The 288,358-nt window shown below is 39.7% G+C and overlaps 1 protein-coding gene across 4 annotated transcripts; it reads right to left on the bottom strand.

Annotated features, from left to right (window-relative positions):
- Positions 1-72,606: 72,606 nt before the first annotated feature.
- Positions 72,607-235,382, bottom strand: EML4 (EMAP like 4). 4 transcript variants are annotated; one of them, XM_051615928.1, is made up of 24 exons: positions 235,172-235,382; positions 146,274-146,456; positions 133,439-133,568; positions 129,136-129,309; positions 126,996-127,124; positions 124,475-124,500; positions 123,991-124,023; positions 110,130-110,253; positions 105,160-105,309; positions 103,639-103,708; positions 102,189-102,299; positions 100,377-100,472; positions 98,267-98,401; positions 97,899-98,034; positions 96,020-96,171; positions 94,525-94,650; positions 94,284-94,415; positions 93,594-93,661; positions 87,614-87,702; positions 86,341-86,438; positions 81,623-81,710; positions 80,269-80,367; positions 75,988-76,118; positions 72,607-75,469 (listed from the first exon to the last, which is right to left on the bottom strand). In XM_051615928.1, exons 1-24 carry the CDS (start codon positions 235,194-235,196, stop codon positions 74,999-75,001), a joined length of 2,976 nt encoding a protein of 991 aa, XP_051471888.1. In that variant the 5' UTR covers positions 235,197-235,382; the 3' UTR covers positions 72,607-74,998. The 4 variants fall into 4 exon arrangements, with proteins under 4 accessions (XP_051471888.1, XP_051471889.1, XP_051471890.1 ...); XM_051615929.1 differs by lacking the exon at positions 123,991-124,023; XM_051615930.1 differs by lacking the exon at positions 129,136-129,309 and having other exon boundaries at positions 235,172-235,358.
- Positions 235,383-288,358: the final 52,976 nt, after the last annotated feature.

Below are 288,358 nucleotides of genomic sequence, written 5' to 3'. Positions count from 1 at the left end.
ATTACGACTTAATTTATAAAGTGCTGTTGACACGTTCACCTGAAGATTGAACAACCTGTGTATTCAAAACCCCACCAGATACCATAAGGAACTATATACAGTGTCAGTACAATTCTGAGGACTCAAAGCTTTAAGAGATTGTGTCTGCATAAACTGAGAGGGCACAAAAATTACTGACCAAGAAATGATATAAGAATACATTCAAAAGGGAAAATAGATAGATTGGTCTACGGTGCCTTTTTTACCGATTCAAGAAAGCTGATGGGGTCTTTAACTACTATAGTATGAATAATGTAAATATATTAGAAAAATACGTTTTCCTTATTTATTAAGATCCAGAGACAATGACTTCACATAATTTTTCATATAGCCAGTCACTAACTCCAAGTTGCCATAATGATCTTTAAATGCAATTCACTTAACTTGTGTGAATAAGGTGACACAGCAGGGTGGATTAAATTAAAGGATCTGGTTAACTGGACACAATTTCCCTGCTGTAATCACCTGGGCTGCATGATTTGTGCACAGTTAGTGTAGGAGGGAGGCAGCTGCCTCACACATGCTCGGGTACTTCCATCTGCCACTCTGAATCTCTGGAATAGTCCAGCTTTCACAGCATCATCTGCACCAAAACATTTCTAGGAACAGGTTTGCATTTTGAGACTACTTGGCATCCCTTTGTCCTCCCCCATTCAAAAGGTGGATGCTATTTTAGGAAAAAAAGCACAGTTATGGAAGGCTTTTCCAGCCTACTACACTAAAAGCATCTCTCTGTTCCTGCTTCTGAGCTGAAAATAAGTTAAAACAAGCACTTCTGAATGCTGGTCAATGACATGGCTTGAACCTATGGTGTGGGTGTTTTCAGAGACCACAACAGCCTTTTCAGGTTTTCCCAAAATGTGAAAGGTTGCTGAATTGAGGAGATAAGAAGGTCAGATGCAGAGAGTGCTATTTTGTTGTTTTTACAGGAGTATTCTATTTGTGTTAAAGAAATACGGAATATGTGCCCTAAGGACGCTGTTATCAATGGTACATCAGTACTTTTTCTTTGTTGCCATCAAAATATATCCAAAATGTGCAACACCAGTCTGAGAAATATCTTTTTCACAGTTGTTGGGTGCATCCTGATGAGGTAGAAATGACATTTACTCCACCACCTGAGTGCCAACATGTCCCCATGCCATTCCTCAGCTGGAAACCCACTGGACACTGTCAGTGAGGCTAGTTGGAAGTACTATGGTGAATTCCTAACCTTGGTTCTCAGTGCTGCTCATCACCAGTTGACCAGAACAGCATGTTATACTTTCTTACTTATATTTGGCCGGAGGTTTGCTGTGTTCATTATTGGTGTACCTGTTTATGTTTCATTTTTTAAAAATTTAAAATGTAAAATACCCATATGTAAGCTTTTCATATCTAGATACTGGTGTGCTGTTGGTTTATAAACAATTTAAAACTCTGTAAAAGAAAATAAAAAAAAAAATAAAAAAAAGTATTTCTGCCCAAGCGTGGATAGTTATTCCTTTAAATTATCCTTAAAAATCAGTAAAATTTATTCTGAAGAAGTATATATTAATTCCAGGAGAAAACTACACACCACTAAAAAGAGATGACGCAGCTTTGGGTTTTACAAGTTCAAATTAAAACTAGTAAACAGAAGCAAAAATCTAAAGGTAACAAAACTTATTAAGAACCTACCACCATCATCATCTAAAGTACAGTTACTATCATGATGTAGAAATGGCACACAGGGCTCTTGCACATGAACAAATTGCAACATAGCTCATGAACTTTTCAAATCCTGCTCTCTACTCCATTAAACCCATATTATGCCTTTGCAACACTATTATGTGAATAATGAATAGTAAACAGGCAAAGCCATTTGAAAACCACCTGATCATGAAAAGGAGTTCAAGTCAAGCAGTCAATAACCTCATTAGAAATAAAACTACTTTGAAGGAAGACCAGGAGTCTGCTAAAGAAAGAGGGGCTTGTCATTATTACCTCTATCAGGGTTTTATCCCAAGATTCCCACTGACTGCTGTAGGTATAAAATAAAAACTCCTGCCTCAGGAAGCATGCAGCCTAAGAGGAATGAAACCAAGATCCATGGTAGTGAGGTGACTTGGCTGAAAACTTGCCGACCACAGGGCTACAGGAAAAGAAAAGGCAAAGGTAGTGAGAGTGTGCAGCAAGCTCTCAGTAGGGGTATTTTAACTGTTGCTCTTCATTTGCAGCCTTTCCGTTTAATGATGATTATGATGGTGATGATGATGATGATGATGATGATAATAATAATAATAATAATAATAATAATAATAATAATAATAATAATAATAATAATAATAAAAATAAAAAAATAATGTGATTAGCTGTTCATTCACAGACAGGATGCCCACTAATGTAAATTTCTAGAGGCACTTTAAAAATTGAGATAATCTAACAGGGATGTAAAGGACATACAGTTTTCTTTGGCTTAATCAGCACATCTGGAATTTCCTCAGCAAACATACTGCTGACACTCCTATCTGCATTAATGTAAAAAATAATAGCTCGATCAACAGAGGAGAATGTGGAATATTCCAACACATAGAAATTAATAAGGTTTCTAGATAGGAGTATGAGGTCTATTGAGCAGGCCGCTAATGTATTTGGATTTCAGAGATATTCATTATCTCTGGGCAGTCAATGGTGAACTACATTTGAACTGATTTTTGTTTCATAAACAGTAAAATATTATGGAAAGATAATAAAATGTGATAATTTAGACTAATATTTCAAGTAAGTCCCATAAAGGCAATGAGCATTTATAAAACATTTTCTTTTGGCAAGATACTAAGTTAATTTAGTTGAACGCCTGAAAGATAGCTGAATGAGGTAATCAGGAGGAGATCCAATATATGCAAGTGTCTCGCAGTTGAGGAAAGAGCCTACAAATCACAACTCTTTAAGTACAGGTTTAGATGAAGTGACACCTACCACACAGGGACATTTTTGGAGTGCACAGAGATTCACCAGCTGCTCAAAGGACAGAAGAAAGTGAATGGTGGTGGTGGGTTTTTTTCAGATCTCCTCTATTTCTCTACTCTATTTCCTTTTGCCTCACAGTTCCATGTCTGCAGTAAAGAAGTTAAAAAATCCATTAATTTGCTATGCACGTCCTCCCAGGCTTATGGTTAGAATTGTTTTTTATTTTTGAAATTCTGCCCTCCCCTCACTGTTCTAAATATGTGGTTTGTTTCTGGCTTGTTATCTCCATAGCAAGTCTATTCTTTTCTTCAGCTGACCTCTCTACCACACACCACTAAAAAAAAAAAGTTCTGACATAAGTCTGAGAGTCAACAAGAACCTACAGTCTTAGAGAGTTCATGTGTTCGACCTGAAGCTAAATCAGTAGTATAACACTTGGGCTTACGTTGTTTCTGGCAGGAAAAAATAAAATCTGCCTTGCAAAGGCATAATAATACTTCTTTGGGATTCAGAAACCAGTGACTGAAACATATTCTAAGCAGCACTATATCTTCTTAAACTCTGGATTTGCTCTAATTGCATATCCCATCCATAAATGTGTTACTTTCAAAATACCATCTTAACAATTTAGAGATATAATTTTTCCCTTCTCCACAGAAGTAAAAAAACCCAACATTTTCTTATAATACATGAAGATGATGATCACTATGCAAGCAAGGTAGTTGGTGTGGATTCAGCCTGAAATCCAGGAATTTACTTGCATTTTCTCAGCAGGATGTTACTTTCTGTAATGAGCAAATCATTAAGGTTTTACAGTACCTTTCTGAAGAAATGCTTTTTGAAGACAACCTATTTAACATTAAGTTGTGTTCTAGGAGAAGAATCTATATTAACCTTTGTATTAGCTTCAAGATAGTCTGTTCAAAATGCTGGATCTGAGAAGACATGTATCTGGTTTTGTATTTTCCAGATTTCTTATGTTGTTACTTTTCTAACAGACAACAAAAGCACTCAAGACCGGTTTCTCTTGACAGTCTTAATAAAGAAAGGCTTTAACTAACTTAGAGTTACAGGTAAGGTAATGTAGCAAGACACAGATGTTCCAGGTCCTCAGATTTACTTATTTATTTATGTATTCTAAGTTAGAAGAAACAACCAGGTGGGCAGCAGTTTTTCATTCAAGCCTGACAAATTGGGAGGAAATGCCTCAGAGCCTGAAGGCAGAGTGCACTTCGTATGGAAAATGCCATGAGCAACAGCACTCAGTGGCAGGGAAGGAGATGATGGCAGGGTGAGGAGGTTGCACTCCTCCAGAGGTGGAGGGAAGTAGAGCAGAAGGTATGGGCTGCTGTGGGGAGAGCAAGACTGCTTTGGCAGTCTGACCTGCTGCTATGCATGTAACAGATGACAAGAAGAAGGCTGGGTTGCCCTTTTCCATTAGAAAATTTGTGACAGCTGCTTAACGCAATTAATATTAGCAGGTGGGTAGAAAGCAGGGCAGAACAGTTAAAGGGCATGATAGAGGAGGGATAAATGGACTTTATTAAAGTCAGTGGGGCATGCTGAAATGTACTCTAAAGGCAAAGAAGTCTCTTCTGACTCATTATCCTGGAGAAATCATGGAAAGCTGGTGAAAGGCAAACACTGTATTTCTCTTAACATAGAAAGGGGCCAGGGAATTATATATCAGCTGATTTCATATCTTGAAAGATGCCAGAGCAAATGTTAAATGATCCATTAGAAAGTACATAGACAGCAAGGTGATGCAGGGGACATAGCAGTTTTCATATATATAGAAAACGGTTAAAAAGAGTATAGTGGTTAATTATTCTCCAAGGTTATCAGGGGTGAAACAAATAATAATTGGTTTGTTTCACAGCAGGGAAAGGTTAGAGTCTAGATTGGAGTTTACAGAAACTTTCTGCTTAATAACAAGGATAGCAAAATCTACAAGAGTGCCTAAAAAGGTTATGAAAATTAAGCTGAAGGTTTTCAGTAACATGTCAAATACTGGTTAAAGAGCATTTCAGTGTGACCTCTCCTACCTCAGAGCAAGAAGAAACAGCAGAATATGAGATTTTTATCTCTCTGCTCTTTATTTCTTAATTTCTATGTTTCTTATATTTTAGGAGGGTATTTTCCTCACAGTTTCCAATACATCTGTATTTTTCTTAAGGATTTTCACTTTTTTATTTCAAAGGCAGTCGTAGGCATCTATCATAACTCTTGCCAGCTCAGAACTTCATGGGGGCCTTCAAGGCATTAAATAACTTCAAGACCTCAGCTCATCATTCGTATGATTTTACAAGAACACTAGTTTTCACTTCAAAAAACAGGTGGGGGGGGAGCAGAGTACAGCTCCCCTGAAGCTTTATACAGCTATACAGAAAAAATTGTCTATTTGGCCAAAGCATAATCTAAGACTTGGAAATCAAAGAGAATGAGATTCACCTTTTGTAACAATGATTTTTGAAAGCTGAATGAATAATTTTTAAATGTTCAGGACTGGTCATGAGACAAACCAATAGATATATTCTTCTAAGATAAAAAAATCATTTTAATTAAAAGAAAACCAAATAAAAATGTATTCCTCTTCATGGGATTTCAAAGTATCTTTTTCTTATCTTGCATTTTTTAAGGAATTTAGTGTGGTTCTTGCCAGAAAGAATACATGCAATAAAGTAACAGAAATGTATTAAGCATGCAACTCTAGTCTTAGGCTCCTAATGAGATATTTCTGTAATACTGAGACAAAAAAACCCAACACAAAACCTTCTAATTAGACCTCCTTTTCCAGGTCTTCCTGGACTACCCTGTGTAACTTAAACAGACTTATATGAGAGCATGTGGCATAACACAAATCTGTTCCTATCACAAGCCATCATTTTTAAAAAGAACATTGTCCATATATAAACCCAGAAGAGCTGTAAATTATGCCAGAATGTATTTTGTTGATTTACAACTGTTTGACTGGAAAAAGAGTGCAATCCATGCTGTGCTGGTCTTGACATAGTGTAAAGATTTCCATGTTCCTCCCACCCTGACTGGCATAATTTCATACCTCACACATGACAGGAGTATAATGCTGTCACTTTACTACATGCTTGCTGCTACTCAACATACAGCTTTTTTCCTTCAATCATTAAAGTGATACAAAATCTGTGAAAAACTGAAGTGATTCCACCTTTTCCCTATTTTTCTTGCACTGTTTTTAGATTATTACATCACCATGATGCATTTTCATGTTTTTTTTCTCCAATTATTTTTTTGCCATTTAAATTCCAAGTGTTTACGTTTCAATCTCTCAGTTTCCAAGCCCAAGTTTACAAAATATATGCCTCTCACTCCACTGATCTTCTTTTGTACATGTACACCTACATGTGCAATTTTATTTATCTGATCTAAGTCAAGATATTCTCTTAAATATCACTTGTTTTATCCCTTATGTAGGTGTGCATCCTGAATATGAACATAAAATATGCAGATTCTTACTTTATAAGCAATCCATGTAACAAAACACGTGGATGCAGCGTCTTCAGTACGAGAATATGACTGCATGCCTCATGTCCAGCATTTTGCAGGACTATGACCTAATGAATAGTATAAATTATGAGACTTGTACCTGCAATTAAGTGTTGCCACAAAAAAAAAAAAAAAGGCAGGTATGCTTTTCACAAGTCCAAAGATGATCTGTGAGCTGAAGGAAGACAGGCAGAAACAACTTGAAAGAATGAGGCTCAGTTCTTCTTGTATTTATAAAGCGTTCCCTGTCAAACCCCATATGATTTCTCAGATGTAAAATTGGTTTAGTCCTAAATCAACTCCTACTCTGGAGAACCTGAAGAACCATCAAGCATGAACCAACATGACATGTATCCAAGATGAAATATTAGGATCGTGCAAGCACAGTAACATAATTATTTATGTGTATAAATTCACTAACTTTTGCAGTGCTTTTTAGGCAATTTGATTATAATTCACTGTGGTAGTTCTAGAAAAATATTAGTCTGAAAAACAAACTTAATTATGCACATCAGACTGGGAAGTGACCATAGACTGCATTATTTTACTTTTTTATTTCACCAGCTATGTGATAGAATTGTTTTAAACATTGTTTTGTAGGAGAGAATATTTTCATACTACATGTGGGTGAGTTAATGAAATGTTCTCTGACAACTAGATAACATGGGAGAAGATTAATTAAGAGCATTTTTTCTTACCGTACCAGTCCCTGCAAAACATTATGTTAATTGTGTGAGTACAGTTAAGCTCTATCATCATCACTCTATTTCAGAGATGACATTTTCCCTTAAGATAAGGAATAAAGACAAGGTATTTTGTTTGCTTCTTCACTGAGCATCTTTCATGCTCTCCATTTCCTGATTCCCTTTTGGAGATTATTTTCTTCATCAATCAAAATGAAATAGAAAGAATATTTAGTGCTGGGAAAGGAAACAATGAAGAGAGATTATTTTCCCTGTTAATATGAAAAATAAATATTTTTAAGTGGTCTGGCCATTTTGAAAAATTAGGGCTTCTACAGTAAAGTATAGATACCTGAGAAGTGCCATGCAAACTGAGAGGAAGAGGCTGCATGCTGCTGAAATGTAGTTTGATTCACCAGCTTTCATAACACTGTGTTGATGTTGAGGGACTGCTGAACTAATCAATTACTGCATGTAACTGTCTCAGAGGAACAGCTGCACAAATAGATTGAACATTATAGAGATCACAGGTGTTGAGATTTTAAGTCAATCATCTGTGCAAGCATAAACGTTTAAGGCCAGAGTCTCACATAACACGCTCTCAGACAGTGTGGAAACAGGCTTATCACAGTCATTTTAGCCATTTCTTACACTAACAGCCTACACTTTCTAAAAGTCTTAGCTGCAGGGCCAGAATGTAATGCTAAGAAATCTCTCTAGAAGTCAAGTAGGTTAGATCCCAATACCGAAAGAATTATTTGTACAGAAAAACAACAACTATAAGAACAGGAAGTGCTTTCATATTGAATACTTTCTCCTTGCTTTCTACTTTTTTTTCTAACCTTAAAAATTCAGTATATAAGAAGGGCTGTATTTATAGTATAGAACTGTAAAAACAACATGGCAGATGAATACTCCATGGCAGTAGATTTCTGGTATGTGTCATAGATGTGCAAATGACCTTTTTTACATCTATAATCAATGACATAGTGAAGAAGCACAGACTAAGGTCCTAAACAGCTCACTCCAAAAAACTCACTGGTATATTTTATCCCTGTGCCTATAGAAGCAGTCAGCGAAATCTTGCCTGTGGCTGCTTCTGAACACAACTCGCTGTGTCCTCTGGGAACTTAACAAGTCAGTTGGGTATTACTGATGTACCAGAAGTTTATGAGCTCTTCACAAAGGGCTGAACTACATTTACATGTCATTTACAAAACATCATTAAGATACACAGGATATATCATATTATTTCACACCAGTGAAATAATACCAGTAATTGGGACTAATCCAGAGCAGAATTCTGACACTGCTGAAGTCAAGGGCTGAAATCCTATTCACTTCAGTACAGACATGATTTTATCCAGGAGGCTGCCAGAAAAGCTGCAGCACATCCCAAGAAGAGAGAATTAAAATGTGATCGCAGTTCTGCATGAAGGCCAGAGTGTAACCAACCTCTCCAGAGGCATGAGGGGTATCCGTGAACATTGAAGGAAACATGCTGAAAGGCAGTCATAAGGGTTTTCCTGATTGAATCTGAGTATCATATGAGAGACTGAGCTTAGATTTATGTTTCTTATGACTAATCAGCTGATAGAGACCGTAAATAAAGGAAACGGTGCGAAGGTCGTAGAAAACAAATATGGCATAGAAGTGCTGCACTGACAGAAAAGGCAGAATTTGAGGAAGAAAGCCAAATACTGCACACACCCTTATGCAGTTTCTTTTGGTTAAAGTTTTTGTAACATGTCAGTGTCATAATCCTGAATGTAAACTTCATTTTTAGTAGGAATGAGAATGATTATTTTTTTCCCTCCAGTGTTTTTAAATTGCTGGAGGGGAAATAAGACAATTGTGTCTCCCTAGTCCTGTGACTGTACTCAATTGTACAGCAGCTGTCCCCCTTCTCCCTCTTTTTTGCTGTGTTGGAGCAAGTGCCTGGGCAGCTACACTGTGAGACAGATTCATGTGGAAAAAATTATTCCCAGGTGTTTTTTGTTTGGTTTTGTGGGGGTTTTTTTGTTTGTTTTTGTTTGTTTGGTTTGGCTTGTTTTTAAAAATCAATCACATACTAGCACAAGGTAGATTACGCTACTGAACTGGAAAGCTTAATCGAAAAAGAGAATGAAATGGCAACTGCTAAATCAATGTTGCAGTAAAAGTTCTTTGTGACTCGTTAAAAGAGTGTGAGGTAAAGACTGAGCTAGATGAAGTAAGTGGAATGCAATTATTAAGGGCAGCTTTACCTGATTCATCTAATAGCATTCAGCTCACCTCATATAAGACAGAGAGACCTGGGGCCTGCCCTACATTTTATTGTGAATACTCTCAGATGGCTTTTCAAATACCCATGAAGAAGAACTCTAGAAACTGCTTTTTCCCCATGTTACTCCCCCTGCGCCCCCACTCCCACCCTAAAAAATAGAAGGGCTGCTGGATGAGAGGTTCTTCGTATCCTGTAGGAATCACACTTGGGCAAAGGTGATTAGGACAGTAAAACCAGATTTCCAGGTATGTCACAAGCTTACTGCAAGAACAGAACTACCAAACCAAATGGGAGGATCAGGGCTTGTACAGTCTCAGAAACACAGTTCAAAGTAAAACTACAGCAAATTATTCTGACAGAAAATTTTGTTGAAAATATTGACTCACCATACCAGATGAAGAGCTGTACTTTTCCCTCAGTGCTGCTGGGGTTCAGAGTCTCACTGGATTGCTGTGGCAGGTCCATTTGTACTACAAAATGGAAATTCATCCAGTGTCTGCAAGATTAGAAGATTATAGGAAACAAGATTAAAAAAAGTAGATGTCTGGGATGGATTGCTAGGTACGTAAAAGCAGTGGATGCTAGGATGTGGTTTGACTCATTTCTCTATATGACCTGCCTGCTTACTTAGAGAGCTTAAGAAACCAGAAGAATTTGATCTAAAGTCTGAAAATGTTTAGATTAAGATTTTTTTCTTACAGATCCTCAGTAAACTCTTAATTTCTCTTTGCTTTGATCAGTGAAAGACTATACCAAACCAACCATTGTATCCTCATGCTCAGATTAATGATCAAGTCATCAGCTGAAATAAGGCAGCTCTCCAAAGATTAATCTCACTTAACCTTAGACTGTTATGTCTGAGTTAAACATGTAGATGTCTTTTAGACTCACTGGACCAGGATTCACCTGCTCTGTTTGGAACAGCTATCCCAAGATGAAGTGCACTCCAGAGCACCTGTTGATTTCCATTGACTTTAGCATGAACTTAGACAACTATCTCAGACGTAGACCTCTCTAAAACAGAGAGCTAAATTTAGAGCAGTGAATGCCTCCCGATACGCATTCCCAACCCAAGGCACACTGGGAGTAATTTGATGCAATGGAAGAGAGTTAAATAACATTGCTTGGTATTTTATTTGTCAACCACACACATGAACAATTGCCACAGCTCAACTGACACAAGTTGACAACTTAACTTGCTGAGTTGTTGTAACTTGATTGTGAGCATGAGCTGCTCATCATACAATATTCTCTAGCTCCTTGGTTATGCAGGAGGACTCAGAGAGACAAAACCTTTTGGGGTTAATTTTTTTAGCATCCTGATGCTGTTATGGATTTGGCAGAAGGAAACTTGGTACAATGGTCATAAAACAATCAGCTTTTCACAGCACCATATTATCTCTTATTTTTTCCCCCCAATCACATCTGAGCAGCTCCAGCTACCCAAAATCTCAGCACTTCTGAATTTCTCTCTCACAGGTATGTAACGAATCAGGATCAGGTAACAGACTGATGTTGATGAAGGCTGAGCAGCCGAGTCTTGGATTCTCAACCCTGAACAGGGTATCATATGTCCAGTCTGTCTTCATCTCTCTGCTTCTCTGTGGATTTTTTTTCTTACGGGATTTTTCAGCTGTCTTATTGTATCGGCTTTTAAAATATTCTCTCCTTCACATTGCACTCTGGAACATACTGGCAAAGGGAATAGCATTCAAACTGAACTTTTTTCACATCAGAAGATGCACCAGCCACTGAGAGTTCAAAACTGCCAAAGTATTTTCTGCGATATACAATGAGAAATGCTTCCCAGATTCTTGCTTTACCTGCCACTTTAACAGCTGGACTTACTCAGTGCTGCCTACAGCCATCCTTCCTGGCACAGCAGAAAGTGTTGAACTTAAACCTAACATGCAAAAAGAATGCATTGCCCAGTCGTAAAATCCATTCCAAAAAAAATATTTTTTTTCTTATGAATCCTCAGGTCTCCTTTCAATTATTTTTTACCCTTTCATACTCATCTTTCTGCTGAATTCAATCCAAAACTTATGTAAACAAATAGATAAGGCTAGAATATCATGTTATATTAACACACATATCTATACATCTCTTTATGTACCAGTCCTCTACATACCCAAGCTGATTTTTAATCAAATAAAATCAGATTTTAAAAAAATATCAAAAAAATCAAATGAAAGTGCATAAATGGCTAGTCTGGCTCTGAACACTAGTTGATGTAAATGAACCAGGCTTTTCATGGCATTTTTGTTAGTAACTTTTGCTGGATCAGAACTTTAGATGGCACAGACTGAAACAGAGCTTGTATAAAATTATCAAATTGCACTTATGTCACAGGACCTATGTGAATTTAAACATAAAGAGTGCATGACATTTTTTCAAGTGCATATAAAGAGCCCTCAGGTGTTCTCCATGCCAGTGCAGGAGGTCAGAACTTACTGGGAATTATAAATCCAGCCAAAGTGGGCTTGCTCATTTGGGATATCCACAGCAAGGCATTATGCCTAGAGACACTTAATACTTCTGCAGCTTACCTGCTTTCAGGACATGCAGTTGGAGGTGATGCGTTGACAGTTTGGTTAAATGAGTAAAGCTACACTAGAGCTGTACCCGTAACGTGGATCTGGAATCACTGACGTGGGTTTACTCGTACCAACAGAAAAGCAGCATAGCCAGCTGGTGGAAATTCTTTACAGTGAACAAGTCCCTTAATACAAGGTCTTTGCAGCAGTTTATTTTGCCTGTTGAACCTCATAGGAAAGGCCTAGGCCAGTGAGAAGAAGAAAGAATGAGAATATCCTGTGTATTAAAGTGGAAGGCAATAATGAGCCAACACAGCTCAGCTGTGACACTTTGCTATCCAGCAGCTCCAAAGCAGGCTGGTGCTCCCCACCCCTGCATGGTAACTGCAGCTGCACAAAACAGTGATGTGAGGGAGACCATGGTTCACAAATTATCATAGCATCATAGAATGTCAGGTTGGAAGGGACCTCAAACATCACCTGGTCCAACCTTTTTAGGTGCTATTATAGTTTATATAAGATGGCTCAGCACAAATTCTGTGCCTCTGTAGTAAATCCACCTGAGAAGAGAAGAAAGAGAGACAGACATCTTCAGAAAAATTGAAAGGTTTAGTGAAAACTCAAATTCATTTCGTCTTGCCTCACATGGCAAGGGAAAAAAATCCCTCTCAGTTTGCTGTGCTCTGCATCTCTTTAAAGAGCTATAGGGTAAATTTCCCAGAGTAGCCATTAGGCAAAGTGGTTGCTTCTGAGCATCAAATGGAAAGTTCAGCAACTTTCATCCGAAGCCTGCTTCCCTTGGGCACATCCCACTCCCCTTCTGACACGCAAGCAAAATGAGTTTTTTCTACCAACTCTCCATGCGTGTTGATCACTTTGTGCAGTTCCGCTGTCCTCCCACCACCCCTCTCGCGCTCTCCTGGGGAAAGCCATCTGTCACAGGAAAAGCACAAAGGGAATGTGACAAACCTGACACTTCCCAGGTTTCTGAAGGTGGTCTGCTGCTGCAGGTCGTACCAAAAGGAGCAAAAGGACATAGCTGCCAAATTCTAGGGTGCTGTAAATGAACAAGGTTATGGATATATTTTCTTCATCATTTTCACATAGGTGCCACAAACTGAATCTTCAGCTGATTCAGTTTGAAACAGAGGATTTTAAGGACTGAAAGTCAAAGAACAAAAAACCCCCAAACATTCTGAGATATTGGATACCAACTCAAGCTTATTTCAAAGCACATTTCTATTTTCTAACATCATGGCTGTGAAACTCTGAAAGGAATGTATTTTAAACTGGATTCAAGAGCTCTACAAGCTCGTCCTTCTCTTGCTAAAACACCCAGAAATAGTTTTTCAAATGTCATGTGTCAGAAAAAGCATGGTTGGCAGGGCAAAAGACATAACTTCTTTTGAAAATATTGCCCCTGGATTCCAAAATCCTTTGACCAATGCTCAAAAATGTTCATGCCACATTAGCTTAATACTGAGAGGTCCAATCAAAAAGCTAGTTTTAGGAAAAAAGGAAATATCTGAGTGTTAGACCCAGGTAATCCCAAGTAGGGCTCGTATCTGTACCTGAGTAACAATCAGAGATAAGAAAACATATCACCTATGTACGTATGTAGTATCTTGACACATCCAGTACTGGTGCTCACATTTATGATGTTCTCTGTCCACATGTGAACAACATTGTGGTGAACCCTTAGGAGAAATTGCTTGTGTCTCAGCATTGATGCAGTTGCAGCAGAAGGGTGGCAACAAAAGTCATAGTCACTGGTGGCACTTAGTGGAAAACGGGAAATATTTGGAAGTATAGTGGAAGCATTTGAATCGAAGTATTAGGTAAATGCCCACTGAGAATAAAACAAAGCACCTGACATAGATACTGACCTATTTTGTGATTCCCAAGAGACCATCTTGGACAATGAAATTGCTTTCTAGATTGAAGACCCACTACCTTCATGTCTGGAGACAAAGAGCAGCATATGAAGATGAAGACCTCATTATTGAGCCGGGCATCATCTGAGATGAAACAGAACAATAAACAATGCAATTAAATTAAAAGTAAACTAAATTCACTATCCGCAGAAAATTATAAGTAGCAAAAATCTGAATATTCTGCTTGCAGAAAAAGTAATAAGTAAACCATTATAAATAAACTTAGCAGGTACATCTCTTCAACATCAAGCCACCTGGAGGATACCCCAGATTTAGAGGCTGCAATTAAAGGCAGTGGCAGATGCAGTCAGTGCAAAGTTTTTTTAATTCACTGATAAAATAGCTTTAACTCCATGGAGTTGTACTAAAACACTTTGGTACTTTCAAATTTTATGTTAAGACAGACTGCCTTTAAAAAACCCAGCAGTTTTATTGAGATTCCAGCTTAGAAAAAGGCTTATGTAGATTCTCAATCACTTTCTATAATTTAAAAAACACTTCACAATAAACAGTCTTTTTATCCAAATTGTGCTGCAACTGTGGAAGAGGAATTTATCATGCATATTTTCAGTTCAATAGTTCACGTCTGGTGACATTTCACCTTGCAATAATGATTTATAAGCTTACAAAAATTCAGCATGTGGTTAAAAGACTTTTTCTGTCATAAGTTTTAAATATATAAAAATTTACTTGTTCAGCCCGTTGACAAAAATTACTCAGATAAAGAAGCTTAACAATATACTTTTCTACGACATGAAATTTTACCATCTATTGACTGACATCTAGTGGAAATAAAGCAAATTTTGGAATAATTTATTGGCATTGGATATTATGAAGTCTCTGGGATTTTGTGTTGCTAAAATGTATTTAATTTGCATTATATCCTTGACTGGTAAAAAATACAAAACAAATCTGAGTACATGGACTTTTCTTCTCTAAGTATATCCATATACATTATTGGAGTGGCAGGATGAAACCTGACCCCTGAAAAACTGCAGTGATTAATCCCAATGATTATTATGCTGCACGTTCAGAAGCAGCTCTTAAGTTTTATTCAAACTAAGTAAATATAAAATGGCAGCATGTGAAATATGTCAGTAACGCAGGCCCAGACTAACTATGCTCTGTAGCAGGGCACAGGCGCAGCTACTTCATGTTGGTCAAAAAACCACTTAGTTGTTATAAAACCCCACAAATTCTATCTCAACAACCTTGTATATTTTCATCTTTATGCATAATTTTAATCCATCCACAGATGCAGCCTTCTCACTGGCTCCATTTCAAATCCATTCTTGAACAGATGTTGGTTCTGCACAAGGTCATTGTTGAGGCATCACCAAACTGCAGCCTCATATGTTTTCTCTGCATTTTATTTTCTTCGCTGTGTGTTCCCCAATTTCACTTCTCCTGTAACAATTACAGGCTGGCACTTCAAGAAATGAGGCATGTACGTATATGTGTATGTGAGACACAAATTTCATTCCCTTTTTCCTAGGAACTAGAATTAATTGTGAACTTGCTCAATAATGAGAATGCTGAGCATATTTCTTCACTACTCGTTCATCTGGCTGGTGTCTGTTTGCCTGATTACTGACAAAATTCCACTTTGTCTCCCCTGACTCTGTTGGATTCCAGATACATCCTTGCAATTAAGCCTTTGGTTCTGTAGCATATGGCTATTCATGGTTTTGAATGCAGAGAACACAGTAGCATCTGGAGGACTTTGATTAAAAAAGATATTGAACATGAACTAGGCCAGTGTCTTGTAAAGATGCCTCTTTCAGTCAAAACTCTCTGTTACTAGAGAAAATATTAATGCATAATTTCTAAGGCTGCTGCATCTGAAAATTTTGGGCCTGGTATCTATTCATTATTTGCCACCTTTTTGAAGCTTGGAGAAGCACTCTTGCACTGATGTATGATGCCTATTTAGGCAACCACACTTTTGGAGCTGTTAATATAACTCCACAAGTTTATCAAACCCAGGATTTAACAGCAGAATTCCAGTTCAGGACAAGGAGACATGTAGAGATTTTAAGTTTCCAAAAAGTAATAGAAGCCTTGAAAACCTTCCAGACAAAGTGATTTCTCTCAGTACTTGTAGAAATTGCATGGCAAACCTAGGCAAGAGCAATACAGAGAATGAAATATGTACACACCATGAATTTTTTTACTGTAAGTTTTCTCAGATATTTAATAATGAAATTAAAGCATTGCTGTAATTTAAGGCAATTCTCTCCTTCTCTGATTTGCTTCCAGACAATTCTTCATAGCTTTCCAAAAATACTTTGCAAGAATTTACACAACTCCAATTTCCCTAGTAAAATGTGTATCATATGATCAGAGAGACTATGCCAAAATCGTAGTTGTTTAAGAACTTGGCAGATAATAGTTACATTTTTTTCCTCTCTTCTTAGACTATCAAAGGTTGGCTGTCTTTAGGAAGATCTGACCTTGTTAACGCTTTCCAACCTCTTGTCCACTTTGTTTCTTGGGAAAAATCTTGTATTTTGTAAATCTACGGCATGAGCTTCTGTTTCACACAAAGAAACAACTTCAGCATGTGCTTTAATACTGGTGTCACCTTTGCCTTTCTCAAGCCTTTGCTCTAGTTCCCAATCTTCTCCAGCCTATGCCTGAAATAATTGTACAGTTACTCTTGGGAAGTTTATTTTCCTCTTGGAGCAGAATATTCTCATTATTTTCCACCGTCCAAATCTGGGCTCACCCAAGATTTAAAAATCAATTTTTCTCCTTTGTCACACTTCCATGGCATTGCTAAAGAATATATGGATGTTTTTACTTCACTGTAGTGTTTGGGATTGAACATGGAAATAAGGACACACAGCCCAATGCATCCTCCATGAGGCTCTGCTGGAATACTGGTTCGGCTGCAATGATACATGCAGTGAAAACAAAATATAACCAAAATTCTTCCGCTTGAATGAGAACTGGTTTTAATAAAAGAAGAGATTTGTGAGATTTTAACTTTCAATTAAAACCTTTTCCAGGGTTGTTTGTTTTCTTTTTTTTTTTTTTCTTTTTTTTTATCATTATCAATCTGATCTTTATATAGACATCTTAATAATTCTCACAGAAGACCTGGTCTCCAACCCTATCTGGCAGAAAACCCAAAATCTAGCTGCAAGATTAGCTCTCTAGAGACTGTCCTTTCTTCTACTTATATATCAGTCTTCAGTCTTGAAAGCTGTTTAGCAGATTGCAGGCAATTTTAAGCTTAAGATTAACAACTTTAAAAGAAAAAAAAAAAATGTGTAAAAATCTTTAAAAAAACATTTATTTTCTTATTTTCTACACCCAGAAGTTATCAGACTGTGTTGGAGCTAAATAAATAAGCTTTTGGGAGAAAACACAATTTTTTTTTACCTTTAAAATGCAGTTTGAAAAACAATCTTTGATACTGAAACACTTACCTCAGGAATGTTTTATCTGGTCATATAATATTGTGAGCAAATAGAGTGCGTTGCTCTGTTTGTTTACTCTGCTTTTGCTATTTGTGTTTATAACTATTAGACCCGAATTGAAGCTGGGAGAGCACTGGGCACAGCTTCAGAGCTTAAGAAGAAGTGAGATTCCATGAAAATAAGAATTTGCAAATATCAACACCAATAAAAGAGGTGCCTTCTCTCCCTCCCCACACACATATGCACCCTCTGTACATTATTAAGTTATAGACCTCATTGCCTCCGAATTTTTTAGCAAATTCAAAGAGAACTGGACATTAAACTGTTATTTAAAATATCATGGGTTAATGAGACTTCAGACACAGCCTGTCTGGTATGATGGAGTCCATCATGAGCACTAAGGATTGCTGGCTTGGTTGCCCTGCTACAGTTGTCTACTGTGCTCATCGCACCTTTCTCACATGCTGAAAGCTGGCTCCAGTGACATGCAAGATGTTACACCAGCCAAATCTCTGGCCTGAGCCAGTCTGACAGCCCTCTGACAGGATTCACCCCTGCAAACCTACACCTTGCCTCCAACAGTCCAACTATTTTTATACCTTAGCAACAGATTCTTCATTACCTTAGGTGTTCTCGGGAGACAAGAAGATGCAAAAGACGATCCCAGCTGTATCTCAGACACATACAGGTTGTTGGATGGGTTCAGCTGAACCAGCTCTTGAAATTGTTGTCACGTCCTGAACAACTTCTTTTGAATATCACCTGCTTTTTCATGCTACTGTCCTCTCTGTCCAGAGCTATCAACTCTAAATCTCTGCTTGGTTGGTGGTGTCTTCTCCTCCCTTTTGTCTCTTCCACAAGTTCGCAGTGAACATCAGAGCTGCCAAAGATGGTGCAGACAAGCTGCCAAGTCTTTTCTGCTGGTCATCATCTGCTAACCTGGATGCTACTAAAGGTCCAGTACAACTGTGGATTTACATACATGTTTATACATTCAGATGCATATAACTATATACTAGTTTTTCCAAAATAATACGTACTGTAGTATATTATTTTTTCTAAAGTCTCCTGAACAGGAGGATCCAAGCCCTTTTTTTTTAAAAAAAAAACAACCAAACAACTTTTTCTGAGGGTGCCTAAAAATTCTGAAGAGAAGGATAGTGGAGAAGAACTTACATATATAAAGGAAGTTTTATGTTAGAGAGTTCGTTGAGTTTTTACCTTTTAGAAAGAATATTTTTGCATTTTATGGCCAGACAAAGAGAAACTTTTGGCACCTGGCTTTCCTGTATCACTTATGTATGTCTGGAGTTGTTTCACTGTACGTTAGGGCCTCATTACATTTTAAGGGCTGCAAATATGCATTTAGGCCTATCACAGGCTGAGCTATGCTGGAATCCAATGGTTTCAGACAGTCTCTTCCTCAAGAAAAATCACACTCTTTCAGAGAGTGGAAAAATGTTATCATCTGGCTCCAGCTTGCTTTCTTCATCCTCTGCATGTGTCCCAGCTGTCAATATAATTACAGGTTGTGCAATGGCAAGGTCTACAAAAGAAAAGGAAGAACAGAACTGACTTACTTTTAAAATATGAAGATGACAAAGTGTGTCAGTCAACTACTGCACTACCTCAGGAAACACACCTACAAGACAGCAATTAACAAAGCAACTGAGGAGATAATGAGCAGCTCAAAACTGATTCATCAGCCACAAGGTCTAAATATCTTCAGATCCAAAGTGAATCAATACCAGACTTTTATTCTGTGTGGCAATTGAAATCTGTATTTTCAAACAGAAGAGATTTCTAGTTCCTGTTAAAAATAAGTAGCTAAAAATACTGACCTCTGGGGTCAGGAGTTTTCACTAGTGTACTCTTAATTTGTAGGTAAGGTCAGGAAAAAAATGGACATAGTTCTTTTGAATTAAATCTATATTAGCCTGTAACATGAAGGGAAATTCTTGGACTAAGCTATAAACTCTTAGTAATCTGCTATTACATTAAATATGATTAATTCAGTTATCTCTTCTTTATTAATTTATCCAACCACATTAATCAACTTTTTATTAATAGAAAAGGTAACAAGGATTAATTATTTTGGGGGAGGAAGGTCATCTAGACCAAAAACATAATTATGTTTACTAAGATACTCTTTTGTTCAGCAAAACATTTGGCCATTTTAATCAAAATGCAAATTGTACTGCGAGTGAGAAAAAAAGAGAGTACTTAATAGATCAATTTCCCAAGACTGCACAGACCTTGCCACTAGCAAGCTATTTTGGAAGATCTCACTCTTAAAGTTCAATCCCATAAATCATGGATTACACTGCTACATGCTTTTCACAAGGGCATCTCATATCTGGGAGGAAATCTACTCAAAACTTCAGTTCTTGGCTTGCTGAATGCATGGCCTCCATGCTCTTCATGTACTGCCTAAGCATTGACCAAACACTAATCTCTTGGAATTTGTCTCTCTAATGATGGACACAGCATAAAAATACTGTGGAAATGTTTTAATATGAGAAGTCTCCTCAACCAGAAGCTGCTGGCTTCTGTCCTGTAAGGGAGTGAGGTTGATGTCTACCAGTCACAGAATGTAGGTCATGATTTGTCACCCATACCATCCTTGGTAACATCGGCACCTAAACATCACCTTATAGCTCCACCTCATCTTCTCTCTACTTGTGTTATTCATTGGACAAGGCCTTGATTTTATCTTGCAGTTGGTGTTTGATCAGCCCTGTGTGACCAGACTGTGGCCTTGACAGCAGCTCAGTTGTGTGTGTGTCACAGTGTTTCATCACATCTCACAGGTTCCCATCTATCACCACATCACAGAGGCAGAATCTGGGCTTTACTTAGGTTCCTGCAGTTATCTCACAGCCCCTTCTGTAGAAATCGGTTCCATATTAATTTTAACATATTTGTACTCTTTCTGTATATTTATTATAAAATAAATAAACAGTTTAAGGAGGAAATACGTTTCCATGAAATTCGGACATCCTTCTTCATTTTGTCTCCAAGACCTTCAGGCTTTCAAATGCTTGCCAGGTGAGGTTACGCTTGACAGCACAAAAATGTATTTCTGGTTTCTGGGCTCTTTCGTTTTAAAACTGAAATTTGGCATCTTAAAGCAGTATAGAAAATAATCTTCAGAATCTATATGGACAGTTCAAAAGAGTGGGAACACATTAGAAAGACAACTTGCCTGCCAAATCTATGATAATAATTAGGTTAACTGCTAAGTCAGGCACCAAAGAGTAAAATTTATTTCCTCAAGCCCCATTTTCCTCTGCTTTGAGAGTCCTGTGGCACTTGAGGAGTGATGCTCTGGGGAGAGAGAGGGGGGATTTGGTTTCCTTCTGGGCACGCCCAGGAAACCTGCAACATGACAAGCCAGAGCCTGAGAAGCCTGATGTGATGGACATGCTCAAAGTACATCTGCTGGGTTGGGCCATACAGGGAAAAGGAGCAGAGTAGTCTGCCTTTACAGACTGCCTTCCTAGCCAACACCTCCTGAGTGTCATAGAATCATAGAACTATTCAGGTTGGAAAAGACCCTTGGGATCACTGAGTCCAACCATCATCCCTACTCTACAAAGTTCTCCCCTAAACTATATAGACCAACACCACATCGAAATGACCCTTAAACACATCCAAGGATGGTGACTCAACCACCTCCCTGGGCATCCTATTCCAGTGTCTGACCACTCTTTCTGTGAAAATTTTTTTCCTAATGTCCAGTCTAAACTTCCCCTGGTGCATCTTGAAGCCATTCCCTCTTGTTCTATCGCTAATTACCTGTGTAAAGAGACCAGCACCAAGCTCTCTACAATGTCCTTTCAGGTAGTTGCAGAGACTGATGAGGTCTCCCCTCAGCCTTCTCTTCCCCAAGCTAAACATTCCCAGCTTCTTCAAGCATTCTTCATAAGATTTATTCTCTAGGCCCTTCACCAGCTTCGTTGCCCTCCTCTGTACTCTCTCCAGCACCTCAATATCTCTCTTGAATTGAGGTGCCCAAAACTAGACATAGTACCCCAGGTCTGACCTCACCAGTGCTGGGTACAGGGCGACAACCACCTCTCTACTTCTGCTGGTCACACTATTTCTAACACAAGCCAGGATGCCATTGGCTTTCTTGGCCACCTGGGCACACTGCTGGCTCATACTCAGCCACTTGTCAATTGGAACCCCCTGGTCCTTTTCTGCCAGACACTTTCCAGCCACACTTCCCCAAGCCCGTAGAGTTGCCTGGGGTTGTTGTGGCCCAAGTGCAGGACCCAGCACTTGTTCTTGTTGAAGCCCATGCCATTAACATTAGCCCAATGATCTAATCTATCCAAGTGTCTCTGTAGAGCCTCCCCTCCTGCCTCATGCAGATGAACACTCCAGCCTAGCTTGATGTCATCTGCAAACTTAATGATAATTCAATCTATGTCCTTACCAAGATCAATAAAGATATTAAACAGAAACAGTCCCAACACTGGGCCCTGAGGAACACCACTTGTGACTGGCCTCAGCTGGACTTGACTCCATTGACTCTTTGGGCCCAACTGTCCAGCCAGTGCCTGATCCAACAGATTGTCTGCTCATGCAGGCCATGAGCAGCCAGGTTTTTTTATGAGAGTTCTATGGGGAACTGTGTCAAATGCTTTCTGGAGGTCCAGATAGACCATATCCACAGCCTTTCCCTCATCCAGTAGTTGGGTCATCAGGTTATAAAAGGAGATCAGGTTTGTCAGGCAGGACCTGCCTTTCATAAACCCCTGCTGACTGGGCCTGGTCCCCTGGTTATCCTCTATACATCTTCTAATAACACTAAAGATGATCTGCTCCATGACATTCCCTGGTACCGAGGTCAGACTGACAGGTCTATAGTTTCCTGGATACTTCTTTCTGTCTTTCTTATAGATGGGTGTTACATTTGCTACCCTCCAGTCCATTGGGACCTTCCCAGTTAGCCAGGACTTCAGGTAAATAATGGAAAGTGGCCTGGCGATCACGTCTGCCAACTCTTTCAGCACCCTAGGATGTAACCCATCTGGTCTCATAGAATTCTGTGTGTCTAAGTGGTGTAGTAGGTCTCTGACCACTTCTTTAATTGTGATGACCTCATTCTGTACCTCCTCCCTGCCTCCTAGCTCAAGTGGCTAGGTAGCCATGGAACAGCTAGTTCCACTGCTGAAGACTGAGGCAAAGTAGGTGTTGAGCACCTCAGCCTTTTCCTCATCCTTTGTTACTAAGATTCCCTCTGCATCCATTAAAAGATGGAGATTTTCCCTAATCCTCCTTTTGCTGTCAATGAACCTATAGAAACATTTTTATTATCCCTGACAGCTGTAGTTAGTTTGAGCTGCAGCTGTGCTTTGGCTCTCCTAATTTTCACCCTGCATAGGTTCACTTCATCTTTATAGACTTCATGAGTGACCTGTCCCTTCTTCTAAAGATCATAGACCCTCCTTTTGTTCCTAAGGTCCAGCCAAAGGTTCCTATTTAGCCAGGCTGGTCTCCTATCCCGCTTACTGGTTTTTCAGCACATGGGGACAGCCTGCTCCTGTGCCTTTAAGACTTCTTTCTTGGAGTATGTCCAGTCTTCCTAGACTCCTTTATCCTTCAAGGCAGCCTCCCAAGGGACTTTGTCAATCAATCTTCTGAGCAGGTCAAAGTTTGCCCTCCAGAAGTCTAAGGTGGCAGTTTTACTAACCCCTCTCCTTGTTTCTCCAAGGATAAAAACTCAATCATCTCATGATCACTGCAGTCTAGATGGCTTCCAACTTTTACTTCCCCCACAAGATCTTCCCTGTTCACCAGAAGCAGGTCCAGGAGGGCACATTCCCTGGTCGGCTCATTTATCAGCTGTGTGAGGAAGTTATCTTCCACACATTCCAGGAACCTCTTGGAATGTTCCCTCTCTGCTGTGCTGTATTCCCAGTAGATGTCTGGGAGGTTCAAGTCCCCCACAAGAACAACAGCAAGTGACTAGGAGATTTCTCCCAACTGCTTGCAGAAAGCTTCATCCACCTCACTGCTTTGGCTGGGAGGTCTATAGCAGGCTCCCACAGCAATATCAGCTTTACTGGCTCTTAGCCCAAGCACTTGAAACCCCATCATGACTATGCTTGATTTCCAAGTCTGCGCCTACTGATTTCTGTCCCTTAATTCGTGCCAGCTCCTTTTTCTCCCTCTTGATTTATCACATCAGCTATCAGCTCCAACATGCCTGTGCTGAGCCACACCTGTAATTAGTTTACAGTATTTATTAGTCTCTTTGTTGGAAGCAGTTCAACTTCAACAGACTATTTAAGTGTGCCTTTGAACAGAGAATGATCTCCAGCATGATTAAAAGTTGAAGAAATTTTCCTTCAGTGGAGAACCTGTCTCCCTGTCACTGCTCAAGCATCTATTTAGGTATTTTGTTAAGCACACATAGGTAAAGTAGCTGAGCTCCAGCCTTGCCCCTCCACAGGCCCTCCAGTTACAGTTTATATTTACTCCCCCTAAGATGCTAGGAAGCCAGTCCATGCAAGGGGAACCATGTAATCAAGTGCAGCTTAATAAGCATCATCTCAAAAATATGAATAGCCTAGTAGTTATTTTAGTCTGGTATGAACTAGGGACATTTATCCATTCAGGCAGAAGCTCAGTTAGGAAATCAGTGCTACCAACTTCCATAGAACGCAGTTGGGCAAAGATTTACAGTTAATTCAGCCTCCACTGAATTTCATTTTGACTCCTTGAAATCGATAAAACTGGCTTGAATTCTGAGAGAGAAGAAGACAGAGGCCTTGTTTTATGCAGAGAAATTTTAGCTCATATAAAGACTGTGAATGTTATAGGAATATTTACTTTATTATTTTTGTATATTATGTTTACTAGGGCAAGGAAAAATTCATTTCCTTGTGCTGGGCACTCTAAAAACAGCAGAGTCAACATTTTTGGTTCTGGTGAATTTATTCACATTACAGTAACGTAATTTTAAACCACCATGAATTTCAGATTTCTTCAGTAAAATGTCATATTTTGCTCTTGCAAGATTAATTGTAGCAATAGCTAGATTTTACTGTAAAAGAAGCAAAACTGATTACAGTGCTCTTTCACTTGCTTGCTGCAGCACTGGAAGACAGGTTAAACTTGGCTGCTTTCTTTTATCCCAGTGATGCTTTGTGGTAATTTCTAATTCATCATCTCTGATGGGATGTAGAAGTCTCTGTCACACTTTGTGTTCTGCCCCAGAGGGACTCTCAACATGTGTGGTTTTAAACCAATCACTTGAAAAAGAAATCAGAAGAACCAGGGGAGTTGGGACCAGATGATCTTTAAGGTCTCTTCCAACTCAAGCCATTCTATGATTCTATGAATCAGTCCCTTTCCCTTCTGTTGCTAGTTGTAGGACAGATTCATATTTATCTAGTCCTCTTAACTAGATTTTTATCCCTTATCCCTGACACTTTATATCACTGTGCCATCTTCATTGCTGCTCCATCTCACTGGCCTGAGAGGCGACTAAGCAGACAGCAGCAGTGATGAGAAGCAAAAGGAAGGAGTCTGTCCTGGTTTAAGTTAAGGCCAAAATTCTTGATACCTTCCCGTGAAAACCAAGATTTCACTGTCAATATTTTGCCAAGATGTCCTTGAGTTGTCAGGTGCAACTAACCAACCACAGGTTGGTCTAAACTCTCTGAAGAAAACAACAAAAAGCTATGATCTCAAGGCATAACACTTTACCAGAAAACATTGTCCTCTGATTTACACTTTACATTTGTTTCAGATATAACACCATGAAAATGCTGCTTGATCCAAGACATTAGCTGTGCTGGGAAACCCAGCAAATAGATTTGTGCATGAGCCAATAAAAATAATACTGCATTTTGCCACCTAGACAAACATAAAATCCAAAAGATCAAAGCAAATCCAAGCAAACCTTTCAAAACTGCACCAGAATTTCCAGAAAAGCAGATTCCTAATTCTTATTCCGACCTAAAAGGGTAACAATAGGTAGAGGTAAGCATGAATTTTTTTAATGGGTGCTTTTCCTGTTTTGTTTACAGTCTGGTAACAGTCAAGGAACTGTTGTATCTCAAAATTATGAACACAGATAAAACTGTTGGCATGAAACAGCCTTTTCTAGCCTTTGAAAAATTGCAGATGATATTAGTGGTCTTTCTTGATTTCAAGAATTGCTGCTTTTTATTTTAAATCAACACTTACTTAGAATATGCCACCAGTTCTCTCAAGTACTCCGTTCTTATTGAAGAAACAACTCAGATTATTTGTTGGCATAAACATTCATTGAGCTCTATCTCCTTATAATCCAGCATGCAAATGGCTTTCAACAGCTTTTATTTGTGCATATCTGATTGGGTTTTGTAACATTTGGCAAACCTAATTAAAGCCACGGATAACTTATAAACTCTGTATTATTCAGACGACATTGAGTAACCCAATGACACCTGAACGCAAGTCTATTTTGTTAATTGTGAAATAAATAGATAGACCTTATATAACAGAAAATACTAAGCCTTCATTCCTACTGTTCTTTCTGAGGATAAAGGCAGGCACTGTGCAGTATTAAAATTTATGTAGATTACTATCTAGCTAGTCTTTTTCCCTTCAACATGTGCAAAGCTGTAACCTATTGAAGGCAGTTTTCTATGGATAGTCAGTTCTGAATGACTGTTCCTCCCAAGACTTAACATTTTTTCATGTTGCTTTCACACTTTCTGTTTCATTAAAATACAAATTCAGCCCCCAAAATAGAAACTTGAGCTTTTTGAAGAAAATGTGTGAAGAGCCTTAAAATCTGAATGAAATAAATATCTTATTCATAAGGCCACTGGCAAGATTCAGCTTCAGTTCCTAAAGGCTTTTTTTAATGCATAACTTTTGATTTGAGAACGTATTGATAGTACAAAATAAGATCTAACCAAGCAATATATGTCATGACTAAAACTGTGAATTGGATTTGTGGAGACCACAGAACAGAACATGCACCTTTGTTTATTCAATGTTAGTTCTCCAAGGTTTAAAGGAAAATGAGAAACAGCAACAGATGTGGCCCATTCCAGTGCCCTGCTGGCAGGTTTCAGACCTGATGTGAGCAGTAGCATAATCACAGTGTCCATGTCTCAGGCTCACTCACAGCATCCTGAAAGCATTCCTGCAAACCAGCTGTGTTGCACAGACACAGACACTCCTCCTTGCTGTAGCAACTCCCAGCTGCACACTGTTCCACCAGAGGACAAGCAGTGGTCTGCTCTAGATGAAGCCTATGGCTTGTGCCTTTGCCCTTGCTTACTTTCCTAACAACAACAGAAAAAAAAAAAAAAAATAAAAAAAAAAATTCCACTCATCTTGAACATTCCAAAACTGTATCTGCTATGAAGACTGAAATTTCTTAAAAAAAGAAAAAAAAAAAGAGATACAGTAATTTATTTTAATCAGCCTTGCAGAACTCAGCATAAGAAAAGAAAATGCATGCAAAAAGCAGTTATTCTCTCAGGACCCACTGAAGGGCAAGCAAATTCCCTTTGTGTTTGTGTATGTGTTCAAAAACAGCAAGAGCCAGCTTCTCAGTAGGAACTACAGAACAACAGTTTTGCCTATGGTATTCTAAAGATGAACAAAAACTTCCAGCCATATTTGATAATCTGTCTTACTAACTTCAATAAAAAAATTAAGAGCAATCTGAACTACCTGAGCCTATTTGAACATGAGAGTCAGTTTTGCAATTCAGTGAGAAAGAAAAATAGACTGCTGCAACAATAGGTTCTTCTTATAATCCCTGCTATCTTTCTGTGGATCCATGTTTTCCTACAGATACTTTACTGTAATAGCTAGCAGTCCATTTTAGCATGTAACTCTTCACTTCCACCAGGCATTATGGGTCCTTTCCAAGCAGATGCATAGCTGTCTTCTAGGGCTGGTACTGCCTCAGAGCTGTTGCTGACTTAGTTTGCCCTCTGGAGATGCTGTGGAGGAAGGATATTAATGGCTACAGGCAGCTTAGAAGGGACAGGTGAGGAAAGAGGGATAGAGGGGTTGTCCCCTGCATCAAGAGGTGGATAGAGTGTGAAGAGCTATCTTAAAATAATAGCCACGAGGAGGCTGAAAGCTTGTGGGTAAGGATTAGAAACTGAGGCAACAAAGGGAACCTTTTGGTTGATGTCTACCACAGGCTGCCCAATTAAGGGGAGCCTACTGCCCAAGCCTTTGTACTCCAGCTACAGGAGTCATCATGTTTGAAGACATTCGTCCTGCTGTGGGACTTCAGTCACCCCAACATCTGCTGGAAAAATGTAGCAGAGTGAACTATAAGCAGTTCAGGACACTGCTACAGAGCATTGAGGATAACTTATTCAGCCAGATAATAGACAGCCCCACCAGAGTGGCTGTGATATTGGACCTGATGGTCACTAACACAAATGAGCTAATAGGTGATGTCAAGACTGCAGGCAGCCACGGCTGCAGTGATCACAAACTAATGGAGTTCACAGTCCCAAGGGATATGGGTCAGGCAAAGAGTGCAGTTTGCATCCTGAATTTTAGGAAAGTAACCTTCCAGCTCTTCAAGACTTTAGTCAATAGGATCCCCTAGGAAACTGTCCTCAAGGACATGGAAGCAGAACAGTGATGTCTGTAAGGACACTTTCCACAAGAGCAAAAGAGTTCTTGATCCCCAGGTGTAAGAAATCAGGCAAAGAAGGCAACAGATTAGCATGGATGAGTTGAGACCTGCTGGTCAAACTAAAGGGGAATAAGGAAATGCACAGGAGGTGGAAGCGGGGAGAGGTATCGTGGGAGAAGTGTAGGGATGCTGCCCAGTTCTGTAGGAATGAGGTCAGAAAGACCAAGACGCAGATGGAGTTGAACTTGGCAGGGGACACAAAGAATAATAACAAGTATTATTATTATTATTGTCTACAGGTATGTCAGCCAGAAAAGTAAGGTCAAAGAGAGAGTACCCCCCTCAGTGAAGAAGACTGCCAAACTGGTAACAACACAGAAGGCTGAGGTACTCAACAACTTTTTTGCCTCACAGGTAGTCTCTCTTCCGACACCACTCGAGTAGGGGGACAGCAAGGCAGGGATAGGGGAAGTGAAGCCTCTCCCACTGTAAGATAAGATCAGGTTTGTGACTGCCTGATGAACCTGAACATACATGAGTTTATGGAACCTGACAAGATGTATCCCAGAGTCCCTAGGGAACTGGCCAATGTAGTTGCCAAGCCCCTCTCCATGATATTTGAAAAGTTGTGGCAGTCAGGTGAAGGTGCTGGTGGCTGGAAAAAGGGAAATATTTAACCCATTTTTCAAAAGGGTAGAAAGAAGGACTCTGGGAACTACTGAAATGTCAGCTTCACCCCTTTGCCTGGGAAGATCATGGAGTAGATCCTCCTTCTAAAAGCTATGCTAAGGTATATGGAGGACAGGGAGGTGATTTGAGATAGCCAGTATAGTTTCACCATGGCCAAGTTCTGCCTGACCAACCTAGTGGCCTTCTATTATGGAGTGACTATATCAGTGGACAAGGGAATAGCTATGGATGTCATCTATCTGGAATTCTGTAAGGTCTTTGACACAGTCCCCCAAAACATCCTTCTCTCTTAATTGGAGATGGATTTAATGGATGAACTGTTCAGCTAATGAGGAACTGGTTAGATGGTCACATCCAGATGGTAGTGGCAGTTTTGTACTAATATTAGTGGGAGCAAGCAGTATTCAGGTCCTGACTGTTTTAATAATAATAATGTCTTTAAGTCCCTGAGAAGTTTCCTTTTAAAAAAAAAAAAAGAAGAAAAAAAAAAAAAAGTGCCTAATGTTATATTTCAGTATGAAGAGAGAGAAAATAATATGCTTTCCCAGACACCTTGCTGTTTCCCTCAGTCTACTAGAAATAAATAATCTACAGGCGCTGGTTATAATCTCACTCTGTTTTAAAATAACTCCAAGATCCAAGACTTCAATAGCATACTTCCTGATTTACATGTTCTCTAAGGCATGAAGACCTGAGCTTCTTACTCTCCCGCTTGCTCTGGGCAATACAGGCTGAGCTCTCAGCCCTGCCCCAGCCCCCTGGCTGAATTCACACCTAGCTTCCACCTTTGAACTGTCACCCCAGCAGTGGCAAAACAACTGCACATTACTAAAATCTCTTTGTGCCTCTATCTTTAAAATAATAGCCTCTGTGCTCTTCTGTGAAGCACTGATATTGCTTTTGTGCTGCTTCTTCCTTGGCCCTCATCTGTTAGATCAATGCATGCATTAAGGAAAGCTTCCTTATACTGCCCAGGTGATGAACAGACATCATAAAATTGTTGTATCTGACAATTCTTATTACAGGTTTTATATGGTGGCTACATTTCTGCCACAGAAATTACTCAGAAGACTTTTCCTGATGCACAACCTTTTCTAGAAGTCTCTGCTTTGTTCAAAGATGAAGCCAGACCTCATTCCTCACATTCCCTTACTTCTATAGTAGTTGTGAGTAAAGCAAAGTGGGTTGCAAATACCTTTACAATTGTTTTATATTACTTGGATGGATAACTGTCTGATTGTGCCAAAAAATACATGCTTAGCCTTCAACCAGTGAAAGAAATTATATGCACTTCTAGCCATAATTGTGTGCAGGTGAAAGAGCAAGAAGAAAAATTTGAGAACCAAACCCAGTTCCCATTGAAAATCAAGAGCTTAACTCTTCTCACCCTGAAAAACAAACAAACAAAAAGTTTCAGGATGTTTTAGGTGAAGTTTTAGGATTAAAAGTTTTAGGATGAAATAAATATATTTTCATTTTCTGTGTGATTCAGTGAATTTTTGTTTGTTGCTGAGAATTCTGCAGTTGATGGGGAGCAAAGAATTTACCCTTTAGAGTGAACAATGCTCAGGGCGGTTGCTGAGCCCCTTGAAACCAACATAGTTTGCCTTTACCACAGTATGAGCAGTATTCTCTCTCTCCTCCTCAGAAATGTCAGTCGAGTTCCTGGGAAGCATGTAAAGAGAAAGGGATCCTTGAATGGCTACTCTGCCTGAGATCTTTCTGCGGCACTGATCTTTTGAGGTCTTGCCTGGGCTGTCTGCAGGTGGATAATTTCTGCCTATCTCACAGTAATTGTTATGATCTACTGGAGTAGGGGTTCATCATACAGTTACGTCCAAATGTCCTTGTCCATATTTTCCAATACTCATGTTTCAGCACATCAGGGAAGGGAAAAAAATGGTACAAAAAGAAATAAATCACAGTATCTGATGTGTAAACATCAGCATGCAATTAGGGTACCTCCCCAGGTGCTCATAGTTTACAAACTTGGAAATAACCCATAAGGGCACCACAGTGGCACCAAAACAGAACAATTCCCGATGCTATTCATCACCTCCCCAATGTATCATAGAACTTTATATCCCTATGTTTCTCTTCTTTGTTTGTGAAAAACAGTTAACTGCTCCTCTAATTTAAGGGTCTTAGGTCCACAAATCTGTCATTTAAAAATAGGTGACATGGTTGCCTCTATCATTGCAACAAAATGCACCTTATGTCTTGAAATGACAGTGGGCAGTGACGCAGAAGTTCCTTTTCTGTTTGAATAATCATCATCATATCCACATGCTCACCTAAGTTTGTAATCATTAATAAAAGGCATCTATGCAGAGAGTTTCTTATGAAATGTCTTTAGCATCTTATTTCTAAAGAGAGAGAGCATCATCTACAGCAGTGTTTTGACACGTTCTGGTTCTGGTAAGAGAAGTGCAGCAACAGAAAAGAGAACTTAGCTTAAAAGATTTCAGAGACCAAACCAAATCTTAGGAGGGGAATGCTTCTATATAATGACATATGGATATTCTCTGAAGTGGATACAATTTTTATGTGCACTGGAAGCTATATGAATAAATAAAATGATATTAGAATCTGATTTCCTGACACATTGCCCTCAAAAAATAAATATATTTGTAATGCAAAAATTATGTTTTACTCAAAATACAGTCTCCTAGGTGGAGAAAAGGATGTAAAAATTTCCAGCTCATGATTTGTTTGTGACAGTCAAAGAGCAGTGCTGGATAATGAATTATTCTGTGTGAATCAGCAGAGAGAGAAAGAGCAGGAGCTCACCGCAAGGCATGGCTGCCTAATTAACACCTCTCACCTCTGACAGTCACCACCTGCAGACTTCACATCCCCAAACGCATTTGCCCACAATCCTCTTCCATGGCTCTTTTTGTCAGAAAGCATGCATTTCCCTGCCACCTTGGGTAAAATGCACACTTTCTGTGTCATGTAGCTACTCCTTCCTCCCCAAGGTCTTAATTTCATATGTTTTGGAAACAAGAGTTCTTGCTGCATAGAAGGCAGGTTTATGGCTAGAATTGCGCTGTTTTGCTCCCAAGCATGTCAAAAAAGCCCTCACCTTTCAAAGCCCAGAGCTGCAGAGCAGCAAAGACAGGTTCCAGGAAGGAGGAGAGACAGAAACCTCAAAGCACATTTTCCAGTTTATGAAAGTCTTAAAGGATCTGTTTACATCTTTACATTTAACATGGAAAATATCATATACCTGCTGTGATATTAAGGACCTGAAATAAAATGTGCTTGAAGTATTTTTTGATAATATCTAATTCAATTTTATAGTGGGGAGTGATTGGTTTTGTTTTGTGAACTCAGGGCAAGAAGTAGAGAGAGGAACATGAAGACATAGACCGTAGTTCAATAAAGATGAAAACCACATCATCACCTATATGTATATATATAACCTGGCACATGGTCAGGAGAGGGATAATTGGTGCCATCTGACTTCTGTGCTAGGCAGTCTGGAAAATTTAACTGTGATTATCAGATGCTACATACACAGTGTCATCTAAGTGGGTGTATATGCAAACATACTAGTAATCATGTTTTAAAGATCTTTAAATTGCAAAAATATAGGATACTGATACAAACTATTCATGCAGTTCATGCAAAGCAAAAATACCTTAAGTATATTGCTCAGGAGCATATTGTGTTTTGTTGTGTTGTGTTTTTTTTTATTAATATGGCTTAATTAAGGTGTAGTTATGAAAGCAAATAATAAGCATTATCACAGAATCATGTAATGCCAGGTTGGAAGGGACCTCAAGGATCATCTGGTCCAACCTGTTTAGGTAATACTGTCGTTTATATGCGGTGGCTCAACACCCTGTCAAGCTGAGACATAAAACTGTCCAATGTGGGAGAATATACCACTTCCCCTGGGAGACTATTCCAACGTTTGTTTGTCCTCATGGTCAAAAATGTACCTCTTGTGTCCAATTGGAATCTCCCCAGGAGCAACTTGTGCCCATAACCCCTTGTCATTTCCATGTGAATCCTTGTAAATAGGGAGTCTCCATCTTAGTAGTCTCCTGTTAACTACTGGAACATGGCAAAAAGGTCTCCCCCACGCCTTCTTTTCTCAAGGCTGAACAAACATTCTTGAAAGCATTCTTGAAATATATCTTTGTGTAAATCTGCTAGAGCACATAACTGACGTAAAATCCAAGCACTGTGGAGTAATTAACAAATGTTGGTGTTTCAGTGAACCTCCAAACAGCACAGCTATCCAAACAGCAGGTTTCTTGCCCATCCCTGTTTGCAGTCACTTTAAAAAGGGTGAGATTATGTTGGAAAACCACCAGAGACTGCGCAATCCAGGCTGCCCCACTTATTGTGAAGAGTTCCACAATGTGCTATGGCTTCAAGCTGACATATATATACAGCCCTCACAGTGCTCCACTCATACCAGTGAAATTATGACAAGGATGAATTTAGGTTAATATGTCTAATGAAAGAAAGTTCAAAGCATTGGAAAAAATGAAGAATGTCCATTTTAGGGACAGTATTGTTTTACTTATTAAATTATCTCTGTTAAAGCAATATCATTGACATAATAAAATGTTAGAATTCAGGAGTCTTGCTAGGACTTCTTCTAGTTCCTAATCATTGCTCTCAGCAACTGAGTATAATATATCAATTTTATTCCACATGGGGAATCATTACCCTTTGACTCTGATTTTGCAGAACAGAATTTAAGAGCTGCAGTCTGTTTCCCACATGATAGAAGACTAAATATTTCCATGAAGATTGCCTAGTCTGAGTGATACTCTTTGTCACTGCATTATAAAACTTTAAAAATATTGGGAACTTTTAATATTCCACTGTGCTGAAAGCATCCCTTCTGGATTTACTGAGGCGTCCCAGAACCTTTCATAGTCTTCCAGTCACACAATGCAGGATAGTCAATCTTCCTGTGCACGTCCAAAAATATTATTCACAGCTGTGTTTGGACACATGTTTTAGGATTGCTATAGACAGGGCTGGATGTAGCTGCCTGTGGTTGCGATGTGGGTGGGAGACTGTGCAGCAACACTGCAGCTTTCATTAGGAGACACTGGCAACTATTGTGGTAGACCCAACCCTCCCTCATCTCAGCACTTCTGTGCTTTTCCACAGAGACATTTGTCACAGAGAAAATTCTCCCTTTCTCCTTGTTCTTTCATTGGTTTTCCCTAGATGAATACAGGGCACATGAAAGGTGCTCTAGTTAAAGCATCTTTAGGTCTCAAAATCCCAGCATTACGGAGCATGTCCCCACCTGACAGACTCAGAAACACCCCCCAGCCCAGGCTGTCTTGTGCAGCACAGCCTGCAGCAGAAGGTTCCTTGTGTCCCCATGACCTTTGCCTTTTCGCCCCCAGAGATACTCAGAAAAATCTGTAAAAAATAAAAACAACTGAAAATAACTGTATGAGGCCTGATAGTAATCTAATTTACTACTAGACCTCTGTACATGCTGATTCTTAAAGATTGCATGCAATCAATACCAAAACATTGGAGAACGTTCTATATAGGGGGTCTCCCAGCTGGAGACAATAGAGATAGTTTTTTGTCCATATAACAAAAAAAATGGGTAGGATTTTATACCTCTTTATAAAGTAATGAATTAATAACAAGAACCCACCAAAACCATCAAATTCTGAGATCAGGTAGAGCAGCTAAGTATGACCATATACTAGGCTGGCAATTTATGCACTTCATTAACTTGGGCTGTATGTCTTTTTCCTGGGTTTTACTGCTAGAAAGACAAGAAATAAACTGCATAAAGAACCACAGCCACATGCACATGCAGGTACCAGAAGAAGCAGAGCTATAGAACCTATCATACCAAGCTATGGACAAATTTGTTCAGATTTTAGACAAGTAACTGAGAACAGGAATAAACCTCTAGAGGGTTATTCATACCAGAGCAGCTACATGGCAATCATTACATCCCAGAAACCCTGCTCTCATTCAGACTTTCATGGAAGTCTGAAGTCCCTTCCTGGCTGCAAGTCTATAAGAAATATTAGCTACTTGAACACAGACCTCAGCATTATCAGCAGAGAGTTGACCTTAGGTATCAGTAAAACAATCAGTAAAAGTAACCCAATAATGGCATGACAGGGATGTGCCTAGTTTAAATGCTTTCTTATTAAGATATAGAGAACAATTTCCAGATAAGAACGATGGCACCTTGTCAGTTCATCTCCAATCCTACCCAGATTCATATGGTAATGAATTACCACACTGCTTATTTAGCATCTGTTCATGGTAGGCATAGTTCCCTGGTAGTTGTAACCTATTTGTTGGCTCTGTCATTTGAGGGTTTTTTGATATCTTTTACCAGTGCAGAGAGATCTTAGGCCACAGGAACAAACTTGATGGCCAAATAGAAAAATCTAGCCATAACATCCAAAGATGCAGCTATTTTATCTCTTGTAATAGTGGCTAAAAAAACCTCACCCCAAGCCCCCCAAAGGTAGTTTTTTATCATATACACTTTACTTGAAAACAAGACATGAAGGCTATTTGATATGCTATTGCTGGCCAACCAGCTAGATTTCTACCCCACCCAACCAGCTAGATATGTACCTCATCAAACTTCTTGCCTGCTTTGCTTCCTTGGAAGGAACTGAGAAACGACATACAGGTCTCCAGGGAGATCGGCGTAATCTCCAGGCAGCTCTGTTGATACATTTAAATACTGATCTGCAGTGAAAGGAAAAGAAGAGCACCTGAAAACGCAAAGATTAATTAGCATGTCTTTTTTCTCTGCTTCTTTGTTAAATAACTCTGGAAAGCCAAGGCAAAGGCAAGGGAAGCAGTCCCTCTCCCTCTGCCTGCCCAGTGGCAGCCCTTAGGGGTGTGCACCAGAGGGATGGATGCTGCCGCCGCAGCAGCCATTCTCCTGCATCCTCTTGCTGCTCTAAGTCTCTCACAGTTTGTTTGCTCTTAAATAGGTAGTGAAAGTGATTCAGATGACTGGTAAAGCTTCCTTTTCCATTTTGAGGAGCTGTGAAACATAAAGTCACCTGGAACTTGCCTGATAAACAATCCATAAATAATTGTGCTTGCACTGGAAAGGAAGCAACTAATTAATTCGACCATGGATATTATTTACAATAGTGGATTATAAAAGCAAAGTTACCTGTTAGGATTTGCTTTCTGACTTTCTGTTGGGATCTGCCTTCAGACTTACCTCTGTGTATTTTAAAATCTTGCCAGCTGTGATAATGAAAATAGCAGGTAAACAATGATTGAAAATGGTGTCACAGGAACGTTCTTAATGAAGGAATATGTTGGTGATGTTATAGTCTATCTAGTGCTTGACATGCAAGCCTTTCATGCAGGACTTCCTCCTCTCCTATATCTTTTATCCTCACTCAAACTCAGCACGTCTTGACAAGCAGGATCTGAGACAATGTAGAGGCTTGGGGGCTGGAGAGCCTGGGGTCCGCAGCTGCCCCCTGATGGCGGCAGGCAGGAGGGAGAGGACCCCGGGGTGCATGAGACAGGCAGTGTGAAGGGGTTTGAAAGGCCAGGGGAGACGTGTTCTTCCACAGAAAGGGATAACTTTGTAGAGAAAGTATTTGCGGGTTTTGCATAAGTGCAGATTAGTGACAATATTCAAACCCAGTTTATGACATCCACAGAGTTTTTTTGTGAGCCACTTTCTTGAACCATTAATATCAAGCAAGCCAAAAATATTCAGCATCTGTCCAACTTACTTTCCATAGTGAGGGTGTTGTATGCCTTTTGTTGTTTTTATAAATATAATAATTTATTTTTGCTGCCTTTTGGATTTTAATTGCAAATTAAATTATTTCCAGACATTGTCTCATAACCCTAATTGTGCGGTAACATCACAATTAAGTTTATCTGTGACCTTCTTCCTTCTGACAGAAGCAAACCCTGTGGAGCTCAGACTTCCCAGAACTGAACCTCGACACAGAAGCTCCTTGCCAGATCCACATCTGAGACAATGAAAGATGATCTGTTCCAAAGCATCCAGATAAGGCTGGGGAAGAACAGCAAGATATAATACAATATGAAGGCACTTTTTATTTAAAGGCAAAGATGTGGACTAGGCACAGTTCTAACCACTCTTTACATTGATTTTATGCTCTTCTAACCTCTCTCCTTTTCAAAGGATAAATGTCTTCACAATACAGGACACGTGCTTGTAAAAGCAATGATTTTTAAAAGGGTAACATGACATGAGCCCAATGTTTCCTGTTTAATCAGCAGACAGAGCAAATAGGATATACCATGACTGTCTGCATCCTCTGTGGCTTGAGCTCAGAGAGAAAGCTGATACTGTGGGGGAGGAAAAAAGAAGGGAAACGACTTTTTATGCACAATGCACAGCTCAGTTATCAGGATTATTAAAGCCATTTACTGTAAAATAGCAGCCTTCCAGATTCTCTCAACATCCTGAACTAATTCTGCTGTTCTGTGGTAATTAGATGGGTTTCAAATGTTGTAAAATATAAGCCTGTTTATGGAAAAATGTTCTGCTAATCAAGATGTCTTGGAGTATTTGGTACAAGATTTCCTCTCCATTCCTTCTAACATCTGTCATATAGGGGAGGCAATAGAGCTTTGCAAAAACATAACTAATACTTTTGCAACTCTAATTTGCTAGAACTTTAACCAAAACACTGAAGAAAAGAAAATTCTGTAAGAAACAAGTAAAGCTGAAGTGACTGCCAGGAATGCAAGGAAAATAAGAGTTCTGTGTGAATTCAGGGAGTAGGAACTTGCGTGTCTGTGCATATCCGGGTTCAGATCCAACATAGGTCGAGGAGGGGTGGGCACAAATCTCCTGCACCCTGAAGAGAGTTCTAACCCAGCTCCTGGTTTAAAAAAGGAGATAGCAGAACTACCAGAAGTACCAGCTTTAGACCTTCCTTTTTTTCTTTTTTTTTCTTTTTTTTAATTTTTTTTTAATTTTTTGCCTTCTTTACAAGCCAGAGCTTGCAAAGGAAATTTCTGGAGGGCTAAATGGCCACATAGATTTTGTTCTAATTTCTCTTTTCAATTTTCTTTTCCAGGTTTTCCTGCTTCTTTGAGACACCAAGCTGTTGGTCAACGGCTATTGACTAGAGTTGCATTTTCTTTACTCTGCCATTCGTTTCACTGCCCCAAACTGCAACCTGCTGCTCCCTGCAACGTGGGAAGGGGGCAAGACCTGCCCTGCTCAGGCCCTGCTCCCCAGCTGGGGGGCTGTGCTCCCAGCACAGTGCACACCACACTGTGACTCCTCGGTGCAGGACCCTGCCATCACCCCTGTCATGTTTCAGAACCACTTTCACAGGTCACTGGCTCCTGCTCAAGAGTTTTAGTCAACAGCTCAGACTGACAGTAATTCTCGGGGCTCTGGAAGGTTAGTCTTCCTCCTCAGGTTTTGGCAATGATATTTTATAACTAACACTGAGAGACCATTTAAAAATACACACATGCCAAATGTTAAAACCCAAACTGATTATTTGGTCATTGATGTCAGGACCCTGAGGGCACTAACAGCCCCCACAGTCCTTGCCCAGCCTCACATGGCGCTCCTCCCCACCCTGCCCAATGCCCAGGAGCTCCATTTTGGCTCAGCCTGGGGCTGTCAGCTCCTGCCCTGGTGACACCACAGCAATGCTGCTTTCCAGCCCCACCTCTGGCCCTGCCTCCTGGATGGACCTCAATCCTATGCTGTGGTTAACCTGTCTCCAGGATGGGCTCCTTAGGTGTACCCCATACCTGTGTCTCCATCTCAGTCTCCTTTTGCTCCTGGCAGGGTTCCCTAGTGGAAAATCAGACGTAGTTCATCCCTTCACTGTGTCAGGGGCTGTCAACAGACCCTGCTAGAATAGCACCCCACTCGGCCTGCCATGCCTGGATACCATGCAGCTGCAACCCATGGGTGAGAGTCACCCTTGGCTCCTGCCCCTTGGGCTGTCCTGACAGCACACAAGCTGCAAGGGAGGAAGAGGAGAAAAAACCTGGAAGTCATTTGAAGCATATTGATGCATCATGAAAACAGCTCACCAATGAAGAAATTTTAGGAACTGGGATATGTCTTTTGAAGCGGGCAAGAGTTTCCTGACAGAAATTTTGCCAGAGGGATTTTAATGGCACGATGTAGATGTACAGACATATAGGGATTGTAATGGCACAATACAGATGTCTATGTATATATGGTGGTGGTGGTTCAGCTTTCTGTAGAGATGAACCAAGCTACTCTCCCACAGCATCCTTGTAGGTAAGTTGATCAAGTATGGGTTTGATGATCAGGCAGTGAGGTGGATCAAGAACTGATTGAAAGGAAGAAGTCAGAGAGTTGTAGTCAATGGGGCAGAATCTAGTTGGAGGCCTGTGACTAGTGGAGTCCCTCAGGGGTCGGTACTGGGACCGGTGTTGTTCAACATCTTCATCAACGACCTGGATGAGGGCACAGAATGTACCCTCAGCAAGTTTGCTGATGACACCAAGCTGGGAGGAGTGGCTGACACACCAGAAGGCTGTGCTGCCATTCAGAGAGACCTAGACAGGCTGGAGACTTGGGCGGGGAAAAACCTGATGAAGTTCAGCAAGGGCAAGTGTAGAGCTTTGCATTTGGGGAAGAAAAATGCCATGTACCAGTACAGGCTGGGGGCTGACCTGCTGGAGAGCAGTGTAGGTGAAAGGGACCTGGGGGTCCTGGTAGACAGGAGGATGACCATGAGCCAGCAGTGTGCCCTTGTGGCTAAGAAGGCCAATGGCATCCTGGGGTGCATTAGAAAGGGTGTGGTTAGTAGGTCAAGAGAGGTTCTCCTCCCCCTCTATTCTGCATTGGTGAGGTCACATCGGGAGTATTGTGTCCAGTTCTGGGTCCCTCAGTTCAGGAAGGACAGGGAACTGCTGGAAAGAGTCCAATGCAGAGCCACAAAGACGATTAAAGGAGTGGAGCATCTCCCTTATGAGGAAAGGCTGAGAGAGCTGGGTCTCTTTAGTTTGGAGAAAAGGAGACTGAGGGGTGACCTCATCAATGTTTACAAATACGTAAAGGGTGAGTGTCAAGAAGATGGAGTTAAGCTTTTTTCAGTGATGACCAGTGACAGGACAAGGAGTAATGGATACAAATTGGAGCATAGGAGGTTTAAGGTGAATATCAGAAAAATTTTTTTTACTGTGAGAGTGACAGAGCACTGGAACAGGCTGCCCAGAGAGGTTGTGGAGTCTCCTTCACTGGAGACATTCAAAACCTGCCTGGACGCCTTCCTGTGTGATGTACTCTAGGTGACCCTGCTCTGGCAGGGGGGTTGGACTAGATGATCTTTCGAGGTCCCTTCCAACCCCTAGGATTCTATGATTCTATGATACTAACCTCAAGGCAATGTAGAGTTCTCTAAAATCCTGATAATCGTGTAGTATTTTCTGCAACCCAGTAGGAGTGACGTTAACCTGCCAGGATGAAGTGGCAGCCATCTGCTCCATAGTCAAGCCTGGGTGTATTAGACTGCCAGGCAAATTGAATTACCTGAGTCACTATAGCCCAATAAAGCACAAAATCAGTGGCTGCAGAAAACTACACAGGGCAGACAGCTCAAGCCAGATCACCTCATCAAATCTCTGCACACACAGCTGCTGATTCATAAGGGTAGCATCCCATCCCGGACAGCTCAAGGAAGATAACTGCCATGTGTTTGAATCCCTCTGGAAGATTTGAGTGCACAAACACTAGATATTTTATGAGTGAAGAAATCTGTGGAACGGACATGCCAATAAAAGTATCCACACCACATCCTAGGGCTGAAAGAGAGTTGTTTGCTGTGACCATTTGTCTCAAAACTAAACAGATAATAGCAACATTACAGCGATCCCTGCTTCTCCAGAATACGTCTCACTGAGTTAACAAGTGGATGCACAAGCAGGGAGAAACCAGTCAAATAACATTTCAACACCCTAAAGCAGACATGCCTATAGAGGGTGTCTACATTTAATTAATTTGGATCCCAGTTTCATGTCTTCTGATTTACAAAGAGTTTGCAACTGAAGTAGATTTCATCCATACTACTACTAATAAACATTAACCCTGCAAAATGCCAGTTTGGTTAATCTACTGAACATTTACATGGACATTAAATCCTTGCTTGCCACAATTTCAGGAAGTTACCAGCCAAATTTTCAAGGCTGAAGGCTTGATATGCCTACCAGTCTGTGCCACCCTTCTTCTTGTACTTTTCCTGAAGTACTACTTACCATTTGTATCAAAGGTACACCACAGGGTTAGATCGACCTTGGCATGATACATATGTTCCAGTGTTGCATAATTGAAAGAAAATTAATTTCTGAAACATTCATTATTCATCCAGAAGCAAGTCATTTTAAACATGACTTCTGTTCAGGAGGAAAGCTGACTTTTTTTTTTTTTTATTCTTCCTTTTTATGCAGAAGTTTACTTACCTTGATGTTTTCACTAGAACAAATATTTTGAACATTCCAGCATGGATTCTTGCAAGACTTTGAATTGAGACTACTGAATAACTTAGTTTCAACTATTGATTTATATGTTCAAAACTGTAACCTTAATAACCAGATACCTGAGATGGATTGAAAGGAGCCAGAAAATAACGTTAATAGAGGGGTGTATCAACTACATTTTCCAAAAGAAAGAAAAGGAGAGGGCGAAATTGAGCTACAGCACCAATGTGGTGTCAAAAATACCAATATTAGCAACAATTTCCCATAGGTCCCATTGCGGGGGGAAATATCACTGGAGAAACTATTTGGGGAACGGTTCCTGTTGATCTAGATAGAGACTCTGCTAGCATGATGACAAAAGCAAGAATAATTTACAGTCCTATTTGCTCATAAACAGAAGTTCAGCTAATATAGTTTGGACTGAAGTTCCAGCACATACATGCAGATGGATGGTATATTCAGAGAGAGGAAATCCAAGCACTAGAAACAGTAGGAGGGCTAGTGACACAGTGAGACAGCTACATCAATTCTTTTATAATTTTTGCTGCCAAGATAAACTCTCTCCAATTTTACTGTTGCTCATTCTGATAACTTCCTCTTTACAAAACAAAATCAGTTCAAAGCAAAGAGTAGCAAGCAATTTGAGGTAACATACAATAGATCTATACCAAGAACATCAATAGGTCTGTGCTGTTTATAAGTCACTGCTGGGACACAAAGGAGCCTGTCACAAGAAGAGTCTATCAGTGAAACAAAATTATTCATCCTTAGATGAAATTATTTCTTCCACATCCGTGATGTTTGCAAGACAAGGACAGTGATCACATCCCCTTCTGTCTGCATAGGAATTGTGAAATTTCTCCACTATTTTGTAGACTCTCAGATGACATCAAATGGTTAATGGAAAAGATGTTATGTTGCTCTTTTTGTTAGACTGGTTTGGAACATTCATAAGTCTTTTTATTTGATAAAAATTTATCTATTTTGGTTTTGCTCTTTTATCTTGTACATTGTATTGCTGAAACAACCTTTTATTTATTCCATCACGTATCTCAGTTCTCTATTCTTACATTAATTTACCCATCAGTACAAAATATTTGATTAAAATAGATATAAGTGGGTGTATGGTATTAAATACATTTAAAACAACAATCTAAAATGGGGTTAAGAAAACTGATGTCCTTATGATTAACAGCAGTACTCCTTATTTGATGTGAAGACTGCTTTTAACATATTCCTGTTGTTTATCTGTCCACAAAGGCATTTGAGTAACTGCTGTGAGCGGGGCTTTATATAAATATGTTTTACAAAACCAGAGGAACAGGATTACAATAGGTTTCTTGAAGTGACAGATTTTGACAGCAGCAGTCCAGCACAAGCAACAGATTGAGTATGTCAGCCTTTAATTGTTCTGCACTTTCATATAACTGATATTGGCAAAAAAGCCCCATTCTGCAGACAGTGAGAGTTTAAATTATGGCAGGAGGGGGTTCTGTACTGTACATGAAAATGTTCAAGCAAGACGTTAACTAGATCTTCCAACACCCCCTTCTGTCCCCTGATGCTTTGAACTCTTCTCTGCTCTGAATGATGCACAAATTGGACTAAGGAAGAAAATTTTTCTATAAAAGGACAGCGAAGAGACTATAGGCTGCTTGCTGACACAAGTTTTGGTCACTGACATCAATGCGAGGGCTGTCTGCAGGTCTGGTCACTGCCACCAGGAGTACCTGGAGCAACTGTCACCAAAAGCAAGGAACATTTACCCTCCTTCACTCCCACATGCACATACAAGCCAAAGAATGATGAATAGTATCTGTATTGCACCCTTAAGAATAACAAAAGTTACATGAATAATATGTAGACAAATGAAGTCTACCCAAGTGATTATTTTTCAGCCTGTGGTACACAGTCTTTTGGGAGTCTCTGAAATACTTCTAAAGAGGCTACAAAAGTTAACTAAGGAAAGCAAGTTTCTAGTCCATAAACCTGCATCATTTGCATGGAGATCAGACATCCACTTGACAACTTAAGAAAAAGATTTGAAAAACACTGATTTAAATAATACCACCACTCAGTGTTTCTTTTGTGTGTGAAAAAAAAGATCGGACAAGCAAGATACAAGAAAGAAATGCTTATCAAAACAATAGCTTGTTGAGTTTTACATAATTGAGTCTTCCTGAGTATGAGAAACTTAAAGCCAGTTTCTTAAAGCTGTGAATTTCCAGTACTTCAGGCCATCCTTTATTCTGTAACCACTGCTAGATGGAAACCACACTCTTTGCAAGTCATCTTGTAAGCACCTTATGGAGAAGTAGCACAATGATTCACATCCACAGTTTAAAAATCAATATAAGCGCTTGACCATGACTAAACCTATGACGGTTTGTGCCTCCTCTTGTTCACTGATTTTTGTTTTGTTTTTTTTTGAGTCAGAAAGAAATTTACCACTCCTTGATTTGCAAGAAAATTGCTTCAGTAACAATTTACCAATACAAACCTCAGCTCCTGCGACCTCCATGTTGCAGTCATTTCCTAAATTCCTTCCTTTGCCACCATTTTAAGCCATAACACTCTGTGCTTTTTCATTAAGTCACTCTAAAAAATACCTATCATCAGCTAAAATTAATCTTTGAGAGGCAGAAGAAATAGCTGCAAGACTCCATATGTTATCAGTCTTAATTGTATTCCCTCCCAGCCTCATAATCCTCCTGCCATTTGTTCCAGTCATTCATTTATCAGCTCCCTGAGGGTACCACAGACTAGTCACTTCTTATCTCTTTACCACAAATGCGACATTACTTGAAGTACAAGCCTGAACAATTATGTCAGTTGCTGTGTTTTCCTCTCCCTTTCTTTGTTAATGCACAGGACTAACTCAGCCCACACTTTTGCACTTGATATTCACTGAAATAAACACTTAACAAATACAAGCTGTTCTTCTGTGGGTTTTGTTGTTTGTTTTGTTGTTAGTTTTTTGGTTGGTTGGTTTTTGTTTTGTTTTTAAATAACCATAAATATCTCTCTGTAGATCATGATTAATTTTAAACTATTTGATTATGTAAATTAAGCTAGTTTAAACATTTGGTTAGCATCTTTCATGGTGAAAATGGCATTTTACCAGTAAGCTTGAGAGCAAAGGCTGACAGCTGGGCTGATGACAGAGTAACCTCTTGTCCTGTGGGATTATTGGCAGGGCTGCTGATGAAAGTCAATTTAGAAAACACTCCCACACTGAATATCCACCCCAGGGCACCAAATCAGAACATTTACTCCTGAAAATAATGATTTCTGCCAGGATTAGACCAGATTATTTAATTTTTCAGGGTCCAGTTTGTAAGGAAACAGCAGTAAAGGAAAACAGCACCCCGACTTCAAGCACCAGATGGCAAACTGGGGAAAAATATGGAATACCAGGATTATTTACCATAAAAAAAAGATGATACAAGCATTTATATGATACATACTTTTTGATAAAATATTTATTCTGCTACTTGCAATGAGGAAGAAAAGGATTTTACTAAGAACAGCTGTGAATGCAGGGCAAGTAGAAAAGAGCTGACTAAAGCCATGTATCAAAGAAGACACGTGAAAAGATAAGGTCGTGCAAGACAAGAGTAGATCAAGGAGCACCAGGGTATGATGGCCAACAGAAAAGCTGGTGAAGAATAGGAAGGAAGTTAAGAAATCTAGGCCCCTTGTGGAGGCAGAAGAGGAACCAAGAAACACTGGCACAGTCAAGGTCCAGAGTTGGAAATTGGTGTTACCAGCAGAACACCAGCTAGACTCCAGTTATTAATCTAACACATCTAAATGGAACAGAGCAGTGGGTGGTTTGTCTGTTTTTTCTTTCCCTCTACAACTTCCTTTGGAAAAACCCAATTAAAAAAAAAAAATGTTCAAAATCTTTCTGATCCTTTGCAAGTGCCTTTTTTTGCAAGTCTCATGATCTGGTGACATATAGCTAACAAAATTAATTTCTAATTATTACCCATTACACACTCAGCTGTTTTACCTGCAGTTTCCAAGAAAATTTGATTAGTCCAGCCAAAGTACTTTGAATCATATGCTTAGAGGTCAAGTTTAAGTAGCTAATCCTTGATTAAATCCTTTCTACCTGTGACTTAAAAAACATTTGCAGAGCACATGCAGAAAAATAACTACATTCCTTCAGAGCTCCTGGTGAAACATGTTATATGTGTCTGGGACATAAGTCCTTGTTGAAGTGTTCTTTGCTCCTAGAGCAAAGAACAGAAAATATGTGGAAATAAAGACCTAGTAATTATGTTTGCTCAAGAGCACATCACGGCGTTTAATGAAAATAAGACATTTTATGTTGAGTCTTGATTTTTGGCTTTTTGTGGAAGGGACAACTTCTCCTCTCCGTGGTTGTAACAATCAGCACAAACAAGGAAGTTGCCATAAAAACTGGTCTTGAGAACACTAATGTAAGAAAGTATTTACTATAATTTAGAAGCCTGGAAAATGCAGCCACAAAATTGTAAAACGCAACTACTAGGAGAGCAAGGGAGAAATTTCCAGCCTACAATGACTTCCATTACACTTCAGAAATGGTCGAATACCATTCATGAATACCAGGTGAAAAGAGCAGTTGTCAGCTCAGAGGCTTCAGCTTGCCCTGGTAGCCCTCGTGCAAGGCTGGTGAGTCCAGATCCCTGTGGATGCTGTTGGAATCCTGCCCTTACCTTGCTGGCCCAAAGCACAGGTGAACCCAGTGGTGTGCCAAATGATGAAAATTAAGGGCAATGACAAAACTGGGAAAATACTAACATTTAGAACTCCATGAGCTGCCTAAATTAGTCTAGGAACTCATCCAGCTTTGAATCAGACCAGAAATTAGAATATAAAACATACGACCTAGGTTTCCCAGCATATACCTGCCAGAGCCTAAGACCCTAGATTTAATATCTGAAAGACCTTCTCCACATTTCCTGCATGCCCCAGAGATTTGTGTTCCCCTGTCAGTGCCACACCTCTCCTTGCAGCATGCACTTTTTCTAACAGCTTGTGTTTTATGATCTGGGATAATTTCACTCCTACTGTAGGGAGAGGAGGTCTTTTCTGGCTGAGTGTATCCTCCGTGTATCTCTCACAAACCACTATTGGCTATTTCAGCTCATATAAGGCACCTTCTGACAAACATGCAGCCTAGTTAACCTAGTCTGTCTTAGTGCATGCAGTGAAACCTCTCCTACCAAATGAATTCTGTATTTCATTCTAATATTTACAGCACATTATGTAGGCTCTTTTTTTGTTGTTTTTGTTTGGTTGTTTTTTTGTTGTAGTGTCTTGTTTTAAAAAAAAAAAAAAAAAAAAAAAAAAACCAGCTCTGTTTTGTGAATTTGTGGAATACTATTTTTTTTCTTTGAATACCAATAGTTATAACTGTTAAAAACAATTTTAAGGTAAATTTTAGTTTTAAATGTAAAATAAATATTAAATTCAAATATTTGAAATTATTATTTTTTAATGTTTGAAGAGTGTTTTGAACAATTAAAATAATTCAAAGAGCTTACCAATGCAGCTCAATCAATTCCTTAAGTTTGTATTTTAAATTTGGTCACTAGGATTATATCTGGCTGGACTAAGCCCTAGCTATAAGTCTCACATGATCAAGTAAACCATACATGTCACTGCAGTTTAGTGAGCTGCCCCACACTTAAACCAGATTTAAGCATAAGTAGGTCAGGAAGATGGTCACCCTGTGATATATTCTTAAGTGCCAAATCTGCAAAGGAGGAGGACAAGCCCTCAGATTTTTAAATTGCTTGACTAGTCAGTCCAAGTCAAACAAGGAATATGTTCTAATTAAATAATAAAAAAATGCTTTCAGATTTATTATCTGGTAATTTGGATAAAGTTACGTGCTTATGTTTCTTTAGGGAGGTTTAGTGCTTTTAATCCTTGATTATATAACAGTGCTTTAATCCAAGATAAATTGCAAGAGAGCAATGAACGCAAGGGACCTCAAGAGTTTCGATTTGCAGATCCACTTTGGCCCAAAGGCACCCTGTTTTCCTAGGCTAGGTCAGCAGAAGACTTCAGATCTCAGCTGGCACCATGCCTGATTTGGTACCATCTCAGGCTCTGTCCAGAAGAGATACAGGGTTTCAGCTTTTATGCTCTGCACAATTACGAAGCTCAGCCTTTGGTGTGCATTATTCAGAGTGGTCATTCAACATCATTTTGTTCCTCAGTGGGATGGTTTTTATTCCTCATCTGTATCTCTGGCATCTACTCACTATCTCTTCGGAGCAGAACAGTCCTTTTACTCTGTTTACCAAAGCAGTCAATGAAGCAGCTTTAGTCAGTAAACTGCTACTTTTTCATACTGCAAATACCAAATATCCCATTCGTAGTTACTTTAAATCCCACAGCTGGCATGAATAATACTGAGCCAATACGTAAAAGACCAAAATCCATGCTGGGGAATATTCTAGGTACTCAGCACTTTTGAAAAGTTAGACACAGATAATTGCTGCCATATTACTGATATAAGGACAATGATACAAATATTTTTTTTAGTTCCTTGTTCATAGTTATGGCAGAAGTGAGCAATGACTTAGTCAAATTCACAAAAAATCGAAGTTTGCTGAGGCTAAATGAAAGCTTAAAAGCCAAAGACCTGGTAGGTATCTGGCAGAGACCAGAAACACTAGGTTTGGGCAGGGAGTGGGTAGTGTTCCAGATTTGAAGCACTTTCCCCAAATTGGGCCTGAAAGAGGACTTCAGAAATAAAAAGATTCCGTCCAATTCAGCTGGCCTCAGCTGAAACTGCAGAAAAATGACAAGAAAGTGTCACATACAGGAGGGTTTTTTGTAGTTGTTCCTATACAGAACAAAATGGGAGCCATCACACCACTTCTTTTTAATAAGAGATCTCCAATCAATCAACATTATGATAACAAGCATAAGGCACTATTCACCTGAGCTGAACGTAAATCAGACACTGCACTATAATAAATCCTGGCTAAAATATTAAACTCAATGAAATTACATTCATTAATTCAAGAAATAAATTATCCTCTGACATGTGAAAAACTCTATACTGTTACATGAGAGCAACTGAAATCTTTGGGGATAGTTAATGGAGAACAATAGAACTTTTTTCATGGAAAGAAATGTGGAAAGTCTGCCAAGTATTTCACAGAACATTCTCTTAGGGTACACTTGAAAATATGGATAAATACTTCAATATTCGCACTTCACTGAAGGGTTTAAAATAGATTCTATTTGGTGAAGTTCTTTGTCCTCATAGGGGGGGAGATACATTTATTGAAAGAGCATCTTAAATCCCAGGGTGTATTTTTACCGTGTTCCCAGTAAAGATTGCACCTCACTGTATAGCACACCTTTAGTGCAAGGGTTCTCCTACATAACTTCCTCTCCTTTGAGTCTTCCTCCTCCTTGCTAGCTTTTCACCTTGCGACTGCTCAAGAAATGTTATGCTGGAGAGAAACTGGTAAGGACTTTCTCTCTCTAGGTTACTTACTCTCCAGTTCCTCACTTGCAGCCCCAGGCTGTGCATCAGCAGACTATTTCATCAGTAAATTTTCTGAGGCTAAGCCTCTGCTTTGCAGAAAAGCATCCACCCACCATCCAGGTGATGAGGTTATGTATGGGAGGGTCATCCAGCTTTGATTTTGTCTTCTGAAACCTGTAAAAAAACCTTTATGTAAAACTGTTTTACATTAAAAGGCACAGACACAATGTACATGGTCAGAAACCCACCAATTCCTTCTCCAGAACAAATGTCACAAGGTTGCATAGCCAGGTTCACACTTATATTATAACGTTGAGTTCTTCACCAGACACTGCTGTGCTGGAAAAGGAGACATATCAGATGAGTTTTCCACCTACCCTACCCTGACCAGCAGGATTTCCTGAGAAATGAAGAAAAAATAGGAATAAATAAATAAATTTGTAGATCAATTCCAGTTTTCCTGCTTTGTGTGTGAGAACACTACCCACCTGGCTAATACTCACCCAACTTCTTTGGACACATTTTTCCCACTGAACTAAGCACTTGAACTCGTTGCAAATACAGCAAAGATGCATTGTATTTAAAACACAAGAAAAAAATGTCAGTGGTGAGTCCAGCCGAGAAAAAGTAAGGCAAAGAGGCCACAATGACAGTTTTAATATTTAGAAGACTTATGAAAAATAATATAAATACTTTGTTCTCTGTAAAAATAAAAATAATGGCAGAGAGGTGTAAGTTAGGTATTGGAAAACAGTTCTAACAATTAAAGTGAAGAAACACAGGAGGAGGTTATCAAAACTGTGTTTCAAAATTCCTAGTCTGGGGTGGATTTTAAGATCAGGGCATAGCTCCAGCAAGGACAGGACTAAAGAAACAAAATTAACTGGAAATGCAGGTGGTCTCTGAACACCAGTGGCCTATAAGCACTGGCACACTCTCCCCATGACACTCCTCACCCTTGCATCAATTTGCTGTGGGACAGGAGGGACAGCACAGCCCAGCAAAACCAGGTGTGGCTGCAAGGGTCACGTGCCACCACATCTTGCTTTTTGTAAACAGGTACAGTTGAGAAATCAAATGCAGCATGTGTATTACAAGCTCCAAGTTAAGGTCACTGGATCCAATTTGGCATTTCCTGAGGGTTGTATGCCCAAAATTTACTGCAGGGAGGAGAGCCCGTAAGCAACATTGCACTGTCCTTCTCAAAGCTTCACAATGAAACATTCCTTTCCTTGCAATCCCACACATCTCCAGACCCTGGGAAGGTCCATCCAGCAACAGCACAGCTCCCAGGTGCCTCACCACAAAGGTCTGTCCTGCGTGGTTCATGGAGCAGGTCATTTACCAGAAACTGAAATCCATGGGATCCTGTGGACTTTTATTTCCTATTTTATAACACCCCTAGTTATCCGCACTGGAATGTGTGATGAATAAATCCATACAAGCTTAGTGGAAAAAATATACTGGGCACTATCCATTTTATACTTTTCAAAGGCTCAGAAAGTTTGCCAAATCAAACCAAATTTCCACTGAATCTCTCCCAATGAAAGCTATAGTCTCTGCCAAATGTCTGTTCTGAACTTGTAGCTGCAGACCTATTCAAATATTAATTTTTAGATGTTTTCATAAAGGGTAAACATTTTCTATTTTTCTCCTTTTGCATTTATTTTTGCATTTACAAGCAGCTCATCAATGTTTCTTAAATGATTAAAATGGGCTGCTTTCCCAAGCAACATCTAGCTTCAGAAGGGAAAGATTCTGCCTGTGTAAAAAGAGGTAATTTTTGTGCCTGCCCTAGCTAACTTCATCATACAATCAGTCTCCATTTTGCAAGATCACTGCAGTAGGTTCATTATCTGTGGCATTAATGTTTATTCCTTGCTACAATGAGAACACATGGCCATACCATACATACCCTGACCAGAACATCTCCCTTGGTGGGGGAAGCAGCAGCACTAACATCCCAAGTGCACACCCCACACCTGCCCTCACACCTACTCAGCTCAGAGGGTTTTAGAAATGAAAGCAATAAACTGCCAAAATACATAAAAAATTTAGCATCAAATAATTCAGGAAAGAAAGACAGACCAGCAAGCACAAAATGACTCATGATAATTTATATATTTGTTTTTGCAGACTCCCAAAATCCTACTAAGAGTTTGCTGCATATAGGACTGCACTAAACTGCACACAAAAGGTATGCGTAAACCACAGTATAATTCATAATTTTCACTGGTATGTTGACAAAACTTTTATTGAGCCAGTAAAATGGATCTTTGATGGCATCATTTCATTAAAATAAAACAAGTATTTGGTATGCTTACATTGTTTTTGTTGCAGTGAGATACAAATTCCAAGTTACAAGTTTTCAGAAAGCCCAAGCTTTAGGCTAAAAGAAAAAAATACAGCTGACTCAAACGTACTTATTAAATCTTTCTGATTATCTCAGAGTGAATTTTCTTTATTATTCTTGTTTAACTCTGTTGTTTGAAGGAGCTGATATCATTAGCCCATGGGAGGAACATGATTAACAGCTGATATTCTAGGGCAGGAAAGGGAAAACGATCGTGATTCATTTTGTACCTTTTTTAATATGGATTGTTACAATTTGCAATTTTTATAGGCTTCATTAGAATGTACAAGGAGGGAACTTCCATCTAGTTGTGATTGATGGTTTAATGAGTTTATACACAAAAGCAAATCCAAAAGAGAGAGAGCCATCCCAACAGAGAACGTGAAGTCATCCCTTCCTTGGTGAAAAAGCTCCCGACTGACCTGCTGCATGGCTGGGAGTTGTCCCTTCTCCAAGGTGTCGATATCTCCGTAAGCCAAAGGTGAACCACAACCCTGGCCTCAACAGACCTCTCCTAAGACTGCAGTACCACGATTTGGAGGGCGGATGTCTAGTCATAGAAAGCAATCTGGAGAGGAAAAAAACCCAACAAAATAAACAAGGAAATATAGCAAAATCTAATACCAGCTTCTTCAGCTTTTCCTGTTTTGTTTTGTTGTTTGGGGGTTGTTTTTTTCACATTATGAGTAGGCAACATTTTAGTGTTCACACTCCATTACCATCTTGTGACTGAGTTTGCAATGTCCTTGATAAAAGCCCTGGTATCTCTATTTTACTTGGTTTCCGTGCTGGCATGACATTCCCAACTCTGTCAGTCCTAAAACCCAGAGATTTGTTAATGTTCTATCTCAATTAAGACTGAAGTCAAGGAAATAAAAAACGATTGCTAAGGCATCATGGCCAATCTTAAAAAAAGAAAATCTGGGTAGCTCGGGTCGGAAAATGATGGCAGCTGGCATCAGGCTTAATTCATAGGAGGTTCTCTCTAAACATGCCACAGCATTGTCATCGCAGTTAGCCCGTGGTCTCTCGAGGAGCAAATCTGCTCGGTTGGGCAGATGGAAGGAGTAGCTGTTGAAAGGCACCTCACAGAAGCTGTAATTTATTTATTAGTGCCTTCATTTCATGCAACAAAGGAAATCAAACGCTAGGGAAGCTAAGAGATAATAAGCTAACTAAGCTTCCAACTAGGAGATTCCTATTTGGAAAAACAAAAATAACCAAAAAACCCCAACAAAAAACAAACAAACAAACAAAAGCAAAAACCAAACCAAAACAAACCCCCAAAAACCAAACCAAACCCCATCTCTGCTGTTTACTGAGGCATCTGATAAAATTCAGTCCTGCATCAAGATTATTTTTGGCTACTGCAGAAAGTATTTAAATCAATCCAGAATCAATCTTAATGCTAATTTATTTAAATTAATTGGATAGACATGCATATTAATTGTGTTTTATTTTTTCTTTCAGATATTTTTGGTGAATGGGGAAAGCAGGAGGGAAAACATCTGTTCTAAGAGAATGGCATACATAAAAGCCATCAACAGGAATATCATACAAAGACTGGCTGAGCCACTAACATTTCTCTACAAGCAGTGTCTAATGCATCTCAACAGCCTAAGCCTAGAAACCATAAGAAAGCCTTTGTTTCTGAATAGTTATGGTAATCAAGGTTAAACATACATAATTGGATTCGGAAGATAAACTGAGTGCACCCAAAACCAAATGGAACAAAGACTGGAAATTCTAATGAGGTACTTAAGAAAATAAACGCCAAGTTCTACTTTCAGCTCTGCTGGTTCACTGGTTTCAGTGTTATCATTCCAGATTCACAGTAGCATAGCTAAGATCTCAGTCTAGTCTGATCTAATGATTGGTTGTGAATTAACAAATATCCCAGCAAAAGGTGTGTGTTCTGTCATCTTTTACAAATCCTACCTTTTTTTTTTTCCCTACCAGGTCTAAAATTCTTGCAGTCCTGTCAAGAACTTTGTGTAAATCGTGAGAGAATTAAATACAGAGAGAAAGAGTATCACCAGAAGCAAGTATCATAGGAAGTTAAAGTAAAAAGGACGTAAGCTGATTACTTGAAAAGCAGCTGCTTTTGAAAAATGCACTAGATAGTCAGGATGCCAGGATATTTAAATGGCATACAAAATAACAAAGCTTTGTTATCTAAGTAAAGGTTCATGTAACCCACAAATGATATATGTTTAACTTCACTCTTTAAAAATACTGAGGGTGCCCAACCATTTTGTATGCTCTAGACCCAGGAGGAATGATCATTTTGAAGGGCTGTGTTAAAAGGAGAGAGCATGCACTGTAAACATGTAACAACTTATCAGCAAGCAAAGCACTCTCATTAGACAGGCACCCTCTTATATAAGTTTAATTTTTTCCATAACACTACTTTTTATTCCAGCTTCCACTGCTTTTATTAGGTCAGGTCTTAAGCTGGTGCTACAGATAAAAGAATATATGTGGAGTCAATTGCAAGTGCTGGGAAACAGCCATGAAGATACACTACTATGAAACATTTACTCACATTCCAAAGGTTATACGAACAATGATGATGGGATTCCCAGCTTCAGGACTGCATAGAAATGAAAGAGGGGAACCTCCCCCAGGAATATAAAAACATAACGGCAAGCCAGACAATAGGAAAGGAAGATTTAGGACTTATTAATGCAGGAAACCGTGCTGTAATAAAGACACAGATTTTTTAATGAAATTCAACTGGTAGATTTTAAGATCCAGCCTGTGAGTCTGCAGTGTTAAAATATAGGGAAAAACATGCAGGTAGCAGGAGAGCCCTCTCAGCTTCCTGGCTTTGAGATAAATGTTCATGCAATAAATTGCAAATATCAGGTGGATTTGTTCTGATCTTCCTTTCTGACTTCATTTTTATTTGATACTTAAAACTGTGCAGCCAAGATCCACAAGATCGTGGGTTAGATTGCCTGGAATGGAAGCCCTTTTGATTAAATCCCTTCTTTCGGCACAGCCAAGCTGCCAGCAGCAGGGGTGCATGGCCATGCTTCCCAGAGGACAGACTGACAGATGCACAGACATGAGCAGGGTTAAGATTCCCAGGTACAGTTCTCCCAAAAGGGGAGCAGGGGATAAATGGTGCAGCCTGGAGTGCCTCTGTGTTCTTTTGGGTCAGAAGCACAATTTTGAAGCCAATCTCCTGGTTGATCCCACTCACTGTGTTTTGGTTTGTAACCCAAGAATATCTCAGAACACACAATTAATTCCTCATGCATTAAACTCAACAGGACGATGTGCTCCAGGAGTGCACATGCTGTGCTAATGGGCAAGCGCACAGGATCAGACTAGAGCAATTAAAAAAAATAAGTTGCCCCAAGGCATATGCTGCAGACATCAGGGTCCCCAGCACTGTTTTGCTTTATAGATCATCTCCTACTGCAGAACATTTTTCTGTTGATGTCAGCATAACCTCAGAGGAATAATTAGCTCACTCAAATGAATCTGAAAAGGAATCAAGTGAGACTTGAAAAGATTTATTCTGCCTTGTTCTGACTCTTCACAGATATTGTATATTCCTAATTCACTTTCTTTTGACTGTTTTTCCACTCACAACATCTCTCCTCCAAATATACTTCTCTGTAATATATCTCTTCTATACTTCTCAATATTTGTCGCTGTCACAGCGAATTACACAATTGCTATTAGAAGAGGTGGGTCTCTCTTTCTCAGTAGGTGTACAAACTTAATCTCAGAAAATACCTTCTACCACGTGTCCTCACAAAGATGCTGTCAAAGTCATGGGTGTGCTGCAGAATCCACTACCAAGGCTTCTAAGGATGAGATCACCTATCTGCAGATTCATGTGTCTTTTTATACTTAGAAACTGTTTTGCCGACATGCAGTCAGCGTATACCCAATGCAGATTACTCAAAGGCTTGTCAGCAGTCTTTGAAAACACTCAGGTTTGTTGAGTCAACCACAATTCAAGTCCCTCGTTGCAACTAAAAGAGAAATTGTACATAAAGAAGTCTCATCCACAGCACAGACTGAATTCTGATTCCATAGTTCCACATGGAAGTGTTAGAAAAAAATTGAAGTGCCGCAAAACATTACATGGTTATCAAACCTCTCATTTGAGGAGTAAGCTTGAATCCACATCATCTGACTGTGTATGCTCACTCTTCAGAACATTCTCTGGTCCTTCAAAGAAAAAGAGGGTATTATGAAGTGATGCACACACTTACAGGCCAAATATAATACATCTTCCTCCACTCAGCAAAATTCTGATGGGCAGGATGACAGTTCACACTACCTTTTCCAGATACTTTTTGTTCTCACTGTTTTCCTGGAAGTTGTTACTCTTGCTCAGGGCATAATTGACACACTGCTCATTTTGCTCATCCTTTAGCTTCTATAGAGAAATAATACTACTTTTTTTTTTTTTTTTTTTTTTAAAGATAGTAAGATCCTATTTTTCACTGTTGTCTCTTTTTGGGGTCCTATCAATAGGCTCTGGATATTGGTATTCTCTTTGTTGGTGTTTTCCCTCAAGCCTCTTTCAGGAATTGGCAACTTTTGGAAAGATCCATGTTTTCAAATCTTGGTTACATTTTCACTTGTTTTTTAAAATAAGTTTCTAGTAATGGGAGCTGTAAAGGAAACCTTTGTAGTGTAATCCACTAGTGCCCTTTAATTTTGTGAGCCAAAAAACCCCACAACTTAAAAAGCCAAAATATTTAATATGAAAATAAATTCTCCTTACTGTAATTTAATTGGGGAGGCAGAGAGTGAAGGGACTAATGCTGAAGCTGTGAACTCTTGGGGTTGACAACTGTCATCCAACCCACAAGCTGACACAGCCCCGTTACAGTATTTGCAAACATTTTATGAAAAGCGAGACCTGTACATTGTACATGCAAACCACAGAGCTCTCTCCATTTGCAGAAAACTCAGAAGCCAACCAGGTATCCTTTCAACAACCCCAAAACCCCAGCTGGTGGCAAATGGAAACCTCGTCCCTTTCAGATACCACAGACTGCAGAGCAGCGAAAGATTTCTCATCTTCTTGACTGCTGCTTGAATTCTAGATAAGCTAAATTCTCCTGTGTGAAAACTAACAGCAGCTGGCAAGTGTAGTGGCTTCTTAAGAGGTTCACAGCTCCATGTACAAGATCTCCAAGTGACATAAAAGCACAGATGTGCTTTGGTTCAAATAATTAAGTATTCAGAATCTTGTCACGTGCGCTACAGCACAGTAACACGACTGACACAACAAAGTTGCTGCTGCTTTCATATATGAAAGATCTTAATCTGGCCTCTAACGTCAAAAAGTTTGAATCTTTCTTCTGTCATTCAGCCAATGGTACTTTAAATCTGTCTTGCTGACATCCCATAGCCACAACGTACATATCGTGCTTTCCAATCAGACTTATGTATGTGTGGGATGCAACTATATCCTTAATGCAGACCTCCAAGAGAAATGCACAGACTATTAAAAGCATTCCTTCCAATTTTAAACAGGACTCTGCTAAAATACTTCAATATAGCCGGTCAGCAGACTGCATGGTGGTTACTGTGATGAAGTGAGACACCAGCTTAAGCTCTGTCTGCACCACAAATTCAACCAAGCTTTTGACTGGTTAGCAGTACAGTCTGTTGATCTGGGCTCATCTCTCAGTATAATACACCCCAAGTCATATTTGCTCCCATCAACAGTGTCCAAACGTGTCTGTGGCTCTAGGAAGGCATGTGAGTGGGTGTGTGCTGTTCACAGATGTGATGCTATAGACCTTCAGGAATGCAAGAGAAGAACTTGCTGGGGGCTGTTTGTCCTCTAATTTAAGGCCAGGCTTTTAAAGCTGAAAAAGAGGAAAGACTAGCTCTCAGCACCAGCTTGCAGACTGAGACCAGGTGAGTTTGTCTTCAAACAGTTGGATTATTTGCTTGCTGGTTCCTATCCCTGGACACTACCATCTCCTTTTTCTCACAATGCTGACGCAAAAACAAAACAAAACAAAAAATCGCTCAAACAACACAAGAGCCAATTTATAATTAAAATTTTCCATCACATTGCACTGACATTATCAAGCTGTGGGTGGGTTCACTGACACAGTAGTGGAAGTACAAAATCAGCATTGGTTCCATTCTTTAGAGATGCAGTGCTGCTGGCACACATACAGGAACGCCTACAAGTCTTGAGAGAGTATGATAGTTGACCTAAAATATTTGTGTACACTAGGTTATTCAAACAGTTTTCAAGATATTTCTGAGAGTGAGCCTTATTTCAGTTTGATCTCTGGCTCTGTGCTCAGAAACATCTTGCACTTAACTGAGAATTCGCTGGGAATTTAGATTATATCCCAGCACTGAATGCTTGGCCAAGGACATCTAGGGTCTCTGCCAGCAGAAATATACTCTGGAAGACAGGCTGCCTCAGGGTGTTTTACCAGTACTCCACCACATATTGGACTGATTTGAAACCACCGACTGCAGTTGTATTCCACCTCAAAGAACAGTTAAATTGGGCACATTTTGCCACAAACCACCTCAGAAGGATTTGAATTTCTATTGAAATTTTTGTAATGTAATCTTTACAGGGAGGGAAGCAATAGCTCACAGAAAGATTGAAGGGGAAAAAATAGGCTTTACACAGGTGTGTAGAGATAGCCATTTATTCTCATTTGGCTTTATCTTTCTTTGCACACATGCCTCCAGATAGAAATGCAGATGTTTTGAGCTTTCTTTCACCTTAGAAAAGTAGAGCTCTACAAAACATGCTCCTTTTTGCCACTACAACAACCAAAGATCTGTTATGGAACAGAAACTTAAGTTAATTCTTTGCAAGTATTTGAAGGCAAGCAAATAACAAAGGCATTCCAAAATATCAGAGCTGACTTACAGCACAAAAAAAAAAGCCCTGGGCTAAAATTCAGGAGAAAACAATCCAGTAAACTGAGGACTGGAAGAAAATTGCTAAACAAATTGTATGCCCAGATAGGCAAGAAAATTGCACCAGTCACTTGGAGTGTTAAGAACCTGTCTACACAGAGCATAAGAAAAGGTATTTCAGGAAGGAGCCTTTACAGACTAGCATTAAAAAGCCAGCATTCACCAGCAAGAAACATACAGACACACACCAACTTTATATGAAACACATTTGCCCTGGTTTGGCAAAGTCTGGCATTTAGAGGCACCTGGACCCCAGTCCTATGCCCTAAGCACTTTCCTGGTCAGCAGCAGGGATTTGCCCACCTCTCATCCTAACTCTCATCACATACTGGCTGCAGTCTCAGGTCCCAAACTCAATGAGTTAGTGGATAAGTTTAGGCTAAAGCAGCTGAGCTGAATCCAGCCTTCATGACCATGCTCATATAGGAAACCTGTATCATCAGACATCAAACATCAAAGCAATAATTCCAGGGCTGGGTTTGTGTCCTCAGCGCTAGGTCACCCTTCCTCTGAAGCCACCCAGAAATAACACTGAAGTGAGTTCAGCAGTTGACAGTCATTTTCCAAGTCACATATATATCTTACATCATTCACAAGCTGAGTTTTTCTAAGAGTATCTGTTTCTTCCCAACAAGCAGCACATACACAAATGCTGTCCCACCCACAAATGAAAAGTCTTTGAATGTATGTATTGGTGCTACCCTGCTCCGGGCTGATGGTCTATGACGCATGGCTCAGATGCATGAGAAGGAATGGGGTAGCAGCTACAGAGAAACATCAGGCCTTCCAGTGCTTTGATCACCTCCAAGGGAGGCAGAAGGGCTCCATTTCTAGATGTTGGCTACCCTAGGACACAGTCTCAGTGCCTCTACGTTTTTACTAATTTTTACTTTTCTTTTTTTTAAACCTGTATCAGGAGAGAACATTTAAAACAAATCTCCTGATTGTCATCACCTGAGTATGCTTGGGCTCACATCTCCATCAGTCTCACAGGTTTCCATTTTGTCAAACCTGCTCAGAAGATGAACCTCGGGAAGGCATCTGACATCCTCCAGCTGGTAGAGGGTCCTCAGTGGGCCCAGGCTAGAGCTAGCCCAAGGCATATGTGTACACTTGAATGCATAAAGCATGGATGTTAGGAGTTCAGCACCAGACATTTAGAATTGCAGATTTGCTTTTGCTGGACTGCATTACTTTTTAACATAGAGAGAACTTCTGTTAGCTAAAATTGCCGCACCTGATTCAGTCCCTGAAATATTTTGTTGCAGATTTTCACTCAGTCATATCCCAGAAAATTGTCTTATTTAGCCCTGAAAGACAGAATTTCAGTGCTCATTCAAAGGTGTGTGGCGTACGAGGCCCTCCCATTTGTCATACTCTTTATATCTTGAGCAACACCTCTTCCTGGAATTTGAGATTGGATGGATCACAATTCGTGACTCCAAAGTTTCCAGGTTATTCTTTATCACTAGAAACTATGCTCCAGCACTCAAGCCTTACATCCATCAGTTCCACACCCTCCTCTAATGACTCACTCTGTAAACATGCCCACATGGTTGCCCACTACCTGAACCCTGTTCTCCCTTTGGACCAATAGTTGGTCCTGCACCCACCCAGGCAGTATTTGTCTGAGAATTGCACTTCTCTAGAATCTTCACACCACCATCTGTTCAGTCCATTATCATAAAAAAAACAACAATTGCAATAAAACCCCCCAAACACTATAAATAAATAGTGCCGCTTCCCCTCTCCTAGCCTCCGTGATACAAAATATACGAAGAACAAATAAGGCAGAGTGGCCACTCTTTTAGTAGGTGTCCCACATCCCCATCTTATTCTCTACTGATCTGTCATTGAGTTATTTCAGGCCACTTCCCCAAAGGGCACCATGTTATTTACCCCACACACGACCGTACTGGTTTCTCAGCAGTAAAAACAACAAATGGCACTGTTGGAACAAACACATGGATCTCGTTTCCTCTCTGTACTCTCATCCAGTGGAAATTAAAGAGGCTCAGACAGCTTTACAATATAGTTAAAATTCCCCTCATATCAAAACATGAGCACCTATCCTGCTAACTAATGAATGCAATATCTTTGTGTTGTTCCCATCGCTAGAATGTTTACCAAACTTCAAACCCAAGGCAGGCCAATTTAGATTATAGCAGAGTGCCACCTAGTGCTAAGCAGGTTCGAATTCAAAAGGCGTGCTCCTATCTGTGTGCAATTATTTACCAAAAAGTCATTCTTCAGTTGTACTGGCAGCATAACACTCCCTCTGAGAGGGTGCAAGGCGAGCATATTAAATAACAGAGGGGAAGATTATAAAAGAGGCTGAATTAATTATGTTATTTACAAAGCTGACAAGGCAGTGCTGCCACCAAAGCCCTGCACCTCTGGGTGAGTGCAGTTAAACTGTTACACCTGCTCTAGACTTTAGCACACAATATGATGCATATGAATGGAAGAAGAAAATGTGACAAAAACAAGCTCAAACTAATCTAAACACACTCGAGAATGGAGTGGTGGTGGGGAAACTCATGCTTATTTCAAACTTTCTTTATAGGCCTTCTTTTTTTTCCCCACCAAGAAAAAATCTAAATCCTCCACTGAAGGGAACAGGGCCAGGATCATCTTCTGTATTTCAGATGAAAGACACCTTACTGACCTTGGAAAACATCAGCCGAAATCTTTATATGCTCACAGCTCCCTGAAGAGATAGAAGGTGAAAACTCTGCTTGCAGGCTCAGAAAATAGCCTTAGACAGAAACAGAGATGAGAGATGCAAAACGTTTTCACTCCCTAAATACTTTTAGTGATGTTCCAAGGGAGATTTTAGGCTGCGAGAGGGTGGGGGCAGGAAGAAGTTCCCTGATAGCTCAAACAGAGACTAAGCTTTTCCTACTGTTAAGCTAGGGAAAGCATTTCCCTGGCTAAGACAATCTTCCCATGCTGTAGATGTTCTCTGAGATCAACAAAGGAAAAAATGAGAAGCTTCAAATTAAAAAAATAAAAAATCTTAAACCTTAAACACACCCAATAACAGGTGTTCTTTAAAACAAGAAAATGATAACCAGAGTATAGAAACCTCAGTCCCTTCTCTTGGTGAGCACTACACATGTTTATGAGCAACTGGTTCACACAGACTTCTGGGGTGGAGCACAGATATTCCCAGGAAAATACAGTCTGAGGTAAAGTCTATTTGCTGCTCAGTTCTGTCTTCTTGCTTGGGTATGTTTGACAGAAAGCTGAAACTGACATTTATTATGAAAAACACAGCCTATCTTTAGGCTAGTAGAAATTAGCAGAGTGGATCGAGAAATAATTCAGATAATTATTTGGAATTATTATTCTAATTCTTGTCTCATTGAGTTCAGACTGCATCAAAGCCAGGAAATGCCACTTTCACTGTTGGCATTTGGGGCCTCCTATAACTTACAAGTACTGACTGAAGCATAAAAGTCATAAAATTCTTCTGTTTTAGAGGACAAACAAGGTTTCATGGTCACTTAATAAATGTTTCCAAACATGTAAAATACACCCTTGCAGCAGGATAAATTAGCAGGATTCATTAGTTGCTTTTTCTTTTCTTTTTTGCTTAAAACCACTTGAGTTTGAGAAGGATGAAATAAAAACTGTTGCAATTTGAACCCTTAGTCTGCTGTGCGAGTACTGTGTGAACAAAAGCAACCTGGACTGCTTTCCTCATGTTACAACAAGAAATCATTTGCAAAGGCCCAAGAGTCTTACCTTGACAGTGGTGCCACTCTGCTGAGACTGTGCCTATTTGTAGCCATTGTCACCACAGTGGAAACATTTGATGCAAGTCCAGCAGCACACTGGCAGGCAGAGTGTGGAGATGCCTCTGTAGGCTGGTGGCCTTGGCAAGACTTGCTCATGACCACCTTTTTGAAGCATAAAGCTGGTCCCACTGCACACCTTCCCACCCTCCCAAAGCTTGGGATGGGCAGTTGTAGCTAGCAGAAGTGTTGCAGACTTGCATACAGCTCCATACCACACTCTGTGTGACAGAGCTCACATCCTACAAGTAAATAAAAGTGTTTTGTTTTTAAGTCTTAAAAAGCAGAACTCCCTTCACTCAAAACCTAAAGAAATAATGGAGACAAAATTGAATGTGAACTGTAGCTGATTTAAATTATGAAAAGAAGAGAAGAGGGGAAGGATGCACACCCACTCGCTTCTCAGGATTATCCCAGCATCCCCTAGAGAGCCCATAACTTTCATCAACCTCAGCATCCTGCCAGCTCCAGCATGCTGCAAGAAATGAAACCTCCACAGCTATCTCAGCTCTCATCCTGCAAACCTTCTTGTTTGACGCAGGGAGAGAATTAACTCTACCCTGGTTAGAGTTATTAGCAAAAAGCTACTTTTCCTCTTACAGAATGCCCAGATGGAGGCATGGGAAAGTGCTGCTGTCCCTCACATTTCCCATTTTATTGAGAAGCATTTATCATGTTGCATGGCACAACATGCTCCCTTCATCATGTAAGTTCCTGGCCCACATGCCATTTTGCCTTGGAGGAATCTGTGCAACTTTGCAAGTAAATATTATCTTCACCATCACCACAACGTGAGTTTTACATAGGTGAGATGCCCTCATTCCACACTCAGAGTAACTGAGACAGAAGGGTGAAGTACTTTGGTTAAAGCTTCCCCGTTGATTAGGGAGCAGCACTCTGTAATGTCTCCAGCCTCCACCTGAGATGCCTCCACACAGCTGCAGATCTCCCCACGAGCGCTTGGCAGGTGCCATTTGCACAAGGTCAGCCACTTCATTGAAGCCAGGATTCTGGTTTAACATGAGGTTAGCTGCCTACCCAGACTCTGATTTAAAGGCCACTCTCCCCTGGGAAGCTGCTGTGCCAGCCAAGGACCTTTAAACCCAATCCAGCAACCAGCAGGGAGTCCCCATCTTACAAAACTGTGCAGACAAAACAAAGGAGCTGAATCCAAAAGGCTTGCGTGATACCGTCCAGTGGAATCCTCCTCCTTGGGTTACTGCATTTCAACTGCTCAGAGCAAAGCGCAATGCTCAGCTGTAAAATATTTTCTTTTTGGCAGCTCACAATCTTGTTCCAAAGGCACATGTGAAATACATTCCTGGTTAATCTTGGAGTGAAGTGGGCCAGATGGTAGCAGTCAGATGTGACCCAATTCTTCTTAAGCTCTCAAATTTTCAAAGATGTGTGCTTAAAACCCTCATGCTTCTTTCCTGCAGTACAGATATATTTCAGACTGGGTTTTTGAGGCAGTCACAGGCATGTACAGAACTGTTACCTTTCAGCACCCTGTCCTGACAATAAGGAACTGTGTATGTCGGTAAGAGAACAAGTCATCCCATTGCAGCCCTTGCTCTGTTTCTCCTGGACCAAGGGGATATCAGGCAGCCTCCCAGTTTAAGGAGGGCGAGGGAGTGGAAATACTTTCCTCAGACTTTACTGAAGGGAAACAGATAAAAGAGGAACGGGGGTGGAAACTGGTTCCAGTTGTATCAGCTGGAGGGGAGGGAATGGCTTTCAAAATGGCCACAGAGCTTTTAACTTAAGGTTTAGGCTTGTTTTTCTCAGAAAGAATTTAACATGCCTGGTTCTTGCTCAATTGAACGTGCATGCAGGTCCTCCCCTCCTTCTGGAGGGTTTACTTTTTGTTCTTATTTTCTTTTCACGTATCTGGCAGAGACATCTGAGTCGTATCCCCAGTGTCTAAATGTTTCAACATTCATGGCAGTATTGTGGAGCTCAGGGTAAGCCCATGTTAGCTAACGCTGAAAAACCCATCACCCCAGGAGGGTCACCTCTGAGAACAGGGGCAGGAAATGCCCTGACAGCCCGGATAGCAACTGGAGCCAATTGTTGTCAGAGCAGGGGGAGGGTGGTCCCTGACCCTGCTTGGTGCAGGACTCTGCACCCTCCTCACAGCAGTTTTAGGACAACAGGTCAGACTTCACTTGAGTATGGAGACACACCTCTCCATAAAGCTCAACATTTTAGTGCTGCTTTTTTCTGACAAGAAGCCTGTTAGTCACCAGTACCTAACATAATCATGAGCCTTTCAGAAAAATAAACCCAGTAATTCACTACCAAGTCTGTCTTTCCTAGCTTAGGAGAGATACAGTGAGAACTGCCCATTAAAATGGCTTTTCTCCCCACCACGAGAGTTCAGCAAACAAATCAACACATGCATCCCTGCAAGAGCCCCAGCTGAACATGTTAAAGGTGCAGCATACTAAGACGAAGCCAAAACTAATGTTCAAAGGCTAAACAGAGACTACCATAGCAAGCACGTCTTTGGAAGGTCTGAATTTTGGATTTGCTAGGACATGAGATACCACCAAGCAGAGCAGAGCAGGTACATACTCTCCCCTGAGCACTGCAGCCTTGCACCAGCATGGTCCTCCCTGCTTGGGCTCCCCTGGACAACCAGCAGCACCACCATCACACTCCAGCCTCATCTGGAACTACTGCAAACCATAGCAGCTTCATAGGCTTTGAGCAACCTGGTCTAGTGGGAGGTGTCCCTGCTCATGCAGGGGAGATTGGAACTAGATCATCTTTAAGGTCCCCTGCAACCCAAACCATTCTGTGATTCTATAGAGGCGCATGGACACAGGGATGTCTCACTTGATTTAGAAGGTGTACTTCTTCCTTAAGTGTAAAAGTTGAAAGAAAGCAACTTGTGCATGAGAAGCATAATATACAAATAAAATTATGAACTAATACAACCATTTGTCTTCATATTGTTGATCATAAGATTGAGCAACTGAATTAAATTTCCAAGGCAGAGTTCAATCTCCTGTATGGCGGCCTGGAGCAGCTGCTCACTGCGGAGGGGCTTCCACCCACACTGTGCACACAGAAGCTCAATGCGGGGATCTGATACCTGCATTTCACCTGTAATGGGTTTCCATTGTTAGCAAAGAAGAGATCAATCCTTGTGATTGAGCTCGTTGCTGAATGTATTTTGTGGAATTTCACTTGCCCTTCACAGTGCCTTGGTGAAGCTGTTTGCAACACAGAGATTGAGCTGGAGAGATGTCTTTTCTCACAAGCCAATGTGGCAGCAAAACACTGTCAGTGCTACAAGGCTGGCTACCGAGGGAAATCCTTCCCAGAAAATAAGCAGATTAAAACTGAACCTTATAGACCAGCTACATCAAAATACAAATTGCTAATTAAAAAAACCCAAACAACGAACCAAAAAACAACTACAAAGACCCATGTCTAGATGTCCTTGAGAGGCAAATTACTATTTCCATGTGCACACAGTCTACCTGAGTGAAAGAGAAAGAAAAACCTTTTTTGTCACTCTCCAGACTAGAGATCCTGATGATTGATACCTTTCACTATGGGGTTAAAGTTTTGGCAGAGAGATTAAATAATTAGTTTCTACCTGCAGCAAAGAGAAATATCAGATGTTCTGCAAGAGAAAGTAAAAATAAACAACATGAAAAATGTATCTAGAATAGGGTATATTTTTCAGAAAGTTAAAAAGAAATGGCAGCACTGTTTAGTTTCAGTCTTAGCATAAGGCTACAAAAAGCCAGCTTAGATAACTGCAGCTACAACAAAGGTACTGCAAATTAATAAAAACATGTAATTTAAAAGGCTGGAAAATCTAAAAAAATTTGAAAAGTCTCTGCAGAAATGGGAAAGACAAGTGTCTCACTGTATATCCTCCTGTCTTCACTGGGTATAGGATATTTTACTGTTCTAAATAGGGAGGTAAAAGCATATTTCCACACAGGCAGATTTTTCACCTGCTCATATGAAAGGCAGCAACACAGTTACATATCATTCCAGCTCTGATTTGTATTGAGAAGGTGGTCAGAGATGATTGTAGTGGCACTAGAAAAAAAAAAGAGCACTGAAAAGAGTACTGAAAAAAACCCAGTTAAAAATAATCAGCAAGGAAAATCCTTTAGAAAAGTCTGCTTTGTAAGAGGTTTTGACAAAGCATTGCACAACATACTTCCTATAGCTTTTTCTCTGCTTTTAAAAGACCCTTTTAAAATGTCAGATTCTTGCACTGGAGAGAACAGGAATCACAAAAACACCATCTAGCCTGCAATAAGCCACAGTGGTGAGCCCACTCCTTTGCTAAGAAAAGTAGAATCATCCATCCACACAAATCCCCTCTTGCAGCTTCCCTCCTTCTTTTGTTTTTCAAATTATTTGAGAGTCATACCTTTATTTCCTAGAATACATTCACTACTGAACTAACTCTGCTATCTATATCAGTGTTTGGAGACCATTTGTCTGTTTAAGAAAATTCAGTGTTGCGATCCCCTCCTTTCATTGTAACTATTGTGCGAGACCACATATTTCCTTCCCATAATCAACTCTGAGTCAACTTGCCACTTCAAAGATTAAATTTGGTGTACCTGTGACATTTCTTATTCCAATATTTGTTAATGCTAGCTAAAAATGTTCCTGGTGTACAATTTCCTTCCCATAAAGAAGCTTGCTGGGATACCTGTGACGAAATGCAAGGCTGATGCAACATTCACTGCAGTGTGACTATTCCAAGTGAACATTCATTAGACATTGTTCAGGTGCATAACCTGAGTCAAGACAGATTTTTTTAGTTTTTAAAACTGGCAGCAGGACCAGGTAAATTTTAGAGGAGCTGCATAATTCAGAGTAAACAAAATATTCAGCACCTTCCTGATAAGAAGGGAAGGGTAGTTGTCAAAATGAAAGTCAACAAAAAGTTCCTTTGCAGAGCAACAGGTCAGGAGGTTAGAACTCACCTTATCTTCATATATGGTCACTGGCTGGTGCATGAGTCAAGGAAAAACAACTATCAGATTTATTCAGCCAAAGCAACTTCCAAAAGCGAATGAGTCTCATTATCATGTCCACAAACCTGAAAGAAAAATTGTCTTTACTGCCCTTAGCTTTTCTTTGCCACTACTATGTAGAATTGGCTTTTCCCCTCTGTTATTTTCAGTAACCACGCAGCCTCATTACTGAGATGTTTCATTAAACCATCAGCAATTGCTTGACTGATTTTGCATCAGAGGAGAAAACAATGCGGTGTTTTATTGCTGTTTAAATGCAGCTCTGCCCTGAAAATGACTCTGAACTGGAACTCCCTGAGAATTACCACAAAAAACCTCATGGAGGGCCTTTGAAAGAACAAGGGAAAACAAACAAACCAGCTTTAAGGATTACAAAAGAGTCGCATGTTGGGCTGATCAAAAACTTGCCCATTGCTCTGCACACATATTAGTTCCCATTTCATTAAATACGTATTTCACAGATGTGCAGCAAGAACACGCGCACAGTACCCCAGGCAAAGCTCTCTGCACACACAACTTCATGCAGATGCACCAAGCCTAAAACTCAGGAGCTGATTCCTGTGATTTTCAGCAAGACAAAAGTGGGAGTGTCAAGTAAGCCATTTATGGCAGCTCTCCTCATCTGCTGCTCTCCCCCCTGAGCACAAAAATCTTCCTGCTATTTGCTGTAGAGTTATGATCTATTCCCACAGAGTGATTCTGGGGAGATAGTGTATGAAATGGGGAGATACTGTACTTGGCAATAATTCAGGACCCAAAAATGGAACACAGACCACGGTTTCCTTAGACTAAAACAAAATGTCTTTTATGTTATCTGTGACAACAAAATCTGTGACATTGGTCAGACTCTGAAATGATGGGGGGGAAACACAGAAATAAGCCTTCCAGCCAAAGCTGAGGCGGACTTCATGACAATGGATTCCTTGGCCTATTTCCAGCCAAACAAATTTTAATCCGTGGAAGAGCGAAGGGAAAAAAATAAAAACCAAAGCAGTAAGTGAGAATGCTCAATGTAAAAACCTCTTCCCTTCCTCCCTGAGAAATCCATGGATTGCAACAGCTTCCATGCTGCTGCTAAGGTGGAAACACTGCAAGAGAAAGTAACCTCAGGAAGAAAAAACGTTTTAGAAACATCACAAGAGTTGGTAAGGACAACATGCAAGCCGCTGTGGGCTGGAGAGCCCTGCAGCCTCTTATGTGCCCACCTCTTGGTGTGCACCTGCATCCTTGTGCACAACCAGCTCCACTCAGTCTCTAAGTACAACCTCAGCATGGGGTGGCTTCACCTCAACATCTAAAGAAAGAGCCTTAGCCAAAATTTTCAGAAGACAGGCAGCCTAGGAGCATTGCATCCATTCCCTGCTTTGATGGTTGTGGAGACAGACTGATTTAATTGCTGGAAATAACCTGAGAGGTCATCATACTCTTCAGAGAGAAAAAAACCATTTTGAAACATTATGTGTAATTGAAAAAAAAAAATAAATCAGAATAAGAGACCTAACTCAGCGGAAGATGTTTCAGAGGCACAACTCTAGGAAGGTCTCTCTCTGATAGAGTAATCCAGAAGAAAATTATTTGAGGAGGTTTTTTTTTCTTTAGAGAATGATTGAGTGTAATTCAAAATATTCCCATGTAATCAGAACTGTGTACATACAACCACAAAATACAACATAAGCAGGTCCACATGGTCCTGGCAAAGGGTGGAATGGACATCTGTCCAGAAAAATCCCTTCTAGGTATGCTTTTTTAAAAGTTTAAAATAATTCACATCTGTTTCCCTCCCAGCTAGTAGATAATCCATAGGATTGCGTATCTCCTGATTTGTGAATGCATCTAAAAAATGCGTTGCAATCTTGGACATAAGAAACCCAGTTTCACATACTCTATTGACATTTAATTTTCCATTTATTAAATTTAGAGCAAGCAAGATCCTTTCAAGTGCCCTGTCTATAATGCAGCCCTTTCACATTTAACATTCATAATAGATCTCTGTTTGGATTAGCCATGTTGGAGACCTGTGCAGAGACAAGCTGTTAACTGCTCTCTCTAGTTGTAATTCTGCATTGTCCAGTTCTTCAAGGAAAAATTCTAACCAATGCAATGCTGAAAGAAAGGTTTTCCACTGAAATTCTGCCTATGGTGTAATTTGCAGTATTGCTAGAGAAGAGAGTGCCCGTTCACAGCAGGGCTGCTGGTCAGAACCACCTCTGAACCACAGGAGATGTAGTAAGAGCAAGTTTGGCAGTTACCTCTGCTGCACACACACCACTGCGTCGCTCTGCTTGCTCCCTCTTCTTTCATTGTCAAATTGAAAACTTTTTTTGTCTGCCTTGCTGAAGCTAAAGGCTCTGGCTGTTGTGTGGGTTTTTTTTTTTTTGTGGGGCAGTTTTTGGTTTTCTTGGTGTGGTTTTTTTTGTTTCCAGAGCTGTGAGGCAGACCTCTAGGCCTCCTGTACGAACAACACCAAGTCTGTTCCAAGCTCCTTTTACCTAGGACATAAATAATTTCAAGTTCCCAACTCTATTGTCAATGTCCACACAACACCAGAGACACTGGTTTATGTAATACAAAATACTAGGGATTTTTATACTTACCTACTAGGTACCTTTTGAAGGTGTGTCAGTTGTCTGATGCAGACAGCTTTTGCCTTCTTTTCTGTATTATTTTCCTGTATGCAGTTACAGACACATAGGAAAGTGTGAATGGACTTAAGAAAGACTAAAAGGAGAAATCACTGTCTGTGCAAGGACTGATCTCTCAGTTGATGGAGCTGTAAAAGGGATAAAAGGGGACATGGACACACAGACAGACACTAGCAGAAATGACAAGAAAATGTATTTAAAGGAAGCTGAAATAAATTCTGAAGCAGTATTAAAAGCAAACATCACTTCTTGCTTTTAGCCTGCAAAGGCAACAATGTACATGGGATGAAGAGTGGGCTGCATGACAGGGAGGATTCAGAGCAAGGTCAACTTGCAAAACAAATGATGCATGACAGAAACATCAAATTTCTGAAACATCCCACAACCGGGAATAGAAGTATCTCAAGAGCTATCTGTAGCACTTACTTGGCTCACCATAGAAAAGCATGTTCTAGAAATAGCCACTTAAAGGCACTTTATAAAAAAAAAAAAAAAGCTGGGACAAGTCACAGTCTTAAAGAATTTATTGGAAGTGTGTTTTTTTTCAGCAGTTCTAAAGAACCAACAAAGCGAGGTGGTTACGGAAGAGTGAAATAACGTGACACACACAGAGGTACATGGCAGGGACTGCTCACGAGGCATGGATCACTTAAATCAGAAGGAAATTAGAAGGAAACACATAGGCCTTGAAGACGTAGACTCTTTCCAGATTGTGTTTTGTTAGTAACACTTTTTTGGAAGAACACAAGTCTTCTAGAATTGCTTATTAAGGATAAAACCTGGCCAACATCTCAATAAACTGGAAGCTTCTCAAAACCACCCTGTAACCACTCAGTACTTGTAACAGAAGAAATGAAAGCTCTTGTAGGCTTTTTGGCATACAGATAAAACCTAACAGAGGACAATTTTGGGCAAGGGGTGAGGAAGACAGTTAATTTTTTTATTTTATTATTTTTTTTTAATTATCCAGAGATAATGTCCCTTTCTTTCCTTAAAATCACTTCACTCATTTCGACACAGTGCCTTAAGTACAGTATCAGAAGTTTTTTGTTTTGGTTTGATTTTTCCCCTCCTAAGGACAGGAAGAATCCAAGCCGAGCTTCCCAGTTTCAAGTTTTTATCTCTTTATGAAGGCCTGAGGTCCATACTGAGTTTGAGGTAACTAAAGAAGTTTAAGGTAAGGAGGTTAGCATACCTCTGAAGGGGCTTTTTATTAATTTGAAAACATCCTACATTTGTGAAATGTTGCTTAGGAGACTTTAACCTTTACAGGACAAGTCAGAAGCTTCAGCTTAGCCCATCTCAGTGGAGGGGGCAATCAGACCAGTACAGGAGAATAATAGGGACCTGATCTAAGAAAGCACCATCCCACCAGTGAGCCTTCTCTCCCAGTCCTTGGGCCTGAATCCCATCCTCTTGCCTTGCTGTCCTGCTGAGAATGCCTTTTTTTTCCCTGTGCTTCTAAACCTTCTTAGTTCATTGTGATGTGAAGTCATCCATGTGCCTCTTTCCAACAACAAAAAATGGCCTTGAGCAGTCCTATCTGCTTGATGCTTGCATACACGTATGCAGATAAAGACACCACCACATACATTAAATGCGTTAAAATGTGTACACTGCCCAGCCTTCTAAATGGTATTATTCCTCTGTAAGCAGTTTTTCATTCTCAGTTGATTAAAGTGTTAGTACATAAAACATCTGTCAGACAAAGATTAGGCAATGGGCTCGGACCTGCCCAGCAGGAAAGCAAACAAGCAGCACAAATATCGCACAAGCAAAATCCACCTCATGTAATATTAATCCTTTCATTTCCAGGAACCAACATTCTACTGGCATGAGGCAGCAGAATGGAGAACTTGTTAGTTGTTTGGCTCTGGCCAGGCTTAAATTTCACGAGGACATTCTATTTATTTTTATCCTGATTCAACTGAAATACTGCATCCAACTGAAGGAAATGTAAGAAGGTGTAACAAATCTTATGGGGCAAAGCATGAAGTAGAAAATACAAGATACTGTTCAGTGTAGACTGCACTCAATGTAACAATCAAATTTTAATTTTTGCCTTATTTTTAAAGACAAAGCCAGAATCTATGCATTCCAGGGATAACAAAAATAAAAAAAAATAAAATAGGAGGCTTTGCATGACCTGCACCCAATTTGGACGCATAGTGCAAGAATGCATAAGCTTGGCATTTCCTAACATTCCAGTATTTTATTATGCAACATAAGCCAACATTTTCATGTGAAATTTGAAGTTTCAATCATGTAAAATGGGATGACATTATAGTTTTATGTCTCAGTGGAGCTTCTACCCTGAACTTCAGCTCCACATGACAAATACCATTGCTGCAGCTACCTAAGCTGGCAGCAGATGCTGCTGTCCCAAACAAGAGGGGGCACCTGAAGCCCCAGCCTGCCTCCACACTAAGGGAAGGACTCAGAAGATGAACTTACCTGCTTTTCCTGAAGAGTCCTGCCTTACCAAGCATCCCAGGAGAAGAGGTATCGAAAGCCTGCTGATGAATTTGCAGAGAAAGGGAGCAGAGCCTAAAAAAGCAAACACCTGCACAGCTGCCCACAGTGCAAAGTGGTACATGAAGTTGTGGGTGTGCTGAAGGATAAACAGGAGGTATTTGTCTATCTTGAGGGTTTCTTTCTTTTCCACCCCACCCTCCCCCTTTGTGAAGGACAGAAACCAGCTGCAAGAAACTGAGATGATTCAAAAGGCCTTTTAGAAGAACTGAGATTCTTTCACAAGGAATATCTTAAGCATATTGTGACCTTCTGCATCTGCAATTGGACAGAGACTATCAGGAATGTGGAAGCATCCTGGTGTTTAACATGCTATATCCAAAATAAGCTTGTATTTTTCACATGACTTCCTGAAGAAAGCTTCTGGTAGAACCCCAGAAGGCAGACTGCACTCTGCATCAGGAGAAATACCTATTTGTAATCCCCTGCTGCACATCAAATAGCTCCAGTAGGATAATGCTGGTAGACTAATAATAAAAAATGGAAAAGGGAAATGTCCTAAAACTTTCCAAAATAAACAAGATCAGTATTTAGGAGTGCCAGTATTATTCATGATGCTGAATTAACTTATTTTAGGCAGCCTGCGAGGTTATAAAACAAGCACAAGTAAAAAAAGGTTATTCTAAAATAACAGACCTAGACATTGCAACTGTGATCACAGCACCCACTTCATACACAGAAGGAACCAAAACAAATACAGACACTGCAATATATTATTTTGATTATTTTATTTTTTTTAATCTTCAAAATTTTCTGCCTTGAGACAGGAATGCATGATAGATAGAAATGGCTCAAACATCTTCACATGAAACACTCTTAATCGTAATTCATTCACAATTATTTTTCTAAAACATCTACAGTTACATAATCCCACCCATTTCCATCCATTATCACAGATTTAATTATTTGTTAAACAGTAGTTGCCAGCAATTGAAAGCTGTAAGGCTTTTTGCATATTAGTAGAGTCTTCTGAACTACAAACACAAGTTTTTCACAACTATAACTCTCACTTTACATGGCAACCCCAGGTGGCAGATGTTCCAAAAAGAAATGTGTTGCTTACGTGGAGTTCACAAAAATTACAAGAGAGAGCTCTGTGCCTCATTGGCTCTAAAATCCTTTCTCCTTTACTACAATTATTTTCTAACCCTACAGCATATTCCTCATTTGGAACCAAGTACTTTGATGAGCTGACTTTTATCTTCTATTGCTGCTATTTGGCAAATTTGCAAGTCAGGAATACTAGAGCTCTCCAGTAAACTCTATGTACAGAGCACAGTTTAAACAGATGGGTTGCTTGGAATCCGTATCTCCCTCCATCTGAAGGGAATTACTTTGAGGTTTTCTGGAACTGTTGTAAACAAGAGGATTTTTTTTTTTTTTTTAATATATATATATGTGTGTGTGTATATATATATTTATATATTTTATATATAAATGTTCTAAATGTCCTTTGGGAGTCCATTTGTTTTTATCTTTCCAAATGATGACTAAATACCTGATCTGTAGCATTTCTCCTGAGAAGATACTAGTAAGGGAATGACAGTTTTGATGCACTTTGGAATGGCACAATCACGTAAACGCTTGCACAATTAAGACTTATGAACTCATCCAAAGTTTCTAAACATAATATTCTAACTAAGAACTAAAATACCAGCACAATGCAGCAAGTTAAAAAAGAAAATTCTATGTAATCAAAATATAAACAAGTACATAGGAAATGGCTATCTGTCAGTAAATTTCTATCTTTTTAAAGTAGGAAACATATGCACTTAAGAAAAAAAATGTAGCTCACTGACAAACTTTGTAAAAAAAGTACTTTCCAAATGCATAACAAATGCCAAGATATCCCGTAACTGGCCAGGTATAGCCACATGAGAGCTGCATGGCTTAGAGCAACCCAGGGAGGAGAGGGGTGGAAAAAAAAAAATCAATCACAAAATAATAGAACAGCAAGTCTAGGAGAAAAACAAAACCAAAAATCACATAATAATCTAAATTACTGAATGCTTATATCACAACTGCTAAAGGAGTCAGGGGAAGAAAAAAAACAAACAACAAAAGAAGAGATTGCATCTTAGAGTTACCTGTAAAAATTCAGAAGAAAAAAAATATCAACATAATATACTAATCCTAAGCACCAATTTAATAATTTAAGTTAACTGTATTTATATTTCTCCTACTAGGGATGGAGCAAATTCTGCCTGAAGGTTTAAAGTTTAACTCTGGAGCCCATCTGACTTGTGTGTTCTTGCCATGCTTCCTCTGCTGTTCACATCAAAGTCACTGTAAAGACTCTCTTAAGTTTCAAACTTTCTAGGCAAGCAATTATTTGAAGAGACAATTACATCCTACAGTTTAAATCAACTTTCAGGTCATGAAAAGTGAAACACGCCATTATTTGGTTTGTCTGTTATTAAACAGTCTGTGAAAATGGAACAGCTGACACTGTTCCTCGACAGGATTTGCCTTAGAACTAGCAGCACCCAGGGCAGACCAACTGTGAGCACGTCCAGACTCCACTAGGAATTAGTAGTGTTAGAAAATTGCATATGTGTTAGATCAAGAAGGCATTGCCATACATGTGGCATTGTTACATTGTTTTTCCTCTATTTTTCTTATTAAGAAAAAAAACAAAGGAAAACAGCCCTACAAAGAGCTTTTTGGCTGTTTTTTTGTTTTGTCTTCACACCTGGAAAAAGCAGCATAGTACTTCCCAGCTGGAACAGCTCTGCGCTTCCCATCAGCTTAGTTCTTCCAGAAAGCACTTTCACATAGTTAAGGTGGTCTACTTGAGCTAATTCTCAGAGCTAACCCTTCTTCCAGTATATATTTCATGCCACTTCCTGACAGCAATTTCAGAACTGAAATGAATCTATGGTAACATCCACTACTAACTGTGACCAGGATCTTGACACAGACCATCAAGCCAAGCCCTTGGGACGGTTCCACACATTGAACTGAAGCTCAGACTAAAAATCTCACTGAAACTCAAAAGCTGGAGTGGTCATGAAATCTCAGCTACTTTTCCCTATTTGAACCCTCACCCTGTAATGAAAGCACGCACACCAAGGGAAAATAACAACCGCCTGAGCTGGGAGCATTAAGACTCTGGTGAGTTATCCTGCTGCTCTTCAGTGACTGTGGATTCACTGTGCTCCTCACTTGTCTCATTGGAGGGCTCCTCGTAACTTGGCTCGGCGGGATCCAGGCTGCTCCCCTCGCTTTGCTCCTCACTTTGCTCTTCGCTGGCCTCCGCAGACTGCTCCTGCTCCAAGTTGCTCTCCAAAGAAGCTGGAGAGCTGCCAGTTACACTTTCATTTTGGTTCATTTCATTAAAAGGCTGTGGAAGAGGTGTAGGAGACTGTACAGCATTTTCACTGGCAGGGATGGGCACTTTGGTTGCACCGATGTCTACAACAATGTCATTTTGTGGCAGAGTAACCTTCTCCACGAGTTTCCATTGAATAATACTCATGTCTTTCCCTCCAGTTGAAATCAAGTGACCATCACTATGGGTAAAGCTGACGTTTGTCACATGACTACTGTGAGCGCTGTATTTGTGACTTGGAGCCTATTGAAAACAAGCACAAGGATAAATCACATGCTTGACTAGAAGAGCACGTGACACCAAAATCCAAAACAACTTCCATTTTTGTCTTCAAGGGAGCTCTTTATTCACATAAGAGTAAAGAATAATGTTGATATTATTCCCTGCATTCCTCCCCACCCCATTACATCCTCTCTAAGGTGTGTAACTTGGGACAAATTGAGATCTTAATTAAAAATGTAGTGGACTAAGCAACAAGACCAGCCAACAGAAAACATCAAGCCTCATGCCTCTGCTCCAGAACTTAACTACTGCCACTTCACTTTTAGGCATATTATTTTATATTTTATACTTTCTATTTTTTAATATAAACTTAATGGGGGAAACCATGCTTTTGGGCTTTTGTCTCTAGCACTGTTCTCAGATATAAATGAGTCATTTGGCTGCCAGGTTCCAAAACGACAGAGCTGAAGGAAGGTGTCTGGCAAGGAAAGCTTCATGCAATGCAAACAAGCACATTGACTAGACTGGTCTAGACTCACCTTTGGCTTGGAACAGGGATACTGAAAGAGATGGACCTTACAAAAATCGTCAGCAACTGCTATCACTTTTCGATTATGGGATCTGACAAGGGCATTTATGTCTGTCCCATCTGATCCTTCAGGCCAGACTCCTATGAGAGAGCAGAGCAGATATTTAGTGATGGTAATTTTAGAAACAAGTTAAAAGACAATCCATAAGCAAAACTAGAATCTATAAAGCTGTGAGAAAAGGAAAGCATAACAAAAGGTAAATAAAACATTTAACTGGAAAATTGATTATGTGTCGCATTAGATGCCATTCATATTTTGATAGTCTAATGCTGCTTCCTTGCCCTCTGTCCCCCCCAAAGCCCCAGCCTCGGCCAGGATAACCTCTCATGCTTGATAAGGTTATAGTTCAAAACCTCAGTCTTGTTTAAAGCTTAACTTCATCTTAGGTTTGCTGCTAAAACTGGCAACTCTTAATTTAATGCTTTCATTCGTGCACAAGTGCTTAAAGAGCAAGACTGATTCTGAAGCGTGGAACAAGCCCAGGTACCACACACTACACAGAGATTAATTTCAGTTTTATTTTAAAACTGGAGCAATTTCTAGTACTTGCCTGATTCAAAAGAGACAACTGCTTGATGATACTTTGCAGAGAAACTCAGCGGTACAAGTTTCATAGATGTAAGTGTTGTCAAGTGCTTAAGTACAATTCAATATGCTTTTAAGTGAAAAGAATGACACTGATATGTCTAGACAAAAGAATAACAACATTGCCTGGATGAAAAGCACTGAACAAATTGGGGAGAGGAGGGAGTTTCTAGTTCTAACAAAAAATAAAGGCCCTAGCGATTCCCACAATAAAACTGATGACTTACATCTGAAAAATGAACTGCAAATAAGGTAAACAAGGGGCTGTAAGATATTAATTTATGTCAAAGGTACCATATTTTTACAGCTCAGACTTGGGTTTCTGACTAGTTTAGGAGTTATGAGAAATTTCACCCTTCACCCTGTGTGCCCTATTGACTGAAAGGGATGTCCATTATCAGATATGAAAATACCTTCTTTCTGCCTTAGCTGACTTCGGTGAAATAAAAAACATGTACTAGCTACTCTTTTTTACTATTTTACTGTAAGGCAACTGAAAATTGCCTTATCTTTTTCAAGACTCCCACAGTATCTTTTCTTGTTTTTAAGCAAAATGGCAAATAGCTTTTAATTTTCTTTTTTTCCATTCTTCAGTGAGTGGAGTAAGACCTTCATTTTCTCTGAAGAATAAGGAAGGCAGCCTGCTAAGCTTGTTGCAATGCCAATGAAGTAAATTGCCGCTAATTTACTTAAAAGACATGAAATGCTAAGGAAAGTATTCAGAAACATTTGAGTGCTCTCGCATGAATTAAATCAGTCTGAAAAATACACACTATTTAAGAATTTTCAAGTATCTCAAAATGAATTAATTTTCATTTTCTCCTGCATTCTCTATATAATATACTGTCATCAGATGGGAGTAAAAAATTGACTTCAAATCGGTTTCCTGAAGTTTCAGCAACCACCTTGGGCATACTGTCCTAAACAGCTATGCAATTTCCTCTTCTTTTTAATTGAAGATTAAAAAGACTAACATTCAAGACTGCATCTCTTATTAAACATCTTTTATATTCACAAATTCCTTCAGCAGCTGTGAAGGTAAAACAACCCCTTTGTCAGAAGGCAGAATTTGCTTTGAAGGCATCAGGCAAACATGGAAAAAAGCAGACATTAATATGACCAAGTTCTTAGTTCTTGATAACTGTAAAATGATAAACTAATAGGACTTCGTAATTAGGCACAACGGCAACACTTCAATTTTAATAAATTCTGCTAGTCAGCAGTAAGCCTCTCAAAACAATCTGCTCAGACAAAGGCGTGGGAAATGTGCAGTACACAAGAGTGTGACTTCAAGTGCTTGGGGTGCAGACTGATGATACTGCTGAGCCAACACAGTAACATCAACTGCCAAAAAGGAGCAGTGCTATTCTCATCTGAACCATGCGTTTCCATCCTCTTCTGCTGACAACAGTGCAATGCCTGAGCCTAATGGACACGTTATCCACAGAGCTAAATTAGTAAAACACATACCCCAAAAGCCCAAATCCCATAAACTGAACCCTCTCTCTTGAACATCAAAGTGAGCAGCCCCCAGCTTGTTTGGATTCCTGAGATAGCTGAGCCTTGGGTCAAAGCCAGACTTCTCTGGACAGCAACTACCTGCTAGGTTGGCTTAGCTGCACTGTCTGATTTAATGGGAAAATACATGCCTTTGTCTGAGACCAAGCCATAATTTTAAGATTCTGCAAAGGGTGTCAGACTACCAGATGATATGACATTAAAGCATGATGAATTCTGGCTAGAAGTTTAAATATATTCTGTTCTGCCTCAGAATAACATCTCATTATCTGGTATATCTACTTCACTCTCAGGTCCTCTGGCACACTGAAGAGTTTGAGAGCAGTTGAGACTAATCAAACTTAATTCAGAGGGGTTAAAGTTTGGATTTATCCGAAAGGGAATGCAGACAGGATCAGCAGACTTACCCACTTTTTAAAATCAAAAAAGTTAAAAGGCTTTTCCAAACAGTACTTATGGGAGCTGCTCATCTCCAGCCTGGCCCCAGTCACCAGTAGCTTCTATCTGACAGCTGCTAAAGAGACAAAGCCAATGGTCTAGATGTGGAACCAAACTCTTTCTGCACTTTTAAACCTCATTTCTTTAGGTCAGAAGGACACTTTTGGGAAAGCACTGGGATTCAGAGAGCTGCTTCCTTTGTTCTGTCTGCTCTAGCACCAAACACAGTAAGAGTTCAGTAGCAACAGAGCCACTGTTTGCTGCCTCCATGTTTCTGGTAGGTTTAAGTACTCTGCATAAAGTGTAAAATGGCTACTACAGGTCTAAGGCTATCCAGAAGGAATACTCTGTCCTTATAAAGTTCTTCCACTGTTCCTGGAGAAAGACACTGTGTAAGTGTCAGAGACTTTTGGTTTTCACTTCCTCTAGGGTCTCCTGAATCTTCTGATGCCCCATTTTAACAAAAGGCGTTTGTGTTGCACTATTACTACAGTCAAAATAGCAAAGATAGTCACTAAATGTCTGCTGTGGATCAATTTCTTGTCAGCCTAGGCTTACCCATACAGAGAACCAGGAGGAAATGGCCATCCACTCTCTACTTCACCCAGACAGACTGAAAAATGTTCTCTTGCTCCTTCCCTACCTGGGTGGGAGGGGGAGATCATCAAGAGCATTGTTGTTGATCCTGAGTCAAACCGTGACTGCTTCCTTCTCTGACCCCTTTATTTTCCCTGCTTTTTGCCTCAGATCTTTGGTACCCAGAAAGAAAATCCTTTAAGACTACTTGCTCATTAAGTACACCACAGTCCTAAAATATACACGATAGGTGTCGGAAGTTAAAAGAAAGCACTCAGATTTACCTGATTTTCTTCTACTCAACTTATAAACTGATATTCAAAGTTGACCTCATAGTAGCTGTGAAGAAAAGGTCTATAGACCTAACCCTCACTTCTAAAGAATTCACTGATCTACCTGCATTAGATGTTTCCTACATGAAGAACAGAGGCAGCTATCTGATCTCAGAGGTGCAAGTCAGACATTCAGCATCCTGGTCACACAACCTGGTTTTACAAGTGACAGGCTCATTTATGGCCAACAGAGCTGCCTTCAGCAAAAGCTGTTTGAACTGTTTGGCCACAGTCTCAACCTGCACTATCAAAATCAGATCTGTCAGCTTCATACATTTTTTTGTATATTTGAAAAATAAACAACTAGGTTAAGAATCTGTTTAATCTTCAAAGCATTTTTCCTCTTCAGAAGCAGTATATATTACTCACCTTTGACTACACGTATCAAAGGGTTGTCATGATTTTAAGTCATGAACTATACCCTACGCTCACATAGTCCTGCTCCTATACCAAAAGAAGGTAAGCAAAGGAGAAGGCCCATGTGCTATATGTGCACTTTAAATACCAGTTTTTAGCTTCAGAGCCTCCAAAAGTGGTAGCCTAAAATGACAGCAGAAAAATCAAACCCCAAACTTGACTAAATAGAATGAATTATACATTGTCTTTATAGAGCACCCAGTGCTCTATATCACAGACAAGTATTGTGGTCAGTCTTTTTGGTCTGTCATCTCAGCACCATCCTCAATCATCATTCACAGCATATCTGTAATGACAAATTAAAGCAAAGGAAAACACAAAAGCACAATGCGAACAGCTTAAAAGCAAGTTAAATGGTGCTTACCAAACACCTGGAAGCCTAGTACACAAGTGTATGTCGTCCAATCTATATCCTTACAGTCAGAACGATTCCTGATTAGCTTACAGCCACTTGGAATGTCCCCTGCAAAAAAGTGCACAATGTGTTATGCCATGTCATTTTATATTTACATAAGTGCCCTTTGAAGGTGCTATGACAGAAAAAAAATGCATCCTAAACCCAATCTGCAGTAAGACTGTAGAGGCAAAGACAAACCAGTACCAAGCTTTGCTTAGTATTCAAGAGTCACATTTACTTCTCATGTCCCTTTTCAGATCAACATACCTCAAAAACACCACCCTGAAGCTGGGTCCCTTGTCACCTACTCTACAAAATGCTTTAAAAGAGCCTGTAATAGAAGAATTTCTCCTTCCTACCAGTTCCACTGATGTGCTAAAATTCAATCAATCGTTCAGGAAACTATGCTTTTAAAACAGTGAGAAACTACTGACAGAGGAGCCTTAGATTGCTTTTCAATTTCCAACTAGAAAAGATTACTTCCCAAAAGAACATCCATCTTTCAACACACCAGCCCAGTACTAATGGGTCACAGCTCTTTCCTTCCCTGTACAGGCAATTATAAACAGCACCACTTCTTTATGGTAGACTGCAATATTGCACTATCCAGATTTGAAACCCAAGTTGTGACAGGCAGAAATAACATGTTAAAGTGAGAGATATTTTAACTGATGGCTCTCCTTGACTGTATAGGAAGAGAATTACAATCCTCTTGGATCTAGTTAAAGCCACACAAAGACAAAAATGTAAAAAACAATTTAAAACCAGAGACTTATATGCACTATGCAAGTTGAATTTTTGACATAAGCACAATTAAATTCATATTTTCATATATTTAAAAAAGAAAAACACAAAAACATTATTATAACTAGCTCATTAAAGTAGTATTATTGCTTTGCTTAGTTTTCAACACCACAAGCCAAGATAAAGTTTAAAAAAGGCAATGCCAGAACAGAACAGTGGCACACAACCACTGATTTTATTCCCCACAAATAACTGGTACTGTTGACAGTAATTAGACAACTGTATATATTATTTTCAATCTACAGAACTTTGGGCCAACATCAAAACATAGAACCCCTTGTTCTGTAAATTCAACGCTGTTAAACTGATTTATGACCTTGTAAAGAAGTAAACTATATTTGGCATTGCCATTAAGTAATACCCAGCTCTGAATAACATCAAGATATAAGGTTACACAAGTTCAAATTGGTTCCTTTGTCAGTAAGCATTTTATACAGTCCTGATCAAACACTCTCTTCTAAATATTCTGACAGCTAACACATACTTCTGTTTCCAGTGTATTTAATTTCATACTTACAGTATAGTATTTCATAGTCTCCTGAGTTTGACATTATATACTTGTTGTCCGGGGACCAATCAAGGTGTGTAATATAGCTGGAATGTCCCTGGAGAAGAATGGAACAACACCAACGTGAAACGTGTTTTAATTCAAACAGAAGCAGAAGTTGCACCCACAGAAGGGACAGCTAACAGCAAAAAAGCACACCCCTTTCCCCTTCTTTCCCCCCCGCCCCGCAGGTCTGCTGCAATTCACTTGTGCTCCTTTAAAGGCTCCTTCCTCCCTAGTGCCACACTTGCTAACAGCTAAACAAATGCAGGCTGGGCACCACGCCTCTCCCACTGCACAGCGGATTCTTCACTTGTAAATGGTGTCATCTTGGATTCCAGAATCATTTTCTCCTAGAAGGTACATTGCTAAAATACAGATGAACTCACATTCGTACTTCAATTAAGAAAGTATACATTGCTACTAACAGAGAAAGGCAAGTAATTTACAAAGGATCAGGAGAAACATGACAGATGGGAGACTGTTTTATTTCTCTGTCCATTCAAAATAATTTCTATAAAATGCATGCACATTCAAACAACTTTTGCTCATCCTAACAACTTAGGATACGTTGGTTAACAACCACCATCCAAAACTCCAAGATCCAAGGTCTGGTGTTACAACAATACCCTCCTAAGCGTTCAGAAAAGTTTCTGCTGTTTCTTGCTTTGCATGCACGTTAGTGCTTAGTGCCAGCTTCAAAAGGAGTATTACTTACAGGCACAGGTTTTTCTATGTATGAACCACAACACTTTGGCCTAATTGCTTAGTTATCACCATCAAGAGCACACATTTGAGTGAGAATTGAAGTGCAACAGGTCAGAATATTTTTCCTGTGCATAAATTTTTTCATAGGTAGTAAAATAAAATTAATAATAAAGATGTGAGAGGCTTCAGAGAAGCCACAAATTTGTATAAGGTAGGAACAAATTATTTTTCTGTAGAGGAAAGGGTAAGAAATGAATACAAGTGACATTCATTTAACTTTCTTCTTCCATCCTTAGGTTTCTTCTTACTGCTTCTCTTCCCCTTGTAAGATCATCCATTTTCTCCCTTTCCTAGTCATTCTTCTAGGCAAAAAAATGCCACTTTCTTGACTGACAGATGTCAATTAATCTCCTTCTCTTGGTGGGCATTATGAAGAGGGTGTCCCTCAGCCCCCCGCAAGGTCCCTTGGCCCAGCCTGCACTTGCCATGCCAGGGCCTTGCTGTAGCACTGCACTGCCCTCCATTGCCACCTACCAGGCCACCTTCTTCTATGGAGAACTCTAAGAGATGTTGATTGCTTTCAGAATTACATGTAGAAATACACCTGCACCTGCCTCCCTGGCCCCAGGTCCTCTGTGAGAGACTGCAAAAATATTTAAGAGAAAATCTAACCTTTAAAGTTTATTTACTTATCAACTAGTCTCTGCCTCAAGCAGAGGAACTGTATATTGACATAACTAGTTTGCAGTCATGGGTGGGACATATAATATCGATGTGCACACTTGATATTTTGGAAAAAAAAATAAATGCACAACTGGCTAGAATATTTTTCTTCCCCCTCCACTTATTTTCCAAGTCTTCAAATTTGCAAGCGAACTCCAACATGGAAAAGAATTGGTCAGTCATTTACTAAATCCTGCCAGACATTTGGCAGCTGTTAAAATTCCTGGGGGCAGTGGGGGAGGGAACAAAGCAATTGGCCAGGGGGCTCCATGCTGCAAAATCCCTTCAGGCAACCCATCACCAAACACCGAACTGGAACATAACGTCATAATATTTTCAATGGATGATCCCTTTTAATATTTAAATATTTAATAAAAAAAAAAATCTTTATTAGTTGCCCACTGATAAGGCAATATTTGACTTTTTCCTTTTCTGTATCTTTATATACAATGAACATAACAACTTAACACAGGCTAATAAAACTACTTGACTAAATGGAAGCCCCATCTTTCATTTGCAATGTTTATCTGTTTCAAACTTCAGCAGTGCAAGGGCTGAAAATGCCCACAGCTTATAGGACAGGCACACTAATTATTTCAGGTTAAGTCCAGGGTATCAAATATTTCAGCGTGGCTGCCCCTTTCACCCCAAAGCTCTCACAGTAAAGGCAGGGCACTTGCTTCGCCTTTGCTAACAGACAGCTCTGATGTTAGGCAAATAGAGACAGCACCAGCCACCCTGGAGCTGCTGACATGCTGGAAGTTCATACTCCAGCCCATACCTTTGCGTTGCTGTCTGCATAGCTGGAGCCCTCAAAAAACAGCTGCACTAGTTGAAACGGTTGTTTCGGCTCATCTGAAATTCTTTCTGATCACAACCAACACCATCCCTCACTGTGGAAACATGCTTGTAGGTCAGAGACTCGCCTCTCTGGCAACAGCAAAAAGCCTGGTCGTGACTGAGAGGGGATTTAAACATAACAGTGGGCATGCAGCCCTTAGGCATAAGCTGATGCTGGTTCAGTAGATAAAATCCTTCTGAAAGTACTCAAAGAATGTATTCAAGTTGGAAGAAACAACCAGAAGTTGACTACCAGGAGGAATGAGTCATACTACTTGGAGGTCACCCACGAGGCTACTGAATGACAGAAGAACGCCAGAAGAATATGGTGTCAGCACCCAAGCAGCGGCCAGGGGAGAGCTCTGGGTCCTGAGCGTGCCTGGGTGTCTCCCTGCTTAGCATCAAGCTGGTGTGGACCCAGCAGTGAGCTGGCAGGCAGCAGTGGGGAGGCACAGGGTGCCTGAAACCCGATCGGCAGCCTTAGCTCTGGCCAGCTAGCGACGCGCTGTTGCCGCTGCCTTCTGCACAGGCTGGAAGGGTCAGGGGAGCTCAGCGCCGCCAGAAACCAGGTTGCTAAATTTGGCTTCTACGCTCAGTCACTCAGACTGAAAAAAAATGGTTAACAGAAACTTGCTTTGAAGCATAATGCCTGTAACAATGCTCATTTCTCCCATATCAATTTTTATAAGTCTCTTTCCTGCCCAGGCAGAGGGACAAACAGACATACAGATGCTGGTTAAAATTACAGTATGCTCTCTCCTGATACCTTATACATACAATCTACAGAAATAAATAATCTCATGCGTCTTCAAAGAGCTCAGAGACCTTCAAGTACATCGCAAGCTAAGCATTACCCATGTTAAGATGAGCCACCTCTTGAGTAATTTTATCTTTTATGGTTAAAAAATAATGCTGTACTGAGGTGCAGCTGTCCATTGCTGCCCCCACCAGCCCCACTGGGCCCCTGGTCTCACCTGTCTGTAAGACTCCGTCTTTTTGCCACAGCCTGAGCTCCCCAGGAAGACTGCAGACCTGATTTCTCATCTCACGACCACTGTGCTCATGCCTAACACATTACCACTCTGCTCAGGGGCTGCTCGATGCCCTGTCTTACCTGTGCCACAACCCTGCCATCAAAGAGTCTCCAGCACACCCAGCAGCCTTCCCACCTGGCCGTGTCCAACGCCAGAACTGAGCCCTCCCTTTACAACACAGGAACAGAGCAAACCCACTGCTGCTGACCACCCCGGCAGCCACGTGTCCCAGCAGCAGCTGGACCCAGGCTGCTTTGGACCCCCATGCTCTAGCAGCACAGGGTGTCCTCAGCCAAATGATGGGTAGAAACCTCTCAAAGACACCACACATAGCACAACAGGACTGGCTAGTGCCTGTTCATTTCCCCTCAATCACAGTTTCCACTGCAAGTCTTGCATCAAAGATTGCAGAAAAATAATAACGATGATTGAAAAAAAAAAATTAATCTTGGAAACAATAAAAAATACCACACCGACAATTAAGTTTTACAGTACCATTACTTCCCATTTTCAAATTAACAAAGCAACTTGAGAAGACCTCTTATTTTTAAAACATAAGAAATGCAATTGGTGACAAACCTGAAAAGTGCTTCGAGCAGTGGATGCATTCTTAAAAAAAATAATTCTGCACATGTCAAATGTGAACCTATTCTTATGATATAATTTGCAAATCCCATTAAAGTTCCTATGTTCCTTAAGCAAATATTTGCACCAACCTAAAGAGATAGTTGAACTTAAGGCCAGGATGTTAGATAGCTAAATACTTAAGAAAAAAAGTCTTTTTAGCACTGGGACAACATCATGTAAGTACAAGGATGAATATAAACTGCCCTACTTGTGCACTTACATTTGTTTACCTTGTGCCAGATAATGTTAACGTACTTCCCAATTCTAAATTTCGTAGCAACAATTACTGTTGAAAATAGTGAGTATTTTCAACTTCCAAAATTACATATTGTAAATTCCACCATCTAATGTTGCATTGAGCTGAGTACTTTAACAATAGGGGGGAAATACTTCCAAACTAGTGTAATATTTTTTCTCAAATGAGTTTGAGCGTATAGGTAAAAGGTATTACTCCATCTCACTGCTTATTTCCCATTTCAAAGAAAATGTCAATAGTCTGACAAATTAGTCATATTTGATGCAAAAGTCTTCACCTAACATTAACTGCAGTTAATATTATTGCAGGGCTGTGATGGGTTGCAATACCCATCACATGGAAGTTCAAAATCTATCCAATGCTGAAAAAAAACCCCATAAAACCTATAACCAAAACTAAAAATGGAAAAGCACCAACCCAGAGAGAGTTCGACTGCTTAACATTTTAGTGCATAACACCAAAATGCAAGAACTACTGATTATATTTGCTCCAAAACTTACAGTGCATTTTCCATATCTGCTATACTTTCTTCCATTTTCTGTTACTACGTAGAGGTAAATAAAGTTGTCATGGGATCCAACTGCAAGTAAGGTGCCATCTACAACACAAAATATTGGATATAAATTAACAGAGTGCTTTCCAAATGTTAATTATTTCATATTTTTAACTAAGACAATAGTCTGAATCAAAACATAGAATCATAGAATCCTAGGGGTTGGAAGGGACCTCAAAAGATCATCTAGTCCAACCCCCCCATGACTGCTTATGAATAGTATTGAAGGATAGATAACTTTTCATTATATTGTTTTTCAGTCAGTATACATTTACTTTGTGGGTATGTTTTTTGGGAAAGTTCTGTTTTTTTTAAAGTAAATGGATGTGGTATAAATCCTCAGATTGCACTGGCTTTCTGGAAATTGTGGACAGCAGGCAGGCTTGAGTTTTTCACAGAAAATGCAGAACAGTATTTACTCTATAGTTAGCTTTGGAAGGGGAAGATTGCATATAAATCAGCACAAAATAGTGTCTAAAGATATAGTGTAGCATTCAAACATTATTAACATCATGTCTCCATCTAAAAAAAAAAAAGTATGTGAGTTGCCTTGAATCAAGACCAAATGCCTCTAGCGTCAATGAACATTGATGCTTTAATACGAAATGCTAAACTTGGCCGATATGGCAGCAGCAGCAGAACATTTTGCCCACTGACGTGGCACATTATCCAAAATCAGACAAGAAACAGATTTACAAGACTGTTCTCCCATCCACTTTTAACAGAGAAGAATCGCATCCTCTGAGGATGTCCTGTCACATCTGAAGAAGACTAGCTTGGACACCATGTAATTCCATAGCAAATGACAAACAGCTCTGAGTTTCAGAAAGACCTGAGTTTTGTATAAATAAACTCCAAAACTAACCAAGAAGTATATTAAAATATCACCAAGATCCTAAGCCTTTTCACAGATTTTCTCTTAAACTGTCAACTAATCAGTTGAGAATTTTTAATTTTTCTAGGAGCAAAGCTAACATTTATTATAACAGCACAGTTAAAGATCAAGAAAAGGCTAGGAAAGGTGACTGTAATGTTTGCAGTCACAAAATTCCAAGATTTAGCATATACTAACAAATCTGTAACCAAGTATTCAGTTATATATTAAGCATCTTAAGTTTTTTGAAAGCTCTGCCTTTTCTAGTGACTGGAGAGTAGTTCAACACTTTAACAGAACAGACATCTCATTTATCAGCAATTATTCTGAAAGTACATCTGCCTACCTACTGAGTAGCGCATCACTGAGAGCTGTTCGTTGCCATCAGTGTGTATTGAAACCAGATCCCTCGTTTCTGCATCCAAAACAAACCACCTAGAGAGAGGAGAATTCCAATGAGTATCACTTCCACTAAACAAAAAAGCAAGCAAAAAAGCAATAATCTCTGCCTGCCTTCATCTTCTCATGCTAGACCCTCAAAAGCAGCACACTGAACATCTGTTTTTAATGGAATGTTTTTCTGGTTCACAAAGCCATACAAGATTCTCAGAAGAATCTAAAAAAGATTCTAAATACAGCCCAATTTTTCACTCCCTCCCATGAACACTGTAGTAATTACCAACATGTCTACTGGACGATAAACATGCCACCAGATAGCTAATATGACTCCATCTTATCATCCTGAAGCATTAGGGCTACAGCGGAATTTTAATCTATTACTTCTTCCCCATTTCAAAGGACAGCTCTGATTTAAAAATGGATGTTTCCATTTGCATGAAGCAAAGTTAAAAGAAATTTAAAAGCAGAATTAGCAGGAAAGAGTGGAAAACATTTCCATACTAATTTAAACAAAAAGTATATTCTAATTTCGTATTGTCTCCTCTGTCTCTGACACTTCTGTGAAGAATTTTATCAAACTAAGAAGAAATAACCATCTACTGAAATTTGATGGTTCATAACGTATATTTTTTTTAATATTTCCTGCTTGAATTATTTGTAACTAAGGTAATTAATTGCTCAGAGAAGCTCAGCGGAACGGCCACTGGCGGCAAGACAGGCAAGATGAGCACAATCTCAGCATTTCTGCAACAGTTCTGGTGCCCACCTAACTCCTAAACACAGTGAACGGTAGCAAAACAAAGTCAGTGAACACAGTTAAATACATTAAAGCTGTACTCAGAACTTCATTTCTTTGCTCTGAACTTCTCATCTCACAACTGTGTGCATACGTCACAGCCAGGTTTCTGTCCCTAGTGGAAGTGAGTGGCAATTCCATCCACCGTCTCACAGTGACCTCGCTGGAACACCATGACAGCTAGGACCATTTATTCCATAACAAGCTTATGTAACCTAAAGTAAACTCCAGGAACAACTGGGCACATCACTACGGATGGAGATTCCAGCTCTTGTTGATCTAGTGTCCGGCAGTTAAGGTATCTGGAAAGTGGTCTGGTCCCAGTGGCTTACAACCAGCCTGTGGTTAGAGAACCACATAAAAGAAATTAAACAACATACATGTAAAAATCCCCAGCCCCACATGGCATGGACTGCTGAATAATCTGCGTGCAAAACAGATGAAAACCAGTTAATATGTTTGCATTGGATAGCAGTAGAAACCACACACAGTTTCTCTGTTGTAATTCCCTGCTGAAAGTGGACTTTTGATTTCTTCCAATCTACACACAGAAGCTTTTTGCAGGTTCTCTGAATACATTAAGAGTTATAAGTTGCTACTTTGCTACTTAGTTCAAACTATGCCCTCCTTCAGCCCTGCCAAATGTTTCACTAAAACGTTACCTGGTTGATAAACCCTATCGAATCACAGAACGGTTTGGGTCAGAAAGGACCTTAAAGATCATCTAGTTCCAACCCCCCTACCATGGGCTGGGACACCTCCCACTAGACCACGTTGCTCAAAGCCCCATTCACTCTGGCCTTGAACACTTCCAGGGATGGGGCATCCGAAACTTCCATGGGCAACCTGTGCCATTGTCTCACCACTCTCACAGGAAAGAACTTCTTCCTGATGCCCAACCTAAATCTATCCTCTTTCATCTTACAGCCATTCCCCTTTGTCCTCTTGCTACAAGTCCCTCCCCAGCTTTTCTATAGCCCCTTCAGTTTCCAGAAGGCCACTATAAGGTCTCACTCTGAGCCATCTCTTTTCCAGGCTGAAGAACCCCAAATCTTTCAGCTTGCCTTTGTAGGAGAGGTGCTCTAGCCCTCTGATCATCTTTGTGCACCTCCCTCTGGACTTGCTCCAAGAGCTCCATGTCTTTCTTGTTCTGGGTGCCCCAGCACTGGAGGCAGTACTTGAGGTGAGGTCTCACAAGAACAGAGGGGGAGAATCTCCTTCCTTGACCTGCTGGCCACAATTCTTTTGATGTAGCCTAGGACACAGTTGGCTTTCTGGGCTGTAAGGACATGTTGTCAACGCATGCTGTGCTTCTAATCAACCAACACCACCAAGTTATTCTCCTCAGGACTGTTCTCCATCCATTCTCTGCCCAGCCAGTGTTTGTGCTTGTGATTGCCCTGACTCATGTGCAGGACCTTGCACTTGGCCTTACTGAACTTCATATAGTTTGCACAGGCCCACCTCTGATGCCTGTCAAGGTCTGACAAGGATGTGGATATTAAAGAACCAACCAAAATTAATTAAAAAAAGCCCAAAGATCCAAAGCCATAAAAGGGTTTGGCAGGGGGACAGAGAGAGGGTATCTATGCCATTTTGCCACCATAGAAAGAAAAACAATCACTCCATCATGACAGCAAAACTGCTCTAAAAGTACATCCTGATGGGTCAACAAGACAAGAGTGAAGAACACACAGGGCAGCATCACTGAGTTGAAGACAACTGGTTTTCAGGCCACACAGGAAGCTGGTCTGAAAGCCACTGCCCCACTGTTTCATTTTTATGTGTGAATCCAGACCAGGGTGGAAGCTCCTCACTGCTTTAAGCCCAGGTGGGCAAAACACCTCTGTGCATACTCAGCAAAACAGGAGATAGGAAGACCTTTTGCCAGCAAACTTGGGCACTATACAGTAAAATCTATTTATCTAGCAAGATGACACAGAATGCTGCCTGTTTGTTTATCCTGAGCAGCATAATTGCAGTGCTTGGGTATAAAAACTTCTGATGAGCACAGTAGCAACCAAAAGCAGCCTTCTTCCTCCACAAAGAGAATGGTTACCCCCATGTCCTCCCCCACAGGTGACCATGCTGCAGTGAGTTTCTTCAAGACAGCAAAGGGGAAACCTGAGCCATCTGTGTCACAAAATACACAACTAGGGCAGGGATGATGCTGCCTCAGAGACATGCTTCTTGAAGCTGGTCCTGGACCAGCTCTTTGGGTTGGTCCTTTGAGTCTGTTCCCCTAACCAGGTCATCCTTCAGGTAATATTATGTAAAATTAAAAATATCCAATCTAAAATGCAACCAGAAAAACATGTAAACCCCCATCATTTTACTGAAAGCACAGAGGTGGTATTGTAATGCTACCAATGTGAGACTGCTGGTGCTCTCAAGCATGCACATTGAACTTAATTCAGCAGTAGGGACAGCACTGAGTGACACCAGCCCCTCTCCAAAAATTGTACTGAACAAGAGTTCTTAGGAGCAATCTTAGCTGACTGAGGAAACAGCATGCTGTGACAATTTTGGTACTAATTTAAGAAAGCTAAGCGTAGGTCACATTTAGTTCAGCTGTTTCTTAATGCTTCCACAAGCCTGTCTCCATGAAGGAGGTCTCCAGTCTAGCAGCTACAGCAGTTCATTGGCATGCCTCACACAGGCCTTCCTCATGAGCAGCTCTGGTCTACCTTGAGACTGTGATGATTGGATCCATAGACTGGATGAAATAAATGGATGAGTGGCACCCCAGCTGTAAGACAGTAGCTCTTCTGCTTTGTCTGGGTTTTATTGACTTTCTCCCAATTATTACCGAGGATAACATGTTTGTGAGTTAACGGAAACAAGACAGAACTTTTGCCATTTTCATCCATTTCTTGTCTTCCCATTGATTTTCTTAAAAAAATACTAATAACATAACTAAAAAAATAAACGTTTTTAGAAAAAACCAAAACCCGCCCCCCCCCCCCCCCCCCCCCCAAACTACTCTCTTTTGGAAAAGAAATTCTCATCCCTGACAGATCTTACTGATAATTCACAGCTGTGAATACTGAATTTTTCTGATTAAAACACCAGGGAAATGGTATCCCAAAGTAGTCATGTATTTTTGCACTTACACTTGCAATTCCCTCATTTAGTTAATACTGAATGTTAAATCTGCAAGGTATTAATCAGAGTAAAGAAATCAACCCATCTTAAGAGATTGGTTCCCTGGGTTATTTAGGCTTCCTCATCTTAGTATCACAACTGATGCTGAACAGGTATGAATCTCAACAGCAATATTGACTGATTTATCTCCTTGTGGCTTTGGCTTATGCTTCTTGTCCTCCAGCCTTTAGTTTTCTTAAAAATATTAACTTTTTTTTAAAGAATCTTAGTATTTTTTTCTTCTGCAGTGCACAGCACTCAAGATGTCCTAAATGATTAGTTACAGAAAGTAACTTTCCTGCAAATAATATGACTGGCAGCATGGCAAAATGATCTGCATAGTGCCTTGGAAAACACACTTTTTTGGTAGGATTTATGATTGCCAGCCCTTTTTAGCTTTTCAGCTGTGCTTTTCCAGCAAACAGTAGGATCCACAAAGTTTTAGTTCTCTTTCAAGAAAGCTTAATCACAGACAATTGATAATCAGGCACAAAGAAGGCACTTAAATAAGTGGTTAACAAAACCTGCAGCAGATCACTTCCAGACAGCCCAAAAAGTGAAATGATACTGAGATACTCATGGGAAGTTGTATTTGAAAAGCACACCAAAAACTTGATGTGTTTGCTTGATAAAAACACACCACTGTGCAACAACCGAAAATAACGGGAAGAGAGGTAGAAAATCCAGTTTTCTTCAGATGTCAGAATTTTAATAATCAAACCCAACTTTCTTAATGCTCCGTTCCCTACCCCTATCTTATTGACCTCTGCACTGGAAGCAGAAAACACTAGAACAACAACAGTCACATCCAAGGTTTATCAAACTCTAAACAGATTACACTAATTTAGTATTGGCTTTACGCATTTTGGGCTATGAATCAAGTAAGTTATTAAATATCTTGTCAAGGGCCTGAAACTATTTTCTCTCATACATTAATCAAGATACATCACGCAGCCTTCATTCCTTGGGAAATAACTCCCTTGGACTGGATTATCTGGCACAGAAAGCACAGTGTAATGCTGCTGGTTAGGCAGTAAATTTAAAACTGTTCTGTTTATCTTGATTCACAACTCCATTTATTTCTCATACACTTGTACACTCAGCAGGCCTCATTTCAATTCAGTTTCATTTGTATATATCAAACCTATCAATGAGTCATGCGATTTCAGAATGCAATGAAATATAATGGTGACACTATAACTGCTCAGTTCCAAGAAGAACAGTGAAAAAAAACCCAACAAAACAAAAAACCCCTAAGGCCGGCATCATAAATTTATCTAACATGGTATGAACCAGTTACCTCAAGTAATTAAAAAAACAAAAATCTGTTGCATGTGACTCATTTCCTGGGAGATGATACTAACCCAGAGTTTGGATATGAATTTAACATTTTTCCACCACTAGAAGCCTGAGTTAAAGCATTTGGCTTGTGTTTTGACAGCTTTCAAATAAGCAACCATTTTAAGGATGAATGTGAAGTGCTCAACAGCACTTTAATGCAGCAATGTGCCAGGTTGAACCGTCTTACACAAAAATCAAAATATTAGCCAGTTAACTTGCCTTTCTATGTCAAATTTAGAAGGTTTCAAGTGCATTTGATTTGGAAAAGAGAAAGATATGTCTATTATAAACTAATGTCACACACACATACACAATATATAAAATATATGATACTTGCTAAAGCCAATAAGGAGTGCTCATGGAAACCCTCACAAAAAATAGTGTAAAAAACCCAAACAATCAATATCTGGGCTTTCATGAAAGAGTGGTTAAAAAACCAAAATAGCCTAACAACAGTCAAAGAATCCTTTCTGTCTTCATATAACTCACTCTAAGGGAGATCTGTCCCCTTTCCTCAGTCTTTTTAAGCTACCTAACTTCAGGCAAAAAGAGTAACAAACAAATGACAAATAAATTCCAATATATTAGATGTCTAATATCAAATGGTCTCCTTTAAATTTTCAAAATTCAATCGAAAAGTATTTACCTGCCCGAGTGTGTTCCTATGGCAACCACTGCTCCACTGGGATGGAAGTCAGCACAGTGCCCTGGTTCCTGAATGGAGAGGTACAGACATATCATTCACCCGGCTGCTTCCTTAGGGTCAAACATCTTTCCTTGTACCAAAGCTACTCTAAAAGCCTGAGGCGAACTGACACAGTGAAAAACTAATTAGTTAGCAGCATGCTTACAATCATCCAACGGATTTTAATTTTTCAGTGACAGGGATGACATGATGATCTTGCAAGCAAAAGGCCTACATTGCTCTGTAAAAGGATGTTTTTAATTGGATAGTAGGACAGAATCAGCCAGAAGAGGCAATGAACAGTGACAGTATGGTAGGATTTCTCAGGCCAAAACTGTCCACGTTTGTATGATATCCTCCTTGAACTGTCTGAATAACTGGGAAAGAAGTTAAACTATATCAAGAACAATATACACTGAGTTTTACTTGACTTGCATTGTTAGAATGGCATCAGACAACGGTAAGCAGATTACAGCCTATACAACGCCTGATTAGCCTGGTTAAGTTTACCAAAGATCCCAAACAGCTGGTTTTAATGCCATAATTACAGAATTTCTGCTTCTTTTGAATCACATGGAACAAGGGTGTTTTAGAAAATCAGTGCTTTTTCCTGTTTTCCCACTTTATATATATGTTAAAGGGTTGACATACATCTAGCAGCCTGGTCCATTCCAGTGTGTGGTCCACAGAGTTCCACATACAGACTTGCCTATCTTGGGCACATGTTAAAAATAAGTCTTTGAAAGGATGGGATGCCAGTCCCCAGAGTTCATCTGTATGACCCTGGAAAGAAAACACACAATTCAACAATGAATAAAGACTCTCTTAAAATAACACACCAGAGGGGAAAGTCTTTACATTTTTGGGTTTAGTTTAAAGAAGTTGCGCTTACCTGTACCTCTACTATGAAACCATCATTAAATGTTCCCCGCAAAACAAAGTTTCGTGAAGTACCCACTAAAAACTGATCTGCTTTTCCTTCTGCTACTGCTCTGATTGTTCCATACTGGTCAGGAACCTAGGAAAAGAAACACCTGTAAAGTCCCAAAACGTTTCTTGATAGGTGCTTATATTTGGAGGCTAAAAATAGTGCACAATGACAGTATCAGAACTGCAGTTCCCCAGTAAAAAGGAACAATCCAATTATGTAGACACTGGATCAGGACTTAACTCGAAATTCACAACCACAACGTTTTCATTTTAATAAGTCTCAGTTGAAAAAAATTACAAACTAAATTACATGAATTTTTAAGTGTCAAATACACTAGAAAAATGCACTCCACAACCTTACAACTCAGCATATAAGGACAGGAATGATACATAGTTACTTTTTTGTTTCAAAACACATTGTGAAAAGTAAGAAAATGCTGTAGCACACAGTAAATGCTTCCTGATTCTCTTAATGCTTCCTGATCAGCCTTAAGTAAATGTTCATATGCCTTATGTCAGCAACAACTCCAAATGTTATTGTTCATTGCATGCTTGAATTCTAATACACGGTTTTATTTTACAGTATGCAGGTGTTTGGTTTTCTAAATGATTTACCTTTAGAAAACACACTAACTTTAGTATTAGCTACATGAGACAGAAAATCAATGCAATAATTCAGACAGGTGTGTGCCAGGGTTCTGGTAATATTTCTCAAGATACAAAAATAGCTTAAATATAACATTATTAACAAAGGAAAACAGAGACACTAATATGAATAGTGTTACTTAAGCCTCAGAGTTGCACATGATGGTCAATGCTTACTTATTCTCAGCCATGTTTTCTAAAGGCCAATATTAGATTCAAGGTAATAACTATACGTGTTAAGGGAAAAATGCTGCTAAAAATGGACACTAGGTAAGTGGAGTAAACTATTAGAAGAACTGTTTGAGTACTATGCATTATTTCAAGAGGTCAAATTATTTCAGGGAAAAAACCCCAGTATTTTAAAATCCATGATGTATCATTTTTCCAGTTCATCTCCACTTATCTAAAATTGCCATGTAGCCAAATCACAAAGACATACATATTCACTAAACACCTGTTATAAGATAAAGCTAAAACAAGTTTCTCAACATAGCTCATTAAGTCTCAGAGAACACCCATATGTACCATGTTGATTGTATGCCTTATGTAAAAAATTCTATTAAGAGTCCTCGAATCCTAGTAACACTGTCTTTCTCCAGACAAAAACACAGGCAATACTGAAGAATATCCTCAAAAAAGGGAGCCTTTTACAGGCTCATTTATAGGGTGAGAATGTAAACAATTTGTCATCCACTCAGGAAGACAGTAACCAGAAGATACTCTATCATCCTAACTACAGATCCTCCAAAGGGCGAGGAGGACTTTGTCTTGCTAGTCAATACTTTGCTCACAGTAATTTGTCTCTTTCTTACCTCAATTTCCCTTTCAGGATTCAAATCATGATCCCACAGGATGATCTTTCGGTCTTTCCCACCTCCAGTTAGCAGCATCCCATTCCTCATTTGACAGAGTGTGAACACACTGCCATCGTGAGCTTTAATTTGTTTGCTTATCTGATATACTCCTACATGCACAAAAAAAAAATAAGGAACACCACTTGTTTTTTCACCTGGGGTTGACAAGAAGCTGTGCCTTTTGGCAGAAGAATAAAGTAACAGTGTAGAATAAATAATTACATTTCGACTGTCAGGCTATTAGGATTACATTAGTATTGCAAACACAAGGTGGTAGTGTTTTCTTACAGGATAAAAAGATAAATAAAAATTCTGCCTTTCTCAATAGAATTTTTTTTTGAGATTGATTGGTCTACAACTTCTGAAAACAACAACAAGAACTATTTGCAAAATGCAAGAGAAACTTTCCTTTACAGCTAATAAATATTTAGCAAGTAATTATCAGAAAAAGAATTAAAAGTTATTTTATGAAAAGAAACTCAAAGACTTGCTGTCTATAGTCTTATGGGAATAAAAAATGAATTATTTATAGCAAAGTTTCCAGGATGCATGAACCTAGTATCTAATGCTGGATGTTGCCTCACTTAAAAATAGCATAACCAGCATTTGGCATCTATCAATTTAGCAGCCTACCCAAAGGAAAACACTAGGAAGAATGAAAGAAAGATAAGAAAATTAAACAACAAAGATAGCCAAGGAAGCCTTTTGCATCCTCTTCAGATCTTCGTTTCAAAAGAACTGCTGTAGGAAAAAAGCAAGACTTGTGTATTTTCAAACAGCAATCACAGAAAAAGCCTAAAATGCCACCCGAATAAATACCAGCTTAACTTCACTGACAGCCTATGGCTCAAATCTGTTCCAGTCAACGTGCTCTCACACTGTGAAAGAGAGTTTAAGCAAGTCCTGTGACCAATCTAATGTCATAAAACAACTGAAAGATTCCATATTTAGTTAAGTCAATGTAAATAAATGTTCTATTTGATATCTTTTAAGGTTATACTGGGAAAAAGTTATTTTTGCACAAGAACTTCAATGTTGAACATGAGATAAGTTGTTAAATTACTTTTCCATAGCAGTTAGCTTCAATGACAAGAAAAAGATTTACCTACAAAAACAGACATACCATTGAGAATTTACTTTTTACATGAATGTTTTTCTGGCATACCATTTTAAACAACCACGTTTGAAATAGCTGTCAAGTAAAATAAATTATCCTTGAATTTATAAGTTACCTTAAGGCTTAACTGTGCCAGGTCTGCATATGCTGGGTAACAAATAATTTTCCTTTCTTTTTTACAAAAGCTTTGTCCTAAAGAGTAAGTTTAACATAAATTACAAGAAAATAAGTTTTAAGGTATATTTTGCAGCCAAGACTGGAGTATCTACTGAATCAGATACTGTTATTTGCATAACTGGTACAACTACAACTATGCTTTTTTTTTTTTTTACTTCACATATGAGTGCTACTAGCATCAGCTTCAACACTTAATGGTATTCCTCTGAAACTAAGCATGGTACAGCATAAACCTTAAGAGGCAAAAGTAGCCTGCAAAATCCTCAAAGCAATCCTCCAGCTTTTTTCAAATTACAGGATGAAAGGAAAGCTGATTAACTACACATCTTTTAAATGCAAAACATTTTGGTAATGTAGTTTTCATTCACTTCAGGCAGTCTTAGTTATTCAGATTGCTATTCAGTCAGCATGCAACTTGAAGAAGTACCAGGAAGCACACAACCTTAGTTGGGCTTTTTTACCTGTTCCTCTTCTAATGCAATCCTTTATGTTTCTCTTCTACAGACTATCTAAAATCTGTGATTAACTATGCATGTATCTTACCTTTAGGTCCTTTTCCTGGAGTAGATTCTACAGTAGTTTTGCCCCATATAAGTATTATCCCACCTGAGTCTCCAGTGAGCACATCACCATTTCCCAAAAAAGCCAAGCACTGAACAAATTTGGGTTTTTCATATTTCTGAAACAAAATGAGCAAAAGAAAGGGATAACTGCTTGTACTTTTTACGTAATTAGTACCATGTATCCACACCCACGGACCCTGCATACATTTCAGAAGAATTTTTTAACTTTCATTGTTTGTTTACCTCTCTGCTCAAACAGTACACGGTAAAAAGAGAGCAAACTTACAGAAAACACAAGCAGATCATTCCACTGATTTAAAACTAACCTGATATCAAGACATTTCTTACCCCGAATATCCCTTGCTTCCTTGATAATGAATTGCCACTCCAGGTCCAGAAAAATATATGAGATTTTCCACATGTTATTATGGTATTTGCATCAGTTGGATGGAATTCTACAGCAAGAACAACTTCATTTGTAGTCTGAAATTATAATTGAAATAATATTTATTCATGTGGCACTAACTACTAGAAACACATGTAGAATCCCAAGTTTCAGAACACGGATACGAGGAACTACACAGCTCGTTGTATGCTTGAAAAAATCTGTAAGTGTTCTGTTTTACACCAACTGCCTGAATAATTGCACATACCATTTCATATATATATATATATTTATATATTTTTACATTCATAAGAGATCTTTATAAAACTTCAATAGAAGCCAGGGTTTTACATTCACTTTTAAAATCGTAACAGCTTCTGCTCAGGAGTAGCTAAGACTTCTGCCATGGAAAGTGAAAGATGTATAAAGGACACTTACTTGGGTTGAAAACCCTCCTTAGTTTTTACACAGACCAGTCTGCTATTCTGGATAACAAAATGTGACAGAGGCAAGTGAGACAATGGTAACATAGTAGGATTATATCCATCATTCTTTTTCCTCTCCTTTCCTCCTCACAAAGAAGAAAAAAAGAAGCCTTCAAAACTCAAAACTCTGAAACACAGGGTCCCACGTCTGTATTTTTACTGGCTGCATATACTATCACTGAATTACTTACACTTCACCAATAGGATTTTACAAACACAACAAGCTGACTGGTCATTTATCTAACTTCTAATGTATATTCAACCAAACTGCCTTTGAAGACAATCTGCCGGAGGCAACGACTCCATGAAACACTTAAGTAAATGCATTAATGCATTTACTTCTGTGGGATTTAAGCCCATACTTTAAAGGAATACACATAAAAGTGCTGCTGAATCAGCACCCGTGGGAGTATCCTTTCCCACTCCACCATTTTTGGCACACTTTAGGAAAACAACCTTCTTAAGTTTCATTTCTTGTTAGTGGTCATATTTATTCAATTATGCTTTTCACACACAGTTTCCTCTGCATGTGCGGATCTGCTACATCCACAAATAATTTGTAAAGTAAGGACTGAAAAATGTCATCAAGTTCAGATGAGAAAAGGTTTTGCACCCTAGTTCAAAGGATGGAACTCTGCTCACAGCACCTATTGTGGAAGGTGGTGAAGACACTGCAAGATCAAGCCCTAAATATGAGTAAGTACTGAAGGGCTAGCTGTTCCTGACAATTTGTTTTTAGACAATTCTGAAATACCATGGAACTCCATGGGGGGTGAATATAGTCAAAACACAATGCCAATAAAATGTGAAATGCATGGCTTATGCCAAATAGCCTTATAGTAATATAAGCAAGAAAATAAAAATACGGACCTAGAATTACATTAAAACTTACAGAATCGAATATAATTAGTACTGGCCAATATAATTTTAAAAAAAGGGTAAAACCAACCTGATTCTATGATCTCAAATTGCAAGTTTGTAACCATATAGACATATATGCCTGTAGAGTATTCCACTTGACCCATGATTGAAAAGAACTATAAAATACTCAATTCCACATCCATTCAATAAACATTACACGAAAACCAAGTGCTTACATTAACATCTCTGAACACTTCTAATGGATCAGAAATTTAGGCTAGGAAAGAAATAGGTAGGCAGGCAAGACTGCAGTCTACAAAAGTACTAATGGACTTCAAATGAGAAGAGACATGTACCAAGAATCAGTGTCTGGAGCTTGATTCATACAAAAATGAAGAACTACTAAAAATCTAACTTAAAAAAAAACCCAAACTACTACAGATTGAATAATCACTTCAGTTTCTTAAAGCTCCCCAGGATTTTTAATTAGGAAAATATCAGAGAAATGGATTGGCTTTTAGCGATGAGTAAAATGTCATTAGAAGCACTCCAATATTGAAAACCCTGCCAATATACAAGTTAAGAATACATTTCTTTTGTGCCCTTACACGTCAGCAGCATTACACCATTGCAGTTTCCAAGTAAGATTAAATGTGTCTTACAAACTGCTGTATTTATGGGAATAAAACCACTTGTATTTCAGAATATTAATTTGTGCAATACTTACCTTTATTTCTGCTATTTTTGATTTCCTCTGCCAATCCCATACAGTAAGCATATGCTCATTAGAGTCATCAACTACACACAAATGAGTACCAGAATCCTACAGGAAAAAGAAAAAATAAGAAGTGTTGTACTATCATACTCTATATAGAAACAGGGCAGGAGAGTAGTATATTAAAAATCACAAAAGTACAAACTTAAATTCATCAAGTCCTTTTTAAGCAAATTTAAGCTCAATATATCTGTTTCCTTTTCTCTTACAGACAGACAGATAAAAATCTCGGAATTTATTTGGGAATAAGCATAAACTCACAAAAAATGACTGTGCTTCAAATGATATTCTAGGAAAGCTTTAACAGCTTTAACAGCATCTTACCAAATCTATCCTTTCAGTTTGTTTTTTTTGGTGGGCATTTTTGAGTGATTTTTTTTTCCTTGATTGCAATATTATGCTAGTTGCAAAGAGGTTCCTCCCTTTTTCTATTCTGCAAATAGGCTTTTTTCCTCAGGTCTCAGAGCACAGACACACAGTTCCACTTGTATTTAATGCAAAAAATTCCTTAGTGTTTTCTTTATTTTGTTTTTAAAATGATGGAACATGTATTTATTAATCTTGAAAAAATATATATATATATGAGTATAAAGTTGTATTAGAGTGACAGGCATGACAGTACTTCTCTCACAATATTCTGTTTTATTTATGCTACTTTCTATTTGTATAAAAAAAAATAATTTTTTAATTTACTGAAAGACAAAAGCTAGAGGAAACTAACTTAACATTTCAATGTGTAGGTTTTTATTTCAAATAGGTCACCCAGAACGACTGTTACATCTCCATCCTTGAAAATACTCAAAACCTATTTGGATCAGAGCCCTGAGCAGCCTGCTCTGGCTGAACCTGCTGTGAGCAGGACAGGGGATGAGGTGATCTCCAAATCTCCCTTCTCACCTCAGCTGTCCTGTGAATCCCCTCCTCTTTTAGCAAAATACGGCAGATGTTCTTTTTCTGAATATTTTATATGTACTAATTCTTCTTGCTGGGATGCTAGAATCACAGCCTGGGTTCTCAGGGGGTGTGATGTGTATCAGTGCTTTGGCAAAAGTACAAAGGCAGCTTAAGGATTAAAATATATACATATTTTACAGAAAAATAAACTCATTGCCAGTTTTGAAATAAGAAATTTATAAATGCTAAGTAGCTCATCCCTATTTGCTACTGATTTTTCTGATAAATCCTATGAGCCCAATACCAAGATGTTTTTTTTAATTTTTTTTTTTTTTTTCCTCATATGTAAAATAGAGGCACAAACTGAACAACTTGTTCTTCAGGAAAAAAATAGTACCATATAATAATTTTTTTTTTTTTTTTTAAATTTCCTGTTGGTGGATAAAAAAAACCCTTACCCCAGCTGTGCAAGCAGAAAAGTTACCCTATCAGAACTCACTATAATTTGTTTTTCATGAACCTCACTAACAAACTCGTTTTTAACACGCAAAACAAAAACCCAAGCCCCTCATAATGAAAACCAAACTACCAAACCCAGCACAGACTTCAATTTCTACTGAAGGCTTTTCTTGCCTGCTATTTATTCACTGTGCTTGTTTGTTACCACAATTACATGTGCAATTTCCTGTTTTACCAGCTAGCTCACTGTCCGCTGCTTTTATAAAGCATGCATAAGCTTTACTGACACACTTTTAGTACCAAAACAGATCAGCTAGACAACTACGTGCAAAAAATCTCCAGAGATGTCCTTCCCTTTTACACAGCATTGGATCCCTCATTTAACACCCCAAACAATCACACCCATCTTACCGCTTTTGAGAAGTCCAAACACCCCACTCCTCGTTCAAAAGTCCCGAGGCCGATAACCTGCAGTGTCACCAGGCTCACCGAGTCCCAAACCCTAACATGGGGCTGCAGAGGCTGCGTGAAAAAGCAACGGGACAAACAGTGTCATCAACAGTGAAAGCAGCATCATGTGCAGGTGTCAAGGCTTGCTAAGCAGGTGCTACCTGAATTACAAAAAACTGCAGATCGAAATGCAGGATGACCTGTGCTAAAGATGCCACTGAGTGGTATCTTGAAGCTCAAAAGGTGAGAGTCAAGACAATTTTGCTCCCTGTGTCTGGGCTACAAACGTGGCAGTGGTGTTGTTGAAGCAAGAAATCAGGTATGGTGGCATTTGAATAGCTGTGAAAAAAACCCTTTGCCCCATTTAAGTAATTGAACAAATAATGGAAGCGTCATCTTGCATTTCAGACCCCAGATCTATCAATCTTATGCAACAACTGAAAATAATTCTCAAACTTCATTGTTTTTTTAATATATAAAATAGGAAAAAACACCCCAACACCCTGGTGCACCAAGTCCCCTAACCATCACCAACCACTCAATTAAAATCTCCATGGTTATATTGCACACAAACACTATCCCAAACCAGCTCATCTTCACAAATGTGAAACAATCACAAATAAAGTGGAAACTGAGTTGGCTTAAGGACAGCATTCACCAAAGAAAGTGATGACAAATCATTCCACTGATGAAAAAAACAAACCACAAACCAACCAGCCCTAACCAGAGAGTCAAATACTCAGTGGAAATCCTAACAGTGTCTAATACAAAAAAAACACACATCTATTTCTTACAAAATCTAAGAAATTAAGTGGGACATCTGAACAAGTGTTATTTTTACCGTGTTTCTACACCTCATAGTTATTCCCCCCCCCCCCCCTTTTTTTTTCCTCTGTCTGCAACTTCAAGAGGATAATCCAATTATTCAATTCTGACAGAGTTCACCAATAGCCAGGGCCAAGAGTATTTAAATGCTCTTTTGTAGGAAAGCTTGACACACCTTTCATGAATTCTCAAAAGTTGGTTGCCTACTTCATTAAGCTTTAAGAGTACAAAGACCCACAGAACTGGGGACTTGTTCTCCACTGGGGGACTTACTGAAAGAAATGAGACAGAAGTGATGTGGCCTTATACATGAATTACAAGCTTCACATTTGCTTGCAGAATTAAAATTGAGTTTTCCTGTATCGCAAATATAGGACTTCTGCTCTTTTTGATGTATGGCTGAATGATTAGTTGTTACTGTCGTTTGCTAGAGATATAGGCTGTTCCCTTAAAAACAGCTAAATATCTCAGTAAATGCAGTGCATAAAACAAACTGCAAAAAGGTCACAGTGAGAATTTAAAAAAAACAACACTTTTTCCTAATTTTCAAAACAAGATACTACTGCTCAACAGCTCTATTACTTACCCTTCCATCTTTATCCACTCCAGCTAACTGTCCTGTTGCAATTCTAATTTTGTCTGGATGAACTGCAAGACTAAGACAGACAGAAATATGACTTGCTTTTGCTGTCGTAGGTCTTCAAAACTGAGAGGTTTTTTTGTATTATTTTTTTTCCTCAACGGAAGCCCATGAAGACGCTTATGATCCTAAATCCCACTTCTAATGAGACAGCTTGAATGTTTTTCATCAGACTATTTAATTACACACTGTACTGATGGGTAGATGGATGCTGGCACACAACCAGCTCCACGTGTGCCCTGACAAAGTATATAATAGTATATAGTAGTGTACTACTACTCCTGAAGCACTATATCGGGAGTCCACTGTAACAAAACATACATTGTTTCATGATGAACATCCTAACACGCAGTTATGTGCCATATTTATTAACACTAAACCTACAGATAGCATGAACCTGGGAAAAAAAAAAAAAAAAGCTGAAAAGTTGGCTGCAGGCATGTGCACCCAGGAGTCAGGGATTATTGCCACTTGAAATGACTTACTGATGTAATTGTACTAATGAAGTTCTCCAGTACAGTGCACTGCTAGTGTAAGAACAAACCTGCTTTTGCTTATCACATTTTGCTTTGGAGCTAGTATGAAAAAACAGATTTCAGAGTGCACATCCTCTTAGTTCTAGTGATTTTTTGACTGGCCCTCTTATTTGCTTTCTTTGTAAAATTACAGAAGTGAAGAAAGCCCTTGAAACAGGAAAGGAGGAGCAGGGGGGAGCTTGAAGAGGTCAGAATGACAAACACCAAAATAATTTACAATTCAGTCTAGTTTTTTGAATGAAAGTGAAGAACATAAAATTGACAGCATTCCTCCCATGGGAAGCAATTACAGTTCTCAAAGCTCTGCCACGAGAAAAGAGGTTTAGATGGCAACTCTTCTCCATTCAGTTACAGTAGGGAGCTTATGTTCACAATTACATTATGTGCACTGTTCTTCAGACCAACATTGTAAAGTCAGCAACTGCCTTTACACCCACAATGACGTTGGCTCGGGCTTCCCTGATTCTCTGGTTTTGCAAACATCTTTCTGATTTCCCAGACCATCTTTCTAGCTGGATGGGGAATCCACCAAAACATGACAAAAATTGTTGCTCAGTTTTCCCTCTCGTTTTCTAACTCACCTTTAAGATTATACCTTTGCCATATTGCCTGTAAGTCACTGATACAGAATTTTAATTTCTGGGACATCTGTTTAGAATAATTTACACAAAGATCCTTTCTCTAATCTGGCACTCTTAGATTGGCTGCCTATCCTGTTTTAAGCCAGAACCCCTAAGCTAGCATGGACTGCTCTGTCACTGTTCATTTGTGCAGCGTCTACTACAGAGAAATCTACTGAGACTGATGAAAAAGAAAGTAACTACAATTATGATGACATTAATGAGCTCGTATACACATACAGTAAGAGAGAATACAAAATACATTTCTGCATTATTACACACATACTTATATGCAATTGTTATATACTAACCATTTAACGCAGTCTGTGTGACCCAAGTAGTGTCGCTGAGTTCTCTCCTCATAGTTAAATAGTACCACCACTGATGCTATGAAATATACAATTTCTCCCGTAGGAAGGAGGTAAACATTGGCTCGACAGTCTCTTCCACGATACCCATATCTACACATTTATTTTTTTAAAGTCAAGGTTTTCATAACCATTATATATCAGAAAAAACAAACCAACACAACTAAACCTTTTTTTAATTATTATTATTTTAAAAACATTTCCTAAAGAGGTCTCATGTCAGCAAATGCCCATTATGTTTTTTCCTTTGGAACGCAGCACAATTTCAGCAACACAGTTTAAATAAACAAACCCCAGACAATTGGACTTCAAGAAATCAAATCCCCTAAAAAGTAACATTCATTGATGTTAAAAATCCAGTATTAAGGAACACTGAAGTAAAACAAATACAGTGGTGCCATTTTATAAAAAGCTCCATGTGAAGTTTCATTAGGTAATAGCAGGACTTACTGTGCCGGCTTAACATTTCTACAGCAACTGAGCTGTGCATCTGCACCTGGGCACCAAAGTATTTCTTCCATTTGGCCTTTTATAACAAGTATGTGAAAATTCCTAATGTCCTTCAGAAGAAGGTAAGCTTCTGCACAGCAGCTGCCAAGTTCAGGAAATACTTCTTTAGACTGTTTTAGAGTATTGCTAAAACAAACAAAACTCAAAAGGAACTGACAGTGAAAAATATTCTAGCCAAATCCACCCCAAGTATATAAAACGGGTAATTTCTGTAGGAAACTTGCATGACTTCTAAAGACATTCAAAAGTTTTACACACTATGAACCAACCTTGGATAGCACTAATCAAATGTTATTACAGCTTATTATTTTTTTGAATCAAGTGGAGTTTTCTTCACGTGGCTATTAATGTGAGTGTCTGTATTTCGATTCCCAGGGTCCCTACGTACAATTAACATCAAAATTCAGACTTTAACAGTACCTCTGTAGCCTCAAAAAATACCATTTTTCTGTTATGTCCTGCATTTCAGAGAGCTCCCCACCTTCAGGGCCAAGTAGTACACCTGCAAGGGTAATATGGGAAATACATTAAGCAATGCTAGCCAGAAGATTCTGAGCCTTAGGTCCTGGTCAATCAGTTATATAAAGGGAGTCAAAGACCCACATGGAGAAAGCTGGATGGATGAAGTTGACCCTTTCTCATACATGACAATAGGTGCATTAGGGAGTATAGAAACTGCTATCTCCTACACTGACCACCACCACATCGTTTCCAGTGCCATCCTCCACTAATCTACCTCTCCTCTTTTGCAGTCCCATCAAATCACAGCACTGCTATACCACAGAAACACTTGCAAGGTTAAACACATGCTGTAACTAAACAACAGTTCGCAGAGGGGGACTGCATTCAGTTATCAACTAGATCACCTAAAGACTACATAAAAGGAAACAGCTTTGTATCTTGCTGTCTTCCTTTCATTATAGAAGAACTCTGGCTCCTCTGAAGCAGATATTATTGACTGGCTTGTTTCGTAAGTGATATCAAGAGAAATGCTGACACAACACAATGCAGAGGGCAGGAAAAAAAGGAGGCCTATTTCTCCTCCACCACTGTTTACTTTCCCACTAAATTCTCCTCTTTCTTCTTTTAAACACTGATGGAACAAAAAAGAAAAACTTCAGAGTGGCCTTTTATAAAAAAACAAACCAAAACAAAACAACCAGACCACGGAACTTTCAAAAACGACAGGCTACAAACCAATGAAAATATTTTTTCTATCCTGAGGCATGAAGAACACTCTTCTAAATGCCTTCTCAAAGGAGAAAGGCAGATCTTGCTAATCTGCTGTATACAATAGGGAGTGTATTGTTAAGAACTTATTAAGATTGACATCTTTGAACATTCATCCTAGAAAAGTGTTAATGATTTACACAAACATGCCTTTCCATAGCAGAATTCTACTATGCAGAGATGAGGCTAAGTATTTTGGCACCCACCACTGAGCCCTGAATTCATAAGGCTGCAAGAAATGGTCACATTTTCTCAGTCCATTCCTCTCCTGTACCTCTCCTACATAATAAAGAGCGAATGCATTTTCTAGGAGTGTGCTTTTTAGGAGCATATAAAGGAACAACCTGTTTTGTGGGAGAAATTTTTTGCTTTGTTCATTCTCCATCCCAGACTATCTTGAGAGAAAATGAGAAGGGTTGTTGTTCCACAGCAGTTCTTCCCTTCTCCACACACTCAGAACAAAGGAGCAGATATGCTAATGCAATAATTGATTGTCTCTCTCTACAGAAAAAGGGGTGTCACAACTCTGACACCAAATTTTCACTAAACTTCAACATGAATATTTCATTGAGACTGATATTTCAACTAGGGAAATTTGAATATAGTTGTCTTCATATTGTGAATGTTTCTCACCGATTACAAAGACTGCTTTGTCATAACATTTTATATGCTTAACAGCTTTTAATTTTGTTGCTGTTTTGTTTGTTTGTTTTTAATTGGCTAAGAATAGCAGCGGCCCTCACAAAAAGTGATACAGCAGAGTTCAACAGTGGATTTACTGCTGACTTCAATTATTCTTAGAAGAGCGCCAGTGCTAAAAGTAATCTATAAGACAGACTCAGGAACACCCTCCTATACATTGAGAAAAAGAGACTATAAAGTCTATAAAGGCTGTCAACAGCAGCCCTGACTGTGACCTCTGCAGCTGCTAAATAAGCCTATTTCACTATTACTAGGAACACCAGAGATGCTTTAACTAGTTCTGAAGTGCACTAGGGAAGACTGCACTACAAAGTGGGGATACCTTAACTATATTATTAAATTTATAGGAAACCACTCAGAAACCAGACACAGTCAAGAGCTCAGACTTCCCAATGAGCTGCTTTACCTTGTCAAGCAGCTTAGGTCTTTCTTCAACTGACAGTAATCCGCAGGGCAGACAAAAGCCAAGTGTGTTCTGTTGAACCTACGGTACTGGATATCAATACCTGAATGCACCTGTAGGTCACAGCTGATCTAAAAAGGACACCTCCCTCCCAAATCAAACAAACAAATGAAAAAAAAAGAAAGAGCCCAAACAAAAAACCCACACCAAGAAGCCTTCTGTTCTTGACTTGAAGTTGTTTGTAATTGATCAGCATCTTCCAAAACAATAATATTGAAGGAAAGCCTAATTAACAATCATCCAGAGGGCAGAAGAATTAAAGGTGCTCAAAGCAACACTTACAGAGTGAACAGTTCAACACTCAGTTGAGCTTTCAGTTGCAGAAAACTGACATTACTAAAATAGTCTGTGAATCACTGTCCCCATGCCTTTTTAATAAGATGCACAGCCTTCAGTTTGCCATCATACTGGAAAATTATGGCTGGCTTGCAGATTTCTTCCCTTTGCTAAACCTGTGCATGAAGTACAAGATCTGCAGCTGCTGTGTCCTCTTACCTCCAAAACTGAAGAGCAATTATGCAACTTCATAGAGACCAATAAGCTCTACCGCTATATCCAAAAGATACCCTACACTCTGAATTAGGATGGCATTTCCATAAACAGATTCCAAACACATATGGACAGTGTGTGTAGACTAGTTTGTTTTTTTTTAACTTTTATTAGCCTTCAGCAGGAAACTGGTTTAACCTGAATTTAAGGTCCTTGGACATTAAATTAGGATGTCCACACTGGGATTTGCACATACTTAACTGAGGGTGTGACTTCATTATCATTTTTCATCAGTCCAAACTCCTCACTGCTGCTGAAAAAGTAGATCTGATCTTCCTCTACTATATCAGTTCTAGCCCTTGGATGTTTGTAGGGCAAATCAAATTAATGAGTTGATCCTGCTGAAAGTTAACTCTGCAAAAAAAGATCACATTTCAGCCAGATCAGTGACTGACCCTTCACTCCACAGTCATATGAATAACAGCATCAGCACTCAAGAGCTGTGACAGGAGGAAAGCTGGTAAGCACAGCTCTGCAAAGCATGGATAAGAGCTGTTTTCCTTCCAACCAGAGTTTTAATCCAAAACTTTCCACCTTTATGGTCTGAACTTTCACAGTCTCACTGAAAAGTTCAGAGGGTATAAACCCCACAGCTGCTCCTCATAACCAAGTACCCAACATTATCCGTTTCAAATGTATTAGTTAAGGCAGGAAAAACAATTTGTTTCCTAAAGCAAATAAAAAGGGGTGACTTAAAATATATATATATACCATAGTCACTAGCAGATATGCTGAGGTAGGAACAAGGCAGCCTCTGCCAGTACATATCCTGCCATGAGACAGTGTTTCATCAACATTCCTAAAAATCTTCCTGCTTTCAGCAACATCGGAAGGATCAAACTTAAGAATATTACACCAACTCAAGTCCTGCCTAGACTTGTTATTTTGCTGAAGTATTAAGAAAATTACTTCTAGTATCACAGCTTACTGGAAGAATCTTAAGAGATGAGGGGAGTGACAGGAAGACCCAAATATGTGGCAAAAGCATGTATCTTGTAATAATCTTAATGTCTGATCTACTAAGCCTGGAGAATAACTGTCACCCACATGTAGTAAACTCCATTCTTCACATGATAAATGTATTTAATGCATACTATTCTCCAAGAAGCGAAGCCCTTCCCTTCAGAGCTGAAACACAAAAGTAGTGCAAAGAAGTCTGTGGACAGCTGCTTCTGCAATCCTCCCTCTGTAGGTAAAGGACAGTGAGAAATTCTGAACCTCATTCCAGACCTTCCATTGCTCTAAAACTTCGTAAAAATGAATAAAGATTGTGCAGGTTAAAGCTGTACTATAATGTAACTACAGACCATTTCAATTGTTAATGGAATGGAACTTAATTCCCCACTTGAAAGTAATTTTAACCTCTAAACAGGTAAGACAAGGCCAGATTCTAAATGGAAAAAAAAAAAAAGAAAAAAGAAAAAAAGGAACCTCAAGTAGTTACTGATATCAAGGATACACCCACTCCAGTTTTAACTTCTCAGGAGGCAGCTCTGTCCTAATATCATCATAGTTTTCTATGTCAGAAGGAATGAACATTGTGATTGGTCGACCCCGCATGAACATCTTGATATATTCTCCCTCTGTTGAAACAAAAAAGTGTTATTAATTGTAGGACAAGTTTACACAAGAAACAAGCACAAAAGAAACCAGTAATAAGCACAGGGAAGCAAGTAACGCTTGTGAGATAACAATTATTTTTGAAATGCAAGCTTAGTAAAGGCACAGATTTTAATTTATTTTTTAAACAAAACACTAAAATAGACACACAGTGTTAGTTGAATTTGTGATAGAACAGACTGAGCATATAACATTTTAGACATGCAAATTAAATAACAAAGGCAAGTTTCAAATTAAAATCTGAAACTAAATAAATAAGTGGTCACAGAATCACAGGATAAGGTATTTCACGTTGAAGGGGACCTCAGGAAGCCTTTAGGTCCAACCTCTTATTCAAAGCAGGCTCAGCCATGAGATCAAACTAGGTTGCCCAGAGTTTGGTCTAGTTCAGTCTTGAAAGCCTCCAAGGATGGAGATGACTCAACTTCTCGGCACCTGGCAGTCTAACAGGACTTCCAAGGGGTTTCCCCACAGAGCTGCTCCCTGTCCTCAGTCCATACCCCTGCTAGGGGCTCCTCTTTCCCCCAGGTGCAGGACTTGGCATTTGTCCTCACCTAATGTTGTGAGGCTCTTGCAGACCCATCCCTCCAACCTGCCTAGGTACCCCTGGTTGGCAGCTCTACCCTCCAGCACATCAACCAGGCCCCCTGGTTTGCTGTCATCTGCAGCCAAACTGTGTTGCTTGCTCCAGATTATTGTTAGAGAAGTCAAACAGGACAGGTCCAGGACAGACCCCTGCAGATGCCACTTGATACTACTGGCCAGCAGGTAGAGTGTGACCCATTAACCTAGACCCTCTGAAGACAACCCACCAGCTGGTTCTTCTATCCACCCACCTGCCTACCCACCCAAACCGTAACAGCACACCTAGGACACAAGAATACTGCAGGGAAAAGTGTCAAAAGCTTTGCTAAGGAATATAATCTGGAATTATATATCACCACAAATTAATATGCTAACCTGAATTACAAATTTATTGAAATAATTCTAACTGCATGCTATTGCATATTGCATCATATCCTGAATAATGGAAAGAAGCAACAGCTTCTAATGACTCCAGCTGTAACACTTTCTGTAGCTGTGACAAAACACATGCACATTTCTGTTAGGGTATCTGAGTTTCTTTTAAAAGAACATGAGATTATTTTCCAACAGTGAAAACTAGTTACAAAGTAGCTTTGTGTCTTAGTCAAACACATAAGCTAGTCAGAGGAAGGCAGCTCATTTAGATTTAAGGAATACATGATTGCAATTAATATATTCCATGCCTTACAGGAGGCTTTCCTGTAGCACTACAAAAAATAATAATTTTCTAACTTCAGAAGACCAGAAAAGCCCTTGGAGACTTCTAAAAACATTTACACCCCGCCTGCAGATCAAAACCAGCACTGCAGTGCTGTTTCACTGTAGTTAAATCAGGCCTCAAAAACACAAGAATTAATGATGACACAGGAGCTGCATTTCAAAAAGCACTGACAACAATGCTCAAGTATTTCACATTAATAAAATGGTATTTTTTTATCACTCTTCTTCTGTTATTAATATCCATTTTTAATGTAACTAATATGACAAACCCAAAGTAATACAATATCCTGCTGTGAATCTGTAACTCTGATTTTTTTGAGTATTGGATTTGAAAATCATGGCAGTCAAGAGGGAACTCAAGAGCTTCAAACCAAAATGTAAATAGTTGAGAACAGGAGTAGAAGAATAGCTGTGAACCAACAATACTGTATTAAGAAATCTCTAATAATATTTGCTGCAACCAATATTGAGGTATGAAATTAAGATCTTTGAACAATTACTTTTACGTGTCTTTCAAAAGAAAAACATGAAACAGGCGTCCCATAAATGCCCAGGGAATGCCTGAAAATACTTCTCCAATTAAGTGTAAGATTATTACTCAGACTGCATCAATGTGCAATCCATGTTTTGTCTTCCCTAAAATATCTACAATTGAAATTACGAGAAAATCAGACTTATTCCCACAGAACTATAGTTTAACAGCACAAGTCAAACTTGGAGATCTAAAAAGACAAGAGAAAGCAGGTAATTTCAGTGACACCAGAAGCAGTGTAGACTCCAAAATAGTCTCTGGCTTACAGAAGCATTTTACAAGATGCAAAGATCAAGAAATAATCCAAGTTGTGAGTAAGACCAACCTTCAGCCAGGGTCTCTACGCTTCTCTTGATTTTAAAATACCCCTACTATAAAGACTGCAGAAACATACTCTGTCTTACTGCAGTCAGAAGAGTGAAAGAGAACAAACCTGTAACTATTTCTATCCACCAGAGATACAAAGCAGTCCTGCACAGTTTTTGGAAATCAATTCTTGACACTCAATCTCTTTTTTCTACAGCTAGACAAGACAGAATACTGACAATCAACAGTTTAATGAAAAAAAGTGTTTTAAACAATCTTTTAAATCACCAAACATTTCTGATCAAAGAGGATTTGATCAGAGTTGGGCAAAATTTTGCGGAATACCACCTCAGCTCTACAAACACCAGAAAGCACTAGCTTTGAATACAACACAGATTATCCCAGAACAAGCCAATGGCTTGGACAGCATTGACACACACAGGAAAAATCTATGGTGACCAAATCATATAATAAATCCACTAACTCCTAGCCAGAGAAAGAACTAACCATGAGCTTGCGTGGTTTTAACATCACTTGTCACGGCATTGCTCAGACTTAACCAGGTCAATGAATCCATGTACCTGAGTGTAAGCTCGTTGAAAGTATTCCCCTACGTGCATGGTACTCATTGAGGATTTCACAACTCACACAGCTTAACTTGTTGAAAACATTATTTTTTTTTTCCTTTTAACACACTTTAGTTGGATTTCTTGATGCTTAACAGTTTTAAATTTTTTTAATCACTTGATGAAGCAGATCACAGTATATCAAATTCACCAAGTTCCCAAAGTTAAGAGATTATTAGTGTGACTTTTTCCACTTTTAGTGTGCTAAAGTCAACCTTCTGAGACCAAGAACTCATTTTACTTCAATCTTGTGTTTCTTTTGACCCTGATAGTTTATGCTGCACTGGCAGCAAAGAAAAGGAATTTTGTTCTGACAGTCCAAATACAACTGAAACCTAGTGCAAAAAACTGTCCACAGGCTCAAAAACTAATTCCTGAACAGAAATAATAATAACTGACCAATGTAAAACTAACAAGTATATAAAGGTTTTTCCTTATTTAGAATAATACAACTAAAGTTGAGCCATTTAAGTCCAGTATCAAAAGGAACAAATACTGAGAAGATAAAAAACAGTTGTCCCACTTCTAAGAACAAATTGTGAGTCCATCCACTGACAACAGCAGAAAACTTGCCTCAGATCAAATATTAAAGAACAAAGAAAATCACTTCTCAGTAGCTAAATTAGAAACAATAGTTATTTTACCAAATGCGCATTGCTTAATTGTATTGCTGAGAAGAGCTAAAAATCAGTTTTGTCACTACTTTGATACAAATGCTTAGATAATTATTCTACACGAATAACGTCTCATTTTCCCACCTGTGGTGGGTTGACCCTGGCTGGATTCTAGCTGCCCACCAAAGCCATTTTATCACTGCCCTGTTCAGCTGCAGAGGGGAGAGAAAATATAATTAAAGGTTCATGGGCTGAGACAAGGACAGGGAGATCGCTTAGGAGTTACTGTCACCAGCAAACCAGACTCAACATGGGGAAATTAGTTTAATTTATTATCAATCAAATCAAAGAAGGAAAATGAGAAATAACCACCAAATCTTAACACACCTATCCCTCACCCTTCCTGTCTTCTCGGGGTCAACTTCACTCCCTAATTCTCCGCCTTCTCCCCCACAGCAGCACAGGGATTATGGGTTGTTGGCAGTTCATCACACATTGCCTGTGCCACTCCTTCCTCCTCAGGGGAAGGACTCCTCACACTCTTCCCCTGCTCCAACATCAGGTCCCTCCCCAGGGAGACCTGGGCTGTGGGCAGATATCTGCTCCACCATGGTCCTCCATGGGCTACAGGGGACAGGCTGCCTTGCCATGGCCTTCACCACAGGCTGCAGGGGAATCTCTACTCTGCTTCCTGGAGCACCTCCTCCCCCCTGCTTCTTCCTGACCTTGGTGTCTGCAGAGTAGTCTTCCCCATATATTCTCACTCCTGTCACTCCTGCAATTACTGATGCACAGGAACTTTTTCCCCTTCCTAAATACATTATCCCAGAGGCGCTACCACTGTCACTGGGAAGGGATTTGGCCAATAGAGGGTCCATCTTGGAGCTGCCTCTCATTGGCTCGGTTGGACACTGGGGAAGCTTCTAGCAGCTTCCCACAGAAGGCCTTCTGCAGCCTGCCTGCTATCAAACCTTGCCATGCAAAACCAATACACCCTCAAACAATTTTTTATAGTAGACATTTTACGGAGTTAAAATAACACTGGCCAAAACCAAGAGTAATGTATTAATAGTGACCTTTCTATTAAAATCTGGTGCTCACACCCTTATCAGTAAAACCCAGCACAGCCTGAGGGTATTTAGAAAAGACCATTAATTTGTGAAAGTCAAATTCTTCATTTAACACTGGTACCACAAGATCAGTGCAAAACGACACCACAAATTTAGGATCAAATTTCTCATAACTGCTTGGAACAGTGGAGACAAGCAGCAACTGACATTAATAGGGATGGAGGCAGTTGCACCTGTTGGACTCTGCAGATGAGAGATAAAGAGTCCAAGAGGAATTCTAACAGGTCTTTGGCCAGAAGAGAAGAGGCTCTCCTGGAGCTCTGGGAAAAGACTACCTGCAGGACATTCAGATTAGAAGTACCTTTCTGAACATTAAAGAACCATTGAAACCATTAAAGAAAGAACATTTTTTGCTTCCATTAGCTAGCTACATGCTTATCAAAGATTACTTTTGAAGATATGTATTTTAACACACTTGTTAGAGAGACATGGGCCAGCTATAAGCTGATTAAGCCTCTCCCTACAGAAGAGGAAGGATTAAAAACAAGAGACAAGTCACTGAAAGATTTTTGTCTAAGATGGTAAATTTCCTTTCATCAGAATAACCTGTAAGGCAGATAGAATATTATGTAAAATTCTTTTGAAATACTAGAGAGGATGGCAGCATATCAATAAAAAAACATCCTTTAACAGCAACTAATTGCCTGAGGCCAAATTCTTGTATTTGCAAGTTAAAAAAACCCAGTGGTTTTAACTCTTTCATAGCATACTGGCTCAAATGAATGCTCAAGAGCATTGGACTATCTCTTTCCTGCATTCTCACTATTTTCAGGTTCAAAGCAGTATGTCAAGACTTTTCCCCTTGATCTTTTGGAAGAAAAGAGCCTTGTCCATCTCATAGTAATATGAGGGGATACAGGGGAGATAAATTTAGAGAACAGGGAAAAAGAACCCCAATTCTGGAATCTGAAAACAGTAGGTATGACAGTAAAAATTCTCTACCCCTTATAAAGAGACGTTCAGACCTCACTACTCCCCTGTGCAGAGGCACTTGAGGAAGGAGGAGGGGAGGGAAGGAGCTGGAAGGGACACCTGAAAGGACCCTGCCAATTGCTACATTAATTAATCTGCAATTGCAGATGTTCTATAAATCCTTTCAAAGATGGATCAAACCAACTTAAAAGTACAGTTGGAACTCTGCAGATAGCACACCCAGGTGCTGTGGATTATTAAGACCACATGAAAAGGAACAGCTCAGGCCCAGAGTTGCTACAAAAGGCAGCATCACGTGGAAGCAGCACTCTGGCTTCGGGGGCCAGCTCTTCACCAGGAACAGCTGTAGCTGCTTTTGTGCAGCTTTGAGCTCAAATTCACAGTCCTTGCCAGAGTCTGCTTGGCTCCGCAATAATTCACCTCTGGAGTCTCAACAATCTCTCTGCACAAGTGCCAGGGGACACAGGACAAGCACTCCTAGTTTTTGCTCCCAGGATCAGCTCTGGCTTATTAGTCTCACATGGAAGCCCTCTGGGTGTGCTGTACTCAAGCAAACTCCATGCAGGTCTCAGCTCTCTGTGGTATCCTCATAGATCTGAAGAAATTAACAGCTCAGCCCCAGAGATGCAGAAACACTTGATCTGAGTATACCATGGTCCCAGTTAACTGAAGGAACACAAAACATTGCTCGGGAAGAGGGACACAAAGACAGCAATTTGGCCAAGGCCCACTTACATCACAGAACTGTCATGGTTTGAAAGGACCTCTAAGATCACTGAGTCCAACCATCAACACAAAAAAACCCCCACAAAACAACAACACAACCTTGGCCACTAGAGAATGTCCTGTAGTACCAAATCTGTACGGCTTATGAGTATCTCCAGGGATGGTGGCTCTACCACCTCCCTGGGCAGGCTGTTCCACTGCCTGACCACCCTCTCAGTATAGAAATTCTTCCTAATATCCCATTTAAACCTCCCCTGCTGCAGCTTCAGGCCATTTCTCTGGTCCTATGCTTATTTACTTGGGAGACAAGGCCAAAACCCACCTCCCTATAACCTCCTTTCAGGTAGCTGTAGAGGGCAATGAGGTCTCCCCTCAGCCTCCTTTTCTCCAGACTAAACAGTTGCCTCAGCTGCTCCTCGTGTGACTTGTTCTCTAGACCCTTCACCAGCTTGGTTGCTCTCGTCTGGACACGCTCCATGGTGGATTGGAGCATTTATCAGCCATGAAGCTCTGCAAACCCATGTCATGAACTGGAGGAACATTATAGCTGAGCCCAGCCTGACAGATGCATGACATGCTGCCCTGTGCCCTCTCTCTGCCTGCTTCACACTGGTTTTTACTCTGATCAGGGTACTGCAGAGCTCACTTTGGACAGAAGAGACTTGGCTGTCACTGGGATACACACAAACATGCCCTGCTGATTTTGGAATACCATCTAAAAACCTCCTTCTAATAATTGGTACCCTCTCGACTTCCAGGGGACAATAAGCAAGGCCAAGCTGTTGACTATTTGTGCATGTTAACTGTTTGTGCTGTTAACTTCAGCACAGGTTTGCCCATCTGCTGTTTGGAAGTGTATTAGGTGAGCATGAAAACAGCAATCATCTCCTACCTTCTCCCAGCCTTCACTTTGCAAAAATAAAAACATCCAGCTATTTAATTTATTTTGCATGATAAGGTTTAATTCTGCCTCTACACCACCACAAAACTTACCTTTTATGATTGTGGGAGGCTATAACTGCATGCAGTGTCACAGAGGAAAACCTACCACGGTTCTGATGCATTAACGTTTTCCATAAGGCTGCATATCTCCATTAGAATAACTTCTGATAGATCCTGGGATTACATTTGTGTTTTCACTATAACACAGTGGTTCAATCTTTGTGTGATGAAGCAGCATGTTAAAGCTGTTCTCCTCACCATTTAATTCTGGCTGACAGCCCATTTATAGCTAGAACCTTGCTACCACAACTCCTGCATGCATGATCTTGTACTTCTACTCATTTAATTTTTGCCTTACGCTACTCCAAGCGTCAGGAACATCTAGGTCTTACTGTATCTCAGCTTCCAACATATCGATTTGGTCTCTTAACTTAATTTCATCAGTGGTCCTACTTTCCTAAGCACTAAGCCAAATAGGTCCCAAAAGGCTGGAGGCAGCTGTTAGCAACCACAGCACCCACTGCAGGTTCTTCTGAAAGTTCATAGCCTGCTAGAGAAGAGAGGAATAAATACGTTGGTGAAACAAAATGCTAGAAGCTGCCTGATCTGCAAGGAAACAAGTGCATCTTGTTCATTGACAGGCATGCAAGGAAACTGTTGGTGATGCAATGTCAAGAATCCAGGACTAAAACTAGAGGAAAATAAAAATTGTAGACAAACAGTAGACAGTCTTCTGCAGAGCCTCCTTCGATCAAAAGGAGATTCCCATTAACACAAACAAGCTTTTAATCAGGCTTTTATAAACAAGAAAAAGAATAAACAAGAATAAAAGAGCAAAAAGGTAAAATTTAACTTCAAACAATGACTATTAATTCACTCTTGCAAGAAAGTCTAAAACCCAGCAATTCAAGAAAAGTGAGCTGGAAAGTAAGACTAATTAAAACCGCTGCAGGTGCTAATAGACAGCAAATATATGGCAATACAAACCAACTGAAAAGCTGCTTCGATAAAGTCAATACTGAAAGACTCTTGCAATGCCACTTAAGTAATTTACTGTTTTCTGTGAATCATATTCCTATGGGAATATGAAAGGTTTTCAGAAGAAAATAATAAAAATAATAGGAACTGAAAGGATGAGAAAAAGAGACCAAAGAAGTCAGTGTAGACTACATTGTACTACACAGCAGTTTTCTAGAAGTATGTGAGAAGCCCTCATCCTCAATTACTCAGTTCTTCAACAAAACTGGACAAACTACTAGAAAAACATTTTATATCACACTATTCCTAAACCTTATCGAAATTTAGACAGCGACATAGTCCCCAAGTCTATGCTGTAATTAACTGCTCTTCAGCTAGCAAGTGTATGCATAATGTGAAGTCTAATAAGCATACAGCAGATTTTAAATATATATACACACACACTTCAAACTATCTGTTTGTCTACTTGGTTATAAGTTTAATTCTTAAGTAAGAATTACAACAATCTTAACTTGCAAATTATTGGTGATTATTTTTCTACAATTTAGTTTGGAAGAGCAACATGGACTGATGCATCAAAACCCTCAACTCAGTTCTACTTGTGTTTAGCATTTGAATCCTACCCTCACGGTCAATTACAAGCAAATGAAAAACTCCAGAAGATTCCAACTAGCTTAGTCATGCAGAACTCTCTAATAATATACAATAAACTACCACAACCAGAGTACATTTATTAACCTGTCTTCACCTTCCAGTTGCTTGACCAGTGAAGTTATGCTTTCTAACAGTACAAATAGCTTCTTTCCCACAAGCTGTCTGCTTTCAGGCCTGCATCCAAGAACTCAGTAGGACCACTAACCTGAGGGACTGAGGCTTAGAAGCCTCAGTTTCTAATTTAAACCACTGCTATAACAGCAGAGACGAATACAACCAAATTCAGCCACCATGCCCAGACCATTACATTTTAAGTCATGGTGGCTGTGGGTCTGCTGTCTTTCACCCTGAGCCATGGGTCAATGCTCGCTGAACCTGACAACCAGACGTGCGCTGTCGCTACCGAGCACTGGTGCAATGCAAACCAAACAGCTGAGAAAAGCAGACAATATCAAAGATTTGCCTTGGTTTGGAATGATTTTACAGCTTTGTCTTGTGATTTCTTAATAGAGCTTTGGTTATTAATTTTAGAAAACTTGGTAAGAAAATTATTATTAATAACCTTGGTTTTGTGTGTATCAGGTGACAGTAAGAATCTAGGTATTAACAATGGTTGCCATTTGCATTGAAATAATTCGAATTTAGTATTAAACTCTACCTTTTTATTAAAAAAATGAAACAGAACGGACTCAACAAGTACTGGACACAAAAAAGCTCAATAAAACTGTATCTAAATGCTACCAGCTTAAATAATAAAATCCTGACTTCACCAAGAATCAATTATGAAAACTCCCAAACACCGATTTGTTTTTCTGACAGTTTTTTAATCATAATTGCCTGAGTGAGAGCAAGCAACACAATAATAATGAGATAGACTGGGTCTCAATTTGCTCTCAGGTACGTGACTACCAATAGTAAGCATCTGACAGAAAATCTGTGTCTGATGAAAAAACTGATCCAAAGTAGTTACTGAATTTCACACTCTCAGTGTAGAGGACACACTGTCAGCATGGTAAATTTTTCCATTGTGTGCTTCATGACTGACCCATCCTGTGAAGCTAGAACTATAGCACAGTTAAATTAACAGAAGAAAAAGTACTGGAAACTAATAAAGCACCATCTAAAGAGAAACAAATTTAGGAATGTAGTGAATGTTTTTCATTACTTCTTTCACATATGGTTTTTATTGCCATTCAAAACAGTCTAAGTGTCTTATTACTTTATAATAAGTGAAGAATTGATTCATAAATGGATCTACTATCACCGAAAACCAACTTAAACATGGAATCTCAGTGGAAAAAATGTACCTTTTATCGTAAAATAACCTGGGTCTTTAACTTCTGGATATAAAAATATGAATGCTTTATGATTAATACTTTAAAAACATCTCTGGCTGAAGTGAAAAGCAAGATGGTTTTTATAAGCAGTTATAAACACCTGCTGGTAAAGGATTTTAAAGATAACTTCAGCCAGTGTCCTTTTACGGTCATAGTAAGCACCTGCTTACTTCACCCATAGCTTTTTTTGGATTTTCGCAGAATTTTAATACCTCCTTATTACTAGATTTTATTGTAAAATGGTTGCTCTGGTTTACAGGGGTAAAAAAAACAAATGTACAAAAATAAGCTGAAAAATTTAAACCCATAAATTTCTTCAGCAAATGTATGGAAGTGTGCGTATTAGGCTTCCCTCATTGGATTGGCATCACAAAAGTGTTCCTGTCTGTATTAACTCTGCTTCAGCACACCCTGAAACAAAAAGCTCAAAACTAACCTTAATCTGGAGTAGATGCAACTCAACCCAGTGAGGGTACAAAGGCACTGAGGGAACAAAACTGGGTTCTGACGTAGAAGGTGCGCAATGAACACTGATAACAGGCATGGCCTTGGCAAGGTGCTAAACAGGAAACTGAAGTGCCTGCAAGGCAGCTGCAGGCTGTGGCTCCCCACACTGCTGCTACTGCTGGCAGGAGGAAAGAATTGCCCTGGTCCGGCTGACATTCACATGCAACACCTGTAGCATGCTCTCTTGTGGACTCCATACCAAAGCTAGTTTGGACATTAAATCTAATGCCTTCCACTACTGAAGCTCATCTAAGCTTCTCATTGGTCCTCAAGCCTTTCACTTTTGTAGCTAATACATGCTATCTAAAAAAAAAATAATCACAAAGAATGTGCACAGATGGTCACAACACAGATAATACTGCAGTAACTTCTGCTGCTAGAAAAATAAGATTCCAAGAACTAAACATGCAAAAACATACTTCTCTCCATTTTGTGGCACTGTGCTAAAGTGAAGTTTTAAAGCAGTTTTTTGAACAGCTGAATCAAAAGTGATTCCAGGATGTTCAAAGCTACTCAGAACTGTCCCCTTCCTATTATCCCATGTAAAAACCTTCTACTAGGATAATTTGTAATTTCATTGTATTTCCAAATTTATTTTACATGTGTATGAAGACAAGTATTTTTATGAAGATGTACTTTGAATCCTGACAGTTTGCACACCAGCAGTCTTCCCAAGAGTCTCCTTCACACAGTTTCTAAAGAGCACACGGACATAATTGTTAGTGTGGGAGGTGTGTGCCAGGGGCATACGCAGTGTTTCACATACAGCCTTGTGAAATGAGCAGCTCAGGGGAGCTGCTGAAACTTAATTAACACAGTGCTAGAGACTGCTCGCCTCTAGAGGCAAAGGCTGGCAAGCCACAAAGGAGTGTTACAGCAGCTATAACTTTTCAGGCCCTTGGGTTGCAGAACAGGAAGATCCTGCACAAACAGCATTAGCAAAAGCAACCCTTCATCCCACCCTGCCCAAAACAACTCTGTCCAGCTCCACGGGATTTACTGCTAGGAACCTTGTTAACAGTGTGTGCAACTCTTCAAGTTTCTGACTAGTTGGGTCAAGGCGCCAACAGGAAATTGGTTTATGTGGCAACCATCCAGCAGAAAATAGGCTAGTCACCTGCTCCGAACAGGTCGTTGCACTACAGAGAACGGGCTGAGTATTTCTAAGCTTATACTGAAAAGGGTAGAGGCACTCCACAACTATAGTATAGTAACAGGTGGTTACTTCTGTGACAGTAAACACAGCACAAAACCTAACACAGCCTTACAAACACACACACACACGAAATTGCAATAAAATATGATCATCGGTCCACGTTTTAGAAAAAAAAATGTTTGGAGGCTCAACTTTGCTAATTGCAATTTCATCCATGTTAAAGGCAGAATGGTGTTTTGCCACTGTACCTGGATAAAATATTAGTAAAAGCATTTTCTATGACAAGACTTTCTCTCTATCTTCTTTATACACTGGGCTACTGTCATCTGCATCATCTTTTTCTTTCATTCCAGTTGGGCTCAGAACAGACTATATCATGACACACATGGAAGGTACCCATTCATCATTCAGTCAGAGTTCACATCATCAGCAGAGTAACACAGCTGATAGCAGGGTACACACGAAGGCCATGCAAGTCATAACGACCAGGATGAGACAACTGAAGGACAGCCCATTCTTTGCAGAACACGTAGAATTGTAGCAGCATAATGTAAGGAAAGAATTAGTACTGAAGGTAATATTAGCTGTACGGAACTTGCTTTTTGTAAAAGTTGTGGTTGGTAGAAAGAGTGTCTTTTAATATAACAGCTTTACTTAATTCTGGTAAAGCTAAATTGCAGTTGGTCTGGACACTACTGATAAGCTTTCTTTTTACAGGAACGACTGCTGCACATATGTACCTCTCCATAGCTGGTATTAACCAACCTCGCATAAAGAAAAAATTATTCTTTATTCCTGATGCTTATGTACCCTCTTTCATCCCTTGTCTTTGAAGGATGATTTTGGTAAGAAACAATTCAGAATCACAGAACCACAAAATGGTTTGGGTTGGAAGGGACCTTAAAGACCATCTAGTTCCAAAACCCCTGCCATGGGTAAGGGACACCTCCCGCTAGACCAGGTTGCTCAAAGCCCCATCCAACCCGTTCTTGAACAATTCCAGGGAGGGGGCAACCACAGCTTCCCTGGGCAACCTGTGCCAGTGTCTCACCACCCATACATATATTTTAAATCCATAATTTCTCTATGAATTAGAAAAAGATAAAGCAATTAGATTCAAGTTGATTTTGCTTTCATTACAACAATTCAACCAATAACTAAAAAAAAAATAATAATATTTTGGAAAGAAAATCCAGGAGATCAAAAGTAATCAAACTGTGTATAATGCAATCTTGTTTACAGCACTGAATTTGGAGACTACAGGTTTGTTAATCAGCACTTAATCATAGATATATGTTGTGTAGAGCATGCATGTGGGTTACATGCTTTAGTGTTGAAATGGCATGCTTCAGTACAGTTTACAGGAAATCAAAGCAGAGAAGTTTTGTGACACAAGAAGTGGATTTCTTTCGTTGTCATGTCCCACCATGTTCAGAGAGACGGCTGCTTTCCCTGTCTGAACAAGTCAGCAGCAGCAGGTAGCCACAGAACGCAAGATTCATCGGTGCAAAGACATACAATTTAGAAGAGACTAATTTTTCATTTTAGAAAATTTCATTAAAACCTTCAGTCTCAGTTCTTGTCTAATCAGCGTGTATATGTTGTAATATTGGCAAGACAGAAAGCTGAGATAAAACGAATCTTTTACTTGGCAGTTCTTAATATTCTGAGATCTTAGGCAACAGTGCAAGACTTCTAGAACCTTATTTGAACACACATTCCTCTCCAAGGAGATTGTGTGTAGTTATTTATTTTAGACCTCTACCAAATAATCTCCACTAGACTGCAATATGCATATGCACATACAGGTCCATTATAAGAAAGCTGAAATATTTAAATACTCAATTTTTTTAAGAGATCATGCACTGGTGCTCTTTGATGGTGAAAAGCCAAATAAAAGACTCGTGAGAGCACTACATTAGAAAGCGACCAAAGGGCATAGCTTAATTCTTACCTTGGCTGTTTTTTTCACGAGTTGACATTTTTGCTGGTTATGGGACAGAAATAAAATATCTTAAAACTATTTCTAAAGTCTCACTCACACCTGCTTGGATGAAGACTTGGCACATAGTTCAAAACTTTAGATTTTTGTTTTCATAACCTTTCTTTATACACATACACACAAAGAAAATAATCAAAAAAGGTTTTCTGTTTCCCAGAAGTAAAATTAATTTTCCCACCACCCACCAAAATTTCTGTCCTTCCTACAGATCCAATTTGATAAGGCATTTCTTCATAATTTCAGTGATCCTTATACAGGTCTTCAGTAACATTTGGACAGATGAGATTTCTTTGAATAATTATGAATACTATTTTAGCTCTATATCCCTGTTTCATAAGTGTATGTCCCAATGTAGTTATTTACAGGAAATGCTGTTCGGTCAAAAGCCAGTCCTTTCAGCTTAATCCAGTATTTAAAAATACATGGTTTTATTTACCTTGGCTGACGATGACATCTTTGTGCCTAGGGAAAAATTCAAAGTAATATTGTTAATAATATGTGAAATTGTTATTAAGCCAATACCATCTAGTTCTTATACATTATTCCACTTGGCAATCTTATTCTTAGTATAGTATAACTGTAGTATAGGATGCTAAATAACTGATCTTGGACATCAGAGTGCATTTTTACTTATGTTATTTTAGGAAATTCACTACATGTTTTGAGTAACTTAAAAGTCTATGGCCCTATGTCAAAGGGTCCTAAGAATTACTGTGATAACAAAATACAAAAAGCTTTTAAGAATAAATGTTGGAGGGTATACTCCTTGTGCATGGAAAATTCCATTTCTAGAGAGCAAACTTGTCATAATTACAGGTTTTAAGCTGCCAAACACCTTCAGGCCTGCATGCAAAACATTTAACATTTGTCAAAATAAGCTGTCAGCACACAACACAATTTTTTCTAGGAATTAGCCCTGTTGGATATATGGATTAAGTGTAATCAAGCTGCAATATCATTTAAACTAGATCCACGCAGCACTACTGAATGTACAACACAAAGTCTTGAAAGAAGTGCAGTTGAGATGCCTCTCCTTGTCAGTACCAGGAATGACCTACTCACAAACCACCCCTGCCCCCCCCAGTCCTTTTTTATTAAAAGAGCAGAAATACTGATTCCCAGCATCAGAGCTACTTCTTACCAGAGTAACACTCCTTGATGGGAGAATGTATTGCATAAAAAAACCCTCTTGAATTCATCTGAAATTCAGCAGGAAGGTATGAGTGGCATCCAGTATTTTTAGCTGGATGGAGATCAAATTTTTGTAACAGTGACAAAGGGTCAAGCATATACACAAGGAAAGTAATCTCTGGCTATTGGCAGAATCACTATCCACCACACTGCCAAATGAAAAATTAAAACTGGATTCCCAGTCTTGACTGAAAAACACTGAATGATGGGCTGCTGTGGGAACACTCTTACTTCTTACGGCTTTATCAGACTGATTTACAGCTCAGTGCTGGCTTAAAGACTGAGCTAAACAAAGGTCATATCTTGGGCTGGTAGCATAAAGCATATGTAAAACATTTCTGTCCTGAGGCCCACATTAGGGGCTGAATTCTATTGCCTTTGCACAAGACTCTGCTAACTTCAGGCAGATTAGGCCAGTGTTTCTTAACTGGGAACGACACATGCAATATAACATAAGCCTCTGCACAATACTGACCAATTCTTCTTCAGCAAATGTGCTGATATCCACACTCAAGATTAATTTAAGACGGTTTTGTTTTTCCCATTCCTAGGAGAGAAGGAATGCACTTGCACCACACTTGACTCTAAGCATATTTGATGACTAGTCTTAGATGCAAGCAAAGGAAAGCACTACAGACACCATCTTAAAAAGACCGGAAATTACTCTGAAAGGCCTGAAGAGTTTTATTTGTCATTTGGGGGGGTTTCAGCTACTTCTTCCTTGAAACAGTTACTGGCTATTTGAACGAAGATTAATGAAGAAATACACAGAATATGCAGACAGCATCAAGCTGGGAGAAGCTACCAGCACACTGGGGAAATCTCCACGAAAAGGAGTGAGATCAGTCAAAAAGTCAACACAATACATTCAACAAATTCTGCAACATTTCAAAGTAAAAAAAAACCCAAACCACTAAAACCCAAACCAAACCCAACCAAAACCACACCAACATAAACCCAAAACAAACAAAAACCCCCCCAGAACCCAAAGTGTGCAAATATGAAGTGGGAAGACCAACTGCCAAAGAGTACTGAGGGCAAAAAGTGGGTCACAATCGGGGTCAACAATATGGAGCTACAGCAAAAAGCAAAATCTTGTCCCTGTGCTGAGAGGAGCAGAAGTAACTATTTTGGGCTATTCATCCCCAGTAAGGCCTCCTCTGGAGACGACAGACTGTGAAAATCTGCTGAAGAGGAGCATAAGGGGAATAACGGGCTACAGCCCATCACCTACTGAAGTTGAAAGCTGAAAAGATCCTTGCCTATAATCTAGGACCTGCAATCAGGAACCTGTTAAACAATTAAGTTGAGAGACCTACCTGGAATCATAAATGTGTATTCTTACCATTACAGTCTACTTTAGGAACATATGTATTATGTCTAACCCAGTAAGTTAACTTCAAGAAAATACATTAGCATTTTCAAATCACTTTTAAGTACAAAAAAAAAAAAACAACAGCTGGAAGCTTCACAACAGTGGCACTAAGCCATAAATCTTAACTCGTAGTGCATAATTCCACTAACCCAAATTAAACACTAAAATATATTTACACTCAAATCCTGCATTCACATTTTTGTAATAATTTTAAGATTCCACAGGCACCTGGAACATCACATTGCCAGGTTATGCAAGTAATTACTCCTGATAAAAAAAAAAATAACAAAAAGCAAATGGTCTTATATACATAAATTCACCAAAATTATGCAATTACATAATGCTATGACCATAGAGTTCACTCACTTTTATGTACCAAACTGATACATACTTGTCTGCATTCTTTGCCACTTTCGATATCAATTTAGATGTTGATGCTACTCTCAGCAGCTTGTTACGACTGTCATCTGAACTCTCCCAAGCACTGTGAGGTTTTTCAGCAGTCAAAGATTTCTTTATGCTAGAAGAAACAAAAATGTGTTTTAAAATGAGAAGATAATAAGATAACAATAACTGGATCTGGTATGGGACTGACAGACCAAGCAGCAGGAGACAAAAGCAGAGCTAGGTCCTCCTTCAAGCTGAAGCATGAAACAGGAAAAATAAGATTAGTCAAAAAGTTCTAACTGGATGAATGAAAACAATTGAGCAAGACAGTTGCCAAATGTTTTATCCATTCCTTTCCATTTCCAAATGCTCTTACGTAAAAGACTTGAACAAAATAACTATACGTCATTACTATACTGCTAACAAATTACAGAAGTGAAAAAAAAAAAGAGGCTACAATATACCAGCCTTAAAGAATAAATTATATTTAAAAAAATCACTTAAGAAAGAAAAGTAGATTTTTTTTTTCATGATTAACTGTTCATCAGCTTTAACACAATGATTTCTGAGGCAAAACAATTCTATCAGATTGCAGTTTCATTCACCTGCTTTGCTGATAGCACATTTTAAACCACATTTATGGCTTTCATCTTTTTCAAACAAATGTCTGCAAATGTCTTGCATGAACAAGGCAAGGTAGGTTTGGCCCAATACTATGGATGATATCATCCATGAATTCTGATAATATTTTTCAGCAATCTTCTTGTAGCCAATTTACACTAATGGAACCTGCAAGTTTTGCAGTCACAATTTCATTACTTTCACACACATCTTAATCTTGGAAAACATGTTCAAAAGTCACCTAGCTCAAACTACTCTTCAACCAGCTGATTTAGAGTTTGCATATGTCCTGCTAACAGTATTATACTTCATCCCGTCAGAAATGCTTTTTGCAGGAATAAGTCCTGAACTGCAGCCTTAGAAATGGCAAGCCCCTTCCACAGCAGTCCAACAAGCTGAAAGGTCCTGCGACAAACAAGTTAATCAAACCAAGTTAAACCATTAAGAGATTTTAAAAGGCATTTATTTCTTTTCCCACATTGCAAAAGATTAGTAAGCGAGACTTCAGACAAACATCTTTAGAGTGAGATACCAGGCTGGAGAACAACAGGCCTCAAGTTCAGCTTCAGACAACTTAAGAGTTTGTGCAAGACACGGAGACAGAGTCTTTATGAAGTGTTATAACATGCATCAGTCAAGTGAAAGTTTAAATATTTATTAGAGCTGTGAATTCAAGCAATGCAAGACAACATAATCTTGTGAACCACAGTAAATTTCAGAGGAGTAAATTTCATCTACTTAAGAGCTTGTTTTGATTTCCTAAATGAAAAATACTGAAATAAAATGTCATACCTTGCAAAAAACAAAAAGGTGGCAATGAACAAAAAAAAAAAAAAAGGAAAAACCCGAAACAAACACAAAAAGCACATCAAAGTGATCTGCATAGTTTTGAAACTCAGAAACAACCACCCAAATCTTAAAATCTGTTTCCTTGACTTTAACAAGTCTTAAAAAAAATAAAAAACATTTTGTCTGTGCCTAATTCCCACTAACATGAGCAGGAACACAGAGGGTGAGGCAGGAGAGCAAAAAAACTCAAGCTGCAGTCACTTTATACAATAACTTGAGAAGAAAAACTCCCAAAGACAACTTGTAGTGATACTAGTATTTGATACTGTTACGTATCTGTACATGTAGTAACTGGCCACATGCAAAACACACTCCACAATTCAGCGATGCTATGCAAAACCTATGAAGTGTATTTTGAGGAGGATCAAGTCAGAGTCACTGTTTTGTTTTAGACCAATGACTGATTAAAGGTTATCTAACTTTACCATATCAGAATTTCAATCACAGAGAAAATAATTCTTTGTAATCTTAAAAAAAATTACTCAAAGAAAAACTGCATTGTTAGACATCTGCTCTATTGCAATGCACATTGAGCACATATTGTCTAACAAAAAATATCAAACGTTGATTGACTTGATCACGAGTCTAGAACTATTTCACAGGACTTGTTGTCAAATATGAACTCAGTATCATTACAATAATTTTCTAGTTCTGTACTGTGGTACTGTGAAAACCTTTTAGCTGGAGCAGAACTCTTGCTTTCTTGAGTTTGCCTGTGTGTTTGGAGAGTCTGTGAGGAGGGCTGAGGAGAAGGTGATGCTTGAGTTTGTGGACTTTGATCATTAGAATGAGATTCCTCTTTTTTTTCTTTCTGTCCTGGAGGTTTTTCCTTCTTTTTTTCTGTACCGCTGCAAAATAAAGTATAACACAGAGGGAAAAAAACACAAGAGAACAAGCAAATAAATTAAAAAGGTGGGAGAAAACATCCTCCGTGAAAAGATACGGGAAGCGTGTAACAACTTACTATATGTAATCACTCCAAGAATGCTTTGACTACTTAATCTTTTCAGTTTAGCATTTTGCTAAAATAAGGCTTGTTCACAAGCTCAAAAACCAAAAAAGGTAAGAGAGGCAACAACATTTGTTTCCTTATTTTTATTTTTACTTCATAGTTGTAACTAACTTTACTCTGATTTTAAAATGAATACAACTTTGATTTGAGTATGTCCCTCATCTGCAGGTGCTTCTATGGCATTCAAAGCCGACACAAGCTGATGCACCACAAGTCTGCTGTCCCTCAGAAAGCAAATCCTTCTCTACCTTACCGTGCTGCCAGCCAAGGTTCTGCAAGCAAACGGCAGGAGTGTGAGTTGGACCATCTCTGATTAGATGAAGCCTGCCATGAAGCTACATCTCTCTCTCTGTATTTCTGGACGTGCATGGTACTGCTTATTTTTGTGCTGTCACCAAAAGAGTGAAATGTCGTTGCTGCTCCTCTGAGCTCTTGCTGGCTGCACCAGAGTTCAAAGGAAGTAATTCCTGAAAACTTATAGTTGATTTGATCTGTAGTTGACTGACATCAACTGTCTTTCCACTTCTTTAATGCCTTCAGTAAGCAACAACTAAAAATACATCTTTATTTTCATAGTGCTATATTTATTTCATTAACATTTGAACCAGCTTTAAATACATGTCATTAACAACCTTAAATTCATTAAGAACCTAACTTTAGGTCCACTAAGTAAACATAAAGATTAATTAAAATGCTCTTCTCTAAAAGAGTATGCTTTGCAATTTACTGAATCACACAGAAAATAGAGGGACCCGATAGAGAAGAGAATTCTGTAGTACATGGTTTATTTCATCTTTAAGATTAAAAAAACATCTTTCAAGATAAATTTCTCAGTGAACAAACACAGCAAGGAATAAGAGAGGTTATTTTCTTAGGTTAAAAGTAACCTGCAAAGTAAAAAAGAAATAGAATCTTTCTGAAAGGGAGAATCCAGATTTCTCACACCAATTCCTCCCCCCCCGAACTCTTGTATGATCTTAATTGTTTCCATTTACCTTTCCCCCGCAAAAGAACAGAAAACCCTAAGATAATATTAAAATAAATTAACAAAAATGGGGTCCTGAATTTAATATAACATTCATAAGATTTTATTTTTTGTTTCACTTGTTATTTCATCAATTAAAGTACATAAACTACTACTGAGACAAAGTCTTCAACATTTGCACAACTTCTACTTTACTAAATGCTTCTAGAGAAGCAATGAAGAACAGGTCAAAACACGAAAAATATTTTAAGACCCAAAATACATTTATAAGGATCACTCGGGACTTCTGCCGTGAATCATATGAACTAGTTAAAAATGTAATTTATAAGCCATCAAAGTTACATTTTTTGACTCAGAAAAACAGAACAAAACAGAAAGAGCTTTCACTTTTCTTGAGGACATATATGTGATCAGAGAGAACAAAGCTTGAAGAACTGTGGGATTTTAGTTAATAATTTATAGCCAGAAGTCCTTAATTAACTAGAAGAATAAATATTATTATTATTAAATCAGAAGACTTGCATTGCTAGATGCAAAATCACACTGTGCAATCCTCATCTTTTCTCAAGTCTATAGCAAGAAATGCAGTATAGTGAAAAAATTACTGGAATCTTGTCACTAAAAAAACCCAAGAACCTCTGTATTCAACTCCAACAGGTACGCTGATGGACCTCTGTAATCATTTTCTCATAAACACAGGATTTTTCACAAATCTGTCTACTAGGACAGACCTCTTTAAGAAATTACCGTTCAGGAAGACATGCTTCCAGTTTTTCCTTTGCCTCTACATGGAGACTTAAAATACAGTCTAATACAGTAAAAGCGATGAGGGAAGGAGGAGAGAGCACACGCAGATGTAATGACACCAGCAATCCTGCAATCCACCTCTGTTCCCCCAACAGGCTCAGGTGAATGCCACCTGCTGATATCAACATATAATCTAATTTATCGATTCAGTCTCACATTTTCTGTGTTCTTACCTAAACTCATTTAGCTCATCCAATTCATTTCCTGGAAACTACAGGTTCAGTGTGGGAATCTCTTCGATGTCTGCACTAAGCTTGTGAGCTGTAAACTACCCATTTCACCTTCGCCATTAGATTCACTCCTTAATTTACCTGATAGACCCTGAGAATCACTGGACCACTCGTGTTTCCCTTTGAGTTGCAGAACAAAGTCTACCTTGGGTTCCAACACAGTGGTTTTATCTATGACCAGGTTGCAAGTGGGCTTCCTTTTTCAACTGCATTTTCATTTATAAGTAATTATGTATATATGTGGCAGCCTTGGTATTTACTTTGTGCTGAATTTATTTGGTTTCCTCACTTCTGCTAAAATCTTCAGCTTAATTTTATTATGACTGGCTATTACAGAGTGGCCCTCCCACTAATAGCTCACACCCACAAAGCCTGAGATTAGACATTTTCTTTCACTTTTCATAAGCTGATAGTTTTACTAAAGGAAGTCTATTTTCTTCCAAATATCAATCAAATTTCATGGAAGGATATATAAAGACAAGAGAGCGAAAGGAACTGCTGAAAAGATAACTAAAGAGAGCGTAGGCTTTCCTAAAACAAGCCTGGAAGAAGGGAGTCACGTATCTTCAGCTGCCCTGGAAGCACCAAAACCTTCCCTGGGCACTTATTTGGGTGCCCAGGGAGAGCTGCCCTCTTTTGGTCTACCCAGGTCTCCTTTTAAAGACCTCAACTCAGATAAAAGGGATGCCGGCCACTCCACTCTGCTCTTCTTCTGCAGTCAAGTGTTGGGCAGCCAATGAATCAAGAAGATGATTCAGCACAAATGCAAGCTGAACACCACGGGAACTGGACTGGCTCTCATCAAAGTGCCAAGAGCCACAGGGGTAAGATTAATGAAAAAGTGCTAACTAAGAAATGCCTTCCTGCAGGAATGTCTTTTGTCCCAGTGCCTGTCACCAAAGCAGACAGAGACATACAGTGATCACTTTCTGATTTATTGCTGAACATTCAACAAAAAGGAAGATACTCAACGCTACACAATGAAGGAGGGCGAAGAGCAGGGGCATTACCCTTGTTTTCCGAATTTCCAATAGGCACTTCTGGTTTTTTGCTCATACAGCTTATGTTTGCATGCAGCATTTTTATTCCCTTAAGTATATCATTTCCCTGTCTTGTTGTACAGCACAATATTTACTTCCACACTAGATGATAAATCAGCCACTGGAGTTAACAGAGTACTCTACAGAGGCCAAGAATTTGTTCACATAATTTAACACAGTTACACACTAGAGTATGTTCAGCCTTGTGGCTATATCTGGCAGCCTCTTCTTCCCAATAAAGAGGAATAGGTGCAAAACCTATTGAGTAAAGAAGCCATGCCATCACTATCTAACAGATTCACAGAAGTAGTTATACAAACACTTAGTTTACTGTATGCAGCTGAAACCATTACAAGTAGGGAAAAGAGCTATTGTTTGGTGCTTAGCTCATTTAACTCACAAATCCTCAAGCAGTGTTATTTCTACATGTTTGAGATCTGATACATATAGCCTTCATAAAGATTAAGCAGCCATATTTTTGGGTTAAGATTTCCTACACAAAAATGCAAACTTTTATCACACACAATTCACTATTGCTTCATAGGTATTTTGCTATTGCCTATTATGTACACTCCAGACAATGAAGTCAGTTTTGTCCTTTAGAAGAAGATGCAGATGAATATCCAAAGGAAAAGTTTTCAGTTTGTATTGGAAATACATTTGCCTGTTTTGTCCTTTACCGAGAACGTATTTTGGAAACTACACACTACAGAAATGCTCTCCATTTATTAATTCTTTTTAGAACCCTGCTGTAAGCAGCCCAACAACATGGTATACCTCCTAAGTTTATTTGTGCCTTACTAGACTACAGGAAGCTCTGCTGACAGTCATGCAGCAGAAAAAGTAAAACGTTTGCTATGTTTTTTTTAAAGCATAATTTCAATTTTCATAAAAAGTAGGTACCTTTTTGCAGCAGATGAAAGAGTTTCTTTTCTGGCAACAGAAACAGAGGAACTGTGGCTTGTTTTCCTGCTTCCTGTACTCCCGTTAGTAATACAAGACATCGAGATAGCTTCTCGGAGGGTTGGCTGACCTGGAAAAATTAATATTGAAAAACAAAGTTTTACAGCTGTACCCAAAGACCTACCTGAGAAATTAAAAGCTTTCAGATGTGGACTTGGTATCAGCTCCAGCATTCAGGACAATCATCTAGCCTGTATCCAGTGACATACATTAATGAAGCCTTAACCTAGACAGCAGACAACAGGAGACCTGGGACAATGAGAGGCAACACCACGCTATGACAGAGGTCAGTTTCTCTACTGACATGCTGCCAGTAAATATTGTAATTCAGCAGCATGCCACATCTCTTTCCAGTTGTGATCCACAGGGAGCATTACAGATTACATATGGCAAGCCTTGAGAAGCTGGTAGCTCCAACAGCTGTGGGACAGCAGATCCAATTAATTCAACTCTTGTTGTTCAAAATCACCACAGCTCAGATAATATCACACAAAGTTTGTTGCTTTAGATTTGTTTTTTACTAAAGTTCAAAGAAGTTGCAGACAGAAGCCCTCTCTATACTGAATTATTAAGTTATTTAATGGTTATGATTTTAAGGACTCAAAATTCAAGTTTTCTGCTTATTTTCAGCTGCTCCTTCCATCTTAAAATGGTAGCAACCTTTGAGTATATGCACTATGTTACAGTATGAAGTTTCCAATCGTTTACTCTGTAGAACATCTGCCACATCCTGTGAACATTACAGATTCCCTCTGGGGATGAATTAAGACTGTATATGTGAAGAAGGCTGTTGTCTGTCAGATGCCCACTTCACTCATTGCAGAAGTTTGAAACTATGCAGTGAATGTGGGAGGGGACTGCAAAGAAGATGCATTGGGTGGGGGGAGCAAAGGCTCTTCTATTTAAAGAGCTGAATGTTAGCTGAGCAATCGGCTCCCAGACCTGCCTCTGTGCCACAGACCATCAGTGAAATGCAATGCATTCTATTCAAACCTGACATGTCACCATTTCCCACTAATTATGTCTCCTTTTTCACATGCCAGTTTACTTCTAAGGTCTTATTTTGCCCTCTCCTCCCCCCAAAATGTTAAACTTGTGGTTTTACCCTTTGAAGCACTACATGCCCTGTAAAAAGTCCCTGGGCTAATTTCACATTAAGCATCAAAAAAAAAAAAAAAAAAAAAAATCAGCAGTCGCTTTTGACCCCATCTCTGTGCCACATCCCCATTTCAAAAACAGCAAATTGGTACTGCATCTCACGCAGTTGTGATGTCCACTCTGACTTCAGAAACAAGCATGAAGGACACCACTGACAGGAAAACAACAGGTCGGGGCTCATGGCAGGCTTGGAATAGTGTGAGATAGATAAGACAAGAGGCCACACACTGAAGATAAAAGTGAGGAGTAAAAAACCAGCTGGGGAGAACCGACTGCTCTGTACACTGAAGACACATTCACACAGATGCATTATTTGAACAATACCAGCATCTGGTCCATTTGCCAGATTGCAGCTCTATCAGGCAGGCTGAGAGGCAAATTAATTCTTATTTTAAACAAGCACTTTACATACAAGAGATACTCATAAAAGGAATATTAGATTTCAGAACCATTTGGATGAATGCAGAAATAGGCTTCCCTGTACTAACCATATAGTGCTTCAAATGCACCAAAGCAGCCCAAGACTACATCTGAAGTTCAGATCAGGAAAGCCAGAAGGAGCATGCAGAATATCCCAGGCAGAAATGAGAATAAAGGAAATGTGACATAAGACACACTCAAATACAGAAACACTGCAAAGATCATTGTTCTTTCTAAATAAATAAATAAACTTAAGAGTGATTACTTCCAACAGTATTTCTTAAGAGACCGGTTTATTTGCAACATACAGATTGGAATAAAGATGTTATTTTAAAAGTTAATATACTGTACAAAACCTCTACAGCTCAAGAGATTTTTACCCCCCTGCTTAACTTAGATTCAAGAACAAAAGCACATCAGCTTAATAGGCACTTTCAGTATTAAAGCCTAAATAAATGAGCTTCTTTTATTTTCAGTGACAAAGTAAATCATCTCCTTTGTGGAGATGCATAATATCAAGGCCTGTGATTCACTCTTGAACTGCATATGACCTGCACATCTCTGTCTCTTCATCATAGTAGATAATGCCTCTCCAACCAGCACTAGGCTGGCTTTCCAGAAACATGAATCAGGAGACATAACAGCAGCAATTCTCAGTACAGTGGGGAAAGCATTCAGCGGAAAGTGTAAAGAATAGGGGTAATACAGACAAGGTGCAGGAACTTCCTAAGATGGGGAGCAAAAAATTGCTCAGTTTCCTCAAGCAAGGGGCACATTGCTATTTTGTTAACTGATGACATCTAGAATAATTCCCTCTACTCGGTACAAAAGGTGTTAGTTTCTACTTACTTTGTCCAAAGATAAAACTGTTTACAAATAATAATGTACATCAATGAATACTCCTGACAGCAATGTGCATTCCTCTGCATAATGATGAATGCAATAATAATAATAATAATAAAAAGGATCAATATGGCAGTTTTTTGGTTTTTTTAACAGTAAAGTGGATGATGATGGCAGATCTGCAAGACTAGTAATCTTAACAAGTACCATATAAAACTACGTTTGAGATGAAGATTTTTGAATCAAAGTAGAAACAATTTTTGTAAAATTACTAACATTTTACACATAATCCAGGTCTCTTATCTCATCAATATCTAGGAAAAACTTGATTGGCAGATTTTTTTTCAAGTATCAAAAAATATATCATGCTTTCTTACATGTTAGAACAAAATCTTGGTCAGTCACACAGTTCAGTGTGCCACACTCGAAGTGCAATAAAATGTAAAAAATTACAAAATTTAAAACCTCCAAAGCCAACACCTCTAAGAAACAAGGCACCTTCCAGATACGCTCTATATATTTCATTTTAATTAGATATTCATAAGTGACCTTTAGAAAACTACTTTTAAGGGGGAAAAAAAAAAATATTAAAAATTCAAGTAACCATCATCAATTATATATAAAGGCAATGTATTTACATTTTAAGCTGTAACAAGCAAGGGTAATTTTAAGCCCTGTGCACATCCCAAGCAGCAGAGCAATGAAGCCTGGTAGTCTATGGGGTCATAGGTGCACAACTGGGATCTTCCCAGCTGGGTGAGAAGCACAGGGAAGCCAACCCACCGGTCCAAACCACACCGCTCCCTTCATTTCTTTTAACTAGGGCATCATTACGGTCAAAAGAAGTAAAAAATTAACAACACTATAACCTTCTTCAGTGCAGAGACAGTCCTTCATAGCTGTTAAGCAACTTTGGAGACCTAGGAAATAACAAAACAGCACAGGAGAAAACAAATTCCAGATCAATAGACTAAAACATTTGAGTTCTCCCAGCACTTGAATTGCAGTTCTCTGCCAATATCACGTCATACGTCACCTGCTAGCACAAACAGTCTGAAATATTTCAGATTGAACAGCACACAGCTTTATCTGTTAGTTCAGAACAAAAGCCAGACATAAACTGCACGTAAAATGAAAGCCAGTGTATGGTGACCAGGATTAAAGACAAATTGTCAGAGATCAAAGTCGTAAAAAATGTTTTTTATGGATAACACATTTATTTCTGTTCTGATAATTTTCATAGAATGGTATCTGTTGAGTTCAAAAGAATCATTTCATTAACATCTGTCAAGTATACAAGTGTGTGAATGAAAGATAACTAGGATTAGAAAAAACAGACCACAATAAACCAAGAATATATTTCCAACTCTTTATCAGCCTTGATTAGCTAACTGGGGAAGAACTAAAGCCAAGCTGTTAGACAGTGGTAAATTTTGAAAATGTGTGTCCTGAGATAACATGATTGTTTTTCTTTCTAAACATACAGGTAAGGTATTACAGCTGAGGATCATCAAGTAATTAACTTATTTTTCCCAAAGTCAAAAGTTAGTTTTAAATGTTAAAATACAGTTTATTATATTATTGTGTTAACTGGAACAATAACTTACTCAGTATTTTTTTATTTGCTGACATCATGACAGATAAATGGCGTTTTTCCTGAAGAAAAAACAAACCCTTCTCTTCTTCAAGCAGTTTCAATCTAAAGTAAGTAGCTGCAGCTACATTAAAAAACATATCTAGACTCTTTTTTCAAGTGGATTTGAAACAAAAAGGACAATTTTTTTTTTCTTACTAGAAGGCATACAAAATCTAAGTCCCTCAACAACCTTAGAATACTTTATTTTCATCAAAACTTGACAAAGATTTCTATATTTCGAATATATTACATGCCTAGAAGTATTGTGCAAAGGAAAAACTGCATTGAGACAGAAACTAAATTCAGTATTCTTATTTAAAATGCATACAATGTGTGTTCAACCACACTGTTAAGTTACCAGAGAACCCACACAGGTAAGCCACAGAAAAACAGACTGAAATAGTTATAAGTGTACCAGAACATGAGATTTTATCTGCACTTCCTTCCTAAAATAAAGACATCAAAAACAAACTAGAAGTTATGACAAATCCTAAACTTGCATGTTATAATAAACTGTACCAAAGCAATTAACTGAAGTCACTGCTCTGCTTTCAAAGTTTCAAAGGCTGTCAAGTCCCTCAGCTCACAGAAGATGCTGGCAACAAAACAGCTTGGGAGCACTAACTCTTTAAGTGAGTACTGTATTCTGAAGCTTACAGGGAAAAAAATTATTCAGCATTTTGTATTATTCAACTACTTCTCTTACGTAGTAAGAGTCAAATTCTGAATGAGACTTCTTCAGCAGAAAAAAAATAACAGATTTGTTTCAGTTGGAAAAGACCTTGAACATCAAGTCCAACCATTAACTCGGCACTGCCTAGTCCACTGCTAAACCATGTCCTTAAGCACCATATCTACATGTCTTTTAAACACCTTCAGGAACGGTGACTTGACCATCCTTGGGCAGACTGTTCCAGAGCTTGACAACCCTTTTGGTCAAAGTTTTTTTTTTTCTACTATCCAATCTAAATCTCCCCTGGCACAACATGAGGTCAGTTCCTCTTATTCTATCACTTGTTACTTGGGAGAAGAGACCAACCCCCACTTTGCTACAACTCCTTTCAGGTAGTTGTAGAGAGTAATATGTTCTCCCATCAGCCTTCTTCTATCCAGACCAAACAACTTCGCTTTCCTCAATAACAACTTGTAAGACTTGTGCTGTAGACCCTTCACCAACTTCTTTGCCCTTCTCTGGACATGCTCCAGCACCTTGATGTATTTCTTGTAGAGAGAGGCCCAAAACTGAACACAGTATTTGAGGTATGGCTTCACCAGTACTGAGTACAATGGGATGTTCACTGTCCTAGTCCTCCTACATTGCTTTCTCTCTGCTCTATTATATTTTCAACAGACATCTGATAAGTTTAAGTGCCTCACAAGAACAAGGGCTAGCAACCATGAGATTTCTCCAAGCTGCTTAAAGAATATTTCATCTGCCACTTCATACCAGTTGGGTGGTCTAAAGCAGATTCCCACTATGATATCCACCTTGTTGGTCCTCCCCCTGATTCTTCCCCATAAACACTCAACCCTACTGTCACCATCATTAAGTCCTAGACAATCGAAACACACCCTATCATACAGGGTCACCCTACCACCTCTGCTCCCTTACTTATCCCTCCTGAAGAGTTTACAGCCATCCATTGCAGCATGCCAGTTGTGCGAGTTCTGTTTCCGTGATGGCAACTACAGCATAGTTTTCTGTTGCAAGTGGCCTATGCTGTATGTACTTCAGTTGTGCTATTGATCCCACCACCTTTTTGGCAGGAGAAGCCCCAATTCCTACATGACGATTCTCAGCCACTTCTGTGGTTTCTAACCCATCAGTAACCCCTGTGTCTTTCCTGCCACAAGGATCTCCATCCCCTACATCCAACTGAGACAGCTGACCAAAGGACCTTGCTAGCACACCAAGCCTCAGAAAACGGCATGGTGCCCTCAGGCTTATCTCTAGTGAGCCTGCTTTTAACCCTTTCCCTCTTCAAATTTAATTTAAAGCTCTTTAATGGGCCCTGCTAACTCCTGTGCAAAGGCCCTTTTGCTCCTTTGACATAGTTCCCCCGTCTGTTACCAGGAGGTCTCATGTCATGTAAACCAACCCATGATCAAAACCCCCAACTTTCTGCTGGTGACACTAGGCTCAGAGCTAGGTATCAATCTGCTGACTCTTCCTGTTCCTTCCCTCATCATTCCCTGCAACTGAAGGGATAGAGAACACCACTTGTGCTCCTGATCCCTTAACCAGTCCTCCCAAGGCCCTTGACGGCCCTCAGACTTCTTGTTGCAACTTCATTGATCCTTATCTGAAAAGTCAATATTAGATTGTAACCTGAGGGCCATAGCAGGGTAGGAAGCTCTCTCTTCACATCTTTAACACAGACCCCACAGCGGTCTAAGAAGTGGATCTGGCCAGCCTACTGGGCCTTCTGTTCCCTTCAGAAGGGAGTGTCCTGTAACAAGGACTTATCTTTTTTTTTTTTCTTTATGAAAGTGGTTCTGATGCAGGCCATAGGCCAACTTAACCTTGGTGACACCTCCAAGCTGGATGAGCTTCAGCAACCTTCCTGCCTGCCCTTCCACGTAAACTGCTGCACCATGCCATTGCCTACACAACATCCCGTTTGCCCACTGTTTCATGGTGCTCCAGAGCCGCTGAGTTCAACTCATTCTCTTCTATCACATGCATAAGTGTTACAGGTCAGGGTGAGGTACTGGTTCTAAAATAATTACCAATATAAATCAGGAAAAAACCACTCCATTCACTACCTAAGAGTTATACTTCATCTTATTTAATAATCCAATTTTAGGACAAAATTAAGTTTTGCAGATTTTCTTATCCTTACAACAAATATATCTAGCTTAAGAAAATTTAAATGCTTTTAATACATTTTTCCCTTCAAGCCAAATTTCACAAATCTCAACTGACAACTGGCTATTAAACATATATTATTTGCTATTTCTTATTAAAAGGAAAAGAACTATCTAAATAGAGGCATGTTAATATGCAAGTTTGAGAAAATATAGCTAATGCATCAACATCTTGAGATGCAATTGAATCTCTCCCAATAGCTAATCAACTTCAAGATTAAGAATAAGTATTTATTTAGTGATTTCCTAGAATTTTTTTTTTATGGCTAGAGTTTTAACCTGTCAAAACATACATTTACAACTATAACTGATCCTCCTAGAGACATAAAACTATTTTTTCAGGTCTTATATTCTCAAGAGTTGTGGGGAGCCTTGCCCTTGATCTGATGTTTGGCTCTCTGGGCACACATTTTAAATCCTACTACCCAGGGAAAAAAAAGGAAGACTCCTTTAGCATGGGACAGCCAGTTACTTATTCAAACCACAGGGCCCTTTTCCTCCTTCTCTACTATCATATTATTTTTCTATACTTTCCCACAGGCACCTTCTACTTCCTCAACCAATTGTGCAACGAGCTACATCTAAGCAGAGGAAATAAAACTTCAATTCTGGTGTTCTGAAACAATTTGATATACTCTAGCAAACAGTGATGAAAGCTCCTCAAGTGCTCTAAACAACAAGCCAGCTTTCATTTGAAAAAGTTAGTGGCACTATTTAACTCTTGAAATACTGTAATTTTTAGTTTTAGAAGCAACATGAAGAATACCAGAGTACTGCTCAGGAGAATTTACCCACAGTACCAAAATAAAGCACACCAGTGCACAAAACACAGCCAAAACTGTAAGAAGCATGTGGAAAAAGAATAAGGATACTTATCACCACAGCTGAAGAACTCTCATCTACAATGCTCTGAATATCTTCTTCAATGAACAAAATTATCAGGTTACACAAGTAAAAAAGTACATCCTTCTTCTCTTCTCTTTCCTTAAACTTAGTTCAACTGGTTACAGTCTCTTAAGTGCCCTCTAGATCCAAATTCTTTGAATAAAGGGAAATATGTTAAGATCAAGAATAGTAAGTTCAACAGAAGAAAAAAAAAATAGATTAAAGAAGAGAAGATCGGGGAAAAATGGGGAAGAAATGCAGAAAAATTAATTTCAATGCAGAAAAAACAGATGGCACTAGACCCAGTGCCTGGAAAACCCATTAAGACCTCAAGAGTATCATTATTTGCTGTGAGAGCATACAGCCTGCAGATTCAACTGGACTATTCCCATGAGTAAAATGACACACGTACATGCTTGCCAGGTTAATTACATGGATAAGATACTATATCCTACCTCTACCATAAGCATTTTCCTACCTATGCTTCTATTTTCTGTTCCTTTAGTAGTTACTGATTAGACAAGAAATACGTACCCAGTTATTAAAACAATTCTGCACATTAAAATATGCAAAGAATAAAACAAAAAATGTGAGTCCATCTTACGGTTTCATTAATGAAGCTTGCCAAACATACAGTCAATTTTCATCAATACAAAATTACATAATGTTACTGAAATGAAACCACTGTTAAGATAAGGTAAAATTTTTATCTGTAGTGCCCTGCTTACATTAGTGTAACGAGATGGAATATAATGCAAGATACTACTTAGCATTTTTCTAACTGAAGAGACCTTGAGGAGGCACTCTATTTCACAGCAGCAAAGGGAGCAGGAAAGCAAGGAAAACTTTCCAGGTTCCTATTGCAAAAACCCACTGCACAAATAATAATAAAAAAAAAATAATAAAAAGTCTGCATTTCCAATACATAGTCATAGCTGCCTTTGCAGATACCCAAGATCACTGCTTAAAAGTAAAATAAACACGTCTTGCTCTGCCAGCCTGCACTGTCATGGGAGACCCTCTCTGCAAACTGCCACCCACTGCTTTAATTTCACTTTGTGAGCTGAATTAGCATACAGGTTATTTGATACCAATTCTTCTCCAGGCAACAGGAACTGTTCCTCCAAAGTTTTAACCTGTGACAAGCCTCCTCATTACTTCTGAGTCCAGAAAAAGGACATGAACTTTTTGCTTCTCTACAGAAAGACATCAGATGTACTTTCTGGTAGATGGCCACTTTTTTTCAGGCAAGAGCTCATACTCCAGTGGTATGATTAGTCTGAGATATTTTACTGGTGCCATTGTGTGCCACAAACTTGTCTCCACACCCAGAGGCTGAGGGATGAATTCTCCTGTTACACACATTTTGACACTCTGGAAGATTTTAATAGGTTTACCAGGCACCAGCTGTGAGCCAATCTATCTTGCTGGCAGCCACAAGTACCAGACTGCTTTATGCTTTCCTTTTCTTCAGTGTCCAGGTAATCTTTGGTTTTGGAACTTCTTGTGAATGTTAACAACATCAATCATGCATCAAGAGAAGAGACATGTGGCAACAAGAACACACAGCTGCCAAAAGCAAAGAACTTCCCACCAAAGCAATTATTCTTACCAAGCCATCTATTAAAAAAAGGAGAGAAAGGATGAGAGAAAGAATGGAAAAAGACAATCCACAAACACATGCTCACACTACAATCCCCTCCAAACCTGTAGCTGCTGGGGACCTGTTCCCAAATAAAGCCCTTTCACATTTCTAAGAATCCTCAACACTATCTTTGGACCTAGTAATTTCTGCTTTGCAGAGGTATCCTTAGCTTTGCGCAGAGATGGAGAAGTACTATTGTAGCCTTTTTATTTTGAGAAGATTGTCTCTAGAATACCTTTGTACTGAGAAACACTAAAGAGGAAAAAATAAGCCACTTTTTTAGTCTGCTTTTCACTGAAATATCAGACAAGTGCTAACTGTGTTGCAATCCCTACTGGAGATAAGAACAGAAATGTAGGAAAAAAGAAAACTAAAGACTACCAAAAAATATAGCTATGTTTGATTCAATCTGTCAATCTAAAATAAAGAGACAAAAAAAGCCAACCAACAAAACACAACACAAACAAACAGACCTAACTCACCAGATATGCAAGGCAGACAAACTAACACAATGGACACAGATCTCTCTGTTTTTGCACCAAGTTGGGCCACCAACTTCAGAATGAGAAAAATCAGTAAAAAAGACTGGGATTTGTGCCGTTCAGAACAATTTACAGACTGTTCACAACAATTATTTTTAGCCTATGAAAAACTGTTTTTCAAAGACACTGCTGAGAAAAGAAGAGAAATTGAGAGGTTTTAGAAAGCTCATTTCAGCAGCAAGTGGGAAAAACTCCTTCAATATAGGGTGGATATTGACTCCTACTCAGATTAAAGTTTGACAGAAAGACTCAAGATGGCTTTTTCTGGTACTAAGATTCTTTTAAGTTCAGTTTATTTTAAAAGTATTTCTCTCACTGTGTTGCTATACTTCAAATGAAACCCATCTCTTTCAATGTATTCAGAAATATATTTACAACTATTCTCTTATATTGATGTCAGCACATATTTAACAGTCACTGCAGAGACAAATACTGTGAACTAAAGCCTCAGCATCTTTTTTTTTAAAAAAAAACCCCAAACTACCTACAATATTTGCCACAAAACTTAAATTACTGTAAGGCAGAAGTCCAGATTCTTGACAAGATCACAAACACCAAAAAGATTTTAAGTACAATAACCTTCACAGCAACCATGACTTGACTAACAAGAGCCCGTTATGCAGCTGTAAAATACTTCGAAGAAAAATTAACAATTACTCGAGCATTATCTTTGTATGACAATTCAGATCTTCTGCCAATCCTACACATTCATGGAAGTAATACATTCTTTGTTAAAACATACGAAGAGTTCTTTATGTCTTGAATTAACTTAAAATACAGAAATCAAAAGTAGAACCTAAGGCATTTCAAAATGCTATGTACAAACTTGTTTTAAAGCATTTAATACTGACGTCTAAGTTTAAATCAGTATCAATCTCAACCTCATTCTTAAAGTCTAATTTTAGACTTCTTCTGTGACATCTTTATACAATTTAAATGCAGCTAATTTCATGATGAACAGTAAAGTTAATGTGTTGCCTGGTGGTGTTGGGTAACTGAACACAATGGGGACACATCCACTACAAATTAAATACAGTGCAAATTAGTCATAACTCATTTAAGTCCAAGGTGTTAGCTCATACATACATGTCTCTGCCACAGCTCCCACCTGTCTCTTCACAGTTACATGCTCTTGTCATTAATCGGTAGAGATGTAACAGCACAAAGCTGAACATATTCAGACGTTACACACACACACCCTCAGTTAATTTATTTTTCACTGAACAAATTCACCTGGAGAACTCACTATACCCCAAGATCCTCAAGGTCCCAGTAAGGAGGTGGCTCCAAGGCCTTTTGCAAAAGACAGTAAATTTGCCCTGCCTGTCCATGGAGTTTGCTGGGTATTAGCTCCAAGCCAAAGGTATTCAGCAATGTTTGTGTACATACCAGCTCCTGTGCATTTAAATTGGAAGAACAAAGTCCTATGTTGCACGCATTTTGCCAAGAGCTTTCCTACCTGGATGTTTTCTTTTTGTCATAATAGCAGACAACAAAGATTGATTTAGTCAAAATACTTGCTCGAGTTCTATTCACACAGAGTTAGAGAAGGAAGTTTCCACCTTGGTGAGACCAGAGATGGATACTGGGTAGATAAAAGCTGCATTTATAAGCAGGGATGACAACAGTCTACCATTTTGCAAAGAATAGAGAATGGCAGGATTCAGAGCCCAAGCCAATTAAGCATCATGACTTCCTTCCATCTGGCAGAGATACTGCAAAAAACCGTAAATAAGGATTTGATCTCTCTGCCACATCTAAAATAATTCAAACTTTCAGCATTTTCAGCTTTTGCATTTTCAGCTGGTATAATGCAGCCACTCAAACAAAAACAGGCTGTGATCTGTCAATCCAGTGTTATACTGGCATTGGTGTCATGGGTGTACTTCAAGTCTGAAATACAGGAATTGAGCCCAGAGAACACTGCACACTGCGTGGTTTGGTGGGAATACATGCATTTATGGTGAATTAGAACTGTGAATTACCTGAAATACGACCTAACCTTTTATTTAATCACGGGCTTGATATATACCACAAATACACATGGCCATTGTTCTCTCTGAATACAGAATTTCAAATTGGAGTAAATTCAAATAACAATTCAAATAGTTTTTTGGAATTAAAATGTTCCCAGGAAAAAAATAAATTAAACATTAGTGTAAATAACATATAGTTTCACATTTAAACAGTCTTATATATTTCAAAGTTGCAATGTAAAATTCACTAGCCTCTAGCCAAGGATACTGCTGAGTGGATACCTGGCCACTTCTTAAAAGAAAGCTACTGGTGGCAAGTTATGTCTGTAGATGAATATAAATTAATTATATTCAGAAAACCTCCTTATTTGGTGGCAATTTGTTTTGTTTTGTTTTTAATTTAGGAGTAGGGGGAAATGTAGCCTCTAATATGTCCCTTCAGTTGACTAGCTTCTATGTGAAGTCAAAGCTGAGACTCAGAGCTGCCCATAAGCCCCAGACCACCAGTGGCAGGTTAAAGTCTGCAGCTGTAAAGCATTTTACCACTCAAATAAAACCAGGAACCTTTTAACAAGAAGTAAGGTGTATTTTTAGGGATGCAAAGTACATAAAAATATTAGCAAACATAAAAATTAATAAGCATATTTGAGATCTCTATTAGCCATGGACTATAAGGCCACTCTTAAAACACCACCCCAGCTTTTCCAAATGAGAAGAAAAGGGAAAAAAGTGGTGATCAGTGGAGAACATCTGAAATTACAGCAATCTGACTCTTTCTAGAGTCTACCAAATATGGGCTTACCTTTACTTGGTGCTGATTTTCGCACAGAAGCTACATGGTCTTCAGAGATAGCAAGACGCCTGAGCACATCAGCCAACGCTGCTTTTAGCACAGTGATTTCATCTTCTTGCTGCTGCACTCTCAGCTCCAGGGCTGAAAGACGGTCCTGGACATCAGACGTGCTTGCAGCTGAGATGCTGTCATCTGCACAGCGGGAAAAGAGAGTAGAAAGAAGCATTTAACTGTTTCGTTCTAAACTAAAAGCCATAGAAGCATGAGTATGTCTGTCCCATCATTTTGAAATACTGAAGACATTCTAACACATTCAGGCAAAGAAGGAATGGATATTATGTTAAACGTATCAAATTCATGCTTCAAGACAGAAACGTTACTAATCATTAGCTTTGACAGAAGGCTTAAGGAGGTAGCCCTATTAAAATCAGAAGAGGAAATGTGTTTTTTGTTAAAATAGTGTAGAAAGCAAAACATGCTTACTGGTAGAAGGAAGACTGAAATTTAAGTTTATCTAAATAGCCAAGTTAATTAACAAAAAAGGTATAAACTGCTGACCAGATTTGCAATATATTATTTTGGAACTGCTGAAGAATTTTAAATGTGATCCTTAATTTTAAAGGAAAATGTAAAGCAAAAAATAAATAAATCTGCAGTTGAACATATGAGTTTTGCTACTTATGACCTAATTACATCAAGTGGCAATCTGAATTTAAATAGTCTAGATCAGAGCTCTTCATTCCAATTCCAATAACTTTTTTCATATCAGCACCCTGCATGCATCAACAAAATATATGACATTATAACATTTGGCCTGAAGTGAACAGAAAATAAATATGCTACAAAAAGGTTTCAAAAATCTGTTTGGCCACACAGAGATAGATCAGCACTGAAGGCATAAACGAGCCAAATCTATTCTTCAGTGGTAAAAAGGAAATTACAGCTTCTGCTTACTCTTTGCCTTTTACAGTTCTTTGCATTACTCCTGCCAAGCCAAAATAACACAACAGATTTTGGTGTTTGGCTGTTCCAACAAATCACAGACCAAACACTAAAAAAGCCCCGCAAAAGCCCATGTTGCTCAAAAACAAGGTACTGAATTCCTTGTCAATCCTGGTTTAGGCCTCCTGAAAACTCAGGAAGAAACTTCTACTACAGGTTTACAAAATTTACCTGTATTATACAAACACACAGTATGAGTCCATATTCTATGAAATACATAAAACCAGCAAATCTACACATAAGGGTAAATAGCTGATATTATTACTTCTATTATATACAATCTAAACTTTAGAACACTAGCCTTATGAAAACATACCAAGGAAAAAAAGGGTAATACAAGCCACAATCCTAAACCAGTATTTTTCACTTCAAAAAGCCCTAATCTTTGAAGTACTTGCATAAGGGCACTTTCAAAATACACCTTAGCAGCAAAAGAAGCACTGGGCCAAATCTCTTAAACGAACTAAATATGAAGAAATAAAGGAGCTGATTGCCAACTTCCATTCAGTTAACACATGGTACTCACTACTGAAGGAGCAAGAATTGAACCAACAGAAAGAAAAACTTGCATAATACTTTCACAACATTAACAAAATTCCTACAAGGAATTAGTAAAACAAATACTACTAGAGAAATGTATTAAACATTCATATAAACCTAAAAGGAACAATTAAAATTACATTGATAAAACAACTCCTACAAGACAGTTCTGCATATTGATTGAATCCACTATTTTGGTAAAACAAAAGCAGAAGTATATCACTTCATGGTTAGAATCATAGAACTATTCAGGTTGGAAAAGACCCTTGGGATCACTGAGTCCAACCATCATCGCTACTCTACAAAGTTCTCCCTTAAATCATATCCACCAACACCACATCCAAATGACCCTTAAACACATCCAAGGATGGTGACTCAACCACCTCCCTGGGCAGCCTATTCCAGTGTCTGACCACTCTTTCTGTGAATATTTTTCTCCTAATGTCCAGTCTAAACCTACCCTGGTGCATCTTGAAGCCATTCCCTCTTGTTCTATCGCTAATTACCTGTGTAAAGAGATCAGCACCAACCTCTCTACAATGTCCTTTCAGGTAGTCGCAGAGACTGATGAGGTTTCCCCTCAGCCTCATCTTTCTCAAAGTAAACATTCCCAGCTCCTTTAAGCATTCTTCATATTCTCTAAGCCCGTCACCAGCTTCGTTGCCCTCCTCTGTACTCTCTCCAGCACCTCAATATCTCTCTTGAATTGAGGTGCCCAAAATTGGACACAATACTCCACGTGTGGCCTCACCAGTGCTGAGTACAGGGGGACAATCACCTCTCTGCTTCTGCTGGTCACACTATTTCTAACACAAGCCAGGATGCCATTGGCTTTCTTGGCCACATGGGCACACTGCTGGCTCATATTCAGCTGCTTGTCAATTGGAACACCCAGGTCCTTTTCTGCCAGACACTTTCCAGCCACACTTCCCCAAGCCTGTAGGGTTGCCTGGGGTTGTTGTGGCCCAAGTAAATGAACAGAAAGTATCACCACATAATTCATACTGTTGATATCCTTACAATATTAGTCTTCAATATATGCAGGACCAGTAAAAATGAACATTGCAGAAAACAGTGACAATTATTTTCAAAATATTATGATCTCATCTTTCACTGGAGTAGCAGTTCACACACAGAAGAGAGAAGTATGACTTTTCCTTAAAAAAGAAATGTAAAATGAAAGAAAAGCCTAATTTTTTCCCTTTGTGTCTGCCAAAGCCATCAATTAATGAACTACTAAAAAGTCATATAATAGATAAATTATGGATAAATTCCCAGGCCATATAAACATACAGATTACTATAAAAAAATTTGTAAAAGCAATAAGTAGCTATGTCAAATCATCATTTTAGAAGCCAGACATTACTCTGTTCCCTGTGTGGAATTCAAATAATAGTAATTACCAAACCAGGGAAGGTTCTCCTATTGCCCGTTCCCTCTGACAAGCACAGATGCAAGCACTCTACCAGAGCACTGGCTGCCTGACGTGGGCATCCTTTTTCCTCCTGACTACTAACACTGACTTGAATGCTACTCCTGAAACCCAGCACCCCAAAAAGGGGACAATTCAATGGCTCCTGCAACTCCCAAAGCCACAGTTATGTTACTAACTTCAAAGGGGAATGGGAGAGCAGATCTTTCTGCCCTGTAAGGGCAATGCTTTTACCTCCTCAACATAACAATGAGATGATAGACGAGCTGGACAATGTTCACCTCTGCAACCTGTGCTGTGGAAGCCTAACCCACAGATAAGGCACGGAGAGGCAGAAAGAGCCTCAAACTTTACTTTGTTGCAACAGCTTTTCAGACATTGTTGCTCTATAAACAAGGCATGAGTAGGAAACCCAGAAGTTTAAGCTGTTCAGCCAATTAAAAAATTGGCAAAGCTATGGGCTAGGTGTTCATAATGAGAGAAAAGAGGTTTCAAACCATCAGTAGCTGATTCGCACTGGGGAGAGGGCACATGAGACACAGCGACTGAAAGAAGCTGGATAGCAGGAAGACCACTAGAAAAACAAGAATTTTTTTGTTGATCAAAGAACACAGTAGCACACTGAGAAGACATTTTATTGCTTTTTATCACTCCACAGAAGCAGCATCTTTTTCAAGTGATGACAATCATATATTACCCTGGCAATTATTAGAGAATTAAAATGAATGATTCCCAACCCAAATACCTCACCCATGACAGCAAATATTCAATTGAACTCCAACACACCCTTCTTGGAGTGTCTTGAAAAGTAAGTCAACTATGAATTAGCTTAAAAGAGGATGCCTTGAAAGTAAACAAAACTGCAATTCTTGAGATCATTTTGACAAACCTGCACAATGCAAAACTGTACCTTTTTTTTTTCTCCACAGAAATTTTCAAAACCTCTTCCAGATTTCTTCTTCCATTAAAAATACATTCTTAGAATCTAGATAACTACTTCAAAAGAAGTTTAAACAAAAACCTTCGTTCAAGGGTGTGTGCACTTCTGCCTTCAGAGAGGAAAGAGTATTTGTATGCAAGAACAAAATCAGTCATTTATGCAGCAGAAGTCCATCTCCTCCCTTCCTCTTCTCCTTAACATCTGGCCTTTGTCTCTCACGCTGTCTCAAACATATATCCAGGCCTTCCATGAACCACTCTTAATTTACTAAACCAAAGGGAGACTTGTTTAATTACTTAAAGAGGAAAACCAGATTAGGGAATACAGCAAGACAGGGAAGGTTGGATGGGGCTTTCAGCAACCTGGTCTAGTGGAAGGTGTCACTGCTCATGCAGTGGGGCTGGAACCAGATGATCTTTAAGGTCCCTTCCAACCCAAACCATTCATATATGGAATTTGTAAGTGCAATTGACTATTGATTCAGTCAAGTTATTTTAGAAATAACTTTTTTTAGAAACTTTTTAGTTATCTGGTTACTTTTATTATAAGCAAATAGCATAATTTTTGATGTGTTGGCAATGTTTCCCAAGCTGTCTTATCACCTATGACTTCAAGTTAGCTACTGGGAACAAGATCCATCGTGGAAAAAAAAAAGCATGCAGTGCTTGCTGGTAGCAGAGGGGAAACATTCACATGCCGATCTAAGCCCATTCAGTCTTAAAAAGTGGTTTGAAATCAGAGTATTAGTACTCAAATGACAGCAAAAACATGCTAGGTCTAAACATATGGTACTGTGACTTTCAAAATAATACGCCTTGTTATTTTATTGTAGCTCTCTAGTTTGATATTTAATTTTAGTCATTAAATATTAATTGTTCCCCTCCCTTTCGAGTAAGGAGGGATGTACGGGATGCTTGTTGTGGGGAATGGTCCAGCATCTCTCCGCCCCCGGTAGCCCCCCAATACCGGCCTGTGACACTTGTATTCAGTACTCACGAGACATCTGAGTGACCCTAAAAGTTTGTTTTTCATAGCCTACAAACAGCATTAAACAGATGCACTTTGCTGCGTGGGGCTCCTCCCAGTCACACTCAGCAGACTGAGCAAAGCAGCAGCTCAAATCGCCCCTTACATTTCAGCCAGGAACTTCAAAAGGGATATCCAGTACGTAGTGACGGTACTTAAACCTCCCAGCACACATATCACTCTTCTCCTCACATGTGACCAACCAGGCACGTGAGAATAACAGCATATGCAAAGTATCACCCTTCATCACTGACTACCTAGAAGAAATTTGAACTGGCTGCATTAAAAAAGTATCTTACTACTGAACCATCTATTCTAGGACCCCTCAACAATTCCAGAGCATCCATTATCACTTCTCTGAGTCAATTCCTCCCAGACCCGACCAAACATAACTAAGGGCTTCATTTTAGACATAAGCAACATTTCAGAAAAACAAATTTTACAAACTGCAGCACATGGAAATTTAAACCACGGGGTGGAAAATCCTACATTTTATCCAATAAAGCCACACAAACCACAGGTATTTTTAAACCCCTGCCTGCCAAGGCACCCACACAGTTTTCTATGTTTTCCCCAGAGTAGTACGAGTCTTTTATTACAGAAATGCAACAGAAATTACTTCAACTGGTATAAAGATCTGACTGACAATTTCAGGAGATAAGTGGCCTAAAGTAATCCTTTCTCGCTAGGACTGTGATCTGTCCATGTGCGCAGGAAGGTATGTATTTGCACAACTTGCAATTTTTATTCTAGACAGCAGTGAATAATTTGACTTGGGATGAGGCTTACACTTCCAGAGAGATAACTGATATATTTGTTTTTCCTACCATGTTAAGTGAAATAAAATTCTCGGCAGCTCACTTGTCTTAAGATTAGCTTATAAAAGAGCAGGAGTTCTGTTCCCTATCTCCAATATATAACTATTAAAATAAATAAACAAAAAATAAATAAAATTTTTTTTAAATACTCTACACTTCTACCCACAGTATCTCCTTCACCTCCTCCAAAACCAAGCACATTCACAAATTATCCCAGTTTTGTAAAGAACATGAGTCACGGAAGGAACATGAGAACAAGAATTAACACACACAACACAAACATGGAAAATGAAAAAAAACTTTCTTCTCCTTTCCTCCTCTATCCCCTAAACCGATTCTGTATTAACTTCTGATGTGTCCCTAGAAGCCAGATGTGGTCGCATGGAAGTGGTTTGGGATGTTGTCCTCAAGTTTCTCCTTCCTGCAAATGCAAGATTTTGCCATATATTTTTTACTTTCCTACTTTTTTCATTCTCTTTCCGGAATTTCCAATTTCCCCATTCAGAATTAAAAACAATGCACTGCTCACAGTAATCTCACAGTAGTCATCAGAGACAAAGGTAAAAGCTCTTGCAGTACTTCCTTGTACAACAGTAAGGCAGATGCTTTCAGATGAGTACAGGTAAGTCACTGACTACAGTGATCTCCAACTTGCAGCTCTCAGATATGAGGCATTGTTAGCACTTCCAGCACTAGCTAAGCCTTGTGTTTTTCCCTTTCACAGACATTTCTTCAGGTTTTCAGGAAGAATGCATGCTGTCTGTCACACAACACTCATTTACTCAGGGTTGATGCTGAAAAAGGACCATCATATTGAGAAAACCACTCATTAGATTGTTTGATGTTTCACAGTCCAATCTTTAGTCCTCTGCATGCTAGTTAATAAAAAAAATGCGTTATTCTCCATTAGCTTTTCACAAATCACTTTAAACATAAGTCCACTGAAAGCAGTAAGTTTATTTGCACAAAGCCTCCTGCAGAATCAGATCATAATGAGAGTGCAATCTCTAGTGGGTAGTGTCTTAAACAGCAAGTGATCATCCTGATGGCTCATCTGCATAATTAATCATAAACAATGTAAAAAGATCACTTATTATTCCCTTTAAAATGTAGCAGTGCAATCCACTACGTTAACTAATGGATACAGACCTTAGCCATAAAAAAACCCCCAACAAACCAACAACAAAAAAAACAACACTCAAGTCTGAAAAATCTATATTCTGCCTAAAAACCTCAATCAGAACCCTGGAAGAAATATAATTTATGCTGTTAAGAATTTATTCCTGACTTGAATAAATGTAAACTGGCCCATCTGGAATAGATATATACAGATCTGTATTGATATTTATACCACTTAAAATTCAATTAAAAACCCAAAAGACTAAAAATGCACCATAAACTATACATTCGAATGATTTAAAATGTAATGCAATTTTTAAAAGAACAAAGATATGTAACTATACCAGACAAAAGGTTCCTTAGGACTTTTCAGTTAAGCACAGCATATATGCACTATACAACTGCATTGTTTCATTTGTAGATGATACATGGTAAGATTTTACCCTAGCACATGAGTATCCTGAAGTGCAGTAGTCACTACTGATCTTTACTATCTGTGGACTGCTTTATGGTTTATGAATGAAGTTTGTAACTGTAAGCCTAATATTGCCCCATTATATTACAGAGAACATCACCCATCTTTTCAGGCACTCTCATTTTAAAGATGATCTACCACTTGATCCCTAATAATTAGTAGTCCTACTTGTGTATGCTAAAAATATTTTGTGTACATGTGCTTTCATTTTTTTTTTCCTTGATATGAAAAAGCAGGGGAAGGAGAAAGATTAAAAGATGATTCAAAAACATCCTGAAAAAATAACTTTGTAATAACCACAAACTACAGCTCTCACAACAAAATAATCCTGTTCATCTGCTGCTGTAAGCACTTATTTTTAATAGAGATAATCTAGAAATATGCATCACATGCTGATAGGCATGTGATGCACAGGGCACAACTCCACCCATACTGTATTTGACCACCATGAGTTTTCAACTTGCCTAAGTTTCCAGTAACTGTGTTATTTATTTGGCAGACAGCTTTAAAGAAGAAACAGATCAGACTTTATACTTGCCGATACTAGTTTTGATACATAGACTGAGAAAACAAAGCCAACACTTACAACTTTCATATTTGACATTGGTAACCATATAATTACTTGAAGAGGCAGGTAATTATGCTTGCTCTCTTACATATCCTTCCCCAGCTGCACACTTCACTGCAGCTCCACCTCCATTCAGACGCATCTCAACAGGAAGACCAGTCATGGGATTTTCACCACCCCCTACTTAAAAAGCCTTGTGGTTTTAAAGTATTTCTCTTCCCTTAGTATTGCTTAGCTCTTGATACTCCTGATACTGTTCTGAAGCTCAAGACCCTTCAACACTCACCCTTCATCCAGCAGTACATGTCCTTACCTTCCAAAATGGTGTCTCCGTTTAACAGATGAGAGACCTCTACGCTATGTAAACAGAATTCATGGTGGCTACAGACACCCTCTTGTAACTCATTCAGCAGCAAACCCACCCCAAACTCTTCTTAATATCTGATGCTACCATGTCACAGTAAGAGAAAGACAGGGGCAGAGAGCATCTTTTCTAACGCATATGCTTGGAATTTCACATAGCAACCAGAGAGACAGCTGCAACTAACTGCTTTACTGTAAGTTACACATGCATTAAAAATAACACTTTAGCACACATCTGTTAGTATTCGTTTGTCGAAAATATTTTATGTTGTGCTAGAAGCTAGAACATTTCCATGATAAAATGCTAATGTAAAAGTTACAAAATTGATTATTTTTCCAAGCACAAAACTATACAGGCTAAAAATTCAGTGCCAAGCATTCCTTCCCCTTATCCTCCTCCATGCCCAAACAGATCCAGTTAAAATATTCTAAGAAAGCAGCTTTTCTAATGCTCAAGAGGGACAGGATCTCTGAGGTCTTCCTCTTTGCTGAGCGCTCTGCCACCACTCGCCTCCCCACACCATGAGCAGATGGCACCCCAGCTGTCCCATGGACAAACTCCGGGGGCTCCAGCTCTGCAGGACGAAGGCAAAGCTAGACACTGCCTGGGGCTTCAGAGAGGCCAGGGCAGGACACCGAGACCAGGAAAGCATTGCTCCTTTACTCCCAGTGCACACGAAGGAAGAACCTGCATGTTCTGCCTAACCTGAAACACCGGAGATGCACAAGGCTGTCCTACAATCAAGTTTCAAATTGGGCAATTACTTAATTAGAAAATTGGGCAATTAGCAGATGCTTTTGACCTTAATCTCCTTTAAACTTCACTTTTCATCTGTTAAATGTAACCACTGTCCCACACAGCATAAAGGTTAATTAACACTTCTGGGCTACTGAAGCACTACCATTAGTGCTGTAGCAAATTCTATGTTGAAATTCCTACATTTGTTTGAAAAGAAGACTAAAAGCCATGACATAAAAATAGGGAGCCATGCAAAGAACACGAAGGTAATTCAGAACACTAAGCAACTGGTTTTTAGGCAGAATTTTGTTTTCTAAGTACTGACTGACTCGTGGAAAACTGTGATCAAGTAATTAAAGCCTGCATCTTAATACTTGTGTGATCCAGAAGATTAAATATAGGCTTGAAGGACTGACTACCCTGATTCAGTCTTTGACTTTCCACTCTTAACACCTGTCTTTAATCATATTTCATTACTGCATAAATCTACAAAAGACAGAAGCATCAATTGTCGCTGATCTGCTCAACGTAATGAATAATAATTAAAAATATATTCCAAAACAACACAAAGTTCAGCAAACGTTCTAAACAGTTCACCGATAATAAACAAGTCATCATCTGAAACACTTTTGTTTTCCAGGGGTATTTTGCAAACTCATTTATACAGAAAAGTAGCCACCAATTATTTGGTGTACAAGGGATTTGGTGTGCAGGTTTGTAGACAAAAAAAAAAGGGGAGGGTGGGGGGATGGGAAGAGGGAGAGGAATTAAAAATAAAGAGGATAAGAGTTCACAGTAATCCCCCTTTTTTTGCACTCCTTTTTTCACTCCAGGACCACTTATTTTTCAGCTGCTCTTGTCAGAGTGATGGTGCTAATTCCTGCTCAGATAAGTGTATATTTAGGGCACTTTATTTTTTTTCCAGATTTTAAGACCAATCTAATACACTTTACCTCTGATTTTCCAAGCTAGAATTCAAAAGTATTTTCTCCAGTAACGTGCAAAGAAAATCCAGTTTGCAAAACATTCAATAGCAACAATACAGGGAAAGTCCAACATTCCCCATCACTGCAGTGCATCTCCTCTACTGAAAAACATTTCAGTTCAGTAGTACAAACATACTTTCATATTGAAACTTAAGGAAACTTTCCAACATCTTAAATATTTATTGCTTAGTCAAGCAATATCCTTATCGCAGTTTTTGTCTGGGGTGTGCTTTTAACAAGTACACTTTCACCCTCGAGCAAAGCTGTTCCTAGTCTTTAAGCTTGCTATATTCTCCTCAATTTCAGGGTATAATTTCAGCAGCAAAACAGAAAAGCACTACATCATTAATTAGGTAACATTAGGCAAAGTAACATACCCTCTTATTTAATGGATACAATTTAGTTCGTACCATACAATGTTTATTTGAAAAATTTTACTTTTCTCAAATTCTGAAACACAAATGAATAATCTCCAGCTTCTGTTCTCTAGCAATCAAGTTAGACATTATCTCTGTAAATAAAAGCGTTGGAACATTTCTTATATTTGTTGTACTGCTCTTTTTGCCTTCCCCCAGGATTCATAAATAACTACGTTGTAACATCAAAAATACCACTGTACAAACTAAGCTTCTTTGATCTCATTCTATGCTATTCTAAGGCACTCTATCATAAATGCCACCATGCACAACTCCCCTAAATCAGGAAAGTAGAGAGTCCTGGACTATTTTATTAATTTCCTTTGCCAAAAAAACATGTCCTTGTCCATACTGTCCACTTACAAATCTGGGTTGTACAGGCTGCGCAGCTGTCAGTGGTTGCTCGTGTTTCACAGGCAATAGGATGTTATCTAGTAGATTTAGTATTATGTTTATGCAACAAGACCAGTCTCCTATTGGAATGTTAGGGATGCATATAAAAATATCAGTATTAGGGTACTGCCACATTAGAGAGATTAACTTTTTGATATCAATATGAAATAGGGGGCATAGTGAAAGCTGTTCTGGTTAGTCTTCATCTTCCTTCATGCTTAAGGGAAAGCTGCCGAAGTCTGTCCTTTGCAGTGTCATTTCAGGTTCAAAATTCAGCCTTAAAGTGCATACACCTCTGTTCATCAGCACTCCCTCAAATTCACTGCAAACGTCTAGTGGGTTCTTGCCAGGACAGCAGATCAGGATGCCATGCTCTTCCCATGGGACAGAGCCCTTGTCCCTTCTCAGGGAAGCTTTGAGCTCCCCACAGGCTGTCCACCCACTGCAATTTGAGTTCATGGCCCCAGCATCCCCCTGGGCACTGGGAGCTCCCTCTTCCAAAACAGTCCTCCCTCCATGGGCAGAGCCTTCCCTTTCAGCTCTGCTGGGATAAGCAGGATCTGGCAGGGGTGTTTTGTCAGCAGAAATGAGATAACACTAGAGGAGAGGAGAGGCACCAGGGCTGATGCACACAGCAGGATATTTGACAGCTCTGATCTCTCCAAGTCACAAGACACAGTAATTTCAGATAAAGGTGAAATCTGCTTGGAAAGAGACTTAGCAACTCACTGCCTTATCTTAGTTTTCTGGTGTTTCAGGCATAGGAATTCCTTCCCCTTACTCACAGCCCTAGGCGGCCACAGCTTTACTGCCTCTCAGTATCAGAGCTCACCCAGTAAAATGACAACTTTCTCTCCAACCTTGAAAAATTATTTTTTCTCTGCATTTTCTTATCCAAAAGCTAAGGATGACAATTACGTTCCCCCCCTCATAAATAAATAAATAATCTATTAAGAGACAAGCCTTTTGGAGGGAAGATTAATTCCAGTGTTTCTCCCATGACCACCCACCATGGCTGAGGTGCTGCTGCAGCAGGGCCAGGGCGATGGCTTGTGCTGGCACGTCTATCACAGCCTGTCCCAGCAGGCAACATGTCTTGCAGAAGGCACCCCGTATCCCAGCTCTGCACCAAAAATGTTACACCCCTTTTGCAGCAGAGGATACCATCTCACCGTTGTAAAACCTCTCCTGTATCTTGTAGGCAAGAACAGATGTAAGGTTTGCTTTTGATACTTTTTCAAGTCCATTGTTTCTTAAGAGTGTGACACTAAATCTCTCTAATCATAAACTAGATCCAACATGACTCTTCCAACAGCAGCTGTCAGAATTCCACTTTTATTTACCTCCCCAACTTCTTCTACTGCTTACAGCTTTAGTACTAGTGGAACATCTCTACAACAGCTAACGCTTACTTTAACAGTAAGATCAACTGCAGTTTTGGGGCTGTTTGGGCTTTTTTGGCAAAGAAAAGAACTAAAACACCTCAGTCCGGACCAGTCACACTACAGACTCTGCTAAGCTATCTGCTTAATCTCAAAGATAAAGCACAAGCTGCATGACTCCCACACAGCCAACCTGTAAGGTGGTATCTGCAACTACTCACTGCACATTAGTCACAATCTCTGTTTCAATTACTACAGAGGAGCAACTATTGAGAAATAAAGCCAATACTCATAGGAAACATTTCAGACCAGTGAGGAAGCAGAAATAGCTATACTGGTGTAAGTCAGCAAAGTTAAAAAGGGGAACCAAGCACAAATACAATTCAAAACCTGACTAGCTTTTTAGGTAAGCTCCTTTTGTTTTATTACATTAGCAATTAAACAGCCCCAGCAAAGCTTTGAAGTTAACACCTATAAACAAGGAATGGGTGGAAAGCACTGCTCACACCTTTCCTGTCCCTATGGCCGCTACTGCCTGACAGTAGACTTGACTGCCCAGTCATCTATCCTGCCACTCTGCAACACGCTGTGCCTGAGCAGCTGCAGAAATATTTTATCTTGACTTTCATTATTTTGTAAAGAAAAATACTCCATTAAGCAATTCAGACTGCAGATCTCCCATCAAGTGTTCCCATGTTTTCCTTCGAAAGGACACTACTAAGTTTCCACAAATGCTCTGCAAACAAATGAGGTAACTGTGAAATAAAACTAATTTAATTCAGGAAGAGGAAGAGCTCTTGAATAGCATGACAGATTTCTGTATGTGTGACTACACGTATGTTTAAAAAAAAACTATAATTAGGCTGCTTCCACAGAAATTAATACATAAAAACAAAGCTGGCTTCAGTGATAACGTCAGTTACTAATCCCGGCACTATTACGCCTAAAATGGAAAACTCCACTGGAAAGGGAGCAGTTAGGTCTCATCTTTTATTTAGGCTAAGCCACGAGAGAAGGTTTCAGATTTTATTCACTTGCAAGCAAACACAAACACTTGGAAACAGTATTATGTGATGCTACAGCTTCTCAGAGAAAAATCAATCACTGAACAGAACATCTGAGATGAAACAGGCAGGCTAAGACCTTCTGAAATTTTACCTTGAACACATTTTATGTAGAAGTCCTATACAAAATTGGAGTGTCATAATTGCTATTGATAAATAATATGAAACCATCATGAATGTATGCATGGAATTTGCCTGCAAGGGAATAACATGTTTTTTTTCATGGTGATACCTCTTCCTTCCTTCTGAAAGGATCCTTTAGAAAAAACGCATATATTTCTCATGTGGAATGTTTGCCCAATTTCGTAAACATAAATGGGACTATACACATTTTGTATCATAAACAGATTACTTATAATTGTTCTTTGCACAGGCAGAGCTTCTGAAGTGGAAAAAAACTTGAGGTTTCTTGTCCCACAATTTGCTAAAAAGCTTTTAGGTAAAGAAAATATCCCTACAAATAGTATGGGAGAGGGATTGATCATGGATGTGTCTGGTATTAAAGTACTACAAATACTTGACAGGCAAACAAGAATTAAATCTGGTTGGGACTAAGTAACAGCAGTGTCACAAACCAGGAATAAGCTGCATTTTTTCCCCTTTTCTTCCTTCTTCCCCAAAATCAAGGCATTAATTACTCAAGAACTGACATCAATCAAAGCCTCCTTGGAAAGAGAAATCTTTATGTGCTAAAGCACACAAAGTAAAACAAAGCAGGAATGTTTTGCTGCATGTGTACACCAGCACCGATGCTACCAGACAGCGTCTACCTTGCCACTCAACTTGTCACTGCCATGTCGGCCATGCTCCCTGGCAGACACACCTCAAAGCTCTTTGCTTTGCTACACTGGGTATAACTTCCAGATTTTATAATATAACAGCAATGCTAGGTAAAGCCTGCCTGCAACCCACAGAAATAAATAGTTTCACTTCAAACTAATAAGTGAAAAATATACTGGAAAAAGCTATATATTTTTGATCTCCAGTGTCTGCAATTCGGTTCCCTTCCCTTTTTAAAATCGTGGAGATTTCTGTAACTTTGATATCTGTGGGGGGAACAACCTAAGAGACAAAAAAATAACAGTTATTCTGAAATCAGCTATTGTCTTGAACCATAGAATTATCCAGTTCATTCCTTTAATGCTTATGTTTTAAATTGTATTAATTACACGTCCTTATTAAACATTAGCTATACTAATTCAGTATTTATATATATAAAAGAACTGTCCAGGAGCACACTATTTCTGCATAATACTGCCAGCCAAAATAATAGGATCCTTTGTTCATGGAAAGGATCCCACCAGAACAGAACACATCAGTAAGAACAAAATTGTTTTATACATTTTCAGCATCTTCTAATCTTCCCTTGTTTTAGAAATTTCATTTTATTTATAGCATTACCAGGAAAGAATTAAAACTGAGCAAGTATGAGCGTGTTTTTTGGGTTATGACCTGGGGTATGGCCATATAAACTACCAGGGGGAGAGCCAAGAGGGAGTTAACAGCATCACACAGCTTCCATGTAGTAACTACTCTAGCACACCCTCTTACTCAAGAGTAAATGTCAGGCTGTTTAACCTACGAATCCACATTAACTAACTTACTGTGTCAGCACACCGTAAGTTTCCGCCTTCACTTAGCCCTCTGCAACTCATATGCAAGCCCACACTTTAACTAGGTGTGATCAACCTTTGTGACTGGCAACTTGTAGAGCAAAAAGTCCTGACACAAGAGTACTACACGAAATGCAGCCTGTACAATTCTGAGGGCTGGGGAAACCCTCCCGGCGCCAACCTGCAGGTGGGGAGGACGAGTGACCCTGTCCCAAAGGCATCGCTGCCCTGGTGCAGAGGGAGTAGGGCCAGGAGCGCAGCTTTGCCCCTGACAACTCCTGCCCAAGAGCTTCCAGGGCCACTTCACCATCAGCCACATAATGTAACCCCGATATAGAAACTACATGTGATCAGTGCAAACCATCAGGAATCAAAAGCCAGCCACTTCCAGATCCAATTTTTGTCCTTTTATCATCTAAAAAAATAATCCCCAAAAACCCTTATTGCTCAAGACAGCATTGCCGCTTAAGCCATTGAGCAACTGGGTAAAAGCAACAGCAGCAGCAGCACAAAAAAACCTGAAAGACCAACACAATCAGCTTCTCATGGAAGGGAATGTTCCCTTTGATACATTTCATGGTTATCAGAAATCTGACTGCAGGTATTCCCAAGGTTTTAAATGCTTCTCAAGAGCATCACAGGCAAACAATGGCAAACCCCAACAATTTAATGCCTTTTTAGGGCATACAAAGAACAAAAAACGTACCAGGAAAGAAAAGCAAAGGCAGAAGACATGGCACCTAAAATTCTATGTGATTTTATGGTACATCAGAGCATGTTCTCATCACACACAATAAACAACTGTCACAAATGACTGTCATGTCCAGGCATTCCTTCACCACTCACGTGGCAGGTTCTGCATGCCCAGCAGTTTTTCTGTGTTTTGCAACTTTTGTCCTCAGAGCTGCTCTTACTCACTGAAAGAGCAGCAGGCTGAAGAACCACTTTGGTTTTGTACACTGGAAAAGGGAGATTCCAATAGTGCTGCTTTCCTGATTAATTTACTTACCCTGTGTGAAGCAGGAGTGTGATGCACACTTCGTAAAGATACTTTGTTAGGTTTCTTAATCCAGGCATTACTCAAAATTTGAGAGCAAAGACTCAGTGCTGAGAAACTGTGTGAAGTTAGAACCTTTTTACCTGACCTTTAATGATGAGTTTACTGTGTCAACTGTACTTTTGATATTTCACCAATTTTGACACTTGAGCAACTCTGAGAGTGTGGCTTGCAGTTACCTCATCTTGCTATTACTTTCTATGACGGCTAAGAAAGTGCTAACTGTTACCCTGTGCAAGTCATCATTATCTTCTCAGTCCCTTTTTGATGACTAATACATATTCCTGGAACTGTTAGAAGTGAGATAGAGACCCAAACAAGCAAAGTATAAGAAACATTACGAAAAAATGTAACCACATTTTTTTGAAGATAACCTTTGTGTTAAAGAAATGAGACTTTTCCATTGAGTCAGGGTAAGTGTTAATCTTCTAAACAGTGTGAGATTAAAACCCCTATGGACCTTTGTGATATTTGTAATTTTATGTTGCGTCTACATAGCACTACTGATACAGTACAATATTGCAAATATTTAGATACAAGCTATACTGTAATGATGCAGATATTCACCAAAGTGTGTCTCAGATACACTTTTTTGTTTCGTAGTTGAAACATACATTTAAAGATTTTTAATGAGATGGGTACATGAAAACATCTACAGCACCTCTGCAGTCAGCAACGTGCAGAGGCAAACACCATGTCTGACTGACGGAGGGATTTCTGTAGCTCTGCCCAACGCCACCACACCAGCCTGTCCTGGTCACAGCCCAGACAGACCAGGCACATCCCTTCCCCTGGTTACCTAGGAAGAGGATAGTATCTGAAGAGAAAATGGCATTTTAACAAGAACTTTAACATTATGAAGCCTGGAAAGAGCTAACTCATGTAGCTTACAGCTCACTTCATTAAGCATAGGCTCAGCTAACTCAGAAAGCAAGTAAATACTGCTTAGTCCAATTACGCTTTTAGTTATTCATTATAAACACTCAATAAAAGCTTCATTTAACTCTGCTAAATTATTCCAACATGGTAAGTAAAACTATGCTGACCTGCTAAGGAAGTAGAACTTAAAAAAAAGTATATATTACTCTGCAAGTTATCTGTTGGGTAAGAGACAGAAACAGTATTTTCATGAACTACAATGAGATAGGATTTCAACTCAACTATAGACAAGGATCCTAGCTGAAGATGTCAAGCTGATGTGCAAAATTATGCCAGTAAAGAGTGGTGGCAGTCCCCATCTCCTTCTATACAGTACAGAATAGTAAGCAAAGAAGCATACAAAAGTAATGCACATCCGTCCCTACATTCACAAAGCTCCATTCCAGGCATTTAAGCCCTTCAATTACAAGCATGAATGGCCATGTCTACAAAAATGCAAACCTTTGCACTAATTTCTTGGTGACTGCTGTTCCTCCTGGTAGGGATCAGTGTGTCTGTCTGTCATGGGATCAATAGGAAGCAGAGAATTTTCCTAAAACACACCCTAAAGCATCTAGGCTGCTGTAACCTCAGGGAAAAGGAGTTGCAGCGCTTGTAGAACAGCTGGGTTGCATTTCCTTTGTAAAAATTTATCAACTAAAGAGACGAGCGCTTGCTCCGAGTGTGATACTTTTGGGAAATCGAAACGATAATGCGGATTGTTTACTTTAAAATTACTCAGAAAACCAGTTTACAACTAGCTACAACAGCACTGACCCTCACATAGCCTAATCATGTCAAATCCACTGAAACCTACAGCAAGTTAAATTTCTAATCAATCACTGAATGTTGAAACATTTCAGGTGAAACAACTAAGAATACAGATTTTTTTCAGACCTTTGTTAATTTATTTTTTTTTAAGTATTAAGACAGTAATACGGAGTTTGCCACTTATCATCATTACTACTAGTAGCACCTAGAGTAAGGCTAGTTCAAACGTTTTCAACGCAATTACAGGAAAAGTTGTCTCATTTTAGAAGGCTCCATAGCATCAACACAAAAGTTGCAGCTGTGGCAGTCCAAGACTGTAAGAAAAACGGTACTTAAAGAGAGGTAATCCGCTGAAATAGGCTGATACTTGGTTTATTTAACTAGTCCCCATCCAGTACCTAACCATTTTAGGTGAAATAGCAAGCTGAAAGTAGGACTTCTATGTCAAATCTGTCTATTTTTGCCTACATAACATGGACAAGAAAAAGTCCTTGTAACATAAAAATACTTAAAAGTTGAGTTCCATGTGTTAGACACTAATTCAAAGCAAGCACTACTTGGGCAGGGAAGCAAGGCAGCAGGAGCAGCCCCATCAGCCCTTGCCAGCGAGGTGAAGGACAAAGCCTCTGCTGGCCAAGGTGCCCTCCAAGGTACGGTGACACCATCTGGGTGAGGTGCACTAAGCCCAAGGAGGACTCGGCCTCGCCCCCACGGAAACCATGCAGAGCCACCACATCACCACCTTTACCATCAACACCTCCTGCAACTGGCAAACCTCCACTGCGAAACACCACCTAAGCAAATGCTCTACTAGTCTTAACATTAAAGACTGTACCCAAATAAATGTAAGGGTCTGAAAGCAATAAAGTTTACAAATCTGGGGACAGTGGTGTGGGTTTTTTTCCATTTATAAATACTGTTTACAATGTTAAATGTCATTGGAGGCAAGTATTTAATCAAAAAGTATGCAAAACTGAAGTCTTGTTTGTAGGTAAATATTTTCCTTGGTCAAACTGAAACTTTCTATACAGATCTGTATCAGCTAAGTTAAACTCTAGCCCAGACCTAATTAGATACCTAAGATCTCCCTGAAGGGACATGTCATGACATAGGCCTTTGCCTTAGCTTTAGTTATAAAAGGCTAATTAAATACAAGTAGAAAAAAATTAAGTCATCTCTACTGACACTAAACAAGCTTTCTTAAAAATCAGATTAAGCTGCCCATCAGCAGTGATATCCTGTGTGTTAAAAGGGAGTGCTGAATTAGGAATTTATTTTTAGCTTTAGCAGGAAATGAGTAATTGGACATACGTACAATGTGTACATAGCTGTACACAAAACAACTATAATCAAAGGCAAGGTTGAGAAGTTCCTATAGAAAAGCATATCACCATAGGACACTTTTTAAAAAAAATACAAAGTTATCCTTCAAAACTCCAAACCTCACCTGAAATAACTGTTAGTGCAAAGCCTTAATCTCCTTCAAATAAAGCAAGAATAAGCATGCATGGAAAAAAAAAAAAGTCTCTATAGCTTGATCTGAGGCGTTTTCCTACTTGTTAGCACTGCAAAGTTGCTAAAAGCCCTCAAGGCAAGGAGCTCTCAAGGATGGATGAGGTTAGAAATTTCACAAGCACAAAGCACTTGTTGATTCTTCATCACAGCAGTTTCTTATCGCTGTAAGTTTACTTGCCAGCGAACATACATTCCTCAGAAAACTATACATAAAGGCACATTAGGTTTAATGACACAGGTAGGAATCAAGTTTTAAATCAGCAGAATATATTACACTGCTAAGAGTATTCAAAGCCACATTTTCTTTTAATTACGATTTCACTCTTATTCAGCAAAATACTCAGTCTTGTATTGAGGTTTTATTAACATTATTTTCTACGATGCAGAAAAAAATTAATGTAGAACACATTAATAATGTATTTCTTGCACCTTTTTCTGCTGGATTTCTAGACAAACCTCAAAGGTAAGTCCATCATGCCACACTCAGCTGTGAAATTCAAGATATGCCTCCAGTTCAAGTCTGAGACACTGCTGTATTTTTTTACAGACATTCAGAGAAACTCTTCATAAAGCCGCTAAAGTCCACGGAAATGCCTTAACATAAACCTCTAACCAGTAACACAGTTGCAAGTTACAGCCATAAAAATTACTGTTGTTTTAAATTTTATTCTGAAGATGAAGTTAAACATTAGCCTTCTTTTCTACTGTAAAATCCTTTCAAGCCTGCAAAAACACTGTATGAAACACTTGTAATTTTAAAATTTCCAATTCATCCTCCCTCTTTCCTGAGGATTGCAACATCTTGAATTCTAAACCGAATGCTTTGAATTCTGAAACAGATAAAGTGCAGTACATTGCTCACTCTAAGAAAGTACACTGTAGCAAGGTCATTCCTTTCTCCCACTAAATACACATGGAAATCTATGCAGTAAATAACGGCTTTTCTTTTCTTTTTTTCTTTTTTTTTTTTAAACAAAGTTTTCTGTTAACCATCATATTTTAGGCCAGAAGCATGTGTTTTTCTATGCTACATGCTGTATCCGTATCAAAAACACACGGCATGAAACAGCAAACAAAGAAGAGCTGCTCAGTGACATTTGTTTAGTTCATAGTAACACACTTCTCCACCGTATAAAATACATTTTATCTTTGACCCGATCTGTTGGTGGGAATTATTTGTTTGTTTTGCCTTTTTAAGACTTAACTAATATACTTTTGGTTGACCCAGCTAGAACGCTGGAATTCATGACACTCTTTACACTCGGGAAAGGCTGCTTTGACAGCAGCTGTTTAAAGAAAGGAAATACGTACTGAAATATTTCATTTTTACGACGGCACCAGTGAAAATAAAGCAGGGAAATCAACTTGGTTCTGAAGGGCAAACGCATGTTCTAGGCGCACAGACACACAGACACCCCAAGTGCAGCTGCAGCAGCTCTGAACCACCGACACTGAACGAGCCTTTGCTGCCGCCTGCCTGAGGCCCGCAGCCCGCGCTCCCCTCACTTCTCCTTTGTAAAGCCTACAACTAGGAGGTCGAAACCAAAGACCAGACACGCAGAAGCAGCTTTTTTTTCCCCAAGGGCCGCAAAGGGTCTCTCGTACTCCCAGCTTAAGGACCCCCGGGCCCCCACTCTGCCAAGGCAGCGGGACGAACACCCACCCCGCAGGAACCGCCACGTCAGGAGCCTCCTGTCCAGCAATTATTAGCTGTGTCGTTATCTTCCTGTCATCCTCTTTGCTGTGCACATGCATCAAAATTTTCGCTCTCAAAGTCAGGATGCTGCGCGGCAGCGAGCCACCCCAGCCGCTGAGCACTCGCGCCTTGCTGGCTGCTAACGGGGGTGCGGAGCTGAGTTAAACCACGCAGATCAACGTTTACCCCAATTACTTGCTTTACTGATTCCCCTGTTTCCCCTCCAGGGAAGGGAACTGCTGAAGGAAAAAAAAAAGGAGCTGCTGGTCATTTTTAGGGAGTCCTGCCAGGCACGCTGCTGCCCGGCGGCCAGAGGAGCGTGGCAGTGCGTGGCCTCCCTGCCCGGCCGGGGGCAGGCGGCCGTACTTTACCCGTGCAGAAGCTGATGAGGGCCGAAGGGTCGCAGGCTGCGGCCAGGCAGGGCAAGCCGTCTTCCATCCCTCTCACCGAGGCCGCCAGCAACGCCAAGCCAGCCCCTTCGCGGCCCCCGCCGCGGCTCGGAACGAGCCCCCGCGCTACGGCATGCCGCGGGCTCTGAGGAGACCCCGGCGGGCCGCAGAGCGCTGATGGAGGCAGCTGGTCCCTGCTGCTTCTAGCCCCCCCCGCCCCGGCGAGAACGAGAGGCTGGAGGGGGGTGGGATAGGGACAGAACTCGGGAGGCTGCCGAAGGGAGTGGCCAACCCTCCGACGTCAGGCAGGCAGGCGCTGGGTGCCGGCAGCGCCGGAGCGCGGCTGCCCCTCCGCTTTTATTTACACCAGCGTGTTGCGGCTGGGGTGCCTGTCCTCGAGGAAAAGCAGAACTCGCCGACCTGCTTCCAAGTAGGGAACTGGCTGCTGTTTACACACCGAGAGGGTCTTGCAGCCTCCTCGCCCCCTGAAATCACCGCCGCGGGCCACCCGCCTCTCCGAGCCGCCTGCACCGCAAGGCGCTCACGGCCCCTTCGGACACGGTGACACTGGCGACAAAAAGCCAACAGCGATCAACTTTCCCTCAGTCCAAGCATAAAGAGACACCACAAGTGACTAATGAAAAGGATTTTTATACTCAGTCGATTCGGACAAACCACGACTGGTCCGAAGCATGTTTGTCTGTCAGAAACACCACAGGTCCTACGCCAGTCAAAGCACCGTGTGACATGAAAAGCTCACACGGGAGGCAGGGGAGAGAGGAAAGGGGTGGCTCTTTGATTAGTGTTATATTTGAATATTTTTCATATGACATCTTTCGAGAAGAAAAAGCAATGACATCACTGGTGATAGACTCATCTCCATTATACTAAAACGAAGCAAAATACCGTGGCTTAAAAGCAGCAGCTTTGTAAAGCTATCGTTCTATTCAGCAGAAGAGAACTCGTATTACAAACACATTACAATCTATTTAGCTTGATCATTATTTTGTCTGTCTTGGAAGATGAAGCACAGCCAGATGAAAACTAATGAATGCAACATGTGTTCATTCTTTTGGTAGCCGTGCCTGAAGCCAACTGGCAGAAAGACTACAGCAAGATAAATGTCAAAACAAAACTATTTGTGAATATGTACTGCATATATTTTGCCTCATCTCCATCATACTTCACATAGTTTATTATTTTTGAGCTTTTCAAGCATATTAAATAACTCTGGATTAAAGTTTTGATTTTTCAGACAACACTGGGATAGAAAAAAAAATGTGCACGGGGAAGTCCATGTCTCCATTCAAAAAACAAGGAGTGGCAGCACCTTCTTCCACCCTCACAAACAGCTGATAAGAAGGTTTGTAACAACACATATAGATAAGACAACACACAGTGGTTTCTGTATGTTTCCCACAGAATTATCAGTCTATGTAATTTCAGCAGTATCTTCATTTTCCAGCAGCTCCTGACACAACAGAGGAATCAACCTCTGCAGCGATTTAAAAAAGAGAAAGGCAGTCAGCTGAAAACAAGTCTGTAGTACATAGCCAGATAGCCAACCATCATGATTAATAAAAGGAATGCACTGAGAAAATGAATGGTGGAAAATGATAAAGGGTAAAAGGCAAGGGCACACAGTTAAGGAAAGTGTCCCATCTAAAGGCACGGGCTTCAATACAGCCACGGCACCATGGAAAATCCATAATGCTAACTTGTCCCAAGCACTATGTTACATCACATAATCAAATTAAACAACCTTAATTGCAGGACAAAAACTATCACGCCTAAAAAGACATTGCCGGCAAAAAGGCCAAACAGACCAGCACAGAGAGCAGAAAGAGGCTTCATTTGCCATTTTAAGTGGCTGTTAGAGCTCCAAATGATGACAGATTACATACAACTAGCAGGAAGCATCCAATGTAGTTCAAACTAATAAATTGTTTTAGAATGTCTCATTTTTAGAGTAAGAAAGACATTTTGTAAAGAAAAGAAAAAGTAGGATCTCCTACTGTACTAAAAGGATATGAAATACTGGTATTTCTAGACATCTGTGACTGTTTTTTAGCTCTAAAAAGAATGGATTTCCTCAGCCTACCAAAAAAAAAAAAAAAAAAAAAGCTGCATTAGGACAGTATTTTAGATAGAGCTTAATGCCAAAACAAAGCATGCAGGGTGAGGCAGAAGGAATCAAGGCAAATGTCAGAGCACCTTCAGAATGATTTTCTGAATGCTTATGTTTGAAATAAGATTTCAAATGGCCCACTGTATACAGATCAATCTGAAAATAGTAGAAGCAGTCTCAACCCACCCATCATCTGTTCCTTCCTGGGCTGCGTACTTGGATCGAAATTCTTTGGTGTGCCTTAAAATCTCTTAACAAAGCCTTAACTCCTCAACAGGATTTTTAACTCTTCTAGCTCTGGCCCAAATCTGTCCTTAAGCAATCTCACTATGACCAACAGCTGCCTGCTGCTAACCTTTTCAGGATTAAACACCATCTCAGGCTCCTCTTCCCTGCTGTTATTTAACATGAGTGGTGGGGGATGAGGACGTACTCCTCTCAAGTATCATACATAAGCAAAATGATGAAACAAGTACTTCAAATATGGCACAGATCAAAACAAAACACATACAACACAGGGAAGTAACCTTTGCCAACATAAAAATACCTTGGAACATTAGTGGTACAAAGTACAATGCTACACCATGAAAAAAATCAACCCTTTTTGTTCTAACAGAATAAGGCCAGTTAAAGATCAGGAACAGAGCCCTGCACACTTGCACAAGTATGGATTCATTGCGTGTTTGTTTGCCCTCAACATATGGGTAATTAGTACCACCATACATGTGGTAAGAACAGAGGATGTCTCCAAGACTCCAGCAGCAGCACCAGATTATGAACCTACAAAATGAGTCATTTTATGTAGACACACTTCAGGTTTTCACACAAAAAAAACCACTCCATTGCTTTTCTTCAGAGGTTGGAACAAACTGTCCCTCCAGTTTTTAAAGAGAGACAAAGTGATGACTCCAAAGAGCTCCTGCCTTTCACATGAAGAAGAGGAAGCAGCAGGTCTCCTGCCCTACACCCCAACCATTGCCTTCCACTGATCCAGACTTAACCAAGGGAACTGGGGGTGCCCCTGCCAAAGCCACCACCACCCTCAGTGACACTGACTGCAGGAAAGATGCCTTCTGCCCAGGACACCTTTAGTCATTAAATACCATAGAGGAAGGTTATTGATTGAGGTTCTTCAGCAAGCAATCCTGCTACCAAGAAAATAACTGAAGTTACATGGAATTTGGAAAAAGTTGAAGCTTGTTTTCACAGAACAAGGGTCTCTATCTCCTTCAAATTTAGGAAATTGTACAACTAAGAGATTCAGCATGAGGTAATCACCTGTCTTCCCTTCAAAGGATTCTCCCTCCCTGCCTTTCCTTCAGAAAACCAATAGCTGTAACCTAAACAATATAAAGTGATAAATGTACTGAGACTAGTTTAATGACTTTCTTGCTGTTGAGCTGCAAGAGGGCAGCACTGGTTAGTTCTATTTCTTCATATGTATAAAACTCATCGTGTTTCCACTGGCAAACAATCCTTCAATCATCTTGATTTCTTCTTTCTGAAAAGAAACTCCAGCAATGTTTCAGTTGGCAATTCTCCTCATTGCCCAAAGGTATCACCTTTCACCAGCTGCATGTGTCTCTGTTCCAGTATTACCTTTACACCATGGAAAAGAGAGAATAACAATTTCTTTAGTAACTACCCAGTTCCTAAAGACTTGAAGCTTTTCATTCCTTTTTCCTTAGGAGGGGGAGAATTCTTTCTGAAATCAACAGACTGCTTTTAAAACCATGTTTATATGCAATTGCCTAATTAGAGCAACAGATAAAAACCATCTCATCAAATGAGACAAAAATAATTAAGCACAGTTTTAAAATACACACTTCAGTTAAGAACGCTCATTGAATTAGGCCCCTTTCCAACCAGACTTGCAAGGCATATAGAGGTTAGTAAGCTCTGAAGGACAAGGACAGCCACGCACAATTCAGGGCTCTCATTAACGCTTGCAGGATGCAGCATCCTCTGCTCGTACCTCTTCTTCACTGCAGGTGCTGGCACTATAATAAAACCTATTAAAAGTCCCATTCTCTGAAGCATTAATACCAAGAATGACAGAAGGCAGGACCTTTGGCTACAATTAAGGTCACTTACAGCTGGCATACAGCACTACTGCTAAAAGAAGCATCTCTGCCCTTTCCTGCATCCATCTCACCCTCATCCTACTCCTGCTGCTGGCATAACTGCTCACATGGCTGCACAGGGAAGCACACTGGGAGACTGAACAGCATGACAACTAAGCCACCAACTCCAAACCAGAAAAACTCAAAAAGCCAGTTGCTTGGCATACGGCACAACAAACCACGTTGAAGCTACAGGGAGGTGGCAGCACTCTCTGGAAAGAGCAGCAGGAACAGTGCCCATCGCAGCTCTGCCCATGGATAACTTCAGGTGTTTTGTCAAACAGCTACCCCTGTAAATCACATTTCACTGCCAGAAGACTGAGCGAAACAAGAGCTGATACAGTAGAGTCCCCAGGTGAGCAGGGCCAGGGTCGGACAGAGCAGGGAGCATACAGAAGTGCCGGCAGCCATTCTCTTATCAACCCTTCCAGACTCTAAACTTTGCTCCTTTGTCCTACAGGCATTTTTTTCAGAGCTAGCATGAAGAAAACATGAGAAATAGTTGTACACTGGATCATAAAAGCTGTCCTGAGGCTCCCTCCACCACTAAACCATATCTGTGTCCATGCAGTCAACCATCTCATCAAAGGGATCTGAATGGGGGAAATTATTTTTTTTCCAAAATCTCATTACTTTACTCAAAAAAGAAAACCTGCAAACAATACAAAGCCCTTCAGTTGCACACAAATATTTTAAGAATAACCCCCTCGATGTCTATTTTTGTCAGGTGGGGCTTCTGCTGCATCAGCTGCTGACTCTAGTCTGCAGAGGCAGCTGCACCAATGCAACAGAGGTGGCAGCAGGCTGAGATGGGGAACAGGTAGGGTAGCAATGTTTAAGGCTGGTATTTCACTGAGTATACCATCAAACCACAGCAGTAACATGCCTTCCGCTGGCAGCTTGGACCACTTGCACAGCAGACTGCTTGCAGCTGCTTTCCTGCCTACCCATCAAAAGCAATATGGAAACAGTCAGCAAACAAGATGAAAACAGCCAGGAAAAGGTTTCTCCCACAAACTTTATTTTAAGCATATGTTTTTTTTATTTTGAGCATACTGACCACAGTCCAAACCATGTATCCCATATGGTGGCCCATGAAAACATGCAACCCTGCCCCTGAGTAAAGGAAGAGTCTGAACAGTAGCATCCCTGTTATGTGCAGACTGTGTTTTTATGGAGATAGTCACAGTTTCGTCTCTGGTGGAGAACCTATGCAGTCTCAAACACACAACATAAGGGATATTTTTAAAGCTACAGGTTCACACAAGGTTGTTAAATAGGAAGAATTTCCATTTTCTGAAAACAATCAACAAAAGTTTAATTCTTAATAAAGATGGCTAATCGGTAGTCCTAGGCATAACAAAGCTATGGTTATGGACTAGTTACAGTTAAGTAACTGCTATCAAATCATCCAGCTCATGCCAACAAAAAGAAAAATTAAGCTTTTGCCATGCAGAAGTAGGGAAATAGCAGGAGAGAGACCAACTGCAGAAGAGTTTTTTAACAAAGCACTTCCAAAGAGTGTCCACTTCTAGAAATACTACACTGCTTAAGAGTTGCGTATTCTTTCAAAAAAATTAAGTGTAATTCTTTCATATTAAAACACCTCCAAAAGTTGGCTGTTTCCACTAACATACTGCTGCAAAGTTTATTATTTTTACTACTTTTAAAAGTAGCAAAAAAATTAAAATAAGTGTAAAAAACCCAACAGATTTTCAAAATATCCACTATTTATAACAGAGACCAGAGTTTCTCATTTACTATCTATTCACTTTGAGATGCCAAGGAAGTAGAAAAGCCTTTTTGAAAGCAGCAGAAACAAGAAGGGCAATCCTTCATACATAACTAGTTCTTACTGAGAATGTCCAGCACAAAACTTGTGGACACACCAGGGGCTCACACAGCAGATTACCAGCTCAGCCGCACACTGGGACAACACAATCCTTGTCGTGCACAAAAAGCTACTCCATGGGCAGGAGAGAGGGATGGGAAAGACATCCCAGAGCGTGGCTCAGACATAACCAGGCATCTTGGTATGACATGTAAATGAGGAAGGAAAACCACAGACACTAATCCGGTTTAACTTAGATGACTAGGAACACCTTTCAGCTTCCAGACTTCTGCATACGCCAGCAGAAGCCAAACCTTCCACTTCAGGGGTGGGGTGATCATCTCAACTTGTGACCACGCAGATAAACACAGTATCTCTCATTTAAATATTACCTAGTACATGTAAATGTGATGTAGGTGTCAGACCTTAAACTCTTACAACACTTCAGAATTTGACCTTATCAAAAGATCATTTACAGCAACATAGTTTTGACATATTGTATATAACAGCTGTACAGTCCATAAATTATTTACCCTTCTGATGGCACAGACTACTAAACAATGTGGTTTAAAGGGAATCTGTAGAGACAGTTTTATATCCATGTAATTCCTTCAAATTTAGTTGACAGCAGAATTTGTACTCTCAGTAAAATGGGTCACAATAAACTTCATGGTTTGTTTACAAATATAGAATTGAACTGTTGTGAAGTCCTCAGGCAGAGCTTATGACCTATGCTGTTGGAAGAACATAAAAGACACCTTTTTGGGTTTTATAAGAAGACAAATAAGGAAATTCCTATTTACTTCTCTTCTTTTTCAGTAGTGTTCTGAGTATTATAATTCAGCTTCACTTTAAAACTTGGTGAATATAAAATGGGATGTCATTTTATAGTAACTAGCCATGAATTTCCCTGAATTGTTTGATAAAAAATTGTCATTAGGTCAAGAGACCTTTCAACAAAATCAACAAATGAAAACTGTTGGACTAGAAGTGACACTAAATTGCAAGTATGAATAATATTATTGACACAAAATTATGTGTCTAATTTGATTTCTAATTTGTTTTTCCTTTAGGACTAGTAGAGTTACAAAAACCTGACACAACTGATACCTTTGCCAGCCTCTCTGGAGAAAACCTAAAGGACAGTAAGAGACAACAAGCAACCCACCATTTAATCTGTAGCTTTCCTACAGGTCAAGATCGAGGTCAACTTTTGACTATAGAAATGTGTGTTGATATTGCCAGAAATAAAACATTCTATACATCAGGAAAAAATAATTTATTCCTCTGGATCATCAATCCTGTCATGACAGCTAAGGGTGAAAGCAAAGAACAAAAAGGCAAATTAGGGAGAAGGAGAGAGGGGAAACTCTGGTGCATAGTGGTAGAGGTCTAATTGAACTGACAGATAAAACAGCTGTGGTGTAGATCAGCACACACCATGCTATGGGGAAAAAGCACCAGACAGGGAAAATGGAGAAGGTCCTTGGTGGCTTTAAGAAACGCAGCAGTATTTTCCAGGAATCCAGCTTATAAAAGCTTACAAGAGACCTACTAAAGGTCAGAAGCAGCAGGAATTTGATGGTATCATATTACGTAAGAGGCATTTTTATACAGTGCAAAACCAGCCCTAGAATGTGGGGATGGTTATGGCAGCGTATGAACAAACTTGCTATGTCCTTAATTCACCACAAGAAGCTTCCATACTCCAGAGCTACCGAGTCATCTTCAAGTAATGAGAGACAGAAACGAGAACAATCCAAAACATACTGAAATCATGACTTTAACAGGAATTTAATCAAGCCTCAGATTAAGAGTCCTGTTCTTTGAGAAGGATAAAAGTCCATAATCTAAGTGAATAAAATACCAGGGGTGATGGGACTACAATTAAAAGCAACTACTTCCCTAGCAGAAGAGAAAACAGTACTGATGGCTCTAAGCTCCCAAGGCCTTAGGATAAGGAATACTCGCTATATATTTGCATAGGAAGTAAACTGAAAGAATAAAAACTATTGCCCTCCCATACAGATTATTACAGCATTTGTATTTTTCTGAATACAAGAGGGTATCCCCAATCCACAAAGTCAGTAGGGCTCATGTAACTAGCTGCTTCCATACAGGTTTTCATGATCAAGGCTGATACGAGCACAATTCCACCACAGGATTTTTAAATAGAAACCTGATAAATACCTTTATATACGGCTTTTTTTAAATCCATGTTTTGGGGATTTTTGTGTGTGTTGTGTTTCCTTTTTAACACAAAGTTCTAACCTACAGACAACCTGAACATACAGCTTTGATTTGAATTATGTATCCCCTATGAAATGGAATGTAAACATTTTTTAATATCAGCTTGTGCAATGTTTAAAGCACTCCACAAAGCCAAATGGAGGATCACATAATTGTAACTGCACATGGCTACACAGCTTTTAAATTAAGGAAATAATAAAGTATCATTATATTTACAGTCTATGTTTTTCTTTCCTATTCCAAATTTTTAAAGCAAGTGAGACTTGATCTCAAGACAGTCTTGAGACACAAAAGATGTCCAAACCTTAGTAAAGTGCTCCCAAGGAGTTCACAAAAATAAGATTATTTTTTATATTGTGTATACCTTAAGTCACATTTGACCATTAAATACTCAGTCCAGTATACAAGCTCTCCCAGCCCCCATATTCTTCCTTTTTCTATCCTTAAGCCAAAAGAATGTAATTGTTCTTAAAAATAGTTTGTCAAAACTTCAGAAGACTAACTGTAACAGTGATTTATTTACCAGTAAGTTTGTAATCAACACAAGAGCTTACAGGACACTGAGCAAGTGACAGAGTAAGTTTTATTTAGTAAAAATGTTTTGCCTACTGTCTCTATAAACAGGAAGACAGCTATTTCCTTCAACCAAGTGCTAGAGACTTAATAACAGAGCCTGCAGCAACATCTACTTGAAAGTAACAAACCTGTAATGCTTCTGCAAGAAAGCGTACTCTACCAAATTTTATTGCAGGACACTCAAATGGAAGGACAGTATTAGATACCAATGAAAAGATGTCCTAAAATGACAAGGAAAAGAAAATTCTAGTTCCTTTTCCTGAAGTTTTCACTAAATGTTTTGTGTTTCTCTAGGCATCATTTGAGGAGGCATTCAGTTTGCAAGGTAACAGATTTGAAGCAACCTTACAGGCAGAATCTAATCAAAATTAGAGGTTTTCACTCTACTGTCAAGTTGCTTAACATTTTGCCATCCCATCGGAAAATAAACTGTAGAATTACACTACTGCAATCAGGAATGAATGCATCATTGCAAGTTACTTGTGCAGCTTTCCTACACTTAAATAGCTTGGAATTTTACATTTTAACATAAACACTTTATATCTCAATCCTCGAAATAACTGTTACGCATTTTTTCCCTGCCACTCTATACCTCCTTGTAGAAAAGTATCCATCAACCTGTAAGGCAGCTCATGAGGAGGCAAGTCCCCCCAGATCCATTAAAATAAGGTCAAGGGAGAGCAGTTGCAGGTTGCAAATTACTATGCTTTATAACTTTCACGATTTTCTTAACAGAGAATTTATACCTGTTTTTCTTCTCTAGTCTCTTCACAGAATTCAGATCACTCATTTTGTTTCACCAAAGGAGGAGTATTTGATTTAATGATTAACTCACTTGATGGGTAATCAGGCAACTGATTTTATCTGCTTCATTGCTATGAAGTGGCCAGCATTAACTTCCATTAAGGCAAATTACAGGTTTTAGAGCACACTTGCAATCACAGGAAATTGGTTTGTTCTTGCAGCATCCTCAAAACCCATGGAGGATATCGTACATTGGAGGAAGGTGGGGAGAAGTAGAGAAGATTAAATTAAACAACAATTTGGAGGAAGCAACTTGCTGTTTTCTCTCTCCACTCATGAAATCAGGTCTACACCATTAAAAATGACTATAAGAGTACACAGTTTGTTTGCATTGTCTCCTTCCTTTTCTCATTTAAAAATCAATTGCTATATTTAGGCAGGATATACATTGGAAGGAACAAGCTATCAAAACAGTAAACTGAATTTGCAATGTGATCCTACTCACCCACCCCAAGAGGTCTAAGGAATGGTCCAGAGGCAGACTGCACCTGAGACCACCGAGCATGGGCGTCACATGTCAGTGTCAACATGTGATGAGCATTTGGTCAACAGAAAACTAAGATGTTTATTTTCCTTAAAAAGAAAAGCTGCCTGAATCTTTAGTGTCAATGATTTTTAAATGTTAATTACTGAGGTCCTCCACTCTACAAGAATATATTACTGATTCTCAAACCCAAAGCAACACCTTAGGCTGTATGTGTGTGTGATACAGACACATTGTGGGCAGAATGTGGTGGCTTTTCAGCAGAGTTCCACTCTCCTACAGACAGGATGGAAGCAGGGACCAGCTGTGGGAATGAATCCAGCCATCTCTGAAAACATGCCAGAAAACGCTTGCAGATAACTGCTTTCAAGGTACCACTCTTCAGTAAAAGGATTATAATGGAAATAACCAGAACTTGGCACAAACCTCTTAAGTCAGGAGTTTGGTTTAGAACATTAGCAAATTAGTAGTTCAAACTTAATTCACTGTTGGAAGATTTGATTTGGTAAGAAATTTTTAGATCCTGCTGGACAATTTTGCAGGACAGAATTTGTCTGGTAGCTGCAGCACCAGGCAGAAAAGGGGACACAGCTCTGAAGACAGACCATCTTCTCAGCGAGGTGCTGCCAGACAGGCTAAACACCAGTGAGAAACTCTATAGCTGGCTGAAGAGGAAACCAGGAATCACCTCAAGACTATTATACCCTTCATTCTGATACAATTTAACATAACATGGCAATTTCAACAAGTTATTAAAACAAGTCATGCTGGCAGACACAGAATAACATTTTGAAAAACATTATTTTAATAAAACTACATCTAAATCGCATTTGGACAACTTGGGCTATAGCAAACATTATATCATACTGTCATTCATTCTTTTATAGCACTCCCAATGACCATCTGAACTACTTTCATAAAAAGAATCACAGAATCATGTAACGATTTGGGTTAGAAGGGACCTTAGAAGATAAGTTAGAAACAAGGCCCCCAAACTGGCAGGGACACCTCCCATTAGATCAGGTTGCTCAGAGCCCCTTCCAACCTTGCCTTGAATGGCTTTTAATATTACTACATCAGTTGAAAAAAACCTGCTTTTGCTTTTTTGTAAATTATTCAAGAGTTCTCATACTTGTTTTCTTATGAAAAAAAAAGTTTAACAAATTTGTAAAGATTACAAAACCAAAAATATGCTGACTTAATAGAATTCCATAGGAAAAGCTACTTTAGAGTACACCATGAAGTAGGAGCAGTGCTGAGTTACTGACTCATTTCTTCACCAGACAAATTCAACCAATGCATATTAAAATGCTAGGTGAAACTATGTACTAAAATAATTTCATATAATATAGTAATATGTTAAGGACAGTTTTTCCTCCTAGGAGACTGTAAACCTAAAAATTGGTCCACAACAGTTCATTCATTAAAATCTGAAACACTAGTCACTAGTAAAGACATTTTCCTTAGACAGAAAATGTCACTAATTTGTCATTCATGTTTTAGCTTTATCTTAAATAAAGACAAGATGGTATTGAAGTCTGAAAAATCTTTGTAGTCAATAATGGAAAGCTATCTTTTTCCCCCTGGAGATTACTACCATAGTACTGTTGTGGATATCACCCCTCATGTTATGGAATAATATAACTCCCCAAGCAAGACATTCCATTTTTCAATATATTTTTTTTCAAATGTTCTGTTCCTTTAGGTTTCTTTACGATCTAACCTAAGCAGCAATAGCAAGATGGTGCACCATCCTAAACAAAGCATTAACTTGCTCAAAGCCTTCTGCTGGCTTCACAAAGCGTTAAAAAAATACAGAAGAATCGGTGTTTTGAGTTTGCCCGAACTGAACACAGCTGATATAAAGCACTGATGCATGGATGACTCCGGATTTGCCTTTGAAATTACATGATGCTTTCAGAAAATGGGGGGGAAGAGTTTATTCTGCAAAAATATTTTTCAATATATGTGGTAGTTGGAGAAGAGTGAAGCCCCTCTATAGGCGAGTAAGGTTGTCTTCTGGGCATAGCCAGTAGATAGCCAAACCTGTTCAGTGAGATAACAACTTGAACAGAACAGCTACAAACAGTGTTATTTTAAATAAAATATGTTTGTTTAAACCATGTAATATATGACAGGTATCTGCCTCATTCAAGTTTGTATAATTTATGAATCGGAGCTTAAATACAAGGCCAAACTCAGAACACTGAATTATTAAGAGGGAGGTAACGTTTTCTGGTCATCTTGTATTTGTTAATTCAGGGCTGCTAACTTCACAGTTTTATTAAAGAAACATAGAAATCCTCTTCCTCATATTTCACAGCTTCAAGAGTGGCTTTAAAGAAAACCAAATTTATGAAACATTCACAACAAAGTCATACCCATTAGCAACAGAGCTGATGATGAAAAAAACCCCACACATCAGCAGCTCTACAGAACCTCCTATACAGGGAGGATTGTTGGAGTCCAGTCCCTGAATACACAGCTCTTGGCAAAGCTCACTTCAGTTTGGCTTACTTGAACACTCAAAACAAAAACTAACAAAGCCTATTATTTTTATGGGTCACATCGATTGTTCCAATGCATGCTGATTGTATCTTTTTCAAACAAAGTCAGGATTTAATTGCACTGGAGCATTAAGCAGAGAGCCTTTAAAACTCTTCTCTGTTTAAACTATCTGAATTGCAAGTGGCTGTATAAGAAAGGAGCAAAGTGTGTGCCGTTCTGCAAAATATCCCATAGACATATAAAAGGGCAGCTACCTTTCCAAAGTCATTTCAAAACACACAGCTGATAAGGAAGAATTATGAGTTTGCCTTTCTAAACTTTCCACAGATTTATACAACTTCAGGTTCCTAAAAAATAACCACATACTCTAGGCATCAGTGACATTGCTGGATTATTCCCACCACAGTTAGGATGGGCTGTGTATCAGCAACAAAGCCACATGTCTGAATTATCAGTGCAAAATTCCTGAAGTTTCCGTTTAAACCAGACAAGAGTGTATAATTTCTGCTTCTAGCCATTCTTCTAGATAGATGCCAAAATTTTGTGCCCACTGGAATTTTATAATTCCTTTGCAGATCATGAAAACAAAGCAATGAAGCACATGGATGGAAAAAAAAAAAATCCTCATTATTTTTCCATACTAAAGAAAGAAAAATTTCCACTTCACTGTGAAATATAGCAAAGTAGTAAGTAATTCATTAGCCATGCTCTACAATTCAGAGGTACACAACAATATTCCAGGTACACAAAGAACAAACCCAAACACAAGCCGCACAAACACAGGTCTCCCCACAAGCCCTCCTACACTCTCCTAGCAACAGGATGGATTTCTCTACTTCAGCCAGTATTTTGTTTCCCAAATCTTGCATTGAACAAGGCCCTTCCTAAGGTGAATCCTTGGAGGCAATGCTCTTCTAGCATATTGAAGACGAGGGCTGCTTCCAGCTCTGTGACAGATGGGACACACTCCAGCCCTTGCAGCATTGCCAAAGCCATGATGATCTCCTGGGAGCACCACGGGAGGAGACGCCACAAGCTCCCAGCAGCGCTTGCAGGAAGGGTCTGTCTCCATTTCCACATTCCTCCAGGGATTGCCTTTAAATAAAGGCAATTTTTGCCACCAAAACTGTTTGCTCCTTTTTGCCAACATGCACACAAAAGGTCTTAATTCCACAGCTCTAGGAACAGAGATGGTGCAAAACTGGCATGTTTGACACTAAGCACCATGCAGGAAATAATAAATGGGGGACACCGGCAATGAGGGGAGAACCGAGGGCAACAAAATACCTTTATTTCCTTTAAATATTTGCTTTTATCCTGTTTTTGTTTTTCCTGCTCATTTGGAGCATGAATTGTTGATGATGGGAACTGTTCTGAATCTCCTATTATGCTAAAAGAGGTGTTTGGATGTATTAGGAAAGGCTACTTTTTACTTGTCAACCTAGCAAGTTTCTGTTAGTATTTCTGCTTAGAAACATGTATCTCCTTAGTCCAGGATTTCTCACAACAGGAACAATTCCAACCCCCTCTGAGCATGAAAAGGACAAAGAAGAAAGATTTAAAATTTACACTTCATTCCACTCCCCAAGAGGACCTTGATAAAAATGAAACCTACATCTGGATTAGCAAGCATTAACAAGATTTATTTCAAATGCTTGTTTCTTGTTTTTCTTCCCTCTCCCTAGCCCAAAAGCAGAGAGCTGAAAGACCCAGCTGGCACTAACCCTTCTTTTCTCAAGTGGTAAATAGTAGAACTCAACACTCAATAAGATTTTCACTTCCCCAAATAAAGACTAAAGGCTCCCTTCCTTGACAAAGTGGGACTTGGTTATAATAGTCCCTGAACCTCAACATGAAGTCATCTTAAAAATAACCTGCTTATGGAGTTCTTTGGAGATAGGAGCAAACAAGATCCTACCTGCATAGAAAACAAAAGTGGCCTTCAAGATTTAGCAGACTTCTTTAAGAAGTTATTGGCCCAGTGTATCTTATTCCCCAATTAGATAAAGACAGGGACACCCTCACATGCAACAGCTGCCTAGAGGGGAATCCCTTGCTGGTTCCAGGGCACACTTTCCTCGAGGAGAGCCCCACTACACCACCAACCTTAGGCTATAGGGGACATGGAGGACTCAAACCAGCTATGCAGTGAACACCACCAACAGTGAGAGGGCAATGTGCTGTGCCAGCTCAGTAGCACCTTAAATCACCACAGCCCTGAAGCAACTTAACTCCAAATATAATAATATATACATTATTTTATTTTATATATATATATGATATATATATATGATATGCACGCATGCACACATCTGTGACATCGCTGGCCCTCAGAGCAGCTCACTTAGGGTGCTTAAAGGTCAAACCCAGCACCAGGGCAGAGACTGCTGACTGTAAAAAGCAACTGAGTTTCTACAGGTGATGCACCATTTCAGTGACCATAAAGGAAAGGATGGAAGTGTTAATGAGAAGAAAAAAATAAAATTACATTTATAAATGAGCTGCTCCTGGGTTCAAAAGTTTTGAGATCTTTTTTCTGGTTCAAGTCACTGGTCAGGGGGAGCTTAGACTAGCATCTCTATGGAACTCTAAGAAGAGTAACAGAGATTTAGTCTCACCCTGTCTCTATGAATTGCTCCACATCCTTCCCTGTATCAGATGGCATTAATGTTAAAAAACACACTCACCAATTAAGAGAGTGCCAGAACAATGTGTGGGACTACTTGGCAACAAAGGTCTACAGAGAAGAACTGAGACTGAAATTGTGGCCCAGCACAGACAATATCAGGCAGAAGTGCCAACAGTTGACAATAGTGAACATTTTTCACACAAAATAATCTGAACAATATTACTGAACATGGTGCAAAGATAAGTCCTAGAGTACAAGAAGTTGTCAGGCAGGATGTGTCCCCCCTTCCTCCTCATTGAACACTAAACAACATAAATCATAAGTTCTTTCAAACTAAATTAAACCTTGCCAGACATCAAGACTTGCTAATGCTTTCCCTCTGCTCATCTCACCTCACCATCCACTCAGAAAAGTAACACAACCAAACAAGGAGAAAAAAAAAAAAAAAAAAAAGTGAAAGAAAAGGGAAAAACAAAAACAAATACACACACAAGGCATAAAAACCCAGCAAGCACAGTAGAGGGTCTGGGCAACTACTCAGTGAAGGAAGCACTCAGAAATGGTATACCAACACACACAGCAGATCCAGATGTAAAAGTAAATATTAACAATTTAAAGCTGACAGAGTTGCACAGCACAATTAACATTTATTGCCCCAGTTTTAGAGAGAGGAGTCACTAACAACTGCATAGGCAGTATGTGCACCTTCTAGCAGATGCATTACTGGGCACACGCAGTTAGAAAAAAACCCCTTCGGTCATTTATTGGCATGATTAGACATTTTACAGGAGTCTTTCCATTCCTAAATCTTCTCATATCCTAAAACAGCAATTAAAAGGAAAGGGGTCGTGTCTGGAAAAAGAACCATACAACTTCTTGTTTTTAGAGAGCCACATTTCTTGTATGGCTGTTAAAAACCTGCCAGAATTTCCCCTGTAAACGTTTCCAGCAATTTTAGCTCTCCCATGCAGTCTTTGGTCCTAAAGTAATAGTCTCCTACAGAAAAGCTTTTTGGATACACACAAAAAATAAGTCACCCACACATTTCTCTTGCATGATTAATCGTTTTCCACATTAAGATGACATGGCTAGCACTGGAGTCTCCTGCCACAGAGGGGAATTAAGAAATTCAAAAGAAAAAGCATTAGTATTGCAAACGATGAGCCGTTGTCACATTATGAAATAAAAGAAGTAGATTAAGAGAAACATAACCTTTGAGAAGTAGCCCATAGTTACATAAAGGCTACATTTGCCTGGTAGAATAGTCACCCGAGGAGGAGGAAAATAAAGGAATAGAAGTACTAGCACACACAGATCTTCATCACTAGCTTCATCCATCCATCTGTCAAAACTGACTAGTGTAGAAAGATTGAGCAATTGAGTGTATCAGTCAGTTTAAGAGCTCAGCTTGCTGTGTTTTGCTGCCAAGGAGGACAAGGCTGACTGCAGAACTCGAGACAGCTGCTGCACAGCACATGGGCAACATCCATCCTCTACACACCAACAGCAACCTCAGCACAGGCACTGAAGGCTGCAAGATAGGACAAAAAAAAAAAACAAACAGGAAAGAGGAAACACTGCATACCAATGAAATGGCTAAGAAATAAAGAACAGTTGACACCTAACAGACTTTTGGCAATTATCAGTTTGGAGAGCAACTGGAATTCTACAGAGATTTACACCTGAATGCAGACTTCAGTCCCTAGACTATCTCACATATACTGCCAACAAAAAGTGTGAACTCCTGGGAAATAAAAATACTTTTATTTAACAAAAAAACAAACATGAATGTTAGCAATGGCATGGACATGATAGCTGAAGGATTCTTTTGGTTAACAGTCATCATTACTCAAAGATCAATAGGGATGCTGTCTCAAGAGTCACTTCATGCTGTCAAGACAGGAGAGATGACCAGTAGTTCAAGCAATCACAAGCTGAATCTGACCATTTCTCATCACTTCCTAAGAATATATCAAACAGTCTGGCATTTGGGAAGTGCAAAGCTCAAAAATCAATGGGAATTTGTTAATTGGGCTGATGAGACAGATTTCAAAAGGTATTTGTACTTTGTACTGAAACCCATTTCCACTCATTTGTTTTGCTTTCCAAGGTAAAGAACAAATCCAGTGAGGAGGTCTCCAGCCTGCATGGATGAGTAAAAACCTGACCTGTAATGCTAAATGCAAGCCAGAAACATTTTTTTCCATACAGTAGGAAAAAAAGTAAGCAAGCAAAGCATGTTTCAGAGGTTACAGAAGAGTAAAACCAAATCGGAGCCTGCTTGAGCTGACCCGTGTGAAAGAAATAATGGGGTCATCACTGTTACTGTGCATCAGAGACTTAAAAGAGGGAGAGAAAGGTAGCTACCACCCCCACACTGAGGTTTAAGAGGATGTTTAGGAAAAAACAAGCAGGAATAAACCCTGAAGCAAACACTTGGACTTCTGTTTCAAAAGAGATAATACAGTGATACACTGGAAATGAGAGTAGGGTAATGGTTATTACCACATACAGCGTGGAAACAAAATTAGGCCACATACAATAAAAAAAAAAAAGAAGGGGGGGAGGGAATCTGGATAATCTCCATCCCACAAGACTGAAAGAACTGGCACACACAACAACAGACAGGCCAAAACAAGAGGAAGGCCTCATTACGAACAGGAGGGGAGAAGGAAGTATTTGGGAGAGAAGGAAAATCAATCTTGGCACTACAAGCACATAAGCATGACCTTGGTAACACAAAATCTGAACAAAAGAAATTAAGGAAATGTAACTGAACAGTGAAATGAAGACAAGGCAAATTTGATTTTACCTGGGTAATTTGTTCCTGAAAAAAATATTAATATGGTGAGCTTAATGCAGAGTTAAGGCAAGAACTCACAATTTAAAGACGAGCAAAGCACTGGCTGAAAGAAAGACAATAAAACGATAACCAGATCAAGATAAGGTACTATATTCCTTAGGTTTTGTGAAATCAGGGCTTCTTAAATAAGTTATAGAAATAGACAGACTTTGGGGCTAGCTGGAGCAACACAAATGCAATGAAATTTTAGTGTACAAAGTGAAAGGAAATGATGAATAACAACTTCTGCTATGACTTAGGACCCATTAACAGATGAATGGGACAAGGGAGCTATCAGAGCATCAAAACATCTCAGGATCCTATAAGAAACCCTAACAGCTATTTGATAATGATGATTTGCAGTAGTTCAACACAAACATACACAAAAAGACAAAAAAGGTATTTTTACTAGAAAACCAGGACTGATCAAGTATATAAAGTGCTGGCAAACCACTATAATTAAATATATATATAAATATACACATATAGAGTTGTGGCTACCTAGTCCTAAGCAAAACAAAAACACGCCTTCCCCCCAAACCAATGTAATTGAAACAGGTGCAGAGAAAACTACTCAGAAGATACAGGATAGAGATAATCTATTCTACGAGAGAAGCTAAAGCACTTGGGATGCTCTAGCTTAATAATTAAGTGCTGAAAGCAACACAACACTTGTAGGCATCTTGTGTAACTCAGGGTAGACCTCACAGGAAGGGTGTTTTTTAAGGTAGAAAAGCAAAAGCTCATCCCAACCCAGAAGGTGGAAGCGCCTATCAAACTGGATGAGGCAGATCAGGACCAAAAACTGTTTTAGGATGAAACCTCAAATGGGTAAGGTGACCAAAGTGCTCCTGGCTTGAGGCTTCAGGTGTTCAATCTGATTCATTTCCTAAGAGGCAGTTCAAAGAAGGTTTGTTAATGCACCACATACTGTATCATAATAGTTTAAATTCTATACTGATAGTTTCTGCTGATTGCCTGAGACAAAAAATAATTATCCAAGAATGCACTGCCTGGCTTAGGAGAGGAAGGGCTTCTGCTATCCCAAAGCAAGAGGTGTTACTCCAGCTGGAAAGATGCAGGGCAAGCTGTACTTCAACGAAGTACAAAACATCAGCAGCATCTGCATGGCATCTCATTCATATTTTTACTACTGTTTGAGTGAAACTTTCCTGAGTCAGACTTGTAGTTTAGGAATGCTCTATTCCTCCACTTAGCTAGATATTTACAATTAGTACATTCCCTAACAGGGATGTAGAAAAAAATTGTCTCTGATATTTTTGCTGCCTCCTTAGGGCATACTACACTTATTCACTCTTTCACTCTTTTTATTAAGGCTTTAAATTTGCTTGAACACCTGGGGAGAGTGAAAAACAGGCTCATCTAGTTTAAAACTTTTTTACACAACTGGGGAAATTGTCCTCTCCAACCCTCCATTCCCAAGTCAGTTGTACTTTAATAGTCCATTACAAGAAGAGAAACAAATCTCAATATTTACTTTTTGTTGAACTATCAGATAAACGCTGAGTCTATTTCTGTTCTATTCACATTCTCCCACAATTTCCATTACGAGGTATGTACTAAGCACTTTGACAAGAAGTTCCCCACTGCTAAAAATCTCAGTGCTAAAAGGAAAAGGAGATACTTATTTAGGCTTTGGTTTCTAACAGAAATAAGCTTTCAAAATTAAACTGGAATTTCCCCAACTTACTCCACCACAAAGCAGGCTCACAGTCTAGCAGCTCACAGATATAAACTCTAGATGTTGCAAAGTGAATTTGAATCCCATTTTACTAGGAACACTTGTGGCTTGTTTCATTGTCCTGGACTAACAACAAAAGCTACATTTCTTACAGATTCATTTGGTTAGAAACCCTTCACAGTAACTTTTGTTCCCTTCCCAAGTTTGCATGGCATCCCACAAACAGGAGAACCTGCACTAGGTATAATATACAAAGTAACCTGCACTAGATAGAATATACAAACTAAAGTAGCACCTCAAATTTATTCTTAATCATTAAATTGTGAAGATATACATACACAGGTTCCTTATTTTCAAATTCTTAGTAGGTAAGGCGTAAGACCTAAAAGAGGTATCTGGATCATACTTCAACAGAACACTATTCACGGGAAAAATTACTATTTTCCAGCAAATTTACATGTTACTTTGCATGTACTGTTCCTCTAGTCTTATCTTATATCTTGCCTTTGTTGTTGTTGTTGTTGAAGATGAGTTCAACTTGCCATACCCTGTAATACTTTGGAGTAGTTAGCTTTGAAAAAGGTTATGCAACTTGCAAATATGTCTGTACCCTATTTAAAAATGAACTTCGGCTCTCCCGTCTTTAGTTGGTTTGAATTTTTTACTACTCTTGTTTTGGTTTTTTGGGTTTTTTTTGGAGGGGAGGTGGGGTGTAGAAATGGTGTTTGTTTTTAAATAAATGATGTAATAGCAAGCTGTGCAGAAGGGTCTGTAGTAGTCCAAAAGTAGTAGGCTACTGTCAAGTCCAAAGCAGTGGGATGAACTACGGAAGGAAGTGCACTTGATCTGAGTAACTGATTCTGGTCTTATCCCTGCTCGATGGTAACTTTGCAGTCAATGAAAGAAAAAAAAACAATCACACAACTGAAATGAATAAAGGGCAAAAGTTATATTAAGCCTATGTCAGCATTTTACTCATTCTTACCTATGTATAAATTATGAGATCCAAACCTCATTGAAAAGCCCTAGCAAGACTAGTACATAAGTAAAGGTATCACATTCATGTAAGAACCTGAAATTACATTTCTCCAGTTAATGTCCTGTTTGATTTCAGTTTATGTTTAAATATTTCTGTTTGCAGGTCATTACTTTGTATGTCATGTTCCTACATTCAAAACCTCATAAACTAAGCAGGGGTACAAGAAAAAACAGTTGGGTAGGACAAGTGGCAAAAAAGAAAGAAAAAAAAAGGCAAGACTTCCCAGCTGTAGGGGAATTACTTTTTTTGGCTTTGCTAATAGTAGAATCACTAGAAATGTTTCAGGAAAGTTCCTTCGCAAAGCAGCAGTGTCTCTTTTGCTGGGTTTTATTTTAAAAAAGCATTAAGATAGCAGACAACCTAGTAAAAAATGTTCAGATTATTTAATACTTCTCTCTCACCAGCTTTCTCTGCCTCATAAGAAGGTATATAGTCCCAATTACAAGCACTTTGTCCTTTCCTTCCCTCCCCCACAGGAACATGTGGTTATTTCTGACAACACGTTAACACATTCTGTCAACTCTAAATCGATTTTGAAAAGTTACTACAACAAGTTAGTTGTGTTTGGGGATTATACATAGCCAAACGCAAACATGACCACCACACACACAATAAAAAGGAAAAATCTCTTCCTGAACAAAGCTGTTGGTACCTCCTAACAGTAGGAGAAAAAGGAAAATCCCCTTGTCACCCTGAAAATTTTAATACAGAAATGATAAATACATTGTTTTAAGTGAAAGGGGTTAAATGCTGGGTTTATTAACACCAGTGGTTAAATACCAGTGCCATCTGCAGCTCACTCTAAGCAAGCATTCCCACCATTTCTTCCACCAACATAATGGAGCATCCTTCAATTGATACCCATTTGGCATCTGCATGAGTGCAGACACATCTTATACATATGAAACCACTTATATCCTTAGCCTTCTAATAATACAGGAAACTACTGTTCAGAGAGGCCGCAGGTCTGAATTTCATCACCAGGCTTAACGTGGCTCTGGGTTCGACTTTCGGAAAGAAGCTGAAGGACAATCCTGACGTTGCAGGGAGATGCGAAAGGACGCACCGTGGCCATGTGTCAGTAACAGCCTGGAGCATCACACATCCCTCATTCCTGTGGGAACTCCCCCACAGATTATCTTCACTCCTCTGGAAGAACTGGTTGAAGTGCAGCGAAGAGAAGGTTTCAAACAGTCACTGGTATTTAAACCACTCGCATCAAACTCTTGCACAGGATGCTTTTAAAGTGCTTTTGAAACACAGAGCTACTGCCAATAGCTTTTCCACATTGTGATTAGCAGCAGTATTAGCTCCAGAAGGTAATGCCACCTCACTGTGTTGCTAGCCCAAACAACTCCTGTGGGCAAGTGCATACCTGCCAGTGCTACCACCAACTTCTGCACTCAGACCCACCAGGGAGCTTGACATCAGGGGGAAGGAACAAAATCTCCACTTCTAGTTCAAGCTAGCAACTTGATTACAATAAACGTGCTTGTGGAAGCGTATTGGAGTTACCAATAAAAAGGAATGCATTTAGAGACCTATGATACTGTTTAGAGAAAAAAAAAAAATCTTTCAGGCAAGAATAAATTTATAATTCTGGGAACCTCATACATCCCACAATTCAGGACTTTCCTGACCTGATCCTCTCCCAAAATGTATTAACTATTAAGCAGCAAAAGGGAGATGCTAGGGAAGGTAGAGGAAGACCACCAAGGATGGTGGAAATACCCATTAACATATGGGGTTGGGAGCTAAGACCCCTCTGCTGAACCTGGGCACTGCCCACTGCTGCTTCTAGCTCTGGGGAAGCCAGCTGGACCTGGTGTCAGCACACTTGGTCCTCTAGAAAACACTGACTCTGCTCAAGCCAAAGGGGGTTCAGACACATAGCTAAGGAAAATGAGTTTCTAAAAGCAATGCCTCAAATCCAGAAGTCTCATTGAGGATCCTCTATCTTTTCAGCCTGGATGCTGGTGGATGTACAGATCCTTGGCTCCGGCCAGTACAGGCAGCAACATCAGGGCGGGGGGGTAGAGGGAAGGGAAGTCAGGTGGAGTTCTCACTTGCCACCAAGGAAAATCAAGCAACTTCAGGAAGCCCACTATTACTGGATTTAGGAGACAGTATCAACGGAAGAATCTACATCCTGTTATTGAACTTGCTGAGCATCTACCCTCTCAGTTTCACTTGATTAGTGTCACCGTTTTAACTAAATTATCCTCCACAAGAAGATTTTCTGGAGTCAAGCCCATAAAGCAATGATCCATGAAAAACCATTAGGACTATTTCCTTTTCACATATTATGTAAGCCACAGAGATCCTATCAGCTAGGGCTAGAAGAAACCCGTTACACTTTTTAACACTTTTTATTTCCTTTTTCTTCTGCCACTCTCCATCCCCCCTCCCCCCTGCCCCCTTCCCTTTCAATATATAACCCCTCAGCAATAAAGAGCAGTTTTCTTGCTTTTTTTGTATTTGGCACGTACCAGCCATTGACTATGCTAAACGGAGCCCTTCCTCACACATTAAGCATGTGTTTCTTTCCTCCTTGCACTCGTGTGAGCTCTATCCAAACAACCAGAAGAGATAGGATGTTTAAATTGAAAAATTGCTCTCTGGAAGGCCTAAAAACACCAGCTTTTTAAATAGCGTCATCTGTTCTTGAAAAGCAACAAAGCATTGTGCTAGCTTTGCCTACCTTTCATAGTACTCAGTAACATTTCAGTGTTGCATCCTTGCTAAGCAGTTTTCATTTAGGGCTGCAGTGATAATCCAGTAATCCCCCCGGGGAGGTTCTTACAGGAAATACTTCTGACAGCAACAATATACTAAGAAATCAAAGATGCACATAATTCTAGCTTTACATACATTTCAGCTTATTCTGGGAGTTCACTCATTCTCCTCCCCAAACGTAAAAGGCAAAACTCCCACTAACTCCAAAAGGAGCAGGACCTCGCTCAGGTGTTAGCCTCAGCTCGAATACAACTATTGGTAAAAATTGAAGTAGACTTGACCATCAGCACTGCAAGGACCCAGGGCACCAAACAGTACCCTGTGTCTGTTTGATGTCAGACTTTCTCTCTTCCCTGAGCACTGCTCTGCCAGTGCCTGCACTCCCCACAGCTGCTTCCTCAAAGGTGCAGAGGCAATCGTTAATGCTCCTTCCCTTTGGCTCTAACAAACATGGTTTAACTCCAGTAAACAGCCATCTTACTAAACAGTACTTAAGCCAACTGGCAAGAAGAAAATATTATGTACAATTTTTCTTTTTCTTTACATGTATATAAATAAAAGGAGGGTATTAAAAATATTGACATTATTTTTATAATCATTATTAAAACTTCCCCTTCCTATTCCTGCCACAAACTTAAGGGTTTTTTTGGCAGTTCAGGATTTTCCTCAAGTGGAAGGTTTTACATGGGATGCAAAAGTGGGTAAAAGCATTTGTGAAAGAGAAGCATGCAATTGTGATTCAAGCACAGAACCTATAGCTGCTAATAAATAATCTGTTCCTAGCTATATAATGATTTTGTTTATTGTGCAAGGAGAAATTATGTTTTCAAGAAACCCTACAGTAGTGAGCTATTCACCTAGTACTTACATTACTAAGAACTGGGCATTAGTCTGTTTGAGCCTTCAAAAGCCTGAGAACCATGACAATACTAAATTAATAAAACCAGGATATAAAGTGACACTTGCTACCCCTTGACTCATGACCTACAAAAGTCAGCTAATCATTGTCAGGGCCTTCCTCCTCTTCGAGCTAACAATATTATAAAAAGATCTATTCATTCATAGAGTACATTCAACCCACAGCCAGGTTTTTAAACGTAATAAAGAATATTCTGCAACTTGCGTAGAGTAATGCATGCACACAACCGGTATCCACCTCAACTAATCTTTTCCTGATGGCACTTCAGGCCATGATAAAATACAACCCTTCAAAACTGTCTAAAACTAAAACTTCAATAAAAGGCCAGTTTTCTACTGACACGGCTACACTCTAAGGTTCTTGAACAGCCATAACCAGATAGTGAAGAGCTCTAAAGTATTTTTAAAGTCTAATAAACACAGAATTATGTGTTATTAACAAAAATATCAATAGTTCCCAGTATAGAGTATATATGTATGAAGTATTTCTTCAGCATTAACATTTTCGAATGCCTCAACAACACGCCTCAGTGTATCCTGCCACAGAGTATACTTCTGTTTTATATACATTGCAAAATGACCCACTTCTTTTGACCACAACAAAAAGGTGACTACTTAAATTACTAGATGCTTCTCATTTCCCTAGCAGCCCAAACCAACAATGCCATGGTTTTAATCTAAACACATGTAGCTGTGTTACTTCATGGAAATTTTCACTTTCTAGAAGCATCAGACATACGTTCACAGAACAGACGCCTCTGAATTTAGAGACACGCAATCAGGCTCTCAAGCAGCCTGTGCTCCCCACTCGAACAGGCTGGCAAGATGCTCCTAAACAAGTCAGATCTTTGTCAGTTTTACACATCAAAACATAAGTGCTGAAGTAAACGTCTCATTGGAAAAAAGGGGAAAAGTTGTGCTTATTGATTTGGTACCCTTAGAAATCTGTCCAGTAACAGCAAACCAGAATAAAATTAGCTCTTCATCCTGGGTCAGGCAGTGAAAAAAAACTTTATTTAAAGGCCAGGTATATTGTTCCAGCTAAGTGCAAGCCACAAGACTTCAACTGACATTTACTTTGGCAACCTCACAGAAATCAAGATCATCCATTCTGCCTTCAGAAAGGAGTCGAGGATTGACCAGTTAATGGGACATTGTTTCCAAGTATGTCAATCCACGCAAACTTGGTTTTCAATAGAAAAAGTCACAGACAAAAACTATTTCAATTCCCCTTGAAAGAAAAGAAGCTTTTTGTGAGAGCTGGCAATGTCCCTTGCCTTTCCTCCAATTAAGGGAACAAAGTCTATGCAGGAGAGGTGGAACTAGCTATACAAGAAAAATCCTGAGAGCACAGAACGATCTGTGCTGTAACCCGTAATTGCAAAGGCCAAACAACTTTATTAACCAAAGCACAATGAAATGGGCAAAGCCACAAATAAAAAGTAAGGGTGTTTAAGTGTTCTACAGAAAAAAACAAGACAAAACTAAAAAGTTTTCCATTCTCCCACTCCAGAGATAAAAAAGGGAAAAACTGTATGAAGAGTGTGCAAAAAACTGCTCCTAAATGGAAAAAGCAACAAACATCAGCACTCCTCTCCGGTCTAGAAGAGTGAGTGCGCTTGGACGAGCGAGGCAGCACCTTGCCTAGAAGTTAGGCTTGATCCATCCTGCCCTCTCACAGCAGTGATTGACCAGTTCCAGCTCCCATCGCACTTTTCACAGATGGCTTGGGGAGATCCATCCCTTTTTCCAAGCCAAAATTCCTTTTTGCTGGACTTCTGTTTCTTAAGAACTATACCACAACTGGTCCCAACTCTGAGTCCCTGGATTAGAAACATAAAAAGGCAGTTGTGGTAAATCTTCCTATCTTCTCCTATTTAAAAATCAGCACTTATCACTACTTATGCAGAATAAACTCTAGTAATCTTTGTGCAAATGTATTTGGGCGTCTAATTCTTGAGGCAGGTAATAGAGATGGATGTTCTTTCCATGACTAGAGAATTTTCCTTGTGCTAATTGAAAACAGGAATATTTTGAGCAATGTACACTACTGCCAATAGTCATGCAGAGAGGCAACACAAGAATGATCTATGGGCTGTGAATATCACATAAATCTTTCTTCAAGTAAAAGGATCATCTCGGCATAGAATAAATTTAAGTATTCAATTATCAATGCTCTTAATTTTACATATTTCCCTCCACAGCATATCCTAACTCTTCTCAGAGGTTGTCACACAGCAAGGAAAATGGCATAATTTATATACAAACACGCCCAGAAAACCAATGCTCAATTAAAACATTCTGGAATTAGATGTCATGCTTTCTCCAAGTTTTGCACCATCCCATTTTCACATCACCTTAGTGTTCAGCACCTTGTGGCCCAAGGGGAAGGCAAATAGTCAGTCAATCTCTGGGAAGCTAAAAGTGTTTTTTCATCTATAACAGCTGTTGCATACCTCCTCTTTGTCTTTTCCAGCAAGGATTTTTAAATTTCATTTAAATTTGAGGCCTGCAATTTCCAACTACTATAAAGACAGGAAAAAAATATAATCATTTTATAAGTAAACTTTCAATAAGCATTGAACACCAGAGCAACGATCCTGATTCCTGGTGGAAGTACATTACCTAAGCTGCTTCAGAGGAGCATAGATTTTTCTTTTGTTTACCATTTGGGAAACACCACTCTTGAGCATCTGGATCTTATTCCAGGTATCTTCCATCTATCACGTAACAGATTAATTTCAAGTAAAGCTAAAGCTGTTCTCTCTGCAGATACGGTCTCCTACACAGATGCAAGCTCTGACCACACTAAGCACACAGGAGATCCCTATTTGCATTGCATCAGGCAAGTCAGCATATATCAATAACTAGGAATGCATTCAATGAGGAAACTGTTTTGGTTTTTGTTGTGCTTTTTTTTTTTCCTAATGAAAAACAGCACTAAATACTTTGATGACCATACTAAAATCTTAAACCGCCCCCCCCCCCCAAAAAAAAAAAAAAAAACAACAAAAAAACTGGGCTTTTAAGTTTGTTTTCCTAGTCCATGCCTAGCAGAAACTATAGTTTAGGCCCTCAAGGTACATATGCTTGTACCCTTGACCAGCTCCTCCAAGAGAGTTACGAAAGGAGTAGCGTTGAGTGGCTCTGGAAGAAGTCAAGTCAGAAAGCAGCAACATAAAAGAGAAAGAATCATGGCATTATTGCCAAGTTAAGAGAAAAAATGTCTGCTTTTGTAAATGACAAATTTTGCATGCCCCTTTTAAACACAGTGACAGTGGACTGTACCAATGAATGTCACATAAGTATGTCTCCAAATTGAGTATAAAGGTATCACACCACAGAAGAAGATTACAAACTGCTTTCAATGAGGGTCTTTGGCAGCGGTCCCATAATTTGGCAGTCAATCAGGGTAGCACAAAGAAGAGGCACAGCTGAATGCAGCTACAAAAAAACTACGGAGGCTCCACATGTTACTACTATCGCTTCTTCACAAGTCGTTTGTAAAAACATTGCTTTATTTATTTCTGCTGTAAACAAGGCTTTGACCCCTGGCATCGCATCTGTCTAGAGAGGAATATTAACAATGCACTGAGTGCTTTCCATGACCACAGCTCTTGATGTCAGCTCTCTATGTTCTGCAAATATTCAAAAAATATGCTTAAAGCACTTACGGGCTTGACAAATTAGCACTTGCATCCAAGAGGCAACTTTCAGAAGTCTCACTACAAAACTTCGGTATTTGATAATTAAAAGCCCATGTGTACAGACGTGCATAAATATGGATGGCTCCAGGCAGAAGCTGATAGATCAGCTTTGGAAACGCTGATCCTTCAGGACTCAATTTCAAAACTCTGGTTTTCTCCCAAAGCAATTAGAACAGCTAATTTGTAATTACATGCTCACTTTCAGTGTAATAACAGCACAAAGATACGCTAATCAGCGAGCCAGTCCTGCACACACTGAAGCACATACAGCACACAACAGAGGTCAATATATATAGGTACAGCACAGGCAAAGCAACCAACTCAGCATTTCAGTACATTCATAGTGAAATATGCTCAGACTGTAATTGCTGTCCAAAAGCTATGAATTTTTAAGGGATTTGTACAAATCCATAATTATAGAAAAGCAAATCCTTGCCATAAAAGCAGTGAAAACTATATCCACTCAGCCCTGGAGGGAGCACTTTGAGCAGCATGGCTCATTAGAAAGGTATTCTTGCATTAAACACCAATACCAAAGATAAATGTTAATGCAATACACTAGAGCCACACTGAAAAGTGTACGATGGACTGCAACTGGAGCCCAGTGATGGCATTTTGAGTTGTTTTTCGGTTATCAAGGACAGCTCATTTTGAAATCCTATTCTACAAAACTCACACTATCTACACCATTGAACACAAAAGAATATTGAGTGTTACCCTTACCACAATGATTGGGAAGAGAATCCATTTATCATTAAGCTGTCCAGTTACGTTAACACAGAACAACTGCGTACCCAACAGCACTTGCTGCTGCTTTTTTCTTCTGAAACTCTGCCTTTCTTTAGCACAGCTCCATGGCAAAAGGAAGAAAGAAAACCGCTTCAGATGTTTTGCTGGAAAAGGAATATAGCTATGAACAAAGGTTAAAACTGAAAACTTGAAACTGCCTCGCAGAGGTGTGGCTGCTGAAACCTGACATAGCTGCGTCACCAAGATTTTACTTTGGCAAACACGGCTTCCTGAATTCAAACAGATCTTAGACAGAACTATCTTTTGTTCCAGCAATAAGCAATTATTGCACAGACGTGCTTTCAAGGTCGGTAGCGGGAAGAGTAAACTACACCAGGATGTGTCAGTCATAAGTAATATTTTTAAAAAGTTAACACCAAGCAATACATACTTAAAGCCTTCCACGCTTAGCAGGATGCAAAGTGCTTACTTCCCTCCAACTAACCACAAATAAACATGAACAAAAAGATCCATTAAAAAAGTAATAAATATTTCAGAGGTTCACATTCTTCTCTGTTACACCTCATTCTTAACATTCTTTACAACCAAAATTATTTTTGCATTACTTTGACATAGTAAAATTAAATTAAATGTCTCATTTTAATGATCTTGGTAGAAGAAAACATTGTCTTCAAAAACAGTTTTAAGAAGAGAATAAAAAAATATTAAACAGTGACTTTGTCCTTCTTTATATTAGGAACTTGAATTCAAATGCCTATTTGGAAAATGAGCATTTTCATGTTTGTTACTGTTAGGCTATGTAACCTACAACAATATTATCCTTAAAAATACAACAGCACTCTAATTACAATTATTGTTGTGTTTCTATATAACAAACATATACATATATGTATAAAGACATTCACATTTAACAAATGCAAAGTCAACAGGTGTAACCATTCCTAGAAATGCCACTTGTTCTTTTCAGGAGCACAATTACGTACCTTGAGATTACTATTGGGGGAAAAAAAAAAGGCATTAAAACAATCACAAAGAAAAGCCAGTTTTAAAGACAGACCTGATAGGCAAGAGTATAAAAAAAACCTAACACAGGTGTTTTAGAAGAGATACAAAGCACCCTTCTTCAGGATTTAAAACAATTCCTATTAAGAGCTAGGAGTAAGATCATCCCACAGTTGAACAGTATGGAGGATTTACACCTTCCTTGAAATGGGCTGATGATGCATAAAGTTAAGTATCAGAAATGGGACTAGACAAACCACATGAATGTTCTCATACCAAATATCATCAGGTGTGTGCGAACTATTACTATGGGCTTTCCTGTTACAAACAGCAGTTTCTTTAAATTCACCTGTGTATTTCTCCTTCAGTTACTGGGAACTAAGTACTGCCAACTGAATACTGAGAGATAAGGAAAAAAATGATGCAATTGTTATATCTTTTTTGCATTTAACCACACTTCAGGATGCACGGTCACACTTCAGTTTTGCTGTCCTTCAGAATATACAACACTACCTAGAAATTATAACAGCAGTTTCAGTAAGACACTGGTCACCGGTGGTTACTGGATTTAAAAGCGCTTTCAAAGCACGTAACACAGGAAAATCATACTTGAAAAATCTCACTGAGCACACAGAGCTGAAGAAAACAACCTGAACTGTTAGATTTACAGCCTTCAGCGAACACATTCTCTCACAACGCACACATACACACGAGCAATGATTAACTCCCATAATTCAACGCAAACAGTCATAAAAGGTGGCTTTTTATGCCCCAAGCAGAAAAGCTGAAGTTAAGCACCTTCCTTTTGCAAGCCTCAGAAAAACATATTGAGATAACACTTCGACATGAGGCCTCCTCATGCCCAAGAAGGAACTTTACATCCACAACATGCAGACTTTGAAGTGTGGGTTTTCTACTTGAACACATCTGCAGAAGCAATTAATACATCAATGATTTAGAAACACACTGTTGGGTAAAAAAATTGGCAAATCCAGTATAAATTCAGTAGACATGTAAAGTGCTTTGCAGATGTGCTTTGCAGCACAGTGAATGTTAAGTGCATTATAATGTTTAAAGCCCCTCTGAAAAAAATATTTCACTCCATTCAATGCTTACTAATGACAATTAGGATTTAATCTGGCTATCAAAAGGAGCAGCTATTTCACAATGACAAAACATGGAGCTCCCTGTACCTCAAAGGTGGGGCACAACCACCAGCCACCTCTGCACTAAACCAGATGGCTCTCTCGTGGGATTTGCCAAAATAGCCATGTCTTACAAGTTTGGCATGTAATTTCTATATCACATTTTAAAACTGCACGACACATCTCAGAAACATGAAGGAGTGACAAGAAGATCCAACATGCCCACCCTGACATCAACTAACTTAACATTTCTCTTTAATAAGAGAAGAAAGAGTTGCATTTGACAACTTCAGGACTGACTCTACTGCACCAGCTTTTGCTCAGCCCTTTAGATTTTTATTTGCATATCTGAGATGGAAATTCATGTGCTACAGGGAAGATCTCAACTCCTTGCAAGTCTTTTCCCTGGTGACAGCAGTGGCTGCAAAGTAGCCAGGATTGGGCAGATGAAGGCAGTGTGCTTCCAGTTATCGCTAGTGCTTGGAAGCACTTGAACTGCTAAGATAGTTCAGTTTTCAGCCAGAGCAAATCCTGCTTAATGTTGTTTATATTCACAGAGCTAAGGGCTCACAATCTCCAGTGATGCTACAGCTTCGTATCAGCTTCTGAAAAGTGGAAGTCAAAAGTACTTGTATGTTTGTAAGATATGTCATTCCCGATGATTTTCCTAAGCAAAAGTTGAGTAACATAGAAATCAAAGCATTTGATGTTTTGTTTTTACAGAGGAAGCAAATGATTGTTACTCCCATCCCAGGAGGACCTGACACACACTGAGGTCATGAGCTGCCCATGCAGTAGGGCTGTACTTCAGAAAAAAAAATAATTAAATTTGGTGAGACTACTGGTGAATCTAACCTACACCATGTTTCTAAAAATGGGACAGCATTTGCTTCTCCATTTACATTAGTATCACATTGAGAGATGCTTTCTTCTGGAAGGGAAAAAACAAAACAAAACACCAACAAAAACACCCACACTTCTGAAATATGCTTATGCCCACAAACGTGGCAATTCTCCACTTTTCTAAAAAAATAATAATAAAAAAAAATATTTACTGTAACACCTCCTACTTGCTACTCACATGAATGTCTAAATCATCTCAATACTCAGGAGAGTTCTCTGCTTCAGTAGCTTCTGGAAGAGATGTGATTTTCAATATAAACACTAATTCTGTGAGAACAAGGATAAGGAAAAAAGAGTGGGTGGGAGTATTTCCTCTTCCTTGGATTTAGTTTTGCTGAGTGTCCATTGTTCACAGGAGATGTTCTACCTTTCCATTGTCTCATACGCTTCCCCTACCCCTTTTTTTTTTGATCCCTTGGAGACGAACATTAAGAAAAAGCAACCTATTTTCTTCCATGTAATTAAAATTTGTTTGCTCAATTCTGGACTTAGAATCAAGGTCCTCTTCTATCTGTAAACTCATGTTTGTCCTGCCCACTTTGTTCACAAATTGACACAGTAATTAAGCCTCTGTAAATCCTCTTAGACCAATGTGCTGCTCTTGTCTCCTTGTTGCTCACTCAAGCTGCTTATCAAGTTACTCATTTTCCCATAAACCCAGGTCTTAACCAAACTAAACAAATTACTGTTCTTACACAATTTTTGTAATTTCACCATATTACTCACGCTGACAGTAAAACACACATTTGAAACAGAGCAACCCCATCTTCCTTAAATTCTACTAGAATTTCTTGGCATATCCTACTGGTCACCACACAACGCTTTGCTTCAATGCATGAGCTTGCGCATCTTTTTATTTAATATCCTAAACCCTGACAGTAATTAGTTCTTATTAACAAGACCAAAAAAAAACCCCAAAACCAAATCAAAACAAACACCTAGAATACCTACCCACCACAGTCCCATCTAATTTCTTCCTTTAACTATCTCCTGGAGAAGGAACTACTTCACTTACTTCCTATTTTCGTATGCTGACGCATTATAAAGTAGAGCATCTGCTTCATAGACTTAGCACCCTTCTGATTTCCTTCCCGTATGTTTGTCTGATGGATTTTATGGGTTTCTGTATTGGTTTCACTAGGGTTGAATTCCCCTTTTCTGAAGGGCCTCTGTTAACTCCGCCTTGGTGTACAGGTGTCTTCCTGCTTCCCTTTTGTCTGCCCTTTTTTTTTCCCTCCAGACATACACATCCTTTCTGAGACCGGACGTTAGTTAAACTTTTATGACCTGAATTTAATTATTCAAGCTTCTTTGCTTCCCAAGTCACTTAATTGATGACACACTTCTGTCTGAAGGGGTAGGAGGGCAGAATTGAAATTCTTCTTCCACAAATTCACTGGGCTTGTTTGGGCATGCCATTAGTTACCAGTTCCGGGTTACCACTTCGGCAGTGCTCTTGCATATTGTATTTCAGAAAATATTTAGAAAAACCTGAAGCATCTAAAAAATACAGATATCATGCCTTAAGTTTCCATTGTACATCACAGAGATTTTTTAAAACATTTTTGACTCAGAGCTAATCTGCTTTCACTTTAAATAAGGGAGAAAAGATAGAAGAGGAATGCTTTTCTAAAATGTTAATTTTTTTATTTTTTTTTTTAAATCACAGCTGGCATATCTAAGTTTAAGTAATTACAACTGATGCAGCAGAACTTGGCCTCTGTACTTACTGTATAGAAAAGGCAGGCAGGCATTCAGAACTGCAGGAACCTGTTAAATCACTTAGAGCAGCTTTAGCTCATCTTTCCAGATCTGTAAGTACTACCTAAATCCAGTAAATACCTTTTAATGCAGATTTGTATAACTACCTCTTATACTGGCAAAAAAATAATAATAAAAATTCCTTCTCTTTCATATTCAAGAGTGGTAAGAAACAGAGTAGCAAAACACAAAAACAGTAAAGTTCACCAGAATATCAACAGACAACCTGGTATGGCATAATTTCTACTCCACACACTTATATGGATTTGGTTTTTTTCAATATAGCAGCATTTTAATACAGTTTAAGAGAGTACTAATTGTAACTTCAGACTACCATATCTGGTAATATCTGGAAACCTTTTATAATTTAGAGACAAAAATCCATTTTACACTTTTATGTCTACTCTGTGAACTACACTCCAGTTCAAATTTTGATTCAAGTGGAGAAAACAATTATCATAATAAATTACCATAAAACAGCCTCAGTTTATTGTCTCAATTGTTACACATGACAGATGTCAGCTTTTCATACAAGTTTTGAAATCATACAGACATCTTCCTAAAGACAACAACAAAAAGAGCCAAGTAAACAAAAATTCTCTTTACTCAGGATTATTTACTTTCTAACATTTTAGAGGGTAAAGCACTTCTGTTCCATGCCTACTTATTCCCTGGGTCTGAGACCACGAATAAGCCACCTGATTTAAAATGCAGTTTTCTGTACCATGCTTCTTCTGTAGTGTCATACCCTAAAACATTTTATTCAGCTTCCTCACTTTTCCAAGTTAAATGCAATCCTGCTTTTTCAGGCACACATATTATACAACTCAGTAGCTCCCCAACAAAATAAGGTAGCACACAGACTACTATCACTACTATCCACTGATGCCTTTTTAAACGTAATCCTACAGTACAACACGCATTTGAAGCTTATTCCAACAGACCAGTCGAAGACAAATGAGTTTAGATCATTGTATGTAGTTATCTCCACTGCAGATGAAGATAAGAGCAATAAGCACTAGACAGACAAAGGGACCCGGGGAGTTTACAGCCAGCTACCATCTGTTTTAGAAGGAAGAGGAGGAGCAGTGATGTACCACACCAAGCAAGGTCCATCTGGGGGGTGAGAGACCTCAGAAGGAAAATACCCGCTTGGAGACAGAAGACATGAACTTGGGTGTGACTATCTTAACAGATATTAATTATATTTTCATTGCTTTTCTTAACTGTATCAGTATTTTTTCTTCACACCTGAACAAGTCACAGTGAGAAACTAAGCAGAAAATAAATAAATATCTCAAATATAGGAGCTGACAGTTCATTTATGGAAGTTATACTTTAATCTCACATGTCCAAGCTAAACTTCAAATGTTCAGGTCAAAAGCTACTTAGCCTACTGGGAGCAATCTTTGATGCTCTTTTTTAAAGTATCAACTATATATATACATTGAAGCAAAACACGAAACTCACCAAAGTAGAGAACAAAAATATTATTCTACAACTAAAGCAAAACAGAAAAGAGGAATGTGTAGTTATTTTTAAGCATCTCTGTGGAAGTGGTACAAGATATTTCATACTTCAGCTCCTTTAGTCAGCTTAGGAGCAAATACATGCAGTAATGCATAAATGATATCTGAGGTAGGATAAATTTATTGCTGAAACTTTAAGAGTTCCAACCAAGAGACTTTGAATCTAGCACACAGAATTAAAGAAACACAATTTCAGATTGGTTCTGTTACAGCCAGTTAAAAAGCTCACAGCTAATCTTTCCATGAAATGGCTTTATTTTGTTCTGCTGCCAATAGAAAAATATATTAGAAGTTGTATTTCAGTATTGACTCAAACATCAACAAGTGCAGCAATCAATTCAACTTGTAAAAAAGGTTTTATTGTAACTTTTCCAAGTTCTCTTTTCCCTAAACAGCAAGCTGAGGTCAGAAGTACTTTTGTATTATAAAAATCTCCCCCATCCTGTAACCCAACTCCCTAACTTTTGTCCTGCCCTGTAAACAGGCAATAAGACTGCATCATTTCCAAAGTAAGCAATAGTAAGCCTTGACATCCCAGAACGCCAAAACTGCCAAAACATCCATACATTATTTCACTTATAAAAGCAAACAAACCAACCCCATACACACACTCATTCCAAAAAAAAAACAACAACCAAAAACCTTTACATGTTACACATCCATTCTCCAGTTCTCTTCCATAGGGAATGAAGAAACCAAATAAAGCACATGGACTCCTAAAAACCTTTCCAGAGAGCATTTATTTAATTAGATCAGGGCTCACGTCAAAAGAAACACAATTCAAAATACTGTATTTTAGTTTGTTAATACTACCTCTTATTTTCCACATAAACAAACCACTAAACTTTTCATGCAGCAAGAAATTGCAAACTTGTTTTGCTCTGAGACATCAAGTCAGCTCTTAACTTGCACCATTTAGTAATATTTACAGATTCTTTCCTTTTCCTTACTGCAATTTAATCTGCACCTGAAGTGAAGATCCTCCTCAACTTAAAGCAATATATAAAAATTGATTAATTATTTTATAACCTGAATTACAAATGTAGGTTTCTGCACATGAACTATTTCTGTATACGTACATGGGTTGGAGGTGTGTGTGTTGTTTGAAAGCAGTTAAACTTGTTAACAGTCATTAGAGAATAAACTGAAGGAGACATGTTCTTGCATAATACAAGGGTATCTTGGGTAGATTTAGGTTAGACATTAGGAAGAAACTCTTTAGTGCCAGAGAAATGAGTCACTGGCACACATTGCCCAGGGAGGCTGTGGATGCTCCCTCCCTGAACATGTTCAAGGCTAGGGTGGATGGGGCTTGGAGCAACCTGATCAAGTGAGAAGTGCCCCTGCCTGTGCAGGGGTGTTGGAACTAGATGATCTTTATGGTCCCTCCCAACCCAAACCATTTTCTGGTTCAATAACACATTATTTTAAGCTTGCTGAAAACTGATGCAACACACAAATGCACAACTTCCTTTATTATTTTTAGCATGGGGATCTACCTCCCTGCTGCCCCAAGCTACACCACAGAAATATTAAAATAATCTTCCAGTAAGGAAGAATTGTGCGCATGCTTACTAGACAGGATAATAACCACTGCCCTTACAGTACGTGCTAATTGTACTTGTCTACAGATGGTTAAACAAATACATTCAGACACTTGCCATATGACTTTCAAGCCACATACAGCAAAATTCACATTTTACAAATACTTAACTGGAAGTAAAAATAGTAAGGCTTATCTTAGCTGTCACAGCTTCAAGCAACTGAATCAATTAACAATAGAAAAGCTTAAGACAATACAGATATGGGAAGCTTGCGATTACTCACAAAAACCTAACTGGAACAGATTGCAACACAGTTTCTCAGCTCCTGGAGCAAGTGCACATGTGATCTCACCAAATACCACCAACAAAAAGGAAAAAAACTGTCAGTCCCTGCCAGCAAGCTGTTTTAAGCACCTGCCTGCACCTGGGGGAAAATAAGAAAATGGAGCAGCCAAGCCAAGGGAGCAGAGGGTTGAAGCACAGCCAGAGATGGTGGGGAGAAAAAAGCTAACCCATCACCAAGGGAGATTTAATTTCTTAATTAATTTAATTTTAATTTTCTTAAATTCTGAGTATCCCTTGGTGTAATCTACAGAAAAAAAAATAGTATTTTTTCCATTGTAGGCTGCCTCCTGCAGAAATGAAGTTTCTTCTTTCTTTTCTATCACAATGTTCACTGAATGTAAAATGTAATGCAGTTATGGACTGAAAACCAGCTCCAGATCTGCTGCATCCATACAACAGAAAACCCCAAGAGCTCCTGCGCTACCAAACTGGCATTAGGCAACCTCATATAAAACCACTGTTTCACAGGAAAGTGGCAAATCTCAGTTCCAAAACAACACACAAGCTATTCCTCTCTGTTTCAGCAACTCATAACAAAGACAAGGTCAAAATTAGTATTAAAATCACCATCAGCTTTCTTCCTGACAAGGTTTTACAATCTGATGTTTTCAGAGCTCAAGAATCTGAAGACAAAAGCACAGGATTTTGATTAAGTCACTCCAGTGATCTCCAGTGAAAACAGAACGAACGATTTCTGCCTGCAGCACCATAAGGGAAATTCCCAACCACCTGCATGTTTTTCCCCTCTCAAAACCCTGCCTCATATTCCCCAAAGTCCTCTCTTGCTGCAAAAGCAGTTAGAGGTGAACTAGCAGCGCCTCCCAGCAGATAAAGCTCCCCCCTACCCAATTCCACATTCAACCACAGCAAGATGAGCTTCAGACAACATACAGAGAAGCAGAAAAAAACCAAACTCACTCCCCACTTACTTTCCATTATGAACAAGGAAAATAAATGTAAAAATAAATAAATACCAAAAAACCAACAACAAAAAAAACCACCAACAAACAACACACACACAAACCACAACCAACAAAAAGCCCCACAATACAAAAAAAACCCACAACAATGCAAAAATCCCCACACATCTTCCATTAAGTAAACTAGGCTGCAAGTTGATAGCCTTCACTTTCTCCCTGTATTTGACAAAAGATTATTTTTAGGAGAGTGACTACTCATCAAGGTTTGGTGGACAGGCTTTTACTCAAAATTGAAGGCATCCTGCTGGCGTCAATCTGTATGTCCAGCTTCTTCAGCAATAGATGATGACTTTATACTGCACTTCCAGCAAACTCCAGTGTTTCAGAATAAAAGTTCAATGAACCTCCAGCCTATTTTATGTTTGACAAGTCCATATATATTCTTCCATGCACAGCTGTATAAATACCTAACCGGAAAGAAATTTTTCTCAAATTCATTGCAAGAATTCCTAGGATAATTTGTTTGGTTTAGGACAAAGAAAAAAGCTATTTGGAGAGAAAGTGCTACACAGTTTTAATATAACCTTCAAATTACATGAACAATTAGGAGAGAAAAAGTAATATTCAAATTTTCAGTATTTTGCTCATTTCCAGAACACCAATTCTGATCTCTGCCACCAAACTTACTTTTGTGAGTGATGTTCTGACCATTACATTTGATAGACATGTCAGTTGTGGCATAATGCAAGTTCATGTTCATTGATCAACATGCCTTATAGAAGAAGCTTTCCATAATTCATTCAGCAAACACTTGCAAAGTCAAGATACTTGTGTATCTTTTGACAACCGAAGCTGCTTAGCTTAGTTAAGTCATTCAAATACATCTGCGTTGTTGTGCAAACTTTTCCAAACCCAAATGAAACAAAAAAAGGAAAAAGCATGTAAGGAATAACGGACCTAGTGAGGTTAGCGAAATGACTGTAACACAATGCAAGATGGCAAGGTTTACTTGAATTATGCACAGCAACGTGTATACATTTGAAACATCAGATGCTAGTTTGAACACAGGCACCAGTCAATGTGGCCACTGGTGGTGAGTGCTGGTTAGTTTGCTAAGTAGGGGAGGAGGATGGAGAAGGAGGTGAGGACGGAGAGCAGAAACAGAGGTATAAACACAGGACTTTGATATGAATCTTCCCTTAAAACATGGCTGGTGGACAGGTGTCTTTCAGCATTAAGCTGCTGTGCAACACTGGAAACCCTGCCTCTACCCAGACAGCCCCAATTTGCAACTCCATTCCTTACACTGAGATGTCAGCTGTTCCAGAGCTGGAAACGTTCTCCCATTCCCATTTTCTCCCTAGCAAGTTCACAGCTCCATGGTGTCCAGTTGTGACCTCGTAACACCCAGTAAGGCTGTCTCACAGACGCCCTACACCATGCTGCAGTCAAACCCTGCCCAACATTGCATTTCACCACTCAGATGATCTCAAGTCTTTGACGATGATCATAGACCTTGGAATTATCCAAACCCAGTTCATTTTCAGATGAAGAATAATTCACAAAACAAATTCTAATTAACAATAATTTGCCACTGACTCTGGAAGAGTCTCCCAAACCTTAAAGAAAAAAAGAAAGGGGGGGGACACCAACACACTAAAAAACAACCAACAAACAGAAACGTCATACGTAAAGATGACTTTAAAACTTCAGTGACTATAAAGAAAAATTATTTTAAAATAGTTCCAATATGCTGAACCTCCTGATTATTTATGGTTTCATTGTCATGTATTTCCCTTAAAACCTCAATTGCTTTTCCTACAAACATCCTCCACAAAAGTGCAATGAAGCTCAAACAATGTAAATTAGTACCAAAAAAATTAACTCAAGAAAATTGCAGTTCTTCCCTTAACTTTTTTTTAGTACAAACCACTGTGAATGGTGGTTTCCAAATCCTTCTTAAAAACAATTATCCATTTTTAGAAGTCTACAATGCAAACAGTTTCTGTTCCACTGTTCAGCTTTCCACTATTCTGTCCACTGCTTAAAGATAAGGACTGGAGGAGAGCAGAAGATATATTATCATTTTTAGAAGTTAGGCAAAAAACTAGTCGAGTCATCAAGCTTTAAATGCCGTGGTTGTGATCTAATGGCTCTTGTCCAAATGTCAATGGTTGTAATGGTCAAACTGGCATCTAACTTCTAGTGGTGTCCCTCATGGGTCAGTACTAAGGTCAATACAGCTTCTTCTGGTCGATGGGATGGACTCACCGTCATCCTGTTTGTGCATCACACCATATTGGGGGTTGACTGAAATGGTGGGGAGTTGGGCTGCCACTCCCCAGCATCAGGACAAACTGGAAGACTGGCTTGACACAAGTCTCAATATTCAGCAAAGATAAATGCAAAGTCTTGCAGCAGTGCGAGGACTCCATACAGCAGTGCAGGCTGGGGGGACCAGCCAAAGGAGCTGGGGATCCAGGTGGACAAACAGAACAGAGGTCAGCAGGGCACCTTGCAGCAACCAAGGCTGACCACAAACCAGGCTATATGAGCAAAAGCGCAGCCAACAGGTTGACAGAAATTATTATTCCCTTCTGAGTGGCAGCTAGCCACATGTCCAGTCTGGAGTCCCCTAAAATAGTGGAGATTAACCAACCAGAGAGGGCCCAGTGGAAGGCCATTAGGGCAGTAAAGAGGCTGCAGCACATGATGTATGAGCAGAGACCATGAGAACCGTGTTCCAGCTCTACTTTTCCCTACCTTGTGGGCAGGGGCTTTAGAGAAAAGCATGCCAGGCCCTTTTCATAGATGCAAAGAAAAGGGACATTCAGGAGACAACCATCACAAGAGGCAACAAGATAAATTCTTGACTCTGCTACCTGTTTTAGCTCTTAACCACTCTCAATGAGGATTTTTTTTTTTTTTTCCTTTGTACCCAGAGTTGTGGCCTTTCAATCCTTGGAGATATTCAAAACTCAACTGGAGCAAGACCTCAGGCAACACAATCTGCCTTTGAAGCCAGCACTGTAGAAGGTGAGGGGTGTTGGACCAGATGACCTCCAGAGGTCCCAACCTACATTTTTGAGTGATTCTGTGATCTATTCCAGGAGAGTATGCCTGGTATAGGATTACAAATGTAATATACCAGCAAGCCAAAATGCACTGCCAAACAAAATGCAAGAATATAAGATCTACTCTATAGTCTTTTGATGTACCCTTGTCAGCAGATGCTCCAAAATGTTGGCTTAAAACTCAAGGGAAAAAGCAGGGAGAAGTAAAAAAACCCCAATAAGCCAGGAATGCAAACACACCATTTTTCTGACATATCTGTACATAAGGACATCTACCTCATATACAGCAGATCATAACTTTTTTGCCGCTCACCCTTGAGCAGCAGACACAGGTAGCACAGATGCTGACAGCAGACTTCATCCAAAGGATGGCATAAAAGGTAAGTGTTCTGAAATAGAAAATTTCTTTTTTAAGATACTCTCAACTGTTTTACTCCCCCTACATTCAACTCTGAAGTCACAGTTCAGTGACTGATTTATTAGCATGTTTGAGCAAATCCTGATGTCACTTATTTAATATGTACCTATTACCCACTTCACTGAAAAACAACTCAAGAAAAACTTGGAAAAAAAGTTTGTTTTAAGAGAAACGTCTGACAGCTAGCCAAAGTAACAACAATAATAATAATAGTAATAATAATTGTAATAATAAAATTGGTAACAAACAGCCAAGGGAAAATATTTTTTCCTGTAACACAGCTGACAGAACTAACTTTCCTCCAATCTGTCCTCTTGGTGTCTCACAGAGCCAGAACAACTATGTTTGGGAACTGAGAGCACTGGACATGCTGGGCCAGAAATTCAGCTGGTGTTTATCAACAGAACCCCATCAAGCAAAGCGAATCTGGCTTATTCTGGTTTTGGTGTACGTGTTGAAGAAACTTAGGTAGAGTCTGTTGTGAGAACTTAAATTTATGTTGGTGGATAGTTCTCATTACAAAGTCTGCTAAGACCCAAGATATGAATACAGGCTGGGGGAGGTCACGCTTGAGGGCAGCCCTGTGGAAAAGGACCTGGGGGTACTAGGGGATCAAAAGCTGGACATGAGCCACCAATGTGCAGTTGCAGCCCAGAAGGCCAACTCCATCCTGGGCTGTGTCAAAAGAAATGTGGCCAGCAGATTGAGGGAGGTGATTCTGCCCCTCTACTCTGCCCTGGTGAGACCTCCCCGAGAATACTGTGTCCAGCTCTGGTGCCCCCAGCACAAGAAAGATGTGGACCTGTTGGAACGTGTCCAGAGAAGGGCCACAAAAATGATCCGAGGGCTGGAGCACCTCTCTTATGAGGACAGGCTGAGGGAGTTGGGGTTGTTCAGTCTGAAAAGGAGAAAGCTCCAGGGGAACCTCATAGTGGCCTTCCAGTACCTGAAGGGGGCCTACAGGAAAGATGGGGAGGGTCTTTTTACAGGGGCTTGCAGTGAGAGGACAAGGGATAATGGTTTTAAGCTAAAAGAAGAGAGATTTAGGTTAGAGATCAGGCGTAAATTCTTCAGTGTAAGGGTGGTGAGACACTGGAACAGGCTGCCCAGAGATGTTGTGGGGGCTCCATCCCTGGAGGTGTTCAAAGACAGGTTGGATGGGGCTCCGAGCAGCCTGTTCTAGTGGAAAGTGTCCCTGCTCATGCAGGGGAGTTGGTACTCGATGATCTTTAAGGTCTCTTCCAACTCAAAAAATTCTGTGATTCTGTAAGGAGAATAGGGTAAGAGATTGGTCACTTCCATGTCTGATAGTTTGAGTCAGGAGCGGATGGAGGTACACCATATTTTCAATAAATGTGAAACCAGTCTATTGTACACACAGACTACAGAGGTAATTATTGCTTTTTGCTAGTAAATATAATTAAGACACTGTGTGTCTAAAGTCCATGTTAGCTTTAGCAGAGTAACTGAAATTTACTATGAAGACTGGAATCTGGCAATAATTCAGATTGTCTAGCAAGGTGAAACAAGCAGGAGGAACCTATACTGGTGAAAAATTCAGGTGCCAGTAGAACCTGAAGACACGATGAGAGTCAGTAGTAAGTTGGCTCTCACACACACTGATCTTTCTGTAATTACAAAGACACCCATCTATTCTATTGAAAATGCTATCTTCATTTGAAAACCATTATTTTGAAGAATTTTATTTTCACCTGGGGACTGTGTATTTCAGGGGGTTAATAGGGTGCTGTTAAGTGTAGAGTCTAAATCTTATCCTGGAATAGGAAATGCTGATAGCCTGGGGAGGGGAGAGAAGGAAGGGAGATAGAAGAAAACAGGCTTGTCCAGCACTACAACACACACACACAAAAAATACTCATTCACTCCATGTTGCTTTAAGTTGTGGGCATTTGCAAAAAGCCCATAAGCAAATCAAGCAGGCTGAGGTGACCAGATTTGGGTGAAAGTAACTTTAGAAGTTGAAATACTAGATAATCTGTGCACTAAAAGGTCTGTAATTAAAAATGCAGGTTAAGACATGTTGCAGAGAGGGTACTTAACCATTAGTTAGCATGTCAAATCTGACACTTGGAAAACAGCCTCTTACAGTTACTGTAAGAGTTTCTGTGTGAGCTGTACAAGAAGTTATGGAGCTTGGTGCAATTTATGTAAGCATGCAAGAAAAGGAAAAAAAGAAAAACAACCAACAAACAAAAATAACAGAAAAGAGGGGGGAAATTTCTTCAGTAGAAAATTCCTCATTTTTCTGGCCAAAATGTTAAGTCTCCTGAAACATCTGATGAAAGGAATACAACTGAATGGATTTAAAGGTACTGCAGGAATGCTATTAAAATGGTAAACTCCTCCCCATTCTTGCCAAGTTGCAAATTAACACTTTGAGCATGCATTACATTGATGCAAAGCAAAACCACCTACACCAGTAACATAAGCAATGTGCAAATACACATGAATTCCAACAGCTTTTGCTAGCTCCCCCACTGCAAAGAAAAAACACCAAAATAACCCAACTAACATGTCTACAAATCAGCTAACACAAAAAGAATAAGCCCTATATGAACAGATGTAAGGGAAGGAAAAAAGCCCTCAGAACACTAAAACCCTGTAAGACAGCAGGTGAGGCAGAGTTTGATCAGTGACTGAAAATGCCAACACTTACAATTTCTAAATTCCTGTCTGACAGATTGTCAAGTGTCATTTACGAAAGAGCAGTCTGAGTGAACGAGACACACTTCATGATTCAGGATAGTGTGGCATCAGAAATTCAGGATTTAAATAGATATATATGGTTAAACCACTTAGAAAATAGAGAAAAACTGAATAACCACTTAGACATTTGAAGAAAGTATATAGTGGCATCTAATACTGATATTATGGTTCATTAAACTAGGAAGGTTACACAGATTAGAGGTTTACACACATCCACTAAAAATATCAAGAGAACCTACTTGCAGTACTGCATTCTTTTGTCCCTCGTCGGTCTCCCTATCTCACTCAAGATTTTCTTATTTGGACACTTAAACTAATCAGACTGGACCACCAAAAAAGTTGGAGAAATCATCGTCTAATTCAGTTCAGAAAAAAAAAAACCACACACAACAACAAAAAACACCCTAAACCACTTCACAGCACCTTTCTACATATTTAAGGATTTTAACCTGAGAACACCCGCCTACAGGTACTTTTTAAACAGTTACAGCTCCTCTTGTTATCAGTTTTACTTGCGTGCATTGAATTTTTGCAGAATCCAGAACATGTCTACCATTACCCTCTTAGGAGGTCTCAAACTAAAAATTCCACACACACCCATATAGATAATTCAAAGTAATCAAAAAATGCCTTTCAGACCAAACATTATCCATTTATAAACATACCTGTGCTAAAAGCCATAGCATGTTTTTTTGAGTAAACCAGAGAAACTTCTCTATGAAGAAATAAACTGTATCACAAGGTTTTGTCACTCCACAGTACACTAGATTTTTATGCAATGCATCACCTTATCTTTCAACACATCCGGGTTATTGCAATCGCCTGTTGCAACCCAGACTATAAAAATGTGAGACTACATGCTATTTGCATAAAGATTACTACATATTTAAAAATCCATAATTACATAACAAATTTTGCTCTGCATGAGAGGACAGCATGGATCTCATTTTTATTAATATTTGGTGTTTCTTCAATTAATTTTTACTTCTTAAAGTAAATAAAAACCACCTTTGCCATTTCTGTTTAAGAACACATTGGCAATGCTTGGTAATAGCTCCTCATGCAGCCTCTCCTCCACACATCTTCATTTTTTACATAAATTAATGTAGCACATTAATTAAACATTTAAGTGTTTACTGAGAGATGTAACACTGTCTTTTGTCCTCTGCTAGCCCACATTCATCTGAAGAAACACCATTTATTCATGTGGAAGGGTACGTTGGGGGAGGAATCAGCACCTCCTGTTACAGCATCCCCTTTCCTTATTCCAAATTTCAGTTCCTTGTAGTTCCACCAAACCCTTTCCACATGGGCCTGTGCTCCTCATGTCTGATTTCCACCTGAAGGCAATTTCTGTAGAAAAACTAAACATAACTGGTTCAACCACTTTTAAAGCTGTTTATGCATTCACCCCACAGTCATCTTCCTTATGCTCTGCACAGAAAATTGGTGCTACTCTGAGCAATTTACACATTGCTGCTGCCAAACACAGGTTATATTATATGATACCCCAGGATCTCAGGTATATGCACACTCCCACCCCAGCCCCTCCAGCTCTTTTAAGGGCACAGGCTGGCAGATGCTATCAGCTTGAAGCTGTTCCGCTCAAGGACTTCTGACTCTTCAGCAAAATCATGTATCATTGCAGAATGAGTCAAACAAATGCTTCTGAACGGCTGGATTCCACAGGCACCATAGGAAATACGAGGAAAAGGAGTCCCCAGAGAAGAGAGAGCTGCTGGTGGGTGTGGTGACAGTGTCTTCCTGAAACCCTGATGCAGAGGAATGATCACAGAGCTTAAAAAATGCCAGACAGTGCCTCACTGCTGCTACATCAGCTGTTTAAAAATAAAAAATAAAAACACGCAAAGATCACCAAACCATATGCATTAACCAGCCTTACATGTTAAGGCAAGTTTTCCAAGTTAACTGCTTACCATATAAGTCATCTTTAACTCTAAATTGAATCAAACAGTAAGTAGGATTTCATTTGCAGAGCAGCATTTCTGAGAGGGTTCATATGACTGCAACTACGCAAACAAGCTTAATATTGCAAAAGCTCATCAATTCCTTGGTGTCTCACAACAACTGCATGGAGGTCTCCTCCTCCTTATATGCAAGAGCTTGTGAACACATTAACTTACACACTGACTGAGATACAAGGCAGTCAACAGGAGTATCTAGCTGCACAGGGCTGTTTTCGCCTAAGCCGTTGAAGGGCCAGGGCGAAGGTTTCATAGAAAAGTGACAAAACCCTTTAAAATACAGAATTCAAACAACAAAACAAAAAGTCTAAACCGCAGTTAAAGATGACCACAGAGGTACCTGAGCCCCAAAAGGCACATCACATTATCACTCCTCTGAACACTTGAAAAGACTGCTGCATAAAACCGGTACAATCACAAGTATGAGAAACTGCTTACCATTAGCAATCCAGTCCTCCATACTGCTAAATTTTGCTCTCCTTCTAATCCTGGCCTCTTTCCTAGCAGTATTTCAGAAATAGCACTGAACAGGAGGTTCTGTACTCCAGAAACTATTTTACTCAAGTTGCAATTTTCCACAAATACGATATAAAATACGATGCCTCTTGAGAAATGATGATTTCTCTCCTAAATTGCACGTACTTGTCACATTGATTGAAATAGATGTGATTTTTTTAAAATGCACAAATTTTATTTACGTGTATTGTAAAAAGGACATGTCAACAGAACTCCGTTATCTTACACACAGAAAACCCTCATTTTGAACACACAAACAGCTAATACCTCACAAGAGCCTACAAAGAACATTTTTACTTAACAATCAGTTGAGAGTCACTGAGGCAAGCTTAAAAAGGCTTACAAGTCAGAAGGTTCTGAAAGTCCTATTTTATACTTCACATGACTTCTGAATAATCAATAAACAGCATTTTTAGCCTCAAGAAGCAGTAAAAGAAGGATAAAGCTCTCAGCCATGAAAATGAGTTTTCCAGATATTGTGTCTTTGTAATTATCATGACCCAGACTAAATCCTATACCTTCCTCTGCCATGAAGTAAATACAGTACGTAGCCTTCCACACAAATTTGATTGTGGCAGCAGAAATAAAACAAGGGAGGATGAAGATAAAAGAGCAACTTAGAACAGAAACTTTTTATGCCAAGCCCATTATCTGTTATTAATACGTCACGCATGGACCCCATGTGATAGTCCGAGTGAAATTAAAAACAAAGAATACACTGACATAGGTACAGTCCACATTTCCTACAATAATGGCTTACAAAATACTGTGAAAACTGTAGGAAGCAGTAAATTAAAAAACCCAAAGAAAACACAAATAGACATGCACTGTAAGAATGGCAATGCTCATCCTGAATTACCTTGGGATATTCTAGTGCCTTATCTAAATGGATAAGCAAACAAGCACTAATAAGGACATGAAACCTAATTCAGGCATTCCCTGTGGGGATCAAGGATGGTCAGGCAGCCCAGGGCAGGACAGTGAGAGCACTGGAGGATTACTAAAAAGCAAGGGAGTCCCAAGCAACTTCAAATACAGGAACAACTGTCTTCATTAAGTATAATATAAAATTGCATTTTTCTCGCCTTACCAGGAAAGCGCAGCTGCAATTACTGAGACAGGATATTCAACCACTGTCTTTGACAACATAAACCAATATGCCGATTTCTAATGTTCCTTTTGTAACAAAAGGGTCTTTAAAATTACCCAATAAATTCAAAGTATTCTTTTTTTTTTTTTTTTAGAAGGTAATCATTAAAGATAAAAAGCTGGCAAGATCTTAGAGTATGTTTCCTTCAAGAGCCGTCGCAGGGTGCACTAGTGTTGGCAGTCAGAGACAAGGTTACAAAATTACTTCCATTACAATATTGTTTTCAGAGGCTCGTAACCTTCTCAAATATTTACCTTTTTATTTGAAAGGTTTCACATTCACTCTGGGAAAGCTCTTGATAAGCATCTGAATATGCTTCTTAAAAATACACACAAAGAATAATCATATGGTAAAATGTTATAAGTTGCAAACTACATAATGGCAACACACATAAAGGACTATACAACCAGTCTAAACCTGACACATCCCTGGTAGCTTAGCTATGTAACCAAACTGCTGAGAGGTGGGATGGGAGAATAAACAGGTGAAAAGTTCAGACTTATACATCTAGCAAACCAAATACATTTATTGTCTTCTGCTTGTAATACACCTATGGATTGGCCTGTTTACAAAAATAAAGAATTCTGAAGACGATAAATCCAAAATAACAGATTATAGACCAGCAACCTTCCATCTGGAATTATTCAAAGGCACATATGGTTATATGTTTAATGTAGAAGAATTCTGTAATTTGATACTTATTTGCCTTACTTATGATTAGCTGTTCCACAACATACTAGATTTAGAATATAGGGCTCACAATCTGGTCTTGTAAATGAAATATTGAGTTAAAATTATTAATTCATTGATTTGAGGCTATTTCTATACAACATACACAAGCTAAGAGGCTTAATTAGGTTGGCTTCTTTCTTCTTCTAGCACACTACAGTAAAACCAAATTAAAATAAATTTTCTCAACTGGTACGTATGCATTGCTGCCTTAACAAGGACAGCTAGACAAATAATGATAATCAAGTGAGATAATTATATCTTTAGCTGTGTTCAACATTGGGGTTTGCTTGATTCAAAAAACAGCAATACATTTGTTTATATATGATTTTTGAGATTACACAATAATATAGCCTAATGCTACAGATCCACGTTTTTCAGACAGCTTTGAGAAGGAAAATCTATTCCCAAGATGGGCGCACCTGGTCTCTCTTTTCACAAACCTTTCTTGAGGACAGCGGGACAAACAAGGATACTCAACAGCACCCAACTGGCTCCTCAACTGCTCTACCACCACACCAAGTATTTTTTCCTCCCTTGCTGCATCAGCCCTGCAGCCATGACTTGAGGAGTTAATTTACCCTTTTGTGCTGGGAAGTGAACCAACCTCACCATGTTGGCAGACAGGAGCTCTGCAACGTAGAGAGACGGGTCTTTGCAAGCAGGACTGAACCACAGGCTGTCCACATACAGCTCAGTGCCACCTTCTAAGTCCTTTCCCACTACTCAAGAGCACTTCAAAAGGACAGAGGCACTGCCTTACCTCTAAACTTTCCAAACCAAGGTTTCAGACCACCACCTGCCTGCTCAGTTTTATGATTCATGTCTTCTGTCCTCCAAAAATAAGATGACAAATTTATCCTCCTGGCAACCTCCTACGCAGCCGCTAACAGCAATCCAATTAGCCTGTTTTCTGCAGAAACGTACCCGTGCCAGTGGCACACAGCAATTCTAAACATTTTTTTACAAGAGATCATTTCGGCTTCAGGCACTTACCTTCCATTTCGCTCATTCCCTTCGCCTTAAACACAGCCATTAGTCAGCCTTCACCCGAAGAGGGTTTGTAAAAGCTAACTACTAAAATAAAGATCTTTCATTTCACACGTTAGGAGAGCCATGCTCAAGAGCCCTCTTCTTGAACAGCAATGAGCAGCTGCTCACCAACCCCCTGTGGTCCTCTAACACAGTCTCATGCACCACATGGTTTGAGCCACTAATTTTGAAGAAGACCTCTAGACTGGGTCCAGCCTCTCTTGAGACCAGCACAGCACCACACAGATGAGCTTACACACACGGAGCAAATCATGGTCCCAAAGGCAATGGTGCATCGTAAGTGGTCCAAGGAGGGAAGGTAGTGAGAAGGCAGTCAGAACTTGAGTCCTTCTGGTTTGTTGTCAACAGCAGTTTTAGTAATGTTGTCATGCAAACAGGAACAACTACCTACAGAAGGACTATAAATACTACCTCAAAACTAAATGTGAGCTTTTTCCGGCAGGTAGAAAGCGGTGTAAATGCTCAACACACAGCCTCTCTCTAAGGCTTACTCAAAAGAGAGCAGAAAGAGGAATGCAAAACTACTGCAGAAGAACATACAGGGCATCAACAAGACCTGCACAACCTCTTGAGAATTATAACTATTCTATATGGCTGCTAGAGGTCACTTCCTAGATCAATAAAAGCAGCAGCATTAGAAAGCACTTAAGTACAACTGTGTGTTCAATTACAAAAGCAAAGTTAAGTTTCCTACCAATTCCGTTGACGCATGTGGGTTCAAAAAAAAATACTCAGTGATAAAGCAGATGCAATATACAATATGCCTGTGAAACAACATGTACAGCAATAAATCATTAACTTTAACACCACAAAACATCAGAATCAGCTGCAAAAGCAGCAGAGAATCTTCAGTGATCTGATGCTGCACTTCCGTCTAGGCTTCCTGTGGTATGTGTGTAATTGCTGTAATAAAAGTCTTTGGAAAAATGAGTCACGTCAAACAAAATAATCAAAGCATAATGATTAACAAAGAAGTGGAACATACCTTATAATACAAAAAAACCATTTCTCCATTACAAATTCCTTTAAAATAAGATTTCATGTCATATGTTAAAAAAGCATTGTTCTGTTTTGCAAAACCAAGTTGTCTAGTAATTTCCACAGTCATCTTAACTATTCTATGGAATAAAAAAAAAATAAATCCAAATATCAAAACAACCCCACAAATATAAGAACCTTCAGGAACTCTAGGAGCATAGTTTACAAACATCAACAAAATATTTTCTTTAACTCACTAAACTGTGAGTAAACCGTCCCTAAAAACCAGCAGATGCTTCCTTCCTTTCAGACTTGTAACAGTATAGAAAATGGTCTTCATGACGCTTTTACTATATAAACACACATGCAAAACTGAAAGAAGGGACGGGGGGGGGAAGCAGAAAGCCATATGGTAGCCATCATCTTATTTAATAAGAAGGATGTTTTTTATTAGAGGAGAAGCAAAGGGAAGATCCTTATTGAACTGAACAGCCAGTACGGTGCTGCAGCAGCAACTGTACCCTCCTGCTCTAAGCTCCTTGGAAATGGTGCAACACATCAAGTTCCCAGAGTATCAACGTGATTCTGTTTTCCATTTTGAGAATACTGATGGTTAACAAAGCACAAAATTTAAATTCCTAAAACCTATCCAAACAGCTGCTTCCAGAACAGCAAATAGCTTCTATAATGCTGAAACCATTCAAAGATAGCACCCAGGGACAGCACAGGTTAGAAAAAGAGTGACATGATATAAAATATCCCACAATAACCAAAAGCACAGTAGGAAGCACACAGGACGATTTGCAGAGCAGGGCTGTGCTGACCCTGCTGCCTGCACAGATCAATAGTCGCAAGGTTAGAGGAACAACTTTATTCCACCACCATCAGGGTCAGGGACACACTGCTGGGAACCCACAGAAGGGCAGTGACAGGAGCACAGCCACCAGCTGTGGCTGGGGAGCCCACAGGTCTCTCCATTTCACAATCTATTTTCAATGTAGAAAACAAAACAAAGTATGTCAATTCCAGGTCCCTTCATTCTCCCTAGTGCAGCAGGACAGTGAAGGAAAACTGCAAGTAACAACCTTCTCTGCTGTTAGGATGATCACCACCTTTCCCTACCTCCTCTTCAAGGATCAGAGCATAGCTTTGGCAGTCAACAGCAAGAACAGTCAGGATGCACCTCAAGAATTTTTCAGCAAAAACATGAAGTTAAATGGCAGTCAGCAAAAAACAGAAAATCATATTGCCCAAGGAACTAAAGTTTCAAAAAAGTGACACCACACAACAAAACATCCGTATGTATATATATACACACACTATGGGGTGGGGGAGGAAATTCTACAGAATTCTATAGCTTTGTGAAATCTAGGTAATTATAATGTGGAGCACACATTATGGCCTAACACAACAGGAGGAAATAGGAGTTGCTCTGTAGAGCACCACTCCAGCTGGCTGCAGCCTGTCAGCATCCCAGGGACACTTCCCAGAGAGTAGCCAAGGGTGGCTCCCACAGCCTGTGATGAGAGGCCTTTCTTCCAGGGGTGGACATCCACCTTTGTATTGCCTGCTGCAACACTCCTTGCTCACAGTAACCCAAAGACACATTTAATACGCAACGATTAACATTACCCCTGTCTGATACAAGCAGTAGCCTCTGCTGTTGCATGACACATCTCCAGCTTCCCTAGATGTGGCTTAACAATACACGTGCAGCCACAGGGATGGTTTTCATCTTGAGCAACACCTTGAGGGCTTTAACCCCTCCCCAGATGAGTCACCCCAAGCCCCAGCAGGGCTCTGCCTCTGCATCCCAGAATGGTGGTGCCCACAAGCAGCATGTGGCTTTAGGCCACCAAGCAGCTTCTCCTCATGGAAAAGAGGAAAATATTGGATACAACATGTACTAGGCACTGCACAGAAGAGGGGACATTAACACATCAAAGCCAATGAAATAGATTATGAAAATCACCCCAAAATGGTTATTTTTACAGCCTTATTCCATAATAGAGAATGATGCAAAACAAAAGCAGAAGCCAGTACCCAAGACTGTTCAGCGAGTACCTGCAATTCTAGGGTCCTTAACATCCCAGGGTAATTAAACTGATGAAGAAGAGTTAAGAGTGAGCAGGCAGCTCTTAGATAACATCAACTCTAGCCATTTTTCTTCTAAAAATATATACACAAAGATCATTATGACAGCACAGAAGAGTTCTTTGCCAAAATGTAGCTTCTTGTTCATCTTAGGCAAGTCACTGCTTTCTAGTAAAGATTTCTATCTTTTACCAGCTAATCAGTTTAACTTTAAAAGTATTTGAGTTTTAATCTGTATATTATATGCAAAAGACTTGTAAATTGCAATAAGGCAAAGAGGGAAAAAAGCCACCTTTAATTTAAGCTTTGAAGTTTTGCAAAAACAAAATACATACTACAATAGATAAATGGGAACCAGCAATACTGAAAAGACGACTTATCAATTATACATCCAGAAAGTACCTGAAAATAGGGCTTCATAATGTAAAAGTTTCAACTGAAGAACACATGTATACTTTAATGGTATTGTAATACCACCATATAATGATTTTATGCAGTATTCACAGAAGACAACCTCTTGTAGATGCTGCCAAAAATGTAAGATATTACTGTTCTTTGAAATGTGCAATTATGAATTAACTTCAGGCCCTTTAAATAAAATGGGGGCTGACGAGGGGGGAAGAATGGGTGTTGGAATATCTATATGCACACACCAAATAGTAGAGAAACTTCCCAAGTAGTTCAGGAAACAAAAATATGGACTACTGAAATTCTGTTTAATTTAACTTCACGTAAAAGCTGAAAAGCACATCAAACATAATCCACACTCACTGACAAATACAATCCATGCTACATGCTACAAATGCCCTACATATTCTTTATTGTCAATTCCCTTCTGCTTTCTTGCAATTACCTTCCTCATTTTACCTACAGCTTTGGAACATTCTTTTGCTGACTATAAAAAGTAAACAGCAAACATTGCCATTAATTCACACAAACAGCAGTCAAGTGAGAACCCTTTCACTGGTAAAGCTGCTATAGCTATAGGAACAGGAAATTGAAGTTTCTACTGGAAATAATAATTATATAAACATAGATAATTCAAAGCATGTCAGCAAGAACTTCTACACACATATCTTTATTATTTAGCCAGGCAATAACTGAACTGATACCCAAAGAGCATCGAAAGAGTAGATTTTCACTCTTCTGAAGGTTTCAAATTGCCATGTTTAGACATATAGGGGGGGAGATGGGAGGATGACCAATTAAGTCAAGTCCTACCTGGAGTTCAAATCTCACCATCACAGACACCACCTCCCCCCTTTACCTTTCCCTAGCCCATATACCAAATTTGTAAGCCTTAGGAGCAAGCTGTGCCCAGAGCAGCGGCTAACAGGGAAGAAGAATAAAGTCAGATAATGGGCACAGGACAATGACAGCATCAGGGACTCCTTCAGGGCAGGGAAACAGAAGGTAAATTCTCACTCTGTCAACACTAACAGGACTTATTACTATTGTTATTTTTTTTTTTTTTAATTGACTTCAGCATAGCCAGAATTTCAAATGCATAGTTTACAACCCATAAAGTTAAAGGACAGATATTTAACTCCTTGGTGGCCCACACTTTAAGTACAACTTAAAATAGCAAGTCCTGGCAAATAAATGGAAGAAAATGGATGGAATACAGGGGCATCAAAGGTCCAAGTCTCCTGTAAAAGCAGTAGCAAAAAATGGTGAGGGATGCCGATCTGGGGTGAAGCTGCACATTTGCACTTCATTCAGAGATGCTCTCTGAATACACACATACAAGCACTTGTTTATAGCAGAATCACTAGCTTGGCACACATACAAAAGGATGGATCAGAAATCTGTTCTAAACTCAGATGATTTGATGTATAAAAACCTGTCTCTCATCCCAGTTCAGAAAACAGGATGCCAGATTAAGTCCCACCCAACACCATACAACTCACTGATAAATTATCTCAATGAAAAAGCAACAAAAGGTCCCTCCAAGTGAACTGATATTTTGTGTTTGCTAGTGCACACCAGGATATTTAACCCAAAATAACCCATTCTGCAGTATACCAAGATCAAAGATGGATTACAAGCACCAATCTGATGCCCACAGCTTGAGTATCCTTGCATCAAATTACCCTGGTAACACATTTACATGAAACAGCCCCTGCATGTACCTTTCACTCCTCCAGCCAGCATCCTTTTAACTCCTTAAGGGTTCACAAGTGCCTTTTGTGGGTTCCACCTCAGATGAAGCATCACAGCAACCTCTAGGAGTTCAAGCCAGCTTCCGCTCAGCCTCTCTCTCAGGGCTGGAATTCAGGTTCCCACTGAGGCAAAACCTGGGTGACAGCTCTGAGCTCTCACTTTAGTAAAGGGTCAGCAGTATCACTGCAAAAGGGCTCACAAAATCAGGTAAGGGGCAACCAGCATGTTGATATCACAGAAAGCACTTCTGGCTTGGCACAGAAAAAAGGAACAAAAAGCCAAGTAAGGTTAGGATTTAGGTTAGAAATACATTTTTTTTTCAAATAGAGCTTCTAATAGGATGCTTACGGATAAACCAAAACACACAAGATCCCATTTCTCTACCTAAACAGCAACAGAGTGAAAAGCAGAACTACGCATCAAGTTATCTTCAAAAAACTGTCCAAAATACACCACAAATAATTGCAAGACCCACAGTGACAAGCCCAAAGGGGCATGCAACAGCTTAACAAGAGCTACCCCCTCTCACATGTAGGATTCGTGCAGATATTAAATCTAAATATATTAAATAGTTGTGCTCAAAAGACCAGAACAGGAGAGGGTTTTTCCTTCCTGTGCTGTACACTCTATGTATCCAACAGTTCTGAAGAAGTCATTGATGCTGATTACCTGGAATATTTAACTCCCTTAATCAGCACCAGTATCTTTTCCACTTCTCTCTCTAATGCAAGCACACATAAATCATTAAGACTTTTATTACACTGAAGTCTTTAAGGAACTCATTGAATATAGTTGCACTGTTAGCAACTACAAACAGATACTTTTCATACAACGTATGTTTCAACAAAATCTTGCATCCGCAACAGAATTTAAATCATTAACAATTACTAACATCTACAGGTTTGGTACCTAAAAACAAAAAACAGAATCAATTATCACCAATTATCTTCCAAATAATCAGTGACAGGACAAGAAGAAATGGCCTCAAGATATGCCATGGGAGGTTTAGATTGGAAATTAGGAAAAATTTCTTTACTGAGGGAGTGGTCAAGCATTGCAACGGGCTGCCCGGGAAAGTGGTGGAGTCACCGTATCTGGAAGTGTTCAAAAAACATGTAGACCTGGCACTTCAGGACATGGTTTAGTTGACATGGTGGTGCTGGATTGACAGTACGACTTGATGATCTTAAAGGTCCTTCCCAACCTTAATGATTCTATGAGTCTATGATTTTAGAATTAAATTTGTCATTAAACAATAACTTCTACTATATATTTTTCCACATCATGGATAAAGCTGGATTGTTCTCAGTTCTTAGCTGCGGTTCTTCTAAACACCAGCTTGCAATCTGCAAAATTTAGACTTATTTTCTTTGCATCTAAACCAGCTAGCACGGGAAGTCTTGATGCCAGATGTTGTTAATCTCATACAGAAATTAATTGTATTCTCCACACTTTGGAAGTTTTAAAATTGAATCATAAAAATGTATATGGATTTGTAAAACAAATTACTGAGTATAATATGTAAAATACATTACTGACTAATGTGCTGGGTAGATTTTGGAGACACACTACTTGAGGCTCTACTACACTTAGAGGTCATCAATCATTTCCTCCCAAACCCACCATGGGATGAGGACAGAGCTCCTGACACAGCAGCTCCCAACTCTCTTGCACATGCATACGAGAAATCTGCAATGATTCATCTCAGTGTCTGCATTCTTCTCTAGTACTGTAGCCCCCTGGCTGACACTCCTTGGCTTACAATCCACAGAGCACCCCAGTCACCCAACCATACCCAACCCACTTGGTAAGCATGTTCATTCCAGAACTGAGGAGGGGGCTGCCAGTGCCCTTGCTGGCACTGGGGCAGTAAAGGATATGGATACACTGGTATTTTACGCTTGTACCTGAACATTCAGCACAGGAATTAAGCAAATAGCACAGGAATAGTGCCATACTGGAGGATCATTTCTAATCAAACACTAGTAAGCCATACCAAGCGTTCAAAAAGTTTTAAGAATCTGAATTGCTTGCAGTTTTTTATTACTGTGCCTAATACCCATTTCCTTCTATGTTAAAAAGGAAAACAAGCAATTTCTTTTCTAAAGCTACTCTCAAAATACATCAAATCACCCACCTCTTTGTTTACAGAACCACTAAAGACTTCAAAGCTATCACTTCCATTAATAATACCAATAATACATGTTTAGGGTTTTGGCTTTCTTTCATTTAAAAAACAATGAGAACTGAAACAAGAAGTATAAATCAAGGCGAAATACCTTGGGGAAAAAAAATAATTAAGAAAAAACAAGCTAGCAATACCAGTTGAGAGAACCCAGCTCTGTTAACTTACTGAAGTCAGGAAACACAAATCTAACTGTAGTTAACTTACATTACCCTGCCTTACTGGATCCGTCCTCATCACCACTGGGCACCCTGTACCTTCAGTCTACCACATTTCACCATAAATCCTGTGCCAACATGGTATCTTTGTGCAGTTCCTATTCCCTCTAACCTGAACTCTCAAAAATGTCATAGTCCTCAGCCACATCAGCTACAACAGATTTCTGCTACAGGGTGAGAGACAAAAGGAAAACAACCTAGGGGGAGATTCAGAAAAGTCATATATCCTCCAGGAAGGTTTTCCTGGAAAACAAACACATGTACCAAACTCAGAACAAGATTTCAGGTATTTCTTAGCTTTGCACTAAACACCTGCCCAAACTACAGCAGTTTCTGAGGATTAAGTCAACTAAAAAGAAGTTAAAACAATCTAAAAGTGTTAACAGATAGAAATACCAGCTCCCCAGACTAACACATTTTTAATTCAAAAACTAACACGTTTTAAAAATAACATTTAGATCAGAAATATCACCATCATGTCCACACTTACAAAATAAATAACCTTAATCCTCCAATTCTTAGCGTAAAGAATAAGCTCAAGGAAATCAAGGTCCACAGCTACCTCCAAAAGCAACTTACATATTCAGAGTAATTATACATTTACCCCTCTAATGAGGATTCAGTCCAAAAATTGGGGCAGGTAAAGATCAAGCAGACTGTTAGCATGGCCACAGCCTAGCTGCTGCCTTAGCTGTGCTAACCAACCCTTCACCCCCCTGAGCATCCTTCAGAAAATATTCAGATATTGTCCCAAATTACAGAAAATACACCAAAATATCCAAATCTGGAGAACAGCACTGCCAACAAGTCATCTTTCTTAAGTCCTCTCATTTTTCATGGAAAAATGCCATCCTACACGTTAAGTGTTTGGAAAACAGGTAGAAATCCTCCCCATCATCAATCCCAATCCACGCGAGTCTAAAACTATCTGAAGCCATGCTTATTACAGCTAGCTCAAACCTGTCAGTAGGGACTCTGAGCTCTTTCATGCTTATCCTATTAAAAAAAAAAAAAAGGCAAAGAGTTTGTCCCCTTTGCCTCAAGACTTCAACGGACACATTTAGAGTTCAGAAAGTAAGCATTACAGCCACACAAACCACTGATTTCCTGCTAGATCTCTCTGATGGCACTTGCACAGTACATGTTGGGAGAGGAGGCGACAGCAGCTCAATGCAGAACTTCACAGCTAAACAAAGCTGTAATTTTCTCCTTGTTAGAGTTCTTGCTTTAAAAAAAGCTAAGTGATACTGTGCAGATATGAGTGTTGCCATGTCTCTGAATCTTGCAGCTAAAAGAGTTTAATTTAAGGTTCCTACTACAGAAGGTTCCTCTTTTCTACAGCAAGAAGCACATTTTTAGGAATGCTCTCCTAAAATTTCAGCCAATCAAATTGCATCCAAAAAAGCCCCAAGCCTAATGTAACGCACACTAACATATCTGAGGTGGACCTTTAGCCCTGAGAAGCCCAGATGTACATGTGTAGCAATTACCTCAGAACTGCTCCAACTCAAAGCTAGATTTCTCCACAGGTACATCAAACCAGGAATGTCTGTGAAAATCTCTAACAGCAACACTCTTCCTTCCATTCCACATGGCCAGGTTTCCTGTATCTACTGCTTCTGCAAAGAAATTAGGTCAACCATGCCCTACATAAGCAACTAAGCCCACAATTACAAGCCACTCCAAGATTTGTCTATTAGTTATAAAATCCAGAAGTACTGCAAGATGTATAATAAGTCTAAAAAAAATGGTTTGCTTTCAGAGATGATGTCCATGTTCAAAAACTGAACCCTCGAGATAAACTTTAGGCTTTATTCTGCCATTTTTCATTAGAGCTTCGCAACAAAATTCAGTGGCCTAAATAACTAAAGGTCCGTATTACACACACAGAACAGGAAACCTCTACAGAAAATGGCATGGTCTGCTCGTGAGCAGGCGTAAGGGGGGAAGGAAACAAACCGCAGCCCACCTTACTGCTGTTGCTTTGTACAGCAATGGGCACAAAGCTTATCAGAACTTTGACATAAAAGCAACACTTCAGTTCTCAAAAGAGGAAAAAACTTTGCCAGACTAAACTGTAAGCTAACAAACAGTTCTCCCTTTCACTTCATGTTTATTTGGGATTGTTAATTCAATTACAATTCTGAGCCCTTGCTTACCTCAGCAGCTGACTGAAATTACGCATTTTGAAACAATTTCTATTACCCTTCTGTCACTAATTTCATTTTAAAAAAAAACTCACATAAAAAGTGGTGAAATCATTATCTCTCATGTTTGGACAGAAAACTTCTTTTGTTAACAGCCATTTTCTTGCTTTTGTATCTTCAACTCAGAATTAAGAAATCCAAATATTTTGTCTTTAAAATTATAAAGTTCTCATGAAAAAGTTCTCTTATTTTCATTAACTTTAACTAAACCACACTTCTAGGCCGAACTAATTTACAGCATCCCTTCAGAGAACCAAATCTGGGCTTAGAAGCGTTTGTGACTTTAATTTACCCACTGGTTTTCAAACTCCCAATTTTCCCAGAGGAGTTTGAAAGCCTGCCAATTTAGCTTGATGCTTTAAAACTGTTTACAGAAGTCCAAACTACACTCAAATATAAAACAGTTTGATTTCAGATCCCCTCTCCCCTTTTTTTTTAAGCCCAAAGAAACTGGCAGGAGAAGTGGGAACTGACTCCAGGCTACAGTGCTGCTTTCACAGCTACTATCTGAGCTACAGAGAAAGAGAGAATCTGGTGGGAAACAACAGTGAGTATTTTTCTTTAATTTAAAACAACATCTGAAATCCAAGGTAGTTGCACCTCTCCAAAATACATCATTATTGTTTATAGAGGATAGCTATGTTGCTTCTGTCTCTTGCCCCTTCCACTTCACTTTTATTATGCTTAAGTCACCCACATGTACAAGCTCCAGAAAACTGGAGAAAACAATTTCAATACAAAGTTTCAACACAAAAAGTAAGCCTACTTCTTCAATAAGACAGACAGGCACTCAAAAGTATCTTGCCCAAAAGCTGCAAGGGCATGCGGTCGACATCATTAGATGGAGCAGAGAAAGGCGGCACAGACATCGCCAAAGAAAGGAACCGGATTTTCCAACGCTTGATAAAAAAAAAAACAAAAACAATTCTTTCCTGATGAACAGCACTGTCATGCAAAGCAGAGCAGTACAGACACTAAAAAGTCAGGATATCACGAGTTAAAGAACATCAAGACAAAGCTATATTTAGTAAACAAATTAGGCTGAAACTATTGAGGATGAGCAGAAGAGGCAACCCACTGAGAGGCAAAACAACCAGAAAAACTAATAAAAAATACTAGCTCATCCAACCCATTAAGAAGTCTTAGGGCAGAAAGCTCAGGAAGAAAACTCTAATAATCTAATAATCATTGATGCTACCTTGTATGAATATTTACAACATGGAGCAAAAAGAAAAAAAAAAAATTAAGGGGAGTGGGAAGGAGGAAGAAAAAAAAAACACAAGAAAAAAACCCAAAACAAATAAACAAAAAACCAAAAACAAAACACACACACACAAAAAAATCCACAGGGGAAAAAAACAAACCAAAACCAGAAGAGAAAAACATTTTGTATGTTCCAAGATTTAGCAATAAATTCAGGCCTTTAATGTCTCTGGTGTCTCTCTTCACATCCCACCCCTCCAGCAGCACCACCCAGTTTCTGCCATTGACTGTCTGAATTATCAGCTCAGAATGCAAGCCTGGCCATCAACATGACCTTTTCAAATCTGAGTGCACAAATGTGCGTTTCCCAAAGATGACTCAAAACTCTCAGAAGAGCTTGCACATCACCACGTGGTGTTTGCAGGTATATATCCCTAAGCACCCAATGACAAAAAAGCCTAGAAAACCAAAATTCTACATCTATTTCAACAAGCAGATGGGGAAAAAAAAAAAAAGCAAACAATTAATTCCTCTTTAAAATGGTTGGCACCTGTGCTCACTTCTTAACAGAGAGAAAAAATGAGGCAAGCAGTGGCTCCACCTGAGCTCATAAGTAACGGCAGAAAGATTTCTTCAAAAGGAAGTTAGTGACGCTTATAAAAAGTTGTTTATCAGGTCATTCTCATTTCCTAAACAGAAGAATGTCCCTCCTAGAAAGGCTCAACACCTGCATGAGCAGAGAGACTTTCACAGTCATCATACACGCCATGTCCTATAAAATTAATTACCCCCTCTAACACCCATCCTATTACATTATGTGTGGGTAAAACAGGAACAACATTCTTGGCCTTAAAATTGCATTAATTAGGGATTAGATTTAGCAAATACCTAAATAGAGAAAAATAAACCTCAATAATTGACAGAAACCACACGAAGAAGGGAAGCAGTTACCCTGAAGATCAAGGAGTGACATACAAAACACCCTGTACATTACTAACAGCACCATTAGCAGCATAATGCTGGTTACAAAACAAAATAATGCTTCAGAGTATTTGCAAGAGCACTGTTCTTGACCAATTTTTTCCCCTCTTACATGTCTTATGATATAAAGCACGGGGGAAGGGGGAGCAAACCCCTTCAGAGTAGGTTCTTCAGGTAAGAGAATACAAGAGAATATTCTGTCAGATAACTGCACTTCCCAGATCAAAAATATTCAAGTTAAAGAGTATGAAAAATACCCTGTGAGGCCAAAAATTCTTCTTGGCATTTCTGGTATACAAAGCCTTTCTAAAGGAGAGAAGAGTCTTTCTAATGGAGACTCCTGTGTTTATTTTTGTTTTGAAAACCAAGAGTGTTACACACAATCAAGCCAAATAATGCCAATTGCTCTGTGAAAAAAAAAAAAAAAAAAAGACTTTTTAAAAACACTAGATCCTTTGCCTCTCAGTTGGCTACAGAGCATAGGATTTCTCCTCACTGCCCACGAACTAGAGCCCCACTTAACAAAAGGTGGGCCACCGCTGAGCTTCTCAAGCAAGGAGCCTGCTTTCCTTACTGCTGCAGTTTAATCACCCCTGGCACCAACCAAGGCCATCCTTTGCAGGCAGGACAGACTGACACCCTGCCAAAGTTTTTATTTTTAAAGACGACTAGCACACTGACAATAGCACACAGCAATCCCACGAACGGAGCCCTGGGAATTGAGCTGAACTCACTGTCACTATGAGCAATTTCACTGTAGCACCACGGTCACTTTTGCAGTCTAGACGGGCAACCATAAAACTTCATACTCTAGCCCAAATAAATGACAAATACCCCAACGCCGTAACCAGTCATTCCACATGCTCATTTTTCTCGGTACTAAACTCAGCCAGAGATGAATCATGGTGCACACACACTCCTCAGGCTCAGAGCACTGGTGACCACAACATCCTCTCTGCTCCAGCTCTTCTGACCCCTCCAGCACACCTGCCCATGCATTGCTGGGGGCTTTAGAGAAGACTCACCAGGGTTTAGCAAAGCCATGGGGTTCAACACACTCTGTTGGCTCTTCAAATACAGAACAGCAGCACATACCATAACACTGTCTCAGCACTTACCTGATGCAGACCTGACATACCTATGCAATGGGAATGTTTTCCAGCAACTTTTACATAACACCCAGTATAACAAATGGAGAAAAAAATTAAGGAACTGCCCTACATGCCACCGATCCAGCAAGTAGTTAGTACCTATACTGCAGTTAGTAGCAGTACATATACACTGACTGAACAACATGTAGATCCTACACAAAACAAAAAAGCAAATAAGTCTTAATATTTCTCCAGTTCTCCCTCCAGTAACATCAACAGCAAACCAAAACATTAGTCTCCATTTTGTCATTCCAGGTTTCCTTTGCCTTCTATTTCTCTGGGGGAAAAAAAACCCAACACATAAACTTAATTACTCTTTGTTTAAAATAATCCTACATTATTCTGGTTGCCCAAGACTTCAAGAGAGGATTGACTTCAATTTCTCTGTGAAAATATTTTCAATCAGAGAATTTTTCGGTAAACACCACTAAGCTTCAGGGCATCCTGCACAGCTGCACAAAAATGATGGGTGGAATTTAGAAACTGAGTCTTAATTTATTATTATGAGTTACTATTCTGCCACAGACCTCATCACTGGAAAGTCCTATTGACACGTTTTATGCCATGTTATTATATACTGGTGACAAACTTGGAAAGGGCTGTAGCAATTTTTTAATATAATCTGATTAATGCTTCCATATCCTTGTTTATAATGAGTTACTATTACAGAGCTCAATTAGCAAAAGCTTTCTCAGAAGGTAAAACAATGCAACAGCTGAAAGCAAATGAAAACCATCCACCAAAGAACATCCCCTACCAGCCCCCAGCAGCTGGTCATGGCTTATTCTACATAAACCCAAATCCAGCAGGATTAAAAAGTTCTCATACTTTCTGTAGAATTAATTGGCTAAAATAAGATAAATTAACAGTTTAGGAAGTGCCACAGAGAAGTGACAGAGTGAAAAATGCTTCATATTAAGACAGCATGCTGAGACACCTTTCAGCTGAAGGTAGGCATTAGCAGCACCAGAAACTTACATTTTGGGCCCAAGAAAGACATTAACCTCCACACTGCAGCAGTTTCATAATACAGCAAATCCAACCTAACAGCTGCTGACTCCACAGAGCTGCCACCACATCCCACCTGCACTCAGCTGAGGGCTCCTGCTGCCTCCCTCCCACCACCCATCATGCTTCTGCTGTCTAACAAACCAATTCAGGCAGAAACCCACCAAAACAGCTGGGTCATAAAGCAATATAGTCTATGATGATACATAAAAATTAAAATTATTGTTGGCAAAACTGTCAACCTTCTACAGTCCTGCAGCCGTCTGATGGACTACTCTGATCCAGTTCAGCATGGGCTTGCAGGCACCATTGTGAAGGTGGATGAGATGCCAGGCTGTAGTTTGCAGCACAAAGAGCTTTTCTTCTGGGTAGAACTCTCTTGCTTGATTCTTCTGGTTGAATCAACAGTGAATTATTTTACCCAAAGATGCTGTCCTCAGGTTGCTTTGATCAAACACAAAGAGAAAACACAAGAGAACTTGGCAAAGCCAGAGCCAGACACCCATGCTGTGCTCCTGTCTCAGTGAGGGCAGGACGCAAAAGCCCAGGCACCCGGCCCAAGTTCCCAGACTTCTTGTTCCCATTCAGAGGCACATTCACTTCAAGGGATGCATCTGAAAAAGCAGATGGCCAAAATCCATTGAGTCCTTTGGCTACCATCATGTTGGAAATGCTTATATGTAAGGGATGCCAGTGCTACTCGAGACACTAAATGGGACTCAATAAGAACTTTGCTACTGTTGATATTCAAAAGGTACTGAAGTTCAAGGAAATGTGAAATACCTACCTCACTGCTTTATCAAAAGAGTACAGTAATATCTATTTCAGCTGTGCAAGTTAACTCAGTTTATTTTTTTTACTTTATACAGTAATTGTACTCTTAAGTAGAGTGCTACATAAGCATTTACTAACCCAATAACCAAAACAATTTTCTAAATTACATATAAAATGGTTTCTTTCATCTGTTTATTCCCATAAAAAATTCAGTGTGGAAGCCAAAAGAAAACAGCTGCATAGAGTATTTTCAACTGCAAGAGACATGTAAGATGGTATTTCTCCCTGTGCTGGAGGGCACAATCTGTAATAACATTTTGCCTTCCAGGTAATGACAGGAGGCATTAAAAGGACAACTTGCTCTCTAATAAGCTCGCTTGACTGGCTGAGTACACACACACACAGATAGCTATAATTATTTCTTTTAAAACAATGTTAATTAATTTTGATATTTTTTCCTAAATCACATTGATTTACAGCCTTCCTTAAAGACACTCAGCAGACAGCTAATTAAATTCAAGCCATTAGATTTTAATTAGAGATATTTAGAAAAAAATCTCAGAACATTTCACGTTATCTTTGTGAACACTACATGCTCATTAGCAGCTAAAGCAACCAATAAGTGATTATAAACACAGAAGAGGACTCAGCAGCATGATTCAAACATGAAAACAAGAAAGTCAAAGTTTCATGCTTCAAAGCTAAAGATTCTGGGAATTACATCTTCTCAGCCCAAGTCCAGAAAACCAACATCAGTGCAAAAAAAAAAAAAAAAAAAGGCCAACAGTGAAAAAGGTAAATACCATTATTGAGCTAAGCTTAATCTTCATTAAATTCTAATAAAGTCACAGTGCCTTCCTGACCAAACAGTGAAACAAATTAAAGGTCCAAATGGAGCCTCCCTTAGGCAAGGGGGGTGCTCTGAAGAGCCCACCATACCACCCCAGCGCAAGGTGCTGGGCCACCCAACCAGCCCATGCTACTGCCCCATGAACAACCTCCCTGCAGGAAAAAGATGCTTTACTAAAATAATTGGGGTTTTTCTACACTTCTAACACAAACCAGCTATTTCTAAATCTCAATCTCCATGGGGCCAGTTTTCCGTGAGTTAAAAGCCATATCGGTGCCCTTTGATATGGTGATCAGTTCCACTACTGGGTGAAGAGGCTCATGAATATTAACCTCGACGTATTTACATATGTCACCCACAGGCACAATCTTCCCTCAGCAAACTGGGAACGGAATCCGCACAATTCCTCCCTCCCTGGGTCACTTGCTGATGGTCAAATATGAAATGACCATGGAAGTCACTTCAGCAAGGAGAGTGCATCAGGCACAGAGCCAGACAACCAAAGTGTACTTGTTAATTACGGTGCACCGGTTTGGTTTGGACAGGTGCCCAAAATGCCAGAGTTGACATTTCAAAAACCTGAAAGGTTAGGATCACACTCAGAAGTACTTAAATGAGTCAATTTTTCCAGAATACTGGGAATTATTCTCTATTATTACAGATTTCACAGCAGTGCTGTAAAAACAAATGTATCTAATGTTTAGAGGCATAGATTTATTCTGCTACAAAAGATGGGAGCGTGTTCGATCAAGAACCGCCTGCTACAGATGCGGAGGTGCTGAAAGCAAACAGAAGGCGTAGGAGGGGACTGGCAGGTAGGCACCACCCGTAATGCCACCGCAAAGTGAACGCGCAGACCTATGTCACCCTCGTAATCAGCAGAAAACACACAGGAACGTACCCGCTTTGTAATTGTTACGTTTGGATACATTTTCAGTTCACACTTAAAATCAGGACGCCTTCGCACTGCACGCAATCTGTGCTCTGAATCATTTGGAAAGCGGGCTGGCAAACTTGCCTTTTTTTTTTCTTCTTCTTCTTCTTCCCCCCCCCCCCGCCTTAAAGAAACTGATGACAATTTGCCGCAGTTTTAACACAACTGAAAAGCACGCAGCCTGTCATCTGCCTGGGAATATCTGGATAAACGAGCAGTAAGTATTTTCGACGACAGCGCAGCTCCAGGCAGAGGAACCTGGCGCTCACGGAGCCGGGAGGGCTCCTCGGGCAAACGGAGGGATGCGCGGCCCCCGGGAAGGCGCCGAGACCCCGGCCCAACCCCCGCCGCTGCCACCGACACTTCCGCGGCCACGGCTACTGCTCCCAAGTTTCGAGGCGTGCAAGCGGGCACCGCTGAGCCGCCCGGGCAACGGGGAGGGAGGGAGGGAGGGAGGGAAGGAAGGAGGGAGGAAGGGAGCGCTGCTCCGCCGCTTCCCGGGGCAGCCAAGCGCCTCGCAGAGGAGACGCTCCCGGGGCTCTCTCGCCAAGACCCCCGGGCGCGCCTTCCACCCCCCGGAGCAAAAAGGAGGGACGAAAAATAAGATAATCTTAAAAGGAAAAAAAAACAACCCAAACAAACAAAACCACTACAGCCCAAACCCAAGCAACTAACTCTGGGGAAGTGCAAACCCCACAGCGAGGGAAGAACAAAGGAGACAAGTGCAGTCAGAGCTCTCGCAACAGATGGTTTGAAGCTGACCAGATTTCACGCTGGCATCCTTTTCCCTTCCCTCCCTCCCGCCGCGGCGCGGCGCGGGGAGTGTTCGCACGCACCGGCCCGGCCGGCACCGCGCCGCCGCCGCCGCGCAGAGCGCCCGCACCCCCGCCCGCCGGCCCGCTCCTCGCAGCCCCGCTCCTCGCCGCCCGCCCGGCTCCGCGCAGCCCCCGCCGCGCAGCCCAGCCCCGTCCGGCGGGGCCGGCACCCCCGCCCGCCGCAGGTGTGCGCCCCCGACCCGTGCCCCCCGCGGCAGCGAGGGCTGGCGGCAGGGGGGCTGCCGGCACGCTCGCCCCGTCCCGTCCCGTCCCTCCCGCTCCCCGCTGCCGCTCACCCAAACTCCCGGCGAAACCGTCCATTTTGTGTGGAGGGAGGCCGGTGCCGCAGCCCGAGGTGAAGGTGCCGTCGCCGGCCGGGACAGGTTCATTCACCCGCGGAGCGGCGGCAGGCAGCGGCGGCGCCACAGCCCGGCGCTCATGAGCCGCCCGGGGCAGCGGCTCCGGCAGCTCCCCGCGCTCGGCGGCGGCGGGAGGCGGTTCCGGCGGCTCCTCCTCCTCCTCCTGCTGCTGCTGCGGGGCTGGCGTCGGCGCTGCCCGGCTCCGTCCCTGCGCCGCGACCCCAGCACGGCAGCGAGTGCCGAGCTCCTCCCGCCGCCGCCAGCACCGCCCCAGCGCCCCGTGCTGTCGTGCTTCCGACTCCGCCCGCCCTGGCAGCCGCCGCTTCCCCTGCGGGCGGACCGGCCCCGCCACCGGCCCCCGCCGCGGGGAGCCCCGCACCGCCTCCGGCTGCAGCTCCCGCGCCCCGGCCCTGGCCGCGCCTGGGACGCCCACACTCGCCGCACCGCTGCCGGAGCCCCGGCGGCTGCTGCTGGTGCTGCTTGCCCGGTGCTTCACGGGTGGTGAAGGGCCTCCCGGGGGGAGAGGATGGGCTGCTGGCCGCAGCTGTCGGCCGGGGGCAGCGGGGGTGCCGGTGCCAGGCGCCGTGCCGTGCCAACACACCTTCTCCGGTTTAAGCCCTTTGGGAGTAATACTCTATTTACATTCAGAAGTTCAGACAACCGGCAGTTTGTGGGAGGGGTAACTAGGCGATTTAATATCATGATCCCAACAATCAAGACAGAGATTTTTATAGATTAATCTAAAACCGTGCGTTCAGACTGCTTTGGCAAAGCTTTTCCTCACTAGGTATTAAGCCGGAGGAACTGTTACTTCTGTAACCTTATGTTTCTTGTAGCTGTGTACATCTCCGATGTCTCCCTCCCCCCTTCCAGCCCGCCACGCTCCAGGATGCCTCCTGTAACTTCCAGCCGTGTGCTCGATGACGAGGGAAAATAGAAAGTAGAACCAGAAATTCAAGTCAGCCATGCTGTGTACCATCTCACCTCTTAGTCGAGAGTGTTTCGTATGTTAAGCAACATCATCAAGTTGCGTGATGCATTGCTTTCTCCTTGGTCAGGAAAAGCAACGTACCCATTGCAACATCCTGTTTTTCTGTGAGTTTGTTTCCTTTATTGCACACAAGTGGCAGTGCCGCAGCCCTAAAGAGAAATGGATAATTGCCTCGTGAGCACATCCCTGGCATTCGCAGCCACGTCCTCTAATGTGAAGGTTGTTGAACAGGACTTCGGGAGCAATGTGAAGAGAAGCAGCACAGCGGTAGCAGCACACCTTTCCCCAGCACCTTCCATCTGCTTAGCCAAAAGCGTCATTATCTTGCTGATCTGCCATATAAAATAAACCCGAGAGGTTTATGCTTGCTCGTATTGAAGGCAAACGCCTTGAAATTTTTCATCAAAACTTGAATCTCCACCAGATTTTACTAAACAGCTGCCACAGCAATGAATTTGAGTGTGGCTGCTTGCAAAACATCCTGCACTCTTGTCAAAAAAAAAAAAAAAAAAAAAAAAAAAAAAAAAAAAAAAGATGCCTTTCAGTCTATCTGCTATAAATGGGACATCATTAGCCACTGTGTTTCTTGGTTCTTATTCTTTCTAGTCCTAAAAAAAAGGCACTACAGCTCCAGCCCCATCTTCCCACCCCCATTTATTACCTGCCTCCAGCCAGGTTTTCAACATGCCTAAAGTGTTGCCGTAGAGAGAGAGAAATCTCCTCTAGCTAGGAGAAGTGTCCAGGGAATTCAGAGCCTGTGGTCAGTTTTCAGCAGAAAGGTGTCTCTTTCCTCTGAGCTAGAACCTTATGTAAATTCAACTTGTTAAACAGAAAAACCCAAACAAACAACAAACATGCCCAGCTGCCTGCTTGAGCTCTCAACAGAACCATCCTTCAGACACACCAGTGAGTGAGTTATTACAAACATCCTCAGGTTTGTCAGTGTTGCTCCAGTTTTACAGACTGGACACGGAGGCAGAGGTGAAGCCAACAGCATGGATCCTTAATTCCTACTGAAATTGGTTAGGAGGAAGAATGAATGAATACCTTTGATTATCTGGGTCCTGCAGAGCTTGCACAATAGTACATTAAAAGTATAAGAGCTGCAAAAAACCTATGTCTCTATAATCTTACCTTAAAACCAAGGTGAGTTTGTTACTCAAATTGAAAATCCAAACTTTGGTACTAACATTTTAAAAATAAAGCTCCATCACTGCAGAGTTAAGGAACTGAGCAAAACTAAGGAAACTAAAAAGCAAATAAGTTTACCTCTGTGTAACTTGTTAGTTAGGAATTTCAAAAGAGCAAATGCTATAGAGGAGTTAAAATACAGCAAACTCCAGCTTCCAAATTCTTATGTTACCTTCTCCAGTCCAAGCCAAGTTCTGAATGCTACCTGAATTTAGGTGTGGTTTGTTTGGGGTGTTAATTTATTTATTGGTTTTGTTTCTGGTGTAGACCACAGATGTAATTGTGGTATAGATAATACCCAATTGGAGGGTTAGCAAAAAATCTGCAATACATACATATATGGGGCGTGTTTATCCTCTTTAACATCTTAACTTGGCTGTTGAGCAGAATAACTTATGATTAAAGCAAAAACACTTTTTTTAGTGTAGGCTTCAGGAAGGTACTGGCAAATTACTCAAGTAGACTGATAAGCAGTTATTTCCAGGTGCAAACCCTAAGAACAAGGTGATTTCTCACCTCTGGTATACTACCTAGTGCTTAACTTGGAGTTGTACAGTGCTGTAAGGGGTTTAACTTCTATTTCCTACTTGACAGTGATTCAAAAACCAGAGTTCTTAGTAAGTTTTAACAAGCTCAGCTATTGTCTCCTTTTAGTTTACGTTTTGATGCTAAAGAAAGATTATTCAAGGATGGAGTAAACATACAATATTTCATCTCAGCTTTCAAATCAGCTAAACATCCAGTGCTTTGTGGTACTTATAAATGGTAAATAAAGACAACTGCAATACCACAGGGCAGGCATTTCACATCAGTTTCACAGATGCAGTTTAGGAAATCCAAATTCTTATCTGCAGCCTCCCCTCCTTATGCAGTACAGCCTGACCCTCTGCAAGTCCTGCCGTTGCAGGAGGTGGCTGGACTGATGCTGGGTTGGGCAAAGCCTGAGCTATGGTGCTCAGACTAGCTGGTGAGCAATGAGTCAGCTGCTGTAAATCAGTTTGATGTCACTTATTTCACCAAACAAGGCTGATGGACCCCAACTGAGGACATGGGCATACACATGGAGTCTCCCTCTTACTAGAAGGAAGTTACGGAAAATATAAACCACAGAAAAAGGTCACCCTGAAACACACAGTGGAGGCTACACACATTCCAGAGATATTTAACCAGCCTTTGAAGGAAACAGGCTATTTTTCCCCCATTGTTTAATTTCTCTGGCACATTTTCCTTGAACTGCAGGTTTTTGAGCAGTACTTCTTGCAAAAATACCTTTCTTTGTTTTGCTTTGTGTTGTTTGTTTTTTTAAAAATAATTGACATAGTTTGGCTGTCTTCAGCCTGGGAATTGTGTGTAACATTTTGGTGGCTTAAATGTAAATTGTATTTAAGCATTTTTTCTCCAATGAGGAAACATAAAAATTATTAACAATTGAAAATGAAATTCCTGAGATTCTTGTATGTAAAGTTGAGAGTCTGAATCTATAAGCCACTTCATCTATCCTTTATAAAGAGGAACATGCTTCCCACGGTAGTCATCCTGTGATATTTACAATGATTGTGTCTAGTTTCCTAGACTGAAATGGAAACATCTGAAGAAACTCTTCTCCCTTCTACAGTTTTTCTGATGCACCTCTTCAGGGTGAGTGCAAAGAGCCTGGATGTGTGAGGAAGAGCAGCCAGGGAGTCTAAGCCCCCGCCCTGCAGGTCTGGTCTTGCCTCTGCCCTGCTCCCACCTGCAGACCTGGGAAGGAGAGAAGTGGTGCTGCTATTTCTAACCAACTGTGCCCCACAGCTGGTGGTGTCATCACTGTATGATCACTTCTTGTGCTGTGGTGGTACTCATTTGAGATGTTCCTCCACAGACATGTTTGGTTCTTTATGGTGCCTTGTTTTGAAGAGGATCAACTTTATTGGTTTGCCATAAGGTGTAGGATATTGTTAATTCTCCCAAGTAAGGCTTGAGTTATAAGAAGTTGCCTGGAGTCACTGATGTAAGGGATACATTTGATGCCTGATCTAGAGGTAGTTTAAATTACTCATTCCTTATTTATAGAGGGTGCTCCCCTTTTCTCCAACATGAAGTCTCTAAAGTTTTTCTTTCTGGGCTGGGATTTTGCCTCTCTGCAGAAGCAGGTAAAGTTCAATCCCTCCAAATTACCCAAGGGCATGAATCAGTACCTGTAGGGCTGAATGGGCTGGAAGGCACTAGGAATCTTGCCAGGGACTTGAGGAGAACTAGAGAGCTTCAATTAAAGCTTTTAATTATTTGTTCAACTAAAATATGACATAGGATTTTTAAAATGGAGCTGAATTTGTTCCCTGCTGTGTCCTCATTAATTTTGATAAAGATGCCTACCTGCTACTGTATAATACATGTTAGAAGCCAGTCTTCTCGATGTTGCTGTGTACCCACCTCTCTCAGATTTTGCAAATTATTCCAGAAAGTCTGAGGTTAAGGCATACCTAAGTGTCTCCTGGTCTTCCTCCATTGTCAAATAAAGTAGGAACAGAAATTGTCTTCCAAAACAAAAATATCAAAGTTTGCCTAGTGTTTTCAAGCAGCTAAACTCTGGTTAGGTGGATTTTTTTATTATTATTTATTTCTTATTTTGATATTTTCTTTCTGTAGTAGGATGTGTTGTGATCTTATTTGTATAATGCTGATACTTCATTGTTAACATAAAAAAACACTCATAAGGAGTCAGGGTTAACTTTTGCACCTATATGTAGCTGGTCTTTAATTTCTGCATTTTAATTTTCCAGTTCATTGCAGATTGATTTTGATCACAGTTTCAAAGTGATTCCCAAATGTTCAGAAATGTCTTCATTAATATGTTAAATATAATTTACTGACAGGGGGAAAAAGCTAGTTTATTAAAGATACTAATGATTTTTGAGGGCTTCCATAATGGACATTCAGTGGAGATGGTTCTATTTTGAGGAAGTGTTGAGCACCCTCTTCCTGAAAAGTCAAGCTTACAGTGTGCTGCTTTTTATTGATAATACCAAAATGGCAATTCCAAGCCATTAATGAAACATTGCCAAGAACTGCATAATTTCCTGAGGTCCTCATTAAATGTGCATTTTGGTTCAAATGTAGAACCTACAAAACTCTGTTAGCTTAAGCTAAATCTGACATCATTGCTTTAATGTATTTAGAAAATGACAGTCTCCTCAAAATGTGACAACCAAGTAAGAGAAAAATAGCAGAGCTTTAGTGCTAATTCATGCACCAGCCCTGGTGGGGAATGAACAGATTCAGTGTGATTCCTAAGCATTTGAAAATTGGCAGAATTTGAGCAGAGATAGTTGAAACTGTGCGCACAATATTTTTTTTTCTCCTGAGGGTAAAGGTTTAACATTTATACTAGAGAGCAGGTTAAAATTTTTATTCTGAAAATTTGTTGATATCAAACATACGTTAATTAGGAAATCTGAAAAAGCATTTCACAAAGCTGGAAAAATAGAATTTATCTTTCTTCATCTCTTCCCAATGGAGAAGTCATCTGGTTTGTCATGCCAAAGAGCACATTCAGTTGTTTTCTCAAATTAGTGAGCTTCTCGTGAAATTCATACCTTGGTCCAAGCCCTATAAAAGTCTAATGTCTTACATAAGTGCTAAGTTAAGGATTTACCTGAAGCATAAATTGGTGCATTGGCTTTGTATCAGCCATTTACATTAGGGTGCAGTTTAGTCTCTGCCTTAGGAAAAATGTGCTTCAGCACTGTACAGCACTGTGGTGAGCTTTGAAGCAATCTCTTTTCTGTTCTCCCTCCTTAGATAAGTTAGGAAAATGTAAATCTAACAGGTTAGTGATGTTAACTAGGGGTGCTAACTACTAAGTGTTAAAACTTCTGGAAAAGAGCTGATTTTTAGACTGAAGAGCTTATGGGGATTCCCCTTGGGGACAGCATAAATTAACGTTACATGTGAAATCTATATTCTTTTCTCCTGACTGTTAAAATATCTCCTGCAGCTTTACATTTTATACAGCTCATTGTCCACAATATGAAACTGGTCCACACAATTGCCTGTGTGCATGTGTATGTATCTGTAAATAAATACACTCACATGGATCCTCCTTCATCAGTGCCATTAACCCCTCTGTGCAATTCTGTTTAAGCTATTACTCCTCTTGAACCATTTGTCAGTGGAAGGAAGTGCCTGCAGAGAAGTGATACATTACTGTGTAGCTTCTTGCTGTGAAGTGTTGATTTTAAAACAGGCTGGCAGTCTGCAGCTGACCCCATAATAAAAATGAACAGACATGGTTTAGTAGGTTTTGTTTTTCTTTTGTCCTGTTGTTATGCCCAGTTGAAGCAATCTTTTATTGTCTTTCAGCTCTGCCATACTCAGCAATAAATTTCTCTCTTCTGTTTGGCCTTTTCCCCTCTGGGAGTTTGGAATTCTTTCCCATTTCCATTTCTACATTTTTAAGCAGTGACAACCATCCTATTTCCTAGGGCTAGCAGGGCAGGTGTGCAATGTTTTCTTTTAGAAAGGATAATGTTAGCACCCTAATTCAGTGAGCAGCACAGTGATCATCCTCTGATTTTCAGATTGCAAACACCAGCAAGGATGTTAATGTAAGACCACAGGCTGGAGAACGAAGACCAAGACCAGGTCAGCATAGAATAAACCAATAAAAGTGAAAGTGAATCTATTCCCATAAAAAAACAAATCTTGAAATAATAACTGTATATAGATGACTTGGATTAAGGGCAAGCCTGCTCTCTGAACATGAGCAGTGCACAACTGAGCTTTTCTGCATTGATATCTTCCATATCTGCAGTAAGAGACATTTCCTTTGCTATTCCATGCAAAAAAGTTGATCTATGAAGGAAGCTTCTGCCAAGCTCTTGAACACTCTTACACTGATACTGCATTTGCAGAATGGGTCACAGAAATGGTCTATCACTTGCAAAGTCTAATGAGACATCTGATTGCATCTTTGCTGAATGAATAATATCAGGACCATCACTGTCAATCAAGAAAATAAAAAATCTAATTTTGGTTTCTAGATGCTCATTTAAACATATGTCTCAGCTTAGTATCTCCTGCTTTTCACAGGGTCTTCATTTGGACAGATAGTGTGATGGGGGTGATAGCTGATCTTTCTTTGGACCAAGTCTAGTAAAGACTCAAAGATGAAACTTCAAACCTGTCTTCCACCATGATTACTGATTCCTGGAAGAGAGTGCCTAAGAAACATAGCCAGAGAAGTTAGATTTTCTGTAGTCAAAGGCAGTAGATTATTAACTTATTTGTAATAAAGCTGTCATAGGCATGCAGTGTGTAGCTGAGGTGAATGAACTTGTTTTCAAATAGATTTACCTGTGCCTGAAGAAATAGTTAATAAAGTACATTTGTTTTAATTTCCATTACTTACCCTACATTTACCAATTATAGTTCCTGATTAATGACATCAGGAGTTGAACTTTGGCTTTTAAAGCACCAAACCCATGCTGTGAGGTAGAGACATTTACATTCTATTTATGCAAGTTGTCCAATTAAAATTTCCTCAAAGAACTTATATAATACACCAGAATGAATACGTTATTCCCTTTAATAAAGTGCTTTCTTTGCTTTTCAGCAGAAGTAACCAGCCTTTCCCTTTGCCCCAAACGGGAAATCATGTCAAAAAAAAGCAAAAGTAAAGGAAAATTTTCCAGATCAAACTAGTAAATTATAGTTCTTAAAGAAATAATTGGGAAAATGAAACTTTCTCTTTAATGTCGCCTATACATTTGCATTTAAAAAAAAAATAAATTATCTTACAAAATACCAGTTCCCACTCATGTCAAGAGAAAAATGTCACAGGATCATGCTGCCTCTCTTACAGAGTGGCCCATATCTCGGAGAAACCAAAACATCATGAGCTACTTCAGGTTTTTCTTTTAAAGGTAATGAGCAAAATTTACCAGGCTCTTTCCAAACAGATACACATACAAAATTACTTCCAAAAGAGCAGTTCAGGTGTGCAGCTAGCATTTAGCCTTTCCTCAGGCTGGCTTACTTGCCCGTGCTTGTGAGCAAAGCCGACCTGAAAACATCCAGCATCTTCAATAACAGCAGCTACTGTCCCTAACTGCAAGTGGAAGAGCTGCACTTACTGGTTTCTGGAACCACAGGGAGAACCAATCAATGTGAATTATACCTCCCCATGTGGTCCGTGAGAAGTTATAAAATTCTAGGTAGGGTTTAAAACAAGTAGGTAAAGGGAAAAACTATGGAATAGTATTTGAAATGTTCCATGCTTCCCCACGACAACAGCAGATGGCAGCAGGAGAGATGGTGTGCGTCCAAACCTGGGGTTTGCCTTCCTCCCTTTGGTGGACAGGCTTTGACTCGTTTCTTGGCTAACAGCTCATCTAGTTGGTCATGAAAAAAGAAGACAGCTGAAAAATCTCTTTTCTTTTAGGCGTGTGATCTCAATATCTGTGTCCATTCTGGAAAGGTATTGCTTGGCTCAGTTCTCTCTGGCCTGGCACTGAAGCATCCTTTGTCCTTTTATGTGGTTTACAATGTTTCAGAAATCATGCTGAAGGCAAAGGTGAGTGCCCACAGGAATTACATCTTTTTCTTTTGTTTTAAAAATAATATTGGGGAATAGGAACACTTCTCCTTCTGAAACATGCTTCTCAAAGTCCTTCATGTGTCAGGGCCCTAACTCCCAGGGTTTACTGCTGGATGCACATGATGTATTGAGACACATTCTGGAGATGGGGCTGAAGACAAGATAGGAGAAAATTTCTGCCTGAGCACCATGTGATAAATAAATGGAGTCCCGGGCAATGCTTTTCAAAAGAGAAAGAAAAACATCATTCAAAACTTATGTTGCTAAAGTTGTGAGATAGGCATTAAAGACAAAAGTTTCATTTAATATCCAGGTACTCATTAATTCATCCTTTGAAAAGCAGCCAGTGCATTAGGGCATTTCCACAGCTCCATCTCTGCAGGGGTTTAATACATTTTAAGGAAATAGAACTTGAACTGTGAGAAAGGCAAGTTGCCTTTAGGACTTCACAACTGAGGAAAGCAAGTGTGTTGGGACAGTACAAAGTCAAATTTAGTGAAAATGTCTTAAATTAATCATTCTGGTGACATTATGAATATTCTCTCTCCCTTTTTTTTTTTTTTTTTTTTAAGCAACTTCCCTGTTTCCATTGTTTTCATGGACATTCTGAGGTGTAGTTTTTTCTTCCTCTTCCTGCACATATATGCTGGCTATGCAGATATCTCATGCTCTATAGATTCTTTTACCACATTTTGGATCAGACAATCCCAGTTCTCTTCAGACCCACATATTTCTAAATTTTTTTTTTCTCTTTACTCTTCTAATTCTTTCACCATGTTGTTTTCTATTGTGGGACATGAGGCTTTTTTTTTTTGCTCAGACTTCCATGCCAGGTTTACTGCATGTTCCAGGCCCCATTCACAACTGATATCGATTTTCTAAAGGTTCTTTTTTTCAGATTTAAATGAGAAAATTTCATATGGTCTCCTAGTGACTTCAAAGTTACAGTGCTCTTCCTGCTCCTATGTAAGCCCTTTATAGGTTTTCTTCCCTTTCTGTATCTCTGCATGCTTTGATTGAAGTATGCATGATAATGAATGACATTTTCTTTCTGAATAAAAGATGCTCCAGACAGATTATATTGGCTATACATAGTATTTTTCTCTGCCAAATCAAAGGATTTAGAGATGTCTCCAGCATTTCTTCATATGGAAAACCACTGTGAGCTGTTTTATATTTTGCTATTCCAGCTGTTACAATTTCTGGAGATCAAAATCTGATTTAAATGTTCTTTCTACAAAGTCTGTCAAACCAGAATCTTGCTGGGAGAGGACAGGTGGCAGCGCAGAAAAGGAGGAATCAGTATCTTTCTCTTATTTTTCTTACTTCAGGATGATTGCTGCTATATTTTTTGCTTAAGCTAATGTCCTGAAGCTTAAGACATCTACACTGAATATATCCTTGTCACGTCTCTTCCTGCCTCTGTCAGCCTTCCGGGATCCTTTACAGCTGGGAGTACCAGAGGGGTTACCTGTACTGACTACATACTGGATGAACCACTTCCCCCCATTCTGTTGTGGCACACCACACCAGCAGAGTGGATGAAAGGCTGGAGTCTAACCAGATCTTTTATCAGCATGGAAGAAGGGGATGAGCAAACAGTCCTCTGGTTAATGAGGAGAATGTAAAGATAACAGCTAAGTGGAAAAGGCAAAAAGCAGCATCAAGCACTAGCAGACCTGAATTAGTAATCCAAATGAAAGTGTCACTATTTAGACTATGAGAGTTTCAGGTAAATGAAACAGTAAAAGTTTGGTTGTGATGACAGGTGTTTGGAAGGGCTTTAACTTATTCTAGCTGGTTCCACATCAGTGGAAAAGAGCAACTGGTCTTGAAGACTGCAAAAAAATGTAGATTAAAACTAATAAACATGAATAAAATGACACAAAAAATGTAAGACTGCAGCAACTGGGAAGACAAAAACAAACAAACAAACAAACAAAACCCAAACAAAAAACACCACACCAAAACCCCCAAACAAAAAACAGCAACAAGAAAACATTGAGGAGAACTTATTCATTATGGCTGATAATGGGAGGGATGGAGAAGCCCTGGTTCGAGGTAGTAATATTTTTCTTGTTTTCTCTGCCTTATGGGTTTAGGTTCATAGGAGGAATACTGCTGAAATCATGCTGTGTATTTTAGGCAACAAGTGAAGAGCTACATCTCAATTATCTTTGAATGAGCCAAATCAATGATTTGAGGGTTCATCAAGGGCTACTCACTTTCCCCAAGTTCCAGAAAGGAGTTGATGGGCAGCTGCCAGTTTCTCACTCTCCTCATCTGTGTATTGCACGTACAATTACACCAAGTAAAATAAAACCACTACTCTACTCAGCACTGCTTTGTGCCTATTCCTGCTGAACTAGCTCACACTTTAATTAATGTGGAATAGTAGAAATCCCAACACAAGAATATGCATGTTGCAAATAGAGGAAAACCACATGATGCATAAAGGGACTTTTGCTAAAAACTGGCATTTGTCGTCAGAATTCATGTCCTTTCAATAAAGCAACTTTTTAAATGTTACTGAAACTACATTATAAGTGGAATGTGAGAGCATGGAATAAGCACAGTTCAGATGTAATGTGAATGCATAATATTAATAAAATGCTTTTGGTGTGCTTGGAATTGGCTGCATTTTATTTTTTTCTGAGCATTCTTCCTGTATTCAGTTCCTATGTTGTTGGTACTGGTTACTTAAACAAATTTGGTCTGGATTTTGTTTGAAAAAAAGCAAGGATGGCCATATATGCTTTTAAAGAGAAAAATCATGTTTTCTTTTCATTATTCCTGCTGCTTGCTATATGGTTGTAAGTACCATTTAACTTCATTTCAGCAGAAGAATTTGAATCACCACTGGAATGCATGTGGAGAGCAGAGAAACTCTATCAGCGACGAAGCCCCTCATCAGAACAGTGCCTAGTACTTTTTGTGGTGACTTTTATTTGGTTCCTTAGCATTACTCCAGCAAATACAAAGATCAAAGAAAGAAGGTCATATTGATTGGCTTGGGTAGGGTCAAAAACTAGATTCGTGTCTTCTAATGTAAATAACATTTTACAGATGGCTTGGTTCATGTTAAAGCTAGGAATGCATGTAAAATGAATTATCAGAGGATTAGAACCAGCTGCATTTAGTTTGAAAATATTTTTGTGCAAATTCTGTCCAGCAAAATGCACATAACAGACTTGATGTATAAATTCTAGCAAATGCCTAAAAAAGCCTCACAGAGACTAACTGAGGGTCTGACCCTGTTTACTGTAGGTTACATTTTCTTCAAGGAAACCACATTGCACGTGAGAGCACTCATGAGTTCAGGTCCATAAATCTCGTATTTGATGGGGAATTAAGGGTAAAAAAAGGATCATATCTGTAGAATTTACTTGAATAGAACTAGAATCCAGCTCAGTACCAGTGGGACATCCACAAGACACTGGGATTGACTTTCCAGTTTCCTGCCTTGCATTTTGCGCACCTTCCTCAAGGAATTTGGAACAATGTGATTCTAATTTTGTCATGGTTTGCACTGAGTCTGCACATCTCTAAATGACTATACCAGATGCAAAATGATGGAGAGTCAGCACAAGTGAATAGCGGATCAATCTGCTAGCAGAAGTGTCCTTAATTATTTACTTCTTCAGATTCTGAGCATCAAAATCTTTTCATCATGTCTCAGGACACACAGAAATTTCAAACACAGTATTAAACCAGACTGTCTAGATTTTCACTGTTAAACTGTATTTACTGCAACTGATTAAATTATTTCAAAACTCTTTGAAGTCACTAATAAAATAACAGTTAAATTATAAAAGTGTTTGAAATCTATTTTTTTATTATTAATAATATTTAAAAGCCAGCATCTACACTTGAAACAATTTTATTACCATTAACTAGATAGAACTAGTTTTCCTAGTGTAAATATTATGTAATTATTTCTATTCTAAGTTCTTAGCTTCGCTACCCATGATGTATTATGAAAACTAAGGATAAATTCTTGCTTAGTATCCATGAAGTCATCTGTTATTGGTGTTCACTTGTACTGAAATGATTCTGTATGCTCATCTGCTGCATTATATATCTCTGGATATATAACATAGATGTAAAATACATTATTAGTGATGCTTAGTAAGATCAGTTAATTTTTGAAGGGCTGATTTCTTCCAAATTTATCAAATGTGCTACTCTCACCAGAAAAAGTTCAAGCTTACTAGGAATAAGCAGTTTATATTTCTATTAAGTTCAGGTGATATTTCTTTGCAGAACGTTTTTCCTGAAGCAGATTGCTTATGGTAAAATCAGCATACTTCTGCAATGCATGTTTTTCCCATAAACTTGAAGTCCCTTTACAGCATATGCTAATGCTTCTGAGAAATAAGGCCTTGTCCTGCATACAGAGCCAAATAAATTATTAACTTGTCATACATTATGGTTATGATGTGGGCCAAGCCCCATAAGCTGAGCGCTATTTTGCATCAGGTGTTAAAACTGTATGATTTGACTTAAAATGTGGCTTTGATCTCGTGCGGGTATATGTGTGTATCAAAAGAAAATGCAAAGCAAAGTTTTAACTCTGTCTTCATCTTGTCTTGGCAGTCTTTGTGGAGTGCATTGGCTCTGTACAGGTTCGCTCAGGCATCTCTCCCTGGGTTTTTGCTAATTACTTCTAACTCCCAGCAGTAGGGAGCACAAACGGACTTGCTGCAGTGGACTCCAGTCAAAAGCATTATTCAACTCCCAGGAGATGATCTTCTGGAAACCCTATTTTATATTTTTTGTTTCTTTTGAATATTGGTTTAAAAGGAAAATGTGGCTCTTAAAATTTCTCTGCCATACCAGAGAAGGCTGGGAAGCATTCAGGCCCCAAGCTCACTAACAGCCTGGATACTTCTGCAAAAAGTTATTTCAGCTTTTGCTTGCTAGCGATTTTTATTATTTTTAATCAGGTATCTAATCAAATTTTATCAGCCTTCTACTCATGGAATTAAATCAGCTTGCACAAATTTTTAACATCTATGTGTATTTTTATTCTGTTTTGATCTGTTCAGTTTGCATTCAGCTTAGGTTTTTGAACTTCATTTATGTCGGGGGATATGGAAATTGCTTTTAACTGATACTTGAAGTTCTCTTGTAATCAAATTTCATCTTTTCAAGACTTGAGAAAATACTTCTAATTTCATCATTAATTTTACAATATTAGTAGTTTATTACATGAATAATGATATAATACATATATAGTAATGTATTGACTATTGTATTTTAATGTCATGTATATTCTATTATATACATTGTAGTTTAATACAATACATTGCAGTAAAATTTTTTAATTAGGTTTCATAGTCTTTTGGGAAATGTTGATGTCTGTCTCAAAAAAATGGTGAGTCAATCACTAAACATCCACAGACCCGCAAGAATTTTCAGAAGCATAAAATGCTGTATGGTGTTTCTCTGCTGAAATAGTCATAGCTCAATTACTATTGTCAGGGTGGTGCAGCCCTAATATTTTCAAAAGATACGTCTATCAAGGAAGTAGATCTGATCTTGTATTTGCTCTCACAGGACTTAGCAAGAGAGGGCACTAACCTGGACTGTGAAGATCTCACCTCTCCTCAGCCTCTTCTGGGGGACCCTGTGGAAGCAGCTCTGCTCAGCATCTGCATCTGACGGAGGGATTCCCACCTCCTGTGGGATCAAAGGGATCCTGTTGCTCTTCTTACTCAAATAGTCATGAGACTACTGTGTGAAAAGTACACAGCAAGAAGTAAATTCAGCTTGATTCACTAATGTGAATCAGACAGAATCAATGTGGATCAAGCAGTTAAGAGAAGACACTTCAACTTTCTTTTTCAGCCTCTAAGAAGTGAACAGATTTGGGGAAATAATCTTCCTGATTATTTTTTTTCTAGCTGCAAACCATTGACTGCTACTGATGGGTCACATAAGTAGGTCTACACTAACAACTACTGGAAATTACAATATCGCAGAGGAAAACTACATGTCAAACTTTAGTTTAGTCTGCTGATGTAAGCATAAAGTAAGAATGAAAAAAAAAAAACACAAAAAACAAAAAACAAGTAAAGACATACTGAAGAAAAAACTAGGCCAGATCTTCCATATATGTGCCAAGACTGGAAGATTTCATGTTGTTTTGTGCACACTAGCCACTTGAGACACCATCACCTAATCATATCCATGAACCTCGCAAAACCTGGCTGACAAAGATCTCCATCCTAAGGGACTCACACCAGAAAATAATTGTCTAGAGAGGTGTTAGTGAACATGGGTTCATTTTTTAAATGCAAACCACATTTCTACCACCTCAGTTTCAAGACCAGCCAACATTGTCAATGTAAATAGCAGACAGTAATAAAAAAGAGATAAGTCTGATGTTGATTACCTAGAGGTTTCGCTATAAGGCATGAGATTTAACAATTCTGAGTAGCTATGCAGTGTCGAGTTCAAGAAATGGCTTCACTGACTTTTTTGCACTGAGAGGGAAAATGAATTCTAGAGAAGGCCAAGTTGCATGATACGATAGCTTAAATCGTTAAATGCATTATTAAGTGATAAATAGTATATTATGTGATACAGTTCCAGATTTTTTAAATGGATCCTGAAACTCACTGGAAACTGCTCACGCTTGATGCTTTGTACATCTGGTTTTCTACAGAATTGCTGAATGATGCTCACGGGTATTTACCTCTAGGTATTCCTTTTTTCATTTGCAAATCTGGACACCTGTATGTGAAGTTTGCTGGAGCTTTCACAGATTACAGATATTTTCCTGATAAGTTTATGTTTCTGAGGGCTCATACTCTGCCTGTGGATTTACTGATTGGCTATGACTGTACAGATATCCTTTAGCTTTACTTGGATACAAAGGCATTAGAGATAAAATCATCAGATGTAAACTGGGAAGACAAGAGCCAGAGAGAAGAGCAGGTAGAAAGCAACAGCCATCAGCAGAACTGTCAAAGCGGTGATCTGAAGGTGGAGTGCTCACTTCTGTGGCAGCAATGCTTAATCTGATTTCTGGGCAACGTTGTGCTGCAGAGGAAGCTGCTCTGGAGACCATGTGAAGCTGACCTGGCAGCGTCTGGAGTCTGAAGTGAAGTGGAAGCCATCAGCAAAGCAACATCAGTCTCTGCTGACTGGGGCTGCAGCTCTGTATCCTTCACTGACCTCGTGGTTCTGCAGAGGTATTTATTGGAATAATTTAACAGGAGCACAGGTTTATTTTTAAGAACTACCTGGAAATGAGAGCAGCACAGAATCTGTGACTGCCTTGCACAAAGAATGTTTTTTTAATCTAGGCCCTGCATTTGTAAGGTCAAAACTGAGAACCTGTAATATAAATAGGCTAGTAAAATTGCTCCATATGGCTTGATCCCAGTTCCCTGAGATCACTGACAGCTTCTTTTGTGTTAACTTAAACAGACTTTGGATAGGACCTGGTAATAATTAGAGTACAAAATGTCTGGCACTCTCCGGAAAACAGGTGGATGAATCCATAACTAAGCAAAAAAATGAACTTATGCATATTTATTGTGGACAGCTGCAGGCAAAACCCCAGTGTTTTAACCCTCCACAGCCTTTGTTATGTGCCCACATTCCTTTGAGATAGCCACCTGTTATTTATCAGTTGTACCACACCAGGATTGCCATATGAGGAAGAATTGTCTGTGATTGATACAGACACCATCTCCGGCGTGTGGCTTTGTCTGAGGGACTCCCGGGGAAGTCAGGGACATTCAGTGTGAGGAAGGACTACAGGCTGGCTGCTGTGTTTGGAATAAATGCATATGGCTGTTCAACACCTTTTTGAAAAGGACAAATTGGCATAGTAAGAGTAAGAAGAAGAAAATATACCAAATCTGGTACAACACCCTCCCCCCATGAATGCCCTTTTACCAACCTTCCTTGGACCAATTGAAACTATCAATTGAGTGATTAGTGAATTGTGGGTTAATATTATTTATCAATAATCATTTCAGAGATGAGGAGATTCTAGTATAAGTTACATAAAAAAGAAGAAAAGCCTGTGTCTAGCCCACACTAGGCACACAGGAATAATTTTCCTGAAAAAGACTTGCCTCAGCAATAGTGTGTTGCCAGTGTGCTTCACGATCTGCTCTGCTTTGCTGCTCTGGAAAGGATTTGGACTGCTTCAGATAAAAATGAGAGATAAACCTTCATTGACTCTAACAGCAGTAAGATTAAAGTTTAAAACACTCCTTTTTTTTCACCCACACTTACTGATAAATGTCTGAATAGCCAATATACTTCACAGAATTTGAAACAGGCACTCTAGAACATTCAGGAAATACTCTTGCATTTTTTCAGTAGCTTCTTTATATGTTACTAATTTACCACCTACTCCCACTAGATCTACTGACTTTAACCACAGTTTTTGACCTTTGTTAGCTTCAGAAAGCTTTGCTCTATAATTTCACTTGAAAAATATAACTAAGGATGACATTTCGATTCCTTTCAAGTCAATGACAAAACTTCAATTTTATATATGTTTTAATGCTGGTAATTGCAAAGATAACTTTTCACCAGGAATTAAATTATTTTTATATAATTATATTTTCATGTATGTATCTGAGGCTGGTAAACACAGATGGAGTTTCACATTTCAGGCACTGAGTGTTGTGAACATGAAAAAAAATCAGGTAAGGATTCTAATATCTACCTCCTAATCTGTGTTAAATTATTTCTCTAGGTGTTTACCTGTACTGGAAAATCCCCATAAATTAGTTTATGCTCTTTACTATTTGCATTATGACTTGGTAGAAGACATTCCTTCACTGTCTTCAAACTTCCAAACTCCTATTTCCCATCACAGCTTTACCTGTAGTTGGTGGGATATGTAGTACAGGGTTGAAACAATACCGTGGGAATCTTGAAGTTTCTCATTCTTCCTTCCCTCCTTTTAAGGGGTCATGATTGAACTCAGAAATAAACACCAGCCATAAATTTCCAGTGCCTGTTTGTTTTTATTAATATTCACAGTAATTCTTGCAGTCTTTCCCTGGTATTGTTCTGGGAAGATGAGTGCTCCACCTTCTGTGTTGGCTGTCAAATAAATTTTTCCTGTCTTCTTTCAAAAGATTCCTCACTAAGCACTATCACTCAAAATCTAAGATACATCTTTAAACCCCACAGAGTTTGGTTTATTGGGACAATTTTTTATTTGGAATAGTGTTGAACTAGGGCAATAAGTTGCATAAAGAAGACACAAGTAAGACTCTGCTGAGAGGTATTGCTGGACTAATTTTGCATTGGATTAAGAAGTTTTGATGTTTTACTACTCTCTGGAAAAAAATCCCATTTCATATTCAAGAGTTTTATGTTCCCACTAGTTCACATTACCTCGTCCTTTCTCTTCACCACTCCAAGGATGGTTTCTACAGTGTGGGGCTGTTGTGGGGTTTTGTTGTTGTTGTTCCTGGTTGGTTTTGGTTTTGGTTTTGGTTTGTTTGTTTGTTGGGGTTTTTTTTAAGACAAGAAGAGGCCAGCAGAATATGTTCTAATGGTTAACTTTACCTCTTTCACCCTTCCAGTATCTCTTCAGTGCTTTCCCCCCACAAAAGTTATGCAAGGGAAATCTAGCACACAGTAAAAAGATGCCTTTCTAACACTAGAGAGGAAGCATTGGTCTCTTTTCATTACACGAGCTGTCTCATTTTGCAAACAAAATGGAGTTACAGCACTGTGCATCTGCTTGCAGACAATGTGAGCACAGGTACATGGTATCATACTGAAGCCTTCTCAGTACCTGTTTTGACTACTCCTGATGCCTTGTTTTTATCTAAGACATAGGGTGAGATAAGATTTTAGTAACAGGCATCTTTCTGTAAATTATAGAATTACAGAATCATTAAGGTTGGAAGGGACCTTAAAGATCATCAGGTTCCAAACCCCCTGCCATGAGCAGGGAACCCTACCACTAGACTGGGTTGCACAAAACCTCACCCAACCTGGCCTTAAAAACCTCCAGGGATGAGGCATCAACAACCTCCCTGGGCAACCCATTCCAGTTCCTCACCACCCTTATAATGAAGAACTTCTTCCTAATAACTAACGCAAATCTCCCCTCTCTCAGTTTAAAATCATTACCCCTTGTCCTATCACTATCTTCTCTCATGAAAAGCCCCTCCCCAGCTTTCCTGTCAAGGCCTCTTTCAAGTACTGGAAGGCTGCTATAAAGTCTCCCCGGAGCCTTCTCTTCTCTAGGCTGAGCAGTCCCAACTCTCTCAGCCTGTCTTCATAGCAGAGGTGCTCCAGGCCTTTGATCATCTTGGCAGCCCTTCTCTGGACCTCCTCCAATAATAGGTCTATATCTTTCTTGTGCTGAGGGCACCAGAAAAAATTGCCTCTTCCCCCTGCAACCCCTCTGTGATGGAAGACAAAGTCTTAGATTTGTGTATTCATAGGAAATAGACCACTTTTACTTTAAAAAATGGAATAAGGTACCTCACATCCATTATTCATTAGGGATGTCCAGGCAGGAAGCTAGTGCTGGATAATTGGTGCTCTATAAATTCAAACGCACTGTGACTGTACCATATCCTCCCTTTGTAGTGAAGCTGGAAGTATGAAATCTTCATAAGCATTTTTCATTACAAAATCCTCTGTCTGGATATAATAACAGCTTTTTGCTTGGCCACATCTTATCTATTTAGTGTTTCTCTAAATCTCCCATTCCTAATATTTCCTTTTAAATATAGCTCTCTTCCAAATCCTCCTAAATATAGCTGTTATCCTTAATCTCATATTAAGGCAGGTCTGCCTATGATGGAAAAAGTGCTATACAGCTACAAAGAGACAAACAGATAATGTTACCTGGCATACAAAAATGATACCTGGCAGAAAAAGCTGGGAAGATAATGTTAAGATAAAAAACTCCCTTCCTCTTTTGCCATTGTAATGCCTTAACCACACTAATGGATTCCATGCAACAGCCACCCTGACAGCAGCCTGATCTTTATTCCTAATCCAATTCAGAAAATGTGGCTGAACAACAGATTCCTTGGGCTTGCTCTGAATGGGCAAGCAGATGGGAAAACCATGAGATCTGCTGCACCAGCTAACATTAAGGAACATTAAAAAGCACCGGAGCCTGAGTCCACCTCTGGTACATGCAAATCTGGGTATATTTCAGCAGCACATAGTGTCAAACCAAAGCTATGTACTTATTTGTACTTGCAATGTAGTTCTCATTTTCCTCATAGACTGTGAATGCACTGTTTGTTCTAATTATCTACAAAGAGCATAATTTGCAAGGACTATTTTCTGCACTAGCAAAATAACTGCAGTTATTATTTAAACAATGTGATCTGGAGTTTTGATCTAGATGCACCAGTCACAGCATTTATTTCTCTTTCATGATTGATTAGGTACAACTCTTGAAACTATTTCTTATTTCAATGGTCTTTTAAATTGTCCCTTTATTATAAAGTCTGACGTTTGGATTTGGTGAGCTTCCTAGAAAATAAACATCAGTTCTGCTCCCTTCCATGCTGGCATCCTTTAGAGAATTCAGTGTTCTCTCCTGCAAACCCTTGGAGAGCCGTGTGATGTAATTAGCACTACAGAGTGTTTTCCTTTTCCTGTGCTCTGCTTGTCAACAGTACGTTACGTTTGCCTTTCCAGGTCTCCAAACTGTTCCTCAAGCACATTGCATACATAATTTAGTGGTCTCCCCTTTTTATAGTTTTCCACTTGTTACACAGAGGAGGTAACAAATCCTTCCTGCATTCTGAAATACCTCCCTTGCCAGTCACAGTCTCTAATGGTGTTACTCATAGCCTGAAAGGGCTGATAGTCTCCCTGAGAGGCAATGGAGTTAATGATTTATCTTTGGCTCAGACTATCTTCCTTTGCCATGCTGTCATCTCATGTTTCCAGTTCATTTGGGGTGCAGGAGATGGACTTTGGCATGGGTAGACCTCCAGTGAAAGAGGGACATGAAAGTACCAGCTCCTGGTGGTACTTTTTTAGCAGTGCCAGCCCCACACCCAGCTCATGACCCAAGACACCATTTTGTCTCAGCCTACCCCATAGTCTCTGCATATCTGCCATTACAAGCCCCCATATAATCTCTGTATTAATTTCTACAGTATTTGCTCTTTTAAGACTTGCAGTCTCAAAGGAGATGCTTTTAGCAGGATGTTCTCAGAAAGAGGATCCAAAGAGGATGTGTATATAAATTAAGCAAATTTGATCACTGTTTGGAAAGTACATTACAGTACAGTTTGTGGCCGTCCTTATCCAGCAGTGCCGTGTAAAGACAGAGGGATATCATTTATGTTTACAGAAGGAGAAAATAATTTGGCTGTCTCCAGCACCTTCAGCTGACTCTTAGGTACATTAGCTAAAAGTATGTTATATTCCTAAACCATTAAAAAAAAACTATTTCAAAAGCCCTCTGTGGACCATAACTGCACCTTCCTCATCATTTCCTCCATGGCCAAGTCATACCACAGGCAGGATGTTCCCCTTCCCATTCCTGCCTGCAGAGGCAGAGGTGGTGGTGGCAGTAGTGGGTCCCCACGGTACCTCAGGACTCTCTTTTGCCTCAGGGCCTGCAGAGCCAGGGGTTCTCCCATGCTTCCTCAAATGCCTTCATGTTGCTCATTCTCAGGGAGCAGTTCAGCTGTGGCAAGGCTGTCCCAGGTGTCCACCAGCACAGACTCCATCATGCCCATCACTGCCAGAGCCTTTGGGCTCTGGGACCAAAATGTGTGCCTGAAGATCCTAGTGTCAATGAGCAGCTGAGATGAGAAGGACACCACCCACCCCTCCAACCCAAAGCTTTTAAAATCAGATTTTTGTCATATTCCAAAGATATTTTTTGCCCTGTTTTTTCTTTCCCCTGCCCTTGATGCCCATCAGGGCTGAAATGTTAGCCTAGGCTCCATGCAGTCACAGGCCTCTCAGGTCTGGACCTTCAGGACATGGAACCTGTAGCCTCTTGACCCCATCATTTCACAGAAGCTTCAGCTCTCTCACAAGAGACATGCAAACAGAGGAAATGGTCCTTATTCCTTCTCTGTTCAAAGCACACATGCTCCAGAGCAGCCAGACTGTGGCCTTCTGGTTTTCATTAGAACTAAATATTGGAAATGTGTAGTGCATTTTCCAGAAGGGGCATATTGTGTATTTAATTTATGAAAATAAAGAAGAGAGGAAGAGTATTCTAAATTCCTTTTAGTTCAGTATTTTGTGTAAATGCAAGACTGGGGTAGTGTTATGCCATGTCTTCTAATGATTATTGGCCAGATGTCTGTGTATATGCTCCTAAAAATATAATAGTACAAAAAAAGGTATGTTGGACTGTTTTATTCGTAATATGGTTGTGTACAGGAGTCTTATTAACATTTCTTGAAAAGAAGGACATATACCTAGAGGAAAAAAGCTGCACTACATGGATGCTGTTTCTGTACTGAAGCCTAGATATTTTTAGCACCTTCATTTTTTGAATAACTTCTGCCATAGCTGTACTAAACTTTGAGATACACAATACGTGCAGAGAATGAAGGAAAAGACTTATTTAATTCAACTATGCATATGTACTGGGCTGCATAGTACAACGTGTGTATTGGGAACTGGCTTAGAGCTGAGACTTGGCAGTAAATAAGTGTCCACGGGACAGATAAATGAGCAGCTTGCCTGGTCTGTGCCTACAGAATTGTAACAATAGCTCACTTGTCCAAAAAAAAAAACAACCAACAACCAAGCTCAGGAGAAACACAGGTTGTCATAAATCTGGTTATTTTCTACTTTGTAAAGACATAAAGCAGGAATAACGTATTTTTTTGATCCAGTGAGGTTAAGATCTAAATTGAAGAAATGGGCTGTCTTTGTCTGATGAGTCCTGTGCATTCAAACAACGAGAGTCAGATCACAAAAATCACTGGATTGGTCTAAAAATAATGAGATAGAAAAATACTAGCTGTGAGATTCTTTTTATTTGCTTTGGAATGTTAGAAGTTTTCAATTTCATTTCAAATTTTCTCTGCAGTCCCAGGGAAAATTAATTATTAAATGAAACCTACAGGAATCTAGAAGCCAAACCTGAAAAAAGAAACCCAGCCCCTCAAATGGTAAGAGTTAGAAATATAACACTCAACATATTACATGAGTATCTGGGAAGGACTTTCTTACTGGGAAGGTTTCTTACAACTAGAATGCAGAAAGAGGACACCAAATTAATTCCAGAACTTGATACTGCTGACATGATGAGGGAAGGTAAAGAAGGACAATATAACTTACTAATATGATGCATATGTTTGCAGTGAATCCATTGTAGTGAAGGGAGGTTGCCAAAGACTTTAAAAAGCATTCACATATACAAAAAAGCCCTTCTAGGAGAGGAGACCTAAGCATCTCACTGCAAATTCTGTAATTAATCATGAAAACCATATTTATTTCTTTCCTAATCTCATGGTGAAGCAGATTGGCTGTTAGATTGGGAAGGAAAGCCTTACCACCACCACCAAATAGTCTTGGGATTCCCTTGGTTCTTTACCTCACTCTTTCACTGAAGGAGTCACAGATACAGACAGTATTTTTTTTATTTCTCATTCTGTCTTCCTGTGGTTTTGCTCTTTAAAATTTTACCTGCACATTCAGGGATGTTGAAGATATGTTCTCTAACTAGGGGTGAAAGCTCATGAATGTTGAGGACAGAAGCCAAGTAGCAGCAGGGCAGATCTTGGTCAGCATCTGTAATCTCTGCTATGTTTTGGAAGATAGGAGGGAGGGCCAGCTGTTGTGCCCTGATGGGCTTCACTCTAGTCTGTGCTCCTACAAATCCTGTCTGCTTGCTGTTGTAATAATGAAGGCAATTAAACATGGTCAAATTGGGGTGCTGACACTAGAATTATAGAATTATTTTCACTGGAAAAGAACTTAGAGATCAAATTCAACTGTTAACCTACTATAATGCCAAGTCCACCAGTAAATCGTATCCCTAAGCACCACATCTACACATCTTGTAAATACCTTCACATATGGTGACTCCACCACTTCCCTGGGTAGCCTGCTTCAGTGCCTGGCCTCAAGTGAAGAAAATTCTCCTAATATCCAGTCTAAACCTCTTCTGGCAAAACTTGAGGCCATTTCCCCTTGCTCTTAAAGGTCTTCTCCAACCAAAATGATTCTAAGAGAGCAACACCCACCTTGCTACAACATCCTTTAAGGTAGTTGTAGGCACCACATCTACACATCTTGTAAATACCTTCACATATGGTGACTCCAGCAAGCTGGTGGCACCCAGTGCCTCTCAGAAAGTATCATAAGGGTACACAGGAGCAGGAAATGCTGATTTTTGAGGAGCAGGATAGCAATGTATTGCCTTCTCTGGAAATAAATGATGCAGGGCTTTCCTGCAGGTATCTGGGGTACCTTGGGAGGGTGCTGCCTCAGGCAGCTGGCAGACCTTGCAAAGGTCCCTCTGCAGCCACCATTTCCCTGTTTATTAACAGCCTACTGATGGCTCCATGTGATCCTAGATCTCCTGCTCAGGCCAAAGGAGCTTTAGAGAGAGCAGAAGAGAAACATATTTTCACAGCAGGGAGGGAAAGAGAAAGATGAGGAGTGTGACACTAAACAAGGAAGAAAATCCAATGAGGAGAGAAGAAAAGTTGCCAGCAGAGAAAGCCAAGTCCAAGTTGCAAGCTATCTATGCAATTAAGAGAATAGCTTCCAGGGCAGTTGCTGAGGAAGAAGCCCCATAAGACTCTGAGGAAAAATTGTATTAAAAAATCCAACTACAGAAAATAAAAACAAAATTATAGACAGATGAGAGATCCCATTTTGTATTCTTCAACAAACCATGCTCTAGAATATGTGATGATTTTTTATGTCTTCAGTATTTTTCTTTCCCCTTCTATTCAAGAGTTTTCTCCCTGCTTTTTTTCTTCTTTTCAGTTCTGTGTGCATAAATAATCAAGGCTGGCACCTTCTTTTAGCCTCATCTGCACTAAGAAGTCTCGTGCAAAGTATTTCATGCTATGATGGTAACATCTGAACCATATTTCACATCAATTCTCATATATCATTGTTTGCAACACTTTAAGTGCATGATTGCTGGAGACAAGTAAAAATTACCCTGCTGGAATGATAGCTGGTGAGATTTATGTTGTACTGCTCTTTCAATAGGAAGTTCTCTTTTCTGGTACAAGTATGAGCCCTCCATTGAGCAATATACTACATAGCCAGACATACAGAGTCTAGCCTTCTGTCTTCATGGTGCAATACCAAAATATGCTACAATACCTGACGTAACTCCAACTGAACCAGCTCCAGAACTGGGAACAGCTTAGCGGCATCAGCACAGTGGTATGCCCGGCTAATTAAAATAGGGCAGAGGCTGCCCTGATACAGCTACATTGTTCCTGAAACCAAGATGTTATCTCAGCAAAGAGCTGCACTGTGCAACATAGATATACTCGTTAAGACTGGTGAGAGATATATGGATATAGCCTTCAAGTTTCAGAGATGAGCACCCATGTAATAGTTTTTGTCCTACCTACCTGTTTTAAGTATTGGCACAATTCTAAATTCTTTTCATCTCTTTTCCCAGGTTTTTCCTTACATTCCAAGATCTGCTGAAGAAAAACAAAAATTCACAACCAAAAATAATTCAAGGATGGGATTTAGAAAAGTTCTCAGCCAGATCTTGTAAAGTCCTTGAATAAAAATTGTCCAAGCCTTCCGACTACTGCCAGACATTCTTGCTTGTTTATTACTGTTGATAATTTGGCCACTGTCTCAAAATGGACTGCTTGTTCCAATATATGCATTGAATGATTTAGTCTTTTCACTCCCTGATATTAAATACCTCTTCTCACTGTTCTTAGCTGCCCTGGCCTTAATTTTTTGCTTCCTTTCTTAAGTTTTTACAATGCTTTATAAAACCAATTTCCAATGTATATTTCTATTATAAACTTGCTTTTTTCTTCCATGGACTATTTTTTAAATTTCAGGGCTGCTTTCTGCATTCTCTGTGCTACTGACTCTGCTTGAGTCTTCCAGCTATGCAGAATTTTACGCAGTTCTTTTCCCATGGATAATCATGGCTTGCTGGTCATTTTCTGCCTTCTGCCATATGAAATATAGATTTATCCTCTTCCATGTTCTAGATGTAAATGGTGGAACTTCCCAGCTGGTTTCTTGTTGGCCAACTCTTTCTATATTGAACTGAAGCAATTGATGCTTCCTGAATACATTTGGTTAAGACCCCCACAGTTTCTCCATTGATCTCAGGTAGTGTTGGAGCTTTCCTGTGGATCCAGACTCAGCAGAATCAGCAGAACCACCAAGAACTTGGCTTCAGGGAAGAAAACACGGCAGGCCAAAAGCACTCTTCATTGCTGTGGTATGACTGCATATAGAGGTCACTTGGGAAATTTAAAGCAAGTTGGAATAACCTGTAGAACTTTCTTATTAGTTGCATCTGTTGGTAAGAAAATAGGACAAGGGATCATGACAGATTGTGTATCCTCACTCTCTGTCCTCCCACAGACAGTGGCCAAGGGCAGATACTGAGGAGAAGCGTAAGAACTTCCACAGAGTATCTCTCCCAACTCCAGAAAAGTTTGGCTTGCAGTCTTCCTGTCCTAGAGGTAAAGTTTTTGGTTTTTACAGCCCTAAATGTATATGTACAGGTCTCAATCCAACCACTTTATGAAATCATGCTATCCTTGAGGAACTGAAGTCCGCAGGTCCACAGCTTAGCCAGACGCTATAAAAAAATTATGTAGCAAAGGGCTGAAACTGCCAGTCAATTCAGTTTTATGTGTGGCTTCCCTCCTGAGCTCTATTGTTTCACTAAAATGCAGACAGACAAATACAGAAACACCGCCATCTGGAGTGTAGGGATCTGCAAGTTAAGCGAGTACGAAGCACATGCAGATATAGATGCCTGTTAATGAAACCTTTAACATTTGTTAATTAATTTATTATTTTTTTCCAAAAAGCTGAAAAACTCTTATTGGGATGGCATTTCATGCCTTTACATGGCATGGAAAGAGGAGATGTTGGAAACATCTGCATGGTGTGCAGGACAGTATAGTCCAGAACCTCAGCTACTACAGAACCTCTTCAGCTGGTGAATGCTTTGGTTCAAACATTAAAGGAAATATCAGAGTACCTACCCAAAATAGCTGATATTTCTAACAAATCTGAATAGCATCAGTAACTGTCAGAGAGTTATCATTAAGGACTATGAGAAAGTAAACCAACCCTCTCCCATCCACTCTGTACCAAAAGTAATTTCCCATTATTTGGGGCCAGTAAATAAACAACCGAGATATTCTGTGTCCAGGTTTGCTTTTTGAAACACACTAACAGCAAAGATTTACCAGTGTTAAGATTTGCACACTTAAAATAAATGAGATTGTTTCTGGAACCTGAATGCTCATTTTCTTTTGAAGCTTAACCATGTTCTAGACCCAGCAAACAGAAACGATGCCCTCTGTGCTGCCCCACACAGCTCTGTCTGGGTAGGTCCATGGGCATTGCACCAACTATCAAATGAGAGAGGTACTGACCAAATTTGTCATTAAAGCACAGCTGGAAAAACTGTCATCTAGAAATGGATAGCATATAGGATAAACAAGTAGAAAGTGCATTTAATAGAATAAAATAAAGTTTATTTATCTTCACCTGTCTCCCTGTGATACCTTTACAGGCAAAAATTGTGCAAGCGGGACCTGTTGAGCAATGTGGAATGAAGGAAGGGAAATACATTTCTAACGCAGATGGAGAATGTATCTTATGATCATTAGCCTGTTTAAGTCATGCTTCTCCTAGTTCAGGAACCCCCTCAAATTTGCAGGTGTACCATAGCAGCAGACCAGGTCTCCTGGGACATGACTTGCTCGCATGTGTGTTTGAATACTTTACAAATTTAAAATAGGATAGGGAATCATATCTGCCTGTACTTTGACTTTCTTAATAAGGATTAGACAGTAGCAACCTGTGCATGAGAAGACAGGGGCAGAAAGGCATCCTTTTCCACATCAGTGGCAGAATCGATCCCTCCTAGCACACCCTGGATGCCACCCATGGGAGCTGGAAAACCCAGCCCAGTGCTGGAGACCTGCATGGAAATGCTAAGCAGTGTGGTCAGTACGCAGTATCACACTTCAGATGATCCCAATGACACAAATCTCCTGCGATAAGCCCTCAGGAAGTAACATGAAAAGTATTCCCAGGGAAAAACATGCATGAGCATGAGAAGGAATTTCCTGTTGCTTGGCTTGCCTCATCTCCACCATCAGTTCAGGCAGAAAACTCTCTTCCTACCTGGATTATAGCAGATATTGTAATTGTCCCTTTATTTCTTTTTGAATTATCCTTTCTATTGGCTTTGTTGAATTACTCATGTCCTCATCATTTATTTCTTTGCACATGAAATAAAATTAGGCATTTTCATCTCTTCTCCTAAGGAAGGCCCACAGGTCTGAAAAAATTTAATTGCCCTAGTTTGAACATTTCCCTTTTGTGTCTTCTGATTGGATTAAATATACTTCATTAGCAATGATAACACACCAGAACAAAAGAGTGGCATCTCCTATCATGCATAATAACTCTTGTGATAATTTCCAAGAAATAGTTTTTCCTTTTTTTCCCCCCTCTTCTTAATATTTTTTTCAAAACTTAATTGGATCTACTTTAGGGCATTCTTTTTATCTCAAAAGATGTTTTTCCAATGCAGATCTTCATTTAGAGAAAAAAAAAGAAGGCTGCCCAAAACCAGCTTTGCAGCTATATTTGATCCACATTATACAATAGCCCCTGCCAAGAGCAAGTTCTGCTGTGTAGCTCAGTAATCACACCAGTGCTGCAGGGTGTTTAAATTGCTCTGCAGATGATGGGTAAGAATAAGTGAGCTAGACATAAAAGCAGAGGGTGAGTGAAAGAGCAGGCAAGAGAGAAATGTCCTCAAATAGATTATGCAGGTCAAGTCATGCAAATGCTTTCATTACCACTGATTAATTCTGTCAGCTGCTATGCTAATGTGCTGCACGGCATGAGCGGGCACCAAGCAAAAGTACAAGGAAGCTGAGACTGTTCTCTAAATAAGGATGTGGCCCAGACTGCTTGAAATGGTCTGTGTGTGTGTGTCTATGCCTGGCAGAGTGATGATGGATGATAACAGGATGAGAATGAAATCTCTATTGCGGTGCTTATGCAACACAGATACATCTCTCTCCAGACTCGAGGAATTAGAGGCAAGTTTCGTATTGCCAACGCCAAGCCTTCAGAAACCTTGAGACAGTCTGACATAATGTATTTTTAAAATAATTACTATGGGTTCTGGTTTTGGTTGCTCTTTATTTCCTGGACTGACAGCATGTCATTTTCAAACCTCCTACTTTTGTAAGTGCTAGGACTGTACTTAGTAAAGCTGAATGCCAAAACCTTACTGCACACCAAGATCTGAGATCTTGCAAAAGTGAGAAAAAGCCTGAGCTTCTGGTAACATGCAAACTAACCTGTCTGTATGGTCAGACCTCAGCATGGGAAGTACAGTGAGAAAGATGCGTGAAAGCTATGACAGGCTTAATTTGTGAAGATCCTGCATTCCAGAAAAGGGCACCCAAAAGACTTTGGGAGATGGTCGCAACATGAGGCTGGCATTTGAACCAAGATGGTATTTAAGAGAAGGTGAGGACTATTACGGGCATAAGTGGAGCAGTGTACAGTCTACTGGAGGCAGTTGCCAGCTCACCTATGAGGACAATGTGCCCAGACTGATGTGACAGCTTGCTGGAGTGGCCCCTTCCCCAATGTGCTGGCAGTGCCTTTGATTGTCGAGAGTTGTGTCCTTTGCTGGCGAGCCGGGCTGGAGGTCGCACCTACAAGTGATGCTGAGTCCTTCTGGCACTGTGGCATCTGCCCCAGGCTGTCATCCACTGCCATTGTCACATACATCCTCCATTTCTCATCAAAAACAATGTGTGTGCATTGCTGCAATGATGGGAGCTCTTCCATCACTACAGATTATTGTGTTTTTTATCCTTAAGGAAGCACTCCTCCCTATCACTGAGCTGAACTTTCACCCTCATTTTCCTCTGGACTTATGTCTTCTTATGCAGTTTCTCTAATTCCTGCACCATTAGAATCATGGCTATTTGATACAAATATGTTTGTGTTGAAAACTCAATTTGCCAGATCAAAATCTGGAGGGAGGTATCTTGTCTAATGACCTGCTAAACTTCTCTCAACAATGAAAAATCCTCTCTGAGGAGTGGCTGGGGAAAGAATAGGCTGAAAATGCTTTCAAATAGTGCTTTGAAGAGGAGTCTGTGTTCCTCAAAGCTTGTTCATTTCTTCCAAATATGCCAGCTAGTCTAATAAAAGAAATTATCTTTCCCTAGAAGCCTTGCCTTGCTTATATCCACAGTGATAATCATCTGCTATTGAGAGATACTATTGCGATGAATAATGTGGTATTATTTGAGAGCGTCTGCTCTAAGAGCGCCTTGTTGCTGCAGGCGACTTTTCTCTTGCTGTTTAGCAGTAGTTTGCATGGGCTCATGGGTTTGTGAGGCAAACTCAACACAGGCTAAGGGCTTGCTACCATTTCAATTGCTGTTTGCATAAAAATGATGCCCAGTGTCCAGCATGCTACATTTGAGCCCCGAGCTAGTATGCCTGGTCAAGTGGTGCAGGATGGAAATCTCAACAGTCTCAACAGTAATCAGTACAACTGTGTGCTGCTGTCATGAGGAACAGACAAAGTGAATGTCAAGTCACCAGAATCCGTTTTCATCAACACTGGTGTTATTTAATAAGCATTTGGTTTTTACTTTCCCTGTGGCTAGTAGGAAATTGTCTTATTTTTTTTCTTTTCGTACTAAAATATGGTTGTGGATTAAAGAAGAACTGCACTATTTTAAATGCTGATTGCACTAAGTTTCCCTGCAGGGGGAAAAAAAAAAAAAAAAAAAAAAAAAAAAGGAAGAAGAATGAATATACAGCAGGAAATGCAGATGCTACAAGAAGCTCCTTTCTTTCTGGCTTTTTCTGAAAAAATAAACATTACTGCTCATTCTGCAAAGAGACATGGGCCATAGATGTGAGTAGTTTGGTTCCTGACATTTTGCAGCTAAGTTTGTTCTTCATGGATTTGTGAAAGAATACTAGGTTAGTTTTGTTTTATTTTATCTTTTTCCTTCTGAGTAAGAGGTGCAGGGAGGAGACTGGGTTTGAGTGGCAGGAAACGAAAAGCTGGCTGGAGGGGAGAAGGAAAGACTGAACAGCTGAAAATATGGCCAGAAGGCTGAATGCTGACAAAAATGGGAAGCAACCCTAGGCACTGGCAGATGCCCAAAGAATTAATTTTGCATCTTTCAGTGCAACTAGAAGTGGTGTTAATTTTTCTAAGGGGACCACAGTTTTTCAACAGGCTGTGAGGGGAGGTAACTACAAATTACTGGAGCTGGAGCACATAGCACTCATGGGAGACAGGACTAAGAGGAGAAATAAAGAGTTACAAGGTGAGAGATTGCATTGCACAAGGGTGTTACCAGGAGACTGAGTGAATGAGTGGTCATTTCCTCCTCTGTCTGTATGTGTTTAGCATTTCTCTAAATTCACCTTTAGAAACTTTCGGTCTTTTTGTGCCCAATGAAGGGGAAGTGAACAGGCCGAGGAAGGAAGACATATGCTCCAATACTGGGGAAATACAAGCTGCTGCTGGCTCCTCCGCGCTGCTCTGTCCTTCCTTCGGCCCTCTCATCCCATCTCAGCCAAAGGAGGGGGAGCCATGAACCCTGACACTGATACCAAGTACCTAACACTGCGAAGCCCCACATCAGTAGCAGGTGATCTTTCTGGCTACTTGTCACTTGATGTTGGCAGAAGATAGGCAGATATACCTAAAAGTGAAAGGAAGTCCAAAGACACTTGGCTTGCAACAACAAAAAAGTATTTCACAGTTGATTATTCTTGTAACTGAAAAAAACTCTCCAAATATGTGATAGCATAAAAACTTTTTTTAATAGATACCATGGTCTCTCTGGGGACTTGATCTTTCTTCTGGCAGATTACTCCAGGTTTTCTTATGTCCCCTTGGTAGCTCAGCTAACCTCAGATCTCACACATGTAGGAGAAGAGCCTTGAAATCTGATCTGCTAGAAGAAAACATACTCTACCTCTAAAAATGAATTTCAGAATATGGACTTCGGGGCCTGCCAGTGAAAGAATAACAGAAGCAGAAGGGAAAACACATGTTTTCGACTGACAGGTTTTATATTTTATTGCTGATGCAAAAAGACCCATTGCTACACGAGTGAGCATACAGCAGAATGTGATAAAATCTAAATGCAGTGTACCCATCTTCCCATAGCAGGGGCTTGCACAGAGCTTTTTTCTGGGTGTTTCTTTCTGTTCCTGGAACAATGGGTGATATCTTGTCAGAAAGCTAGGTCAGGCAACATATGCACACCTTTTTACCCAGCTATCTACTTCTTTAGATCCTCAGAAATATAAAATTTTGATTTGTAATGAAACAGCCAGAAAAACATCCTGGAAACATCTGGGACCACACTCAACAAAAAAAGGATTTTGTTTTGACACAGCTTCAGAAACAACAAGCATAGCACCACTGTGCAGTTTAATTAGCAGGTTTTTTTAAATTGTTAGAATGGCTTTGACAGTTTGTCTTCTTAGGCAAACAGTTTTCTAAGTTGATCTAAATGAGATTTGTTATTTCATACAAAGGAAAAAAAGACTTTGGAATCACTAATGAAAACTGAGAAAGAGAATGCTACCTTTGCTAAGAGCAAAAAATTTAGAAAAGGACTCAGGTGCATGGTCATATAACAAAGTGCAATTTGGCTCAACAGCTGTCAAAAAAAAATCTTGTAGTTTCTGTTCTAAGCAATACAAATAAGAATACAGATAAAGCAAGTAAGTAGAGTTGTTAAAAATAATACTAGTTTAAATAAGCAGAATCTGGCACACACACAAAAATGACATACAGTAATTTCAATCTGCAGACAGAGAGGTAAAAGAACAGCATGATATTAAAAAGTCAGGTTTTAGAACTCTTCCGCTTTTCATCATTAAGGGCTATTTAGTGATGTAAAGCTTCTACAATAGGTACAAAGGGAAGCTGACTCTAGGCAACCACAAGTCTGGGGAAGAAGTCCACTGAAGCTAACATAAACAAATCACAGAGCCTCTATTTTTGGGAATGGCCATTAGCAGAATGAGCCCATAAGCCTGAAACTAGTATTGTTCGCAGTTTGTTTTGCGTGGTACTGCAGGGCAGCACCGAGCGAGTGCTTCTCAGGCAACATCTACAGTAGCTGAGCTGAGTGAAAACTGAAGTCTGAACCATATAAAGCAAAGAAAGAAAGCCCCATAAGCATATCCATTTTTTCATTCTGTGTGACAAGTCTTGTCCTGCTTGGCCCCTTACCCGTAAATCAGTGAAGCCCTGTGTGAATTTTTTAATAGGACCTGTCAGGGAAAATCCCGGCTGCTGCATGAGTCAGTAGGCATCATGTTTTATTCAAAGTCAGCCTTCAATCACACGTCCAGAAATTCTGGAGGGTTGCTGATAGCCTCAGTTTCAACCAGCACTGACCCCAAACCACCTCTGACCACAGAGACCAGGACTTGAGTCACTGATGGTGCTGGTGGACACCCATCTCCATGTATAACCTCAGTGCCAACAAGGAGGCAGTGAGGCTCTGGCCCACTGCTGGGTTAAGACATTTTCCTGCCTGGATAGAAATGATAATGCTGGTACCCTCGCAAAAGCTCTGATTCACCCTCTGTGGTTTAGTTTGTGGGAAGTTTTAGACTAAGCTATAAATTACAGTTCAGTGACCACTGTGTTTGTCTGTAGTGCCTTCAGCTGCCTTTTCAAGAGGGCAAGGCTGTGCCTTCTTCACTTATCCCAGGTTGTTATTATTATTATTATTCTGCAGTGCTGAACTGGCTTTTAAATAACAATTGCCAGGCAAGAATTTCCGTCTATTATGTTGCTGCATCCTTCAAGTTTCCTAGGTATTAGCAGAGGCAAAGGTTTTGGCCAAAGTTGAAAGAAATCATGTAAGCTTCAACTACCACTGAGTTTCGATGTCTCGAAATAATTCCTCTCCTTTTACATCTGAGCTTGTATATGTTTCAGAAATAGAACTGGAGAAATAATCTAGACTTACAGATTAATCCCAAACAAGAATCTAAATACTTCACGTATGTGATTGCAATGTTGATTTTCTGCAGTTACAATGCTTTGGAGGATAGATCTTTACCAAGATTTAAATGGTGAAATAAGATGTGCTTGGGAAAAAACAGAATAAACATAAAAGGATCTTCTTTCTGCATGTGTAGCACAAATAGATGGGTTGGCAAGGATCTTCTGGGCTGCTTTGTTTTGATAAAAATGAAAGCAATAAATTAGAAATACAGGATGGGCCATTAAGACCTGAGATGGAATAAACTGACCATGCTTGAATCCAGAATTTTAGTTAACATGTTAACATTTGAAAAATGGAATATATATATTTTTTATATCTGGTGAAACCAACTTTGTCTTTTTACTTATACCTGTTGTTTCTTTAACCTTTATTACATAAGATGTAAGAATGGTATGGTTTGTACAGAGGGGAAGTAAACAAAAGATATTCAGAAGGCATTCAGTTCACACAAGGCCAGTGTTCTTTTGTTTCTTCCTGCAGCAGCACCTAGTCTAATAAAACGTATTGCTTCTGTGTGCAGATCTAGCTTCACCTGCTGCATAATTGCTGCACTCTGTGAGCTCATTCTGTGCTCTGTTAATGTCACGGCTATTTCACATCACGTCACGGCTGTAATCATTAAAAATGGAGCTATCTCAAAAATAGGAAAAATACATATGGTTTTCAGATCACACAGTTTTTTTCAAGTTGGTCTTGGCATATGCGTGTGATGTTGAAGTACTGAATGCCAGACATGCAGAGAAATCCAAGTTTTGTCAAGGTGCCGTGGAAGAATCAGTAAGGCAAGATGCTGAAATCAATGCCATCCAAGAAGAGACAGAGTTTCCCCATCTTACAGGTATCTACTGAGGCATGGCAAGTTCTCCACCCTGCACATCTTTGCATGGGTGCACAAGTCACTTCCTGCTGAGGGCAATTAGCTCAAATAATGGTCCTGGAGGAGAAAAATTAATTCCTTGTTAGACTGCAAGTGCTACAGCATTGTCTAAGATTGTGATTTTTGGTGCTGTAATGATTAGAAGTACATTGCTCGAAGATCCACCCATTTATGTTTCATTTTTAGCCTGCATCAGAAGCAGGTTTCACACAAACTTGGGCTGCAGGAGCTGTTCTACCTTACTCCGCCTCTCAGATCAGCCTGGTGTTAGCCACCTGCTGCAGATGTTACCCCGTTCATCACCCCTTCCCTCTTCCGCAGTTCAACTTCATCCTTACTGTGGTTGGGCTGTCAGCTCAACCACACTCACCCAGGGCTTCTGTCTGCCTCCCTGGAGGGAACAAACACTCCCCTGGAACAGAAACCAAGGCTCAGAACCTGACTTACACAGCCTAAATGTGTTTCTTCCCCCTGATAATGCTTACAGCAAGTACAGTCTTGTAAGCTGGTGGAACCAACCATAGAGGTGTCCCTGCCCATGCAGGGGGGGTTAGAACTAGATGATCTTTAAGGTTCCTTCCAATCCAAACCATTCTATGATTATATGATTCTATGATATGACCAGGCCATTGTGTGCTGAGTTTTGTCTGAGAGGGAATTCTCTGTGTCTCTGTAATTCCCTGGGCAAAAGGGCTGTGATGGAAAACCAGAGTCACTGGTGCTGCAGCATTGGGGGAAGTTTCTATAAAGGTCAGAAGCTGGGCAATAGCTCACTACTGCCTTGGGCAGGATTGTAGAGGGGCAGTGGTGGCAGAAAGCAAGGAACAAGGAACACAATCTCTAAGAAAGATTTTTTAATAAAAGGAGAAGTTAAGGAAAACTGTAAGATGGCTGAGAAAAAGGCTTGCAAAAAATATGAAGTGCTGTATTTAGGTGTTAGGGCACGAAAATGGTCAGGCATACAGTGTTTTGATCAATGTAAAAACCTTGAGGTACAAACTGGAGAAGGAGGTGGTGTTGGCTCATAAGCTGTTTCCTTTGAAGGGGTGAAAAGGTAAAGTACACAGCTGGCCAAAAGCGGCCAAAAGAAAGTATTGTTGTGAAATATTTGTGGAGAGACCTGGACCAAGGAGTCAGTGCCCTCCAGGCAGGAAGGCCTGTGGAATCCCTGAAGGCCATTAGGGCAACCCATGGAAAATCTCTAGGTAAAGAGAAATTTTATTTAAGTTGTGAGTTTGCAGTTCCTTTCTTTGAAAAGGAAATTCAGGACAAATAAAGCCCAGGAGACACATTTTGAGAGAAGAAAAGCTGAGCCAGCAGCCATACATTCAGCAAAGCTCAGTGGCACCCATACCACTATGGGTATGCACGGCAAAGCTGATCAGCCTCTTTACACGTAATTCCCAGATTACTCCCATGTACTTCATGCGTCTGGAGCCACGATGGATATGTACTAATGTTTTTGGCAAATGTGCACATCCATACCTTACGGTTACTAAGTGAAACTGATGACCCAGCCATCTGACTGAATGAAACACTTGAGTGTTGGATGAAACATTGCTGCAGTGCTGCTAGGTTGCTACACGAGTCAGAAAATTGGCTTGATGTTGTGGGGAGCACTGGGAACTGAGCTTGCACAACTGTGGAAAGTGATTGCTTCCAATGCCCACTCCCCTTTTTCTTGAGGACTCCAGAGAAAAGTTTTTGAACAGCCCCTCAAGGCTTTATATTATTAGACCTTTTTGAGGACAGTGTATGCTACTATCCTTTCCTCTTTTCAGAGAGGAAATCCATTTGATACTGGCCATAATTGCAGTGAGAAATCTACTTCAGAAACCTGCTGTCACTGGATAGAGTTTTTTTAAAAAGTTTTTTTTCTGAGTGTTTAAGCTTGAGAGATTTTTGTGGTCAATGCGATCTTATGGGAGCTGATGTTTCCTGGCTGTTATTACTGGAATGCTGCAGCTGCATTTTTAACTGTTAGTGGGCTGGAAGTGCTTGATTTTCCTGTTCCTCTCCACATAGCTTTCCCATGGGACTTGATAACCAAGGTGCCACAGAGCCCTCTGGCTTAAAGATCTAGCAGAGGTCTTAAGCTCTGTGCTTAAGTGCTTCATTGAATTATGATAACGTCTAATAGCCCCTTGGAGAACAGTATCTTAACTGTCCAAAATTTCTCAGACAATAAACAGCAATTCAAGAAAGTGAAGATTTCCACTCATCATCTGCCTTTTAACAAGACTTTGGAAGGCTGCTGTGCACCAATGTATTCAGGCATCCTGCAAACATCACCGTCTGGTGGCCAGACCATAGGCAATTGTACCATAAATGCACTGGTTATTAGTTTATGTTATTATTTTAATTTTCTTCTTCCTGAAAGCTGTAGTCATCCAGTTATCAAACAGGTCTTGGATATCTCTGATTTTTCAGCTCACTGAACCAGAAGAGTTGGTGGTTTGCTGTGTAAAAACAGATGTCTGTTATTGGTACCTGGGATGGGTCCTTGGGATGAGCAGGCTCCCTTTGTAACACATTTTTCTATGGAAAAGTGCCTGGTATTGTTTTTGATGTTTCAAGTCATTACAGATCTACAGAAGCTGGATTATTCCTTACCAGACCAGGAAATATTCTTATCATTTAATTGTATCTTTAACTTTCCCTTAGAAAACTGAAGCAGGAATAGAAAAGTGATATGAAATGCCATAGAAAAACTTGTAATTTAAAATGAAGCCAAGTACCTTCCTGTACCAGCTCCTCCTACAGCTCCTTCCCCTTAAGTAATACTAGAGTCGCAGATTTATTTCTCCCATTTTTTGGTTAGTAAAACCTTATTTGAAGGGCCCTTCAATTATGGGCTGTCAACAAACCATAATCTTAGAAAGTGAACTTGAATTTAATTGATGGAGTGAATTCCAAATATATTTAATTAAATTGAACTATACTGCCCTGTTGAAACTGTTGAACACACCACTGTGATGCTTTTCCTGTAGTGACTGTTGAGCTAATTGGACTGACACTCTGCTTCTCTCTGATGTCAGTGAGATGTTTACCCCCTCAATAAGATTATTGGAGCAAGATGGAGGAAAGAGATTCAAACAAGGTTTATTGGGGGTGCCTAATGTACTGGCTGGCAGGTGGTGCTGGTCCATGCAGTGTCACTCTGGGCACCCTCACCAGATGCCTTAAAGGAGGGCAGAGCAGGCATGTCCTTCATGGGACCCTTACACACAAAAAAGTGGACAAGGAGATGGTCCCGCCTACAGCTCTTCTCACGAAGAACCTTCCTCCAGTATCGTGGCTTAGCTGTTTTCCCCCTTTATTTTTTTAGAAGCCCCTCTTTCAAAGGCTTTTTAGCCTTCCCATAATACATGTGTTGCTTGTCCCTTCAGATAATCCTTATTCTAACCACTGATATGAGGGAAAATACATTCATAAGTCCAGTTTTAATGGTTGAGCACTATAAAGTGAACAGGAGTTATTCCTAAAGAAGGGTTTGCTGCAGAAACATGTTTCAGGGGGGAATTTGACACAAGCAAGAATGAAGGGAGCAGATTTTAACCATTATTTACAGAAAGACTCCCACAAACAAATTTATTTTTACCTTTCTTGTCATGTACTGTCTTCACTTGAAGACGACTTCCTATTGTGGGACAGTTCTTCCACTGTTCAGATCCTGCCCAGCCCCTTCCAACAGGCACAAATCCTGTTCTGCAGTTACATACCAACATTGCAAAATGTGAGCATTGCTGGGATTTTTTTGTGCATGCAAAGTGTAACATTGAAGGATATTCTACCTGTCTGTGGTTGAGCTCAGGGTGGGGAGGAGTGTGCAGATTCCCTGAGCAGCCTGGGAAGCATGAAGGTTAAACTGCAAAGGCCACTTCAGCCTCCCAAAAATGAGTTTCAGTAATCTGTGAGACATCATAGAAGAATGAAAGGGAGTTTCAAAATAGCTTTACTTTAAATAAAAACATACTTTGGCAGCACTACGTGAAATAAAAACTGACGTGCTTGACCATCGTATTGACATGTTCATCAAACCACTCGACAGACTGCAAATATCCACGCTGATTCAGTGCCAAAAGCCAGAGCAGCCAACCAGATGTGGAACAGACTATGGCTGAGCCTGTCTGCTCCCACAGCAGAGGCGAAGAGAAGCTGCTATGTCAGGGCTATGGTCCACCAGGGCCACCCTGGACACCAGCACCCTTTCTCCTTATGAGATATGTTGAGGGGGAGGTTTAGTCCTGTTGGGGACTTGGCTGATGGAAAGGCTACTAAGAAGAGTGTTGAGCTGGAAGCACAAGGAATTTTAAGATGGGGAGTGGCAATACAAAGTACCAGTTCTCTGCAAGTATTTAATATCATACAAAAGTGTGAAGCAGAGAATATATGTGCTGGATGTGAGTGTTCCAGCACATTCCTCGATCAGATGTTTCTGCCTCAGGGAACTGGGCTCCTACTGAGATCTTGCATGATACTAGTTCAAAATAGTCTTCCATAAGAGCCACTTAAGACTTGTTTTAATTAATGAGTTTGTGCCAATAACCTTGCTTGCTAAGATTCTGCCAGGAAGCAACAGCTAGTCCAGTCCTGAGCAGTCCTAAAAACCTGCTACTTATATATTTATACAATGTCTGCATGCAGGTGCCAAGACATAGCTCAGGGCTCACGTGTTCCACTAGCACAGGAATAATAGCCATGATTACTGTAAACACACTGCAAGCAAACATGCTTAGAAATCTTCAGACAAACATTACAAAGGCCCCATTCTTCAAAGTGTTTTCTTCATATTGCAGATATTGGGGCCTAAACACCATGATGCAGATCACCAGGTGTCCAAGACCCACAATGAATGTGCTGTCAATCACTGGCTGCACTTGTTCAGCTCTGAATAATAATGAAATGCTACAAGAAATACTTCAATCACCTTGTTACAGTAAAAGAGAGGATAACGTCAAAACAAAGGGGCTGTCAAGAAGTAATGATTTCTTGAGAACACAGTGATATAACTTGCTGAATTCCTGGGAAGCTAATGGTGTGGAATGATTGTCATCTAGCCCTGCAAAGAGGGCATGCCCTGAGCCAGAACTCTGGGGAAATTGTACCATCAGCGGAGTAGTCACACTCCTCTACTTATCTCCTGTCTTAAACCCCATGAATCTGTCAGTCCGGTTTGTATGCAAGTTGAACTGTGAGGAGAAAGGAAAAAAGGAGCTCCAAGTGCCAATTGTGAGGGAAAAAGCAACCATTTTGTGTAACAACGATTTCGGGATTCTTATGGGAAGTGTAAATAGTCTTCTGTAAATATTAGTAAGCTTTGAAATAAGACTCTGGTGCTGAAACACAGGCATATGAACTTATTTGGTTGAATGAATCAGAAATACCAATCTTACCACACACTTAAGGAGGGGGAAGTTTGACCTGAACAGTGAAATCTAGGTTGGAAAATTGCTATTTCTGAACTGGAGATTCACTCCTCAGCCACTGAAGAGCTGGACAGGGGACAGGTCACACAGGGTTTTATAGCTACCACTCTGCAGAGAAGCAGAGTGAGATTTAGGTTTGACTTTGGGAAGCTGAAGTGCTCTCAACAGCAACCTGTGCAATGATGAGAGAAATACTTGTGCTCCTTATGTCTGATGGTCTCACCTTGGGTTTCTTGTCTGCTCACACCAAAAACTCTGTGTGCCATCTCTGTCTTCCCAAGTAGTTTATATTAAACTCTTCCTTATTTAGCTGCTGCTTCTAATATTTTGAATCTGATTACTCTTAAAGTTGCCTAATAACAGAGAATAACCCAAAGAAAACAAAAGGAGAGAGCTTTGGGGCCACAGCTGCTGTTCTGCTTTGACCCTCTAGGCACAGAATTGCTTTGCTTTGTCTCAGACCAAAACACCCTTGTGCACATTAGCTGCACACTCCCAGTGTAAAACAGGATTTACTTGTCCTGTAGGCAGCAAGCACAGGGACAGTGATGTTATTACATTTAATTCTAAACAGAACATTGTTCTGCAGTGGGCCCCCACACAGACAGCCTGGGATGGACCCAACCTGGAGTGCAGGGAGCCCCCACACATGCTGCATCCTCCTCCCCACCACAGTGACACGTCACTGCTTCTCTGGGACCGAGGAGCAAGCGTGGGCTCCCCAGAGGGGATGGGTTTTACAGCCCACCCACACCCAGAGCCACCTCATCACCCCCAGGAAGTGCTGTTCTGGGTAAACTAACCCCACCAGACTTTGAAGTCTGATTCTTGGTAATTTATGAAGAATAAAGGTGGCCCCAGGTCTGCAGATGGTGTGTGGCTGAGGTCCAGAGAAAGGGAGCAAAAATCACTCTTTCAGAAAGCTTTCAGAGGCTTTCTTGCCTGTGAAACCACATGCTCAGCCCAGCTATGAAGGAACCCAACAAACTGGATTTATTTTCTCGCACCGTATTACAAAGGGACAGCTGAGGGTATAGTAGTGAAAAAGGTGACATCCTGATGAACTGCTGTGCTCCTGCTGCCCTCTGCCCTTTGCCAAAGAGCTCTCCTACACCATAGCTGCTCGAAGGGATATGGAAAAACATTTCAATGAGGAATTTATACACAGTTTGTCTGCATCTGGAGGTGTGGGCTGATTTTTTTAACACTAAAATGGGTTGCTCACCTCCTGATCTACAGTGGGAGTTAGATGCCAGATAAGGCACTTTTTCTCTCTGCACCATAGGTATCTTATCTACATCCTCTGTGTTTTAAAAAAAACTGACCCTGGGCTATACTGTGTTATTTAGGCTTTCCAAAAGACAAAAATAGCACTCAAGAGCTATTTCTGCCTTTTGCAAAGCAATTCTACTGTTTCTTTGCTTGGCTCCTCAGGCACACATTCCCTTCTCTGCTTCCCTGCTTCTTTCCCCCACAGGATCCATTCCATTAAGTCTGTTTTGCAACTGCACTTTTCTTCCTCTCAGATTATTCTTATCTCTTGTACCAAAAAATCCCTCTAACAGCTCTTTGGTCTTTCAGTCTCATCTCAGTGGGCACATTTGCATAAATGTTACTGTGGCAGTGCAGGAATCTCTCCAAGGAATTGGATTGCAGAGGCCAGGTGATTAGTTTCAAAATTTATAAAAGATTTTGCATTTCCATACAAATATGTCAACTGTATCATACACAAAGCAGCTTTTCAATACAGCAACTAGTTAAGCTAAGGAAAATCAGTCTTTAGGATTTTTTTCCCCCTTTTGTATTGAAGGCATGCTGTATTAAAATAGATTAAAAATGAAAATACAGGGTTATATACATTTGCATATACTAAATATGTATATTTGCATGGACTGCTTTAAGGTTCTTTCAAGTGAGTATAATGCTGCCTTTCTAAAGATGCCACTAAAATGCAAAAAGTCAAGTAATGGTCATAAAAAGTACAAGAAACTTTATCACAAACTTGATGGGAAAAATAATACAAAATAAAGACACCTCAGAGCTATAAAAATTATAAGAAATGCACCATTTCTACATTGCAAAATGAAAAATGTACTCTTCTTTTCTTCAGTTGTATATCCTAATGTTCCTCCATAAATTAGAAGTGGTAAAAGGTAGTGCCTGCAATGCCCATAACTCATTATATCATCATATAGTGTCCAGGGAATATTCTGACACCTTTTTTGGTCATCTTTTTCTGAGCACAGAATAATAAAGACCATGAGGTGAGCTGTTTTCACTGCAGATTAAAGTCAAGCTTGGAGGTAGAAGACGTCTGAACACCTCTTCTTTGTTCCCATTGAAACTTCCCTGGGGAAACCTCTTTCAAAAAAACCTCAAGTAAAAGGAAAATTGAGTTCCTTTTTAAAAGAGAATGTTTTGTTACAAAATGACAATATTTAAACTTACATCAATTTTAAAAACACAGAACCAAAATGAAACATCTGTTTTGACTTAATGCCATTGAATTCTGGCATGTGGAAATTTAAAGATTTTGACTTTTGGATTCCCATGCTTTTTAGAACAACAGGCCCTTCCTTTTCCTCCCCCCCACTCTGAAACCTCAAATCTGGAAAATATTTAAAGCAGCATGTAAATATTCTCTTTTTCCCCTGCTTCCCTCCCACCTCCATTTTCCTACTGCTTTCTAACCATTTCCAGTTGTCAGGAAGATGTGCTGGTAGAGCAGAATGGAAAGAAAAATAATTATAGACAATAAACCCAGAAGAACATACAGGTGTTTGGGCTTGTGTATCTGTGAGAAGATCTTCCCTAAACTTCACAGGTCCTCTAGAGATACAGATTCTGAAATAAAATGCTTCAAGCCATGTGTTCTTCTGTCTTGTGTGAGTTGGTCCAAAAGAATCACTGGGCTGATGCTCTACTATTAGCTCTAGCTGCACCAGGGAAGCATTACTGCTGTCTGAGGGGACCGCGTGGTATGGTAACTACATCTGTGAAGTGGGAACCATCCACTTTAAATAGGAATAGCAATACTTCTCTTCCTTGCTTAAGTACTTTGGGATTCATGGTGGAAACACAGCTGTAGAGCATGATTATGTGGCATGCTTGCTTTGCAATTATGCTCTCAGTACAGAGATTTATGCTCTTATATCAAGGTGCAAAGAAGGAATGAGCATGTTGTGGTTTTTTTTCTAAGTGGGGCTGTGGCTGAAGAAACCCCACCACTGTTCCTCATACACCTCTTGTTAACTGTTGCCTTGCCTCTGAGAATAAGATTATTCTGCTTGAAACTATGTGTTGTTTTGGGATGGCTCAAAGTCACCAGTAACCAGCAGTGGTCACCTAGAAAGTAATGGAGGCTTGAAATGTTCTGCCTCCTTTCTCCTGACTTGAGTATATTCACCCAAGTATTTTCTGCTTTCCACAAATGAAAGCACTGCTGGATGTCGTAACGGGCACAGACGTGTGCACAGGTACGAGGATGTCACCAGCTTTTGGGTGTTTCTGACACCACTGAATTACCCAGGCTGAGTGCCTGAGGGCAGGAGCCAGAGCTGTTCTTCATGTAATGCCTACTTCCGAAACAGTCTGACAGGACTTGTAAAATAAGAGTTTGGTCAAAATGCATGACAGGAGTACAGTAATAGGAAACTTCTGCCATGACCATCTAATTCCATAAATGATTGATCACAGGTTTATGAGTATTTGCTTTTGATTCTTCTTACTTTCTCTAAACCAGGAAACCTCTTGCCAGTTGCCTATGCTGGTACCAGGGCTCAGAAGAGATGTTTTGTGCTACATCTGGATGGACTCTTGCTCTCTGTCTCCCATTTGGCACCCATAGAGAAATCTGTTTTGAGTAGCACTGAAGCTGGGAGGACCGGTATGTCAATGAGAGTCATTGCACGAGTACTTGAAAGAAATTGCTACCATGTGTCTTTTGGCCAAAGAAACTGCCCATGTCTTCTTCCAGGAGAGAGCTCACTCTGGTTAGCAAAATAATAAATATAGATCTGTTGCACTAAACATTTCCTACTGTGCAAAGAGCTTGGAAAGTTAGTCTCTTACTTATCTTCCTGCTTATTACTATCTGAGTCTTCATAACATGTATAACTAATTTTAGAACAGTAGAATACCACATGCCCTTGGCGAAGCATCTCAGAAGCAATGCTCCTGGGCTCTTTATCTTAATCTGTACCTGGGTATGTTAATCACACATTTGCTTTGAATAAAAAAACTATTCTTCTGTGTTGCATACACTATTAGTATTGAACTTCTCCTGACTAAGCTGGCAGGACCAGGGGAGGGTGAGCAGAGACAGTGGAGGCTGTATTTTTCCTTCATCCAGTGGGATGGTTGCTCCTTTTATTTCAGCATAAAGGAGATAACCCTGACTTTTACTCCAGCCTGCTCTAGCGACTGACAGGCACAGAAGGCCAAAGTAGTACCTAGTAACTGGCGGACTGCAGAGAGGCATTAAGCATGTTTTCTTTCTTTGTCCTGGGTCCACAGGGCTGATAGGAAAATATGTGACATGGCTTACTGTGATGCCTAAACTCCTTCCCAGTAGGATCTGTTTGTTTGCTTTCTTATTGTGTAGTATTCATGGTTACTTTCCACTGGAGTGGTGTTTAGAAGTTAATTGTTTTTTAGTCTAAGCAACTTTAGTGTGCCATGATAGCCATTCATATGTCATCAAAGACAGATTGGTATACTGATGGCATACTTCCCATGAAGTTTGTGTTTTACAGTTCAATTCCATGAGCCAAGGTCTCAATCCACTGTTGCATGAGTATTCATAATGTACAGGCTGCAAATGCACACAAAGGGAAGCATCCACCCTAATAGCAGTCGACTATGTAATACCGTGGAAATGGCCAGTTCTCTCAGTAAGGTAGTGGCAGCTAGTAAGGGCCTTTGCTGGCTGTAACTTTCCTTTGAATATTAAAAAGCTGCCTGATACTGCTTGACACCAGCATCTAAAGTTAAAGTCTCAATCTGCTTTGCCATTTAATAGTTCTGCAATGCAATTTTCTTCCAAAAATAGCAACTAAGATTAAAGCCATATTTTCCCCTGTGTCCACTGGAGTCAATGGTGTTCCAGAGAGAGACGCTGAGGTTGGGGTTTTGCGCACAGTCACAATCTACCTTAAAATGTCACTTGCTGCTCCTGGTGAGTGTCAGCAAATGCTGCCATTGAACTAGCATTATATTTAATAAGACTTGCCACGGTAGGTAGGACAAATTATTCGAGAAAGAGTGGTTAAAACATGCTCCTGGGGCTTTTATGGTTGCATGGTGTAATGCAGCCCCTGGCAAATCTGTTGTCCTACGAGTATTTTTCCAGTTGGCAGTTCTTACATAGATTTGTTCCAGCTCTGAACAGAGGTGAACAAAGACTGGAAATATTATTGCATGAATATCTCTAAATCTGAAAAGGTAATTTTGCTGGATTGATAGCCTGGTGTCGAAAATGGTAGAGCACTTTTCTGTAATGTTCTAGGCGATGCTGAAACAAATGTGGTAGAACCACTCTGAGGAGATGAAAGGTTTTTTAAAGCCCAGTTTAATTAACAGATACTGCATTTTTTTTTTTTCTTGTTTTAGATTGCAAACTATGGGATGACATATTTAGGACTTCCAAGATCTGTCTACAGCCATATACACGGCATTTGTGGAAATGCACAGATTGATGCGTGGAATACGAGCCATGGTATATGTGTTCAATTAACCAAAAATTGAGAGTGCAAATCTTCACAGCATTTGAGTTTCTGCTTTGCAAAAGTCAGAAGCAGGTATTGAGGATGTGGAGAGCCTGTACTTTTCTATTCATTAGGCTTTTTAAGCCTGAGCGCTTGGAAAAGTTGAAAAGCTGAGGGTTGGAATCTCAGGTATGCCTCTTTGTGTCACTGGTGAGTTTGAAAATATTAGCTCCTAGGCTGTCTGAGCAACTGTGTTTTTTAAAATATTTTCTCAGTACAGATTACATTTGAACCATTATTGCAATGAAGAGATTTAAAATTGAATTATAATTAAAATAATCAGCAAGTTCAAATGAACCTGTTGAATACCTTTGTTTCAATATACTAGCTTTTAAGACATGAAGTGTCAATCTAGCATACATTTATTAGTTTGCTTTACTCTCATTATCCTTTTTGGAGTGGAACTGTTCCTTGCAGTAAAATTAGGCAGTCCCACAGGCGCTTGTAGAAGACTGTAGGTTCAGAGTCTTAAGTTTGAGGTGTTTTGGTTCCTTTCCATGAGAGCTGAGTGAATAAATCATAATAACTTAGTTAATTTGCTTCCCTTGGCTTGTAAGCAAGAAACATACCAGGTATTTCACAGTTCTTGATTACTAATAGTTATTACAAGTTTTGAAGGAGATGAATGGTCTCCAAAGAAGCATGAAGATTTGCAGGAAATGGTAAGACCATGGGATGGAAACACGAGTGACCACAACCTTGATAGAAATATGTTTATAAATGTTCAGGTGTATACCACCATTTTGTAGACGTCTAGTGCTCAGCTATATGTTCAGTTCAGTGATCACTGGTTAACCACGTGCCATTCATAACCCTGTCAGCCACTTCAATAACTGATTTGGTGCAAACTGTAGGAACTGACTTGTTTTTCCCTGTGCCGTGATCCACTTGTTCCTGATCAGCGAATGGCACAGTGTGGTTTGCACTTGAGTGAGAAGGCAAAAACTCTTGATCCTTTACCCTGTGTAGTACTTCTCATATACATTTGAAATTCATTGCATGCAGTAATTAATTTATGATCAAAACCCAATCATTCTCTAATTAAAAAAAAGGCAGAAGACGACACCAAAATCAACTTTATCCACCTATGGCTCCATTTTCCACTAGTCACAAGTGGAAAGGGCTCAGTAACAAACAGTACAGCAGATGCTCAAAATGATAAACTAAACAAAACCAATAGATTTTCTCAGGATTAAAAAAATTCCTCACAGATTATTAGTGGGATTTCCCAAGTGAATATTGACTTAAAATATCTGTGTAACAATTCTTTAAACCCCCTGTGAATTCATTATTGATGCTTTGTAGAATATACAGGGTACCTGAGAATAAAATCACATTTATGGAGTTTTGTGAATGCTGGTGACCTCCGCTGTTCTTGTGTTCATCTAAAATTTTTTGCATTGGCAATACATGAGTAGAAGCAACTCAGGAAATTAATAAAACCCCATGCAAACCTTTTCAGGGTGTATTACTTAAGCTGTGAATCAGATGAGGAACTTGTTTAAACAGATTAATTTCAACGGTACCTGTCTTTTACAAAGTCATTATGATACACACATACCTTACTACAGCCAAAGTACTTTTGTTCTTTGAAAGGCTCTTTTAGAAGCAAAAATCTGTAGAGACAAGTTCGTAAGCAGCCCCTTAGTGCCCGGGGAATTGCAAACAACACCGACTGCCGTTACCAACCTTGGAGTGCCACACTTGTTGGTGCTGGCCGGCAAAAGGCATTGCCGCTTCTCAAAACATCCCGTCCAAAAGGAGAAAGTGCTTGCTTCCTGCTTCTTTTGGTGGAGGTTTGGGTGATTCAAACTCCAGACATTTGAAGAAAATAAAAATGTTTGAATGCCATATGAATGAGTCACAATGCAATTTTGGATCCGTCTGTTGGCATGACAAAGTATCCATTGTAAAGAAAGGATTTCCTGATCTTGAAAATGCTACTGAACCACTGGCTTATAAGAACAAACTTTTTGCAAAATCTCTGCCCTTAAAAATGTCTTTTTAAGCTTTCCACTCAATGCACAGCTTGTTTTTCTGTCAAGCTCTCTCAGGAGTACTTACTCTGCAATTTCTCTGTTGTAAGTTCCTATTCTCAGACAGCTTGGAAAGGAGAAAGCAACAACTAACTTTTCAGAGAGGGCAGGCAGAAAGATTTGGAATTTGCTACCTGGAGACCATTACTCTTGAGTTTCTGAATTTAAACAGCATGCAGTTCTTTTCAAATAGGTCTTAATTTTATGATGGTCTACATTGCCTAGCTTTCAAAATAAAAAGGAAAAAAAAGTAGAATGCTTATCTATTCATGACTGAAATGTGAAAGCAGAAGAAAAGCAGTAAAAAAAAAAATAAAAGTAGTAAAAGAAATCAACCAAGGAGAACAAATCTTCATGAAATATTGTTCATGTATTTTAGGATAAACGAAAAATGCCAGGGAGTTTGAAATACTCTCATAAAACTGTCTAAAGGCTGCATATTGTGTCAGCCATTAATTTTGCACTTAAGAACATCTAAAGTGCATGCATGCACTTTAATTCTAGCATTCACAAGTATGTTCAAAACATTAACATTGGATAATTTTTAAAACGTCATTCTTGTTGCCTGTTGTTCATTCTCAAGACAATCAGAGTGGGAGGAGGATGGCTGCAGGGGACAGCAAGCTGCAGGTGATGGTGGCTGCATAAAGACCTTTAGCCCTTCCTGGCCACCTTTGCCCTGCCTACATCTTGCCATCACTCCGGCCTCATGGCTCTGCTCCAAGGAGAGCAAAACTCACCAGGACATGGACCTGGGCAACCTGCTTTAGAGGAGCCTGCACTGAGCAGATGTTGGACCAGATCCCACTGGTCCCTTCAAACCTCCACCCTCCTGTGTGACTATCAGCTGAGGTTCTACTCCTAAAGCACCTCAACTCTGCCCTCATGCCCACTGGAAAGGATAATGGGACAATGGACCATCCCAAACTCCTCCCTGAGGATTCATCACAAAACAACCACTCCAAAATACCCTTTGGCAGACACAGAAATGATAAAAGATCATTTTATTTTGGACATCAACTCCTGTGGGGACCCAGGAGTCACAGAGGTCCAGCACATGAAAATGAATTGGCACCTGCAACAGCAGTCAGAAAGCTCTGATCAATCCGTCATGGCAGGAAGAGGCAGGATTTTGTTCCACTCTCTTTGGGGAGCACTGTTGTCAAAGAATGGTTGACAGCCCAAAAGGGAGAGCTACTGCTGGCAATGGCTACGGGCCAGCTCTTATGCCTTATCCCCATGGGAATGCCCTTGGAGAGCTTTGCATGTGCAGAGATGCTCAGTGCCTCTGTGCCACATAGCAGGGCTCCATAGGGAGCCCTTGGGCAGCTGTTGATAGTTGGGAAAGATGGGCAGCAGAGCCTGACACACACCTGGGTTTCCTGACCTTCTGCACCTTCCTGCACCTTTTATTTGGTCCATCTGCAAAATCTTCTCTCTTCTTCCTGTTCTTTTCTATGTACCTTTCACTCTTCTCTACCCAGGACTGTTTTCTCTTTTTGTTTCTTCGCTTTTTCTTGTCCTGAGGAGAACCTGCAAACCTTTCCATTGCACAGTGGTATTAGATAGGGAAAGCCCTGGAGTCAGTTCTGATCTCAACCCAAGAAAGCTCTTCTGTCCTCTGAAAGGCTCACCAGTCCTTCTGGGTTATCAAGGCTGCCTGCTGCACTCTCAGCAGTCAGAGATGGTGATGCCTACAACAAAAATGTTGGTGTTAGCAAGTGGCAAGAGACGACAGAGAAGGAAGTGACTGTTTGACTTTAGCACTCCAGAGGAGATCTCTTGGGCTGGTTTGCATCAACCACATTTTGCACACTTCCACCACCTCCCCAAAAATAGACTTGATGAAGCTCTGACCAAGTAGGACCTGAGCAAAAACCCTCTGAAGTTGATAGCTACCCCTCTCTGGCCTTTCGGAGGTGTTTTGTGGGCATTTTGTTGAATTCAACATCTGCCTAGCGTAATTGAGAAGCAACCTTGCCAGCTTTCCTTACCATCCTGAGGGTGGAGGAATAACCCAAACACACACGAGGCTCACTGCCAGGCAGAGACACAGAAGTGACTTGGTGTCCTCAGAAACTCCCTTCCTACACCAGACATGCTGTCACCATGTTTGGGGACCTGACATACCTCTCCCATTTCTGACTCTGCCACCTTCTTTGTATCTCTCCCAGCATCTTTAAGGACAGAGAGCAGAGCATGAGGCGCAGGCAGCATGGTTTCTTCCTGAGGCTTGCTGTCCACTGTGACTGCATGTGTGCTCCTCCACATGTAGGTCTAGAAAGCAAAAGCACGTGCAGCAGTGATGTCTTGGAAGTAAATAACAGCCAAAGCAAAACCAACCTGAAGCCCACCATAGTTTCATTTTCAGCTCTCCAATGCCTGCTGAAGGCGTCAGATCATCTTGCAGAGCAAAGTGTTCATGCTGCAAGAAGCAGTTGACAAACAGAGGCCAGGGGACCAGTTGGACAAGGGGACACTCAATGACTGACCCTACCAGAAATGACAATCAATGTCTCTGGTGTGCCTAGCCCCAACTGGTGACAACCCTCAGTCCCTCCTCTCACTTCTGCATCTCTCTTTAGGAGCTGGCGACTGCTCAGGTGGTGGCCTGGAAAGGTCAGTTCTCTCCTTCACAAAGAGCTCCCTGCAGTTCTCCACCATGAACCACACCAGCCCCTTCACCTGCACATATCAAAGCCTTGGTCTCAGCCCTGCTGCCTGAAAATGTGCAGCCTGACCCTGGCTTCTGCACAGAAGGCTGTGGCTGTGGGGCTGCTCTTTGTGGCAGCCACCCCACCAGTTTGCATTTGCTCAAGGGAAGAGGCATCCAGAGGGCTCTGATCAGCCAAGCTCTGACAGATGGGAAGGCTGCTGCTAGCTGCTCAGTACAGCAGACCTTCTCAGTCACCTCCAGCACCACCTTAAGTGGGAGCAGCAGCTCATTGCGTGAGCTCAGCAGGTTAGGTTCAAAGCAGATGGCCAGGCTGCTGCAGCCCATCCAGCCGGTGGCCACATTGCGGCCAATGTGCTGCGAGAGGGACAGCAGCTGCTTCAGGAGGTGGTGGTTGGCTGCGGGCAACTTCTTATCCACCCTGAGGGAACAGAAACTCCATTCACACTCTGTTCACAACTCTTTGGGCCAGGCCATCCAGCCAGTTTTTCACCCAGTGAAACATACACCTGTCCAAGCCATGAGCAGTCAGTTTATCCACAAGAATGCTGTGGGAAATGGTGTCAAAGGCTTTACTAAAATCTAGGTAGACAATACCTACAGCCTTTTCCTCATCCACTAGGTGGGTCACCTTGTCATGGAAGAAGATCAGGTTAGTCAAGCAGGACCTGCCCTTCATAAACCCATGCTGACTGGGCCTGATTTCCTTGTCCTCCATGTGTTCTGTGATGGTACTCAAGATGATCTGCTTTAAGTGCAGACTGCAGTGAACCCAAACCCTATGGCAAAATAGACAACTCCCCCACTGGCACACACAGAAAGGAGAGTAACCAGTCATGCAGAGGAACAGAAACTTTCAAAGGTAAAAAGCAGCAGGAGGAAGAGACCTCCCTCAAAGCCTGAGGTGCCCCTGCAGAACCACTTCACAGTTCTGCAGATGGAATCGGAAGAACATGCTGTACCAGGTAGGTTGCTGGAGCCAAGTAAGGCAGCCTGATCAGCTCACTGTATAACAACTACTGCAACTAAGAGAAGGTGACAGGTGATAGTAGTAGAAGACGGTCTTCTGGTGGGTACAGCAGCACCCATTTGCTGATCTGACCCACTCTCTAGAGAGGTCTGCTGCTTATGTGGGCTTGTATCAAGGATGTTACCAAAAGACTACTGAACCTTATACATCACACTGACTATTATCTGTGGCTGCTCTTCATGTGAGCACCAGTGATACAGCCAAGAACAATCTGAAGACTATCAAGAAGGATTACAGGGCCCTAGGAGCAGCAGTGAAGGACTTGGGAGTGCAGGTAGTGCTTCCACAATCCTGCTGCTCAAAAGGAAAGCTATTGAAAGGGCCAAAAGAATTGGGAAAATCAACAAATGGTTGCAGAAGTAGTGTCACAGCCAGGGCTTCAGCTGCTTTGATCATGGGACCTCCTTTGAGAAACCTGGTCTCCTAGGGCCTGATGGGGTCTATTTCTCAGAGAAGGGGGAGAGCATCTTTGGCCATAGGCTTGTCATTTTAATAAAGAAGGCTTTAAACTAGAGTTGCCAAGGGAGGGGGTTGTCAATCCATCCCACTGCCACCACTTTGAGGCTAGTGCCAGGCATAGATGCCCTGGGCCTGGAGAAGGATCACAGGCCAGCAGAACACCTGAAATGGTGGAGAATGTAATTCCTGTCAGTAAGGCAACTTCAATAGACGCCAGACTTCATTGCCTCTATGTGAATGCACATAGCATGGGGAACAAACAATCCCTGCCTTTACGCATTTAACATCAAATAATTACTTGATTTGCTTGTGACAGAGAAAATCGGTCTTGTGGGTCAAAACTTGGACTTCAGGGAAATCAGAGTTGCAACTGCACTTGTACTTGTCAACAGAAATTTCCTGCCTCGTTGCAATAGCTGAGATGGCTGAACATTGCTTCTTGAGTAAGAAAATATTGAGCAGTAGGTGAACCTTAAAAGGTCATTAGAGTGAGTTGTGCTTGCTACCTATATATGTTCTGTATCTAAGTGTTTCCTGGTTTGGACTAGTTTTCAGATTCTAGAACACAGGCAAAATACTTTTAATATCACAGACTTTTCAAATATATAGGAGGCAGTGATCAAGTCAAGATATGTTTATTTGAAGTCACACTTTTAGTTGTAAAAAAGTCTGTGCCACAAAATCAGAACTTTTAATAAGAACAATGTTCTAATTTCATTGCAAAATTAATTGGTGAGGTGAGAAAGAACGGAAGAAGTGTTTGAAGTGTTTTTTCCTGACACAAATTCAGTGTATATTCCATACACCCATGAAAAGAGTTCAAATATATTACCTTTCTTTCCTACATCAAAGGAAGAATA

Source organism: Apus apus, chromosome 3 (assembly GCF_020740795.1).
Source record: "Apus apus isolate bApuApu2 chromosome 3, bApuApu2.pri.cur, whole genome shotgun sequence".
Classification (NCBI taxonomy): Eukaryota; Metazoa; Chordata; class Aves; order Apodiformes; family Apodidae; genus Apus; species Apus apus.
This window is presented reverse-complemented; position numbering and strand designations above follow the sequence as displayed.

Coding starts and splice junctions, on each gene's coding strand:
- EML4 (XM_051615928.1), bottom strand. CDS start 235,196: ATGGACGGTTTCGCCGGGAGTTTGG. Junction 96,172..97,898: donor TCCAGGAAAAGGACCTAAAG/GTAAGATACATG, acceptor TTGTGCATGTAG/GAGTATATCAGATAAGCAAA. Junction 76,119..80,268: donor ACTAGGCTTCCAGGTGTTTG/GTAAGCACCATT, acceptor GCTCTCTCATAG/GAGTCTGGCCTGAAGGATCA.